Consider the following 258262-nt stretch of genomic DNA (forward strand, 5'->3'; position numbering starts at 1 on the left):
CAAAGATGATTACTGAAGCCCAGCTTGATAAGAAAAATATTGTAAACACCTAGAGTCTAGAAAACAATGAAATTATTTTCTAGTATCTATAATTATAGAAGCAGCATAGAGAAAATTCCAGAGAGTCCAGGGAATTTGGGAAGGATGGGGAAAGAAAATACTGAGACATTCAAACTGCTAGGGTAGGTAGGGACTCAGTGAACTACTTCTCTTAAAACACTATGAACTGGGCTTCTGTGGTGGCACAGTGGTTAAGAATCCACCTGCCAATGCAGGGGACATGGGTTTGAGCCCTGGTCCGCGAAGATCCCACATGCCACAGAGCAACTAAGCCTGTGCACCACAACTACTGAGCCCATGCTCTAGAGCCTGTGAGCCACAACTATGGAAGCCCACATGCCACAACTACTGAAGCCCGCATGCCTAGAGCTTGTGCTCCTCATTGAGAAGCCTGCGCACTGCAACGAAGCCCCAAAGCAGCCAAAAATTAATTAATTAATTTTAAAAATAATTATTAAAATAATTAATTTTAAAAATAATTAATTTAAAAATTTATTTTAGTAATTATTTATTTTTAAAATAATAATTATTAAAATAGTTAATTTTTTAAAACACTATGAAAGAGATCAACACATTAAAAACACCCCCCACATAAAACATTTAAAACTCACTCCACTGTATAACCTTCTTCTCTAGATATACATCACTTTATACTTGTAAGAATGTGGTAAGATAAAACAAACAAACAAAAAAATCCTCCTCTCCCATTCCCTTTTCCCTTTGTTCCTCACCTTCAGCAACCCATCTCCCACGATAAATAAATAAATAAATAAATAACGTATCCCATTTCTCAAAGGAGGTACCTGGTAAATAACCTCAAGTTCTCTTCCTGGCTTTTGGCTTCCAAAATCTTAGGCCCTTAAGAGAAGGATGAGGCATTTCACATATGAAGAGAGGGGGAATTAAGGATAACAGGGTTCCTCACCTCACCCCCATCCTGGGATAGAAAATTGAGACCACCCACACCCATACAGCTTAAATACTGGTACTGATAACTGAGGTCACCTGTGTCAACATGACTTTTAAATTTACTCCAGGAAATTCTTTCCCAGGAAGACAATTCTATGAACCAATAAATAATTTCACTGTTTCCTTCAGGAACTTCCTTAAAATGAATTTATCTGAACAAAATCTTTGCTCATCTGGGTAAATAGCCCCTTCTTAGGATTGCAGAGGGGGGAATGTGCTTTAATGGAGAACTTTGCACTGTTTAGAGCACACTCTTCTGGGTTATGTGATTCCGATTATGTGGAGGTTCTGTGCCTTTTGTTGCCTGTAAGCTATTTCAGAACTCTGTGAGTTCTAGATAACTGATAGCAATGCAGAATAATTCTTGCCTATATACCTGCAAGTAAATTGTCCAATGAATGTCCACTACTGTTTTGGAGTAGAGATCTAGCAGAGGTGCCATCTTATAGGACTAAAGAGGTGTAGTATTTCATCTTCCCATTTTCCTATATTCCTCCTAATTCTTTTTTTAAATAATTTTTATTGGAGAATAGTTGCTTTACAATGTTGTGTTAGTTTCTACTGTACAGCAAAATAAATCAGCTATACATATACATATATCCTCTCTTTTTTGGATTTCCTTCCCATTTAGGTCACCACAGTGCATTAAGAAGGGCTCCCTGTTATTATACAGTATGTTCTCATTAGTTATCTATTTTATACATAGTATCAACAGTGTATATGTGTTAATCCCAATTTCCCAATTCCTCCCAATCCCCCATTCCCCCCTTGGTATCCATACATTTGTTCTCTATGTCTGTATCTCTATTTCTGCTTTGCGAATAAGATCATCTATACCATTTTTCTAGATTCCACGTGTAATAAATGCTGGAGAGGGTGGGGAGAAAAGGGAACCCTCATGTACTATTGGTGGGAATGTAAATTGATACAGCCACTATGGAAAACAGTATGGAGTTTCCCTAAAAAACTAAAACTAGAACTACCATATAACCCAGCAATCCCACTACTGAGCATATACCGAGAGAAAACCATAATTCCAAAAGACACATGCACCGCAGTGTTCATAGCAGCACTATTTACAATAGCCAGGACATGGAAGCAACATAATGTCCATCAATAGAGGAATGAATAAAGAAGATGTGTACATATATACAATGGAATATTACTCAGCCATAAAAAGGAACGAAATTGGGTCACCTGTAGAGACATGGAAGGACACAGAGAAGTTTTGGTCCAGAACAAGAAGTAAATTAAAAAATGTATTCTTCTAATAGTAGATGAAGCTAGGTAGAGGAGCCAAAGATGATGAAAGTAATAAATAGCTATAGATTTATTCATTTATACACTTTTATTCCATGTGTAAATTATTCTATTAATTTTGGCAAATAATGTACTATATTTTTCGGGTGATTTAACCAACATTTCCCTTAAAAATATATCTGTAATTTTAAAGTATAGACATTGTGATCTCAAAATTAGCTGTACAAATACATTTTTGATTACTTACACATTCCTGAATTTGTTATAGACATATGAGATAAAGAGACAACTAAACTCCAAATAAATGACTTTTACTGGAAACTTTACTATTATATTAAATTCATAATCCCACAATTCATTGTCTGTTACTCAATTCATGATAGGTATCAAATTATTTACAATACGATTAAGATTTTTATTAAAACTGTACTGCACAGAGATAATTATGTTTTGTAGAATATATATTGTGAGGCTTTTTTTTTTTATTTTTTTTGCGGTACATGGGCCTCTCACTGTTGTGGCCTCTCCCGCTGCCGAGCACAGGCTCCGGACGCGCAGGCCCAGCCGCTCCTCGGCATGTGAGATCCTCCCGGACCGGGGCACGAACCCGCATCCCCTGCATCGGCAGGCGGACTCCCAACCACTGCGCCACCAGGGAAGCCTTGTTAGGCATTTTTAATTGATGCTTATCAGCAACAAGTTATTTGCTGCATAGCAATCCTTTTTTTTAAGAGAACCCCCCTTAAGGTTTAATGTATACACGTTTAAGATCATTTTGAAGCATATTTATATAACATAAAATTCACCCATTTTAAGTGTAAAGTACTATGGTTATAATGAGTGTATAGAGTTGTGCAACCACAACCACAAATAAGTTTTAGAACACTTTAATCAACCCTCCAAATTCCCTTATGCCCTTTTGTGGTCAAGCTGTGCCTCACCCCCAGCCACAAGGCAAGCACTGATCTGCTTTCTGCTGTTACGTTTTTGCTTTTTCCAGAACTTCATGTTCATATTTCATATGTGTTTTGTGTCATTCATTTTTTTACTTATCATTATGTTTTTGAGATACTTCTACATTGTTCTGTATATCAGTAGTTTATTCTGCTTTCCTTGCAGTTGTATTCTGTTGAATGTATATGCCACATTTTGTTTATACATGGACCAGCTGCTAGATATTTGAGTTGTTTCTATTGTTTGGTTATTATGAATAATGATGCTATGAACATTTGGGTACAAATCTTTGTATGGACATATATTTTCACTTCATTTAGGTAAACCCGTAGGAGTAGAATTGCTGGGTCATGTAGTAGGTGTACATTTCAATTTTTAAGACACTGACAAACTGTTTTCCAGTACCTGCACCACTTTGCAATTCCACTAGCAATGTATGAGAGTTCCAGTTGTACCATATCTTCGCCAACACTTGATGTTTCAGTCTTTTTAAATTAAGAAATTCTAACATGTGTATAGGAGTATCTTACTGTGGTTATAATTTGCATTTCCCTAATGACCAATCAAGTTGAGCATCTTTTTTTGTTAAGTACCTATACAGATCTTTTTCCTGTTTCTTAAAACTGAGTTATTTATATCATTATTGAGTTGTAAAAATTCTTAATTAGATGTGGACACAAGTCTTTTGTCAGACATATGCTTTACAAATATTTTTTCCCAAGCTGTAGTTTGTCTTTTCATTTTCTTAATGATTTTAACAAGCAAAAGATTTTAATTTTTTTGAAGTCTACTTAACATTTTTTAAATTTATGGTTCATGCTATTTGTGTGTTGTCCCAAGGTCATGAAGGGTTTTCTCCTATGCTTTGTTCTGTAGGATGTATGTGTTTTTGCCCTTACATTTAGGTCTGTGATCTATTTTGAATTAATATTGGTGTATGGTTTGAAGAAAGATCAAAGTTCATTTCTTTTCCATGTAGATATACAGTTATTCCAAAAACATTTCTTGAAAAGCCTATTCTTTTCCAATTGACTTTCTTTGATACCTTTACTGAAAATCAATTGACCACATAAGTGTGAGTCCATATCTGGATTCTCAGTTCTGTTTCATTGATCTATATGTCTATCCTTATGAATTCTTTCATTTTTAATCTTGAAGAATGGGATAATGTTTAGAGAAAAATAATCATGTTTGATAACTTCCATTGAAACATACAATTTATCTAAATTTAAATACAATAATAGGCAAAAAAGGATGATTAATCTTTCTTTAAAATGTATTCTTTACTACAGTTTAAAACAAAGATGATAATTAGATCATTTTGGATATTTTTACTGGATGTGGAAAAAATAGATGGAAAAGTCTGTTGTCTGAGGCAGTAAACTATTATTAACTACTGTGCTGCTTATATTCATTAAGAAAAATTTTCAAATTTAAGAGGGATAAATAAACATGATTATGAGACAATTGAAGCATAGTAAGAATACACATATTTCCTTTAAACTGGTTACAGTCTTCAGCCATGGATGAATTACATCCATGGGTATAAAACATAGTACTAGGTGATGTAATGACAGAATCATTGTCAGTAATTTTGAGAAATGGAGAAGAACACAAGACTTGCCAGAAGACTGAAGATGTACAGATGTTTCCATTTTCAAAACACAAAAAAATAGATTGCAGAAGCTAAAGGCTAATAAGCATGATACTGAAAGCTGGTAAAATTATAGAAGAGATAAAGCATATATTTTATCAACATCTTTTCAAATGATCACTAGAAGAAAAAATAATTTTTTTCACCAAAATTATTAAATTACACACCTGAAAATGGCTAACATAGATCCTGAATGACTGTGACTAGTAAATATCTTTTTTAAAGTAAAGCAACCTCAAACCTTTCTCTGAGAAATCATACGATAGGAAGAAAGAAAATAAATGAAGTAAAAACTAATGGCATCCAAACAAAATTATTTTTAAAATATCACATGTAATTCTACACTTAAAAAATAGAAAATCTTGATGAAAGGTACTAATCTCAAATTATCAAAATTGATGTCTCCTTCTCTGTGCATGGTAAGCCTAGTGACGCCAAGGATAGACTAAGAAATACCCAGAAGTTGAATATATGAGTTTGGAGTCCAGGGAAGAGTTAAGGCTAGTTATATGAATCTGGGACTAGTCAGTGCATTTGTGGTATTTAAATCCATGAGACTGGAAGAGATCACCTAGGAAGTGAGTATGGACAGAGAAGACCAACAGCTGTAGAAATTCTCTTTTATTTCCATCTTCACAGTGAAATAATAATCAAAGCCATGGGCTTGAGTGGAAGGAGAGGAGAAGGAGTGTTGGAGGTTTGTGGAAAGAGGAGGGAAGCATAAAATAGTTGAAGAGTAGACCTGTGAATACAGAGGGATTAGAAGGCAGCCCTGACGGCTTAGGAGTGTTCGGTGGCCATAAATTTAAAGCAAAATCAGCAGAAGGATCAGGAAAAGAAGCAAGAATTATTGAAATAACGGAAGAAAACTTTCAGTGTTAGAATTGAATCTGCCAAGTTAAAATGCCAAGGGCCAAGAAAAATAGAGACCAACGTCTATACATGCTGTCGGGACATTTTAAAATTTTAGATATTTTTTAAAATATTGCTAGCAGGACTTCCCTGGTGGTGCAGTGAATAGGACTACTCCGCCCTCCCAATGCAGGGGGCCCGGGTTCGATCCCTGGTCAGGGAACTAGATCCCACATGCAGGCTGCAACTAAGAGTTCACATGCCACAACTAAGGAGGCGGCAAGCTGCAACAAAGACCTGGCACAACCAAATAAATAAATATTTTTAAAAAGTATTTCTAGTAATCAGTCAACAAAACAAGTTATATTTCAAGGAACAAGAATCATGCTGACCTCATATTTCCCTGAAGAAGCAATGGAATAACATATAGAGTTAAAGTTATGTACCAGGAAATTTTTAGTTCCAAGAAATAGAAAACGCAACACAACTAATATAAACAATAAAGCAGATTTATTACCTCACATAAGAATTTCTAAACTGGCTCTGAGATTGGTTATTTTAGTAGTTTAAGGATCTAAGTTCTTTCCATCATTCTTTGCCAAGCTCAGGGGATCAGTCTTGCCCTGAGTTAATCATCCTCTTGTTCATAAGGTGGTCCTGAAGTTCCAGGCATTACATGTAGACATGACAACATCAAGCAGAAGAAGAATCTCACTGGTTAGTGTTGTGTCACATACCCTTTCCTAAGCCAATCACTTATAAGGGCAATGCAGTTGGCTTAGTTAGTATAGTGCGTGACGGGGTGGAGAACGATAGATTACCCAAACAAAACCAGAGTTCTCTTAATAAGGAAGAAGGGGAAATGGCTATTGGGTAGGCAACGAACAGTGCCTCTTTCATGAGAGGGAGAAAATATTGTAACCCCAAAATAAAAGCCCACTAAAAGGCACTAAAAGGCTTCCCTGGTGGCACAGTGGTTAAGAATCCACCTATCAATGCAGCAGACATGGGTTCAAGCCCTGGTCCTGGAAGATCCCACATGCCGCGGAGCAACTAAGCCACAACTACTGAGCCTGCGCTCTAGAGCCCGTGAGCCACAACTACTGAAGCCTGCATGCCTAGAGCCCGTGCTCCGCAACAAGAGAAGCCACCGCAATGAGAAGCCCACGCACTGCAACAAAGAGTAGTTCCCACTCACCACAACTAGAGAAAGCCCATGTACAGCAACAAAGACCCAACGCAGCCAAAAATAAATAAAAATTAAAAAAAACCCAACCCACTAAACTATGAGTTTTTATGAGGACATATTCTCAGACATAAAAATACTTCGAAAAACTATACTACCCATATACCTGTCCTGAAATTTTTTCTTGAAAATATTGCAGATGACTGAGAGAAGAATCAAAGCAACTCAAAAAGGGGAAATCATGTTATGAAAGAGCTGGTAATCAAGTGAAACAAAGTTAAGTCTAATTACTTGTTTTTGATAAGTATCTCTGCAAATTATATTAAAAACCAAAGGCTTAAATGACATTTCAGCTGCTACCTGAAAACAATGTTTAGACAGGTGAAGAATTGGGAGAAGAGCATTACAGACAGAAGGAACAACATGGGAACATTTCTTTAAGGCTGGAGATAAACACAAGTTAGATGAGGCAGGAGTCAGATTGTGCTGAGTCTCATGAGCCATGTTAGGGATTTGGAGTTTTATTTTAAGTATATTGAAAATCGGTGATATATTTTAAGTAGAGGAATGACATATCTGCATTCTATTTTAAGAAGATCATTCTGGTTGCTCTTTAAAACAGCAGATGGGAGGCAGGGCAAGGATGGAAACTGAGAGGCTATTGAAGGTAAGAAATCATATTGTTTGGACTGGGAAGAAGTGTAAATAAAAATGGCAAGCAATTGATAAATTGGAAATATGTGTAGAGAGACTCAATAGGACAAGCTGATGGATTGCACGTATATGAGGATAAGTTGAGGGAGACTGGAGAAACAAAGATCCAAACTTTTGGCTGAGTGGGTGGTAGTGCCATTTACTAAAATGAGAGACACCAAAAGATTATCATGTTGCATTTTAACGTGGGGAGAAGAGAAAGGGAAAGAGGGACCAAGAGCTCTATTTTGAACATTGTGTGAGATGCCTATGAAACATCCAAGTGAAGATGTTAAGAAGTTCAGAATAGTGGTCTGAGCAGGAGATATATTTTTGGAAGTCTTGGCATATAGAAGCTATTTAAAACTACAGTAAATGAATGGCATTACCTAAGAAAAGAAAAATGAAATTCCAGCACACAAAGGTTGGATAGAGAAGAAAATAAAGGAGATATAAAAGAAACAAGCAATGAATTAAGAGGAAAACCAGGAGAGTGTTGGAATCATGGAAGCCAAGAGCAAGAAGGGAGTATTCAGTTGTGTCCAAAATTGCAAAAAGTCTCATAAGTTGAAGACATGCACATTTTCATTAGATATAGCAACATAGAGGCCAATGATAACAAAAACAGTTTCAGTTGACTAGTGTTGGTGGGGGTGGAACTTCAGGTTGCAGTGGAATTGAGAATAAAGAGAATGCGAGGAAGTGGAGACAGCTTGTTTTAGGTAACTCTTCTGAGAAGTCTGGCCATGAAGAAGATTGGAACAATATCTTGGAGATAGACTGGAGAGACACAAAGGCTCAAGTGAAGTTTTTTGTTTTTTAATTTAAGGATGGGAAATACAAGTATATATTTTTTAAAAGATGTATTATTTATTTATTTATTTATTTTTGGCTGCATTGGGTCTTAGTTGCTGGCATGTGGGATCTTCATGGAGGCATGTGGGCAGGATCTTTCGTTGTGGCCCACAGGCTCTTCGTTGCTACGTGCGGGCTTCTATCTAGTTGTGGCATGTGGGTTTTCTCTTCTCTAGTTGTGGCTTGCGGGTTTTCTCTTCTCTAGTTGTGGTGCGCAGGCTCTAGGGCACATGGGGCTCAGTAGTTGTGGTATGCAGGCTTAGTTGCCCCAAAACATGTGGGATCTTAGTCCCCTGACCAGGGATTGAACCCTTGTCCCCTGCATTGTAAGGAGGATTTTTTTTTACCACTGGACCACCAGGGAAGTCCCCACAAGTCTATGTTTGAATGCTGATAAATGATCTGATAGTAAGAGTTTGAAGATGTGAGGGAGATGGGGTTTAATTGAAGGAGTGTCTTCAGAAGGCTTTAAACCCATCATTAGATTGAGAGAATGGAATTTTGATATTTTCACCAGTCAACATATTTATTGAGTGCTATGTGCCAAGCTCGGTTCTAAGCACCAGTGCTGTGAGAATGAAGAAGACAGCCAATAAACCTGCCCTCAAAGATTGTAATTTCTAGTGTGGAAGAATGAAAACATGTAAACAAGCAAATGAATATATAAGATTATTTTGAATATTGATAATTGCTATAAAGCAGTCATGAGAGAGTCCATGTGTTAGAGCCAGAGCATGCTCTGCAAGCCTCCGTGTATTATCCATCAGCCAAAATCAAATGGGAGCTTCCAAATCTTATGGGATCCAGGCAAGACTACACTTCTCTTTCCTTTAAGACTCATAGCCTCACCACTGCCTTTATCTCTGGGACCCAAAGAACAAACATCCTTATACCCTTGATCCCTATTTATGTCATTCATCACAAGCCATGCTCTCCTTACACATCCCTCACTCTCCAGCCATTAATCCCTATACTGATCTGTACATCACCTTTCCTGATTCAATCTTCCATCTCTCTCCAGCAACCAAAACCTTTCCCCCGTGAGTCCTTCTGGAACTCAATTATCAGCAAAATCACATTTCCTTAATGTCTTCTTTAAATATTCCTTTTACTGACTTTATCTTACTGAAATCCGTCTCTCTCCTAAGGCCCCTGCGTCAAGTAGTGGCAGTTTTTCCTTCCACAGTCTTCATATCACAGAGCCTAGAGGTGGGGTAGGTGTTCTGTAATTTATTAATGCCTCCAGAACATTTTCCCTCCCTCCTCTTTTGAAAAAGTCACCTTTGAATCTTGTACCATCAGACCACAGCATCCATTACCCACTCTTGTTGATGTTACCTTCCAACCCCACAGTTTACTCCTCCTTGATCCTTGAACATTTTAGCTCCTGGATCACTTCACTCTAAGACTCCTCCTGTCGTTAATCTTGGGGATTTTAAGATTCTCACTGATGAACCATCCAACGCCCTGACCTCTCAGTTCTCTGGTCTCCCCTCTTCCAATGATATTGCCTTTCACTCTTTGTTAGCTACTCATTCCTAAAATCATTTTATTAATAGATCTTTCATTACCATTAATTAACCTCTACATAATCTCAATTTCAAACATTCCATCCTCCAACCTCTACGTTATTTCTAGAATCCCAACTCCAAACACCCTTCAGTACTACTGGGATCTACAATCCATTGATCCTACCACTATTTTATCATCTCTTACCCCCTCATGTCCTTACTTCTCTCTCTTTACTCAGATATTATAGGTTGAATTGTGTCCTTTCTAAAGATATGTTGAAGTCCTAGTACTCCCCAGTACCTGTGAATGAGATCTTATTTTAATATAGGGGCTTTGCAGATGTAATCAAGTTAAGATGAGGTCATTAGGGTGGGCCTTAATCCAATATGACTGTTGTACTTATAAAAAGAGGAAAATCTGAACACTGACACACAAGGGGAAGACAACCATGCAACAACAGAGGTAGAGATTTGAATTATGCTACCGCAAGCCAAGGAACGCCTGGAGCTACCAGAAGGTAGAACAGGTGCATGGCCCTGCCAACACCTTGACTGCACATTTCTAACCTCCAGAACTGTGAGACAACACATTTCTGTTACTTTAAAGCACTGTTTGTGGTATTTTGTTACAGAAGCCCTATGAAACCAATATCCCGGGTTAAACTATTGATATATATGGTCAGATGATGACATCATGATAAAAGTTATTAAATGGCCTAATGATGAAATAATTCCCATGCATACACTCTGAGTTCCCTTCCTTTTCTCTTACTTTATTGCACTTGGCTAAACAATAAACCCTGATTAAATCCCATTTTCAGCTTTCTTCATGACCAGAGTTGCACAGTAAAACGTGGATTAAGAAAAACACACAACCATGTTGATCGATCTTACTTAAAACACATGGTGATTAAATGCAACTGGACCTGAATGGTGCTTGCAGTCATATTGTGTTTGTCTACTCCATTCATTCTTTCTCCTATGAAACTTTTTCAGGGACTTCCCTGGTGGTCCAGTGGTTAAGAATCTGCCTTCCAATGCAGGGGACGTGGGTTCGATCCCTGGTTGGGGAAATAAGATCCCACATGCCGCAGGGCAACTAAACTTGTGGGCCACAACTAGAGAGACTGCGTGCAGCAATTACTGAGCCCACGCACCACAACTAGAGAGAAGCCCGAAAGCTGCAACGAAGACCCGACACAGCCAAATAAATAAGTAAATAAATAAATCCTTTAAAAACAAAAACATAAACAAAAAAACAAAACCATTTCATATCTCTCTCTCAAAATCTCCAATAACTTCTCCCTAATCCTCATTCTTAGTAAATGTCCTCACTATTACAATAACCTTCATAAGAAAATTTCCACAAGCTCCCATGACATTATCTCATCTACGTGAGTTTGTCCCCATGTTCTTTGCCTTCTATCCATGCTCCTGGCTAAAACCAGCCTTTCCCTTTACACAATATACTATCCCCTCTTCCCTAATCAAAGAAGTTGCTCTAAATATGTCCTTTCCCTCCTCTATCATAAAACTTTCCCTCCCTACCGGATCATTTCTATTAGCTATTATTTCTCCCTTCTTAAAAAAACTAATCAACCACCACTTTTTCTTCCACTTCTCTTCCAGCCATAGCCCTCTGTCTCTCCTTTTCTCCACAAAATAACATTTATTTCAGTTTGCCATGACAGTTGCAGTTTACACTTAATTATTTAATTAAATCTTTGTTTAATTATTAATAGTACCCTTTTCAAATGTGTTCGTTTGGATTGTAAATTACGTAGCTAGCTTACCTTTTGATGTAAAACTCCTTGAAAGTGTTGTCTGTGCTCATTCTATCCAATGTTTCACCTTTCATTCTCTCTTGTGCCCCATTTCAAAAAGGTCTTGTCCACACTACTCCATTGAAGCTGTTTTCAAGGTCACCAAACATGTCCTTATCCTTAAATCTGATTGTCAGTTTTCACTCCTCACCTTTTTGAGCTTTGACCAGCATTTAACATAGCCAAGCATTCCTTCCTTCTTAAACAATTTCTTCATTTGGCATTTAGGGCACCACTTTCCGGTTTTCCTTCTGTCACTGCTTCTTGGTCTCCTGTCCTGGTTCTTCCTCACCTCTCTGAACTCTGAACAGTGGATCGGCAAACAGCTCAGTCTTTAAACTTCTTCTGCTTTTTATCTATAATCATTCCCTCCTTACTCTTCTCCTAATCTACGTAGCGAAGGAACTAAAACCCATCACACCTCCCCCACAACACACACTCACAGTAAAGAGATGATAAAGCCACAGTAGATGGTTCTTAACTTTGTGTAAGGAAGAGAGTTATCTTCAGGGATTGCATTTTGCTGAATATGGGTGTGCAGCACAGCTGAATGTTTCAGGTGCAGAGATGCTGAACACTCCACTAGACATTTTGTTGTTGTTGTTGTTGTTATTTGTGGGCGACAGTTATTTTATTATAGAAGAAACAGATGTAATAAAACAATAAGTTATTATACAATGACAACATCACCGTTTTAAAATCTCTAATGAAGTAATGGATATAGGCAGGGACAACCAATCACTACTAAAGCCATTAGGTGAAAAGTCGATGAGAAAGTATAAATTTGAAAGATTAGGCTATGAGAATTTGAATCCACTAAGGAAAGTAAGTATTACTAAAAGTGGGGTAAACAGGCTTTATGTGCATTTGCTGTGATATAATATGAAGTATACAGAGCCACCTATAAAACATTCTTGCCAAAAAAGAAAAGAAAAAAATAAAAACAAGGACCCGAATTCAACCAAGACTCTAGCTCTGACTTCCAGTTTTTTTTTTTTTTTAATCCTTATTGGACTATAATTGCTTCACAATGGTGTGTTAGTTTCTGCTCTATAACAAAGTGAGTCAGCTATACATACACATATATCCCCATATCTCCTCCCTCTTGTGTCTCCCTCCCACCCTCCCTATCCCACCCCTCTGGGTGGTCACAAAGCACCAAGCTGATTTCCCTGTGCTATGTGGCCACCTCCCAACAGCTATCCATTCCACACTTGGTAGTGTACATATGTCCATGCCACACTCTCACTTTGTCCCAGCCTACACTTCCCCCTCCCCGTGTCCTCAAGTCCATTCTCTACGTCTGTGTTTTTATTCCTGTCCAGACCCAAGGCTCTTCAGAACCAATTTCTTTAGATTCCATATATACGTGTTAGCATATGGTATTTGTTTTTCTCTTTCTGATGTACTTCACTCTGTATGACAGACTCTAGGTCCATCCACCTCACTACAAATAACTCAATTTCGTTTCTTTTTATGGCTGAGTAATATTCCATCGTATATATGTGCCACATCTTCTTTATCCATTCATCTGTCGATGGATGCTGAGGTTGCTTCCATATCCTGGTTATTGTAAACAGAGCTGCAATGAACATTGTGGTACATGACTCTTTTTGAATTACAGTTTTCTCAGGGTATATGCCCAGTAGTGGGATTGTTGGGTTGTATGGTAGTTCTATCTTTAGTTTTTTAAGGAATCTCCATAATGTTCTCCATAGTGGCTGTATCAATTTACATTCCCACCAACAGTGCAAGAGGGTTCCCTTTTCTCCATACCCTCTCCAGCATTTATTCTTTGTAGATTTTTGGATGATAGCCATTCTGACTGCTGTGAGGTGATACCTCATTGTAGTTTTGATTTGCACTTCTCTAATGATTAGTGATGTTGAGCATCCTTTCATGTGTTTGTTGGCAATCTGTATATCTTCTTTGGAGAAATGTCTGTTTAGCTCCTCTGCCCATTTTTCAGTTGGGTTGTTTCTTTTTTTGGTATTGAGCTGCATGAGACACTTGTAAATTTTGGAGATTAATCCTTTGTCTGTTGCTTCATTTGCAAATATTTTCTCCCATTCTGAGGGTTGTCTTTTCATCTTGCTTATGGTTTCCTATGCTGTGCAAAAGCTTTTAAGTTTCATTAGGTCCCATTTTTTTTTTTGTTTTTATTTCCATTTCTCTAGGAGGTGGGTCAAAAAGGATCTTGCTGTGATTTATGTCATAGAGTGTTCTATGTTTTCCTCTAAGAGTTTTATACTGTTTGACCTTACATATAGATCTTTAATCCATTTTGAGTTTATTTTTGTGTATGGTGTTAGGGAGTGCTGTAACTTCATTCTTTTACATGTAGCTGTCAAGTTGTCCCAGCACCACTTAGTGAACAGGCTGTCTTTTCTCCTTTGTATATTCTTGCCTCCTTTTTCAAAATTAAGATGACCATATGTGTGTGGGTTTATCTCTGGGCTTTCTATCCTGTTCCATTGATCTATATTTCTGATTTTGTGCCAGTACCACACTGTCTTGATTACTGTAGCTTTGTAGTATAGTCTGAAGTTCGGGATCCTGATTCCTCCAGCTCCGTTTTTCTTTCTCAAGATTGCTTTGGCTATTCCGGGTCTTTTGTGTTTCCATACAAATTGTGACATTTTTGTTCTAGTTCTGTGAAAAATGTCATTGGTAGTTTGATAGGGGTTGAATTGAATCTGCAGATTGCTGTGGGTAGTATAGTCATTTTCACAATGTTGATTTTTCCAGTCCAGAACATGATATATCTCTCCATTTGTTTGTATCATCTTTAATTACTTTCATCAGTGTCTTACAGTTTTCTGCATACAAGTCTTCTGTCTCCTTAGGTAGCTTTATTCCTAGGTATTTTATTCTTTTTGTTGCAATGGAAAAAGGAGTGTTTCCTTAATTTCTCTTTCAGGTTTTTCATCATTCATGTATAGGAATGCAAGAGATTTCTCTGCATTAATTTGTACCTTGGTACATTACCAAATTCATTGATTAGTAGTTTTCTGGTAACACCTTTAGGATTCTCTATGTAAAGTATCGTGTCATCTGCAAACAGTGACAGTTTTACTTCTTCTTTTCCAATTTGGATTCCTTTTACCTCTTTTTCTTCTCTGATTACTGTGACTAAAACTTGCAAAACTATGTTGAATAGTAGTGGTGAGAGTGGACAACCTTGTCTTGTTCCTGATCTTAGAGGAAATGGTTTCAGTTTTTCACCATTGAGAACAATGTCGGCTGTGGGTTTCTCATATATGGCCTTTATTATGTTGAGGTAAGTTCCCTCTATGCCTACTTTCTGGAGGGTTTTTACCATAAATGGGTGTTGAATTTTGTTGACAGCTTTTTCTGCGTCTATTGAGACGATCCTATGGTTTTTCTCCTTCAATTTGTTAATATGGTGTATCACATTGACTGATTTGCATATATTGAAGAATCCTTGCATTCCTGGGATAAACCCCACTTGATCATGGTGTATGATCCTTTTAATGTGCTGTTGGATTCTGTTTGCTAGTATTTTGTTGAGGATTTTTGCATGTATGTTCATCAGTGATATTGGCCTGTAGTTTTCTTTTTGTGTGACACCTTTGTCTGGTTTTGGTATCAGGGTGATGTTGGCCTTGGAGAATGAGTTTGGGAGTTTTCCTCCCTCTGCTATATTTTGGAAGAGTTTGAGAAGGACAGGTGTTAGCTCTTCTCTATATGTTGGAAAGAATTCGCCTGTGAAGCCATCTGGTCCTGTGCTTCTGTTTTTTGGAAGAGTTTTAATCATAGTTTCCATTTCAGTGCTTGTGACTGGTCAGTTTATATTTTCTATTTCTTTCAGTCTCAGGTTGTGCTTTTCTAAGAATTTGTCCATTTCTTCCAGGTTGTCCATTTTACTGGCATATAGTTTCTTGTGGTAATCTCTCATGATCCTTTGTATTTCTGCAGTGTCAGTTGTTGCTTCTCCTTTTTCATTTCTAAGTCTATTGATTTGAGTTTTCTCCTTTTTCTTGATGAGTCTGGCTAATGGTTTATCAATTTTTTTTTATCTTCTCCAAGAAAGAGCTTTTAGTTTTATTGATCTTTGCTATCGTTTCCTTCATTTGTTTTTCATTTATTTCTGATCTGGTCTTTATGATTTCTTTCCTTCTGCTAACTTCGGGGGCTTTTTGTTGTTCTTTAATTGCTCTAGGTATAAGGTTAGGTTATTTGAGATGTTTCTTATTTCTTAAGGTAGGATTGTATTGCTGTAAAGTTCCCTCTTAGAACTGCTTTTGCTGCAACCCATAGGTTTTGGTTCATGTTTTCATAGTCAATTGTTTCCAGGGATTTTTTGATTTACTCTTTGATTTCTTTGGTGGTATCTTGGTTATTAAGTAGTGTATTGTTTAGCCTCCATGTATTTGTATTTTTTACAGATTTTTTCCTGTAATTGATATCTATTCTCATAGTGTTGGGGTCGGAAAACATACTTGATATGATTTCAATTTTCTTAAATTTACCAAGGCTTGATTTGTGACCCAAGATATGATCTCTCCTGGAGAATGTTCCATGAGCACTTGAGAAGAAAGTGTATTCTGTTGTTTCTGGATGGAATATCCTATAAATATCAATTAAGTCCATCTTGTTTAATGTAGCATTTAAAGCTTGTGTTTCCTTATTTATTTTCATTTTGGTTGATCTGTCCATTGGTGAAAGTGGGGTGTTAAAGTCCCCTACTACGGTTGTTTTAACTGTCGATTTTCCCTTTTATGACTGTTAGCATTTCCCTTATGTATTGAGGTGCTCCTTAAATATTTATAATCGTTATATCTTCTTCTTGCATTGATCCCTTGATCATTACCTAGTGTTCTTCTTTGCCTCTTGTAATAATCTTTATTTTAAAGTCTATTTTGTCTGATATGAGAATTGCTACTCCAGCTTTCTTCTGATTTCCATTTGCATGGAATATCTTTTTCCATCCCCTCACTTTCAGTCTCTATGGTCCCTAAGTCTGAAGTGGGTCTCTTGTAGACAGAATATATATGGGTCTTGTTTTTGCATCCATTTAGTCAGTCTATGTCTTTTGGTTGGAGCATTTAATCCATCTACATTTAAGGTAACTATCAATAAGTATGTTCCTATTACCATTTTCTTAATTGTTTGGGGTTTGTTATTGTAGGTCTTTTCCTTCACTTGTGTTTCCTGCCTAGAGAAGTTCCTTTAGCATTAGTTGTAAGGCTCATTTGGTGGTGCTGAATTGTCTTAGCTTTTGCTTGTCTGTAAAGGTTTTAATTTCTCCATCAATTCTGAATGAGATCCTTGCTGTGTAGTCATCTTGGCTGTAGGTTTTTCGCTTTCATCACTTTCAGTATGCCCTGCAACTCCGTTCTGGCTTGCAGAGTTTCTGCTGAAAGATCAGCTGTTAACCTTATGGGGATTCCCTGTATGTTAGTTATTGTTTTTCCCTTGTTGCTTTTAATATTTTTACTTTGTATTTAATTTTTGATTGTTTAATATGTGTCTTGGATTTATCCTGTATGGCACCCTTTGTGCTTCCTGGACTTGATCGACTATTTCCTTTCCCTTATTAGGTAAGTTTTCACCTATAATCTCTTCAAATATTTTTTCAGCCCCTTTTCTCTTCTTCTTCTGGGACTCCTATAATTCAAATGTTGGTCTGCTTAATGTTGTGCCAGAGGTCTCTGAGACTGTTCTCAATTCTTTTCTTTTTTCTTTATTCTGCTCTGCAGTAGTTATTTCCACTATTTTATCTTGCAGGTCACTTATCTGTTCTTCTGTCTCAGTTATTCTATTGATTCCTTCTGGAGAATTTTTAATTTCATTTATTGTGTTGTTCCTCATTGTTTGCTCTTTAGTTCTTCTAGGTCCTTGTTAAACGTTTCTTGTATCTTCTCCATTCTATTTCCAAGATTTTGGATCTTAATTATCATTACTCTGAATTCTTTTTCAGGCAGACTATTTCCTCTTCATTTGTTTGGTCTGCTGGATTTTTACCTTGCTCCTTCATCTGCTGTGTTTCTGTGTCTTCTCATTTTGCTTCACTTACTGTGTTTGGGGTCTCCTTTTCTCAGGCTGCAGGTTCGTATTTCCCATTGTTTTTGGCGTCTGTCCCCAGTGGCTAAGGTTGGTTCACTGGGTTGTGTACGCTTCCTGGTGGAGGGGACTGGTGCCTGTGTTCTGGTGGACGAGGCTGTATCTTGTCTTTCTGGTGGGCAGGTCTGCGTCCAGTAGTGTGTTTTTGGGTGTCTGTGACCTTGTTTTAGGCAGCCTCTCTGCTAATGGGTGGGTTTGTGTTCTTGTCTTACTAGTTGTTTGGCATAGGGTGTCCACAACTGGAGCTTGCTGGTGGTTGAGTGGAGCTGGGTCTTAGCGTTAAGGTGGAGATCTCTGTGAGAGCTTCCACCATTTGACATCACATGGAGCCGGGAGGTCTCTAGTAGACCAATGTCCTGAGCTCGGCTCTCCCACCTCAGAGGCACAGGCCTGACACCCGGCTGAAGCAGCAAGTCCCTGTCAGCCATATAGCTCAGAAAAAAAGGGAGAAAAATAGAAAGAAAGAAAACTACAAAATAAAATTAAATAATTAAATTAAAAAAATATTAAAAATTAATAAAAATATAGAAAAAAAGAAAGAAGGAAGACAGCAGCCAAACCAAACAACAACAAATCCACCAATGAAAGCAAGCACTGAAAACTATACAAAAAAACCCCCAAAAAACGAACAGACAGAACCCTAGGAGAAATGGTAAAAGCAAAGTTATACAGACAAAATCCCACAAAGAAGCATATACATACACACTCAGAAAAAGAGAAAAAGGAAAAAAAAAAAAAAAAATATATATATATATAAAGGAAGAGAGTAACCAAATCAATAAACTAACCTACCAATGATAATAAACTCTAAATACTAAGATAAACATAAAACCAGAAACACATTAGATGCAGAAAGCAAACCGCAAGTCTACAGTTGCTCCCAAGCTGGGAGAAATTTCCTTCTCTTCTTTGTTCGCCCACCTCCTGGGGTTCAGCTCTGGATTTGGCCCCGCCTCTGCATGTAGGTCACCTGAAGGCATCTGTTCTTCGCTCAGACAAGATGGGGTTAAAGGAGCAGCTGCTTTGGGGGCTCTGGCTCACTCAGGCCGGGGGGAAGAAGGGGTACGGAATGCAGGGCAAGCCTGCAGCAGCAGAGGCAAACATGACATTGCAACAGCCTGGGGTGCGCTGTGTGTTCTGCCAGGGAAGTTGTTCCTGGATCATGGGAACCTGGCAGTGGTGGGCTGCACAGCTCCTGGAAGCGGAGTTGTGGATAGTAACCAGTGCTTGCACACAGGCTTTTTGGTGGCTGCAGCAGCAGCCTTAGCATTTCATGCCCATCTCTGTCATCCACATTGATAGCCACAGCTCGAACCCATCTCTGGAGCTCATTTAGGCGGTGCTTTGAATCCCCTCCCCTCCCACACCCTGCAACAGTGGTCTCTTGGGCAGATCCAGACTTTTTCCCGGACTCCCTCCTGGCTACCTGTGGTGCACTAGCCCCCTTAAGGCTGTGTTCACGCAGCCAACCCAACTCCTTCCCTTGGGATCTGACCTCTGAAGCCCGAGCCTCAGCTCCCAGCCCCCACCCGCCCTGGTGGGTGAGCACACAAGCCTCTCAGGCTGGTGAGTGCTGGTCAGCAGCAGTCCTCTGTGCGGGAATCTCTCCACTTTGCCCTCTGCACCCCTATTGCTGTGCTCTCCTCCGTGGCTCCGAAGCTTCCCCCCTGCCACCCCCCATCTCCGCCAGTGAAGGGGCTTCCTAGCGTGTGGAAACTTTTCCTTCTTCGCAGCTCCCTCCCAGAGGTGCAGGTCCCATCCCTATTCTCTTGTCTCTGTTTTCTCTTTTTTCTTTTGCCCTACCCAGGTACGTGGGGAGTTTCTTGCCTTTTAGGAAGTGTGAGGTCTTCTGCCAGCATTCCATAGATGTTCTGTATGAGTTTTTCCAAATGTAGATGTATTTCTGATGTATTTGTGGGGAGGAAGGTGATCTCCATGTCTTACTCCTCTGCCATCTTGAAGGTCTCTCTTTTATTTTTAAAATTCTCAGTCTTGATGGTTGTAATTCAGTATTTGAGTTTTTTGTTACATCAATAAAACAATTCTCCTAAGTGGTTGCAAGAAGAGGGTTAATCACCTCACTGTACTCTCTTAAACTCCAAAACGCTCAGGTATATTTCTTCACCTAAACAATCAAATATGTCTTCACATAAAAGTGAAGAATTAAAGTCAAGAATGAGAAATTTTACTTACCATTCAATCAGCTTAATATAAGTTATTGGAAAGAATGAATTGACTTTTGATTGGTGACACAAGCAAAGTGAAAATAAAACCTAATGTATAAATTATTTACTATTGCCTTTTAATCTAAATGGTTTCAAAATCTTTTAAAACCCTGATTACTCCTCTTGGTGATGTAGTGATACATTTTTTTTTTCTAAGACTAGAAAAAACTATCATACTATACAAATAGAAAAAAAAGACATTTAGTTGATTTCATATGTCTTAAAATTTTTCTCGTAAAAGAGTTTCAAATCCTCAGACCTACCAGCCCAGTAGTGTGGGCAGCACTTATATTGAATTTCAATACTGTAACATTAACATGAATTTCCCTCCAGTGTACAATGATCTATTAGTTAATGTCTAATGGTTTATAAAAATCATCATGCTTACGTTTTTGCTTCACGTTACCTTAATTTTTGTACTTCTCAAAAAAGCAGCAAAAATTTTTTTAAATGTCAGGTATTATAATTTAATGAAGAAATCAGTGTTTAAAAACATTACTTCTTTAATGTTTCTATATATATCCTGCATAATTCCATCTTTGGGTATTTTATTCTAAAAGGAAATTGAAACATAGCTCAAAATTTATTCTCTTTAGCATCCCTGGGTGCAAGGTAAAATGAGACTGTTAACACCTTAAGGAATTAGGCACAACTGATCCTGTGTATCAATTTCTCAAAATTGAAAACTATTTCAGCCACTACTTTTTTGGCCTTATTTCCGTTCTGTTTAGCTGACAGGACTGGCAGATCTCAACAGCCGCAACACCATATGTTACAATCAAAGCCAGATGACATTCTGGCACTGCAGTGCCTGTATGAATCGATGTGCTAATTTTCTCTCTTGTGATGATTTGTGATAAATCATCTAGAATTCCAGGTATTTAAAATTCAGAAGGACATAATATGGCAAATTTATCCATTCTCCATCTTTTTCTTTCCCTATGGACTCAGGTAGTCTGCCACTTTTAATAACTACCACCTCCAACTTTTATGCCTATGTTCCATTTCCCCTCAATCCAACTGAGGGGAAGAACTCAATACCTGAAAAACATCTTTGATACCTCATCCATTCATTTTATTCTTTCAACAAATTTATTGAGAACCTACTATGTGCCAGGCACTGTATGAGGCACAAGGAATACAAAGTTGAACAGTGGCAACAAAAACACACACAATTCCTGTCCTCATGGAGTTTACAATGTAGAGGGTCTACATTAATCAAAAACATATAAAATTACAAAGGTGTTCAGTGCTAAGTAGTGGTATGTGTTCACGTGATAATGTATAACAGTGGGTCTTATTCTGGTGAAAGAAATTAGGGAATGCTTCCCTGAGGAAGTGATGAATGAGCTGAGATCCAAAAGACAAACAGGAATTAACTAAGCGACGAAAGTACTTCAAGCCAAAGGAATAGAATGAACAAAGGTTCCTATGGTGGAAGAGGCACTTTGATTCTCACCTATTCCAGATAGTTAAAGTGCAATGAGGGTAGAAGACAAAGAAAGTAAAACATGGTGCAAAATGAAACTAAGAAGTAATAATAATAACTAACCTCTATTAAATGCTTTTCAAGGTGATGTGCCAGTCATTGTTTTAATGTTTTGAGACATTAACTTTTTCAACGTTCATAATTATAATATAAATAGTGGCCCTAATACATAATCTCATAGGCAACATATTTTTGTTTTAATCATAAGAGCAATGAAATGCCATTAATGTGTTTTAAGCTAGAGGTGAAACTGGGGTAGGTGGGTTGCCTTGGTTAAAACTGCACTTCAAAAAAGAGAATTCTCCCTGCCTATAAAAATGAATCAGGAAGGCCAGAGTAGCTTAGGAAGACCAGTTACGAGTCGACTGCAGTAATGCAGGTAAAAAGTGCTGATGGTAGCTTAGATTAGGAAGGTGGTAAGTGAAGAGAAGTACACAAATTTACGAGGTAAAATGAGAGGATGCAGTAGTGAACTAATTTGGGGGTGGGGGGTTGCAGTTAGGGAGAGGAAGGTGTCTAAGAGGAGTTCTAGGTTACCAGCTTGGAAACCAGGGTGATGGTGGTACCTTAGATTGGATACGTTAATAAAAACATAAAGAGGAAGTTTTAACCCCTGTACTGACAAGTACTGAATAACAATAACTACAATAAAAATCCAAAAGGAGTTTCTGGTTAATTTTTTCACATATATTTGCCTGCAATCCTATATAGCCATTCTTACATGGCTTAAATAAAAATAATGTTTCATTACAACTAGTGTCACATGGTGATCTTTTGAATTCTAGGATAAAATGAGAAAAGAAAAAAAATACAAGATGCCAAGAAAATGTTTTTCACATATGTAAAATTAAAAAGGAAAACACAAGTATCATTTTCTTCCCCTGATTAACATCTCCGCTAGGGATTTAGCAAAGACATGGCAACTTTATATCTAATTTGTGGTCATTTAAAAACTCTGGTAGGTTGATTCCTGTATTTCTCACACAGCTAAAAAGGTTGGGGTTAACTTAAAAAAAATTCTCCCCGTATCTTTTAAATAGTTTGAGTAATACACACATCATACACACACACACACTTTAAAAGTATTATTATTTATGTTTAAAAGAAAAACAGATAAAAGACCAACAAGTGATTCCTTTCCCCACATCAGGAAAAAATCTGTGAAATAAGGAATAAGATAAAATAAAAGCATATAATTGGGATGTAAGTAAAAAGAGCAGGTTATTGTGATTTCCGTCAAGTCACTTGTTCTTTCTGAGCCTTAAGGTTTCTATTTAACTTTTAAAATGTTAATAATACCTACCTCCCAGGTTTGCTGTGGGAATTACATAATGGTTTTGGAAGTGTTTTATTAATTTTAAATCTCTATAAAAATAGTAATCACTATAAATTTTAAAAAATCTAACAAAGCATACAGAATGTTCAGATCCACATTAATTACCATCTCTACTGTTTACATGATTTTCTTGAGAAAGCCAAATAAATTGAAAATAAGAAAAACATTCAGCATCTGTAACACTAAATAATTATAATATATCATAAATTTAAAATTCATATAGAGCAAATAGCTCAAGTCTGAGAAACACTGCAAGCTCTGAAGAAGTTAATGTCCCATCAATCCAGGTTTTCTATAATAGAGACTGCTTTTGTTGACTATATACCTACAGATCAAAAGTACTCTACTAAGGATATAAGCTATACATTTAAAATATTTAATTAGACCTTTGCTTTTAATCTAAAACTATACAATAGTCTTAGATTAAAATGGTTTATCAGGATTTTTAAAACACTCTGAGGTAAAATAATAACAATTTAACTTGTTCTTTGCTGTATCCTTAGCTCCCAAAACAGGGCCTGTATTTTAAATAATGTTAGTTAAAATGGACATTATAGAAAAAAAAAAAAAGCCAGTACCATTTTCAATAAAATCTAAAATCACTCCAACACTTAATGTAAAATGAAAGATGTATTTCCTTCCAAGTACTTAGATAGAGGGATGGCTATATAAGTCATACCAAACAAGCAAAGCACCATAAAGTGTCCGAACGTGGTTGAAAAATTTCAAGTATCTTAAAGAAAGAGCAGTCCAGCTAGTTCATGTTCCATCTTGGATATATTTATGTTTAAGAATGTGAGTTTTAAAATAGACCCCACTTAGTTTAATTCTATCAGAAATATATTTCAAATTGTTAAAAGCCTCTGTTTCTTAAATACTCATAAACTTTTATTTCATAATGCATGATTGAGATTCTCTCTCATGTTGCTTTCAAACTTAACAATCCCTAGAAAATAGAATTCAAAATTTACCAGTTTTTCTTATTATAGAAGATAATATATAAGTCATACAGAACTTTAATCAAAACTAGCATTATAAATTTGACATGTGCAAACATCCACCTGTTGTGATACTACAGGAATGGTATGAAATTGTTTTATGTATGTGAAAAGAAAATTCTCTGAAAACATTCCCTTCCTTAAATAAAGGAAAGATGAAGGTAAAGAACTAATATAAATAGTATTAGTTAAAATTCTTACAGTTACAAATGCTAAATTTAGTAGGATAGTTAAATTACTCTTTTACTTCTAACAATAAATATTTAAAGGAATGTACAAATAATGCTTTTTAAATCAGTTGGCCATATACTCTAATGTCTTGCTTTTTTACAGTTTATGCTTTTTATTTTAACATTTGTGCCATCTTCTTTGTTGAAAATTATAGCTTCAACTTACACAGTTTACCCATCACTTAAAATGATTCTTTTTCACATTTTCAAGTTACTTCATAAGTGCAGTAGGGTGATGATTTTCTAGAATTTTCAAACCGAGCCATTAGATATTTATTAATTTGATTGGACTTTTTTTTACAGTAATTAAATATAGATTTAAGTACATAATTTTAATAACATTTAAAATGTAAGCCTCCTTTTATTTTACATTAGCCCTAAAAGCATCTGAATCTTTGTAAATAATAGTAAATTATTAACAAATAGTGATAAATAGTGGGAACACATAGATTTTAACTTTTCTTTTTAAAAAATGCCTATAATGTAATATCAAAATTAGGAAATGACATCTTCTATTCATTAGGCAGGTAATTATTTTACAGTATGCATTGACTTCCTTATATCACACCAGTTTAAAAGAGGGTTTAAACCCCAAAACACAAAACAACCAAAAGATTGTAATGCCCGTACCTAGTATTTTCTAAACTGGCTTTGGAATAGTCACCACTTCATCACATTCTATTTCATTTTATTGTCTTTTCATGAAAAGGAAAGTCTTCCACTAACTGGAAACATCACATTATAAATATAACCACCATACTCCAGAGCTATAATTTGAGTTTCTGACTGCCACTCCTGCTATTCAACTGTCATCTTCTTTATATGATGGAGAAGAGCATCTTTTTCCAAGTGAGCTTCTGCAAGAGCTGTTTTAGCTTTAGCCAATTCCTGTTTAAGAGATTCATTCTCTTCCATGAGCTGAAATGATAAATTTGGAAAATAAGAAAACTTAACCATTTTCAGAAAACACAAACTATTTATACAGTATCAAAGGTGTGACACATGAGTCAGTAAAATTACCCAGTGCTGGTGAGGATGCACTTAAGCCGAAAACTGCTTTGAGAAGTTATTTGGAAACACATACCAAGCACTTAAAAATGTCCGTAAGTTTTGACCCAGCAATTCAAAACACTAATTAACTTCTAATTTCCAAATCTAATAGTGATTTTGTTTAATTTCAATTTCTCTTAAGATGCTGCTGCCTCACCACTCCTTGCTAAGCCTCTCTCCTCTTTTGCCTTTTATGCTACAGTTCTTTCTTGTTTACCCCTCTCTACCTATGGACTTTTCATCTCTTCCTCAGCTGTTTAATAACCCTTAAATTTTTCATATTCTATTAAATTCCATAATTGGTCACCTTCTCTTATCACTGGAGCCACTCTCTTAGATGATCTCATCTACTCCTGTGGCTCCAATAACTGTAGATAGCCTGATGCAGCACAAGCCTCTCTCTGGAGCACCAGACCCACATTCTGAATATCTCATTAGACATTTTCATCTAGATGTCAATAGGTCTCCCCTCATTAAGACTCGGTTCAAGCATTTTATCCTCTTAGAACCATTCCCTAACCCCTAACCAGGAAGATGTGATAAAACTTTCTCCACAGGAAAACACATTTACACAGATATATTAAAATAAATTCGTTCAATTTCAAAGAGTTCTCAGACCTTTTAGTACCAGCTTAAGAATGCCTGCCTTACAGACCAAGTTGGGTATTTCACTATACTTCCCAAACTCTAGTACATATAACACATGAAACACTATGTTCTGACTACCGTTTACATGCTTCTGTCTTTCCCACTAAACTTTGAGTTTCTTAATAGACAGGGAGTAGTATACTGTTACAATTCTATATCCTTAGCTTAGAGTTGACATCCAACAAATCCTGTTAAACAGATGAATGAACTCATTCTGTGGTTCTATCATAGAGAATTAAAATTCTGCTGGACAGAATTTGATAACAGCAAAAAATAAAAAGCAACTCAAATATTAACAAATGTTAAGAGGAACCTTTAGAAATGACAATACGTCCACACCCATATTAATCTGCCACTAACAATAAATATGAAGCATCGACTATACTTGAATTAAAAAAACAAATAAAATACATATATGAAGCATATGTAGTAATATGGAAGGTATCTGTTAAACAATGTTATGTAAAAAAAATACAGTTATATACACTAGAATAGTAATTGTTTAGAAAAATTACTAAAGAGCCTGGGAGGCTCTGGAAAGAGCCTGGGAGGAAAAATTTAAAAATACTGACAGCACTGTAGGAGGTTACAATATGTTAGAGTTGTTTTAAAATATTTTTCCAAAGTTCTGAAACGTAACAATACTTTTGCAACTTAAAAATAAGACATCAAAATGAATATATCTTCCAAGAAGCCTTCGTGGATTCCAGAAACTGGCACTGTCTCACACTTACTCCTTTATCTTCCATCAGACTACAAACTCTGTGAAGGCTGGGGATGTCCATACCTTGCTCAACACTGTATCAACAGCATCTAACACAGTGCCTGGCATATAACAAGCACTCAACAAATGTTAAATAAGTAAATAATGTCTTAACTATTTAATATTTAATTGCTGAAACTGAATGAGAATGAACTAGTTTTTCCATTACCTGTTCCCTAGTAAAGTCAAAGGAGCACTCAGGAAAGTTGACTGACTGAGAAGGCCAAGGAACCTCTGGGCTCGTCTGAGTGGCTTGAGTGACACTGTGTTGTTTTTTCAGATCACACTTTCCACTGGTAAGCAGCACTGAATCACTTTCGACATCTTCTTTCAAATCATTTCTAGTGTTAAGCATCTGAGAATCTAATACAACAAATAAATACTCAGATAACATTTCTAAATACTTGATAAATCTTAAGTTCTCTTGTGAAAAACTAATTTAAAAATGAGTATCTCTATTAGTAGGAAGACATTATGAAACAGAAAAACAATAAAGTCAATAAAACAAAAAAGCTCATTCATTGAAAAGATGAACAAAATCAAAACCAAAAGCTCATCTGTTGAAAAGATGAATAAAATTGATAAAACCTTAGTTAGATGGACCAAAAAATAAAAAAGGAAACAAATTACTAGAATCAGAAATGGAAGAGGGGACGTTACTATCAACCTAACAGAAATAAAAATAATTGTAAAGGAATATTGTGAAGAACTGTATACTAATAAATTAGACAGCTTAGACGAAACAGAAAAATTCCTACAAAGACACAAGCTACCAAAATAGACACAAATACAACAGGTAAAGAGATTAAATCAGTAATCAAAAACAAGTGATGGTGCTTCAGGTATAGCCAGATACTGAAATTCATACGATGTCCTCAGGAGTGTCAATTTAGGAACCTGACTCTCTCTACTTCTCAGGTCCACTTTTCTTCTCTTCTGGGTTAGTTCAGTCATATCATGGCAAAGGTAGACTCTGGTGACCCCAAACAAGTAAGTTTTACAGCCTGTGACCCCTTCTCTCTCAGTGTCCTTTTCAATTCACAAAAAAAGACTCAGAATGCTTGGGTCACAGTCCATTCATGTATCACTCAGTGTCCCAAGGGCTGAAATCTTTTGACTGGCCCTGCTGGGTCCCATCTCCATTTTTGTGATAGGGTTATATGATTGCTAAGTCCACCAAAATCACATGCAACAGTCATGATAGAAAGGCAGTTCACCATATCAAATTACACTGAGCAGACAAAAGAGTAATACTGCTCAAAATAATTTTTCCCCTTAAAAAGATTTCCAGGGCTTCCCTGGTGGCGCAGTGGTTGAGAGTCCGCCTGCCGATGCAGGGGACACGGTTCGTGCCCCGGTCCAGGAGGATCCCACATGCCGCAGAGCGGCTGGGCCCGTGAGCCGTGGCCACTGAGCCTGCACGTCCGGAGCCTGTGCTCCGCAACGGGAGAGGCCACAACAGTGAGAGGCCCGCGTACCGCAAAAAAAAAAAAAAAGATTTCCAGAAGGGGTTAGCTAAGTCAAAGAACAAAAATATTTTTTAAAGCTTTTGTTCATATTGCCAAATTACCCTCCATAATGGTTCCATCAATTTTACCCCTATTCTGTATATATAAAAATGGAATAGTTCCATCAACATGGATAAATGACATCAAGTTGAGTTTTGGTTTCTTCTTGGGTTCATTATATTACAGTGGTCTCAAATCAGAAACTACTTTTTATAATATTGTCCTGTACTGATTATGTTTTAGTACTACTAAAAAATGTAGGAAAAAAACTACAAAAACTGTTGTACTGGTTCAGACTAGCATACAATTCAGCTTGGCAGTGACTGTAAGAGAAATTCTAAAAGTACTATGCCATGGAAAAGCCAACTTCTCCACTCTTTCAACCTCAAAAAATTAATAACACCGCTAAAATTCTACTTGATTACAAATTTATAACATACTTTTGTTTTTCAAACTTGTAGAGGAGCAAAACTCTTCTTTTAAATGAAATCTGACATAGAATGCTAATATGAACTAAAAAAAAAAAAAAAAAGCTGTTACATAGGCTGTAGTGAGAAAAATAGAGGGCCCAAGACCCATTTTATTTAGCCTATATCTCACTACTCATGGGATCCTAAGAATAAAGAAAAAACCACTGACCAAACAATTCTGAAACCCATTTTATTTCGATCACTAGCAGGTGGAATGAGGAGAGAAAAGGGAAGGAGAGGGAAAGAAGAGAAGAGGAAGAAATATGGGAAGAGAAAAAGAAGGAATGAAATAGAGGAGGAGGGAGGAGAGAGAGCTAGAGAGTGGAGGAGACAGAGGAGTGAGGATGGGAAAAGAGTAAGAGGGATGTAGCTGTAACTGGATATAAAGACGGAGAGTTAACTGTGAGTCTGCTTTGCATATACACTCATTTGTAGTACCTAAATTTTAGATTCCACATATAAGTGAAATCATTAGTATTTCTTTTTCTCTGTCTGACTTATTTCGCTAAGCTTAATATTCTCTAGGTACACTCATGTTGCTGTAAATGGCAGAATTCATTCTTTTTTATGGTTGAGTAATATTCCACAGTGTGTGTGTTTATATATATATATATCTATCTCATATCTTCTTTATCCATTTGGGTTGCTTCCATATCTTGGCTACTGTAAAGAGTGCTGCTCTGAACAGAAACAGACTCACAGATACAGAAAACAAACCAGTGGTTACCAAAAGGGAGAAGAAAGCAGGGAGGGGCAAATGAGGAATATGAGACCAAGAGATACAAACTACTAGGTATAAAATAGATTAAAATAGATAAACAACAAGGATATATTGTATAGCACAGAGAAGTATAGGCATTATCTTGTAATAACTTTTAATGGAGTATAATCTATAAAAATACTGAATCACTATACTGTATACCTGAAACTAATATAATATTGTGAATCAACAATACTTCAATTAGGAAAAAAAAGAGGGAAAGATAAGTAGGGAGAAGCAGGTAGGAAGGGAAAAGGAAGAGATAAGAAGGGGAGGAATGAGGAGGAAGAGGCAGGAAGAAGCAAGTGTAAAGATGGGAGGGACTGGAAAGGGATAGGAAAGGAGAGAACCTGTAACTGACAAGGGTAATTGGAGTCTATTACTATAGAAAGACATATTTCCTTTTATTTACTTTAAAAGAGCTTCTTTCTAGCTCTTTCTAGAGCTTTCAAGCTTCTTTCTTGTTTTTTTTTTTTTTGCGGTACGCGGGCCTCTCACTGTTGTGGCCTCTCCCGTTGCGGAGCACAGGCTCTGGACGCGCAGGCTCAGCGGCCATGGCTCACGGGCCTAGCCGCTTCGCGGCATGTGGGATCCTCCCGGACCGGGGCACGAATCCGTGTCCCCTGCATCGGCAGGCGGACTCTCAACCACTGCGCCACCAGGGAAGCCCTTCTTTCTAGTTTTTAAGACAAATTTTGATGAACAAATCCATGCCCCTCATGGATGAAATGTGCACCTTACGACAATGTACACTTTTCCCCTCGCATAGGCTCTGCTAGTTACTTTCTAGATCTTGTACCTTGGACAAGCCATTCAACTTATCTAAACTTTAATTTCTTCATTTGCAAAAAGGAGATGATAAGAATACTTGCCTTAATTATCTCAAAGGGTTATGGTAAGAATTAAGTGAGTCAATATTTAATGTAAAAGAACTTAACAAACTGGAAAGCATTATTCAAATATTAACTGCTGTTAGTACCACAGCAGGTGTTCAATAAATACTTGACTCTAAATGGAGGTTTTAACAGTTCTCTGTTTATTCAGACAGAAGATGTCTATTCATTTGTCTTCTCTGAGTGTCATACAGGCACTCTTCCGAGTTTAGGTTTTACACTACTCCTTAGGTTTAGTAATTTAAAAATTCTTCCCTCATTCCCAGTGAGGAAGTATTATGGCAATGATTCTAAGGCTGTATATGGCAAAGAGTTGTTCATCACGGACCGTTAAATATACAATGCCCCATCCTACCCCCAACATTCCAATATAATCTATTGGGAGGTACTCCCTCACAACACTTTTGCTGGGAGTCAATGCCACAATGGGCACTCTCTCAGATGGGAGTATGCCAGGTCCTAGGTGTGTTGGGTGCAAGACATGTGGAGAGACAGGACACTACTATTAAAATTAATTAACAGCACATGGCATAGGATATACACACATACTATATATATATATATATACACACATATATACACACACACACACCCACACACACACACCCAAACACATACACAACAAACATTTTCTATCTTTTTCTCTTATAATAGTGTTATTAAGTTACTCAATTAGTCATATTTCACTGGAGCAACAAGAAATTGTAGTATACCTCTGTAATTTTCTGAAAAATTATTTTAACTTTCTCTTTACTGAAAAACTAGTCTTTCCCAAGAAGTGTGGAGTACTATGATAAGTGGCAATAAATAAATAAAAACAAAAAAACACCTATTCCTTCATGATGAACTTTATTTAATCACATCCAGAGCAGCTGCAAGTATACCTCATAGTACACTAAAAGAACAGGAAGGAGTAAAGAAAAATATTAGGTAAGCTGCTATTATCACAGCAACAAACACCTAAAACTAATTTTTGAAACACCTACTAGTCAGATTATTCTGAATGCTCCTGTTGGCTAAATAAATTTGTTTTAAGGGAGAAAAAATCAGCATACCTCAAAATTTCTTTCCTTATTTTTCTTTTTTGGCTGTGCCACGTGGCTTGCAGGATCTCAGTTCCCCAACCAGGGATTGAACCTGGGCCACGCAGTGAAAGCACCGAATCCTAATCAATAGACCACCAGGGAATGCCCATACTTGAAAATTTCTTAAAGAGCTACTTGAGAAAGTAGGGCCATTCAAATTATTTACCCAAAGTGCTTCAAAATTCTAAGAAGCAAATAAAACTGTTAAATACTTGTTTATCATGGCTAATAGATTAATTTGAGTAGTATTTATGATACATTATCATACAAGCTTTATGTGCGATACATTAGACTATGTGTTACATTACGTACATCATACACCAAAGACCCTCATGCAATTCATTTCCACATGATAAGAAAAATAACATAATGTAATCTGCTTCATGATATTGCGCTTAGGAATACGCTGAAATAAAACATGAGACACTCTGTATAAAACAAAGCATACTTGCTTATGCTTAAAACATGTTGTTCTTTCCAGAGACAATGGAAAACTACTTTAAAATAAATTGTCTTAAATTTTGTACAATTGCTAATATCCTGAATAACACAACAAACTTTTCCATCGTCTCAATGAGCTTTTGAAAGGTACATCAACAATTTACAGGACTTCCCTGGTGGCACAGTGGTTAAGAATCTGCCTGCCAATGCAGGGGACACGGGTTCAAGCTCTGGTCCAGGAAAATCCCACATGCCGCAGAGCAACTAGGCCCGTGCGCCACAACTACTGAGCCTGTGCTCTAGAGCCTGCGAGCCACAACTACTGAGCCTGCGTGCCACAGCTACTGAAGGCTGTACACCTAGAGCCCACGGTCTGCAACAAGAGAAGCCACTGCAATGAGATGCCTGTGCACAGCAACAAAGAGTAGCCCTCACTGGCCACAACTAGAGAAAGCCTGTGCGCAGCAACGAAGACCCAACACAGCCAAAAATAAATAAATATTTTTTTTAAAAAAGTAATGCTTAAAAAAAAAATTTTATATACATGAGTACTGCTGCTAAATTTAAATAATACCCTGAGTTTTGATGCCCACTTAAAGAAAATCTAGGATATGCTTTTCTCTAACATTTCATCACTACCTAAATGGCTTTGCTGAAAAGATCCAAGTGTCACTGTAAAAACATGAAATAAGAAAAATTATATTCCTAAAATGTAAAACATTTGATAAGGAGCAAGAGTTTTCAAAAATGTAAGAAATGAAGTGTATAAATATGTGACATATTCTGAAAAGATAAATATGTGATTTTATTTTTTTGGCCACACCACGGGGCACGTGGGATCTTAGTTCCCCGACCAGGGATCGAACCTGCGCCCCCTACAATGGAAGCGCAGAGTCTTAACCAATGGACCGCCAGGGAAATGCCTCATATGTGATTTTTGTTTTTTAACCCATACAACTTTAAAGACAAATCCAAATGGAGTTTCCATACTGAAATGATCTTGCAAATATATGCCCTTGCTGTATCAGTGATTCACTTTTGCCTTAGCTACTACATTAAAATACAGTTCACAATTGGTAAAATATGTATTGATATTTCACTAATTGTAAAATATAGATAAGAAATATAGGGGAAAATACAGAGAAAATTTTTTCAAAGCACCTTGATTTTAAATTAGTTTTTACTCATTAAATTGATGTTTATTTAATTCTTTATTTCTCCATTATGTGTATGCAAGTGGATATTTTTCTTTAGATATTATAAACCTCTCATTTAAAACAAATATTTGTTTTTGTTTTCTTTAGCAAATAGTAATTAATCTCACTCAGTTGCCAATAAATCCCCAACAGTTAGAGCAAGGATTGTTTTAAATTTTGTCAAGTATAGATATTTTATTTGGGACTTCCCTGGTGGCGCAGTGGTTAAGAATCCACCTGCCAATGAAGGGGACACAGGTTAGAGCCCTGGTCTGGGAAGATCCCACATACTGCGGAGCAACTAAGCCCGTGCGCCACAACTACTAAGCCTGTGTGTCACAACTACTGAAGCCCGTGTGCTTAGAGCCCGTGCTCTGCAACGAGAAGCTCACGCACTGCAACGAAGAGTAGCCCCCACACCGCAACAAAGACCCAACGCAGCCAAAAATAAAGTTAATTAATTAATTTAAAAATATTTTATTTTCTGGTACATTTTTATGTCAATGACAAACTTTATTGCACTGATATCAGAGAAATGGTCTGCATGAACTTTATGTTTTGGAATCTGTTGATATTTTCTTTGAGACTGAATTAATAGAGAAGTTTTATGGGTATTTGAAATTATCCATTTGTTGAATTCAAATATATATATATATACATACACATACACACACACACATATTTATATTTATGTATCTATACTTGTACTCTGAGAGGCATGTAAAAGTTTCTCTATGATTGTAGCATCTCAATATGATATGATTCCATTTCTCTTTACTTCAAATAGGTTTGCTTTATATTTTTCAGTTATGTTGTTAGATGGATAAAGGTTTATGACTGAGGTATGTTTTGGGGGATCTTTTATCAATATGAAATCTCTCTCTGAGGCCAATGACTTTAAGAGGCACCTCACAAAAGAAGATATATAGATGGCAAATCAGCATACGAAAAGATGTGTACATCATATGTCATCAGGGAAATGCAAATTAAAACAACAGCATACCACTACACACCTACTTAGAATGGCCAAAATCCAGAACATTGACAACACCAAATGTTAGTGAGAACACAGACCAACAAGAAATCTCATCCACAGCTGGTAAGAATGTAAAATAGTACAGCCATTTTCTTACAAAACTAAATGTACTCTTAACCATAAGATCCAGCAATCACACTCCTTGGTATTTACCCAAAGGAGCTGAAAACTTATGTCTACACAAACACCTGCATGTGAATGTGTACAGCAGTTTTATTCATAACTGCCAAAATATGGAAGCAACCAAGATGCCCTTCAGTAGGTGAAATAAACTGTGGAACATTCAGACAATGGAATATTATTTGGCTCTAAAAGGAAATGAGCTATTAAGCCTTGAAAAGACATGGAGAAACCTTAAATCATATAACTAAGTGAAAGAAGCCAATCTGAGGGCTTCCCTGGTGGCGCAGTGGTTGAGAGTCCGCCTGCCGATGCAGGGGACACGGGTTCGTGCCCCGGTCCGGGAAGATCCCACATGCCGCGGAGTGGCTGGGCCCGTGAGCCATGGCCACTGAGCCTGCGCATCCGGAGCCTGTGCTCTGCAACAGGAGAGGCCACAACAGTGAGAGGCCCGCGTACCTCAAAAAAAAAAAGAAGCCAATCTGAGACAGCTACATACTGTATGATTCAGGTCTGACTCTGGATATCTCTTGAAGGTAGAGCTGATAGATTTTAGGTGACCTACTATTTTTTACTTCAAAGATCAGGCTTTTAATTTTCAAGGATTTCTAACTGGTTATTTTCCATAAAAGCTTGTTCTTGTTTTGAGTTCAAAATCCTATCATCTGTCTGAGGATATTAATTATAATTCTTTAAAAGTCTCAACTTTTCTTCAGCACTCTGAAGCACTGGAACACTCAGTTCTGGTTTTGTGTAAGACAGACCTGCAGTTTTGGGATATAAAGCATCTGGGAGCAAGAGCCATATAACAAACCTAACTTCTCACACCTGAGCTATCTTCACCTGAGCTTTTATCAGTAATGAAGATGACATTTTTTTTTAATTAATTTATTTTTATTTTTGGCTGTGTTGGGTCTTCGTTTCTGTGCGAGGGCTTTCTCTAGTTGTGGCAAGCGGGGGCCAGTCTTCATCGCAGTGCGCAGGCCTCTCACTGTCATGGCCTCTCTTGTTGCGGAGCACAGGCTCCAGACGCGAAGGCTCAGCAGTTGTGGCTCACGGGCCTAGTTGCTCCGCGGCATGTGGGATCCTCCCAGACCAGGGCTCGAACCCGTGTCCCCTGCATTAGCAGGCGGATTCTCAACCACTGCGCCACCAGGGAACTCCAAAGATGACATTTGATCTTCGTTGGCCTGACTTCTATGTTTGCTGTAGCTGTTCCCCAGCTCCAGAGAGGAAGGACTCTTCAGTCAAGAGTGCCCCACAAACTGCTTCTACCTCAGCAATAGTCTTCTCTTTCATGGTTTCTGGCTACAGATTTTTCTGGTTTGTCTCTTATCAGTCCCTTACATTTCACCCTCAAGTAGCTACTAACAAAGTGAGGACTAGAATACCTAGGTCTACCAACTCAAGCTCTTTCCACTACTCCACACTACCTTAGAAGACACAGTCCTTACATTAGAGACCTTAGAAATCTTGCTAGAATGGAGATACAAGCACTGAAACAGAACTAAATACATAGCAATATACTATAAGTAACTAAGGTATGGAGAATAAGTACTCAAGAATTTTAAGAAGTCACATCAAGTTATAGAGAAGGGTTCATTGAAAAGGAGAAGATTGAGATAACCCTGGAAGGACTTCATTCAAAACACCTTTGTAGAACAGATACTAAATCAATTATAGATGAGTTATTCCTGAGCTAGAGGTTCATACATGGATGATATTTTATCACAATGTACTCACAGTGTCCCTAAATCATCTACTACTACATATGCATACACATATAAAATAGTATATAAAAAGTATGAGTGAAAAAAAAACAATCAGCATACTAATAATGACATATTTCAGTTAAATGTTCACTTAAACTGTTTTCATATGTACCTCTGATATGAAAAGAGCCATCATCATTTCTCTCTACCACAAGATGATCAATATGAACAGTTACAGGAGCTGGTTCAAAGGATACTGTATTACTACGAGGACTGTCATCCTACAGGAAAGATAAATAGTATTGGCATGTTGTTATTAAAGTAAAAGATAAAATTAATCATCTTCAATTAATCATTTTCTTAAACATTACTTCAGCCAATAATATTCTTAATGAGTTTGAAATATATCTTTAACATGCTTTAGTTCATACAGTGAGAAAACTGCTCATTTTATTTTGGTATTTTCTAATTTCTATGAAAAATCTCTACACCATCACCACAAAGACCAACCAGTTCATATTTCTAGACATGAATCAAAGTCCAGGTAGGCAAAGTGAACATTTATAACATGAAAATATAAAAATATTTGTTAACATACTTTTAAATTTATTTTTGTGTTAGAAACTTGTATCTTCATTGGCATCACTGTTGCAACAGTTTCATCTTCCAAAAAATGTTGAATATTCATAAGAGAAGATATAAGAAACTCAGTGCTAAAGTTTTCTATATGGCACTGCAGAAAGCCATTCTTTTCTGCAAGCAAAGAGTGTATTACAGCACCAGGCCCACTTTCAAATCTCAGAGTAATCTCAGGAGAGGATTTAGAATGAATTACAGCTTTATGATCTGAACCTATGAAAAAAGAACAAATAAAAATTATAACTTTGTAGCACTACTCAGACATGTCACTCTCAATTACCGGTCATTATTGTCACTTTGTACAATGTTAAAGCAATAATAAACTTTTAATATTTACTCTTAAAATAAGATATTTACAGTACATGTACCTCACCTTAATTTTCCCAATTTTCATTTTTATAGACAATCTTCTACTGCAATAACGCTGTCTTGTCTATACTTTTCTAAAATATTTATTTATTTATTTATGCCTGCGTTGGGTCTTTGTTGGTGTGCGTGGGCTTTCTCTAGCTGCGGCGAGCAGGGAGCAGGGGCTACTCTTCGTTATGCTGCACGGGCTTCTCACTGCAATGGCTTCTCTTGTTGCGGAGCACGGGCTCTAGGCATGCGGGCTTCAGTACTTGCGGTACACAGGCTTAGGTGCTCCACGGCATGTGGGATCTTCCTGGAGCAGGGCTCAAACCCGTGTCCCCTGCATTGGCAGGCAGATTCTTAACCACTGTGCCACCAGGAAAGCCCTGTCTTGTCTATACTTTTATATATATTTTTTGGTAACATGGAAAAACATGCCGTGATATAAATCTGATGATGCATAACTCAGATATTTGGAGTGTGTCTGAGTGTGTACATAGCTATGCATTTATTATATAATGGACAACTGTGATGAAGAAACAGTCATGGCATTTAAAGTGACTCAAGCCATTTCTCAAGTAGTGACAAAAGCCTGAAGTTTTGTACATTCTTCATTAAAATTAGGCCCTTAAATAACTGGAAAGGTAAATAGAGAAGACCCCATTAACACGTTACTACTAGAAGACAATTTTGAAACTAAAATTATAGCAAAGGAAATATATTTATGTTTATATTTATATTTACATTTATTTATGCCTTGGTCTTGCTCCAAAAAAGAATTTGAGGTGGCTTACAGAGCTATAAATACTCAAGTTCAAAACAAATTTCTTTAATTTCAATAAACACCCATAAAATATCTTTAAAAATAAAAGTTCCTAGTGGAACTACTTAAGTGAATTGGCGCTCATGGTAACTATTTTGTTTATTTTACATTACCTAGCTCTAAAAAGAATAGGAGAAAACATGCACGTGGTATAATCAGATTAAAAAAATAAGTAGGGGAGAGAGAGGGAAGATGGCGGAAGAGTAAGACGCGGAGATCACCTTCCTCCCCACAGATACATCAGAAATACATCTACACGTGGAACAACTCCTACAGAACACCTACTGAATGCTGGTAGAAGACCTCAAACCTCCCAAAAGACAAGAAACTCCCTACGTACCTGGTTAGGGCAAAAGAAAAAAGAATAAACAGAGACAAAAGAACAGGGACACGACCTGCACCAGTGGGAGGGAGATGTGAAGGAGGAAAGGTTTCCACACACCAGGAAGCCCCTTCGCGGGTGGAGACTGTGGGTGGCGGAGGGGGAAGTTTCGGTGCCGCGGCGGAGAGCACAGCAACAGGAGTGCGGAGGGAAAAGCGGAGAGATTCCCGCACAGAGGATCGGTGCCGACCGGCACTCACCAGCCCGAGAGGCTTGTTTGCTCACCCGCCGGGACGGGCGGGGCTGGGAGCTGAGTCTCGGGCTGCGGTCGGAGCGCATGGAGAGGAATGGCACTGGCAGCGTGAACACGGCCTGCAGGGGGTTAGTGCACCATGCCTAGCCGGGAGGGAGTCCGGGGAAAAGTCTGGACCTGCCGAAGAGGCAAGAGACTTTTTCTTCCCTCTTTGTTTCCTGGTATGCGAGGAGAGAGGATTAAGAGCACTGCTTAAAGGAGCTCCAGAGACAGGCGCAAGCCGCGGCTTACAGCGCGGACCCCAGAGTCGGGCATGAGACGCTAAGGCTGCTGCGGCCACCACCAAGAAGCCCGTGTGTGAGCACAGGCCACTCTCCACACCCCCTCTTCCGGGGAGCCTGTGCAGCCCGCCACCGCCAGGGTCCCGGGATCCAGGGACAACTTCCCCGGGAGAACACACAGCGCGCCTCAGGCTGATGCAATGTCACGCTGGACTCTGCAGCCGCAGGTTCACCCCGCACTCCATACCCCTCCCTGCCCCCGGCCTGAGTGAGCCAGAGCCCCCGAATCAGCAGCTCCTTTAACCCCGTCCTGTCTGAGCGAAGAACAGACACCCTCAGGTGACGTACACGCAGAGGCGGGACCAAATCCAAAGCTGAACCCCGGGAGCTGTGCGAACAAAGAAGACAAAGGGAAATCTCTCCCAGCAGCCTCAGGAGCAGCAGATTAAAGCTCCACAATCAACTTGACATACCCTGCATCTGTGGAATACCTGAAAAGACAACGAATCATCCCAAATTCAGGAGGTGGACTTTGAGAGCAAGATTTATGATTTTTTCCCCTTTTCCTCTTTTTGTGAGTGTGTATGTGTATGCTTCTGTCTGAGATTTTGTCTGTATAGCTTTGCTTTCACCATTTGTCCTAGAGTTCTATCCGTCCATTTTTTTTTTACTTAAAAAATTTTTTTTCTAAATAATTTTTTTTATTTTAATAACTTTATTTTATTTTACCTTACTTTATTTTCCTTTATCCTCTTTCTTTCTTTCTTTCCCTTCTCTTTCTTTCTTTCCCTTCTCTTTCTTTCTTTCCTTTCTCTTTCTTTTTTCCTTCTTTCCTTTCTTTCTCTTTTTTCTTTCCTTTCTCTTTCTTTCTTTCTTTTTTTCCTCTCTCTTTCTTTCTTTCCCCTTCCTTCCTTCCTCCCTCCCTCCCTCCCTTCCTTCTTTTTCTCCCTTTTATTCTGAGCCGTGTAGATGAAAGGCTCTTGGTGCTGCAGTTAGCAGTCATTGCTGTGCCTCTGAGGTGGGAGAGCCAACTTCAGGACACTGGTCCACAAGAGACCTCCCAGCTCCACATAATATCAAATGGTGAAAATCTCCCAGAGATCTCCATCTCAACACCAACACATAGCTTCACTCAATGACCAGCAAGCTACAGTGCTGGACACTCTAGGCCAAACAACTAGCAAGACAGGAACACAACCTCACCCATTAGCAGAGAGGCTACCTAAAATCATAATAAGTCCACAGACACCCCAAAACACACCACCAGACGTAGACCTGCCCACCAGAAAGACAAGATCCAGCCTCATCCACCAGAACACAGGCATTAGTCCCCTCCACCATGAAACCTACACAACCCACTGAACCAACTTTAGCCACTGGGGACAGACACCAAAAATGGGAACTACGAACCTGCAGCCTGCAAAAAGGAGACCCCAAACACAGTAAGATAAGCAAAATGAGAAGACCGAAAAACACACAGCAGATGAAGGAGCAAGATAAAAACCCACCAGACCTAACAAATGAAGAGGAAATAGGCAGTCTACCTGAAAAAGAATTCAGAATAATGATAGTAAAGATGATCCAAAATCTTGGAAATAGAATAAAGAAAATGCAAGAAACATTAAAAAGGACCTAGAAGAACTAAAGATGAAACAAGCAATGATGAACAACACAATAAATGAAATTAAAAATACTCTACAAGGGATCAATAGCAGAATAACTGAGACAGAAGAACGGATAAGTGACCGGGAAGATAAAACAGTGGAAATAACTACTGCAGAGCAGAATAAAGAAAAAAGAATGAAAAGAATTGAGGACAGTCTCAGAGACCTCTGGGACAACATTAAATGCACCAACATTCAAATTATTGGGGTTCCAGAAGAAGAAGAGAAAAAGAAAGGGACTGAGAAAATATTTGAAGAGATTATAGTTGAAAACTTCCCTAATATGGAAAAGGAAATACTTAATCAAGCCCAGGAAGCACAGAGACTCCCATACAGGACAAATCCAAGGAGAAACACGCCAAGACACATATTAATCAAACTGTCAAAAATTAAATACAAAAAAAACATATTAAAAACAGCAAGGGAAAAACAACAAATAACACACAGGGGAATCCCCATAAGGTTAACAACTGATCTTTCAGCAGAAACTCTGCAAGCCAGAAGTGACTAGCAGGACATATTTAAAGTAATGAAGGAGAAAAACATACAACTAAGATTACTCTACCCAGCAGGGATCTCATTCAGATTTGATGCAGAAATTAAAACCTTTACAGACAAGCAAAAGCTGAGAGACTTCAGCACCACCAAACCAGCTTTACAACAAATGCTAAAGGATCCTATCTAGGCAAGAAACACAAAAGAAGGAAAAGACCTGTAATAACAAACCCAAAACAATTAAGAAAATCAGAATAGGAACATACATATTGATAATTACCTTAAGTGTAAATGGATTAAATGCTCCCACCAAAAGACACAGACTGGCTGAATGGATACAAAAACAAGACCCTTATATATGCTGTCTACAGAGACCCACTTCAGACCTAGACACACATACAGACTGAAAGTAAGGGGATGGAAAAAGATATTCCATGCAAATGGAAACCAAAATAAAGCTGGAGTAGCAATTCTTGTATCAGACAAAATAGACTTTAAAACAAAGATTATTACAAGAGACAAAGAAGGACACTACATAAAGCTCAAGGGATCGATCCAAGAAGAAGATATGACAATTGTAAATATTTATGCACCCAACATAGCAGCACCTCAATACATAAGGCAAATACTAACAGTCATAAAAGGGGAAATCGACAGTAACACATTCATAGTAGGGGACATTAACACCCCACTTTCACCAATGGACAGATCATCCAAAATGAAAATAAATAAGGAAACACAAGCTTTAAATGATACATTAAACAAGATGGACTTAATTGATATTTATAGGACTTTCCATCCAAAAACAACAGAATACACATTTTTCTCAAGTGCTCATGGAACATTCTCCAGGATAGACCATATCCTGGGTCACAAGTCAAGCCTTGGTAAATTTAAGAAAATTGAAATTGTATCAGGTATCTTTTCTGACCACAACGCTATGAGACTAGATATCAATCACAGGAAAAGATCTGTAAAAAATACAAACACATGGAGGCTAAACAATACACTACTCAATAATGAAGTGATCACTGAAGAAATCAAAGAGGTAATCAAAACATACCTAGAAACAAATGACAACGGAGACACGACGACCCAAAACTATGGGATGCAGCAAAAGCATTTCTAAGAGGGAAGTTTATAGCAATACAATCCTACCTTAAGAAACAGGAAACATCTTGAATAAACAACCTAACCTTGCACCTAAAGCAATAAGAGAAAGAACAAAAACCCCTCAAAGTTAGCAGAAGGAAAGAAATCATAAATATCAGATCAGAAATAAATGAAAAAGAAATGAAGGAAACGATAGCAAAGATCAATAAAACTAAAAGCTCGTTATTTGAGAAGATAAACAAAATTGATAAACCACCAGCCAGACTCATCAAGAAAAAAAGGGAGAAGACTCAAATCAATAGAATTAGAAATGAAAAAGGAGAAGTAACAACTAACACTGCAGAAATACAAAGGATCATGAGAGATTACTACAAGCAACCCTATGCCAATAAAATGGACAACCTGGAAGAAATGGACGAATTCTTAGAAATGCGCAACCTGCCAAGACTGAACCAGGAAGAAACAGAAAATATGAACAGACCAATCACAAGCACTGAAATTGAGACTGTGATTAAAAATCTTCCAAGAAACAAAAGCCCAGGACCAGATGGCTTCACAGGCGAATTCTATCAAACATTTAGAGAAGAGCTAACACCTATCCTTCTCGAACTCTTCCAAAATATAGCAGAGGGAGGAACATTCCCAAACTCATTCTACGAGGCCACCATCACCCTGATACCAAAACCAGACAAGGATGTCACAAAGAATGAAAACTACAGGCCAATATCACTGATGAACATAGATGCAGAAATCCTCAACAAAATAATAGCAAACAGAATCCAACAGCACATTAAAAGGATCATACATCATGATCAAGTGGGGTTTATTCCAGGAATGTAAGTATTCTTCAATATACGCAAATCAATCAATGTGATAACACCATATTAACAAATGGAAGGAGAAAAACCATATGGTCATCTCAATAGATGCAGAGAAAGCTTTCGACAAAATTCAACACCCGTTTATGATAAAAACCCTCCAGAATGTAGGCATAGAGGGAACTTTCCTCAACATAATAAAGGCCATATATGACAAACCCACAGCCAACATCATCCTCAATGGTTCAAAACTGAAAGAATTTTCACTAAGATCAGGAACAAGACAAGGTTGCCCACTCTCACCACTCTTATTCAATATAGTTTTGGAAGTTTTAGCCACAGCAGTCAGAGAAGAAAAGGAAAGAAAAGGAACCCAAATCGGAAAAGAAGAAGTAAAGCTGTCACTGTTTGCAGATGACATGATACTATACATAGAGCATCCTAAAGATGCCACCAGAAAACTACTAGAGCTAATCAATGAATTTGGTAAAGTAGCAGGATACAAAATTAATGCACAGAAATCTCTTGCATTACTATACACTACTGATGAATAATCTGAAAGTGAAATCAAGAATACATTCCCATTTACCACTGCAACAAAAAGAATACAATATCTAGGAATAAACCTACCTAAGGAGACAAAAGACCTGTATGCAGAAAATTATAAGACACTGATGAAAGAAATTACGGATGATACAAATAGATGGAGAGATATACCATGTTCTTGGATTGGAAAAATTAACATTGTGAAAATGACTCTACTACCCAAAGCAATCTACAGATTCAATGCAATCCCTATCAAACTATCACTGGCAGTTTTCAAAGAACTAGAACAAAAAATTTCACAATTTGTATGGAAACACAAAAGATCCCGAATAGCCAAAGCAATCTTGAGAACGAAAAACGGAGCTGGAGGTATCAGGCTCCCTGACTTCAGACTATACTACAAAGCTACAGTAATCAAGACAATACGGTACTTGTACAAAAACAGAAATACAGATCAATGGAACAGGATAGAAAGCCCATAGATAAACCCACACACATATAGTCACCTTATCTTTGATAAAGGAGGCAGGAATGTACCGTGGAGAAAGGACAGCCTCTTCAATAAGTGGTGCTGGGAAAACTGGACAGGTACATTTAAAAGTATGAGATTAGATCACTCCCTAACACCATACACAAAAATGAGCTCAAAATGGATTAAAGACCTAAATGTAAGGCCAGAAACTATCAAACTTCTAGAGGAAAACATAGGCAGAACACTCTATGACATAAATCACAGCAAGATCCTTTTTGACCCACCTCATAGAGAAATGGAAATAAAAAGAAAAATAAACAAATGGGACCTAATGAAACTGCAAAGCTTTTGTACAGCAAGGGAAACCATAAACAAGACCAAAATACAATCCTCAGAATGGAGAAAATATTTGCAAATGAAGCAATTGACAAAGAATTAATCTCCAAAATTTACAAGAAGCAGCTCATGCAGCTCAATAACAAAAAAAACAACCGAATCCAAAAATGGGCAGAAGACCTAAATAGACATTTCTCCAAAGAAGATATACAGACTGCCAACAAACACATGAAAGAATGCTCAACATCATTAATCATTACAGAAATGCAAATCAAAACTACAATGAGATATGATCTTACACCAGTAAGAATGGCCATCATCAAAAAATCTAGAAACAATAAATGCTGGAGAGGGTGTGGAGAAAAGGGAACACTCTTGCACTGCTGGTGGCAATGTGAATTGGTACAGCCACTATGGAGAACAGTATGGAGGTTCCTTAAAAAACTACAAATAGAAGTACCATATGACCCAGCAATCCCACTACTGGGCATATACCCTGAGAAAACCATAATTCAAAAAGAGTCATGTACCACAATGTTCATTGTAGCTCTATGAACAATAGCCAGGAGATGGAAACAACCTATGTGTCCATCATCAGATGAATGGATAAAGAAGATGTGGCACATATATACAATAGAATATTACTGAGCCATAAAAAGAAATGAAATTGAGTTATTTGTAATGAGGTGGATGGACCTAGAGTCTGTCATACAGAGTGAAGTAAGTCAGAAAGAGAAAGACAAATACCGTATGCTAACACATATATATGGAATTTAAGAAAAAATAAATGTCATGAAGAACCTAGGGGTAAGACAGGAATAAAGGCACAGACGTAGTGGAGAATTGAAGACACGGGGAGGGGGAAGGGTAAGCTGTGACAAAGTGAGAGAGTGGCATGGACATATATACACTACCAAACGTAAAATAGATAGCTAGAGGGAAGCAGCCACATAGTACAGGGAGATCAGCTCGGTGCTTTGTGAGGACCTAGAGGGGTGGGATAGGGAAGGTGGGAGGGAGGGAGAGGAAGAGGGAAGAGATATGGGAACATATGTATATGTATAACTAATTCACTTTGTTATAAGGCAGAAACTAACACACCATTGTAAAGCAATTATACTCCAATAAAGATGTAAAAAATAAAGAAAAAAATAAGTAGGGAATGGAAAAGTAAAGACAAGTGGTAAGATTATTAACTTAAAATACATTATTTAAATTTCTGTGCCAAAGGTAGACCAAAAATAACTTCCTAGCAGCAAAAAGAAAAATACGATCAGTTTCACACACAATTCATAGAATCCGTGAGTTAAAAACAAACTGTTCTGGAAAGGTGAAGCTGCTTCAGTTATTGAGGGTCCAAGTTATCTGTCCCATGGGCCCTCATAAGAAGACTTCATTTATCAAATTCATGACAGAAAGATGTTTAATTTTCCTCAGTATGCGTGTGAATACTCTAGTCTTACAGAAGTGAAATGTATGTATATTTATGAAGGGGAGAAAGGTGCAAGAAATTAAAGATACTTATATTTATGCAGCACGGATAGATCTCTACATGCAACATAAAGTGGAGAGTTGTTTTTAAAACTTTTATTTCAGGTAAAAATTGATATTTAATTAATGTTAGCACTATTTATTAACAATTCAAAATAAATAAATGGTATAGATAGTAGAAAAGATTAAAAATACTCCTAGGGAATTCCCTGGTGGTCCACGTGGGACTTAGCTGCCAAAAAAAAAAAAAAAAGACACCCAAAGAATTCTTTTAACAATTAAGAACTCGATATTCTAATTTTTTTAAATAGAAGGTAAAAGAAATGGTCACAAACTGATCATGGTTAGTGTTTTTTCCTGTACCAAGAAAAATAAGAGTTAACTAACTTGTCTACTTAATACTAAGAGCAACTGAAAACAAACAACTTGGTAAATGTGATTTTATTTTGCCTTTTATCTATCTGTATATCTATATAAGTCTATCTACGCACAAGCATACACACACACACACATACACACTACTCACTCCAGGGAGCTGAGAGCCATAAATAATTTCAAACGAAAAAGAGTGTTTAGAACAGAGGTAAAACAAAACAAAATTCTCGTTAGTCAAAAATCACTCCTGCTTATTATCTTTTATGCCATGAAACTTACATTAAGGTCTTCCTATTAAAGGAATCCAAAGTCCACCCATTACAGAAAAACAAACAAAAGCAAAAACAACTTTGCAATTTTTTTTCTTTTTTTTGTGGTACGCGGGCCTCTACTGCTGTGGCCTCTCCCGTTGCGGAACACAGGCTCCGGACGCGCAGGCCCAGCGGCCATGGCTCACGGGCCCAGCCGCTCCGCGGCATGTGGGATCCTCCCAGACCGGGGCACAAACCCGCGTCCCCTGCATCGGCAGGCGGACTCTCCACCACTGCGCCACCAGGGAAGCCCCAACTTTGCAATTTTAACTGTTCATGTCAGAGTGACAGTGTATATAAACTGTAGATCAAATACAATCTTTGTTCATATGGCTTACTAATGTTTTAAATGTTCAAGCTATTTTTTTCTCCTTTTCCCTTTATTCCCTTTCCCTTTCCTTTCCTTTCTTTCTTGTTATTTTGTTTATTTTTAAACAACCAAGACAGCTGTGAAAAAATAAGGTATTAGACAGCACTGACTGTATACCCCATACATATAAGGCATTTCAAAATGATTTCTGCAGTCAGGAACAACATGAAACAAAGTAATAAGTGGGCCATGGTAATAAGTGGGCTATAAGAAGGAGTAAAAAACTGTGCAAAAAAGTGTTTGTGTTGGGTATAGAATAGGGTCTAGCTTTGGAAATTTTATGTTCAATCTTTTTTTGTTGATTTTTCATTGACTACAAAACCTTTCCAACTATATACTTATCTTCCTCCATTTTGTATGCTATTGGGATTTACACTTGCTAATATGAAATTCTTGAATTTTTTTTTTAGGAGATACATTGTAAACTGCAAGGCCTACACACAGAAAAAAGCCAGGAGCCAATTTTTTTCTATGATGCTAGTTTATAGACAAATTACTTGCAATTCCCAGGATGTGAGGTGATAGCATACTTATTTGATATCATGCAGGACTATATGTATTTCAACATGTTATATATCAGATATAGCATTCTGTGTATATAGCAAAGAAAAATATTCCAGCTCAGTGATTTTTTAATAGAACATTGTCATTTAAATTTCTTAGTATAACTATTTTAATAAATTCATTTCTTTAAATAACTGAAAACCGTGAGTGATAATTCCACGTAAAGTTTGAGAAAGGGCTGGTTTAATGTGGTATTCCTCGTCATACACTGTATATTTTGTTGCTTATATCCCTCTATGTCTAAGTGAATGTGTTGATCTTAGAATGAAAAACCACAAGAACAGGATACGTGATTTTACCAAATATCAAGTAACATGCCAGACTCAGAAAATGTTTGCTTATAAGCAAGATAATAGAATACAAAAATTGACACTCATTCTAGTGTGGAACTAACTTTGACCTTTTAGGATTACTTTATCACTCTTTTTTTTTTTTTTTTTTTTGCGGTATGCGGGCCTCTCACTGTTGTGGCCTCTCCTGTTGCGGAGCACAGGCTCCGGACGTGCAGGCTCAACAGCCATGGCTCACGGGCCCAGCCACTCCACGGCATGTGGGATCTTCCCAGACCGGGGCACGAACCCGTGTCCCCTGCGTCGGCAGGCGGAATTCCAACCACGTCGCCGCCAGGGAAGCCCCTATCACTCTTTTAATATAGAAGAGATTTTAGTTTTCTCAGACCTATCATCTCAAAGAATGGGACAACTGAAAAAGTAAAAGATGGAACTTAACAGCAGAAACAAAGATAAATGAGGAAGTAACTCTTCAACAGGTTATGTTTCTAATAACTTAAAGTACTTTATTGAAATATGGTAATCTAAAAGAACAAATCTCTTGCATTATTATAAATAAATGTCATTTTCTGTGAATGCATTTATATCAAAGACAGAATTGCTGATAAATCATATGGGTAAAAACAAAACAAGTTTAGGCTTTCTTGGTGGCACAGTGGTTAGGAATCTACCTGCCAATGCAGGGGACACAGGTTCAAGCCCTGGTCCAGGAAGATCCCACATGTCGCGGAGCAACTAAGTCCGTGCTCCACTACTGAGCCTACAAGCCACAACGACTGAAGCCCGCATACCTAGAGCCCGTGCTCCACAACAAGAAGCCACCGCAACGAGAAGCCCGCGCACCGCAACAAAGAGCAGCCCCCTCTCGCCACATCTAGAGAAAGCCCCCACGCAGCAACAAAGACTCAACTCAGCCAAAAATTAATTAATTAATTAATTTTTAAAAATTAAATTAAAAAAAGTTTAAATCACGTTAAAGTCTTACCTACTGGACGATTACAAAGGTAATGCCGTAGACTGATATTGCCTAACTGATCTGGTGTCACTTGGTCTACTTGAAGACAGATTTCCATATCTTCCCCTCGGATGTCAATTTCTCCATTAACACCAATAATTTTAAACACCACAACTGACATCTAAGAAGGATTGCATAAATAATATTAGTATACCAAATAATTTAAAACAAAATTTAGGAAATAACAAAGGAAACTACTATAACCTCTAAAAATACAACTGTGACTTAATAAACCAAAAATATATTTGTGATCAACAGAAAGCAGTTATTGCACTACAGTGATAAACTTCCACTTCCTTTCTTCCTACTTAGTCAAGAGAATATTTTTAGGTCACAAAGATTAATTATATGACATTTCTGAGTGAAATTATTTTCACTCAATGCTGAACTTATTTTCTAAGTCATCCATAAGAATATTTCACTGGGCGAAGATGGCTTAAAATAAACCAGTAACATTTCTTTTGTAGACAGCCCCTCATAAGGACTGACCACCATCTTTACGATCAAACTTTCTCAAAGTGTATTTAAATTGAACTAAGATCAAAATATAAAGAACTGAAAAAAGAAACATAGAACCTTCCCTCCTCAATACAAAAAAAAAAAATTAGAAAAGTGCAATTCAGAAAAAAATGATTCAGTAAGAGCAAAGGAAAAATTTCAAGAGTAGAAAGAGCAAAGTAAATCATCCACAATCTAAGTCAATTCATTTTACATATTAATGTCTTTAAATGTGTACATATTGGATATGAGATAAAGTTGGTGGCATTTCTCTTCATAGAATGTCTCAAAAGATTACCAGGTCGTCATGATTTTCTTGAGCACCCTCTGAATTTGTACTGATGGCATCTGGAGAGGTTTCACCATAATTCTGTAGGTTTTCACTGGCATTTGCCCGATCTGCTGGGCTCTGGTAATTTGTAGTTGAGTTCTTTTTAATACCTGAAATAATACAGAAATAATTAAATTAAATTAAAATCAGTTTACACATGGTCCAACAATGTTACATTTATCTAACCAAAACAGATTATTTCTTCAACACTTTCTCAAGCACAACCATGTTTAAAAGACAATAAGCAAAGAAAAATTAAACTGTGGTTAGTTAGCAAATAATAAGAAATAACTTTCCACAATAAAACGTTAGAGATACTAAACCCTAAACTTAGACAGTATGAAAAGAAATCTACCACAGCCGACCACAATCTGTGTTCTTCCCATTGCAGGTGTGGTGCTGGCATTACTAGCAGGTTCCTGGTCAGCCAGCTTTGCCTCCTCTATTCTACCCAACATTCAGTGGTCCCAGTCTGACCACTTCATTTCCCTTTTCATTCCCCTTCATCTACATGAAGTTAATGCTACTATTGTCAATGTGATTGTTCTCCATCCTTATCGACCTGCCTTAATTTCTCAACATGCTATATTTCAATATTTCTCAAACTGTCTGTGGTAAAAGGCAATTTAAAAAAAATTTTGTGTCCATAACACATCAATACTTTAAAAAAATACTATAAAAATAACTATTGAAAATGAATCTAGAAAAATCAGAAGAACCAAAGACACAAAACAAAGCCTCAATTTTTTTTCACTTCAATCTTGCATGGATTCTGACTTTATATTTAAAAAAAGGCTAATAATTCTGAAAATGATTTCAAGGATTAATTCACTGAAGGATACAAGCAATCAAGTTACTCTTTCACTAAATCCTTTTGCTTAAGCGATAGTATTTTACAAAGCTTTACTTTGTTGCTGCTGTTGTTGTTAGAAACATCTTTGTTATGTCTTCATAACACTTCAGTGCATGCATTATAAAATGAGTATCACTTCCATTCACTGAAAGAACACTCTGCTGAATGCAGATTCCAAGTAGCTGGTTAAAAATTTCTTTCTTTTCAGATGTACATTATAATTTGATATCTGTATACACTACAAAGTGATCACCACCAAAAGTCTAGTTTACCATCCATAACCATACAATTGATCCCCTTCATCCATTCTGACCATTCTCCTACTCCCTTACCCTCTGGTAACCACCAATCTGTTTTCTGTATCTATAAGCCTGGTTTTGTTCTGTTTTCATTTGGGATTTTAAAAAATGTATCTCACATATGAGTGACATCATATAGTATTTGTCTTTCTTTGTAATAATTTTTTATTATTATATTTACTACTATATAATTAGGTTCTAACCCAGTGCCTGACAAAACAGTAGGTGCTCAATAAATTATTTATTGAATGGATGAATAAAATGATTTTTAGGGCCAGGGAAAATGCATAAATACAATTGTGGTATGAGGAGATAATAAACTCCCATTTCACAGGGAATTCCTTACATTGCCAGAGGTTAAGATTTCACAGATAAAATAATATTTAAGCTAAAGTAAACAGAAAGAAAAAAGAACACTCTAGGCACAGGTACAAAGGCTAAAGAAGTTTGTCATAGTGAAGAGATTGACAGAAAGACTGAAATATACTATAGTATAATTAAAGTGTAGTAAGCACGTGGGAAAACAGCAGAAAAGGTAAGCTGGGGCCATATCACATGGAGCAACTGTCAGTAATGTTAAGTTTTTTAAACTTAATAGCCTTATAGTTGTTAGAAGTTATCAGGACTAAAATGGAAATTGACATGATAGTATATACATTTTTAAAAGAATATTCTGCCTGTGGAATGAAGTATGAACAAGAAATTGACAAGAAGAGAATTGGGGAGCTAGTTAGAAGCCTGTGGTGGAGTGGTACTCCAGCTACACATTTGTTCGTTTATAAATATGCATGTATATTCAAAAATATGTACTCACAATATACCTATGTATGTGTATGTGTATGTGTATATGTATGTGTGCATTAGTGTGCATATGTATAAACATGAATGTATATAAAAACACACAGAAAAAGGTCTGGAATTATGTCAATCTATACCAAAAGTCAATGGTAGTTACTTCCGGAATGGGGAATGGTATCAGGGCAGAGTAAGGGTGGTATTAAAGTGATATTCTAGATATCCCCATGACATCTGATTTTTTTTTAAAGAGAAAGTATTCATATATTTCTTGTAAAATTAAAACAAAACAAAAGAGAACTCAGAAAAAACAAGTCTTTTCCCAATGAAAATCAATTCCTTTGACAGAAAATTATTACAGTTCAGGAGAATAACGAATGTACAGTCACATACCGTCTAAGTGTTACACATAAAATGAATGCCCTTGTATTTTTCAAGATCCTAAAATCAGCCTACTGCTGGAATCTATTCTAAGACAGTTATTAGAAATGAAGACAAAAATTTATGAACAATGATATAATTATAGCATTTTATAGCTGTGAAAAAACTATAAACAATCGAAACATCCAGTATCAGGGAAACAATTAAAAGGTGAGGGTACATTCTTATGACAAATTAATATAGACAAGTGATAAAAAGCAGGTTGAAAAACCATATATGTGATGTAATACCAAATATACATATATGTGAATACATACATATATATATATATATATATATATACATTTATAAGATAAATTATAATCGATAGCTCTAGATTGTGGGACTTTTGGGTTATTTTATTTTCCAAACTGTAGTTGTTTATATTTTCCAAGTTCTCCACATTGAGTGGCAGTCACTTTTATTAATTATTTAATTTTCAGAAATAAGAAGAAAATCACTGATGCTTTTTACGAGTAAGTAGAGATATTTTCTAGAGGAACTGTTTTTGAAGCATCATTTGATCACAAAACAGAAATCCTCTATTAAAGTAGAATTTTAAGCCATAAGGGGGCAAGGGAACTAGGCAATAGAGCTATCTGTGAATCTAGAATAGATTTTTTGACCCATACCAGTAACTTGTCTACATTTAACTGGTAAAGTATGCTGGAAAGGGGTTTGCTATGAATTGCCTATAAAAATGTTGGGTTAAGGCTTTTAGTTTACATATAGTAATCATTTCCCAAGTCTGGGGTACTAGCATAGCATACTGGTTGGTTAAAAACTGAGGTTCCTGAGTCAGACTAGCTGAGTTCCAAATCTGCCTCTATTACTTCCTGACTGTATATTCATTTCTCTAAGCTTCAGTTTCTAAAGCTATGAGCCTTTCCTTACCTAAGCTGTTTTCAACTACATCAATAGGTTTATTACTCTTCATATACAAAGTAATTCACATTTCCCTCTGGTCTCTTATGCTTTAGGGTCTGTGGCAACTATTCTCTGGCTATGGTCCATGGTTTTATTCCTGTTCACAAAGTCCCCAATGCCTTAGTGATGGGGATACATCTAATACTAAGTCATTCCTAGTGGTCTGTACTAGGGCATTAGTTGCTTCTGAATAAAATAGGGGAACCATGTAGTTCCATCATACACTATCATGTATGAAAGAGAATTCTGGTTATGGGAATCAACAGATCCAGTCTGGAAAAATTCCAGTCATAGGACCACATAGTTGAGAATTCATCATGCAATTTAAGCCTACCTAATCAAAATTCCAGATATAGGAGTCCCTGTGATAGAGGCTAGTAGAATTAATGTTGTCTGCTTTACGATCTAAATGACTGTATATAAATAATTGCTGGATGTCGTCCATAAAAAGGAAGGAGTATCTGGTCAAAAGAAGCAATGAAACAACCATTAGAAAGTTAGGTACAATGCTCTTTGTATTGTGCATGTATGTGTGTATAAATAAATAAGTCTTTTTGGGCTGTGATTGATTATTGAATATAAATTAAAAAACTTAAATACCACTTCTAAGATTTGTGTATATATAATATGAATTCTTAAACTGTATTGCTTTACCTTTTTCCAAAAATATATGACTATCACTTCCATCACTTTCTAACAACTGTTCTTCCAATATCATGCTGTCAAGTGAAATGGTGTCCAGTGAGGTTTGTGAGGGGCTTCTTCTCATGTTCTTGTAAGAAACAGAGAGTGGAGCCATGTTGGGTGGGCAACGTTCCTTAGGCTTTCTACTGTTAACAAACAAAATTATCAGAAAATCATCACATAAAAGGAAAAGAATTCTTTCTAAAGAATACTTCAAACAAAATAAATATATATTTATATAGTATACACAATTTTTAAAATTATATAAGCTTGAAGTATTTTCATATTTTGAAAACCCTACTCTTCCATGTGTTAACTCTAACAATGCCACATTTATCATGGTTTTCTGTCCAAAGCCAAAATATACTCATAAGTACATGCACATGCGTGTGTGCACGCACACACACACACACACACACACACACAAATAAAACAAACCCCCCACCCCAAATTCTAACAGTCAGTTGTTACCTTAAAGATGACTGTGATGTAAGTGTTCTGACTGTGGGTGCTTCTTCTTTACTGATTTCCATGTTCTCAGAGAGTGAAACTGTTTCTGGAAGCAAATCTTCAGCTTTAAAGATTGACTCTATGGTTTCATTTCCTTTACTAGTTAAACTATTTGAAAGCATGTTCTGATTACCACCATTATCAACTGACAGGATACTTGAGTCTTCTCTGTAGTTTAAGACACTATTTGAATCTGTATAAGACGAATCCTTTTTGCCACTTGTTTCTGATCCAATTTCTCCTGAGCCACTTTTGCAAACAATTCCACTACTTTCATCTTCGCTTATTTTCCCTAAATTTTTATCTGATAAATAATCCACAAAAGAAATACCTTTCTGCAGATTTGTATCACTAGCTGATTTAAAAAGCAAAGAATCCTTCAAAGGGACATGGCTAAGGTCAATACTCATAGATCTGTTGTCTGACATATGATTAACAGTTACACTTCTAATTTGTTTTATACCACTATTAACTTGTTTTCTTTTTGAAGACAAAAATTCTCCACTTTCTGTAGGCAAATAATCAGGAACCACTGGACTCACACTTTCAGAAACAGGAGACTTAAGACTATTTGCTTTATCTACTGGATGAAGCAAAAGAGCCACTTCCGCACTTTTAAGTAAAATTCCAATGCAAATGGATGTCTGACTAGCTGGATTGCCAGTCACAGCTTCTACATCTTTCCTTAAATTCTCTGAAAGCAAAATAAGTGACTCATGGAGGAAAAGCAGGAGCAGATACTGGTAGTGATTGATCTGCATACTGACATGTTTATGAATGTGAACCAGGACATGAATATCTGCATCTGATGATGAAGAGGAAAATCTTAAAAATGTATCTGAAGGTTTCTGACTACCATTTGTCAAGGGATCAGACTCTGTACTATAATACTCCTTCAAGAGCTTTTTCCGCTTCCATCGGCCAGTCAGATCACTAGACTCACTTTGTGAGGTATTTAGAGATATTTGATTACAAGTCTGCAGCAATTTTTGTGACAATGCATACCTTTTTGGTTGACAAATCCAGATGGAAAGAGGGAAAGAATCTACAAAATTTATTGGTCGTCCTTTTCCACTTTTCATCCCTTCATAATCTATCCAAAATTGAGAAAAGTACACAGCCCAAACATCCGTGGCAGCAGAAGTTTTAAGAGTGTATTTATTCAACTTAGGAGTAACATTTCCTTTATAAACTTCATGCAGTTTGGTATCTTGTTCATGAGCATGTCTCTGGAAGATTGGATGCAGAAGATTAAAACTGTCACCAGATTTGGGGAAACTGGTATATGTTTTACTGAAAAAATCACAATCTTTGAAGTCTTGAAACAAAGCTTCTAAATCAGAATGTCGACAGTTTGAACAGTATCTTGTATTTGTAGCAATCATTTCTGAACTCTGAATAGAAATTGCATGTGGTTGATCTTGATGACATTCAGATTTCATTTCAGAAGGAATGACAAACTAGAAGAGAAAAAACATTAATCTAGTCTGACTTACAAATCCATATATCTTGAAGATAAAATAATTAAGAGCATGACTTGGTTCAGGAATTCTTTTTGACATTTTGCCCCAAAACACTAATTTTCTATCTTGACATAAAATACTCTCCCTCCCAAAGCTTATTAAACCAAATGAAAAAGGCTTAAATGATTAACAACTAAGAAAACAACCAAAGGAAAAAGCCCAATAAATAATGAATAAAGTACATAACACACATATACATATTTGTAGACAATATATCACAAAATAAAAGGAACAAAACTGAATTAAATGCTTACTATGCCCTGAGTATATATACACCCTGAGTAAATAAGAAAGCACAAAGTTTGGAAGAGATAATTTTTTGATATGATATTTTAAATCCAAGCAATTTGGAGGATGACTAGATAAGTAAATGGAATGACTGGACAACTGTCATTAGAATCACTTTTCTGGGATAAAACTATTAATAAAATAAACTTAGGAGTATAGGTCAAACAATTTAGTAAAATTATTTTCTACAGATAATTAAGCCCAGTCCTCAAAATATTCACAACAAAGAGTTCAAACTGACTGGTTTTAAAACTCAAACTGCCCATATTCACAAAATGTAAAGATCATTATGTAATTGTTTTAAATTATAATTATAAATGTTATAAAGTGTGTCTTTATATTGAATATTTTAAGGTCTTTGAAACGATCTTTAAAACATTTCTGCAATGCAACCGTTGAGTATTATTAATCTCATTTTACAGAGAAGAAATTAAGGGTATGTAAATTTAGGCTACCAGCAACAGAGCTAGAAAATGAAATATTCATCCATGCCCAAATCTTACTCTATTTACTACACTATACTGTTTTTTTTTTTTTTTTAGCTTCCTTCCTTTAAAGTTTAAATATCCATGGAATTCTGATTATCAACTACTTGGCTATAATAAAACACAACTTTCTTTTATCTTTGGCATTACACAACTTTCTTTTATCTTTGGATATTAATAACAGAATAAATGTAACAAATAAAACCCAGATATAACTTAAAAGTGTCACTGTATTATTTACCCTTCTTAAAAAAATTTTATCAGATCCAGCAAGAAGTAGAAAAAAAAAGATATTTAAATTTATTTCTACTGCTTACCTCCAAATGGATGAGCTCCAGTAAGAAGTAGAAAAAAAAAGACATTTAAATTTATTTCTACTGCTTACCTCTAAATGGACGAGCAGGGGGAAGAAAAGGAAGAAAAGTAGAGAAAGGGGTGGAGAAGGGTGGGGAAGCAGTCTCTTAAAGCTTCCATAATTGAAAACTGATATTAAATTCAAATTTCAAAATCAAAATTAATATTGCAATGAAGTTGACTTATATTTGAGCACCCATCTTAAATCCTGGAAATAACTTTTCTTCTGTAAAAATGGTTTTGTTCTCACAGCCACTTGTTTATATGGTACCTTTAGCATTAAGCCATCAACTCGAATATCAACATGCTCATCAGATTTTGAATTGTCATTCAACTTGTACACAGCCATAAACTGATTAAGACTCTGTTTCAAATCCAACAGAAACTGATTTAACCATAGAATACTTCTTTCATCCACAGTAAACTGTAGTGCATTCAGCTGGCTATAAAGGTTGGGAGATGGAACTGTGGAGAAAAAAAATTTTTAAAGATTTTTAATAAACTGATAGTTTTAAATCTTCCCTGAGAAAAGAAAATACATTTTAACCAAGTTTTATTCTTCTTAAATTAAGATTAAAAGATTTTGCAATGTTATTTACAAAATTAAAGTGATACTACATGTAGATGATAGCAAACACATTTGGAGAGACAGAAAACATCTTTCATTGCTTCACTAATGGAAAAATATGCAGTTTAAATGCAAATCAATTAAGAAAATGGTAACAGGTACATATAGATAACTACCTTAAATGTAAATAAATTAAATGCTCCAGACAAAAGACATAGACTGGCTGATTGGATACAAAAACAAGACCCGTATATATGCTGTCTACAAGAGACCCACTTCAGACTTAGGGACACATACTGACTGAAAGTGAGGGGATGGAAAAAGATATTCCATGCAAATGGAAATCAAAAGAAAGCTGGAGTAGGAATTCTCATATCAGACAAAACAGACTTTAAAATAAAGATTACAAGAGACAAAGAAGGACACTACATAATGATCAAGGGATCAATCCAAGAAGAAGATATAACAATTATAAATATTTATGCACCCAACATAGGAGCACCTCAAAACATAAGGCAAATGCTAACAGCCATAAAAGGGGAAATCAACAGTAACACAATCATAGTAGGGGACTGTAACAACCCACTTTCGCCAATGGACAGATCATCCAAAATGAAAATAAATAAGGAAACACAAGCTTTAAATGATACATTAAACAAGATGGACTTAATTGATATTTATAGGACATTCCATCCAAAACCAACAAAATTCACTTTCTTCTCAAGCACTCATGGAACATTCTCCAGGAGAGATCGTATCTTGGGTCACAAATCAAGCCTTCGTAAATTTAAGAAAATTGAAATCGTATCAAGTATCTTTCCTGATCACAACGCTATGAGACTAGATATAAATTACAGAAAAAATCTGCAAAAATACAAACACATGGAGGTTAAACAACACGCTACTAAATAGCCAAGAGATCACTGAAGACATCAAAGACAAAATCAAAAAATACCTTGAAACAAATGACAATGAAAACACGACAACCCAAAACCTATGAGATACAGCAAAAGCAGTTCTAAGAGGGAAGTTTATAGCAATACAATCCTACCTTAAGAAACAAGAAACATCTCAAATAAACAACCTAACCTTACACCTAAAGCAATTAGAGAAAGAAGAATAAAAAAACCCCAAAGTTAGCAGAAGGAAAGAAATGATAAAGATCAGATCAGAAATAAATGAAAAAGAAATGAAGGAAACAATAGCAAACAACAATAAAACTAAAAGCTGGTTCTTCAAGAAGATAAATAAAATTGATAAACCATTAGCCAGACTCATCAAGAAAAAAAGGAAGAAGACTCAAATCAAAAGAATTAGAAATGAAAAAGGAGAAGTAACAACTGACACTGCAGAAATACAAAGGATCAGGAGAGATTACTACAAGCAACTATACACCAATAAAATGGACAACCTGGAAGAAATGGACAAATTCTTAGAAAAGCACAAACTTCTGAGACTGAACCAGGAAGAAATAGAAAATATAAACAGACCAATCACAAGCACTGAAATTGAGACTGTGATTAAAAATCTTCCAAGAAACAAAAGACCAGGACCAGATGGCTTCACAGGCGAATTCTATCAAACATTTAGAGAAGAGCTAACACCTATCCTTCTCGAACTCTTCCAAAGTATAGCAGAGGGAGGAATACTCCCAAACTCATTCTACAAGGCCACCATCACCCTGATACCAAAACCAGACAAAGACGTCACAAAGAAAGAAAACTACAGGCCAACATCACTGATGAACATAGATGCAAAAATCCTCAACAAAATACTAGCAAACAGAATCCAATGGCACATTAAAAGGATCACACACCAGGATCAAGTGGGGTTTATCCCAGTAATGCAAGAATTCTTCAATATATGCAAATCAATCAATGTGATACACCGTATTAACAAACTGAAGGAGAAAAACCATATGGTCATCTCAATAGAGGTAGAAAAAAGCTGTCAACAAAATTCAACACCAATTTATGATAAAAACTCTCCAGAAAGTAGGCATAGAGGGAACTTTCCTCAACATAATAAAGGCCATATATGACAAACCCACAGCCAACATCGTTCTCAATGGTGAAAAAGTGAAACCATTTCCACTAATATCAGGAACAAGACAAGGTTGCCCACTCTCACCACTCTTATTCAATATAGTTTTGGAAGTTTTAGCCACAGCAATCAGAGAAGAAAAAGAAACAAAAGGAATCCAAATCAGAAAGAAGAAGTAAAGCTATCACTGTCTGCAGATGACATGATACTGTACATAGAGAATCCTAAAGATGCTACCAGAAAACTACTAGAGCTATTCAATGAATTTGGTAAAGTAGCAGGATACAAAATTAATGCACAGAAATCTCTTGCATTCCTACACACTAATGATGAAAAATCTGAAAGAGAAATTAAGGAAACACTCCCATTTACCACTGCAACAAAAAGAATAAAATACCTAGGAATAAAGCTACCTAAGGCGACAAAAGACCTGTATGCAGAAAATTATAAGACACTGATGAAAGAAATTAAAGATGACACAAACAGATGGAGATATATACCATGTTCTAGGATTGGAAGAATCAACACTGTGAAAATGACTCTACTACCCAAAGCAATCTACAGATTCAATGCAATCCCTATCAAACTACCAAGGGCATTTTTCACAGAACTAGAACAAAAAATGTCACAGTTTATATGGAAACACAAAAGACCCCGAATAGCCAAAGCAATCTTGAGAAAGAAAAATGGAGCTGGAGGAATCAGGCTCCCTGACTTCAGACTATACTACAAAGCTACAATAATCAAGACAGTATGGTACTGGCACAAAAACAGAAATACAGATCAATGGAACAGGATAGGAAGCCCAGAGATAAACCCACACACCTGTAGTCACCTTATTTTTGATAAAGGAGGCAAGAGTATACAATGGAAAAAGACAACCTCTTCACTAAGTGGTGCTGGGACAACTGGACAGCTACATGTAAAAGAATGAAATTAGAACACTCCCTAACACCATACACAAAAATAAACTCAAAATGGATTAAAGAGCTAAATGTAAGGCCAGACTCTATAAAACTCTTAGAGGAAAACATAGGCAGAACACCCTATGACATAAATCACAGCAAGATCCTTTTTGACGCACCTCCCAGAGGAATGGAAATAAAAACAAAAATAAACAAATGGGAACTAATGAAACTTAAAAGGTTTTGTAGAGCAAAGGAAAACATAAACAAGACAAAAAGACAACCCTCAGAATGGGAGAGAAAATTGTAAATGAAGCAACAGACAAAGGATTAATCTCCAAAATTTACAAGCAGCTCATGCAGCTCAATATCAAAAAAACAAACAGCCCAATTCAAAAATGCGCAGAAGGCCTAAACAGACATTTCTCCAAAGAAGATATACAGATTGCAAACAAACACATGAAAGGATGTTCAACATCACTAATCATTCGAGAAATGCAAATCAAAACTACAATGAGGTATCACCTCACACCAGTCAGAATGGCCATCATCAAAAAATCTACAAATAATAAATGCTGGAGAGGGTGTGGAGAAAAGGGAACCCTCTGGCACTGCTCGTGGGAATGTAAATTGATACAGCCACTTTGGAGAACAGTATGGAGATTCCTTAAAAAACTAAAACTAGAACTACCATATGACCCAGCAATCCCACTACTGGGCATATACCCTGAGAAAACCATAATTCAAAAAGGGTCATGTATCACAATGTTCATCACAGCACTATTTACAATAGCCAGGACATGGAAGCAGCCTAAGTGACCATCGACAGATGAATGGATAAAGAAGATGTGGCACATATATACAATGGAATATTACTCAGCCATAAAAAGAAATGAAATTGAGTTATCTGTAGTGAGGTGGATGGACCTAGAGTCTGTCATGCAGAGTGAAATAAGTCAGAAAGAGAAAAAGAAATACCATATGCTTACACATATATATGGAATCTAAAGAAAAAAAAGATTCTGAAGAACCTAGGGGCAGAACAGGAATAAAGATGCAGATGTAGAGAATGGACTTGAGGACACGGGGAGGGGGAAGGGTAAGCTGGGATGAAGTGAGAGAGTGGCATGGATATATATACACTACCAAATGTAAAACAGACGGCTAGTGGGAAGCAGCCGCATAGCACAGGGAGATCAGCTCAGTGCTCTGTGACCACCTAGAGGGGTGCGATAGAAAGGGTGGGAGGGAGACGCAAGAGGGAGGAGATATAGGGATATATGTATATGTATAGCTGATTCACTTTGTTATGCAGTAGAAAGTAACACACCATTGTAAGGCAATTGTACTCCAATAAAGATGTTAAAGAAAAAGTATGCAGGGCTTCTATGGTGGCGCAGTGGTTGAGAGTCCGCCTGCCGATGCAGGGGACATGGGTCCGTGCCCCGGTCCGGGAAGATCCCACATGTCATGGAGCGGCTGGGCCCGTGAGCCATGGCTGCTGAGCCTGCGTGTCCGGAGCCTGTGCTCCGCAACGGGAGAGGCCACAACAGTGAGAGGCCCACATACCGAAAAAAAAAAAAATGTATACAGTTTAATCTAAAACTAACTGTATAAATAAGAGGTATTGTTTTGATTTCTTTTCCTATTGTTACAGTCAGCAAGAAGCAACCTTCAAAAACTTTCCCTTCTTGGGACTTCCCTGGTGGCGCACTGGTTAAGAATCTGACTGCCAATGCAGGGGACCCAGGTTCAGTACCTGGTCTGGGAAGATCCCATGTGCCATGGAGCAACTAAGCCCGTGCACCACAACTACTGAGCCTGTGGTCTAGAGTCTGCTAGCCACAACTACTGAGCCCGTGTGCCGCAACTACTGAAGCCCACGCACCTAGATCCCGTGCTCTGCGACAAGAGAAGCCAACGCAATAAGAAGCCCTCACACTGCAACGAAGAGTAACCCCTGCTCGCCGCAACTAAAGAAAGCCCACGCACAGCAATGAAGACCCAATGCAGCCAAAAATAAATAAATAAATTTAAATGTATATATTTATATATATAAACAGAAACATCTTATTGGGATGTGGAGGTGCTTATCTCTGAGGATAGTAAGGAAGTGGGTTGCTGAAGCGATCATGTCAAGGGAAGAAAGTGGAGGGAATCTCAAATATAGATTGAGTGATGATGGCAGCCACAGAGAGAACTAGAGAGCAAATGTAGTCCAGGATAGAAGAACCCTGACTGCATATCCTGGGATGGAGGAAGAAACCTGCTACACTAAGCAGTAGAGAGATCTACCTGCAGTTTCTTACAGGGGTCTACTTATGAAATAGATTATTACATAGCTATTAAAGATATTTAAAATGAACTTGTAGAAACTAGGATCATTAAGGGAAAAGGACAGGATGTAAATCAAACATGTTAAAGAAACGCATACATTAAAAACAGGACTAACAACACTATACTTATTGTTATGGTCTGAAATGCATCCCCTCAAAATTGATATGCTGAAGTTCTAACCCCTAATACCTCAGAATGAGCTGTATTTGGAGATAGGGCTTTTAAAGAGGCAATTATGGTAAAAATGAGTTCATATGGGTGGGCTCTAGTCCAATATGACAGGTGCCATAAGAAGAGCTTAAAAAATGGATACACACAGAGGAAAGACCATGTGAGAAGACAGCCATCTACAAGCCAACGAAAGAGGTCTCTGAGGAAACAACCCTGTCAACACTCTGACCTAGAACTTCTAGCCTCCAAAACTGTGAGGAAATAAATTTGTTGTTTAAACCACCTAGTCTGTGGTATTTTATTATGGCAGTCTTAGCAAACTGATACACTTATGTTAGTAGAAGTTGTCTCTAAGTTGTAGGCTCACAGGCATTTTTTAAATTTTTGGCATTTTCTCTTTTTTTTTTAATATAATGAATGTATGTTACATTTACAATTATAAAAAAAGGTTATATATTTTTAAAGTTGGATCGCTTAACAGAAACACGAAATGTGAGGACTGAAAATGGATCCCTATACACAGGGATTCAGTATACTATGTTCTTTACTTTTATATCTGTTTGAAATTTTCCATAATAAAAAGTTGAAAACAGTTAAACGTAAGCAACCGATTTCACTCCTAGGTGGCTAAGATTTACATTGCTGGGAAGGAGTTTTATATTTTTATCAGAAAAAATCATATAGATTATAGAATGGGATTATAATTCCCTTGGTGCATGTTAACAAAACTGATAGAAATAAACCTAGATTAGAAGTCTGAAATCCTGGAAACTATAGGCTTTAGTCTGAAGAAAAGTTACTAGTTCAATGAATGAGACATTATTTAAGAAAAACAATTTGGGGGGTGGGTGTTGGAAACAATGGGATTATCCAATTACAGGTAAATAGTTGTGAATAACCTGGGGAGGCAGTGAAATATAGTTGGGGGGAAAGGGTAAGAAGAATTTTGATTTAGAAGACCTATACTTGAGTTTCAGCTGTGCCATTTTATTCTTCATAAAGGTGCTGAGCAAATGCCTTAACCTATTTTAATTTTCTCACTGTTCCAGTCAAGGAGGTAGAAGAGAAAACAAATTTGAAATACACAAAAGAATACTGAAAAGCATGAAGATGGTGAGGAGATTAGATACTAAAAGGTCATTACAAATGAGGATTAAAATGATAAAATAGTTTGACATCTCTTTCTCCAAAGTAATTTCTTTCTCCAAAGGATATCTTTTTTTTAATTTAACAACAAAGGCATGAGCATCAGAAATTCCCTTTGAAACTAAAAACCTATATTAAGTGAATATTAAACAAATGAGCTAAGTAGGTCAAAGAATCTGGAGTTCTACTTAAAAAATTTTTTTTTCCTCAAATAATATAACCTATTTCATTTAAACACTTTTTCTCAACTATAATTTTCAACCAAAATAATGAAAAAGGTACCACATAAACAAAGGTAAATTTTAGTTTGAAGAATTAGATGAACTGAGACAATAACAAAGAATACAAATGTATAATCATAAAGTAGCTTACAAATAAAAATTCATGTAATTCAATGTTTCTAACAAAAGACAGTGCCAAAAGTTGTCCAAGGTATACATTTGGGTATCAAAACCTAGCCTCCCAAATTCTCTATAACTAAAAGGCTGACTTCACTATTCATTTTTTAATGAAATAGAGTTTTATGTAGCTGAAATATAAATGAAGTTTTACTAAAAAAAAAAAATGACCTTATTCTACAATAACCTAACTTTCATTCATTCTTTCATTTAACAACAACGACTAAGAACAAAAATGAGTCAAACCTCAGGGATAAAATGAAGCATGAATACTACATGGTTCCTGATAACAAGGATGCTACAAGCTAGTAAGGGAAAAGAACATATGAACAAATAATAAGTAAGTAAAAATGCTATACTAGAGTTATATACTAAACACAATGATTACAAGGGCAAAGAACAATGGACTTTTTTCTTTTTTCACATTTATAATACTTGAAAACTTAGCAAGAAAAAATCAACTTCCCAAGTAATGGACAAACAATACCAAAAAAGGAAACTCTCTTACTTGGAAAATCCTTTCCATCTGGATAGTAATATTCTGTGAATTCTATATAGACAGCTGACATTTCTTGTGGAAGATACAGGGATTTTTTATTGCAAGAAATCATACTTTTGGGGGAAGAACGACATTGTTCTGCTGTAGAGACCTGAAAAAATAATTAATTTTATTGAAGTAACACTAAACAAAGCCCTTTCCAAAGAATTTATGCAACATGGACAGTACTTCAAACTCTTAAAACTACTTCCAATAATTAATTAGTTAATTGCCAATGTAATCTTTATCATATATTTAATTTCATATTAAATTATTTTAAAATAATACCAATTAACTTATTCATAAAACTATAACCTCTTTGGATTCTTATTACAAAGTCAACTCTGTACAATTTTCTTTGCAAACTTACTACTTTGAGCCTTACAATAACAGACAGAATATTTCTGTAAGACAATACAAATAAGTGGCAGAGTCAGGACACAGATACAAGTCCTCAAGACTAGACTGCTTCCCAACTATGTACTTTATAATAGTTCTTTACCATAATTCATTATTATGAAAAATAATTATATACAGAATGTTAGTTTAGAATAACAGAAAAATTACAGAGACAGACAGTGGTGATGGTTGTACAACAATGTGAATATACTTAATGCCAATGAACTGTACACTTAAAAATGGTTAAAATGATAAATGTTATGTCATGTATATTTTACCACAATAAAAATTAATTTAAAATTAACAGTACACTATAAATGCTCCTGTCAAATAGTTTAAGCTCTTAAATTATTTTCCCAAAAAGACTATTAGTTTTAAGATTCATGTTACACATTTTTCACTCTCTGCCCAAAACAGCTAATTTATAATCACATCAAAAACTTGTATACGAATTTCTCCAAAGTTCAACCAATAGCAGTTTATCAGTTTCACTTATTTATGCTTGTTTAGCAGACCCAGGGATATATCTCAATGTTATTTTTTTTCATTCATTCAACAAACATGTATACTTCTCATGTGAAGTGGAATGACTCTTCAATGTTTTACTTGTTTCCCCTTGTATAAATTGTTAATCAAACCTTTGATTATTTGTACAGTCTTCATAAATTTAAGTCAGTTCCTTACATTGTCTAATAAGAAGCTTTTCTCTGCATGCATGGAAACAAATTCTTTTCAACTCCAGAGTGTCAAGTTATTTTATACAGTAGACAATAGCTTTTTTCCTTTTTCTTTTAATAGTTAAAAAGTTATTCAAATTGGGATGAACATACTATCTTATTTTCTTCCAGTTACTTTTGTTTGTTTTGTTCTGATGTATTCGTGTATGTCGGATATCTTTATTGTATTTCATTCTCAATCATATGGGATTATGGGTGATTCCCCTTCCCCATTTCCATATGAATTTATTCAAATATAATGCATTATATAGAGAACATAAAGAAAGAAGCAATTGCACAATAAGAAAGTAACTCTTAAATCAGGGTATCTCAGAATTGGCACTATTGATATTTGGGGCCAGATAACTTTGTTATGGGGGCTGTCCAGTGCACTGTAGAATGTTCAGCAGCAACACTGATCTCTACCCACTAGACATCAGCAGCAACCCCCTCCAGCTGTGACAACAAAAATTGTCCTCAGACATTGCCAAATGTCCTCTGGAGGGCACAACTGGTCCCAGTTGAAAACTACTGAGTAAAATGAAACCTTTCCAGATAAAACTAAGTCTCAAAGACACAGACTTATCAAAATATACACACAATTCACAAATGATAATACATACTTGAAATCCTTTATTTAAAAAAAAAAAAAGGGTCATATTTTTACCGTGTTGGTCTCAAGGATTGTGATGTTAGACCATGTTGTACCGATTATAGCCTGAATAAGAATGTTAGTATAAATAGGACAGAGTTCTTAGCTATAAAATTATGTTCACAGTGTAGTCAATACTTAGTAGTTAATTAAGCAAATATCGTGTTCTAGTTTATTCCACTAAGACCTTTGTGAAATAAGGAATCTGGCCTACAAAGAGAGGTCTGGCCTTTGTCCCTACTCTTGGGAGGTAATTCTATTTTTTTTTTCATGTTTTCTTCTTAAATTTTTTTTTGGCCGCATTGCATGGCAAGTGGGATCTTAGTTCCCCGACCAGGGATCGAACCCACGCTCCCTGAAATGGAAGGCAGAGTCTTAACCACTGGACCCCTGGGAAAGTCCTGGGAGGTAATTCTAAAGTCTTGGAATTTCCTATTCATGGTAGACCCCTGAGACCACAACTGATAGTTTATGCTCACAAGATGACTCAGAATGGGACTGACCACACTTGATAGTCTTAGTAGTGTTTAAGACCACCTGTAGAGACTGAGTTCAACTACATGGGCAATATTTCATACATATTGTTACATGTTCATTCTGGGAGGCTAATGTGTCCTAGGGACAAGGAAATTCTGAATTTGGAGCCCTTTGAAATTCCACTCTGTGCTCTCTTCCTATGGCTGGTTTTAATTCGTAATCCTGCCTTGTAATAAATGTGCCTCTGAGTATAACTGATTACAGCGAGTTCTTTGAGTTTTTCTAGTAAATTCTCGAATCTGAGGGTAGTTTAGGGAAACCCCAGAAACTACAGTGGTGTCAGAAGTCTTGTGCAGACTTGGCAGTCTGGCAAACTGTGCCCTTAACCTCACAGTTTGCCTAATTCTGGGTAACCATATAAGTGAAAATTAATGAACTGTATTTTCTATTCTGTCTAATTTAGTCATTTCACAATACTGGTCAAGATGTTTTTAAATAAAATGGTGGCACTGGTTTATAAGAGTTGTTTGCAGGAGATACTAAAGGTGTTTATCAGAAGATTTAAGAAATAAAACATACCTGGTATATATTGAAATCTGCAAGTCTAACCACAACAGAACTAGACATTAACTTAACTTTGGATTGTTGAGGTAACACTGTAGGCGTTTTGGAAGTCCCTTTCAGAGTTGAGTCTTTCTCTGTGGGAAACAAAAATTCCTTTTAATTTATAGTAAAATTATTTTTACCAGTCACTCTTTTATTACTAAGACAGCTACTAGAAATATAGATGAACCCTAATTTCTCAAACAAGGTAACATATGTGGAAATACTTTATATATAAACTGATATAAGAACATAAGTTATTATGATGATTACTCTTTTATTTTGTGATAATTATTCTTTAAATGGGAATCATATCACATTGAAGAAACTCTCATACAATAACTTTTGGGTGGAATTCTTGTTAAAAAGAGAAATCTACCTGTCATTTAAGAGTTTGAAATATTCTACATGGGTATTACTTTTATTAGTCATATTAATTTATAAAGTGCTTTGATCTATAAGCCTATGATCCGAATGAGGTACAGGCTTTTTAGACATTAATTAAACACCATATTTATTTACAGAAAATACCATATGGTGAACATACACACACACTCACACACATACACACACCCAATTAATATCAGGGGAATGACATAATGTTGTTAGAGGTAAAATACCTGTTTGTGTGTGCTGGGGAGAGGCATGTGTTGGGGATTCAGGAGGTGAACCTACATCATGATCCTTTACAGCCTGTTTAAGCATTTCAACGTTGCACTCAAATTCATGTAACAACTCGTTGGCCCAACCATTTTTTATTTTCGTTGCATCACTAAAATACATCCAATGATTACAACTATCTCCTGTAAAATGAATAACAAGTATTTCACTGAAAAATGTACACTTTTCATTTATTCAATTATAGCAGAGTTTCTAATGATAAATATTCATTTTCTCAAGGGACTCTTTAACCTGCTAATAAATTTGAAGCTTTCACCTACTACAGACATTAATCTTCCTAGAAAATATGAGTAAAACATTTAGAATGGAGGGAAAGAGTGTCAGAAGCAAATAACCTGGGAGGGTTTCTGTCTAGAACCCATCTTAGGTAGAACATCACTCAAAGTTTCAATAAGAAGCAGCAATGCTGGTCAACCTTCACTGAATGCTCAACCCCTGGCATGCCTCCATTGAATAGAATCCCAGTAAATACCATACAGGAAAAAGTCTCTTCATCAGAGATTTGTTGCAAAGTGAGTAAATGCAGCCATATATATATATACATACATATATATATATATATATATACACACACACACACATATATATATATGTATGTATATGTGTATATATATATCACATATAGGATTTTTGGAGGAAAAATTTTAAATCAGGATTATTAGGTTTATCTGTAGCAATTAAGAAAAGTAGTATCTACATAAAAGGGTTAAGAAAATAAAACCTACTTTATGACTAAAAGTTTTACCTTCTAAATAGGAATGATTTCTATGGTAAAAATTATTTTCAGTATATGTAAGTCACTTATGAATCAGGAGGTCAAACTGTAAGACAAAGCCCTTCAAACAAAACTCTAAACAAATAGTACAACCTTTAAATTCTACCAGGTACTGACACAGAAATGACAAACACTGAGAAATTGAAATTTGTGAAGAGAAAAATTTTATCATATTTTAAAAGTTCTAGAAAACTCATTATAGTTATTTGTTTTTTTCTTATTTGTATGAATTAAAAAATAAAAAGCCACATATCACCAAAATGCAGAGATGGGCATAAGGTCAAATTACTTAATTTGGCCATAAACATACATATTTTTGTTTTTATTATTTGGGGGGAAAGTGCCTATCAATATGTGATTATTAAAGAACCTATTAACTCTTATCTATTGATGAAATTTAGAAAATACAAAAAAGTTTTTAAAAAAAGGTTCCTGGGGCTTCCCTGGTGGCGCAGTGGTTGAGAGTCCGCCTGCCGATGCAGGGGACACGGGTTCGTGCCCCGGTCCGGGAAGATCCCACATGCCGTGAAGCGGCTGGGCCGGTGAGCCATGGCTGTTGAGCCTGGGCATCTGGAGCCTGTGCTGCGCAACGGGAGAGGCCACAACAGTGAGAGGCCCGCGTACCGCAAAAACAAACCAAAAAAAAAAAAAAAAAAAAAAAGGTTCCTGGAATCCTACAATTTAACTAAAATCACTATTATCCTTTTGCTTTATTTTCTTTTTTGATTTTTGAATATATATAATTAAAAAATTCAAAACATTAATAACTTGCTTTTGTCATAAGTAACAAAATAGCACAAATATATGTCTTCTATCTTCTAATTTTTTAAAGTTTTAAATCAGTTTACAATATTTTCAATTTCTAACAATTATATTTACTAATAATCTACATAAACCTCAATATAAGATTCATGAATATTTTCCATGGCAATTACATTTTCTTGGTAAGATACTGCCAGGGTGGGGAGGGAAATAATAAATGCCTTGATCTCTTTTCTCCTTAAAAAATTAAAACAAAATAATAAAATAACAACAAAACAAAATAAATTGGCTATATAATTTAAAAGCAAGATTTACATCTTTCAAATAAACTGTTATACAAACCTGCTTTGTGATAAGGATAATAATCTATAGTTAGCTGTGTAAAAGACAGTTGCATAGCCCCTCCAGTAATACGTCTGTTTGACTCTGGGAAAAGAAAAAGATGAAATTGAAAGAGAGACAGAGAAAGAAGTATTAAGCAAATATAAGAAACATTTCATTTACCATACCTGCAGTCCAAGCAGTGATAACTGTCTCTCTGTTACCAAGGTTAATACAACAAGGATTTTAAGAAATGCAATTCAGGGATTTCCCCGGTGGTCCAGTGGTTAAGAATCTGCCTTGCAATGCAGGGGACACCGGTTCGATCCCTGGTCCAGGAACTAGGTTCCCACATGTCGCAGGGCAACTATAAGCCCTCACGCCACAACTAGAGAGCCTGAGTGCCACAACTACAGAGCCCATGCGCTCTGGAGCGTGCGTGCCACAACTAGAGAGAAGCCTGTGCACCCCAACTAGAGAGAAGCCTATGCACCCCAACTAGAGAGAAGCCTGTGTACCACAACGAAAGATCCTACGTGCCACACTAAGTCCCAATGCAGACAATAAATAAATAAATAAATATTTTTTTGAAAAAGAAAGAAATGCAATTCAACCTAGTAAGTATTTATTGAGCCCCTATCCCCTGCAAGGCACTAAGCTAAAAGGTGAGGATACAAGAATAGCAGAACTTTTATATTTACAGACCTAACCATATGTCAAACATTGTTTTAAATTTTTTAAGTGTACTTATTCATTTGCTTTTCATGGCAACCCTATGAAATAGATACCATTAATATTATGCCTATTTTCTAGATAAGAAAATTAAGTAAATAGGCCAAGGATATACAATCAGTTAGCATAGGGCTGGTTTTGAAACCAGGAAATCCTAACCACTACCTTATATCATCCTGCCTCTTGTTGAAGAAGCAATTGAATCTACTAGGTTAGGTAAGTTTTCTAAAGTCACACAGCTATGTTAAGATTGGAAGTATCCAAAAAAAAAAATTTTTTTTTCCATTTCAAATGTTCTAATTCTGTAAATATTTATTGATATAATCCACGTAAAAAAAAGCTCTTGAGGTTCTTAATAGTTTTTGAGAGTGTAAAGTGGTCCTGAGACTAAAAAGCTTGAGAATTACTAAGCCAGGCTTATCAGAAAAACTTAAGATTGCTAGTTTTTTACTGCCATTTAATTATGGGTATATTATAATAGAGCAAAAGCATGGATCCTCACTCTTAGAATAAGCTTCTGTCATCTAGTTGGGCAGAAGCTTAGATAATTTCTTAGATATGGTATGTGGAATAGAATCTATGCTTTTAGAATCTATCAGACAAAAAATAAAACAACCTCCCCAAAACACCCTTAAGTAAATGTAGTTGGTCTTATTTAAATGCCACTGAATAGAATGTGGCATTAATGTTTGCCCCTTTGTTTAAAATGTGATTCTTCAAAATAAAATTTAGAGATCAAGTCTTCTCACATTTTTGAAATAAATGCTATTTGGCAGGGCTTCCATTTGTCCTAGTCTTTCTATTGCTTTTTGGGATGTCAAAACACCCTTAAACAGCTCTTCAGGGTTAGAAGTTCTCTTTTTTTGGCACTTTGCCTTCCCTTCTAATGCTACTAAAGGTTGGATCATTAGAAAGCTGACCGATAGATATATTCCACCCAAGGTTATCACCTCAAGATGAGGTTATGAAACTCCTTATATGGATAGCCATATTCCTTCTACCTGAAAATAGAGCTGTAGAAAAATAAAACTTTAGGGCTCTGTACAACAAGGTTTGTACCACTTATTATATTCCAAGTAATTTTCTAGATGCTTTACAAATGTTGACCCATTTAAATCTTGTAACAATCTTATGAAGGGCCAATGAAATTGAAGAACATAGAGGTTAAGTTACTTATTCAAGGTCACACAGCTGTTGCATGGTAGAGAGTCCAGACAATCTGACTTCAGACATGTGTCATTAACCAGGATAGTATGCTGAAATAGTGCTTTAATTGGGGGTAATTTTAAAAATAATATTTCAAATGAAGAGTTGCTTTATTTTGGTGGACATAATCTTAATTAAATTTACTTGTGCTTTGGACAAATACGCTTACGCTTATAAAACTTCTGAGAAGAGATTCAGGAGCAACTGAAGGCACAGGGGATAGAAGTTGCAATGATTTGGAGTTGCCAGAAATCTAGTTATGCTGCTCAAACTCTGCCAGTAAAATACCCAAGAATGGCAGTATGAGAACCTGGTTCTCTGGTACTAGTGACAAATGTCTTTGAAATTTCATGCTTTTTTTTGTAAATGTTCTTGAATTCTGCAAACTATAATACTATATTTTAATACAAAAATCATGTTTTAAATGACTCCTCATTGAAAATAAATGATGCTCCAAGGGAAAAAAAAAAAAAAAAGATTGGAAGTATCTAAAACTGTTTCTGTTTTGTTGTCTGTTCATTTATTTTGTTTTTTAGATTCCACATATAAGTGAAATCATACAGTATTTGTCAATAGGTGATTGCCAGAGGGCAGGGGGATAGGGGAAGAAGAAAAATAGGTGAGGGAGATTAAGTGGTACAAACTTCCAGTTGTGAAATAAATGAGTCATGGGTATGAAATGTACAGTGTGGGGAATATAGTAAATAATTACATAGTATCTTTGTACGGGGACAGATCATAACTAGACTTATCACGGTGATCATTTTGAAATGTATAGAAATAATGAATCACTATGTTGTGTAATAGGAACTAACATAGTGCTGTAGGTCAACTAAACTTCAAAAGCAAACAAACTCATAGAAAAAGAGATCAGATTTGTGGTTACAAGAGGCAAGGGGTGGGGGAAGGGAGAATACGATGAAGGCAGTCAAAAGGTACAAACTTTCAGTTATAAGATAAATAAGTACTAGGAATATAATGTACAACATGATAAATGTAATCAACACTGCCGTATGTTGTACATGAAAGTTAAGAGAATAAATCCTAAGAGTTCTCATCACAAGGAAAATTTAATTTCTTTAATTTTGTATCTATATGAGATGATGATGGTCACTAAACTTACTGTGATAATCATTTCATGATGTATGTAAGTCAAATCATTATGCTGTATGCCTTAAACTTATACAGTGCTGTATGTCAATTATACCTCAATAAAACTAGAAGAAAAAATAAAAATAAAAAAAGGTAAAAAAGAAATCCGAAGTAGATGAAAAGTCAGTGTAACTCCAACATAGAACTCAAACACTAAAACAGCATACACAAATCAAATACAAATTAGTATAGAGCTATGTACACACTCTCTATATTAATTTGTTAACTGCAATTTATCTCAACCGGCAGAATTTCTAGTACAGATCTACAACCCCTTATTTAAAACCCTTGGAGCCAAATGTTTCAGAATTCAGAACTGTTTTAGATCTTATTAAAGTAATGTACGTATATCTGTGTATACATACATATATATGTATGTATATAAACACAACACTGCCAGCAGGTTCTGAAGCAGCACTAAGTAACAAAAGATAGTAATTCTGCAGCAAAACTCAAGTTTTTACACTAAGTGGGTTTAAGAAAGATGATAAATAGCAACGTGCTCATTTAGATGAAGTTTTGCCAGCAAATGAATTCTTTACAAACTTATGAAAAAGCATTTCAGACCCTTCTGGATTTTAGAATAGCAGAGAACTGATTATAGATCTTTAAGATGAGGAAGCTATTTTGGTGGAGGGGTTTTCTCCTTAAATAACATCATTTAGCTTATTCTATGAGGGAATATAGAGGGAGGAATGTAAAAGAGCTGAGAAAACACTTTTCTGGTTTTTTGCTGATCACTTAACCTTGACCCCTCATATTGTTATTTTGGTTTGTTTTAACTTTTTTGATTTTCCTTTCAAATCACTAAAGCAGAAGATGCCAACTACAAGCCAAATGACACAAGGGTAAACAAACAAAAGACAGCAAATCTCTCTCCAAACTCCAAATCTTCCTTACCTTTGCTGCTCCACCCTTTTATCTGGTAGCTGATATCTGGCTGCCCTTTCTGAGAAGGCAAGGTAACTTCCATTGCTAAGTATAGGAGCAACAGAAGTTACAGGGGTTGGTCTCAATATTCACTCTCTCAGCTTTAAAAATTCAGAGCAACAACTCTCATAGACATAGATTCTGATTCAGGTCTGAGGCCCCAGGTTGGATGTCTCCATTTAAAAAAGATTCTCAGCTTGATTCTCATGCTCACCAAGGTGTGAGAAACACTGTCCTAGAGGCAGGACTACCTGACGAGTCCTTCCAACACTTATGGGCCAGAGACACTCTCTGGAGGAGAAACAGAAATGCCCAGCACCTAGAGTATGGAACCACAGATTTTCAAAGTGACCAAGAGCAGCTCCCTGTTAACCACATTACCTGTGTTTACTAAATAGGGAAAAATAAGAGAAGCAAAAGCTAAAAGGAAAGAAAAAACCTTCCTAACTGGGATTTAGCTTCCTGACCAAATTTAGGGAGGATCTGGAGTAAGGAGACACAAGAAATGTTAAACAGCCACATAGTTCTGTTTATATGCACATAGGGTCAGAAAAATGTAGATAAACCATCATGCTGAAAATGCATGTGCATCGCTTTTCGGCCTTTTGGCTAAGATCAAGTGAAAATACATGTGCAAATAATTATGAATTGAGTGTGCACTAAAATTTAATTTACAATTTCAAAATTATGAATAAGTTAATTCAAAGGCTAGTCTAATTTTTCATCAACCTCTAAGGATGTCAGTCGTGAAAAAAAAAAACAACGAATTTTACCATTAGCATTGACAGCTAACAATTAATTATGTTGAGGTACTATTAAAGCAAAATAAAATTTTATACCAATACAATGCTTAAAATTATACCTTTCATCTACATACCTCAATGAATGATAAAATTATGACTAGTTATCTTAAGAGTACAGACTATATATTGCATATGATAAACAATCCAGATGTGTAGTAAGTTCTAGAAAAACCAAAAATAGTTTCAAATAGCAGCTTTTATTATTTATTACCTTTTTCTTTAGCATGAATATCATCACATATGTGTAGATCTAGATGAGAAATCACTAAATGATGGGAGGTTTCTTTAACATCAAAGTCATTGAATAGTTTCACACTTGCATCATTTAGATCAGGAGCATTTGAAGTCTGTGGTGTCTTCACTTGCTGGGTAGATGGGGCTACTGTAGAGCTCTAAAAGATTCAAAACTGCCTTAGCACTGCAAGTTAAATATTTGACATTCCTCACTCAAAAAAACTGAAATATTTTTAGTAATAAAGTCATAAAAAACAAGCAAATACATTTTCTTTTGTATCAGTAACTCAGTTTCCTAAAATATTTTCTGAATTATGTAGGAATAAAACTAAAGCCTAAAAACTGGAGAACTGTAAATAATTTGAATATGAACCCAATACGTTTTAGTAAATATCTGAATAGCTATATTTATAGCCCTTCCTGTTTTAGAAAATATATTTTTAACTATTAAAGGCAGCTTATTTAAATATTATTAGTTTTATATATTGAAAAAGAAAACAAATGTGAGCCCTGTATACATCAGCTATATACACTATTGTATGTCCTGTAGAAATAAATCATTACTTTGTAAAAGCACTTGTGATATTATTTAGTACTATACGTGCTCTCATGCCTCTTAAGAGGTGTGGTATGTCCTCTGAACTTGGATATCTGAAGAAGCCAGAAAGCAGAAGAGATTTATAACGGATTGTGAGTTCACATTCTTTTCTCCCCAAAGAGAAAAAACAGAATACTGTTGAAGTATAAAGATATCTGTGAACCTCCAACAGCCTAAAATAACTCTGCATACATAAGAATACTGTGAGATGATATGTACATGTTAGCCATAGAACTATACATGAAACTCTGGTAACAATTAACAAAATGAAGACCAGATTTTTTATTAAAAATATTTAAAATTTTTCTAATTAAGAACAGTTCATTAAAAATATAGTTATTTACAGAAAATTAAAGTACTATATACATACAGCTTGTATACTATGGTCATACTGTAAAAGAATTTCAAAGTGTACTCGGTAAATGAGAATCTCTCAATGAAAATGATTGGGGCCCACAGTATTTAAAGAAAAGCAAAGATGAATATAGTTGTGAAGGCTTAAATTCTAGGGGCTCAAGTAAGCTTTTTTACTAATTAACTGTTAAACTGATTTCCATCAGAAAAATCACTTTTTCTTATGTTTTCCCCCATCTACTTTCAAAGCCTTACAGACTATTATTTATGTCTATGATGGTACTGTTTTGAAAGAAAACACTCTCCTGTATTTCTTTAATCATGTATCCTCTTTTTCATCAAGACAAATGCTGATAAAAATAAAAACATAAGCATTAATCTCCCTACAAACACTTTTCTTCATACTGAGGTAGATTTAGGTTTTTGGATGACAATTGTGGGGGGAAAAGTGGGTCACTATAAATTCTTTTGCCTCATGAATAATCTTAAAAAACTTAATTTTCAATTTGTAAAGCTCTCAAGTTATAAAGTTGAGCAAAGGAAAACTGTCACCTATTTCACTCTCTAATGCACTCTCTTGGTACCTCAAGTGATCAGGACATTCTGTATGATAACTAAAGTAGTGACGTGACAACTACTACCCAAGAAAGAAACTCCACAGTAATGTGAATGGTTAAGTACATCTACTATAAAATATTATGGTGTGACAAAAAATACTAATTACAAATACTAATGACATGGAAGAAAACTATAGCCATTTGCTACTACATCCTTACTAAAACTAGGAAAAAATGCAGATGCTTAGGCAAAAAATCTGTAAGGAAATACCTCAAAATGATAACACTGGTTTTGTTATGGTGGTAGGATTATAGAATTTTGTCCTTGTTTCTAGTTTCCTAATCTGTATCTTTATCTAGCTTCCTAATCTACATTCTATTTTATATAATCATATCCACATATTGCACAAGTAAGAACTACAGTAACATCAACACTTTGTCTATTGGTCTTTAATTTCAATTACCATCTCTGTTAATGACTTCCTAAGCTACATAAATCCTTATTGCAAGCCTTAACAGACTAGTGTTTATGTCTATGATGGTAATATTGTAAAATATTATCTCCTGTACTTCTTTAATTATTTTTCCCACTCCAAAATGGAACTCATTATTACCTTTTCTCAGCCTTACCTCCCCTAATCAAACCTGCTTCCTTCTGCATTTATTCTATTGGCCAATGGAATTACCAATTATTTGAAAAGTTTCAACTCTTCTCTCTTCTTTATCCTCAACTGGTGAAAGACTCAGATGTCTTTCCCCAATTTGGCTTGTTTTTTCTTCTTTCAAACCATTACCAGAGGTCCAAGTCCACTCCTCCCCTAGAATAGCAATCTTCCTACTCTTCAGTCTACCCTCTATAATACTACCATGTCATACTTGACTTTTGTTTCCTATTTAAAAACTTCCATTGGCTTCTGCATGCCTATAGGAAAAGTAAACATATAATGCTCATCATGTCTAGTTGCCACTTACTTCTGCTTAAACTCAGGCTACCTGCCTAGGAAAACTCTATTCTACGCTATGGTCCAGTACTCTGTTCATCAAACTTTTAAAATTAGGTTCCCTTGAAGAATTATGAAGACACCTTATTGGATAAATATTAATTATTGGTAGAATGATACAGGGTTCACCATCAATTCTCTGTTTGTTTTTATCGTTTAAAGCTCTGGGAAACTTTGTTATCATAAATAAGTAGATTAGAATGAAATGAATTTTGTTTTAGCAATGTGACACGATTCTTTGAACTCTTTCAAGTTACATGCCAGGATTCACAAAGTGATCTATTGTAAAAAATTATTTTTAATAGTCTAGCAGCTGACATTTATTAAACTTCCTTCAAATGTGTTGAAAGCAAAGAAGTGGGAATCACCTAATTTGTTAGTCTGTCATGGGTCATTCACTTCCAACATGGACAGCAATATTTCAAATTGCCTGTCTTATTTTCCAGAGGTTTGAGTCAAAACCCTCCCTTCCCAACCCCCCACCCCAACAAATCCATCAGAGTAAGAATGAGGATGAGTAAGAAGAATGCCTTTCATTTGTAAAGTAGGATACTAGGATACGAGAAATTATGGAAAGGGAGAACCAGTCTGACATCTTAACAAGAACATTCTCACGTAGCCCAAATTTAAGAAAGAGTACACATCAAAATGGAAGATGTGAAACAATTTCTTTAAAGCTTAGAAAGTTGTCATATATTCACAAGGCATGTGTACCTCACTCTCAAAAATAATGCTCTAGGAACACCAAACCCCTTATTTTTATCAGAAAATACCATGCTCCTTAACACCATCATACTTTTGCAGATTCTATTTCCTCATCCAAAATACCCTTTCCCTCACCTGGAAGCTTCTACTCATTTTTAAGACTTAACTTCATTATCCTCTTTGTGAAACCTTTCCAAACTCCACAAGCAGTTGATTAAAACTTCTCTGTGCTTCTATAATCTCCTCATTCCCAATTTTAATTCTGCACTCTCGCATATACATTGAACTGCAATGATTTGTTTTATATTTGATCCCCCATTACACTGAGATCCTTGAGGGCAGGATCAGACAATATTTATTTTTACATCCACAGCATGTAGCCCTGCACCTTATGACAAAGCAGACAGGCAGTAAACAATGCCAATCTGATAGTCACAGGAAAGCCCATGCACCAGCCAGATCACCAACAAGCTATATATCTAAGATGTAATTACTCTGTTTCTAATGAAATAATTCATAGAAGTATGATTTCACAATATCCTTTAAGTCTTTATTGGATAGATATAAAAAGTCAATCGGACTTATAAAATTATCAAAAGACACTACACATTGGGATTTTCAATGTCCCTTCTACAAAAATCTTCATGTCAAATTCTCAGAATTTACTACTAGGAAAGATTAGAATACCTCTTTCTTTTAAGAAAAAACTAGTAATGCATCTGATTTTAAGAAAGTGATCAATAAATAGCTTCCCCCATTTTCGTCCCAGCCATCAGACAATTCTAACAGTTTTGTGTTCAACTTCAGCAATTCCCTAGGGCTTTAGTTTCCTATTTTAATATTAATCCTTACATTCTTTCCCTTGACTATAATTACCCAGGTTTTTACCTTTTGCACTTACTTTAGTAATTTTTAAATTGTATTTTTTAACTTCCTGAAAGCAAGTATTTATAACATCAAAATACTTTTATGTTATCAGTAACTCTGATGCCAAGCACAGACCTCCAAACAAGATAAGTACTATATAGACAGAAATACATTTAATATATGCTTTCATATAGATACCATGTAGGTAAAATTAATATAGTAAGATATATAAGAAGATTCTTGGACTCAAAGTATTATAATCTATTTTGCATAAAGAAAACAACCAACCATTCTGATTTTTAAACCATTTACATGTAAACTGAAGTGTTTTTCCTATTAACATATAATAGCATACCTGTGTAGGTTCAGGAGCCATACTCTTCCTTTGGTCTGTTGATTTTTCTATTGCTTCACTAAGAGATTTTGCATATTGTACCATAGCCTTCAACTGGGAATCCGTTAAAACCCATAATAAGTCATCCAGCATTAGAACTAACTTTGTTGCAATGACATTGCAATCCTTTAACTGTCAGGAAAAAATGATTCATAAAATTAAGCCAAGAAATAAAACTTATAATGCACTTGTATCTTTTAAAAGTTTTAAATTTTTCAATGGTTTAAATATGGATCCTTCCTTATTCACCAAATATTTATTGAGTTCCTATAATATGGAAGGAATATCTCCTAGTATTGGAGACACAGTGGTAAAAAAGACTGACAGATTCCTGTACTTTAACAGGAACAAGTTATATAGGTACAAGTATTTATATAATTTAATTTTTCATTTATAGCTAATAAATCATAAAATTACCTATGTTAATTCAACCCCAGTTGACCCTTGAACAATGCGGGGTTAATGCATATAACTTATAGTCGGCCCTCTGTATCCAAATTTCCTCCATATCCAAGGTTCCTCCACATCCACAGATTCAACCAGCCTCAGACCATGTAGTACTGTAGTATTTACTATTGAAAAATATCCACATATAAGTGGACCCATGCAGTTCAAAACTGTGTTGTTCAAGGGTCAACTGTAATTCTAGTAGAAAAAGGGGCATTAAAATTAATTAAAGGGACTTCCCTGGTGGTCCAGTGGTAAAGAACCTGACTTACAATGCAGGGGACGCTGGTTCGATCCCTGGGCGGGGAACTAAGATCCTACATGCGTGGGGCAACTAAGCCCATGCACCACAACTACCGGGCTCGCACGCGTCAACTAGAGCCCACGTGCCGCAAACTACAGAGCCCATGTGCTCTGGAACCCACAGGCCACAAATACAGAGCCCACGCACCCTGGAGCCTGCGCGCCACAACTAGAGAAGAGAAAACCCGCAAGTCATAACTAGAGAGAAGCCCGTGCGCCACACAAAAGATCCCACATGCCTCAACTAAGACCCGATGCAGCCAAAAATAAATAAATCTTTTAAAAAAAATTTAATAAAAAACTGAAATGCTATTTTAACCATATTTCACATTTTAGAATATCTGTATTGTCATACTCTGAAAAATTCTTTTCAATTTAATTTAGTACAGTGATTTGTGTCTAGTACTAGAAAACATATCATTGAGATTTTAATTGAGCCAAGTTTTTTAAAAAGTCGTTACTCCCCCTCATTAAATTTCATCACAATCCACAGTGGACTCTCAAATACTGACATCCTTAAGTAACTATCGTCCCTATTTATCTAAATTACCAGTCATATCTTAACCTTCTAAAACTAGTCGTTTTGGTTACTAATAGTGAAGACTTTACCGTTTACCCACTCCTGAGCAAGATTCAATAAGGAGAAGTAAAATTACAAAACAGTTAATGTTCAATAAATATTTGATAACTGAGAAATCTATTCAATTTATCAAAAATAAAAATCTGTGGGCTTCCCTGGTGGCACAGTGGTTAAGAAACTGCCTGCCAATGCAGGGGACATGGGTTCGAGCCCTGGTCTGGGAAGATCCCACATGCCACGGAGCAACTAAGCCCATGCACCACAACTATTGAGCCTGTGCTCTAGAGCCCATGCTCCGCAACAAGAGAAGCCACCGCAATAAGGAAGCCTGTGCACCGCAACGAAGAGTAGCCCCCACTCGCGGCAACTGGAGAAAGCCCACGCACAGCAACGAAGACCCAACACAGCCAAAAATAAATAAATTAAATAAATAATTTTTTTAAAAAGACCCTATTTCCGAATAAAGTCACATTAAAAAAAAAAATCTAAATATTAAACTTAGAAACCTGAAAAATGTTACCATTACATTAGATTTCTTCAAATATTGCTTGAGGCACTATATTTCCTTTTATTTTACACTGTTTTAATATGCCAATATTTCAGCTAAAAAATAATTTAAAATTTCCCATCAATTCTAATAGCTATCGCATAAATCATAAGGGTAACCCTGTTGACTTACTCTTCTTTTAAGTGTGACTCTGATTTTTGATTGGTTGGTTATTAATCGAACAGGAGCACACATAATTTCAAGATGTGAGCTTTGGGTAGCATCTGCCTCTATTCGAATCATCTGCCAATTTATTTCCTTAAAGGTCAAAACCTAAAGAGAATATAGAGATTAGCTTCACTTACACAAAATAGAATAAGAAAAATGTAAATTTGTAAAAACAAAATTATTATAAAAATGTATTTCTTCACTAATTTTCATATGACATTCTAGATCTATTCACTATGCTTTGATTTTTTTTAATTGTAGAATTCCAAATTCAGTAACACATCTTCATAATTATATTCATCATCTGTAAAGCTGTTAACAGTTTTATTCTAAGTAATTTAATTTTAATATAAAGCACAAAGAACATTTGAATTATGTAACCAAGAAGAATTTTAAAAACATATTTTAGTTATGTATATTTAAAATTCAATTCTGAGAAGCTAAGAAGTTAAAATAGGACTCATTAACTCTGTAAGTTGAAATATTACAGTAAAAACATTAAAATATGCACATTATATAATTAAATGATTAAAAGTAGTACAGAGAAAAGTATAGTTAAAGGGCAAAAGTAAATCTAGTAGTATGTGAATATAAGCAACCATAAAAAGTAATTATTTTAAATATACTTTTTTAAAATTTATTTATTAAAAAAAATTTTTTTTAACATCTTTATTGGAGAGAGTGGTATGGACTTATATATACTACCCAATGTAAAATAGATAGCTAGTGGGAAGCAGCCGCATAGCACAGGGAGATCAGCTCGGTGCTTTGTGACCACCTAGAGGGGTGGGATAGGGAGGGTGGGAGGGAGACCCAAGAGGGAGGAGATATGGGGATATATGTATATGTATAGCTGATTTACTTTGTTGTAAAGCAGAAACTAACACACCACTGTAAATGTACTTTTATATTAATCAATGACTAAAACATTTTTTAAACAAAGAAAGAAAAGGAAAAAATCTTTACCTCTCCTCTCTGTGGATCCTGAATACGAGCAAATCTTAAATCTCCATGTTCCCAGTTCGCATTTACACTATAGATCCGTAGCTGGGAAAGTTCAAAGGATGCATTGAAGGCTTTTGCTCCAATGCGGATGACAATGGAATTTACAGAAACAGTAATTCCCTCAACTACTTTTTCAGCAAAGCCGTATTCACTGGGAAAACAAAGCAGAACAAAATATAATGCACTAAAACCAAAATAAAATCATTAGAAGTGAAAAAGTTTTGTTAATATTCTCACACAAGTACACAAACTGCCATAATAGTATTCATTTTTGTTTAACAAAACACATTTTTGTTAAAACGATAATCTAGTCTGGTTACATGTAAGTTACAAAAAAAAATGTTCTTCTCAAAATGACAAAAGGTTTTTAAAATTGGAAGTTACTCTCTAAATTATTAAAATCACCTTCCAAAGTTGCCTAGTCTCAAAAAGCATTAGTGCAGACAACTGGCATCAATGTTAGTAAGTAAGAGGGCTAAATTCTTGACACAAAGAAGGTTGTAGAGGCCAAGTGGAATATAATCTCATAATTTAGAAATAAAGTCAGAAAAAGTTCACATTCTCTAATTCAATTCAGCAAGTATTGAGCATCTACGATGGGGACGATGCTAGGACATAAAGAAAAACAAAGTAGAGTTGTGGCGTTACAGGGTTTGCAAGTTACTTGGGAAGGAAAAAAAAACACATATCCTAGCAACTGAAACATGAGGCAGTCTGTAATTAAGTGTTTTCAAAAAGGAATCATCAGTACACTTGGTAGAGGAAGAAACTGTTTATAGTTAATGAGAAATATATCCAGGAAAGAAAGATGAACTTTCCTCAAGGAGGGATGAAAAGGAAGGGAAATCTTAGAATAGGGAAAAGCATGAGCAAAGACATGGAGAAAAATAAAGTAAAGGTCACATTTCAAGAATGGTAAGTACAGTATGACTTGAATATAGACTATTAGTATATTTTGGCAGGGAGGTGGTGAAAGTTTGCCAAATTGGCACCTTACTTCAATTATGACCATTATTCCTAAATCTATATCACTATCCAGATCTCTTGTTGTAACTTCAGACTGCAAAATTCAAATGTCCACCAGACAGTTCTACCTGGCTGCCTCTCACACATTTCAAAGCCAACACACATAAAAGTGAGGCCATCATTTTTAATGATCGTGCACACTGCTCCTCTATACCTGCTGCTATGCTTCTTGATTTACTATCTTAATGAATAAATAAAATTACTCTTTTCTAAAATTTAGATGACATCTTTTAAATCAGGATACACTTTGTAGGTTATGTGTAGATTGCATGAAATAATGCATATGAACCACATAGCCCATCTCTGGACTCAAAATACTGAAAAAGATATAACTGTTATTTATAGTATTATAAATAGTAGTATATTATTATTAATACTACTGAAAGTCTCTGAGTCTCAGTTTCATCATTTGTAAAATGAGAATCATACCTATTTCAAAAGGTTGCTGTGGTCCTTAAGTGAAATGGTGTATGTGTAGTAATTTATACGGTCCTTGGCTTGACTGAGGTAATTTTGTTATAAAAAAAAAGGTGGTTGTCTACCTGGGGTTTAGAAAATTGAGAACTGAAGAGGAAGAACTCATCAGCATCCTAGGGAGGAGTTGCTGTGATCCTAAGGACAAATACTGGTCACTTAGACAGAAATATTCCTGGAGTTGGAAGAATATTTCTATAATAATTATCTGGGAATACCCTTTGGAATATCCAAATCCATCTAATCTAATCTATGCACATTAAAAAGTGCTACAATTGTACTGGACAATTTACCAGCAGAAGGGTGAAGGCAGACTCAATGACTAATGTCTACATGTTTCTGGTTTATGTCATCCATTATAAACGAAATTTCAGTTTACAAATAAGTCTCTTCTGAGTTTGGTTAATCTTCACGTAGATGTTTATCTCCTTCATGTGAAGTGATAAAATCAAATTTCTGAATTTACAAAGTTTCGTAGACCATCAATCTGTGGGAGCATTGTTAGCCTACAGGTTCTGCACAGAAGGAAGGGTCACCCTATTAATCGTTAATTTCCCTCTATTTTAATCTCTTAGCTAGAAATAAAATCAAATAGATCAGTGTTTCCTTAAATTGCATGACTATAAAGAATTGTTGAAAATACATATTCATATCCTTGATAACCATTCTAGACCTAATGAATCCTAGTTTTAAAGGAGGAGCCTAAAAAACTCTGTGAATTTCATAAGCACCCTAAATGATTGCTACAATTAGGCAAGTCTGGAAAACATAGAAATAAAGATACTACCATACAATATAAGGATTACCATCATATGATTACAAAGCCAAAATTATAAAGCTTGTTGACACTACAAAAACATGAATTGGGAAGAACAGTATCAACTACACTTAGCATACAATAAGAAAATACCTAATTTCTGCCACACCTAATTAAAATAAATCATTTGTTTATAGCAACTTTCCTGATCTTCTTTTGCCCTTTTAATAGTCTTATAAACATCTCAACTTTTTCTCCAATTTTCTGAGTCTAGCCAATTTTAAGATCAACTGCTCCAACCTACTCTATCTAACCTGAAATCATAATCTAAACTTTAAAATCTCAAATTGCTGGAAAATACGTAAACTACAAAGAAGTTAATGTGAAAGCTCTTTTCCCCATCACTATTACATATAGTCCAAATATAAACTGTATATCTGAAAAATCTGGCCTTCAGTCAACTCTCAGCAGTGGATGGATCACCATTTGATTCCCACACGAAAAGCCACTGATCAGACTGCAGGTATTCTCACAGAATGCATTAATAATGGTGGCTCAACCTTGGTGAAAGAGGAGGAAAATATGAGAGTGCAAGAAACAGAGTATGTGTGTGTATCTGTATGTGTATGTTCATTCTCAAGAAGAGTTTATCACTGGTTTTATACAGCACCCAGAATACTGTAAATGTTCAGGGCTGCCATGTTGTACAACTTGAGGAGGCACTAATCACATTAAAATCAATGTAAACTTTTTACGTGAATAGCTGCACCATCCAAAAATAGTACCGAAAACCTGTTTTGAGGAAATGATATACAAGATCCAAATTTACTGAATGCAAAGATGAATAGGCAAGTTTTTGAAGATCTATTTTTTAAGAACTATTCTAACTTCTCAAGGCAGCTTTGTGAAATGCTCCCCATGCTCCTACTTTATTAACATCTGATTTTTATCTATCAAAATTCAATCTGTGTAAAGTGTGAGCATTCTATATTTAATGAATTTTAGAGTAATCCGAAAGGTCTATAATTTTTTAAGGCATCAACTTAACTCTTAAGAGTCATAAAAATTCCACTGATGCATAGAACAAATGTTATACAGAGAAACCAAGTAAGAGACTATCTGATTTAGAATGCCTAAGCTCTTCTTTTATTTTCTGCTACTGCTCTGCATTTGACTGATCATTAGTATTTAATATCAAGGAAAACAAGATGAATAAAAGAGGCTAAAAATCAATTCTGCTACTTTTGCAATGTATTTACTAAAACTGTAAAATGTTTGATGGGAGAAGTAACTAAAATAGAAACTGAACTTAGGAAATTTTACTTTATGTCCCATTACTGCAGATAACAGAAAAAAAAATTCCCTTTGCCAGTCATACAGATTAATGGAAAATAGCTTACCTTTGTCCTGAAGCAGTTGCAATTGGTGATGGGCCATTTGGGGTTCGTGGTTCTTCACATGTACTCATTTCCATTATTACTTTATCCAAGGACTAATAAAAATATATTAAAAATGTAAACATTAGATATTTTATTTTATGTATATTACGTAGATATTATTTAAGACTATTTTCTCTTTCATTTCTTTAGGAGCAAAGAAAACAGTAAGTAAGCAGAGTTATTTTAAATGTTTCTCTAGAGGTCTAAAAAGAGAAATACTAAAAAAAAAGTGCTTAGTCCTTTCTCAAGGCACTTATTATCTGGTGGAAAAGCTTATTACAGGAGTACAGGAGAAAAAAACTATAAGAAGTAACCATATACTGATGACATCATCAAGTTTTACAGACATATAATCGCTAATCCCAGAGTGTACTACATTATTAATTGATAAATTAGATTATTTATTAATAAATAGGATTAAACCACCTCTAAAAGCTTAAACCTGAGCTTTAATTAAAACATGGGCTAATTAAAATAAATAGAACCAATCTAAAACCTGAGATTTAAGATGTGTAACTAAGAAAAATGCAAGAAATATGAAAAAGTAAATACTCTCATAGTAAAAAAGTTTCTTTCTCAGTCCAAGTTTTTTCTTGAAGGAAGATCAAATGTCCTTAGTAGTCATCACTAACACATCTCCAGTCATTCTTCATTCTCTATTTAATATTGTACTTATTATCTGAAACTGTCTTGTTTTGTTTACTTGTTCGTTGTCAGTCACCTTGTAAAAATATGCTCCCTCAGGGCAGAGGGGAGGTGCTCAGTAAATATCTGTGGTATGAATGAATCAATAAATGACCAACTGATCAGTTTTCCTTAAAAAGTAAAGTATATTAAAGAACGTATTATATTAGATCAGTAAAAGCAGAAACACAGAAAGTCTGGACCAAACTTTATTAAAAGAAGAATCTAATAAATAAAGTATAATATATCAATAAAAAGTTAAAAAATGCAATAAAATATACCAACTTACAATATAATATTCTAGACCTGAAAAACTTTAAAGACCCTCTCATTTTAAAGTTCAAACTTCTCATTTAAGAACTGATAAAACTAAGAACCATCAAAATAGAATGAAAGATAACTAGCAGAGAAGCCATGAGATTATGTTTCTATGAAACAAAATATTAATATTTTGTTTAATATTAGATTTGTTAGATTATATGCATATATAAGAGTTTATTTCTGAAGCAATTCAGAACTTACCAAACAGATGGGATGTGTTTTCAGTTTTGTCCATGGTATCTACAAAAGAAAATTTTTCTTTCTTTAAAATGAATCATTAAAAAAATAATATAAAACAGTAATCAACACAGATACTCTCTTAACATAGTGAAAGACATACCAAATTATATCAGATGACTTTTTTCTTAAATTGAAAAATAATAAACTGAGCAATTCATTCATACTCTTGAAATCAGCTGCACCTATTTTATATTAAAAAAGACTACTAGCCTTATTTTCTTGGTCATCTTTTTAAATAAAAATTTCAGGTTCTCTTAATATCTTTTTTCCCCAGTTCTGAAAACACATTTTAATTTTGTAGCTGAAGAATTCCTAGCAAAGCATAATCAGTGTTTTGTTTATTTAACAATTTTTTAAATTCTAGAATTCCAACCAATCTCCTTGTAGGTATTCAAGACAAATACAAAAGTGAGACCATTAATGTTAAATACAAGTAACATCAAATAAATAATGTTCAAATATATCCTGCACTAAAAATGTCATGTTTTTAGACATTTGGGCTTATGGAGGATAGAACAAAAATTAAAGGTTACCATCAAAGGATACAGCAACTTTTCTACAATCTTTTCTTTGGAGCCCAATTTTAATTTTATGAAAAGTTAGTGTGCAGTATTTCTACTGAGTAGGCTCCCAAACTAAGCCTAATCTTTAAGAGAAGGAAATGATATGATGTATGATTAGAGCCAAAGATAATAAGAAAGCTTAAGTTTTAATAAGCAGAACTAGTATTAAAAGAAAACTTTAAAAACCTCAAAATAAAAAACAAATGAGGAAAAGAGACAGAATTTCAAATAAAAGTATAATGTCCAGAATAAGATAACTTATCAGTCCTTATGTCTTCATTTGAAGTAGTGTTTACTAACTACAAATTTAAATTGTCCCTTTTGACAATAAATCGTGTGAAAAAAATTTTAAATATGTACCAAATTATTTTATTAATAAAGCATCAACAATTTTATTTAAATATTAATATTAAATTTTAATAAAACTTAAAACCTATAAATTAATAAATATATATTAGCATTCAATTAAATTCAAAAGGCACACATTCATGCAATTATTTACAAGGTATCTGTCTTTTAAAATTATGTTAATAAAAATGCTTCTTTTCAGAATTACCGAAAACAAAATATTTATTTTAAAAGATAGGGATGAAATAAACAAAATGAAAACAGAAAATGCCTTGCACAGATATCAAAGTCTCACCCTAATAGATGCTTTATTACAAAAAACTTTGTTGATAGCAAGCCATGTTGGCAAATCCAACATATTCTGGAGCACCTCTTCATCCAACTCCAAATTCTTCAGTTCACCTTCTCCTTTAAGGGTACTTAGATTTATCTTGTCAGGAGATAAATTTTTGGTAAATCTGAAAGAAAATATATATTGACATTTATTTTAGTGTTAGTTACTGTACCCCTGACTTGTTCTTGCAAATATACAGAGCATTAAGAATGTAATAGCAGCACTAAGAAACACAAAACCACAATGATAGGCTCTACTCTAATCCGTGTTTTTCAATGTGGTTTTGTTATTATTGTTTTGATCTCCCTTGTCCATAGCTCTCTTACACAAAGTCTACAGTATTTTTGGTATACATTTAAATATCTTATAACCAGACACAATCAAGCTCTAGTTCTTACTGTCTTTCAAATTTATGAATACTTAGTATCCACTATTTTTCAGGAACTATGCAAGGCTTTGAGCCATCCCCTACAACATTTTGTTCACTTCACTACAGACAATATCACAGAAGTGGATATTCCTATTTCACTAACCAATATACAAGTAAGGTAAGGAAATGAGGTGGACCTTTAGAAATAGTAGCAGCAGCAGCTGCCACCACTGCCATTCATCATGCCAAGAGCTTAATGAAAGTGCCAAAAGTCACATAGGAGACTGGACCCTGAATTCTAATTAAAGAACTCAAATTCTCTATAATGATTTAGAAAGGAAAGTTCTTAAACTCAAAAGAAAAGATTGAAAATAATAATAGTTAAAATAACAGTGACCATTTTCCAAGGGTTTACTGGATACCAAGCTCTTCTCTTTGAGTGCATGCGTTACTAATTTTCATGATAACCCATTAGGGTCAATACTATTTTCATTCCCACTTTTTTTTTTTCATATTTATTTATTTGGCTGCACTGGGTCTTAGTTATGGCAAGCGGGATCTTCGTTGCTGCGTGCGGGATCTTTAGTTGCATCGTGCGGGATCTTTTAGTTGCAGTATGCGGGCTCTTAGTTGCAGCATGTGGGATCTAGTTCCCTGACCAGGGATCGAATCTGGGCCCCCTGCGTTGGGAGTGTGGAGTCTTAACTGCCGGACCACCAGGGAAGTCCTTATTCCCACTTTTTACAAGAGTAAATATAAAGAGAAACTAATTTATTTGCCCAATGTCACAACTAATAATGATGATAATAGTAATAATAACAATAAATTACACATGCACTTTAAAGAACTTTCGTATATGTTAATTCTTAACACAATCCTACAAAATAAAAAATTGCTAACTTTACCCAGCCTTACTTTTTCAAAAGTGAAACTATTGAAAAAGTTAACTACTGGCTAACAAAGGAGTTATTAGCCAGTCTTCTACCATTTTTTGATATTAAATATTAAAGTAACAAAATGTACTGGGTTATTTACATGCCCTACACATCAACAAGAATCAATATGCACATGCTTCTGCACTGACCCTAAACCAGAATTTCTTGAGCCAGATCTTATCTGGATTCCTATCTTCTCACAAAATGTCAACACACTGACTTTCTCAACATAAAGCTCGTATTTAACCCATATTTGACCAAAGATGCTGAGCTGTTTCTCACTTACTACCAATCATGTTTCATTTAAGAATATGAAGTTTCCTGAGAGGCTGCCATTTCTAATCATATAGGAATGACCTGCCACTGCCTCAAGGCAGAATATTAATGCAGAAGGGAACATTCAATAAGTACTTACTGAGGATTCACTATTCCGACACATACACTGGCAAGCAGTATACTCAAGGTTTTTGCCTTTCTGAAATATTCAGTTTAGTTGGTGAAGAGTGAATACAGGGGTTCTTAATCCAGATCTTCTTTGAAATAGGGACTTTTGAGCTGATATCTAAAGGATGAGTAATAGAAGTTAACTAGGCAAGGAAAAGAAGGGGTCAGGAAATAAAGCGTATTCCAAGTAGAGGGAATAAAACATATAAAGGTTCTGAGGCAGGAGGGAGCATGGTATAAAGTGGAAGTGAAAAAGATCAGCATCTGGCATGTAGCAAGAGAGCCAGGGGAGCAGAAGATAACTCTGGAAGGACAAAGAGAGGACTGATTACACAAGGCCTTGACCATTTTATTCATTCATTCATTCAATAAATTTTAACTGATTACCTATAATTTAAAAGGCACTAGGCAGGGCGGGCTTTCCTGGTGGCACAGTGGTTAAGAATCCACCTGCCAGTGCAGGGGACAGGGGTTCGAACTCTGGTCCAGGAAGATCCCACATGCCGCAGAGCAACTAAGCCCGTGCGCCACAATTACTGAGCCTGCACTCTACAGCCCACGAGCCACAGCTACTGAGCCCATGTGCCTAGAGCCCGTGTTCCGCAACAAGAGAAGCCACCGCAAAGAGAAGCCGGTGCACCGCAACGAAGAGTAGCCCCCGCTCACCACAACTAGAGAAAGCCTGCGTGCAGCAATAAAGACCCAATGGAGCCAAAAATAAATAAATATTTTTAATATAAATAAATAAATAAAAGGCACTGGGGATTTGAGAGTAAACAAAATAGATAAAAATCTCTTCCTTCATGGAGCTTAACTGGGGGGTAGAACACAGAGAATTAAGAAATAAGTTAAATATATAATAAGTCAGATTCAAAGTGAAGAGGTACTCCTTATAGTTGAAATAAGAAATACAAATTTAAGTATATTGTTTAACCTCACAAACGTAAGCAATGGAAAAGCTAACAATAGTGATATAATTTATTAGGTATTGTAGGTCGGTAAAATTTGGAGTGGTTAATTTAGTAAAATCCTTACCTATCTTAGCAGTAAGTGAGTATGCAAGATCTAACACTGATACATCTAGAATGAACAGCATAGATATATAATTTAGAGCTAGTAGGGTAACAGTGAGGTAAATGCAACTGCCACTGGGGAACAAGATTGGAGGGATCAGGAAAGGATGGGTTGGAGGCTTGTTGCTTTTTGTGTTCAGCCCACTTGAATTCATTCATTCATTTATATAACAAATATTTGTTGTGTGCCAAAAATGTGCCAGACACATAAATGAAACAGATGAGTGGGGGAGACAGGGTATTTTCTACCACAATAATGCCAAAATTTGAAACTGAATATTAGGCAGCCTTGTTCTTAAAATTTTTTATTAGGCAATTGATGCCAACATTTTGCTCCCCTCTTCTCTTACCCCTCCTCTTACACTGTCATTCTGTAACACAAACTTTTCAGTCATCTGGTGCCCACACCCAGTCTTGTTTTTTGGTGTTGTGGGGAACTTATGAATGGGGCAGTAAAGGAGAACTCTTACCTGTCCTACCTTTCCCCTCCAATGGCATGGCTAGGAGAGGTCCCAGGATTTCTGTGGAGGGGATTTGTGGTTGTTGAGTTCCAGGGAGTTATGAGACACTGCAGTGAGCTGAAGCAGCAAGGATGATAAGCATACTGAGCAGACTACTTTGGAGCCGGAATGAGAAAAGCTGTCTCTTTTTCTATATATTCAGGTACCAGAGCAGTGCATATAGAACCACCTGGGAGTGCTTAAAAAACTCAATGCCCAGGCACAACCCCCTCCCTTCCCACCCTCACCACTACCAATTAAATTAAAAAGTCTCTGGCAAAGGGACCTCAGGCACATGATTCAAATCATTAACATACAGTTCATAAGCGATTTCTGCACAGTTGATTGAGTTAAAAAATTAGAGCTTCAAACCACTTTTCATCCTGATATTCATAATATAAAGTCCAAGAAAGAACAACACTGACTTCCTTGACTTTATAATACATAGTTATAGTGTAAATAGAAAATGTATAGCTTTTATTTCATGAATAAGGTTAATTCTGTGACCAAAAGCCCCCCCACACACCAACAAACATACTAGTTTACAGTTCTAATCTCACCTCTTACCCTCAGTGTCCCCATGCTGTTCTCCAAACATACCAGGCAAGCTCTCCTCAGAATTTTTCACTGGCTGCTCCTACTGCCTGCAACACTATTTCCACCATATCCATAAGGCTAAGTCCCTTACCACCTTAGAGTCTACTCAAATATTACCTCCTCAATGAGGCTGCTGATGAAACAAAATTATTTTAAGGCAGGAAAAGAAATTTAACGTGAAATTTTCTCTGCTGTTTGAGCCACTATACCTTCTCCTTAGTGTGCATTGTGCATCTGCATTATACGTTAACTAGATTCCCTAAGAAGACACAGGAACGTCTACACACACACACACACACACACACACACACACACACACACACACACACATCAATTTCCTGCTGGCACCAGCAAGGAAACTCCTTAGGAGATAGCATTCCCTCCGTTATCATGTAAGGGGTTATGAGGACCCACTACTCACTTTGTTGAACTATGTAAACTGTCAATGCCACCTTGATGTTTAACCCTTTGATGTATAACCCTTTGTCTCAAAAACTTATATAACTGTGCTTAGACCTCTAATGGGCAGAACAGTCCTCAGAGCTTTCTGAAAGACTATCTCCCTAGTTATAATTTTCAGATTGGCTTGAATAAAATTTCCCATTTCTTTCTTGAAAAAAAAAAAGTCAGATTCTGATAACTGTGGAAAAAACAAAGCGAAAGTAAGATAGGAGGTGCAAGCAGAGGACCTTTTAATTTTTAAAAGAGTAGACAGGGGGCTTCCCTGGTGGCGCAGTGGTTGAGAGTCCGCCTGCTGATGCAGGGGACACGGGTTCGTGCCCCGGTCCGGGAAGATCCCACATGCCCCGGAGCGGCTGGACCCGTGAGCCATGGCCGCTGAGCCTGTGCGTCCGGAGCCTGTGCTCCAAAATGGGAAGGGCCACAGCAGTGAGAGGCCCGCATACCGAAAAAACAAAACAAAACAAAACAAAACAAAAAAGAGTAGACAGGAAAAGCCTCATTAAAAAGATGACATTTGGGCAAAGATCTGAAGAAAGCCAAGGAGCTAGCTATGCAAATATCTGGAGGAAGAATGCTCTAGGCAGAGGAAAAGCTAAGGGCAAAAACTGAGGTAGGAACATGCTTGGCAGGTCTGAGGAATAGCAAGAAGGCCAATGTGAGTGGAGGAAATGAACAAGGGCAAAAATGAAAGGAGATGAGGTTAGAGAAATAACAAGGGCCAGATCATGTGAGGCCTTTTAAGCCACTCTAAGGACTCTCTGGCTTTTACTCTGAGTAAAAATGAGAGTGACTGGAGATGGTTTTTGACAAGAACAGGGAGTTTTAAAGGATGGCTCTATTGAGAATAGATAAAAGAAGGACATGGACAGAAGCAGGGAGCCCAGACAGAAGGTTATTGCAATAAGACAGGTAAGAGAAGATGTTGCCTTGGACCAAGATGGAAGAGTAGGAAGTGGTGAGAAGGGAACAATTCTAGACATATTCTGAAGGTAAAGCCAACGGGATTTGATAGTACAGATTGAAGTCAAGGATGGCTCCAAGGTTTTTGATCTAAGCGAACAGAAGGATAGAGCCACCATTTATTGGGGTAAAGAGACAGAGGGAGAAATAAGCTTGGGATTAAGGATCAGAATTTAGGCTTGGAATAGTTTAATTAAGAGATGCTTATTAGATATCCAAGAGGAGATACCAATTAGGTAGCTGGATATTCAAATCTTATTCAGTAGTTGCAGATACAAATTTAATAATCACCAATGTTATATATGGTATTTACAATTGCAAGATGGAGACAAAAAATGAAATGGCTCAAGGACTGTGGTCAAGGACCAATAAGAGGCCAAGTAACCAATAAAGGCGATTAAGAAGGAAGGGCCAGTGAGGTAGGAGAGAAATCGTTTTTGTTAGGTGAGAGAAAATTCAGCAGGCTTGTATGTTGATGACCATGATGCAGAGAAAAGAAAACTACTGATGGACAGACAATGGATGGAATAAAATCCTTGATTAGAAGACAGCACACAGAGTACACAAGAAGAGGGACTGGCTTTGAACAGTTTTGATTTTGGAAAGCATATTAATACTCTATATATGCAAAAAATAAAATAAGAAAGAATGTGAAGAGGGGAAATGCCTAAAACTGAAAGCGACCTGAAACAAATGAACCTAATTGTATTAAAAAATACTGTAACCATATTCAAGGGGAAGATAGGAAGAAAGGACAGAGGGATAGATGGACAAAAACGAATCTGATTAACTCATGAATACAACATTTGACTATATATCCTTAGTGTTGGGCAAGGAGGGGTGATTAGTGGAGAAATCAGGCAACATCTTAATGGTCTATGGTACAAGAATGTTCATCTCAATGATATTTACAAAAGGAAAAAAGTGAAAGCACTCCATAATAATCCCTTTAATTATGATACATTATGCCTACATATATATCAAGCAATACGTGTTGAGAATTATATAAAGAAATGGTTATACTATAGCGCCTGGTGAAAATTCAAGGTTCAAAATTATATACTGTGATTTCAATATGCAAAAGTGGAAGATGGAAAGATTAAAATGTTATTCACAAGAAATTCTATCTTCAATTTAGTTCATACCAAAGGGACAACATGTGCAAGGAGCATGGACCTTATTTAAAGTCAGACAAACAAATGTGAATTCTGGTTTAGCCACCTACTGTGACACCCCTCTGCCTCAATTTCCTCATCTGTAAAATGGAGAAAAAACTCAAAAAATGTGCAACTCAAAAAATTTTAGTGAGGATTAAAGATAATATGTAAAGTATTAAAGATAATATGTAAAGTATCTGATACAAAACAGATATCCAATTAAGAGTTCTCTTTCTCCTGACCTGCTTTTTATTGAGTTTAAATTATGAAGGCATTGATTATAGTTTTAACAGGAGCAATATCAAAAGTTCAAGCTTGGGGGGACTTCCCTGGTGGCGCTGTGGATAAGACTCCGTGCTCCCAGTGCAGGGGGCCCAGGTTCGATCTCTGGTCAGGGAACTAGATCCCACATGCATGCCGCAACTAAAAATTTGCATGCCACAACTAAGGAGCCCACGTGCAAGGAACCAGCAAGCCGCAATTAAGGAGCCCTGGAGCCACTACTAAGAAGCCTGCCTGCTGCAACTAAGACCCAGTGCAACCAAATAGATAAATATTAAAAAAAAAAAAAAAAAGTTCATGCTTCGGAATTCCCTTGTAGTCCAAAATCTGCACTTTCACCACCGAGGGTGCGGGATCAATCCCTGCTCAGGGAACTAAGATCCCGCAAGGGGTGCAGCCAAAAAAAACCCAAAAAAGTTCAAGCTTATCCAAACAGGACTTTAAAATGGCAGAGCGGTGGAGCTAATCTTGAAACATATTAATACTGCTCATCTATTAAAATATTTTAAAGAGGAAGCTGAAGATGTATTGGTACCTGTCACATCCACAGCTATTAGAGAGTTGGTTTCTTATACTGGGTAGGCCGTGGACATATCAAATTATTTATCTTCTATTATTCATACATGAGGCTTTCATTTAACATATATTTCAGTTTTGCACAAATATTTCCCAATCATTTATTAATATAATTATGTTCCTTCCAAAAACAGAGAGAGGAGGATGGTTTTTCAGTCACATTTGTTAACTTAATTGGTAGAGGAAAAGCACACTTTCAATAAGTAAACAAAGGGACTAAAACCCACAAAATAACATTAAGGCATGGACTAGCTATGTGTCTACCTATGCTTTGTCCAAGTGTTGCTATAGGCTCTTTGGACTAAATTGCCATGTGAAATTTCCAGATAATTGTATTATTCTACTAAATATTCTACTAATATTAGAAGGGTTATAATACTGGGCCTGATCCTAAAGAGAATAAATTATTATCCAAAGTAAACCTCTTCAGTTCACTAAAGACTCATTTAAAGTTCTAAAAGTTATATAAACATTTTAAAACAAACTTTTTAAAAAATGGTAGAAATCTAGGTCAATGAATTAAACTTCCAAATAATTAATTATTTGGTGGAGATAAGAGTGGAGTGGGAGAATGGAAGCATGAAATCTATATAAAACCGAAGTAGACATGTTAAAGACTCAAAATGAGGATAAAAAAGAAAGCTGATTGACTTGAATATGTCAAAGTCATAACAACTGTACAGAAGAAAGTCATAACACATAATAAAGATAAACCTGGCACAATTCTTACTGAATTTTTTATTTTTAAAATTCAGAACACACAATAATGTTCCATTACTATGTACATTATGGCATGTAAAGAGGTTTATTTTAAAGTAAACATGTGTTCTTTATTTTAACGTTTGTATTATATGAAATAAATTTTAAATGTGGATGTACATATTTTATTGGTTAACTATATTTTTAACAATGTAACAATTTTAAAGCTAACTTGAAACATGCAAACAGGCTTCCATTTTTCCAAAATCTTCTTTAATTACATGTAATACATGAAAATAAATTTACTAGGTTTTTCATTAGTAACAACAAAATAGCTAAGTAGAGGAATAAAATTTCCAGGCAAATGGAAAGGAAAGGTTTGGTTTAGATTACACATTTTACAGTTAATACATAGAGTCTAAATTATGTGTAGAGCACTGTACACGGTAAAATTTAGGGCAAAACAAGTACGTCAGTCCATATAATCAAGATTTATAATTTGCTTAAGGGAACACAGCACAAATGCACGAAAAGTCAAGAATCGCTCTGCAAGAAGAAAAATGCCACTTAACACTTAACCTCTCGTGGATGACCTAGAGTCTGTCACAGAGTGAAGTAAGTCAGAAAGAGAAAAACAAGTACTGTAGGCTAACACATATATATGGAATCTAAAAGAAAATAAATTAAAAAAAATGTTTCTGTAGAACCTAGGGGCAGGACAGGAATAAATACGCAGATGTAGAGAATGGACTTGAAGACACGGGGAGGGGGAAGGGTAAACTGGGACAAAGTGAGAGAGTGGCATGGACATATATACACTACCAAATGTAAAATAGATAGCTAGTGGGAAGCAGCCGCATATCACAGCGAGATCAGCTTGATGCTTTGTGACCACCTAGAGGGGTGGGATAGGGAGGGTGGGAGGGAGGGAGACGCAAGAGGGAAGAGATATGGGAACATATGCATACGTATAGCTGATTCACTTTGTTATATAGCAGAAACTAACACAATAATGTAAAGCAATTATACACCAATAAAGATGTTAAAAAAAAATTGCATCCCCCTTCAAAAAAAATACTTAACCTCTCAGACTTCCCTGGTCGCACAGCGGTTAAGAATCTGCCTGCCAATGCAGGGGACACAGGTTTGATCCCTGGTCCAGGAAGATCCCACATGCCGCAGAGTAACTAAGCCCATTGCACCACAACTTCTGAGCCTGCGCTCTAGAGCCCGCAATCCACAACTACTGAGCCCGCGTGCCACAACTACTGAAGCCCACGCGCCTAAAGCCTAGAGCCTGCAACAAGAGAAGCCACCTCAATGAGAAGCCCATGCACCGCAACGAAGAGCAGCCCCCACTTGCCGCATCTAGAGAAAGCCTGCGTGCAGCAACGAAAACCCAATGGCAGCCAAACATAAAATAAATAAAATTAATTTTTATTTATTTATTTATTTATTTATTTATTTATTTATGGCTGCATTGGGTCTTGTTGCTGCATGTGGGCTCTACCCAGTTGAGGCAAGCAGGGGCTGCTCCTCGCCACAGTGCACGGGCTTCTCACTGCAGTGATCTCTCCCACTGCGGAGCACGGGTCCCAGGCGCACAGGCTTCAGTAGTTTTGGCACCCGGGCTCAGTAGTTGTGGCTTGCGGGCTCTAGAGCTCAGGCTCAGTAGTTGAGGCGCCCAGGCCCAGCTGCTCTGCGGCATGTGGGATCCTCCTGGACCAGGGCTCAAACCCGCGTTCCCAGCACTGGCAGGCAGATTCTCAACCACTGCACCACCAGGGAAGGCGAAAATAAATTTTTATTTAAAAAAATAAATAGGGTTTCCCTGGTTGCGCAGTGGTTAGGGGTCCGCCTGCCGATGCGGGGGGCGTGGGGTCGTGCCCCAGTCTGGGAGGGTCCCGTATGCCACGGGGCAGCTGGGCCCGTGAGCCATGGCTGCTGGGCCTGCGTGTCCAGAGCCTGTGCTCCGCAACGGGAGAGGCCACAGCGGTGAGAGGCCCGCGTACCACAAAAATAAATAAATAATAAATTAATAAATAAATAACCTCTCTATGGCTCAGTTTCCTCATCTGTAAAATGGTGATAATAATATTACCTGCCTCATGGGGCTGTTTTGAGGATTAACTGAGTTAGAACATGGAAAATGCCAGGAATTGTCTCTAACACAGAAAATTCACTGATGTTTATAAATAAAACAAAACAAACACCCCCCTCCCAAAACCAGCCTTTCTAATAAACAGACTTGTTTAAAAAAAAAAAAACAGAAAAGAAAATTCAGTGAGTGTTACCTATACTATTAATATGAAGATGCAGGTTAAATAGGAATATGAACAACACAGAGACATTACATAACCAGTGATCAAAATTTTCTAAAAAAAGATCTCTGGCTTGATAAATCACTAAGTATACAGTAGATCATAAATCAGAAAGGTATAAATTATATATCTGATGTTACTGTAAATTTTAGTTATGATTTATTTGAAGTTTCATCAGATCCATTTTATAGCTGTATCATAAAAACAAAGATCATAAAGTTGTTTTATTTGCTAAAGCAAACTGCAACAGATCTGTGAAATGAACCATCTCTAGATTAAATATAGTATTTGGGGGTAGAATCATAAAATCTTAGTGCTAAAAACAATCTTAGAACATCGCTTATAAACCCTTTTCTGACCTACTTACCTTCTTCCACAATTCTTTGTATTCAGATAACAGCCCCTCCCTGGGACATTGTTTTAAAACTTCATCAGCGAATATGCATTTCTTGAATTATTCACCTTGTCCTGAAAGTATTTATGGTTCCTATTATTGTACAGGTTGTTAGAGATTCACATCAATGCCTACTATTCTTCTGAACTTAAGAAGTGGCAAAAAAAAAAAAGAAGAAGAAAGAAAGAAAAAGTAGCTATGCTACTTGATAACATTTTTCTCAAATAACAGTTGTAATTAGAAGTAATCATTCTGGGCTTCCCTGGTGGCGCAGTGGTTTAGAGTCCGCCTGCCGATGCAGGGGACACGGGCTCGTACCCCAATCCGGGAGGATCCCACATGCCACAGAGTGGCTAGGCCCGTGAGCCATGGCTGTTGAGCCTGCGCGTCCGGAGCCTGTGCTCCGCAACGGGAGAGGCCACAACAGTGAGAGGCCTGCGTACTGCAAAAAAAAAAAGAAAAAAAAAGAAATAATCATTCTCATTCTGATATTTCATGCTATAGCATGAAAAACTAGACTTTACAGGGAATTTTAAAATGCACGTTAAATTGTTTAATTTAAAAGTTTAAAGTAGGCATACTTAATCTGAAGTTCTTGGATGGGCTTCAAGGGGTCCAAGATACTTCATAATATTTTCAAAGGGGGTTTTTGGACACCGAAAAGGCTCAGAACCATTGCCTTAACGTAAATAGCATTAATTGTAACCATCCAGAAAATAAATTACTTCAATACTGTAATTTGATTATTAATATCATTGTTGTTTGATTTAATTAACTTATTATAAACAAACACCTCTCAGGGTGCCTACCCAGTTACCACTGATTCTGTCTTCCCAGAGAAAGACTATAAACATAGGGGAAAGGTGCATACCTAACACATGTTATATACTTCCTTGGTTACAGCTGATTTGATCTAGAGAATGACAAGGCATTTAGACTCTTCAATCAGATTTCTTCCTTCAGAAATTTAAAACTGGAACACTACCTTAGGATCAAACTGACAAACAATAAAGGAGCAGAACTGAGAAACACAAATCCAACATTTAAGAACTTAAAGATACCATAAAGATTCTTAACCCATCATTGTTCCATTCTCTCCAGTTGGGCCTAACTAAAACCGTTGAAATGAACTAGTAATTGAAATCACTAGCTAGTATCTCAAGACTGTGCACTCCTACAAGGATTGTGTTCTCACTGCATATGAAAAGATATAAAAAGAACCAAAATCTTTATGTAAGCAAATCTAACAACAGCTTCAACTTGACTTTATTAAAAACAATATTTCTAGAAGAGAAAATACCTAAAGACCACATGGTAAAGCTGTACGAGAGAACATGTTACTGGAGCACGTTCCGAAAATCTGATAGTCTGCCAAGTCCTTTGGCTAAAAACATTAAGTTATTAATCTGCACCTAATTACACCCTTTCACAGACCATGGGCTTCATCATGCAGCCATAAAGATTCCTCCACTTAAAACTAAGAAACAGGGCTTCCCTGGTGGCGCAGTGGTTTAGAGTCCGCCTGCCGATGCAGGGGACACGGGTTCGTGCCCTGGTCTGGGAAGATCCCACATGCCACGGAGTGGCTAGGCCCGTGAGCCATGGCCGCTGAGCCTGTGCGTCCAGAGCCTGTGCTCCGCAGCGGGAGAGGCCACAGCAGTGAGAGGCCCGCGTACCGCAATAAAAAAAAAAAACAACTAAGAAACAAATGAGGTGTTTCTAAAGAAACCCCTATTTCCTTTCTGCCTTACCCAACACCCCAGTTGCACCTCCTTAAACCTGGCAACCTCCTCTTAAGTCTAGTTGCCTTCTTGCCCCACTCTATGCCTCATTGTCTTCAGGTTCAAGAAGTGAATTAGTTATTTTCAAAATTTTGGATATGAGATCAAGAAATAGACTTTACAATCCAGTACACACATACAAAACAAAAATTTCTCAAAGTGATAGTTTAATACAGTCTGATATTTTCCATTCTATTTCCTCCTTTCAAAATGGTGATTGACTACACCATTTTCACAAGGCAAGCTATGACCCACAGTTTAAGAAACAATACATAAGAAGTACATACATCATGACCAAGTATTTATTCCAGTAATGAAGGTTGGTTTAACATTCAAAAATCAACTAATATAATTCACCACATGAAAAGTAAAATCACATCGTGATCTCAATAGAGGCATAAAAAAGCACTGGACAAAAGTTAACACCATGCATGGAAAAATAATTCTCAATAAACTAGGAACAGAAGAGAACTTCCCCAAAACTACAGGGACTTGTACAAAAACCCTACAGTTGCGATCATACTTAATGATGAAAGACTAAAATGCTTTTCCCCTAAGACAGAGACAAGGCAAGGATGTCTGCTCTCACCACTTCTATTCAACATTGTACTGGAGGTTCTACCTGACACAGTAAGGCAAAAAAAAAATGAAATAAAATAATAAAAATAAAAGGCATCCAGTTTAGAAACGAAATAAAACTGTGTTATTTCCCAGATGACATTATCATCTATGTAGAAAATCCTACAAATCTTAAAAAAAACCAAACAAACTACCAGAACTAATAAATGAGTTTAGCGAGGTTACAAGATATAAGACCAACATAAAAAATAAAATTAATTAAAGACACAAGAGCCATATGAAAGAGCTCCCAATAGCCAAAGCTGGAAAAACCTGGGCAACAAAATAAATTAAATATTATTGGATTATAACTCAAAGTATAAAACAAATATACATCAGTCTACACAGATAAAAAAACATGACTGAATAAGTAAATAACTGGGAGAAAACAGATTAATCTCCCACACAGAAAATTTTTAAATAACTTAATAAGATATTCAAACCTTAGGGAACTGCAGAATTCCTCACTCATTTTGTGTGTGCTGCACATAGTATTTCCTTCCTTCCAAAATGTACAGTATGAAAGTGGGGAAGAGAGTAATTTTATAGTGGATAACCTGACAAACACTACATCAGCCAGGTGATCAAGGTCAATGTCAACAATAAGAGATCTAAAGACACATACAGACTGAAAGTGAGAGGATTAAAGAAGGTATTCCACGCACATGGAAATCAAAAGAAAGCCAGAGTTGGGCTTCCCTGGTGGTGCAGTGGTTGAGAGTCCGCCTGCCGATGCAGGGGACATGGGTTCGTGCCCCAGTCCGGGAAGATCCCACATGCCGCAGAGCGGCTGGGCCCGTGAGCCATGGCTGCTGAGCCTGCACGTCCGGAGCCTGTGCTCCACAACAGGGGAGGCCACAACAGTGAGAGGCCCGTGTACCGCAAAAAAAAAAAAAAAAAAAAAGAAAGCCAGAGTAGCAATAACTATAACATAAAAAATAGACTTTAAAACAAAGACTGTAACAAGAGACAAAGAAGGACATTACATAGTGATCAAGGGATCAATCCAAGTAGAAGACATAACAACTATAAAGATATATATGCACCCAACATAGGAAAACCTAAATATATAAGCAAATATTAACAGACATAGAGGAAGAAATTTACAGTCACACAATAATAGTAGAGGACTTTAACACCCCACTTACATCAATGGACAACTATCCAGACTGAAAATCAATAAGGAAACACTGTTGTTAAATGACACATTAGACCAAGTGAACTTGATTGATATTTAGAGAGCATTCCAACTGAAAGCAGCAGAATGCATATTCTTTTCAAGTGCACATGGAACATTCTTCAGGACAGATCACATGATAGACTACAAAACAAGTTCATTAAATTTGAGAAGACTGAAAACATATCAAGCATTATTTCCAACCACAACGCTATGAGACTAGACATCAACTACAAGAAAAAAAAAAGCACAAACGTGGAGGGTAAACAATATGTTCTAAACACCAATGAATCACTGAAGAAGTCAAAAAGGAAACTGAAAAAAAAAACCTGGAGACAAATGAAAACAAAATGATCCAAAATCTATGGGACTCAGCAAAAGCAGTAATAAGAGGGAAGTTTACAGCTATACAAGCTTACCTCAGGAAACAGGAAAATCTCAAATAAACAACCTAAAGAAACTAGAAAAAGAAGAACAAATAAAACCCAAAGTTAGTAGAGGAAAGAAATTATAAAGATCAGAGCAGAAATAAATGAAATAGAGACAAAAAACAGAAAAGATAAATGAAACAAAGAGCTGGTTATTTGAAAATTTAAACAAAATTGATAAACCTTTAGCCAGACTCTTCAAGGAAAAAAAGAGGGCCCAAATCAATAAAATCAGAAATAAAAAAGAAATTACAACTGACACCACAGAAATACAAAAGATCATAACAGATTACTACAAACAATTGTACATCAATAAAATGGACAACCTAGAAGAAATGGACAAATCCCTAGAAATGTACAATCTCCCAAGACTGAATCAGGAAGAAATAGAAAATATGAACAGACCAATTACCAGTAGTGAAACTGAGTAAGTAATTTCAAAAACTCCCAACAAACAGAAGTCCAGAACCAGAGGGCTTCAAAGGTGGATTCTACCAAACAGTTAGAGAAGAGTTAACACCTATCCCTCCAAATTATTCCAAAAAATTGCAGAGGAAGAAATACTTTCAAACTCATTCTACAAGGCCAGCATCACCCTGATACAAAAACCAGACAAAGATACCACAAAAAAAAAAGAAAAAAGAAAATTCCAGGCCAATATCACTGATGAACATAGATGCAAAAATCCTCAAGAAAATATTAGCAAACCAAGTTCAACAATACATTAAATGTATCACACATCATGATTGAGTGGGACCTGTCCCAGGGATGCAAGAATGGCTCAAAAATCCACAAATCAATCAATGTGATAAACCATATTAACAAACCAAAGAATAAAATCATAAGATCATCTCAACAGATAAAGGAAAAGCTTTTGATAAAATTCAACATGTGTTTATGATAAAAACTCTCAACGAAGTGGGTATAGATGGAACAGACCTCAACATAATAAAGGCCAAATATGACAAACCCACAGCTAACATCATACTCAATGGTGAAAAGCTGAAAGTATTTCCTCTAAGATCAGGAACAACACAAGGATGCCCACTCTCTCCACTTTTATTCAACACAGTATTGGAAGTCCTAGCCACAGCAATCAGACAAGAGAAAAAAAATAAAAAGAATAAAATTGGAGAGGAGGAAGTAAAACTGTCAGTTTGCAAATGACATGATACTATACATAAAAAAATCCTAAAGACACCAAGAAAAAAATACTAGAACTCATTGATGGATTCAGTAAAGTTGCAGGATACAAAATAATATACAGAAATTTACTGCATTTCTATACACATATATCAGAAAGAGAAATTAAGGAAACAATCCCATTTACCATCACATAAAAAAGAATAAAATACTTAGAAATAAACCTACCTAAGAAGGCAAAAGATTTGTCCTCCAAAAACTAAAAGACAATGCTGAAAGAAACTGAAGACAACACAAACAGATGGAAAGATACACTGTGTTCTTGGATTGGAAGAATCAATATTGTTGAAATGACCATACTACCCAAGGTAATCTACAGATTCAATGCAATCCCTATCAAATTACCAATGGCATTTTTCACAGAACTAGAACAAATAATTTTAAAATCTGTAAGAAAACACAAAAGGCTCCAAAGAGCCAAAACAATCTTAAGAAAGAAGAACGAAGTTGGAGGTATCACACTCCCTGATTTCAAACTATACTACAAAGCTACAGTAATCAAAACAGTACAGTATTGGCACAAACACAGACACACAGATCAATGGAACAGAGTCCAGGAATGAACCCACACTTACATGGGCAATTCATCTACAACAAAGGAGACAAGAATATACAATGGGGAAAAGACAGCCTCTTCAATAAATGATGTTGGTAAAACTGGACAGCTGCATGCAAAAGAATCAAACTGTACTAATTTCTCACACCATGCACAAAAATAAATTTAAAATGGATTAATAAAGACTTAAATGTAAGAACGGAAACCATAAATAAAACTTCTATAAGAAAACACAGGCAGTATGCTCTTTGACATTGGTCTTAGTAATATTTTTTGGATATGTCTCCTCAGGCAAGGGAAACTAAAGCAAAAATAAACAATGAGACTACATCAAACTAAAAAGCTTTTACAAAGTGAAGGGAACTATCAACAAAATGAAAAGGCCACCTACTGAACAAGAGAAGGTACCTGTAAATGATATATCCAACAAAGGGTTAAAACAGAAAACAAAGAACTCATACAACTCAACATCAAAAAACAAAAACCAATTAAAAACCGGTCAGAAGAGTTGAATAGATATTCTCCCAAAGAAGGCAGACAGATGGCCAGAAGGCACCTGAAAAGATGCTCAGCATCACTAATTATGAGGGAAGTGCAAATCAAAACCACAATGAGATATCACCTAATACCTGTAAGAATGGCTATTATCAGAAAGACCCCAAATAACAAGTTTTAGAAAGGATGTGTAGAAAAGGGAACCCCCATGCACTGCTGGTGGGAATGTAAATGGGTGCAGCTGCAATGGAAAACAGTAGGGAGGCTCCTCAAAAAAATTAAAAACAGAACTACCATACAATCCAGCAATTCCACTCCTGGGTATTTACCCAAAGAAAACTGAAACACTAATTATAAAAGATACATGCACCCCTATGTTCACTGCAGCGTTATTTACAATAGCCAAGATATGGAAGCAACCTACCTGCTCATCAATGGAAAATTACTCAGCCGTAAGACAGATACTAAGAATAAACAGGTGGTTGCCAGAGGGGAGAGGGGTAAGGAAGAAGAAAAATAGGTGAGGGAGATTAAGCGGTACAAACTTCCATTTGCAAAATAAATGAGTCATGGGTATGAAATATACAGTGTGGGGAATATAGTCAATAATTATGTAATACTGCATGGGGACAGATGGTTAACTAGACTTATTGTGGTGATCATTTTGAAATATATAAAAATATTGAATCATTATGTTGTGTAACAGGAACTAACATAGTGCTGTAGGTCAATTATACTTCAAAAACAAACAAACTCACAGAAAAGAGACCAGATTTGTGGTTACCAGAGGGTGGAGGGAGGGGGAATTGGATGAACGCAGTCAAAAGGTGCAGACCTCCATTTATAAGATAAATAGCACTATGAATGCAATTTACAACATGATAAATATAATTAACACTATTGTATGTTATATATGAAAGGTGATAAGAGAGTAAATCCTAAGAGTTCTCATCACAAAGAAAAAATATTTTTTTCATTTCTTTCATTTTATATGCATATAATATAATGGATGTCCACTATTACCACTATTGTGGTAACCATTTCATGATGTATGTAAGTCAAATTATTATTCTATACACCTTAAACTTATACAGTGCTTATACAGCACAATTATATCTCAATAAAACTGGAATAAAAATAATAATGATAAAATATGCTGATAATATGTACCCTTGATATGACAATAAAAATGCCACTTTACCTTTGTGGTCTTCTTGCCAAAAACCCATAACCTATTCAAATTATGAGAAAAAGATTATACAAATCCTGTTTGAGAGACACTGAACAAAATATCTGACCAATACTACTCAAAACTCTCAAGGTCATCAAACACAAGGAAAGTCTGAGAAACTGTCACAGCTAGGAGGAGCCTAAAAAGAAATGATGACTATATATAATGTGGTATTCACAATGGGTTCCTGGAACAGAAAAAGGACATTAGGTAAAAAGCTAAGGAAATTTGAATAAAATATGTGCTATAGTAAATAATAATTTATAAATATTGATTCACTAATTGCAATAAATGTACCATACTAATGTAAGATGTTAATAATACAGGAGATGGAATATGGGATGTATGAAAACTCTCTGTACTATCTTTACAACTTTTCTACAAATCTAAAAGTATTCTAAAATAAAAATCTTATTTAAAAATCATTGAGCTGCATATGGAAGGTTTACCTCAATAAAAAGTTACTGCAATAAAAGTGCTGATTGTGTTTCTATATACTAGCAACAAACAATCGGAAATTGAAAATTTTCAAGTACTGTTTACATTAGTATAACAAGTTTGAAATTTTTAGGGATAAATCTGACAAAGGGTGTATAAGACATACTGAAAACTACAAAATATTGCTGAGAGAAATTAAACAAGACAAAATAAAATGGAGAAATAAAACATGTAATAGACAGAAGACAGTATTGTTAAGATGTCAATTCTCCCCAAACAGATTTATAGTTCCCAAGCAAATATCTAGCAGGCTTTTTGGTAGGAACGACAGGCTGATTCTAAAATTTATATGAAAATGCAAAAGACCTGGAATGTCAAAATAACTCTGACAAAGATTAATCGAGTTGGAGGCCTGTACCACCAATTTCAAGACTTACTTAAAAGCTACAGTAATCAACAGTCTGATATTGGTGTAAAGATAGGCAAATAATCAATGGAACAAAAGAGAGTCCTGAAATAGACCCAAGTTTATAGTTAGCTGATTTTCAACAAAGGTGCAAAATCAATTCAATGAGAAAAAGATGATATTTTCAATAAATTGTGTTACAGCAATTGTACAGCCATATGCAAAGAGAAAAAAAAAAGAACCTTGACACTTACCTCACATCACAAATAACAAATTAACTCTAAATGGATCACAGACTAAAACCTAAGAACAGAAATTACAAAACTTCAGTAAGAAAATACAGGAGAAAATCTTGGTGACTTTGAGCTTGGCAAAGATTTCTATAACACAACAAAAAATTCACAAATCAAAACAGAAAAAAATCAATGTTATACTTTATCAAAATTAAAAACTCTGTGCATCAAAAGACACTGTTTCTGGGACTTCCCTGGTGGTCCAGTGGTTAACAATCTGCCTTCCAGTGCAGGGGACACAGATTCAATCCCTGGTAGGGGAAGTAATATCCCACATGCCATGGGGCAACTAAGCCTGCGCGCCACAACCACAGAGCCTGCACACCATGACTACTGAGCCCATGAACCACAACTAGAGAGAGGCCCGTGCGCTGCAATGAAGAGCCCACATGCCACAACAAAATCTCCCGCATGCTTCAACTAAGACCCGTCGCAGACATAAATAAATAAATAAATAAATAAATATTAAAAAAAATTTTAAAAGACACTTTCTAAAGAACAAGCCACAGACTGGCAGAAAATATTTACAAAACATATGTCTGGAAAAGGACTTGTATCTACAATATATAAAGAACCCTTACAACTCAAAAATAAGACATCCCATTAATAAAATATGCAAAAAATTTAAACAGACCCTCAAACCAAAGAGGGCATACGGGTGGTGGATAAGCACACTGAAAGATTCACAACATCACCAGTCAATAGGAAACTGCAAATTAAAAACCACAGTCAGCGGCTTCCCTGGTGGCGCAGTGGTTGGGGGTCCGCCTGCCGATGCAGGGGGCATGGGTTCGTGCCCCAGTCCGGGAGGGTCCCGTGTGCCGCGGAGCAGCTGGGCCCGTGAGCCATGGCCGCTGAGCCTGTGCGTCCGGAGCCTGTGCATCCGGAGCCTGTGCTCTGCAACGGGAGAGGCCGCAGCAGCGGGAGGCCCGCATACCGCAAAAAGAAAAATAAAAAAACACAGTCAGATACCACTACTTACCCACTAAAACAGGTAAAATTAAAAAGACTGACTATACTGAGCGTTGGTGAAGATACGGAGCAAGTGGAACTCTCATATGCTTGCTGGTGAGAATATGAAACATACACCCCAGAACCACTTTGGAAAGCTGTAAAGCAGCTTCTTAAAAAAGTTATATATGTTGCAGAGAATTCCCTGGAAGTCCAGTGGTTAGGACTCCATGCTCTCACTGCTGAGGGCTGGGTTTCAATCCCTGGTCTGGGAACTAAGATCCCACAAGCCACGAGGTGTGGCCAAAAAAATTTTTTTAATTTATACATGTCAGGAATTCTCTGGCAGTCCAGTGGACTTGGCACTTTCACTACCAGGGCACGGGTTCAATCCTGGGTCAGGGAACTAAGATCCTGCAAGCTGAGTGGTGCAGCCAAAAAAAAAAAAAATAGAAAAAAAGTTATATATGCACCCACATATAACTCAACCATTCTACTCCTACATATTTATTGAAGAGAAATGAAAAGCATGTGTCCTCACAAAGACTTATACATGAATGTTCATAGCAGCTTTATTTGTAACAGCCCCAAACTAGAAACAACCCAAATGACCATCAACAGTTAAATGGATAAAGAAGTTGTGTAACATACACAATGGAATATACTTAGCAATAAGAGAGAATGCATAGCACTCCCTCGTGTGAAAGCACTGGAATCATAACTGACTGCTGAACAATCATCGACAGGAAGACACTGGAACTCACCAAAAAAGATACCCCACATTCAAAAACAAAGGAGAAGCCGCAATGACACGGTAGGAGGGGCACAATCACAATAAAATCAAATCCCATAATTGCTGAGTGGGTGACTCACAAACTGGAGAACACTTATGCCACAGAAGTCCACCCACTGGACTGAAGGTTCTGAGCCCCATGTCAGACTTCCCAACCTGGGGGTCCACCAACAGGGGCAGGAATACCTAGAGATCAGACTTTGAAGGCTAGCAGGATTTGATTGCAGGACTTTGACAGGACTGGGGGAAACAGAGACTCCAATGAGCCAGGAAGGCTCCAGTGCTGGGTCACCTCACACCAACCAACCAACAGGGAGGGAACCAACCCCACCCATCAGCAGACAACCGGATTAAAGTTTTACTGAGCTCTGCCCACCAGAGCAACACCCAGCTCTGCCCACCACGGGTCCCTCCCATCAGGAAGCTTGCACAAGTCACTTAGGTAGCCTCATCCACCAGAGGGCAGACAGCAGAAGCAAGAACTACAATTCTGCAGCCTGTGGAAGTAAAACCACATTCACAGAAAGATAGAAAATGAAAAGGGAGAGAACTTGGTACCAGATGAAGGAACAAGATAAAACCCCAGAAAAACAACTAAATGAAGTGGAGATAGGCAAACTTCCAGAAAAACATTTCAGAATAACGAGAGTGAAGACCATCCAGGACCTCAGAAAAAGAATGGAGGCAAAGATCAAGAAAATGCAAGAAATGTTTAACAAAGACCTAGGAAAATTAAAGAACAGAGATGAACAACACAATAACTGAAATGAAAACTACACTAGAAGGAATCAATAGCAGAATAACTGAGGCAGAAGAACGGATAAGTGACCTGGAAGACAGAATGGTAGAATTCACTGCTGCAGAACACAATAAAGAAAAAAGAATGAAAAGAAATGAAGACAGCCTAAGAGACCTCTGGGACAGCATTAAACGCAACAACATTCGCATTAAAGGGGTCCCAGAAGGAGAAGAGAGAGAGAAAGGACAGAGAAAATATCTGAAGAGATTATAGTCAAAAACTTCCCTAACATGGGAAAGGAAATAGCCACCCAAGTCCAGGAAGTGCAGAGTCCCAGGCAGGATAAACCCAGGGAGAAACATGCTAAGACACATAGTAATCAAATTGACAAAAATTGAAGACAAAGAAAAATTACTGAAAGCAACAAGGGAAAAATGAAAAATAACACACAAAGGAATTCCCATAAGGTTAACAGCTGATTTCTCAGCAGAAACTCTACAAGCCAGAAGGGAGGCAAGATATATTTAAAGTGATAAAAGGGAAGAATCTAAAATCAAGGTTACTCTATCCAGCAAGGATCTCATTCAGATTCGATGGAGAAATCCAAAGCGTTACAGACAAGCAAAAACTAAGAGAATTCAGCACCACCAAACCAGCTCTACAACAAATGCTAAAGGAACTTCTCTAAGTGGGAAACATAAGAGAAGAAAAGGACCTAGAAAAACAAACCCATAACAATTAAGAAAATGGTAATAGGAACATACATATCGATAATTACCTTAAACGTGAATGGATTAAATGCTCCAACCAAAAGACACAGGTTCGCTGAATGGATACAAAAACAAGACCCATGTATATGCTGTCTACAAGAGACCCACTTCAGACCTAGGGACACATACAGACTGAAAGTGAGGCAATGGAAAAAGATATTCCATGCAATTGGAAATCAAAAGAAAGCTGGAGTAGCAATATTCATATTAGATAAATAGACTTTAAAATAAAGAGTGTTACAAGAGACAAGGAGGACACTACATAATGATCAAGGGAACAATCCAAGAAGAAGATATAACAATTATAAATATGTATGCACCCAAGATAGGAGCACCTAAAAACATAAGGCAACTGCTAATAATTATAAAAGAGGGAATCGACAGTAACACAATAATACTGGGGGACTTTAACACCTCACTTATACCAATGGACAGATCATCCAAAATGAAAATTAATAAGGAAACACAAGCTTTCAATGACACAATACACCAGATAGATTTAATTGATTGATATTTATAAGACATTCCATCCCAAAACAGATTACACATTCTTCTCAAGTGCACACAGAACATGCCCCAGGACAGATCACATCTTGGGTCACATATCAAGCCTTGGTAAATTTAAGAAAATTGAAATCATATCAAGCATCTTTTCCATCACAACGCTATGAGATTAGAAATGAATTACAGGGAAAAAAACGTAAAAAACACAAACACATGGAGGCTAAAGAATACGTTACTAAAAAACCAAGAGATCACTGAAAAAATCAAAGAGGAAATCAAAAAATACCTAGAGACAAATTACAGTGAAAACATGACAATCCAAAACCTATGTGATGCAGTGAAAGCAGTTCTAAGAGGGAAGTTTATAGCTATACAAGCCTACCTCAAGAAACAAGAAAAATCTCAAATAAACAATCTAACCTTATCCCTACAGGAACTAGAGAAAGAAGAACAAACAAAACCCAAAGTTAGTAAAAGGAAAGAAATCATAAAGATCAGAGCAGAAACAAATGAAATAGAAACAAAGAAAACAGTAGCAAAGATCAATAAAACTAAAACCTGGTTCTTTGAGAAGATAAACAAAATTGATAAGCCATTAGCCAGACTCATCAAGAAAAAGAGGGAGAGGACTTAAATCAATAAAATTAGAAATGAAAAAGGAGAAGTTACAACAGACACTGCAGAAATACAAAGCATCCTAAGAGACTACTAAAGCAACTCTATGCCTTGGACATAAATGGACAACCTGGAAGAAATGGACAAATTCTTAGAAAGGTATAACCTTCCAAGACTGAACCAGGAAGAAATAGAAAATATGAACAGACCAATCACAAGTAATGAATTTGGAACTGTGATTAAAAATCTTCCAACAAACAAACGTCAGGACCAGATGGCTTCACAGGTGAATTCTAACAAACATTTAGAGAAGAGTTAACACCCATCCCTCTCAAACTCTTCCAAAAAAATTGCAGAGTAAGGAACACTCCGAAACTCATTCTATGAGGCCACCATCACCCTGAAACCAAAACCAAACAAAGATATTACCAAAAGAGAAAATTACAGACCAATATCACTGATGAATATAGATGTAAAAATCATCAACAAAATACTAGCAAACAGAATCCAACAACACATTAAAAGGAACATACACCGGGCTTCCCTGGTGGCGCAAGGGTTGAAAGTTTGCCTGCCGATGCAGGGGAGGCGGGCTCGTGCCCCGGTCGAGGAAGATCCCACATGCCACAGAGCGGCTGGGCCCGTGAGCCATGGCCGCTGAACCTGCGCGTCTGGAGGCTGTGCTCCGCAACGGGAGAGGCCACAACAGTGAGAGGCCCGCGTAACACACACACACACACAAAAAAAGGAAGATACACCATGATCAAGTGAGATTTATCCCAGCGATGCAAGGATTCTTCAATATACGCAAATCAATCAATGTGATACACCATATTAACAAATTGAAGAAGAAAAACCATATGATCATCTCAATAGACGCTGAAAAAGCTTTTGACAAAATTCAACACCCATTTATGATAAAAACTCTCCAGAAAGTGGGCATAGAGGGAAACTACCTCAACATAATAAAGGCCGTATACAATAAACCCACAGCCAACATCATTCTCAATGGTGAAAAACTGAAAACATTTCCTCTAAGATCAAGAACAAGACAAGGATGTCCACTCTCAACACTATTATTCAACATAGTTTTGGAAGTCCTAGCCACAGCAATCAGAGAAGAAAAAGAAACAAAAGAAATACAAATTGGAAAAGAAGAAGTAAAACTGTCACTGTTTGCAGATGACATAATACTATACATAGAGAATCCTAAAGATGCCACCAGAAAACTACTAGAGCTAATCAATGAATTTGGTAAAGTAGCAGGATACAAAATTAATGCACAGAAATCTTTTGCATTCCTATACACTAATGATGAAAAATCTGAAAGAGAAATTAAGGAAACACTCCCATTTACCATTGCAACAAAAAGAATAAAATACCTAGGAATAAACCTTCGTAGGGAGACAAAAGACCTGTATGCAGACAACTATAAGACACTGATGAAAGAAATTAAAGATGATACCACCAGATGGAGAGATATACCATGTTCTTGGATTGGAAGAATCAATATTGTGAAAATGACTATACTACCCAAAGCAATGTATAGATTCAATGCAAGCCCTAAGAAACTACCAATGACATTTTTCACAGAACTAGAACAAAAAAGTCACAATTTGTATGGAAACACAAAAGACCCTGAATAGCCAAAGCAGTCTTGAGTGAACAAAGCGGAGCTGGAGGAATCAGACTCCCTGACTTCAGACTATACTACAAGCTACAGTAATCAAGACAGTATGGTACTGGCACAAAAACAGAAATATAGAACAATGGAACAGGACAGAAAGAGATAAACCCACGCACCTATGGTCAACTAATCTATGACAAAGGAGGCAAGGATATACAATGGAGAAAAGACAGCCTCTTCAATAAGTGGTGCTGGGAAAACTGGACAGCTACATGTAAAAGAATGAAATTAGAACACTCCCTAACACCATACTCAAAAATAAACTCAAAATGGATTAGAGACCTAAATGTAAGACCGGACACTATAAAACTCTTAGTGGAAAACATAGGAAGAACACTCTTTGACATAAAACACAGCAAGATTTGTTTTTATCTACCTCCTAGAGTAATGGAAATAAAAACAAAAATAAACAAATGGGTCCTAATGAAACTTAAAAGCTTTTGCAAAGCAAAGGAAACTACAAACAAGACAAAAGACAACCCTCAGAATGGGAGAAAATATTTGCTAACGAGGCAACTGACAAAGGATTTATCTCCAAAATATATAAAGAGCTCATGCAACTCAATATTAAAAAAACAAACAACCCAATCCAAAAATGGGCAGAAGACCTAAATAGACATTTCTCCAAAGAAGATATACAGATTGCCAACAAACACATGAAAGGATGCTCAACATCACTAATCATTAGAGAAATGCAAATCAAAACTACAATGAGGTATCACCTCACACCAGTTAGAATGGGCATCATCAGAAAATCTACAAACAATAAATGCTGGAGAGGGTGTGGAGAAAAGGGAACCCTCTTGCACTGTTGGTGGGAATGTAAATTGATATAGCCACTATGGAGAACAGTATGGAGGTTCCTTAGAAAACTAAAAATAGAACTACCATACCACCCAGCAATCCCACTACTGGGCATATACCCTGAGAAAACCATAATTTAAAAGAGTCATGTACCACAATGTTCATTGCAGCTCTATTTACAATAGCCAGGTCATGGAAGCAACCTAAATGCCCAATGACAGGCAAATGGATAAAGAAGATATGGTACATATGGAATATGTAATGGAATATTACTCAGCCATAAAAAGGAATGAAATTGGGTCATTTGTAGAGAAGTGGATGGATTCAGAGACTGTCATACAATGTGAAGTAAGTCAGAAAGGGGAAAACAAATATCGTATATTAACGCATATATGTGGAATCTAGAAAAATGGTACAGATGAACCGGTTTGCAGGGCAGAAATTGAGACACAGATGTAGAGAACAAACGTATGGACACCAAGGGGGGAAAGAGGCGGGGTGGCGGGGGGGGGGGGTTGAGATGAATTGGGAGATTGGGATTGACATGTATACACTGATGTGTGTAAAATAGATAACTAATAAGAACCTGATGTACAAAAAATAAATAAAATTAAATTTAAAAATTAAAAAAAAGAATGTCTATATGTGTAAAACAGTCATTCTGCTGTACAGCAGAGATTGGAACAACCCTGTAAATCAACTACACTTCAATAAATAAAGGTAATAATAAAATATGGAAAGAGAATGCAGTGCCAAAACTGGCCTGAACGCTTACAAAAAGTAATCAGACAGAAAGCTGAGTGTGGGGCAGAGAATACTCCTCTCTATTAAAAGACACTAAAAAGACCTAACAACCAAACATGTGAACCTTGCCTCCTGAACTGAAATAAAAATGCTATAAAGACATTCTTGAGACCAGTAGGGATGACACGACTGACTGTTTATTTCCTTGGATTTGATGTGGTGCTCTAATGGTGTAGAGCGGGGTCTCTCAGCCTCAACACTTAGGAGACAGAAAATTAATTCTCTCTTCTGGGACTTTAGCAGCATTTCTGGCCCCTGCCCACTAGGTGTCAGGAGCACCACACCCGTTCAGGAGCAATAACCTGAAAAGTCAGTGCTGGTTTAGAATTAGGAATGAAGGTTGCATCACATCATGAATTTACTAAAGAAACACCTTAAAATGGTTAAATGGTGAATTTTATGTTACGTGAATTTTTTTTCAATAAAAAATGTAATAATAGAAAAAAAAGAGAGCGCATAGGGCTTCCCTGGTGGCGCAGTGGTTAAGAATCCGTCTGCCAATGCAGGGGAAACGGGTTTGAGCCCTGGTCCGGGAAGATCCCACATGCCAGGGAGCAACTAAGCCCGTGTGCCACAACTACTGAGCTTGCCCTCTAGAGCCCCCGAGCCACAACTACTGAGCCCGCATGCCACAACTACTGAAGCCTGAGCGCCTAGAGCTGTGCTTGGCAACAAGAGAAGCCACCGCAAAAAGAAGCCAGGGCACCACAACGAAGAGTAGCCCCCACTCGCCGCAACTAGAGAAAGCCCGTGTGCAGCAATGAAGACCCAACACAGCCAAAAATTAATTAATTAATTTTAAAAATATTATACTTAACATTAAGTACACAAAATAAACTCTTTAAGTCCTTCAGTGAATTGATCAAAACATCCTCATTATCAAAAGAGCCTTCATACTTCATTAATTAAATTAGACTATGATGCCTAACCCATTAAAGAGTAGATAATGCTAATTACTATTTTCAAATAGCTGACTATAAGTTTTAAAACTCACTCATGCAACATCAGAAAGAACTGGTTATAGCTTTAAGTGCATTGCCAAACCTTATATACTAGAAGACATTCTAAGAGAATTGCATGAGCCTGTAGCTACATGGTAAAAAAGAAAAAAAAGAAAAAAAAACCAAACAAACATGAAGTCGGTGCCTGACAAAAAGAAGAAGAATCAGAAAATATTCTCAAAGTATCTTTATGTGGGGCATAGTAAGTGCTTGCATCTACAGAAAGAAAAAAAAATGGGGAATAGAAGAATTACCTGAGGGCAGGAAATTCAGACAAAAGGTCCCTACTCGTGGTGAAAGCAAGTAGTCAGTTGCCAGGGTTTCTTAGACTCCTCTGGTACTCATTTGGGTGATTATGAAATTCACAGCACACCAATCTCCACCACAGCCAGCAGGGATCGCTGCAGGGAATGGGTACACAGGGGACACAGAAGGGAGCAAGTTTAAGGGAAGGAAGAGGAAAGGAATGATATGATAAAAATATTTAGCTCTGATGCACTTTAAAGAAAATACAGTTGTATTTCACACTGGATTAACTAAAGGCAAATGCTGCTTAAATTCTAAGATAAATTAATCATTTATGATTTTCTTCATTCTCTCTACCACTGGTAGCACTACTACTCTATTAAATCAGTATTTTAAAATTTTTATATTAAAAATAATATTTAACAAAAATGAGATAGCTATATTGTACAAAAGTTACACAAAGACTGAACTGTACAATTCAACATTAAATGAAACCAATTAGCACAAGCACTCTAAAAGACAAGCAACCTATAAATACAAATTGTCAAAATTTTAACTGCCGTAAGGCCCAGTTAAAACTATAATCCTCATTTCATTTCATAGAGAATACTAAAGAGTAAAGTTACCTATGAAAAATAACCCACAAAACCAAGAGATCCAGCAATAAACTACATCTATATACTCAAAAGTAAATTGGAGAACTAAAGTATTAAAAAAAAGTTTTAATTTAAACTTTTTGGATATAAATCAACTTTTCATGTTTCTGAACAACTACTATGTACCACAGTACTGTGGCAGATGCTAAAGATACAATGGTGAATAACATAAGCATAGTTACTGCACTCAGAATTCAAAGCCTATCAGGGTTATTCTACCCTTAAAGAGATGAGTCTATGGAACTAATAAACATGAAGCTTTTGTTTTAATAAATAGACAACAGTAGAGGAAAACAACACGATGCTATGATAGCAGTGGCAAAAAGGAGCCAGAGATTCCTCTCTTAACGGTATTTTTGGGTAGAAAGAGAGTACATTATACATATAGCTAAAATGAAGTCTTAAAGGATAGACTAATATAGAGATTCAAAATTTACACACAACATTCTCTTTGGCTGGGAGAAGTCTCGAAATAAGTCAGTGAATTATGAGACAGATCAATAGTAAGTCTAATGCCTGAAAAAAAAACCCAAACAAACAATAAATTACCATATCCTGAGTCAAATTTGCTCAGCTTTTAATTTTGTTTTAATAACTTGGTCTTGATATGATAACTACTTATATTTCACTTGTGGAAACAGTCATAAAGCCTTTCACTTGTAACTTATGTTCAATGTGAGCTAATACCAACTTGTAAATACCAATATTTAATAAATATTAAATTACTCATCCTAAGTAACATAATATGCAGACTTTAAAACATATAAACTGATAAGAGATCAACTTACTAAGGAAACGTTTAGACTGGAAACTGCAGTATTAAGGCAAAGTGCAATATTGCAAAAAAGTGATATTGCAAAAAAATTATGCAAGTAAAAAGAAATAAATGGAGAAATTGTCCTTCCCCAACTTTAAAGAATTGCTGAGTCAAAAGACTATGTTTCCCAAGCTTCAAAGGACTGCAAAGTCAAAGTATTCCCAAGTAATAAAAGAATCTCCTAAGGGATATTGCAGGAGGATGATAAAACACCATAAAAGAGTAATAAGGGAAATGCCAAAAACTAAAAGAAAAGCAAACTGTTAGGTGGGAACAACAGCCTGAACAGGTAGTATAGAATAATCAAATTATAAGGGTGCTGGATCAGTGACTTAACCACTCAACACTACCTGTTAAACCTTGGGAAAGTCAAAAACCTCAATGTTTTAATAACCTCCTTCTAGGAGACAGGAACAAATACCTTCTGATAGGATTATAATATTACAACATCCAATGGACCAAGCATCCAATCTCCATTTCACTTGAAGTTTTCAAATCAATCTCCTAAAAGTAACTTTTCCAAGAACCAATATCTTGGTTATAGTTGTAACTTAATGTGAAAGAAATGGGCACCTTGCTCAATTTCAGATGCTTCTACATAGTGTACGTAATAGAAAAAAGGAAAAATCCACCCCCTAAAATTCAACTCACAATTCACTTTTCTGTAATTATCCATTGCATAAGCCAAAGGATAACCACACACAAAAAACACTGACATTGTTGTTGCCCGACTATAAGAGATGCAGTCTAAATTAGCTTACAAATAAAAGGGATCTCCAGTAAGATACTTAATAGGCATCCAAATTAATGTATCCAGAGCCAAACTCCCGATCTTCTTCCAAAAGCCTGCTCCTCCTCCATATCTTCTCCAGCTTAATTAACAGCAACTCCATCTTGTCAGTTGCTTATGTCAAAGTCATCCATAACTGTTCTCTTTCTCAATGCACATCTTATCAGCAAATCCTGAGGCTCTGCCTTCAAAACACATCTAGAACCTATGTATCCCAACAACTCTACTGCATCCACATAGCTCCAAGCCAATATTTTTCTCATCGGGATAGTTATCACTTTTCATTGGGCTCTTCTTCTGCCCTTGCCCTCCTATTATTTATTTTCCACTTGGCTGCAGTGATCAATGGCTCAAAGCCTTCCAGTGGCTTCCAATCTCACTCAGGGTAAAAGCCAAAGTCACTACAAGGTCCCACAAGATCTGGCCCTTGTTTTCTCTTTGATCTCATCTTCCTCCACTCACCTCACTCCTCACCTCACTTCACCTATATCGGCGGCCTCGATATATTTGCCAAAAAATGACAAGTAAGTTTTCACTTCTGGATCTTTGCATTTGTTCCCACCCCCACTTTCAGGTCTCTTCTCAAATAACATCTTCTCAATTAAGCCTTCTCCATCACTAGATTTAAAATTGCAAACTCTGTCCCCGCCTCCTTGCACTTCCTATCCCCTTTCTGTGTTATTTTTTTCAACAGCACTTACCACAAATTGATATAATGTACTTCACTTATTCATTTAATTACTCTCAGCCTTCTCTGATTAAAATGTAAACTCCATCGAGGGGAGGGATTTTTGCCCAGCACTATGGACCAGTACCTGGTACAAAGTAGCACTCAGTAAACATTTGCTAAATAAACAACTAGTATATATAGCATTATTGTAGTAAATCAGCATTATTGGAGATTATTTTTAAAACAATACAATTTAAGTAACCAAACATTACTTCAAAAAATCCCCAAAATTATAAAAGTAAATTTATTTATAATCCTAAAAGGTAATATTTAACTCACTCTTCTCCCAGTTGCCTCATCCAAGTAAACCAAATCTCACAAATTTGATATGGCAGTACAGTTCTAGAAATAGGTTACATTTAGTGATCCTATTCATGCTTCTTATGCCAGAATAGGAATCACTGAAATTTTCCAAGAGTTGAGACCATGTATCTCTAATGCCCAGTTCTCAATAACCTGGTACATATAAACTCTCAAAAATTATTTATTGAACTTTAAAGTGAAAAATGTAAATAATTTGCCTGTCAATAATTTTATGAAATTATAATTTGAGAAAATAATTTCTTTTTTTAAAGCTTTTTATTTTAAAAATATTTTATTTATTTATTTATTTATTTATTTATTTATTTATTTATTTATTTATTTTTGGCTGCAGTGGGTCTTCGTTGCTGCGCACGGGCTTTCTCTAGTTGCGGCGAGTGGGGGCTACTCTTCATTGCGGTGCGCAGGCTTCTCATTGCGGTAGCTTCTCTTGTTGAGGAGCACGGGCTCTAGGCGCGTGGGCTTCAGTACTTGCAGCACGTGGGCTCAGTAGCTGTGGCTCACCGGCTCTAGGGCACCATCTCAGTAGTTGTGGCGCACGGGCTTAGTTGCCGGACCGGGATCGGACGCGTGTGCCCTGCATTGGCAGGCGGATTCTTAACCACTGCGCCACCAGGGAAGTCCTGAGAAGGTAATTTCCAACAGTCTAAATAATCTATGTTGTATTTCTTTTTAAGAATGTCTGATACAAGAAGAATTATGGACCCAGTGGTATTCATCTCCAATTACATGCACCTTAACTTCTCTTCAGCAATGCACTTCCATGGCCTTTTCTGATACCTTGCCCTAAACTAGGCTTACTCTAAAATCTTTTTTTTTTTTTTTTTTTTTTTTTTTTGCATTACCTGGGCCTCTCACTGTTCTGGCCTCTCCCGCTGCGGAGCACAGTCTCCGGAAGCGCAGGCTCAGCGGCCATGGCTCACGGGCCTAGCGGCTTCGCGGCACGTGGGATCTTCCCGGACCGGAGCACGAACTCGCGTCCTAACATCTTAAACTTTAACATATATGACACTTTCAGACAAAACATCTAATCCTTCCAGTTTTCTCATTTGTTCTTCTCAACTGCTCTTCTAGTAGATAAAATTTCCAATCTTTTGAGGGTTTTTTCCTTTTCTCCCCAGGCTATCATCGGCTGCCCCACCCCCCTTCCAGCCTTATACAGCCTAAGCCATCCCAATCAATACACTGTGAAGCACTGGAAACTCACTTCACTTTGCCATTCAGTCACAAGATCATGCAAGCCCTCAACCCTTCCTAATCTCCTTAACAAATATTCCAAATATTTAACAATCTTCTCAGGCCACCCTCCCTTTCTACTTGTTCCTTCCCCTTTATTTAGGGAGCATGTCTTGTTGAGACTGTCAAGTAGTTTCTCTTACCTAGATCCTTGGAGCTGACCTGTATCCAAGCCCTTCCCAAGTCTGTTTCTCTAACCTTCCCATAACCTCTGTGGTACACTGATATCCTTCTACATTACTTTTCTACTTAAGTTAATCAGAGCCCCTCTAGAGACTCCATGTTTCCACCCCAGACAACTGCTCCTGAACCCTGGACTCCAAACCAAACTGATAACCATGCACCTTTAGTGATCATGTCCCTCTTTTGTCAGGAACTCTTTATTAGCAGTCACCTCCTGGGATGAAGTTCAATTTCAATTTCCTTAACATAGCAAATGAGGCCCTCTGAAATCTAATTAAGTTCAGTGCCTATTAAAGACACCAAGTGGAGCAGCAAAGCCTGACTCAAAATAGTTCTCCCCATGACCATATTTTTGCTCTATAACCCTTTGCCATTGTTAATTGATCCATAGATAAACAGAACTGGGCCAAACATTTTCTCTCCCAGGAATCTGAAACTTGACAGGAGATCAGATTGGGAGTTATGAGAGATGGGACAGCACCCTAAAGCAGTGGTTCTCAACCAGGAGCAATTTTGCCTTCCAGGGGACATTTGGCAACGTCTGGAGACATTTTTTCATTGTCAAGACTGTGGGAGTGCTATTGGCATCTAGTGGGTAGAGACCAGAGATGCTGCTAAACATCCTACAATGCACAGAGCAGCCCTTTACAACAAAGAATTGTCTTGTCCAAATGTCAGTAGTGCTGAGGTTCAAGCACGCTTCCAATTAGGCCCTAGGAGTTGTCTAGTTCCAGATTCTGTAACCCACCCCAAGAGCTTTCTGTTACATTTCCTTTTTCAGCCTAAGTTAAACAGAACAGGTTTTTGTTGTCTGAAGACAATATAATCTTAACTGGCATAGTATCCTAGTTTAATAATCTGACATACATGTGTATACTTTAAACCAGTTTCTCAACCTCAAAACTATTGACACATAGGCCAAATAATTCTTTCTGTGGGGGACTGGGCTGTGTACTGTAGGATGTTTAGCAGCGTCCCTGGCCTCTACCCACTAGTCACCGCCCCACCCCCACCCCTGCCAAGTTGTGAGAATCAGAAATGTCTCCAGACATTGCCAAATGTCCCCTGAGGGGTAAAAACACCCATATTTGATAACTACTACTTAAAACTATACAAAGACTGTACCCAGGTGTGGTGTATGTCTGTCCTGCCAAACCCCCAGTAAACCTTGTGCCCAGCATAATATGCCTTGAGCCAAAGGAATAGTGGGGAGCATTTGTATCTAAATCTTCCCCACCCCTTTTCAGGTCCTGGCTTAAATGTACCCCATCTTCAAGCTTCTATTCCCCCCCTCTGCCTCTGCTGGAGCACGCATGTACACATACCACAGTAACAGGTAATTAGGCCTTGAGCTGAAAGGTAGCTCCTGCTCTTATTTCTTTTCTTACACTTGTTCTAACTTTTCTTTAGAAGTTTCCATTTCCTTCTGAAAAAAATACTCTCCTAGAGAAGCCTCCAAAACATATTTTATGCTGATGATGGTATGAAAGATCAGGGTAAATTCTCCTTCAAAGGCTTTTCCTGTTTCACTTCTCTTAAAACGCAACTACTCCAACCCCCATATCCAACACACACACACACACACTAACTCTCCCTCTTCAGTACTGTTTTCATTAACAATGAAAGAGATGCTTGGAATACAAACTAAACAATTAGGCAGGGAACAAGTATATAGATTTACACTTCTCAAATAGTTCAGCGTTTGCTTAAAGCATTTGTTAATCTCTTAAGAATAATTCCCCTTTCATACTTTTCCAATACACCAGTTTCTTAAGCCCCTGTATCTAAGTAAACCTGGTTTTAACCTTACAATTTCACCATACTTCAATCTCAAGGCTCAGAGTTGGCACTCTCTTTCTCCTGTTGCTTCCTAGATAGTCTTCCTTACTGGAAAACCCCTTATATAAAGGGTCATTTTCCTAGTCCTTCCTTTCCAGGACACCGGCACCACATTTATTCAATGATTCAATTGCCCATTATTCCCTAAAACCACAGGAAAATAGGTCATGCCCAATATCTGCAATAATATTGGTGGCTTACAGTCTTGCCTTAGTTAAAAAAAACAGCAATGTGAGGGAGAGTCAGTTCATTGTTGTCATTCATGCATTCATTCAAAAAATAGTCGTTGAGTGCCTACATTATTCTAGACTCCGAAAAACAAACAACAACAACAAAAATCCCTATCCTCATGGAATTTACATACAGTGGAGAAGACAAACGAACTGCAAATAAATAAGTATGTATTATGACTGATGAGAATGAGCGCTACAGAGAAGAGTATGGTCAGGTAAGGCCTCCGTTAAGAAGGTGCCATGAGTTCCATTCACTGGCCATAAGAAAGGTATTGGAAGGTAGTATGTTCTAAGTATTTCCTATCAAACTGTGTTCCAGATGATTAGATCAGTATAGTGACATCTTCATTACTGAATAACCTGTAAAATTAAGCTTGACCCAGGTAATTTCAAAAGTTCATTCCTATTTGAGTAACTATAATTTATCACAACATCCACCTTGTTTCTTCTACTGTCATCCTTTATGTTTATAAATAATTGTATTTTTCTTAGGAGATGACAAATGACAGCAACAGCAGTAAGATTAATATTTTAACCAAGAATATGAATTTGATGCTCTTCAGTTCATCTGACTTAAGGAAGTTTTGAAATGTGAAATAACTGAAAACTCAAGTGCTTCAAAAACTCATCTCAAAAAAATCATTGTTATTTACAACACAGCTATTGAAAATCATACAGATTAAAAAGTAATCCTCGAGAGTAGCACTGACATATATACACTACCTGATGTAGAAGAGATAGCTAGTGGGAAGCAGCTGCATAGTACAGGAAGATCAGCTCGGTGCTTTGTAACCACCTAGAGGGGTGGGATAGGGAGGGTGGGAGGGAGACGCAAGAGGGAGGGGATATGGGGATATACGTATACGTATAGCTAATTCACTTTGTTATACAGCAGAAACCAACACACCATTGTAAAGCAATTATATTCCAATAAAGATGTTTAAAAAATAAAACAAACAAACAAACAAAAAAGTAATCCTCAAGGCTCAATTCTGAATGTGTCTATTTTGTGAAGTTAGCCATTACCTTTACAACTAATTTTTAGGAGTCCTTCCAAACTGGAGTTCTACAAGAGAATTAAACTCTAATGCCCTAAAGCACTCACTGACAGAACAAACTTTTCTCCTACGCATCTAGAATGGAACTAGCTAAGTACTATCATCCTAGGGAGAGTGAGAAAATAGAAATTCAAATCATTTTCTATAGGTCTGAATTTTCTTGTAGGAACTGAGTATGAGAAAGGCTGGAGGACATCTGATAAGTCAGATCTTACTTAAATCATAAAAAATAATAATAAAGATAAAATCTTCCAAAGTGAGATAATTCATTATTGGACTATATGGACAATTTTAAAAGAAACTTTCCAATTAGTGATAATGTTAAGAAATGTAGATTCATAAATGCTGCTATAATTTGTTACTTTAAAAAAATATATCTTATTCAATGTTATAAGTGAGAAAAATATTTGCTGAATCACAGAAATAATTATTTTGTTCCCTAATATATAACCTGTGGTATACAACGATTTGGAAAATCAAGAATTGTTTGTATTACGAAAGTATATCATCACACCCAAGTGTTTTCCTAAAATCAGTTAAAATTAATCATTAATTTACAGACAAATAACAGAGAAAAGGGTCATAACTAAGCAGTTTGAATTCGCTGTTAACAACTTGCAAACAAGATCCTACATTTAGCCTGTGTCTTGAGACAAATATGGAGAAGTCAGGGGCAGTAACAAACTGCCAGCTTTACTGAGTCATGATTCCGACTAAAACCACGTTACGAAATGGAAAGAATGATAAGTCTCGGGTTTATTACCACAGATGTTGGCTCCCTGAATTTATGGGTCTTAGATTAAAATAAAGCAAAAAACAAACAAAAAAAAACTGCTTTGTACGAATGATGTGGGGCTAAAACGACTCCAGAAAGAACTCGCCAAAGCTGGTAACTCTGATTATTTACCTAAAACAAATCCTAACTGTGCAAACAGGCACACCCTCTAATGCATTAGACTGGGAACGGCGAGGTAAAGTGAATTCAGAACAATAACAAGGTTAACATTTCAGTGAGAAAACAATTCTCAGCCCTAACAGTCCACACTGCGCCAGACGCCCTCGGTTAACGGAACCACTCAGCTCCGAAAGGAGGCGAGCAGACACCGGGCACCTGGGTGACAAACCATCTGCAGCCTCCGCGCAGGACCGCCCGAGAGGGGTCCTCCAAACGCCCCCAGACGCCGTGTCGGCAACGATCCCAGTCCGCCGCCTCCCCCGGCAGCCCAACACGCTCCTCCGCGAGCCAGCCGGGAGAGAGAACCCGTCCAGGGGCGAACCCATCCAGGGACGAACCCGTCCGGGGGCGAACCCGTCAGAGGACTGACTCGTGAGGCCAGTCTTGGGCGCCGCAGGCGACGGGAGATCCGGGGCAGCGACCTCTGCCCGGACTGGAGCGGGGAGCCCGAGGGTCGCCTCCCGCTCGGCTGCCAGTCCCCGCCGCCCCCGAAGCCGCAGGTTGCCTCTGATAACCAACTAGGGCGGAAGCGGACTAGCGCCCACGCCCGAGGCTCTGACTGACCTGGAGAGGTGCTTCAGGATCTGTTTCTTGATGAGCCCAGCCATGGTGCCGAAGCGGGGGTCGCCGCGCTCTCTCTCCGTTCCTCACTGCCTCCTCTCTTCGTGGCCGTCTCCTCTTTGTCTGGGTTAACCCGGCCGGAGGAGAGGCGCGTGAGCACTCACGCCCAGGACAGACCTGAGCCCCCTGCCGAGGCCACATCCGCCACCGCTGCCGCCAAGGACCGGGAGCATTCCGCTTAGGTAGCCGCGGCCGCCGCCGGCGCCATCTTGGCTGCAGCATCACCTAAGAGATCTGGGGGAGGGCCGGAGCGGGGCGGGCTCGGGGCGGGGCGGGCTCGGGGTGGGGCGGGGCAACGCAGGCTCCGGACAGGCTCTTGCTGCCCCGCCTCCCTCCCTGGGACTAGCGCGCTAGTGCCCTTGACACTGTTGGATGCTTTGACTCCCAACCCCAGAAGCTTCTTGGGTTTTAGACCTCTGTCCCCACGCTCTAGTCATGTCCCCGTCTCCATCACTGAGTTCTTCATACACATCTTCTCTTTTTCATTTCCCTGTCAGAATTTGCTCTACAAACGGCTCTAATTGCTTTGCTTTCTTTACCTACTCAGCTTTTTTCATATTCTTGCCTCAGTGTCTTATCCTTTGCTTAGATATTCTGCTTTTCCCCCGGCTAAATGCTATAATTTGATGTTTCCTCTAGAAATTCTAAGAGAAGTAAAAGTTGATAATGTGTCTTAATAGAACCCAGGACCTGGGAATTAGAAGGCCTAAATTTAAGTCCTGGCTCTAGTATTTTCTAGCTGTGTTAAGCTGGAGAAAATAATTTACTTACGTTTACCTTCAGTTTAATCTTCTATACAATAGATTAATAATATCAGCCTTACCCAACTCACTCGGTTGTTGTATCTAAAGAAATAAGGATTTTAAATTTCACTTAAAAATTTCTATGTGGGCTTCCCTGGTGGCGCAGTGGTTGAGAGTCCGCCTGCCGATGCAGGGGACACGGGTTCGTGCCCCGGTCCAGGAAGATCCCACATGCCGCGGAGCGGCTGGGCCCGTGAGCCATGGCCGCTGAGCCTGCGCGTCCGGAGCCTGTGCTCCGCAACGGGAGAGGCCACAACAGTGAGTGGCCCGCGTACCGAAAAAAAAAAAAAATTCTATGTAAAGGAAGGAAATTGTTGAAATAGCAGGGAGAACTATTACAGCTCTGCACCTTCACCCCACCCAGCCCCAAACCAACATTTTACAGAGGCGAAAATGACCACTCTGTTTACAGAGGTGACATCTAAAAGTGGGGGGGGGGGGGAGAATAACACTACCTCTGAGGGATGTATCAGAAAATGCTGTGGGTGTCTATGGGGATGACCAGGGGATAGTTTACACATATAGTCCAACACCTGAGCCTTTTCAAGCAAGGGAAAGGAGATATATGTGGATTGACTGTTTACTCACTTAACATTTATAATGTACTATAAATGAGGCACTATTCAAGTAACTAGGTAGCCTAAACAAACAAAACCTGTTCCTGCCATCAAAGAGTTAACAGCCTCAGAGGGAAGCTAAATTCCTAGTGCTAGGACCTTGAGCTCTATCATTACACTCTTGTTCAAAGCCTTGCTCGACCATTTTGTAGCTGTGTAAACTTGGGCAAGTTATTTCACTCTCAGCCTCAGTTACCTCATCTATTGGAGATAATAGTACCTAACACAATTTTGTGAGGATTAAATGAGATTATGCATATATAGTGTTGAACAAAGTGCCTAGCATATGTCAAGCTCTTAATAATGCTATTATTATCCTTAGCATAATTGAAAATAGAAGCAAAGTGCTATGAAAACACAAGGGATGGAGTGATTCTATCTTGTTTAGCCAGAGATGGATTTACAGTGGAGATATTATTTCAAAGGTGAGAATGTCAGTTTAAAGTTAAACGGACTGGCCCTGAAGTCAGACTTGGATTGGAAACTTTGCTCTGTGGATTTTTAGCTATGTGGTTGTTGTGAGGATTAAGCTAATGAAGTTTAAGTACTTAGAGAATGCCAGACACAACTGTGGTTTAAATTTACATTTTTGTTAATTGGTATTTAATTCTCAAAGTATGATTTTCAAAAAGTTAAAAATGTGACTGTCATACAAATATATAATGAATGTGCATCAAAGATTTGTTAACTCATATTGGCAAGAACCAACAAGATAGGGTATAAAGTTAGTTCACTCATTAATGTGACTTAAATCTGTTGCACATGTTCATTATGTATTTATATCAGAGTGATATTTTTAACTTTTAAAATTACACATTCTCAAAATATACATGTATTTCAAAAGTAATAGTTACATGCTTGAGATTCTTTATACTAAAACCTGGGAGGGGAGAGTGCATGGTGTGAAGGTGAATAGAGTCAGGGCTTTTACTGAACAGTCTGTGCTGAAACTGGCTTATACTGGCTCATGAGAACCAGTTGTGCACATCTCTTCCCAACTCTGTGTTCTGGTGTTTGATGAGTTCAGGAAAGCTTGAAAACAGCCATTGTGACAGTATTTTCACCACAGAAAATGGTAAACACTACAAATCAGGACTTTTTTCTTGGAGATCCGGTTGTTAAATATTTACCAACACAGTGTAGGATGGGTTGAAGGGGGATGAGATTGCAAATGTATGGACATTATTTCATAGGCAGTGTCAAGTCTTGGGAGACTTCTATGGTGACTGAATTTGGGGAAGATGATCAGATTTCTGATTTAGAAAAATAGTCTGGTAACCATACTGGCAGTACAGAGGACAGATCATGAGAAGAGAATGGAGACAGGAGCCTTGAGAAGGCGGCAGCATTACTATTTTTGGTGAAAGATAAGGCAGTATCAGTAAAGGTAAATAAACAAAAAAGGGTCAAGGACAAATTCCAGAGATTAATACAAGGATTGGAGTTGAAGTTTACTGAGGTTTTTAGTTTGGGGCACCGGGTAGATATTGGGGCACACCACTAATTGAGACAAGTAATATAAGTGAAACAAGCAGTTTTGGAGATAAAATTGTTTTGGATTTGTTACCTTTAAGGTTATCTCAGGACCCCTGGATAGAAACATTCAGGTTGCAGGTGGGGGTAGAAATTCTTCTTTAGGATTTATTGGTATTCAATGATAGCTGAAGCCAAGAACAAAAATGATCTTGATCCAGGATCAGGTAAACATGAAGGAAAGCGAAAAGGGAAGCTTTTTGAAAGAGCCTATTTTAAAAGATGAGAGGTGAATAGAAATGATGGTTACTCTGTGATGTAAGACTGATAAAATATTTTTTACATGGGGGATCCTATCAATTTAATATTGTTAGAGAAAATAGAATGACTAAAATTGGACATAACTAACTTTGGACTTTCAATGACTTTTTGATACAAAGGAATATAGACACCAATAGAATGCCTAACTTAAAGGAGTTTGCCATGGCAAAGGTAACAATGATCACATGATAAAAGGATGACGATGATGATAATTACTAACAGGTACTTGACTTTTATCATTTACTCTTCATAAAATAATTCTGCAAGGGAGGATTATTATAGTATTCCATTTTACAGATGAGGAAGCTAAGGTGTAGAGAGGTTAACTAACCTGTCCAAAAGGTTTGGTGTAGAGAGGCTAACTAACCTGTCCATTTTACAGATGAGGAAGCTAAGGTGTAGAGAGGTTAACTAACCTGTCCAAAACATGTAGTTAGCCAGGATTTGACCCAGGAGTTTGAATGCAGAGACTGCACTCTTAACTACTATCTTTGATTTCAATAATAGGACCTACTTCATAAATTGTAAAGATTAAATTAGTAAATATACATAAAGCTCTTAGAAAAATTTAACCACACGCATTAAGCCCTATCTAAGTATTAACCCTTATCTTTATCGCCCAAGGTTACACAGCCATTTTGTGGCAGAGTCCGGATTCCAACCTAAAATTCATTCTCTTAACCATTACGATATAGACAAGTGAGCCCAAGACATTAAGGGAACACATACGAGGAACACCTAATTTCAGGAAGGGGAAAGGAGGAGTGTGTCAGAAGTCTAGAAGCTTTTTGAGATAAGACACAAAACTCCGTGCAGAAGAACAAGCAGACAGGGAAGACTGTGAGTTAAAAAAGCGAGGCGGTTGACGTGTTGACGTGTTCCGTGTTTGTAACAGGGTGGTTGGATCCAACAGTCAGAATGGCAGTGGTGGGCAATAAAGCTGAAGAGTCTTCATATCCAATTCCGTGCTGCGTATGGCTTTGCAATTTATTCTTCAAAAGACGTTACTGTCTGAACAATACTATTCGAACACACACACACCCACCTTCCCCCCCAACCCCCCAAAAAGATGGTTCGTTATAGGGGTTAGAAGAAACTCCCAAGAGCGACTCAATCTGCAAAAGTAAAGAACAATCACACATTGGGCGAAAAAAAACAGCGTTTTCTCTCTTATTGGATCTGGCCAAAACGTAAACGGGTTGAGACAGGAAGCACGTTACGACTCTTGCTGGCAGGCTGGGCTGCAGTGCAATCTCTGCCTTCCGGCGTCCTCAGTTGCTACGGGAGAGCGGAAGCGCCCTTACGCTCCGTGGGTGCCACCATAGAGTGCCGGAAAAAGCGTGAGCAGAAGGGTCGGGAAAAGAAAGCAACTGCGGTTAGTACTAAAATGACGACCTTAGTGCTGGATAACGGAGCCTACAACGCCAAAATCGGTTACAGCCATGAAAATGTCTCGTAAGTGTTCGCTTCCTCCGAGGGACAAAGCATATATGCCTAGTAGTTACGTATATTACGGTTCATCTTGGGACGTCTGTAAACTGCAAACGCCCCCGCGCGGCCCTCAGGCAGAGGGATGCTCTGGTTGGAGTTGGGTAGTTTGAATGCTTTGAAGTGAGACATGGCTACTAACTTTGGGCTACGTGGCCCCGGAAGTGGGACGTGTTTCGTTTCGTAACAGGAAATAGTTCAGGAAAATAGGCTTCTAAGGAAGCGGTTCCCGAAAGAGGGGTCCGTACACAAAGTTCATGAACCCTCAGGAATCGTGGGCAACGTTTTTGTGTATATGCATTTTTGGGGGGACGCGATCATAGCTTTCATCAGATCCTTAAAGGGTTCCATGGCCCCCAAAAGTGTAAAAACCACTGTTTCAGTGGCTGTAGACTTTGAAGGCTTTGTACTTTAGCCGTTCTAAGTGCTCATTGGCTGACCTGGTTAATCAGACTCAAACAAATACTACACTGGCTTTCATAAACTATGTTTGAGTAGAGACTAAGCAAATTAAAAGACACACTTTTGCTCTAGAGTATTCTCAGGGGACTTTTCCCCTTCCTCCCTCCTTTCCTTTTTCTTTTTTTAGAGGACAAACTGCGTAGGAATGTATATTGTTACAGTCTTATTTTGGCAATGTGTATCATTGTTCTCATCCTTTGACAGCAGTTCTATTATCAGTTACTTAAGGAATAATTTAGAAGTCTTGATAAGAGTGCGGAATACTCTATTATCATGTATAGACATTGTGTATGGTGACACAAAGGTGTAGGGAGAAGCAAGCTAAATATTCAAGAACAGTAAATTGACTAAAATTGTAATACAGCCAAGATTGACTACAAGGCAGGTTTTAAAATTATGTCCTTGGGCTTCACTGGTGGCGCAGTGGTTAAGAATTCGCCTGCCAATGCAGGGGACATGGGTTTGAGACCTGGTCTGGGAAGGTCCCACATGCTGCGGAGCAACTCAGCCGGTGAGCCACAACTACTGAGCCCGTGTGCCACAACTACTGAAGCCCGCACGCCTAGAGCCTGTGCTCTACAACGAAGAGTAGCCCCCAATCGCCACAACTAGAGAAAGCCTGTGTGCAACAATGAAGACTTAATGCAACCAAAAATAAATAAAATAAATAAATTTTAAAATATATTGTTTTTATGTCCTTGAAGACTATTTAAACATAGAGAAAATGACAGCATAGTAAGTGAAATAATCAGGTATAAAACATTTTTACAGTATTATCCCAATTAATGCAAGGATTTTAATCACCTTTAGCGCAAAATAATCCTTATACCGAAGTGGAATGTTTTGGGGTGACAAATCATGTTCCCCTTCACTTTCTCTATCCCTTTCTCTGTATGTGTGTGCATATATATGCACACACACACGCATACACACACATACATGTGTACACATGTATGATGGATAATGGTTTTAGTTTGTCTTCCTAACCAGATTGTAAACCCATGGTGCGCAGCAACTATATTTAAAACTACTTCCTACATCTGTACCTTATAGCATCTTGCTGATTGAAAATCTTTGACTCCATGGAAACTTAATTTTATGGTCAGAATTTTGAACTTGGATTTTTTTTTTTTTTCTTACCAGAATGGTATTAAGAATTTTCCAGGAACTTTATTTACCTCAGCCCCTCTTCACCTCTGTGCAGTGGCAGAACCAATACCCACCCATAAGGGTGTCCTGAAGATTATTTGAGAAAGATAATGGGTCCAGTACAGAACTGGTATATACTAGAACCTTAAAAAAAAAAAAAAGGCATGTAAAAATTTTTTGAAGACAGAATGAGAAACACTGGTTTTGGATATTTTTTGACACCAAGGGTGGTGGTTAGGTAAATGTATTTTTAGGAACTAAGTATTTAGGGAATAATTACATTATTTGTTTCTTTGTTTATAGAGTTATTCCTAACTGTCAGTTCAGGTCAAAAACGGCACGTCTTAAAACTTTTACTGCCAACCAGATAGATGAAATAAAGGATCCTTCTGGACTCTTTTATATTCTTCCTTTTCAAAAGGTAATTCAACTGTATGTCATTTCTAGCATTAAAGACCTAAACTGAAGGATAATTTGGAATGTATATTTAAGATTTTGTATGTATGAAAATATTTTTGAATCTCTGAGAAAAAGTTATTTTAATTAAGATCTTATTAAAACCAAAAGTTGAATTTAAATTGTCATGTTAAAAAATTGACCATGATTAATTATACTTCAATGAAAAAAAATCAACTGTACTTCAATAAATAAAAATAAAAATAAATGACCATAATTTAGTTACTGATTGTGGGTACTGAATTTTACTTGTTTATGTTAAAGCTAAATGAAACGAACACATTAAAGAAAAAGAGTATAGAGAGGCATCTCTACATATTGGTGTGTCTTTTGAACCCTTGATATTTTGGTTATTGTTAATTTGTAATATTTTGAATTTCTAAAAGGAGAAAAACATACCAATATAATAGGTTTCAAATTCAAACATCATTAGACTGGTGAATGTGACCATAAAGAGATAAGAATCAGTGATTTAGAAGATATTAATCTGATTTTTAAAAAATTGTTCAAATATTTTTGATAATTAAATTCATAAAACAAATTTTTTAGGGCTACTTGGTGAATTGGGATGTTCAAAGACAAGTCTGGGATTACCTTTTTGGAAAAGAAATGTATCAGGTAACAAATTGGAGTATGTATTCAAATTTCTATTTCCATGTCTTATTCAAATGAAAAATTTAAATCTGTGCTTATATCTTAAGATTTATAAATTTTTGAATACATTTCTTATATATATTTAAGTCATTTAATCTACTGTGCTTAACTTTGATTTTCAAATAAGTGCAAGTGAATGGAATTTCCATTGTGAAGTGGAATTTGAAGTTGAGAAGAGATAGTCTGTATGAAACTTAAGATTAAAATTTTTACTTCAGATTTCTGCTATTCTTAGACCAATTCGCTGTCTAATTTTTTTCACAATAAAATATTTTTGCTGATATATCTGAATGTGTGAATGATACAATGTTAAAATTTTGTGCTTTTAATATCTTTAGTGTGACTTTAGGTATACTGAGAAAATGTTCAAATTTTAATGCTTCTTAAGAGTGTGTGGGAGAGAATTATGTAAACGTTAAATATTCTAAAGCTTCTCACCTTTTAACTTTTAAAAACAAAATAACAGTCCCAGTGCCTGTAGTTGTATCATTTATTACTTTTGCATAATTATCTTTAAACAATTTGACAGTACCGTTTTATCAATGCTATCATTAAGAGAGTTAAAATTATATAATAGTTAAAGTGCATGTATTCTGTAACCAGACTTCCCAAGTTCAAATCCTAGGTATGTCACTAACTAGTTATATGGACCTTCGTAACTCATTCAACACTATTGTGCCTCAGTTTGCTCACCTTTTAAAAGGGAATAATAGTAAGACGTGTCTCCTAGGGTTATTGTGAGGATTAAATAAATGTGTTTATATATATAAAACAAGTACTTATAATTATGACTACAAAGTTACAAAACTTTGGGAATTTTTTTCCTCACATAGGTTGATTTTTTAGACACTAATATTATTATCACAGAACCATATTTTAACTTCACTTCAATTCAAGAGTCAATGAATGAAATCTTATTTGAAGAATACCAGTTTCAAGCAGTATTAAGAGTAAATGGTGAGTTAAAGTTTTTATTGAAATTGAGTTATGTGAATATGAATATGACTAAAGAAACACTTAAGGTCCAAGAATATTGGGTGACATTCTTTTTGATTTGAAGGAAATAAAACCTGGAATTTAAAAACTAGATGGACCCTTAGAGATTATCTAGTCAGATTTCTCTCACTTTATCTTTTTACTGATATGATATTTCTCCCTAATGAAGTTACTAGCCACATTTCTAATCTCTGAAAGATTATTGTTTCTGAGTTAGTTGTCTTTTCTGTCACTGATGTGTCTGCTATTGTTATTATTATTGTTTGAAATAATGTTAATAGCTCAGGCTGCCAATATGAGGGAAAATAATCTGTAAATATTATTTAGAAGTAAGTTTATTAAAGGCTAGAATCACATTACATGACTGTACAAAGAAAGTATTCACATATTTAGCTTGTAGAATTTAAGTCTGTATAAGCAACAGTATACTGTAATGGCTAGGAGCATAATCTCTAAACAGTGTTCTCAACCAAGGGTGATTTTGCTCCTGGGGACATTTGACAAAGTCTGGAGACATTTTTCGTTGTCACAACTGGGAGGGTGCTACTGGCATCTAATGTGTAGAGGACACAGATGCTGCTAAACATCTTACAATGCACAGTAAAACCCCCAACAAGGAGTTATCTGGCCCAAAATGTCAGGAGTTCCAAAGTTGAGAAACCCTGCTCTGAAGTCACACTGTCTATGTTTGAATCCTAGCTCTGTTACTTTCTAATCATGTGACCTTGGGCACATTATTTAACTTCCCTGTGCTTCACTTTCTTCATCTGTGAAATGGGATTGTTGTGAGGATTAAAACACACACACTCATGGAGTTTAGAATAGTGCCCAGCATGTAATAAATTCTCAGTAAAATCATCTGCTATTAAAATAATTATTATAAACTGTGAAGTGAATATTTACCTTTAAAAGTTGATCACAAATTTTTTATCATTTTCCACAAAAATATCATGTTTTAAAGTTTAAGCATTATAAAGAGCTTGTGACAGAATTAGGAATGTTATTTTAAATTAGCATTTTTCCTATAAATAAAGTTTTTGTCTTTCTGCTTGTTTTAGTTTCCTACCTTTCTTTATTTATTGCTTTAAATTAATTATACTCTTATTCAGTGTGTTTATTTTTTCTTTATCTTTTTTTTTTAAATAGCTGGGGCTCTCAGTGCACATAGGTATTTCCGAGATAATCCTTCTGAATTATGCTGTATCATTGTAGATAGTGGATATTCCTTTACACATATAGTTCCTTATTGTAGAAGTAAAAAGAAAAAAGAAGCAATTATTCGGTGAGTTGCATTCAATTTTCATCTTATTTCTTAGAATAAAACTGAATGAAATGTGTAATAAACTGAACCAAATTTGAATTCTCCCCTTTTAGGATAAATGTGGGAGGAAAACTCCTAACCAATCATCTAAAAGAGATTATATCTTACAGGTAATACTTAACTTTGATTCTTTGGGAGGATGGGATGCTGGGGGTGAACTTTTTAAAGTAATTTAAAATTATTCCTTACCTTTAGTTCTAAGTTCAGGTGGCAATTCTATATTATTGCTTAGAAGACTATATCACATATATAAATACTAATGATGTTCAAGTTGAAAAGCTTTCTAACATATGAAATGGTAGTGTCCACCAAAAAGACATTTCCAAATTCTAGAGAGCTTAATACTTAATAATATTTTAAAATGACAAATGTATATGTACCTCGTAAAACAAATTTAAAAATACGTATAAGGAAATAAGGATCCAAAAAGAAAATAAATCTCTGCCTTCCCTTTCCATTTCTCTTGTCAGTTTTACTCCATACACAGCATAATATTTCAACTTTATTATCTTTTACTCTTTTTTAATCTCTATAAGCCTTAATAATATATTGATATGTTTCTGGATTAGCCAATATTAGTTGACTGTCCACTATTAAAAGATGAAGAATTAGTACTTAATCACGTGCCAACTCTTCTCCTGCCTCCTAAATTTTATTAATGCTATTATTTTTAGTTTTATTGTGTTTAAAAACATAAGTAGAATTCTTAAATCTCAGTTTTTGCTACATTAACTTTGACCGGTATGATACTGTCAGTATCTCTTGGCTTCCCTCTGTGTTATATATGAAAATAAGTGCATCTACATTTTCTTCCCTCCTTTTCTTTCTCTCAGATGTATCATTACTTTTTTAAACAGCTTTATTGAGATATAATTCTCATACCATACAATTCACCCATTTAAAGTGTACAGTTCAATGGTTTTTAGCATATGCATCCATCACCACAATCCCCTTAGAGCTGTCTTACCCATCTCTAGCGCATTTAAAAAAAAAACTTTTTATTTTGAAATACAGACACAGGAAGTTGCAAGAATAGTACACAGAGCCCTGTGTACCCTTAGTGACATTTTATATAACTAGTACAACATAAAAATGATAAAATTGACGTTGGTGCAATACTGTTAACCAGACTACAGATTATATTCAGTTTTCACTATTTTTTACGTGCACTAGTCTGCCTCTAGTTCTGTGTGGTTTTTATCCCATGTATAGACTCATAAACACCGCCACAGTCAAGATACAGAACTGTTCCACCATTACAAAGGAACTTCTATGTGCTCCCACTTTATATTTGCTCCCCCACCTTGTCCCAGTACCTTGGCAATTGCTAATCTGCTTTCCATTTCTATAGTTCTATTATTTCAAGAATGTTAGAGAAACAGAATCATATAGTATGTAACCTTTAGAGATTGACTTTTTTCATTGCTATACCATTTCTTCTTAATTATTGAAATTTATAATATTTACATAATGCTCTTTACTATAGTTAAGTCTTCTTGCCTTGATTGTAGATTAATTTTAAAAATAGAAAACTTATAAATAGTATTTACAATATTATGATTACGTGAATGTTACTCATTATGAAACCAAACAGAATTAGGCTCAGCTTCAAAAAGTTTAGTTGTTTAATTCCCTTTCCCAGAAACAGCAAATTAGAAAGGTAAGGGAAGGCTGATACAGATGAGGACATTAACCAAGACCCACGCAGTTTCAGTCCAAAGCCTATATACTTAGTCCTTCTGAATGAAACACTGAATGAAAAAAAATTCATATGTTTTTAAAAGCAAGGCTGTTGAAGTCCAACTTGAAGAGAAGAAGCTGGCAGGAACAACTAGAAATACTGATGAAAAAGAATGATAATGAAAAGAGACTTCTCTAGTAGATGATTAAAAAAATTAAAACTAATAATTAAATTAAGGTGACACTTGTATAAGAATTAACTGACAGGGACTTCCCGGTGGTGCAGTGGTTAAGACTCTGTGCTCCCAATGAAGGGGGTCTGGGTTCGATCCCTAGTCAGGGAATGAGGTCCCACATGCATGCCACAACTAAGAGTTCGCATGCCGCAACTTAGGATCCCACATGCTGCAACTAAGACCCAGTGCAACCAAATTAAATAAATAAATTTTTTTTTTTTAAAAAAAGAATTAACTGACAGATCAGTGACACTGAATTGTTAATCCTAAATCAAACATTATATGTTAAAAAAAAAGTAATTACATATTAAACAAAGCATCAGAAACCAATGAGGAGGGGAGTAACTGTTCAAGAAAAGATACAGGTAAAGTTCCCTGTTTGGAGAAAAATTAAGATTTTACTTTGCCTTATACACTGAAGTTCAGATGGTTGTAAGACTTAAATATAAAAATAAAACCACAAGAAATATTTAACTGAATTGCTAAGCATAAAAACAGTGGAAGAGGGCTTCCCTGGTGGTGCCTGCCAAGGCAGGGGACACGGGTTCGAGCCCTGGTCTGGGAAGATCCCACATGCCGCAGAGCAACTAAGCCTGTGCACCACAACTACTGAGCCTGCGCTCTAGAGCCCGTAAGCCACAACTACTGAGCTTACGTGCCACAACTATTAAACCCTGCACTCCTAGAGCCCACGCTGTGCAACAAGAGAAACTACTGCAATGAGAAGCCCACGCACTGCAATGAAGAGTAGCCCCCGCTCGCCGCAACTAGAGAAAGCCCACGCTCAGCAACAAAGACCCAATGCAGCCAAAAATAAATAAATTTATTAAAATAAAAAAAGTGGAAGAAGTAACAAAGGGTGTATTTTCTTACAACTTCTTTTTAAAATAAACTTTTTATTGAAGTAAAACATATATAAAAAGAAGTTTAAGACCATGAGTGTACAACTCAGTGAATTTTCAAAAAGTGAATACACTCATGTAACCAGAACACAGTTCAAGCAGAATATTACCAGCACCCTTAGCCCCCCTTTTGTCTCTGTTTAGTCTGAAAACAACTGACTTAAGGACAGGATAGATTTTGCCAGCTTTTGTTTTTTAACTATGTAAAAATTTTAAACCTTATGTACATCAAAAGCCTTTGTAAGCAAAACTAAAGTAAACAATCCTGAGAAATAAACCTAAAAGAAATATGACACAGGGTTGTTTTCTTTAATATATTAAGAGCTCTTATCAATCCATAAGAAAAACACTACCCCAGTATAAAATGGTTAGATAATTTTCAGAATACAGATGGTCAGTGGCACAAATAGATAATCATTGGAGAATTACATGCTGTCAAAGGTTATAAAATGGATAATTCTCAGACATAAAAAGTGTTAAACATCTGTAGTAATCACAGATTCAATTGCGATATTTATTGAGCATTTATTTAGGAGCTTGGGATGCAAAACAAAAGAATTCCTCTTCCTCATGGCACATTCTAGTACAGAAAATGCAAATTAAAATACTACTCTTACAATCCAAATTAATAGAATTTTTTCAAAAGGTGTTGCAGATTTGTGATATGGACACTCTTATTTGCTGCTGGTCAGAGTATAATTTGAAATAACTTTTCTGGTAAACAATTTTGCAATATACCAAGAGACTAAGTATTTCATATTATGTGTCCTAGAGTATGAATAAATAATGGGATAATCAGAGATATCGATTAAGATGCCTATATTTCGAATACAGGGACTATGCTAAACACTTTACATGTATGATTAGAATTATTTACTTCTTGCAGCTGTATTAAGTTGGTGAACTTATTACCCTTTTAGAGTTGAAGAGATTGAGTCCCAAAGAAATAAAGTAATTTTTCTACTAAGTTGTGATTAAGCCTGTCTCAGACTCCAAAGTCCATGTTTATAAACACACGAGTATTTTTCCTCCTGATCTAAACTTTCAATATTTGGAATATGGATAAATACATATTAATAGATCCCTCTGGTTGAAGTATGATAGGGCAATAAGAACCTGCTGTATAAAAAAGTAAATAAAATTAAATTTAAAAAGAAATATGATAAGGCATTAAATCATATTTTTAAAGAATATGTAATAGAATAAGAAAATGTTCATGAGATAACGTTTGGGCTAAAACATAAAAAGTAAAAATCTATGTGCAGAGAAAAATATTCAAAGGAAATAACCTCACATTTTTGTTTGTTTTTAAAAACATGTTTATTTTCTACATTAAGCCTGTGTTGTCTCTGATTCACTCATCAAATATTTAAGCATCTACTTTTTTTTGCTGTTTTTTTTTTTTTTTTTGCTGTTTTTTTTTTTTTTTTTTTTGCGGTACACGGACCTCTCAGTGTTGTGGCCTCCCCCGTTGCGGAGCACAGGCTCTGGACGCGCAAGCTCAGTGGCCATGGCTCACGGGCCCAGCTGCTCCGCGGCACATGGGATCTTCCCGGACCGGGGCACGAACCCGTGTCCCCTGTATCGGCAGGCTGGCTCCCAACCACTGCGCCACCAGGGAAGCCCTAAGCATCTACTTTTTGCTAATTACTGTGTGGTGCTGACTAACAGTCCTTGTCTAATAGGAAAAGAAAGTGCACATAGTTAAGGCATTTTAGCAAGGTTCTATTCAGAATGGTTGGAAGAAAATGTTTCCCTTTAATTGGATAATCCTTGCCACTTAAAACCTCTCTTTTCAATTTCCTTCTGCAAACTGAACTGTTTGCCCTTAGAGGGATAATGGGGAGATTAAATAACATAATGGAATGGGTATTCCATAAAGTAAAAAATATTTTACACATTCAAAAATTTAATATTTTTAAAAAATCAGTTACCTGAAAATTTAATTCCAGAAAAATATTTTAAATGATAATTGTAAGTTATGGTTAAATTTTCTTTTTTTTTTATTAGTCATCAGTTTTATACACATCAGTATATACGTGTCAATGCCAATCGCCAAATTCGTCACACCCCCACCACCCCCACAGCTTTCCCCCCTTGGTGTCCATACGTTTGTTCTCTACATCTGTGTCTCAACTTCTGCCCTGCAAACCGGTTCATCTGTACCATTTGTCTAGGTTCCACATATATGCGTTAATATACGATATATGTTTTTCCTTTTCTGACTTACTTCATTATGTATGACAGTCTCTAGATCCATCCACGTCTCTACAAATGACCCAATTTCGTTCCTTTTTATGGCTGAGTAATATTCCATTGTATATATGTACCACATCTCCTTTATCCATTCATCTGTCGATGGGCATCTAGGTTGCTTCCATGGCCTGGCTATTTTAAATAGTGCTGCAGTGAACATTGGGGTGTATGTGTCTTTTTGAATTATGGTTTTATCTGGGTATATGCCCAGTAATGGGATTGCTGGGTGGTATGGTAGTTCTATTTTTAGCTTTTTAAGGAACCTCCATACTGTTCTCCATAGTGGCTGTATCAATTTACATTCCCACCAACAGTGCAAGAGGATACCCTTTTCTCCACACCCTCTCCAGCATTTATTGTTTGTAGATTTTCTCGTGATGCCCATTCTGACTGGTGTGAGGTGATACCTCATTGCAGTTTTGATTTGCATTTCTCTAATAATTAGTGACGTTGAGCATCCTTTCATGTGTTTCTTGGCCATCTGTATGTCTTCTTTGGAGAAATGTCTATTTAGGTCTTCTGCCCATTTTTGGACTGGGTTGTTTGTTTTTTTAATATTGAGCTGCATGAGCTGTTTATATATTTCAGAGATTAATCCTTTGTGCATTGATTCGTTTGCAAATATTTTCTCCCATTCTGAGGGTTGTCTCTTCATCTTGTTTATGGTTTCCATTGCTGTGCAAAAGCTTTGAAGTTTCATTAGGTCCCATTTGTTTATTTTTCTTTTTATTTCCATTACTCTAGGAGGTGGATCAAAAAAGATCTTGCTGTGATTTATGTCAAAGAGTGTCGTTCCTATGTTTTCCTCTGAGAGTTTGATACTGTCTGGCCTTACATTTAGGTCTCTAATCCATTTTGAGTTTATTTTTGAGTATGGTGTTAGGGAGTGTTCTAATTTCATTCTTTTACATGCAGCTGTCCAGTTTTTCCAGCACCATTTATTGAAGAGACTGTCTTTTCTACATTGTATATCCTTGCCTCCTTTGTCATAGATTAGTTGACCATAGGTGCATGGGTTTATCTCTGGGCTTTCTATCTTGTTCCATTGATCTGTGTTTCTGTTTTTGTGCCAGTAGCATATTTTCTTGATTACTGTAGCTTTGAGGTATAGTCTGAAGTCAGGGAGTCTGATTCCTCCAGCTCCATTTTTTCCCCTCAAGACTCTTTGGCTATTCGGGGTCTTTTGTGTCTCCATACAAATTTTAAGATGTTTTGTTCTAGTTCTGTAAAAAATGCCATTGGTAATTTGATAGGAATTGCATTGAATCTGTAGATTGCTTTGGGTAGTAGAGTCATTTTCACAATATTGAATCTTCCAATCCAAGAACATGGTATATCTCTCCATCTGTTGGTATCATCTTTAATTTCTTTCATCAGTATCTTATAGTTTTCTGCATACAGGTCTTTTGTCTCCCTAGGTAGGTTTATTCCTAGGTATTTTATTCTTTTTCTTGCAATGGCAAATCGGAGTGTTTCCTTAATTTCTCTTTCAGATTTTTCATCATTAGTGCATAGGAATGCAAGAGGTTTCTGTGCATTAATTTTGTATCCTGCAACTTCACCAAATTCATTGATTAGCTCTAGTAGTTTCTTGGTGGCATCTTTAGGATTCTCTATGTATGGTATCATGTCATATGCAAACAGTGACAGTTTTACTTCTTCTTTTCCAATTTGTATTCCTTTTATTTCTTTTTCTTCTCTGATTGCCATGGCTAGGACTTCCAAAACTATGTTAAATAACAGGGGTGAGAGTGGACATCCTTGTCTTGTTCCTGATCTTAGAGGAAATGCTTTCAGTTTTTCACCATTGAGAATGATGTTTGCTGTGGGTTTGTCGTATATGGCATTTATTATGTTGAGGTAGGGTCCCTCTATGCCCACTCTCTGGAGAGTTTTTACCATAAATGGGTGTAGAATTTTGTCAAAAGCTTTTTCTGCATCTATTGAGGTGATCATATGGTTTTTCTTCTTCAATTTGTTAATATGGTGTATCACATTGATTGATTTGTGTATATTGAAGAATCCTTGCATCCCTGGATAAATCACACTTGATCATGGTGTATGATCCTTTTAATGTGTTGTTGGATTCTGTTTGCTAGTATTTTGTTGAGGATTTTTGCATCTATATTCCTCAGTGATATTGGTCTGTAATTTTCTTTTTTTGTAGTATCTTTGTTTGGTTTTGGTATCAGGGTGATGGTGGCCTCATAGAATGAGTTTGGGAGTGTTCCTTCCTCTGCAATGTTTTGGAAGAGTTTGAGAAGGATGGGTGTTAGCTCTTCTCTAAATGTTTGATAGGATTCACCTGTGAAGCCATCTGGTCCTGGACTTTTGTTTATTGGAAGAGTTTTAATCACAGTTTCAATTTCATTGCTTGTGATTGGTCTGTTTATGTTTTCTATTTCTTCCTGGTTCAAGCTTTGAAGGTTATACCTTTGTAAGAATTTGTTCATTTCTTCCAGGTTGTCCATTTTATTGGCATAGGGTTGCTTATAGTAGTCTCTTAGGATGCTTTGTATTTCTGTGGTGTCTGTTGTAACTTCTTCTTTTTCATTTCTAATTTTATTGATTTGAGTCCTCTCCCTCTTTTTCTTGATGAGTCTGGCTAATGGTTTATCAGTTTCGTTTATCTTCTCAAAGAACCAGGTTTTAGTTTTATTGATCTTTGCTATTGTTTTCTTTGTTTCTATTTCATTTATTTCTGCTCTGACCTTTATGATTTTCTTCCTTCTGCTAACTTTGGGTTTTGTTTGTTCTTCTTTCCCTAGTTCCTGTAGGTGTAAGGTTAGATTGTTTATTTGAGATTTTTCTTGTTTCTTGAGGTAGGCTTGTATAGTTATAAACTTCCCTCTTAGAACTGCTTTTGCTGCATTCCATAGGTTTTGCATCATCGTGTTTTCATGGTCATTTGTCCCTAGGTATTTTTTGATTTCCTCTTTAATTTCTTCAGTGATCTCCTGGTCATTTAGTAACGTATTGTTTACCCTCCATGTGTATGTCTTTTACGTTTTTTTCCCTGTAATTCATTTCTAATCTCATAGCGTTGTGATGGAAAAGATGCTTGATATGATTTCAATTTTCTTAAATTTACTGAGGCTTGATTTGGGACCCAAGATGTGATCTATCCTGGACAATGTTCTGTGCGCACTTGAGAAGAAAGTGTAATCTGCTGTTTTGGGATGGAATGTCCTATAAATATCAACTAAATCTATCTGGTCTATTGTGTCATTTAAAGCTTCTGTTTCCTCTTTTTTTTTTTTTTTGTGGTATGCGGGCCTCTCACTGTTGTGGCCTTTCCTGTTGTGGAGCACAGGCTCCAGACACACAGGCTCAGTGGCCGTGGCTCACAGGTCCAGCCACTCCGCGGCATGTGGGATCTTCCCGGACTGGGACACGAACCCGTGTCCCCTGCATCGGCAGGCGGACTCTCAATCACTGGGCCACCAGGGAAGCCCCTGTTTCCTCATTTATTTTCATTTTGGATGATCTGTCCATTGGTGTAAGTGAGGTGTTAAAGTCCCCCACTATTATTGTGTTACTGTCGATTTCTTCTTTTATAGCTGTTAGCAGTTGCCTTATGTATTAAGGTGCTCCTATGTTGGGTGCATATATAATTGTTATATCTTCTTCTTGGATTGATCCCTTGATCATTATGTAGTGTCCTTCCTTGTCTCGTGTAGCACTCTTTATTTTAGAGTCTATTTTATCTCATATGAGTATTGCTACTCCAGCTTTCCTTTGATTTCCATTTGCATGGAATATCTTTTTCCATCCCCTCACTTTCAGTCTGTATGTGTCCCTAGGTCTGAAGTGGGCCTCTTGTAGACAGCATATATATGGGTCTTGTTTTTGTATCCATTCAGCGAGCCTGTGTCTTTTGGTTGGAGCATTTAATCCATTCACATTTAAGTTAATTATTGATATGTCTGTCCCTATTACCATTTTCTTAATTGTTACGTGTTTGTTTTTCTAGGTCCTTTTCTTCTCTTATGTTTCCCACTTAGGGAAGATCCTTTAGCATTTTTTGCAGAGCTCATTTGATGGTACTGAATTCTCTTACCTGTTGCTTGTCTGTAAAGCTGTTGATTTCTCCATCGAATCTGAATGAGATCCTTACCAGGTAGAGTAATCTTGCTTGTAGGTTCTTCCCTTTCATCACTTTAAATATATTATGCCACTCCCTTCTGGCTTATAAAGTTTCTGCTGAGAAATCAGGTCTTAACCTTATGGGAGTTCCCTTGTATGTTATTTGTCATTTTTCCCTTGCTGCTTTCAATAAGTTTTCATTATCCTTAATTTTTCCTAGTTTGATTACTCTGTGTCTCGGTGTGTTTCTCTTTGGGTTCATCCTGTATGGGACTCTGTGCGCTTTCTGGACTTGGGTGGCTATTTCCTTTCCCATGTTAGGGAAGTTTTCAACTACAATCTCTTCAAATATTTTCTCTGGTCCTTTCTCTCTCTCTTCTCCTTCTGGGACACCTATAATGCGAATGTTGTTGCGTTTAATGTTGTCCCAGAGGTCTCTTAGGCTGTCTTCATTTCTTTTCATTCTTTTTTCTTTATTCTGTTCTGCAGCAGTGAATTCCACCATTCTGTCTTCCAGGTCACTTATCCGTTCTTCTGCCTCAGTTATTCTGCTGTTGATTCCTTCTAGTGTAGTTTTCATTTCAGTTATTGTATAGTTCATCTCTGTTTGTTTGTTCTTTAATTCTTCTACGTCTTTGTTAAACATTTCTTGCATTTTCTCAATCTTTGCCTCCATTCTTTTTCCGAGGTCCTGGATCGTCTTCACTCTCATTATTCTGAATTCTTTTTCTGGAAGTTTGCCTATCTCCACTTCATTCAGTTGTTTTTCTCGGGTTTTATCTTGTTCCTTCATCTGGTACATAGCCCTCTGCCTTTTCATCTTGTCTGTCTTTCTGTGAATGTGGTTTTTGTTCCACAGGCTGCAGGATTGTAGTTCTTCTTGCTTCTGCTGTCTGCCCTCTGGTGGATGAGGCTATCTAAGAGGCTTGTGCAAGTTTCCTGATGGGAGGGACTGGTGGTGGGTCTAAATTTTTTTTATTTCACGTTACCATTTTTTTTTTCTGTTTAGGCAGTTACATGTTATGGACGAAACACATGTGATTAATCAAGTGAAAGAAGATGTATGCTATGTGTCTCAGGATTTTTATAGAGACATGGATATTGCCAAGTATGTATAATGGTAACCTAAGAACTAGAAAGTTGATTCTTGGGTAATGTTACACATAGTTAAAATATTTTATAAGTCTATGTTTTGTTTTCCAGGTTGAAAGGAGAAGAAAATACAGTAATGGTAGACTATGTTTTGCCTGACTTTAGTACAATTAAAAAGGGCTTTTGTAAGGTAATTTTTAAAACTTTATTTTATATTGGCGTATAGTTGATTTACAGTGTTGTGTTAATTTCAGGTGTACACCAAAGTGATTCAGTTATACATATATCTATTCTCTTTCAGATCCCTTCCCATATAGGTTATTACAGAGTATTAAGTAGAGTTCCCTGTGCTGTACAGTAGGTTCTTGTTGATTATCTATTTTATATATAATAGTGTATGTTAATCCCAACCTCCTAATTTATCCCTCCCCCCACCTTTCCCCTTTGGTAACCATAAGTTTGTTTTCTAAGTCTGTGATGTAAGGTCATTTAAAAAATACTCAATGATATTTCTTCAAGTGACCACCTCAGTCAGGTTTGAACAGCATCCAGCTGGGATGGGTGGAATCTCACAGAGTTGTTGATGACTGCCTTCCTGCCTGGTGGCCATTTCTTTAGGCACCAGTGTATGAATTATTAGTTAATATCTCTACTAAAGTTATTTAGAAAAAGAACTATCTGCCATGATAGCACATGGGACAAATCTGGAGATTAACAGTATCATTACCTATATTATGGTTTACCCTTTTGTGTTTCATTAAGAATTAGTTTAAGTCCAGTTAGAAGTAGGTTATTTGTTGTGAATATTACTGGCACAGCTGACCCAAGGCTCTGCTATCAGATTGTAGTTGAAAACAGCAAAATCCAGTGCACTTTCAAAGTGTTGAGAAGAGTTTATCTTGGATGTGAAAACAAAGTAATTTCTCCCTATCTTTGAGCAGCTCAGGTAAATTATCAGTTCTGTAATTATCAGTTGGGTAAATGTGAAGTTTGCCCTTCTAGTTACTGGCTTGGTGAGGAATGGTAGGAAGTTAAAAATCTTTGGTCAGAAACTTAAGCACAAGGAGATATTTTCTCAAGGGGACATGTATGGTAATGTTCATTGTAGTATACATTAAAAGAGTGAGAAATTGGGAAGAGCCTAGGTAGCCATTAATGGTAGAAAAATAGATAAATTTTGATATATTCATATTATAAAATAAGCAGTGAAAATGAAGTAGAGCTACATGATCATCATGGATAAGTCTCAGAAATGTGTTTCTGTCTAAAACATGATGATGTCTAAAAGCCAGTTTTCAAAGGACGTATACCATTTCAGGCTATTCAGAATAATTATTATGTTTAGGAATTTATAAATATGAAGTAAAAGTATATAAACTATGTATGTGAATGATAACACCAAATTTAAAGGGGGAGTGTTATATCTGTGAAGTTACATTAAAATGGTTGATGGATATATGGGGTTTTTTCTTTTTTTTTTAAATTATTTATTTTTTGGCTGTGTTTCATCTTCGTTGCTTGCACAGGCTTTCTCTAGTTGCAGTGAGCGAGTGCTACTCTTCGTTGTGGCGCATGGGCTACTCATTGCAGTGGCTTCTCTTTTTGCAGAGCACGGGCTCGCGGAGCACGGGCTCCAGGCGCATGAGCTTCAGTAGTTCTGGCACATGGGCTCAATAGTTGTGGCTTGCATGCTCTAGAGCGCAGGCTCAGTAGTTGTGGCGCACGGGCTTAGTTGCTCTGCGGCATGTGGGATCTTCCTGGAGCAGGGCTCGAACCCGTGTCCCCTGCATTAGTAGGCAGACTCTTAACCACTGCGCCACCAGGGAAATCCAGATATATGGGTTTTATATAATTATTTATACTTGTTTTTATGCCTGAAATTAAAAAAATTTGGTGGCCAGATTATTGAGGTGAAATACACATCAGAATTCAGAGAAGGCTACCCAGGTCCTCATAAAATCAAAATCATCCTGTAGTGTCCTTAGAAACATATCCTTGCTGAAGGACCAAAGCCAGCTTTTAGAAGTGGGAATTGTGACAGATTATGGGATCATGTTGTCTGGCATGAACTGGGGAGAGAAACTGGAAGCCCATGTCCCACTTAGGATATGGAAGGTGTATTTTTTTCTTTACAAGACAGGGAAAACTGCCCCAAATATATAGATACCAAGCCACTTTCTCATTAGGCACGTTTGATCATCCTCATTTATTATAGCTGATTAAAACAGTCCAGTGATATAAAACACCTTGTGGAGAATTTATAGCACTCTGGACTCATGGTGGTAAAGTAATCCATATTTCTACAGGGATGGACCCCGAGTAAAGTCTCAGTAATTCCCAGTTCCTCCAAACCTGACTAAAAATCACCTGGGTCACTTGAAGAACAATTGGTATCCATGTTCTCAGTCCCTGTCCCTGGAAATGCTTAGTGCCTAAGTTTGAAAACTTAAACTTAATCTCTAAAAAAGAAAAAAATTTCTTCCAGGTGATTGGACTATCAGCTATGTTTGGAAATCTTTCTCTTTTTTAAAATGTAGTTCTCGCTTGCCCTGCAAATGAGAACTTACCAGTTTATTGGACATTATCTGCTGAACTCCGCTAGCTTCCTTCCCAAATCATAAGCCTTGATTTCTCAATCCTACACCTTACATAGTGAGCTAGTAGAGTCATGGTTGTTCCCCCAGTTGATTATTGTTTTACTCATCAGCTTTGGAGAAAAAAGGCAGAAGCCACATTGTATTGTTTGCAGCTCTTTTATTGGCCTTTGGCCTTGTGATCAGAATCTTGTTAATGACGGCACTTCACTAATTGAGTATAGACTCCCTGTTACTTGTACACTTTAACATCAGTTGAGTGGACATAGTCAGTTGGACTGAACTTTTACCAGATGATGGAATGTTACATCAAATATTTATTTCAGAAATAATGGATTAACCTTTACTTTGTCAATTAATGTGAACATTTTTACCATAATACATGTTAAATTGTGTACATCTTAATAATTTTTAAGGTTTAGAAATGGTTATATTTTGTATATGTTAGGATTACTCCTAAAATGTATTTTTTAAATTTAATACTTGATTAACTTGTTTTCATCATTGCCTGACAATCAAAATCTTTGATGAGGGCTGTTAAATACTTAAGAAACTAGAAAAACAATACTGCATAAGATGAAAGAGAATTATACTTGTTTGAGAGCCTTTATACTTAGGATATTGTTAAACTCGGACCTTGATAGTTTATTCAAGAATATTTTTAAATACTTAGGAAAAACTTACAACCTTGATTTTCTAGTACTGATGACAGTAACAATAATAATAAGGTCTGTAATATTGTTACTGATTACAACCGATAGAAATTCCAGTTTTATTTTTTAACAGAAAGAGGATGCTTACGAAAGTGTAATGAATGCTTTACTGACCTAAATTGAGAAAATTGTCCTCATAGTTAACTGTTATCACTTTCTGCAGAGCCATTGTAGTTTAAACATTTCTTTCATGGTACCAGAATGAAATTTATGAGGGCTGTACAGTAATCATGACTTGCATTGACTAAAATAGCAACTCCCAGCAGCCTTTATAAATTCCTTCATTTGTCTATGTCTAAAACAAAAATCTTTTTGAAATTGTACTCTTAGAAACAGAAAATACTTGTAGTTCCAGATTATATATTAACGATTAGTGGCTTTAGAGCTAACATTCAGCAAGGATATCTAGTTCTGGCTTTTCCCCCAGTTAGATATTTGGCCCTGGGTCAGTCACATGATCTTCTTCTGTAAAATCAGGGCTGTGGATTAGATAACTTCTAATGTTTTGTCAAATTAAATTCTCCAAGTTTCTCCAAGTCTGTATCTGTCTCAAGTTATTTTGAGTGTTGACAATATGAGTTATATCCTATACACTCAAGCCAATATCATTTTTAAATGAATTTGTAAATTTATAGGAAGTATTTTCCATTCTGCCTGAGAAGGAAGAATACTTTATCTGTGAAGAAATAATATTCTTCTCTTTGCTAGTGCAACCATAGTTTAATCGGATTGAAAGTGATGTGTAGCTTTCCTTGTTCTTCCTAGGGTATTGTGAATTTTGTGTAATTTTTAGGATATTTTTATTTAAAAATAATGTTTCAAGGGACTTCCCTGGTAGTCCAGTGGTTAAGAATCCATGCTTCCAGTGCAGGGGTTGCAGGTTTGATCAACTGGTCTGGTAACTAAGATCCCACATGCTGTATGACGTGGCCAAAAAAATTAAAAAAAAAAAAGAAAGTTTCAAGCATGGAATTTCCAAATGATAGAAATCAGAATCATTCATATCCAGGTTAAGAGAGGCAATGTAGTAGGAGGAATATATTGCGTGTGCTCAAGTTATTAGTTGAATGATCTTGAGCAAGTCATGTAACCTTGCCTAGCGCAATTGCATCATTAGTAAAAGGAAAATATATCTACCTTACAGGGTTATATGAGAATTCAGTATGATAATGTATGTAAAATGCCTAAAACAAACACCACATTGTTGACTGGCATGCTATACTGGGTAGTGGATATGTGATGGCGAACAGTGTAGATGATGAAGGATAATACAGGGTGATAGTAAGAATACTAGAGGGATCTTTTATTTGGGAGTCAGAAGAAGCCTCTCTGAGGAAGATAGTAAGAATACTAGAGGGATCTTTTATTTGGGAGTCAGAAGAAGCCTCTCTGAGGAAGCTGAAACCTGAACAGAGAGTAGATGACTAATTATATTAAGGAATAGTTTTTATATACTTTACTCTTTAACAATAAATTATTAATATTTCTTTTCATATATTTTAAGTATTTTTATATTTATATAGAGGATTGGGATATACTCTGTTACAGGTGGAAAATTGCATATATGAGTCAAATGAAGTTAATGTCTTTAACAATCTAGAAAAGCTGATGAGTCTTAGTGCAATTGAGAGGGACCATTATTTTAATGATGTAGAATGCTGTAGAAGGAGATTATTTTTTTCTGGCCCCTTCAGGAGCACAGCTCACAGACTGGGTGGGTTAACAGAAAATAAATAGCAAAAGAATTTCAGTGATAAAGTCCATGTATTTGCTTAAATCATTTTGGAAACTGTTTTTTGAATAGAGATTGAATAAATAATAAAGAAGTTTAATGATGTAGGCTTTTTGCACAAGGGAAAGGGGAAATCCTAATAGAATAAAACCATAATGCCCAATAAAAATCTAAGGCAAGGCCAGGGGAGTGAAAGTAGATAGTGCTGGAAACATAAGGTACAGTGTTTTTTATTTAGAGTATGTTCTTTGTTCTTTAAAAACTGGAATCACTCTGTTCTTAGAGGTAGATTATGAAGTTCCTTCTCCTCTATTCTCCTTTTCTTTCTTTCTGTTTTAAAATGTGTGGAATAAAGCCAGATCATCTCTGGGGGAATAGCTATATTAAGAGTCAGTAGTTATTTATGTGTGTGGTTAGGCAACAGCAGAGAAGGCCACATTTTTCTAACTTTTGAGAATCCTGAAACTTCCAAGAACATGGTTAATATATTGGTATTACATATTACTAAATGTTATTAGTGATGTGAGCTAGATAACATAACTTAAACTTTTCATCTTATTTTTCTTTAAGCCAAGAGAAGAAATGGTGTTAAGTGGAAAATATAAATCTGGGGAACAAATTCTTCGTCTGGCCAATGAGAGATTTGCTGTTCCAGAAATACTCTTTAATCCTTCTGATATAGGAATTCAAGAAATGGGAATTCCAGAAGCTATTGTCTATTCAATTCAGAACTTACCTGAAGGTGCATAAATAATGAGGAATAATGATATTTTTTAAAAATCATAAGCTCTGTGAACCCTAGAGAAGTCATCTGTTTCTTCTAAATAATTTGAGCAAATGGCTACTTTATTTGCAGAGATTTCCAGATCTAACTTGAATAATTCTTTATTGTACTTTATTTTACTTGAATAATTCTTTATTGATCCTAGATTGTAAATTTGATATAGGAAGAGTAATTATGGTCTGCTTAAATTTGAAGAACTTCATCTCTTTATAAGTATTAAATTGCTATATTCATTTAAAAAGTTTTAATTTAAGCCAAATTTGCACAGAGTAGAAATTTATAATTTACCAATTTAATGGGTTTTAGCTGTTGATGAGACTGGTTTATTCCTTCTGTTACATTTTGATTAATATACAGGAAGTTAGTTTTAATGAGATTGAAGTATAGTGCTTCACAGTGATTTCTGGGTTCTCCTGAAGCATGATTTAACTAAATAATGTTCTAAAGTTTTGGAGTACCTTTATAGCTTAAAAATGTCTTCCTAGTTCATAAGGAACAGTGTAGGCATTGGAGAAAATCTTGCCTATGCAGTGTCCTTTCCTCCCATTAAAAAAGAAAAAAAGTCAGATAATGCCATCACCTTAATATAGTTATTTCAAAACTAATTTCACATTAATATTTCATATTGATTTCTCATTTTATCTAAAGTTGCAGTCATGAGATACACAACATTTTGTACTACACTGTTTTAATGTTGTGTTGTAAGACTCAATATTAACGTAACAGTACTCTGTCCCTGTTTTGTGAACAGAAGCATTAGGTGGGATGGCCAGTACCTATCAATTCCTGACAAATTTCCCAGTGGTGCTTGGTAGCCCTTTAAGATAGACTAACCATGTGGCACTTAATATTTGCTATCATGTAACTTTAATGAGTGTAGAACATAAGATCCTTTCTTTAAATATTATTATAGATTGAGTATTTTTCACTATCAATTGTAAGTGTTGCACAATAAGAATGCGTGTCTCAGTGAGATAACATGGAAACTTGGATTTTCAAGTTTAAAATGTTATGAAGGACCTCCTTTTCATCTTTACACTAGCTAACAGTCTCAGCCTACATAAAGACCGCCTCCATTTTAGGGGAGAACAATTTTAATTTTCAAATGTCTGCTACTAGAATTTTACTCATTTATGTATAGCTTACATGTATATGTAATAAGTTGCTAGTAGTTCAACCCCTTCACCTTAGCCTTTCTTTTAAAGAACTGTGAGGTCATATTTCTGTTTAATATGTTTATTTGTATAAATGATAACCTCATTATAAAATCTTATAAGTTATAATTTATATGGTTATAAAAAACTATATGGTTTCCCAACCAGTAACTTTCATCCCCAATTGCTTTTACCTAATCTCTCATCCCCATTTCTCCAGAAAGATAAGTAAACAGATATTCTAATGCCTTTTTTCTTTCTCCTATTTTTCTCTTTTAAAAGAAATGCAGCCGCATTTTTTTAAGAACATTGTTTTGACGGGAGGAAATTCCCTTTTCCCGGGATTTAGGGATCGGGTTTACTCGGAAGTTCGATGTCTCACTCCGACAGATTATGATGTTTCTGTTGTGCTGCCTGAAAAGTAAGTGTTGGCTTATATAGAAACAAATCATGGAAGTTAGTTTACAGATAAAGAGGTCTGTAGGCAGACTTGAGTTTAAAGCCTGGTTCTACTGGGTTGCCAGGTTAATTTCACCTTTGGGATGCTCATTTTTCTTTTCTCAAAAAATGAAATGATATAGCTGCTGGACAGTCATCGACAGGAAGACACTGGAACTCACCAAAAAAGATACCCCACATCCAAAGACAAAGGAGAAGCCAAAATGAGACAGTAGGAGGGGCGCAATCACAGTAAAATCAAATCCCATAACTGCTAGGTGGGTGACTCACAGACTGGAGGACACTTATACCACAGAAGTCCACCCACTGGAGTGAAGGTTCTGAGCCCCACGTCAGGCTTCCCAACCTGGGGGTCTGGCAGTGGGAGGAGGAATTCCTAGAGAATCAGACTTTGAAGGCTAGTGGGATTTGATTGCAGGACTTCGACAGGACTGTGGGAAACAGAGACTCCACTGTTGGAGGGCACACACAAAGTAGTTTGTGCATCGGGACCCAGGGGAAGGAGCAGTGACCCCAGGGAAGACTGAACCAGACCTACCTGCTAGTGTTGGAGGGTCTGCTGCAGAGGTGGGGGGTGGCTGTGGCTCACTGTGGAGACAAGGATACTGGCAGCAGAAGTTCTCGGAAGTACTCCTTGGCGTGAGCCCTCCCAGAGTCTGCCATTAGCCCCACCAAAGAGCCCAGGTAGGCTCCAGTGTTGGGTTGCCTCAGGCCAAACAACCAACAGGGAGGGAACCCAGCCTCACCCATCAACAGTCAAACGGATTAAAGTTTTACTGAGCTCTGCCCACCAGAGCAAGAGTCAGCTCTAGCCACCACCGGTCCCTCCCATCAGGAAACTTGCACAGGCCTCTTATATAGCCTCATCCACCAGAGGGCAAACAGCAGAAGCAAGAACTACAATCCTACAATCTTCTTGCAGAAGCAAGAAACTACAATTCTGCAGCCTGTGGAACAAAACCCACATTCACAGAAAGACAGACAAGATGAAAAGGCAGAGGGCTATGTACCAGAGGAAGGAACAAGATAAAGCCCCAGAAAAACAACTAACTGAAGTGGAGATAGGCAAACTTCCAGAAAAAGAATTCAGAATAATGGGAGTGAAGACCATCCAGGACCTCGGAAAAAGAATGGAGGCAAAGATTGAGAAAATGCAAGAAATGTTTAACAAAGACATAGAAGAATTAAAGAACAAACAAACAGAGATGAACAATACAATAACTGAAATGAAAACTACACTAGAAGGAATCAATAGCAGAATAACTGAGGCAGAAGAACGGATGAGTGACCTGGAAGCCAGAATGGTGGAATGCACTGCTGCAGAACAGAAAAAAGAATGAAAAGAAATGAAGACAGCCTAAGAAGCCTCTGAGACAACATTAAACGCAACAACATTTGCATTATAGGGGTCCCAGAAGAAGAGAGAGAGAAAGGACCAGAGAAAATATTTGAAGAGATTATAGTCAAAAACATCCCTAACATGGGAAAGGAAATAGCCACCCAAGTAAGTCCAGGAAGCGCAGAGAGTCCCAGGCAGGATAAACCCAGGAAGAAACACGGAGACACATAGTAATCAAATTGGCAAAAATTAAAGGCAAAGAAAATTTATTGAAAGCAGCAAGGGAAAAATGACAACTCTACAAGCCAGAAGGGAGTGGCATGATATATTTAAAGTGATGAAAGGGAAGAAACTACAAGCAAGATTACTCTACCCGGCAAGGATCTCATTCAGATTCGATGGAGAAATCAAAAGCTTTACAGTCAAGCAAAGCTAAGAGAATTCAGCACCACCAAGCCAGCTCTACAACAAATGCTAAAGGAACTTCTCTAAGTGGGAAACACAAGAGAAGAAATGGACCTACAAAAACAAACCCAAAAGAAATAAGAAAATGGTCATAGGAACATACATATAGATAATTACCCTGAACGTGAATGGATTAAATGCTCCAACCAAAAGACACAGGCTTGCTGAATGCATACAAACCCAAGACCCATCTATATGCTGTCTACAAGAGACCCACTGCAGACCTAGGGACACATACAGACTGAAAGTGAGGGGATGGAAAAAGATATTCCATGCAAATGGAAATCAAAAGCTGGAATAGCAATACTCAGATCAGATAAAAGACTCTAAAATAAAGAATGTTACAAGAGACAAGGAAGGACACTACATAATGATCAAGGGATCAATCCAGGAAGAAGATATAACAATTATAAATATATACGCCCTCCACATAGGAGCACCTCACATAAGGCAACTGCTAACAGTTATAAAAGGAAATTGACAGTATCACAATAATAGTGGGGGACTTTAACACCTCACTTACACCAATGGACAGATCATCCAAAATGAAAATAAATAAGGAAACAGAACCTTTAAATGACACAATAGTCCAGATAGATTTAATTGATATTTATGGGACACTCCATCCAAAGACAGCAGATTACACTTTCTCCTCAAGTGCGCACGGAACATTGTCCAAGACAGATAACATCTTGGGTCACAAATCAAGCCTCAGTAAATTTAAGAAAATTGAAATCATATCAAGCATCTTTTCTGACCACAGCGCTATGAGATTAGAAGTGAATTACAGGGAAAAAAACATAAAAAACACAAACACATGGAGGGTAAACAATACTTTACTAAATGACCAAGAGATCACTGAAGAAATTAAAGAGGAAATCAGAGAATACATAGAGACAAATGACAATGAAAACACGATGATGCAACACCTATGGAATGCAGTAAAAGCAGTTCTAAGAGGGAAGTTTATAGCTATACAAGCCTACCTCAAGAAACAAGAAAAATCTCAAACAATTTAACCTTACACCTACAAGAACTAGAGAAAGAAGAACAAAACAAAGTTAGCAGAAGGAAGGAAATCATAAAGGTCAGAGCAGAAATAAATGGCATAGAAACAAAACAATAGCAAAGATCAATAAAACTAAAACCTGGTTCTTTGAGAAGGTAAACAAAATGGATAAACCATTAGCCAGACTCATCAAGAAAAAGAGGGAGAGGACTCAAATCAATAAAATTAGAAATGAAAAAGGAGAAGTTACAACAGACACTACAGAAATACAAAGCATTCTAAGAGACTACTATAAGCAACCCTATGCCAATAAAATGGATAACCTGGAAGAAATGGACAAATTCTTAGAAAGGTATAACCTTCAAAGCTTGAACCAGGAAGAAATAGAAAATATAAACAGACCAATCACAAGTAATGAAATTGGAACTGTGATTAAAAATCTTCCAACAAACAGAAGTCCAGGACCAGATGGCTTCACAGGTGAATTCTATCAAACATTTAGAGAAGAGCTAACACCCATCCTTCTCAAACTCTTCCAAAACATTGCAGAGGAAGGAACACTCCCAAACTCATTCTATGAGGCTACCATCACCCTGATACCAAAACCAAACCAAACCAAAACCAAAACCAAAGAAAGATACTACAGAAAAAGAAAATTACAGACCAATATCACTGAGGAATATAGATGCAAAAATCCTCAACAAAATACTAGCAAACAGAATCCAACAACACATTAACACCATCAACACCATGATCAAGTGTGATTTATCCAGGGATGCAAGGATTCTTCAATATACACAAATCAATCAATGTGATACACCATATTAACAAATTGAAGAAGAAAAACCATATGATCACCTCAATAGATGCAGAAAAAGCTTTTGACAAAATTCAACACCCATTTATGGTAAAAACTCTCCAGAAAGTGGGCATAGAGGGACCCTACCTCAACATAATAAATGCCATATACGACAAACCCACAGCAAACATCATTCTCAATGGTGAAAAACTGAAAGCATTTCCTCTAAGATCAGAAACAAGACAAGGATGTCCACTCTCACCCCTGTTATTTAACATAGTTTTGGAAGTCCTAGCCACGGCAATCAGAGAAGAAAAAGAAATAAAAGGAATACAAATTGGAAAAGAAGATGTAAAACTGTCACTGTTTGCATATGACATGATACCATACATAGAGAATCCTAAAGATGCCACCAAGAAACTACTAGAGCTAATCAATGAATTTGGTGAAGTTGCAGGATACAAAATTAATGCACAGAAACCTCTTGCATTCCTATGCACTAATGATGAAAAATCTGAAAGAGAAATTAAGGAAACACTCCGATTTGCCATTGCAAGAAAAAGAATAAAATACCTAGGAATAAACCTATCTAGGGAGACAAAAGACCTGTATGCAGAAAACTATAAGATACTGATGAAAGAAATTAAAGATGGTACCAACAAATGGAGAGATATACCATGTTCTTGGATTGGAAGAATCAATATTGTGAAAATGACTGTACTACCCACAGCAATCTACAAGTTCAGTGCAATCCCTATCAAATTACCAGTGGCATTTTTTACAGAGCTAGAACAAAAAAATCTTAAAATTTGTATGGAGACACAAAAGACCACGAATAGCCAAAGCAGTCTTGAGTGAACAAAGCGGAGCTGGAGGAATCAGACTCCCTGACTGCAGACTGTACTGCAAAGCTACAGTAATCGAGACAACATGGTATTGGCAGAAAAACAGAAATATAGATCAATGGAACAAGATAGAAAGCCCAGAGATAAACCCATGCACCTATGGTCAACTAATCTAATCAAAGGAGGCAAGGATATACAATGGAGAAAAGACAGTCTCTTTAATAATTGGTGCTGGGAAGACTGGACAGCTGCATGTAAAAGAATGATATTAGAACACTCCCTAACACCATACACAAATATAAACAGAAAATGGATTCGAGACCTAAATTTAAGACTGGACACTGTAAAACTCTTAGAGGAAAACATAGGAAGAACACTCTTTGACATAAATCACAGTAAGATCTTTTTTGATCCACCTCCTAGAGTAATGGAAATAAAAAGAAAAATAAACAATGGGACCTAATGAAACTTCAAAGCTTTTGCACAGCAATGGAAACCATAAACAAGATGAAAAGACAGCCCTCAGAATGGGAGAAAATATTTGCAAATGAAGCAACCGACAAAGGATTAATATCCCAAATAATAAACAGCTCATGCAGCTCAATATTAAACAACCCAGTCCAAAAATGGGCAGAAGACCTAAGCAGATATTTCTCCAAAAAAGACATACAGATGGCCAAGAAACACATGAAAAGCTGCTCAACATCACTAATTATTAGAGAAATGCAAATCAAAACTACAATGAGGTATCACATCACACCAGGTAGAATAGGCATCATCAGAAAATCTGCAAACAATAGATGCTGGATAGGGTGTGGAGAAAAGGGAACCCTCTTGCACTGTTGGTGGGAATGTCAATTGATACAGCCACTATGGAAAACAGTATGGAGGTTCCTTAAAAAACTAAAAATAGTACTACCATACCACCCAGCAATCCCACTACTGGCCATATACCCAGAGAAAACCATAATTCAAAAGGACACATGCACCCCAGTTTTCATTGCAGCACTATTTAAAATAGCCAGGTCATGGAAGCAACCTAAATGCCCATTGACAGACGAATGGCTAAAGAAGATTTGGTACATATATACAGTGGAATATTACTCAGCCATAAAAAGGAATGAAATTGGATCATTTGTTGAGACGTGGATGGATCTAGAGACTGTCATACAGAGTGAAGTAAGTCAGAAAGCGAAAAACAATATTGTATATTAACGCATGTATATGGAAGCTAGAAAAATGGTACAGATGAACCGGTTTGCAGGGCAGAAGTTGAGACACAGAGAAGAAACGTATGGACACCAAGGGGGGGAAGCCGTGTGGGGGTGAGGATGGTGGTGTGATGAATTGGGCGATTGGGATTGACATGTATACACTGATGTGTATAAAATTGATGACTAATAAGAACCTGCTGTATAAAAAATAAAATTAAATTTAAAAAAAAGAAATGAAAACTTTACTTTCAGTGGATGAAAGGGGATGAAGTATGTGAAGTAGCATCCATTATTGTTGGTACATAATGGGTGCTCAGTTACTGTAAGATCACTTCCCTATAGTGAATCAGTCATCATTACTTGGAGATTTTTTACAGGCAAATCACTTAGGTTATTTATTTGATTTGGGACTTCCGTCGTGGAGCAGTGGTTAAGAATCCACCTGCCAATGCAGGGGACACGAGTTCAAGCCCTGGTACAGGAAGATCCCACATGCCGCAGAGCAACTAAGCCTGTGCGTCATAACTACTGAGCCTGGGCTCTAGAGCCCGTGAACTGCAACTACTGAGCCCGAGTACCACAACTACTGAAGCCTGTGCGTCTGGAGCCTGTGCTCTGCAACAGGAGAAGCCACCGCAATGAGAAGCCCGTGCACAACAATGAAGAGTAGCCCCCGCTCGCCGCAACTAGAGAAAGCCCGCACACAGCGATGATGACCCAACGCAGCCAAAAAGAAATAAAAAATAAAATAAATTTTAAAAACTTTATCTATTTGATTTATCTGAGATATGCCATTTCTTGAGAGTTTCTATGAAGAATAGAAATCTGAGAATTTAACCAAGATAAATTATGTCAATTGGTAAGTTGTTTTGGAATGTTTTTAAATAATTTAAAATACTTAAACTTTTACATTTAAGTAGTCATTTTTTTTATAATTCAAAACTTTTATATGTACCCCCTATCCTGTTTTATGAGAAAAAGCAGATAATTAAGGTATAATTTTAGAGCTGTAAGAAAGGCTTATAGATCATCCTCTTCTGTGTACTTATTTGTAAATAAACAAGGGCTCATGAGTTAGCAAAGGTCTTATGATAAGTTAATAGCAGTAACCAGACTAAAATTCAGTTCTCTTTATCTGGAGGCAGAAGTTCTCACCAAATCTAGTCTAAATAATCCCCCGTCACTGCTCCACTGTTTTAAGCGGCAGAGTTGCAAACAAGACCTGATTTTTAATTTTAGAGGTTTGTTTCAAAGCTAAAGAAGAATTTTTCAAAATCAATAGCAGTTAATAGAAGACCCTCATCAGATCACTTAATTTTATAGCTATCAGATAAAAGAATAAATTATCATTAGATATTGGAATGATTTTTATCAGCATTAATGTTCATATACGCTTTAGAATATGAAGCATATTGGATTTTTATCCTGCATTTTAAGTGTAAGTCATGCATACATTACAGGCCAAGGGATCTATAGAAATAGTTTTTATTCTTTTATTCATCAAATCTTTATTGCACATCTGATTTTATAGATAGATATATATTTAGGTTTTTTTAAGGTTAGGAAATGTAATATAGTGAGGAAAACACTTTTTTCTTTATCATTTTTCATATTTAAAACTGAATTGGGGGAGAGGAAGAGTAGAAGTAGAATTACACAAATTCAACCAATTACACAGAATTACAACCAATTAACTTGGTTGTACATAAAATTAAACTAAAAGTTTGATGTGCTCTAATTTTGCTTATTGTCTATGTCCTACCATGTAGCAAGTTTATCATGCACTGTGGTTTTTAAATGTCTCATTTATTAGAGGCAACAAAGTATAGGAGCAAAAGCACAGACTGTGTGAAAACAGTTCCGAGTTGAATCCTAGTTTCAGTCTTAACCTCTCTGAACCTCATTTTCCAAATCTATAAAGTGGGAGTTATAATATCTGTTTCATTGGTTGCTGGGTGAATTGATTTGATGACATATCTTTGCCATGTACAAAAGTTAGACTCATTTATTACAGTGTTTTTATTTTTATGCATTTTTTGTATTTTGCTTGTATTCTTGTTTTTTATTAGAGGTAGAAGGTCCATAAATTCAGGGCACAGGGAAAATAAAAAGAACACTTACTTGTAGTGGTGACCAACTTTCCTTTCCAAGTTTGCTTTACTCCTATGAAGTTTATGCTTATTTTCACACTTTAAATGATTTTCTGTTAAATCAGGTTGTGTAGAGATTGCCACATTTTAGTTACTAATTAACGTTTCTGGCATTTCAGTTCTGTAAAATCATCTGGGTTCACTTATTTTACCTTTATTTTTAGCCCTATTACTTATGCCTGGGAAGGTGGAAAATTGATATCGGAGAATGATGATTTTGAAGATATGGTGGTAACAAGAGAAGATTATGAAGAAAATGGACATAGCGTCTGTGAAGAGAAATTTGATATTTAAGAAACGTTTCTGAAAGTTTTGACTGTGACAAAGGTTTAATTTTCAATGTTCTTTTTAAAGGAAGTTAAGGACCTGTGTTAACTTTCATCCTAAGATAAGATAACATCTTGAACTTATGTAAATACTTTGATCCATGGCTGATTTTCAAAGGTTTCTTACCTAGGTTAGTAAGTAAACTGTAACTCAGCCCAAATTTTCATTTAGGAGCTAGACTTACTATAACAATGCTTATGCTGTTTCCGAGACTAAGTTATCTTTCATTAGAAGATGAAAGAGTGAGTGTATTTTAAGTTTAATTCTTTATAGCTAAAAGCACAAACTTAACTGTCTCACTGGTCAGGTTTCCTTAGAAGGTAGTTTTGTGTGACTGACTAGGAATTGGCCAGAGTATTTTCAGGCTGATATGATTTCTCTCTTTCTTCTAGAGCGAAGTATTTTATCTTTTAATTGTCATTTTTATTTGTATATACTAAAGTTAGAAAAACTAATCTATGTGTATGTAATGTTTATTTTTTACTTAGCCTAAGTTTGAAAGGATGAAGACCAAAGCCAATTTGTTAAAGTGTTTTTGGTCAGTACTGTGTTGCAGAAATGTATTATTTCACTCATAAAAATACTATACCATTTTTTAGGATGAAATTCTTGTGTCATTGGGCTCATGAATCAAATTCCTGCCAATCTCTTTACCTTAGCTTGGATCATGTGCCTACCCCATGGCTTCATGGATTTTAACAGCCCTACTAAGATAGCCTAGAGTGAAAGAAGGTAGTTTCCCAAAGGAAAATTAAGGTGAAGAGACAGATGCTGGGCAGGGTGAAAGAGCTGTCCACTACAATTATATTTGGATTATAGCGACTTAATGATTTTTTGACTTTACAATGGTGTGAACGCAATATGCACTCATTAGAAACTGTTCTTCAGATTTTGCACTTTAATATTTTCCTGGTTTAGCGATATTTGGTATGTTTCTCTCTTGTGATGCTGGGCAGCGGCAGTGAGCCACAGGTCCCAGTCAGGGTAAACAACCAATATGCTTACAACCATTCTGTACCCACCAACCATTCTGTTTTTCACTTTCAGCACAATATTCAATAAATTATGAAATATTCCACACTTAATTATAAAATAGGCTTTGTGTTTGATGATTTTGCCCAACTTTAGGCTAATGTAAATATTCTGAGCGCGCATAAGGTAGGCTAGACTAAGCAAGCTATGGTGTTTGGTAGGTGAGGTGTAGTAAATGCATTTTTGACTTAATCAAAGAAGATCTGTATTAGTTAGGGCCTGGTCAGTCCTTCCTAGACCTAGGCTAGTTACATTACTTGTTATCATTGCAGAGTTGCAAATTGATTGTGTTTGTATGATACCCAGGTACTAGCATATAATCTGTGGAGAGTGTAGCAAAAAGATGCTGGTGGCATAAAAGAAGTTTTTGCAACCATACAGTGTAACAGTGTAACTGTGCTAGAATTTCAGGGTGATGCAGTTAGAGTTATAAAGGTAAGTCACCATTTAAAGGGCTTTCCTTGACCTACCAGGACCTCATCTTGCAGGCAAAATACTATCATCAACAACCAAGATGTTTTTCGTATGAGGAACCGGGGCATTCCTCAAAGCTGCATTTCCAAAACATGCCCTAGCTTGATGTTTCCCATTTTGTTCTGCTGAGAATAATGTGTGTGTCACATGCTTACTACAGTACACTAATTTCTGTTCACAGTGTAGGTCTCATAGTGCTTATTTTTGAGACACTAAAAATTCATTTCTGAAATTAATGAACATAGATGCTAATCGTTTATCTCTAGCCTTGAAGCTCCCATCAATTTTAACACCTGCCTAATTTTGAAACTTTATTGCTAGAGATAATGTTTTAATATTATACAGTAAGTTGACTTCAAAGAGAACATTTAACATTATCTCTAAATAATAACAAGGTTATCTATTTTTGAAAGATGTTAAAGATCCTGATTTGAGATTCACTAGAAGTATTGAGCGAGAACTTAGCCATGTTAGAGTTTATAATTTTGTGCTGCAAATTGCATGCATGGAAACAGTGTTCTAGCATTGGCCATGCATAATATGCACCTTAAGACAGTAGAGGATTAGGGTTTACATCAATGACTAATCAAGATAGGATAATTCTCTCCAACACTTTTCTATCTTGGTTTTGAATTTTTTAATTCAGTGGTGATTGGCTTGACGTGGCAAACTGATCACGTTCACCTACTTTACCTGTCCGAAATCCCTTTAAACAATTTCTAGTGGAGGAATGCACAGGGAACACTTACTTCAGTGCTTTTTGTGATATATTATGTCTCAAGCTGGGTTGGTGGGCACATGGGTATTCATTATATTAGAATCTTTATTGTGTGTATGAAATAGTTCATATTATATTTTGATAGTAGAGTAAATCCTTAAGGGGACTCTAGGAAATAAAAAGGGTGGCACTGATGAACAAATGTGGAAGAATTCCTAAAAGATGGAAAACAAATGGGATTAGGTTGTTAGAGAAACAAGAAAACGTATGTGCCAGATCAGGGCAGGAGGAAACTACTAGAGACGTAAGAGCAATTCCAGAGACGTTTTAATTCAGGACAAATAGAGGAGATCATGGATTAGACAGTAAAAGAATGAATTGGAAACACTGAGCGCGACTCCCTTTTTTTTGTTGGGGGGGCGCTGTGTTGCCTGGATTGCAAGATCTTAGTTCCCCTACCAGTGATCCAACCCCGGGACCCTGTGCTCTGCAACGGGAGAGGCCACAACAGTGAGAGGCCCACATACCGAAAAAAAAAAAAAAAAAAAAGAATGACCCCTTGGGGGACTTCCCTGGCAGTCCAGTGGTAGGACTCGGTGCTTTCACTGTAGTGGCCTGGGTTCAAGCCGGGAATTAAGATCCTGCAAGCTGTGTGGTGTGGCCAAAAAAAAAAAAGTCCCCTTATGGAATAAAATTTTAAAAATTTTATAAATAACATTCTGTAAGAGATTGGTGAGGCAGTTGCATTTATTGCAACAAGAATAGGTTGCTGTACAGGGAACTATATTCAATATCCTGTGATAAACCATAATGAAAAAGAATATATATGTGTAACTGAGTCACTTTGCTGTAGAGCAGTAATTAACACAACATTGTAATTCAACTATACTTCAAAAATAGGTTGCTATAACAGGCTCCAGACGCGCAGGCTCAGCGGCCATGGCTCACGGGCCTAGCCGCTCCGCAGCATGTGGGATCTTCCCGGACCGGGGCACAAACCCGTGTCCCCTGCATCGGCAGGTGGACTCTCAACCACTGCGCCACCAGGGAAGCCCCGAACCTATGTACTTTTATGCCAGTTTGCTGAAGAGTGCACAGTCCTGGAGGAACGTGACACGTTAAGGAGAATGACGTAATCGTAATAAACTGGGGAAAACTTAGCAAGGTCTGTTTGTTTAGATTCTTCTTGGCCTCCCTTTATCTTTGGAGCTAAGGATACTCCTTTCCTCTGGGTATAAGGAGGGCATCTCTCATATGAGGGTTTTATGGCCAGTTTCAGGGAGGAAGGACAAGGGGGAAGTAGGTCAGAGTGATCCTCCTGCTTCTGCATTTTCTCAAGCCCTTTCAGCTTAAAATATTCAATATGTCAGGTGCCATATTTTGCGGTAGTGTGTCCTGAGCCCTATCAGAAGCATGTGCAAAACATGGACAAAGAATTTCATGAACATGAGCAGTGTTTTTTCACTGCTCTGTGAGCTGTCTTAGCATGTACAGTCAACCAATCAACCAAGCCTCTCCCTAGGCTGATCTACAGATGGGGACGCCTTAGCCTCCAGACACACGAAAGCACCTCTCAATCAGGGTAACCTTTGAAATCCTAAAGCCCATTAATATTAGGGGTTTGCCTATTTTCACTATAAACACAGCTTCACTTAAACACACCTATGGTGACACCTGGTATTACACTGCCTCTGAAAACTTAAAATCCTACACCTAACTCTCTATTCAGAATCTATTGTCCTTCAAATAATAATACAATAATAACTTACGGGACTTCCCTGGTGGTGCAGTGGTTAAGAATCCACCTGCCAATGCAGGGGACACGAGTTCGAGCCCTCATCCGGGAAGATCCCACATGCCGCGGAGCAACTAAGCCCATGTGCCACAACTACTGAGCCTGCGCTCTAGGGCCTGCGAGCCACAACTACTGAAGCCTGGGCACCTAGAGCCCGTGCTCTGCAACAAGAGGAGCCACCGCAGTGAGAAGCCCGCGCACTGCAACAAAGAGTAGCCCCTGCTCACCACAACTAGAGAAAGACCGCGCGCAGCAACAAAGACCCAACCCAGCCAAAAGTAAGATAAATAAATTGATATTAAAAAAAATAGCTTACAATGAGTGCTTACCATGTGTCAAGCTTTTTGTACTTTTTCTCATTATATCTTCAATGTTCTAAGGTGTAAGTGTGCAGGTATTATTATTAACAGCCCTGCCTTATCGATAAAGAAACAGAAGCTTGGACCACATGGCTAGCTAGGATCTGAACCTGGGATTGTCCCACTCCCAGGGTTTGGGGTCCCTATACTATGCCATACTGCCTTTAGCTCTGTCACAACTCTCGTCAATCTCAGAGCGATGTGCCATTTTTCTTTGTTCATCATCTCTTTTTTCCCATCCTGAGTCAGACACATATCGGATCATCTGAACCACTTTCTCACTAATTTGTGTCCTCAATTTTCTTGCACTCCAATCTTTCTGCAATACCTGACAAAGCAAAATTTCAGCCCTTAATCAATGCTTGAATCCACCTTTTACACTTGAACATTCAAGTATATAAGTGCTGCTGAGAAAATTACTGTCCAAATTGGCATCACTAAAATTTATAATCTACTTCATCTGGATCCTCAGAATTACTCATCAGTCCATTTATTTGTCTTTTCTCAACTGCTTTTCCCGTTCCCTGTCTACTTCAAACTATTCCTTTTTTCTCATGTCATCCATTCAATGGTCCCCCTACAACTCCTCAGACAACAGGGTCTCCTCCTACTACTTTGTCAAGGAAAATGGATTCATCATTTAATGATCTCCTTCAACTTTCTACCTTGGACCTACATATTTATTTATATCCATACACACTATCAACTTTACTCTTCATATCCCTCCCCTGTTCAAGGCAAACCCTTGGTCCTGTGCCCTTGAAGACATTTCCTCCTGCCTCCTCCAGGGCCTGGCTCCATCAGTAATCTCTTTTGACCTCTCAGCGGGTCATTATGCTCAAATCTCTGGCTTGATTTAGCATCGCCCCCGTTATTCCCAGCTTCTCTCTTCCCTTATCATAGATCCACTCTTAATCTCTCACCCATTCATTCCTTTTCATCCTACTTGCAACCTGGCTTTTGCCTCTCAAGCTACTAAATCAGCTCTCACTAATTGGCTCCAGAGAGTCCGGAGCAGTCCTGATCTGCTGCCACATGCAATCCTCTTCTTTAAAATGTTACATTTCCTTGGCTTTACGAGGACGACTTCACCTCATTCCCCTTCTAACATTCCTTCTCTGTCTCAGTCATAGGTTCCTCTTTACTCACCCCTTGATGATTAGTGTTCTTTAATGTTTTATCCTGGACCTCTTATATTGCTCAACATACTCTAAATGACCTCAATTTCCACATGCTCCCAGATATTTAGTTTTAGTTCATATCTTTCCCCTGAACTTCAAAATTGCACATCCAGCTGCTCTGCTGAAAATATCAACCAGAATGTCCCACACATATCTTAAATCAAATGGTCAAAACAGATTCAATCATTTCCCTACACATGTTCCTCTCCTGTGTTTTTCTATCTGAATTGGTGGCAGTTACCTCACCTGGAAACTTGAGAATTATCTTTGAGTCCCCTTTCTCTCGCACCCCCAGATGCAATCAAGTGTTGCCACTTTTACCTCCTAAATATTTCTCAAACCTGTCCCCTCCTCTCCATCCCTCTTGTCTCTGCTACAGTACCGGCCTGCATGATTTCTCACTTGCACCATTGTAGTAGTCTCCTAAGAACTCTGCTTCCAGTCCCCCTGGCCAACCCATTCTCCAAACTGCTGCTAAGCACTATCTAAAATATAAATCTACCCGTATCACTTTTTAAAAAATAAAAAATGCCTCCCCAGCTGCCTAGTGAATTCCTTGGCTGCTAAATGAGGCCCTTCAAGATCTGACATCTATTTCTCTAGTTTCAATTCCTGCCACCGCTCAGCTGTAATTTCTAGCCTGTACCTATTTTTGCTCACAATGTTCCTCCTGTCCAGAATATCTTCCCCTTCTCCACTCCTCTGGTTTAGCTTGCATCTAGTTCTTTAAGACTCCTAGGTATCATCTCCACAAGCCTAGCCTGATGCCCTCAAACTAGGTCAGGTAATCCTCCTCCTCTAGTCTTCTATAACCTCCTCTGGCTTGAACATATCCCTCTTATATTTTATTATGATTGATTTATAAATGGTTGTCTCTCTCATACTTCAGTTCTTTCACTGAATTAATTTACTCAACAACTATCTATTGATATCTGTAACTACTAAGTGCCAGGTGCTTTTAACATGGAACATAAACTTATTGCAAGCAGGGGCATTATCTTATACATCTTGTATTTTGCGGTGCTTATACAAAGTCTGGCACAGAGTAGATCTTCAAAATGTTTAGTGAATAATTGAATGGATGGATGGATGAATATTTGATATCAGGAACATTTTAAATCAAGATATGAATTTCAAGTAATCAATTCAAGCATGCAGAAAAGAGCATACAACACAAAACACAGGCAATTAAAAAATTCAATTAAGTTGTATACTGATATCATCTGACAATTTTACTGAATAAGGGATAAACTTCAAGAAGAGACGAGAGTTAAGCTATTTAGGGAAAAATATTATCAGATAACTCTTCAGTTCCCAAGTGCTTATAGCACACGGCACAATGCAAAGCACTTATATTCATTATCTCCCTTTAAAGCATATTGTTGAATAAATGTTGGATGGAAATAAATGTTAAAATGCCTACAATTCCTCCATTTTCCTCAAAGCCAAAACTAATGAAAAATTGAATGTGAAAAGCTAATATAGTATGGCAGCCAAATGAAGTTTATCTTGAAATTAGTCAGATGAGATCTAATTAATCTAAAAAGATTCCAGATGTTAGGTTCTGAATACTTCGTTAGTATCTGTTTAACAGCATCAAACAGGATGCATGTGGGAACAGACCTGTGGCCATATGCCCTATGTTCAAAGAAGGGAATGGGAGGAAATGGCATCTATTAGCTGAGAAATTCCAAATAATCCTGGCAAATAAATGTATGCCCTACTCTATGAATACTTTTCTAGAAATTAGTAATGCCTTAGAAACTTTTTTTTTTTTTTTTTTTGCGGTACGCGGGCCTCTCACTGTTGTGGCCTCTCCCGTTGCGCAGCACAGGCTCCGGACGCGCAGGCTCAGCGGGCCTAGCTGCTCCGCGGCATGTGGGATCTTCCCGGACGGGGGCACGAACCCGTATCCCCTGCATCGGCAGGCGGACTCTCAACCACTGCGCCACCAGGGAAGCCCGAAAACTTTTTTTTTTAAGGAAGAAATGTTACCTACATTTCTAGTTGGTCAAGTTACTTAATCTAAGTTTCAGTTCTTACCTATAGAATGGGGTAATAATAATGCCTACATAATAGGTTATTGTGTAGAATAATTTCATAAATGCATGTTAGTGCTCAGCACAGTCTGACACAGAGTAGGGTTTAATACTAATGTCAATTAATATTAAACATCATTAGTACTTAATATTTAAATAATAATACAATTTAAATATAGTATCTGATTTATAACTATATTATTTTTTTAATTATGAAATTCACCGTATTCTCTCATTTTGTGTTTTTTTTAAATATATAAATTTATTTATTTATTTATTTTTGGCTGAGTTGGATCTTTGTTGCTGCGTACGGGCTTTCTCTAGTTGCGGCGAGCGGGGGCTACTCTTCGTTGTGGTGCACGGGCTTCTCATTGCGGTGGCTTCTCTTGTTGCGGAGCATGGGCTCCAGGTACATGACTTCAGTAGTCGCGGCTCGCGGGCTCTAGAGTGCAGGCTCAGTAGCTGTGGCGCATGGGCTTAGTTGTTCCATGGCATATGAGATCTTCCCGGGCCAGGGCTCAAACCCATGTCCCCTGCATTTGCAGGTGGATCCTTAACTACTGTGCCACCAGGGAAGCCCCCAATGTTATATTATTAATATAAATACTAAATATTTAATAACAACAAGGTAGATACTATTATTCTCATTTTGGAGATGAGGAAGGTGAGGCACAAAGAAGTTAATTTGCCCAGGCAATTTGGCCCTAGCACCCAAAGTTATACCTATTACTTTATTTTGTCTCTCACATGACAATCTTAGGAAATTTGACTTTTAAATATTTTATGGTTTAAAGAAATTAAAAGTAAGGAATCAGATCAATTGCCAAAAGACATGGAGTAAAAAGAATCATGAAGCCTTTTCAACTGGGTAGGGGGAAGTGTTTAAGCTCCTTCTCTATAAAAACTTTGTCATTTCCTAGAAAAGAGGAGGGAAAGAGAGAGAGAATGAAAAACAGGAGAAAGAAAAACAGTGTGCACAGGAGCAAGGAAGCAGGCAGGTGGGTAATAAATGAGGGGAAGGTGAGACCTGGGAGCAGCAATGAGATATAGTAAGTGTTTACCTTTTTAGAAGAAAGGTAATCAAACAAAGAGCTTCCAAAAACAACTAGAGAAGAACTTGCTCTGGAGATATTAAAAAATAACCTTAATGTAACCACCTTTTATAGCATTATATATTTATTACATACTCACCCTTGGCTCCTTTCCAACTTATGTGGCTATAACAGTCACTTAATGATAAAGAATGACTGAATCAATACCTGATATAGCATCTGTATCTTCTCCATGTAGAAGCTTCTTAAGTTTCTTACTAACCAGATCCAATAAAGTAACCGGTGTCTACATAAAAACAGATATTTTCAAATTTTTAATATGAATTTTTTTCTAGCCAGTAATCCAATATAGAAAAAAAAAAAAAAACCTCAATATTTTTGACCAATGCATAGGGGAAGAGGATTGCAGATGGGGAGAGGGGGCGGGTAGCAGAAGGCCTCTGAATTATAAAGGGTATAAATACTTGAAATTCTTTTTTAGAATTCTTAAAATTCTATATTCTACTCCCACATATGTAGTATATCTGAAACTAGATTAACCAATCATTAGTGCAATGTTCTCTTATAATAATAAAAATTATTTGTACTTCCATAACAGCACTGGTCTAAATAATCTTACATTGTAATTACATGATCCATATGTAAATAGTAGCTCTAAAATACATAATAATTTCATTCTCTTAAAATGGATAAATACTCCTTTTCCAGTTTTGGTTATACAAAAGAAATCCCAGATTATAACATGTATCTGGGGGAAATAATTCCTCAGCTAATATTGTTACAGAGGGCACCCCCTAGACCTACCAATGTTGAACCTCATATCCACATAGCTCCTTCATCTTGAGCCCCAGGGTACCTTTCCATTAACTTCTATTGTCCTGAAAATTTACAAACATGAAGCCATCCCCATTAATTCATTCTGTCATTCAACAAAAATTTAGTGAATGATTTCTACGTTCCAGGACAGTTCTAGGTGATGAACAAGCAGATCTAGTCTGAACTCACAGAATTTACATTCTCATATGAGAGAAAGACAATTTCAAAAAATCAGCAAATACATAATATAGTTTCAGGTAATGATAAGTGCCATTAAGAGAGCATAAAGCAGGATAAGAAGCTAGAATGAAGAAGATGGGTAGCTATCTCAGTAAGGGAAGGCTTTTGTCTTACTGAGAGGGTATCATTTTGAGCAGAGGCCTGAAATGATGTGAAGGAGTAAGCCATAAAAATACTTGGGAGAAAATGTTCCAGACATACAGTAGACAACACAGGTAAAGCCCTGTAACAGGAAAAAGCTAGGCATGCTCAAGATCCCCTATTATAAATACCCACATCTCAATCTCCCTGAAATACTTCATTCCCTAATCTCCAGAAACCAGTCATCGGAGCCACTTCTCCCTGCTTCCTGAATCCCATACCCCCACTTCCTCCAGCCCACATCAAGTTCCTTTTCTCCCTTTGTGTCCTGCCACAATATTTGAACCAGTATGTTTCTTTATGGCACTGCTAGTTCTGACATGAGGGGAAGTAAAAAATGAAAAAATCCTTTCTAACTTCTCAACCATATGTAGGACAGAGGAGAATTCATTTACCTAGAGGAGGAAGCAGGGTGAGAAAGAAGAAAGTGGAGAGGCTAAGTGGTAAGGAAGAGGAGGGTAGAGAAAATGTTCATTCTAAATTCCTGGTTGGAATCTGGGACCCATTTCACAAGCTATAAACATGAATTTTGGTTTAGTGACTGTAGAATTAAACATTTATGTAACCTGGGCCCTAATCTCCATTTATTATATTTTTTGATGAAAAACTAGGTGCAGAATAACTAAAAACTTTTTTTTTAACATCTTTATTGGAGTATAACTGCTTTATAATGGTGTATTAGTGTCTACTGTATAACAAAGTTAATCAGCTATACGTATACATATATCACCATATCTCCTCCCTCTTGCATCTCCCTCCCACCCTCCCTATCCCACCCCTCTAGATGATCACAAAGCACCGAGCTGATCTCCCTGTGCTATGCGGCTGCTTCCCACTAGCTTCTGTTTTACATTTGGTAGTGTATGTATGTCCATGCCACTCTCTCACTTCGTCCCAGCTTACCCTTCCCCCTCCCCATATCCTCAAGTCCATTCTCTATGTCTGTGTATTAATTCCTGTCCTGCCCCTAGGTTCTTCAGAACCTTTTTTTTTAAGATTCCATGTATATGTGTTAGCATAAGGTATTTGTTTTTATCTTTCTGACTTACTTCACTCTGTATGACAGACTCTAGGTCCATCCACCTCACTACAAATAACTCAATTTCGTTTCTTTTTATGGCTGAGTAATATTCCATTGTATATATGTGCCACATCTTCTTTAACCATTCATCTGTTGATGGACACTTAGGTTGCTTCCTTGTCCTGGCTATTGTAAATAGAGCTGCAATGAATATTGTGGTACATGACTCTTTTTGAACAAACTGTAAACAGAAAGAGTAACATTAACTTGAATCATTTTTATTAAAAAAAATAGCAGAAGATTGTAAAACTGTTATTGCAATTTTTTTCACCTGTTTTTGTAATTTGTAGGCATTGGGTTCTGATGCAGTTGCCATAAAAGTGAGTAGCCATCGTAATTCTTCTCTAACGTTGGGCAACAATAATCTTAGATATAGTTGTGTTGCTTCAAGTGCTTCTGTTCTTTTCTCATTTTCTGTTACATGGGTTACAAAGAAGACAAAGAAAGGGACAAAAAAACCCCAGAGATTATAGTACGTAGCAGTCAATTAAAATGCTATGATACTGTGTTTGGTTTGCAGATTCTTTTTTACACTTGAAAGTTTTTATTAGGAAATATTTCAAACACACAGGAAATTATCTACATATTATGCCAAACACCTGCATAATTATATCCAGCATTGTCAAACAGCAATTTGTTTTTAACATGAAATTATATGGCCACCTACAAAGCTAAAAAAGAGACATGATGTGTCACTCAATTTTTATTTTGCTAAAAGGTCATCAAATTAATACAATATTTCCAGATACCTCAGTTCTTTAATCCTCTAGTACTATATCAAAATTTTTCTTAGAATGTCCCTGTGATAGAATTACCTTAGATCTAATTGCTATACTACAGTATTACATTTGATAGTACAATTTACGTGGCAGGCCAAGTGAATTGAAAAAAGACTCTATGAAGTACTTTGACATCATAGAAGAAAAATATTAAAATGTAATACTCATATAATACATAAAATCTTCTGCAACTTGTATTATTAAAAAAGATTATGCAAAAAAACTGAAGTTTAAACATCTCTTACCTAAAAGTTCAATAATTCCTGAATGAATATCAAAATACTCATCAGTTAATAAGCAATCTCTCTCTTGATTATAATATTTTACTATGACATCAAAGAGTAACTTCTTCTGTGTATTCAATCTTGTCTCTTCATTTCTGTTTTGAACTAACTGCTCACTGACAGTAACTATTAACTGGTCAGGGAAATATTCCAAGCATTCAATTGCTGAATTAAGCCAGTTATCAATCCTGGAGGTAAAAAACAAAATAAAATAAATTAATGGTTAACGTTTCCATTTAACTGCCTAAAACATTGTTTGATAAAACAATAAAATCTAGCTTATAATTAACCAAACCTAAAGAAGAAACTAGTTTTGAGAATCTTTTTAATAATTTTTGCTGGATGACTGAAGGAGTAAATGAGAGGGAATAGCTTTTCTCCTCACCAAATACCACCACACCTTTCTGTACCTTTACTTTAAAGGAATTAAAATATTTGTGGGCCACCTTTTCATTATTTGTTTCTAACTTTGTTAAATTTTGTTCAGAGGAGTTCATCTGTACTGTTGCATTGCACTGGTGTTTCCTCTCCCCTTTCCCACTCTGATCATTAGGTGCATATGGTTCTATCACTATTCGAAAATAAGATACCAAATATTTCCCCCATTAAGATGCACCGTTTATCCCACCACACACTGTTTTCCCCTTTTTTATCTCCTGACCTCAATAAGATAAGCAACTTAGGATCCTTTCACTCCTCCCTCCCTTCAGTGATGATTTTGGAAGGCCTTTAATTCCCCCTTCTCCTCCACCTTCCCCACCCCCAGGTTTTGCTGAGATAGGTTAGTATTCATTATAATTTCCCTTAATACTATGTCCTTCTTTTTTTGATATCTTATTTAGCACTTATATTTTGTACATTCTCACACAGCCTTACCATATCAACTTCGAATATGTTGTGTGTACATGTGTGTTTGTATGCATGCACATATGTGGGTACAAAATTAGGGAGAAGAGAAAATAGTGAGAGTGCACAGACCAAAGTTCATTGCCTACCAATTTTTCCTTTCCTCTTCATCTGTCTCCATCTTGGGGTTCTGGTTATTTCTTTGTAGTCAGATTAAAATCTTTCCTCAAATATTTTCCTAGGAGGGGGTTCCTGAGTGATATATTCTATGAATTCTCGGTGATCCTCAAATATCTTTCCTTCTTCCCTCCTATTCTCTTTCCCGTTCCATTTCCTTTTTTCTCCCCACCCACACCAACCCCTGTTGAATGGAACATATTGCCTAACATGTGTGACTTATTATCTTCTAGCTCCTAGTGTTGCAGATGAAAAAATTAATGACAGTTGGATTGCATTTCTCTTGCAGATAACCTACACTTTCCACTTGGAAGCTCATAAAGGCTGACTAGCTGCTGTCTGTTTCCTGCAGAGGCATCTAAAGAAATCCTGTTTCTTTGCTGGTGTCCCTATATTCTCCCTGACTCAGGGGCTGGGGAAGACTCATTTGCTAGGTCTTTCTCAGCCTGTTGAATTAGGAGCAAACATGTCATGTGCAAACAGGACAATGGTTGACGATCTAAGTGGGTTCACAGGTCTCTGATCATCAAGCTCCTTGTAGGATCTGAAGCTTTCTGGTTCTCAGGTTTGGAGTCTGATGTTCTTTTCTTGTTTGGCCCATGCGGCAGAAAGCATCATATCAGTTCTCTTTGCTGGAATCTCAACAGTACCCAAGGTCTTATACTTATGGTTCCTAGCAACTGATTTATGATAGGGCTTATTTCACTGGACTGTAATGTTTTGTTTCATGAATGTCTCCCCTACTAGACTGAGGATTCTCTTAAAGCAGGAATAAATAAACTGGTAGAAACCATGATGGTTTTTATTTTATGGTTATAGAACGGAAATAATAGAACTTTGAAAAAACACTCAGGGCTGGTGCAGGGAAAGAATGATTGACAAGTCATGACTGAACTCATATGAATGAAACCACTCAGATTTCCAATAATCTTCTCACAGGTCATAACCAGTGTCTTTCTATTTTAGATCAAATGAAAATTCACAGTGATTAATTTTTAAATCAATGATGATGTCTGCTCATACATATGAATATGTTCTCCCACCTTAAAATACCAAGGGCAAAATATGTGAAAGAACATTTTAGTTATAAATTGACAATAAAAATGGTCACTCACTCAAGTAGACATAAACTTGGAATAACCTCTCTGTCGAGGTAAGTGTTTGAGATAACAAGATCTTCCTCTTTACTTAATTAGAGATTTTGTGTTTTAACTGGAGGCTCCAAAATATTTTCTAAGAATGGAATGTGAATCAGTTGAAGAATACGTAGCAATGTTTGTTGTTTCCAAACATGTTCCACAGCTTAGAAAGAAAAATAATATAACTATCATACTAATAAATAACATATACATATTCAACCAGTATCATAGAATTCTTCCATTTCTAGTAATACAACAGAAAAGCTAATAATATAATGGATTAATTTGTTAGGATAATTTAACTTTGCTAAATTACAATTTCTCTTTTCAAGATTGACCTTTAAATAGACATCAGGGTTATGAGCCATATTGATTTTATTTTCTGGCTATGTTAATTATAAAGTGATATTATCTAGCTTTTAAGGTGATCAATAGGTTAATTCCAGATATTAAAAAAAACTACTGGTCCTGCTTATAAATTATTTTGATGATCGGAGAGAATGAGATTACTAATTATTTATAATTTTATTCAAAGCAGGGATAATTGTAGTTAAATTGCTTTTAAATAAAAATACAGTATTAGGTTAATTTTAACTTGGGTTTCTGGTCATTTATGTTAAGGGTTAATAAAGTTTTTCGTTATCCTAATTATCAGATCATCATTAATATTTTGTTTTTCCTTTAAATGAAACAAAATTACAAAAGCAACAGCTGGGCTTCCCTGGTGGCGCAGTGGTTGAGAGTCCGCCTGCCAATGCAGGGGACGCGGGTTCGTGCCCCGGTCCGGGAGGATCCCGCGTGCCGCGGAGCGGCTGGGCCCGTGGGCCACGGCCGCTGAGCCTGCGCGTCCGGAGCCTGTGCTCCGCAGCGGGAGAGGCCGCAGCGGTGAGAGGCCCGCGTACCGCAAAAAAAAAAAAAAAAAAAAAAAATCAACAGCTACAGTAAATCTCTCGTGGAGCTTTACTGCCAGTAGCCTACGTATTAAATTTGGACCATAGTCATGATTTGTTTGGTTATAAAGTATTTTGAATAGAATTAACTTGTATAAATAATGGGAGATTTCAGGCTTCCCTGGTGGCGCAGTGGTTGAGAGTCCGCCTGCCGATGCAGGGGACACGGGTTCGTGCCCCGGTCCGGAAAGATCCCACATGCCGTGGAGCAGCTAAGCCCGTGAGCCATAGCCGCTGAGCCTGCGCATCCGGAGCCTGTGCTCCGCAACGGGATAGGCCACAAAAGTGAGAGGCCTGCGTACCGTAAAAAAAAAGGGAGATTTCATATAAAATTCCGGGTTTCAAGCTTCTCTAAAAATATCTTAAGAGGGCTTCCCTGGTGGCGCAGTGGTTAAGAATCCACCTGCCAGTGCAGGAGACACGGGTTCGCGCCCTGGTCCGAGAAGATCCCACATGCCGTGGAGCAACTAAGCCCGTGTGCCACAACTACTGAAGCCTGTGCTCTAGAGCCTGTGAACCACAACTACTGAGCCCATGTGCCACAATTACTGAAGCCCGCGCACCTAGAGCCTGTGCTACGCAACAAGAGAAGCCACCACAATGAGAAGCCTGCACACCTAGAGCCTGTGCTCTGCACAAGGAAGAGTAGGCCCCCGTTCGCCGCAACTAGAGAAAGCCCACGCGCAGCAATGAAGACCCAACGCAGCAAAAATAAACAAATAAATAAATAAGAAAAAAAAATCTTAAAATCTCATGACACCGGGCTTCAATTAATGCCTGACCAAAGTTAGCTGATATGAATTAGTGGCTACCTTATTTGCATTGGAATGTCATTTCCAGCTCACCACAAACCCCACCACTTCCTACTGTATCCCAAACAGTGAAGTTGAGTGTCAGCTACCATTTTCATGGTATTGTCCTGTTGGTTTTGTTACAGTAGAAATTAATTTCCCTATAGTTATATCTCTTCCTTAAGTGGGAAAAGGGAAAATAGCCAAGAGGGCCCTACATTTCAAGCAAAACAACAATTTTTCCTACACGTTTGAAAATGAAGTACTCACCTGCTCTCCAATCTGCCTGGCTCCTAAAGGCATCTGAGTTTACTACTTCTGAGTTATTGGCCCCAAATAAATCAAATTAGCAATCTTTTAGTAAAGACTTGAGATCGTAAGTAGCCTCTAATCAATCAGTCCACATTTGTCGATACCAACCTTTGGGCACAGCACTGAACCAGGTGCTAGAAAAAGATACATATATAAAAATAGTGGCCCTTCAGCAGCCACACCCTATGTAAGGAGGTAAGGATAGCCACATATGAAATAGATGAAGGCAAATTTTATCAAGTCACCAAGAAATATGAATAGATATATTATGAATACATCCAAAAGTGGAAAAAAGACTATTCTTAGCAATAGCATCAAGACAGAACATTCATTTACTCAACAAATATTTATTGAGACCTGTTTTGTATTAGGCACTGTTCTAGGTTCCAGGGTAACCAAAGCAGGCAAAATCCTGGCCTTAATGGAGCTTATATTCTAGTGGGGAGAGGGAGGCAGGCAATAAATAAACAAACGAACAAAAAGTGAAATATGTGGTGTGTCAGCTAATAGTAAGTTTTATGGAGAGAAATAAAGCAAAAAAGGAGATTAGACTACATTAGGGGGTTAGTATTGCAATTTTAAATAAGATGTGTGGGAATTATCATTGGGAAGATGATATTTGAGCAAAGACCTGAAGGTGAGGGAGCAGAGAAATGTGCATGTCTAGAACAAACTAGCCAAGTGCAGAGCTGATAAATAGAATAGCTAGCTCTGTGTGAGGAAATTAGACTCAAGAAGGATACTGTAGCAACACATACAGTCACCACCCTCATCTTAACGGAGCACTTCATACTCAATGATCACTGTGCTGAATGACGGGGATCCAAGGGGATAGACTCTACATTTGAAAAGCATACAATCCAAGCAGCGTTTAGCATAGCCTACACACACACACACACACACACACACACACACACACACACACACACGTGCATGCACATGCACATATACACATATATGTACATATGAGCGTATGTGTATAGACGCATAAATAAAAAGAAAATATTTATAAAATGAGGAGGCTGTCTGTGAGCCATTCATCCACTAAATGTAATCTACCAACAGCTAAGCACTGGGCCACTCAACAGGGATACAACAGTGAAAAAGGTAAGGACTGTCCCTGTGTAAGTACCTCACACTCCAGTGGGAAATAATGACAAGTAAACTTGCAATTTCATTAAGTGTGTAAATGTTTTGGTGGGAGTACAGTGTGTTCAGTAGGAATCAAACTTTGTCTCAGCTGAGGGAACCTTTGAACAAACATATTCTTCTGGAAGTCAGGTAAAACAGATTAATAGTGGAATTGCTCCAGCTGATATTGGCATTCCCCTGAGACCTACCCCACAGAGGTGAGGTGAGGGAGAGGTTCTGCACCTTTAGAACCCCTCACATTTCTAAAACAACGCACATATATTTCAAAAATATTAGTCATTATATTATCAGTAAGAAACACCTGTAAAAAATAAACAAATCTCAGCAAAGGTGGTTCACCTTAACTCTACTAGACTCACAAATACAAATTTGCAAAAAGCCTGCAGTCCTGGGACTGCATTGCTTTACCACTGCTAGCAGATTTTTCAACTCAATTCAAGTGAAGTTGGTTTCTCAGTTCTTTGGGAATTAAGAAATGACCTTTCTCAAAAAAAAAGAGAAACTCCATACTTTTATTTCTTGGCTGAAATGTATATAGGTGTGTTGCCAACTGCATACCTTTAACCAGCCATATTTTTCCAAATAGAAAGTGGCTTAAATTTTCTTGTTGGCCAGCTAATTATTTAATCTTATAAAACCACATAGTTTTATATCTGAGGGGGTTGTTTTTGTGCTTGAGGATCACAGAAGAATCAGATTTCAGTGGATAATAACAACAACAAAAACTCCTTTCATGCCTGATTTGTTAGAGTTTAGAGACACTTCCAAATGCACTTTCTCCAAAAAGTTTTGGTATGAAAACGTAAATTCCAAAAAAGTTAACTTTTTTTAACTCATTAAATACAAGAACAACCAGCCAATTTTAAAGTTAATTCTCTTTTGCAAGGCTTTTTACAAAACAAAAAACAAAGAAAAAACCTACCCTAGCAGATTCAAGACTTTTGAACATAAAGAGATTTCCTATTAGTAATTTATTAAAGACTACTTCTCTCAAAACTATGTTTTATTAGAGAGAACAACTAAAATAGTTTTTTGTGTTTCTCTGTTCTGAAGGCTGACATATTCAGTTGCAACGAAGAGCAAACATACCAACTAAACATAACTTCAGTTGTACCCGTTTTAGAAGTTACAACACCTTGTTGCAACAATAATGATAAAACACTGGGTAAAAGTATGGAAATCTAGGTCTGAATCTTGATGCCATTAGTTAACTGTGGAAACTTGGCAAATTATCTAACTTCTCTGAGTCTCAGTTTCCTTGTCTATAAAATAAACCATCTAAGCTAAATTAAGTCTAAAGTAAAGCAGTGGTTCCAAGACTTGGCTGATTTTTGTTTCAACATAAAATAACATAAAATTTTTAACATAAAATCTCCTTTTTTAGGGAATTCCTTGGCGGTCCAGTGGTTAGGACTCGGTGCTTTCACTGCTGTGGCCTGGGTTCAATCCCTGGTGGGGGAACTAAGATCCTGCAAGACACACAGTGTGGCCAAAAAAACCAAAAACCAAAAAACTCCTTTTTTAAAAAAGCAAAACTTAATAGTTATTGTTGTGTGACTTACTGTTTAAAATCTCTGGCTAAACACAATAGTCTTAAAACTAAAGATATTCCTGTTTTCACCTAACATCTTTTTTTTTTGCGGTACACGGGCCTCTCACTGTTGTGGCCTCTCCCGTTGCGAAGCACAGGCTCCAGACGCGCAGGCTCAGTGGCCAGGGCTCACGGGCCCAGCCGCTCCGCGGCATGTGAGATCTTCCCGGACCGGGGCACGAACCCGTGTCCCCTGCATCGGCAGGCGGACTCTCAACCACTGCACCACCAGGGAAGCCCTCACCCAACATCTTTTTGTTAAATATGTTACTCATAAGAGTATATAAAAGTATATGTATCATTTAAAGAGTTGGGGAGATAGATGCAAGAAAGGGAACAGGCCTAAAACCCTGTTTTCCTTTGTAGAAAATTACTAGATGTCCCTAAAACTGAAAAAGCATGAAGTAGCAGTATAAGCATGACATTTAGAGACGTGAGATACATTTACAACACACATGAATTACAATTTATACAAATTGTAAATGGTTGTCTCTGGAGAGGGGGAAATGGTTGAGAGGGGAAGGGTAGGGAATTATTATTTTTTGGTAACAGAACCTGTAGGACTATTTGAATGATTTACATTATGTGCATGTATAACAAAGATAAAAATTAAAATGTTTAAAAAAGTACATAAGAGTGCCAACTTTCCTTCCCTACCATGTCTTATTTATTTATTTATCTTTCTGAGTCTCAGTTTCCCAAACTATAAAAAGGAAGTTTTACCCCTCACTTTACAGGGCTATTGTTAAATTACAGAGAATGAATATAAAATGCATAAGAAATTGCCTGGCCCAGAGAAAGGCCCAATAAATGAAAATTACTTTTATGAGCATCTTTACTGATCAATTATATCCATCTTTAGTTAGAAATTTCTAGAGGTACCCTATATCCTCATGGGAAAATGATGAGACAAGTTTTTCTTTTTCATTTGTAATAGGTAAAAACTGAACTTTTGTTGGCTCCTCTTCTTCAGCCTGTCCTCTAAATATTAATCTTTCTCGGAGTCTTCTTCTAATCCCTCTTTTCTCACTCTGCACCCTTTCTTTGGGCACCGTGCATTTCCCTTATCACACTTATCCTAGTTATTGTTGATAACCTTTGCTCCTCCAGTGTGCAAATCATGCTTGTCTTACTTCCATCATGGTTTGACCACATGCAGTAAAGTGTGTAACCATTAATGAATTGTGTATGCAACCCTCCTAATTGCCCTGGGTATGCGGCTCTTCTTTCAACTGTTAAGTTGCCTTATAAGGACAAAACCACAAGTAGATAGATGAAGTAAATGGTAAAGAGAATTAGAGCAACAGGTAGCCTAGCTAGTTTGTTCTGAAAGGCAAAGAGTAGGGAGATGTTTGGGAGGAGCTTATACATGGGCAAAGGATATGCTCATAAGAAGATGGTCTTGCATTATAAATAATAAGGACTGGTAATGACTTTGCATGTTTTTTTTCCGGTAGTAAGGACTGTAGTACCTCCAGTTAATCTGATCATGGTCATTGTAAAAAAATAAACTAAATGTTATTGGATCTACATTGCCTCACCTGTCTTGTGTGATGCAATCACTATGTAGAAGGAAACTCTTACGGGGAGAGGAGTAGTGAGTCAGTACGCCAAACACACTACTTCTATTGTATTTGAAAAGTCAGTTCTTGGAGACAGTAAAAAGATCAGTGGTGGGCTTCCCTGGTGGCACAGTGGTTGAGAGTCTGCCTGCCGATGCAGGGGACATGGGTTCGTGCCCCGGTCCGGGAGGATCCCACATGCCGCGGAGCGACTGGGCCCGTGTGTCTGGAGTGCTCCACAACAGTAGAGGCCACAACAGTGGGAGGCCTGCGTACCACAAAAAAAAAAAAAAAAAAAAAGATCAGTGGTTGCCAGCGGGGTAACGGGGAGGGAAGGAGGAACAGGTGAAGTACAGAGCATTTTCAGGGCAGTGAAACTATTCTGTATGATACTATAATGGTGGATACAGTCATCATACATTTGTCAAAACCCACATAATATACACCACCAAGAGTGAACACTACTGTAAATTGTGGGCTTTGGGTGATAATGATATATCAATGTAGGTCCATGGATTATAACAAATAACCACTCCAGTGCAGGATGTTGACAGTGGGGGAGGCTGGGTATGTGTGGGGGGCAGGGGGCACATGGGAACTCTCTGTACTTTCTGTTCAATTTTTCTGTGAACCTAAAACTGTTCCAAAAAGTAAGTTCTATTTAAAAAAGTCAGCTCTTCTTACAAAGTTCGGAAAAAAGTAATGAAAACTGAAATTACCTTCTTTTGAAAGTGGAAGAACAGGTTTGTCAACTGTGATGTTTGGAGGTAAAGCCAGAGTCCCACTCATTGTATCAATAAGTTCCTCAATTCTTTCCTCACCAATCTCTTGTGCTAGAGGATTTGAAATCACTTTGCCTTCTGGTCTGTTAAGAAATAATATGTGAATTTTTCCATTACATACAGGGCCAAAATTTCAAATATGCATTTTAATTTACTTATTAAAACTTATTTATACATTTCCTATTTCCAAAAAGGATGTCAGGCAGCTTACAATAAAAGATACAAGTAATAAATGTATTAAATAACAGAATATCACGAGAAGAGGATGTTAGGATTGTAAATAAACAGAAAAAAAAAAAGTTAATTCTAAGGTTATCATGGCTGCTGTGACAGAGTAGAAAATTTCTGGTCTAGTTTCGTTTCCATAACTTTGGCTTTAGCTACTTTGGCTAAGTCATGTTTCAAAAATTAGGAAGCATATAATTCATCAGAGGAGATAGTTTTTCCTGGTACAAATTCTGAAATATTTTTGTGATCATGTCCTCCATAACAGTTTTACAGCAAATGCAGAAAAGGTTAATTTTTACACGGCTATTTCTTTTATTGACTTCTGAAAAAAACAGAAAGCATAATATTCAAGGTTTGTTCAATGACGACTGTCCTGCCAGCAACTAAAAACAATATATTACAGTATCTTGGTTAACACTAACCTTAAAGATTCCTTTGCTTTTATTTCATCATTTAACCCAGTCTCAGAATCCTTTTTTCTTTTGCAAAATACATAAGATGATTTATTCCCTAGAAACCTGTAGAGACTATTGTTTGAATCCTCAAATTCCAATTCCTTTTCATTTTTGAATAGCTTCATTTCTACTGGTTCAAATACTTTATGGTTCATTAGAAGTTGACAAAGACGAACTCCTTTAAGACGAGAGATATCATTACTGCTCAGGCACGTATTTTGCATAAGATGACTTAGTACTACATCAACAGCATCAGAACCAGTAAAACAGTCTCTGTATGTTCGTAAATGATGCCTCCTTCTTTTTATTACCACTTGAGTCTGAAGGGAGTGAATAATACCATCCCATAGCTGAGTAGCTTGAAAAGGACCAGAGCATCCTGAAAAAAAAAAATTAAACATATGTTTCTAACAAATTTAGATTACACAAAAATATGTAAGTTTTTTTTGTTTTGGCAACCTTATGCTTTTGTATGGCACATCTGCTAACAATGTCTTTCTTAAGTTTCTTCTCTTCCCATCTTGTGTAAACTATAATATGTTTACTAAGTTTGCACATGTTCGTCTGCCAATAAAATCAGAGTAAACCTAGGAACTTGCTTTACTGATATGAAATATACTACTATGTGAATTTATACATCCTAATGTTACATGCTTAATAACTAGCTAGACTTAGTCTTGAAGAATATTATTTCAGGCTACATTTAAAAGGAATGTACACACACATTGGAGTCTTGATTATTACAGAGATGTGGCTTCACCAGACTCTGCTTTTCCTTTCTTCTTTTTGCCTTTTGAACAATGACAAGCATTGCATGAAAGAAATCTACGGCAAGGAGCTGAAAAAACTGATCAATTTATCTGCCAGCTGTTCTTCTTGAAAAATAAAAGTTTGTGAGGAATAATGAAAATCTGAAAACAATGAAAATGTCCAGTGCCTGGGGAATAGTTAAGTAAATTATGGAATAGCCTTATTATAGGATATTAAGCAGCCATTAGGAAGAATGACATTTATAGCACGGAAGGATTTCATTAAGTAGTAAAAACAAAAAACCAATGAGGTTGGGCAGAACAATTTATATACTATCATCCTAGTTATGCAAAAATGAATTCCCAACCTACATACAAATATATGTAAATAGAAAAGTCTGGAAGGATAAACCTCAAAGTAACCTTTAGGAAATAGGTGTAATGAAAGGATACTCACTTTTTAGAATACATATTTCCAGTTTTTATAACGTACATATATAATTTTTTCAATTAATTTTAGACAGTAAAATTTTAAAATTGAGATATAATTCACATTCCACAAAATTCACCCTTTTAAAGCATACAATTCAATGGTTTTTAAGTACATTCACAAAGCTGTGCAGCTATCTCTATTATCTAACTCCAGACCATTTTATCACTTCAAAAAGAAACCCATACACACATATACACTCTTGATACTATGTATAAAATAGATAACTAATGAGAGTATACTGTATAGCACAGGGAACTCTACATAGTGCACTGTGGTGACCTAAATGAGAAGGAAATCCAAAAAAGAGGGGATATATGTATATGTATAGCTGATTCATTTTGCTGTACAGTAGAAACTAACACAACATTGGAAAGCAACTATACTTCAATAAACATTAATTTAAAAAAAAGAAACCCATAGTTAGCAATCACTGCTCATTCCCCTCTACCCCAGTAAATTTTTATTAAAAAATTTTTAATAAGATAAGGGAATACGTTGAAACATCTAGAATGTTGTTTCTAGATTTTCGTTGTTGTTAGAATCTGAGAATTTAAGCTCTTTCTTCCTCTGACTATGAATAGCTGGAAACAGGATGTCCAACTTTACATAATGGTCTGATGTTTAGGACAGAAATAAAAGCCCATCACCTTCAAATGCCTTCTGTAACAGAAGCTTTCTGTCTGTCTGTCCTTGAACTATTGGCCCGAGACACTGTGGACAGTGCATAGACAGGAGTAGGGCGTGGAGGGCGAGGAGTGGAAACGGGGTTTGAGGAGGGAGTAGGGACTGGGTTAGGGTAGGGTGGGGTGGATAAAGCTAGGAGTCTATGAGAGGAGACAGGGGTATTTTCCGTCTGCCCCTCTAAGCGTCATTAAACAAGTAGGCTAGGTTAAAGAAATAGTCCTCGTGCTCAAGGACTTGCCATCTAGTACTTTTAACCCCTTGTTCTAAGTGTAGCCCGCTGACCAGCAGCAGTGGCATCATCTGGGAACTTATTAGAAAAGCAGAATATCAGACCCTACTCTTGAATCCAAACTGCATTTTAACAAAGTTCCCAAATGATCTGTATGTATATTAAAGTTTGAGAAGCACCGCTTGCCAGGACGCCCCAAGGAGAGTAGCTTCTGAAAAGGTCCAGTGCCCGTCCTCAGCGGGACTGGGAGAGCAGTGGGCCGGGAAAGGGGCGGGTCCAGGAAAGGGGCGGGCCCCAGAGGCCTGAGGCGCAAAGTCCAAAGCGCCCGCTCCCCTCAGCCGTCCCCCCACTTCGGTGCACATTTGGTTAGGATCCAAAGGTGTACCTGTCCTCCTTTTCCGGCAGAAAACATCTCTCGGGCTCACGAAACTTGACACACTCCGCCCTGGGCCGGGAAACTGGCTCTGGCTGCCAAGGCTACGGAACCACGGAGTCAAAAGAACCGCCATAAACTCGTCCGCCAGGCTCCTCCCCCGGCCCGTAACCCCGCCCCCACCCCGTTCTCGGGAGGCGGAGGCCGAAGACGCCCCGGCCCCGCCCCTTCCGAACAAGCAGGAAGTGACGTCATGCCCGGGCTGGCTGGTCTTTCGGTCTTCTTCCCCCTCCCTTACTCTTCCTCCCCAGTCCCTCCCCTCCCCTTCCCCCTCCCTCCTCCGGTTCCAGCCTTTGAGGCCGCGCGAGTGTGAGAAGCTATGGAGTAAGCCGGCGGCAGTGGCCAGGCGCCGGGGCTGAGCAGGAGCAGCCAGGAGGCGTTTGGGGGGGCGGGGGAAAAGAGCCCCAGCACCGCCCCTCCCGGGGGAGAAGGGGAAGAGGTGAGTGACCCCCCCCACGGGCACGGAACGACCTCCTTCACCGGCAGCGCTCTCGCTTGGGCTCCTCAAGCAGCGAAAAGGAATGGGGAAGGATCCGCGCCTGGGGTAGGCCTCCCAAGGTCCCCGGGGCTGGCGACTGTTGCCAGGTGACGGGCCTGCCGGGTGCAGGCGGGGCGGCGGGGCTCTGGGCGCCCGCGCGAAGCCGGGCTGGGGGAGCGGCGAGCTCCGGGGAGAGGATCTGGGAGGCCCGAGTCTCCCGAAGAGGCCTGGAAGCGACTGGAGACCCCGGGCTGGAGCCATCTGCTGGAGGGAGAGCCCCCGGCTCCGGCTCGGGAGCTCGGGTTTCCGTGGTGGAGATCTTGGTTCCCTTTTGGGAAATTGGACACTACTCTGGGACTGGGTGAGAACAAACAGCTCCCCTCGGTTCTGAGGTCCACCTCTGATAACCTGGGTTACCATCTAGGGCCCTACCGCCCGGCGTCCTTTTCTGACAGTAGCTTTAGTTCTGGAATGGAAGGTTATTGTTTGTGAGGTGGGTGGGGCAGGTGTTTTGTTAAATACCCGCTCCGAGGCTCCTGCACTCCTGTTTTTCTAAGCGGGAGAGAAAGGATGGAAGAAGGTTGAGACCCATGAGGCTTGCAAAAACTTGGGATACGACTGAATACATACCTATGATCAGTTATGAAGGGGACCAGTATTGTCACGTCAACTCCCAAAACAGTCTTCCCGAGACTCCAGACTCAAGCGAGTTAAAAGCACTATGTCGGTAGTGACTTACAATTGTAAGTTGCAAACTAGTATTTTTGTAGATCAAAGTCAGGAATCATCTGAAAAATGAAATGAAAATCATCTGAAAAAAATCATCATTTTTTTTTACAAATTGGATTCTATGAGTAAGAAGTTTTCTAAGTCGCATTCGCAAGCCTCTCCATTCTGGAAAATTAATATAGTTTAAGGTTAATGCTTCCAAACCAACCTGTCACTAAAACCAGTCATGTTCTGGTAACAGCTTGAAAGTCAGGTGATTGAAGCTTCCTTTTGGACTTTGCAGGCCTTTTTTCGTTTGGCTTCTTATTTTTTGGTTTAAATATTAAACCTGGTTTTCATACTAGTACTCTAATTCCAGCCACCATCGTTTCTCATTTGAAGTACTTATGGTCTCCTAATTAGGGTCTACCTGCATTTACTGTGGCTCCCTCTAGTTTTCCACACCAGACTGAGTGACTTTTTCAAAATGTAGATCTAATCACATTATCTCCATGTTTAAAACTCTTCACTGTTTTTAAGCTCAACTAAAATCTTTAACAGGCTGTTTAGGTCCCTCTTAATTACCTTTGCGACCTCATCTCCACAGCACCTTCTGGCATTCTTTCCTCCTAGTCACTCTGTTCTTTCTGTTCTGCTTCAGGTATATGGCTTTTGATTATGATGCATCCTTTGCCTGGAAATGCTCTTCCTTTCCTTTTCATTCAGTTAATGCCTGCTCATCATTCAGCTCACGTCAGGGAAGACTTTCCTGATTACGATAGATTCCCCTAATTATATGTTCTCATGACACCATTGCAGAGTTGCCATGCTTATTAATACTTAATAAATTAATGAGATTTCCCTAATCTCCTGATACTGTGTAAGTGCTTAATAAATGTTTTTTAAATGAAAATTCATTGACTGCTTACTAAATGTGCCAGGAATTGTACTAAGCATTTTCTGTGTATCATCTTTAATCCTCACAACAGTCACTTGAGGAATGGGTGGCAATTCCCTCTTTAGAAAGATTGGAATTAGTGTTAGGGACGCTAGTTGGTGGTCATAGTGCTTGTATTAGAACTGGCGTTTGAACCCAGGTTTTGTTGCCACTGAAGATTGTGTGCTTAATTATATAATTCACTGTGCATCAGAATCACCTGGGGAACTGCTCAAACTATAAATGCCTTGACTGCACATTTATGCATTCTGATTCCAAAGGTTTGACATAGTACATAGACATCTATATGTTTTAACAAGTTACCCAGTCATTTAGATGTTATTAGATGTTTTTAGATGTTCACCAGAGTTTGAAAATCATTGCTCTGGAGTTTGAAAACCATTGTTTTAGACAACACTTCAGTGCTTTATGAGTTTCAGTTTTCATGCATTGTACTATGCTGTGTTTCGGATTTTATATGCTCTTAAATCAAGGGCACTAGGGAAGTGCCCTTAATGACCATTTCGTCTAATTTCCTACCCAGTTATTCCTTTTTCCTCTTTCTCTGGCTAGAGGAGCTGAATAGTGAGACACTGCCACCCCAGTGCTGTTGCTACTTTTTTTTTTTTTAATTTCAATAATTTCCAAGTATCTGGTTGACTTCCTGTAGTAAAAGCTACACTAAGTTCATGGGCTGGAAGGGCCTTCTAAAGAGTTGGATGTAATCTCTCCTCAAATTTTACTTATTGTTCAAATTAGTAGTTTGATATTTAAGTATATGTTGCCTTATAACCTCTCATTCCGCTTTTAAAATCTTATTGTATACAAACTTAATGATAGAAACAATGTTTTACTTCTTGTTTCTCCTACTGCATCTTAGCATGGTGTTTTCCACCTCTTCTGTACCCAGTAGTTTGTTGAATGGATGTGTGCTTCACTGTACATTGCTAAGTCTTCTTAGTTTTTTGTTTGTTTCTTAAATCACGTGTGTCCCCTGAAGTAATCTGTTCTAGCTCAACTGATAATAATTAGATACCTTCTGTAGTTGTAAAGAGAATGATTGTATTGAGCTGGTACGATCTTTGTTTCCTGAGTAAAATTAAACATGGTTTCTGTATAGGCCAAAGAATGTTTTTAACCATTTTTTAAAAACTGTATCTTTTAAAAACTTTTAGTAATCTGTAAGCCCCCCTACAAGAAAAAAAACACGTATTTCCAAGGTATATCTCAGGATCATCTTACATATAAACAGATAAGCACTGCATATAGAAGTATAGGTACAAAATTTTTACCAAGTTTTACGAAGCATTTTGTCAAAATTATTTGTCATGTTAATGTAATTCTTATTTCAAATTATAAAATTTTATGAGTATTTGTACAAATGACTATATAAGTGGTATTTCAAAATTCTCAGACCCTTGTACCTCTTAAGGACTAAAACTATTTTGAATTCATTTGTATTTTTTTGTGTTGTTTTTTGTAGTCAGTGTGTATTATTTTGTACTTATTGAAAGTCTAGTCTCTGTAACTAACAGTTACTAAACATAATTTCATTATCAGGTATAATTACAGTAACCTTTTTATTTGCATTACAGTGTTTCCAACAAAAAAATCAAGCTAATTCTACTTATTGTTCAAATTACTAATCAAATTACTAAAAAAGAATATTTTATTCTTGGGGAAGTAGAAAGAGGGACTTTTGGAGTTTTGCTACTTGAAAATTCACAAAGTTTTATTTTATCCTGCTATATCTAGAGTTTATGAGTAGGCAGAACTGAAAGGATTGCCAGTTCCTTTCAGCCACCTGCCATCAGGTGCCGAATACCCAACTCACCTTATGCCAGGTACAAGTAAAATCTAGTATGAACAGATTCATCTACTGGTTTTAGTAAAAGCCAAGTGATGGCTGAATCAGATGGTAGGGAGATATAATCTTGGGATCATACTGAAGCTGCCCCAAGTCTTATTTTGGCTGGGATTTACAAGGGGAGTATTGAATTTCAAGTGAATTCTACTAAATGGTGTACAAAGGACAATCACTTATACGAATAAATATTTCTATCACTTATAATTTTGTCTTAGAGAAATAAGACTTCTTTATTCATTTATCAAGTGAAATTTGAAAAGCTATCATTTTAAGAAAATATATTTGGTCTCTAGGTTTCTTACATGTCAAAGAGCTATTGCCGGGCTTCCCTGGTGGCGCAGTGGTTGAGAGTCCGCCTGCCGATGCAGGGGACACGGGTTCGTGCCCCGGTCTGGGAAGATCTCACATGCCGCAGAGCGGCTGGGCCCGTGAGCCATGGCCGCTGAGCCTGTTCGTCCGGAGCTTGTGCTCCGCAATGAGAGAGGCCACAACAGTGAGAGGCCCGTGTACCGGAAAAAAAAAAAAAAAAAAGCTATTGCCAATAATTCAAAATCTCATTTAGGCTCAGATCTTATTTCATAAACTCATTCATTTCATTTTGTCCTAAGCCTTCTGTTACTCTCATGATATACTTTTTCTTTTTTTTTTCTCCCCTTCATTCGTCAAAGTAGCCTTCTGTTACTCTCGTGATATACATATTCTTTTTTGGTCTCCTTGGGTAACCTTTTTCAAGCCCGTAGTCTTAACTACTATACTGCTTTAAGCTCATGGTGCCCACATTTGTATTTTCAGCTGAGACATTTTTTTCTAAGTTTTTGGCCTGCATATCTAAAAGCCTCCTAGCTATATATGCATATTAATGTCATTCAGGCAACTCAACTTTAACATGTCCAAAATTGAGGTTTTCCTCCCACAAAACAAGCAATTGTCTCCTGTAGCCTTGCCTTGGTAAATGGCTTCATCCTCCGCCTAGACTCTGAAATGAGAGACTTGATTGGGATTCCTAGTTTTGTCTCTTTCCATTATCTAATTATCTAGTGGGTCACCAAGTTCTCTTAACTTTTCTTAATTTTTCCTTTCCTCTCCTTCTTTACTGCTATTTCCTTAATTCAGCAACCTCTCCCTCTCAAAGTTTGTTTAAAATTTGATATATGATACATTTAAATGCATAATGAAGTTTAATATGTAATTATAAAATAAATATCCATGTAACCAACACCTTTAAAACACCCTCTCCACCTATTGTCTCTTTCCTATCTTCTCTATCCCTATTTCCAAGTGTCCTTTCCTTTGTTTTGTTTTTTTTTGTTTTTTGGCCTATATACATTCTGAATTATGTATGTATAAAATTCCTGAAGTACAAATTGACAGTGTCTTCAGTCTTGTCATATTCCCTACTTCCACCCCTCGTATATCTTTCACTTTGCATGATGGAGTGATTAATCATTTTACTCAGGCCTGAAACCTATCTGTGGCTTATCATAGCTTGGTTTCTTACTACTTAATGCCCTTGGTAACCTGGCTTTTCTAAGTCTCCTTTGCCATACTTCTCTCTTTTCCTCCAGTTTTTATCTGAACTGCTAGTTTTTACTCCTACACTTGTCCCATTCTCTCTCTATCTAGTTCACTCCTCCTCCCCTTTAAAGACGTGTATGATTTTGCTGTTTGGGGGAAACTTTCTTCTGTCTGTTCCTCTTCTTTTTGTTCCTGTAGCGTCTGTGTATGTATATTCTGTAGCATTTTATTACTGTAGGATAATAATGCTGTGGTTGGTTTACTTCTCTGTCTCTTACCTTTGATGGTAAGCTCTTTATGGCTTATTTTTCCTTTACTTCTTTCTTCCCCAGTTTCTTATGTGGTATCAGGTACATAGTGGGTGCTCAATAAATATTAAATAATTCACTGGATTAATTTCCATGTCTATTTCTACCTTGTGTACACCAGTGTTGACTCTGGGTGATGGATAGGCATCTCAAATTTGACTATTAACTCTGAAAATATCCTTTGTTTTCATACTGAACTATCTCTAGTTTTCAAATCACATCATGTATAGTCTTCCCTCCATGTCTTGGCACGTAGTAATCCTTCTTTCTGGAAGCTCCTTCCCTTTTCTCCTAGCTGAAAAACACTTTTTTTTTTAGTTGGAGTATAATTGATTTACAAAAAAACCCTTCATTTTTGAGCCAATCTTCATGTTCCCAAAGCATGGTACATTCATACCTCTAGTTAATTGCTATAAATCTTTGCAGGTCTGAGTCTGCTACTGGACTGATCCCTAAATATCAGACATGTTTCCATTTACATCTATATTTCCAGTGTATGGCAAGTGCATGGCATGTAATATGTAGCTACTCAGGCAGAGTTAGAGGAAAGTATATGTAGATTTTTAAATAGCGTTTTTATGTCTCTTCCACCTCCCCATCAAAATCAGCAGCAGATGTTCATAGAGAACAACTTGGCATGGCAATGAATGTTTTCATGATGCCAGTAGCAACATTTTCTAACTGCTTACAGAAATGCAGCATTAAATTAAAAAAAGAAAGTGAATTTTTATTTCTATTTACAGATAGTTCAAATCTTTAATAGAAAGTAAATTATATGAATATAATGTAATTAACTGAGAAAATAGGACACAAACTAGTGCTGCCTTAAGCCAGTGGCCTTCCAAATATTTTTGCTTGTGTATTCTCTAAATAATTTTGTAAGATGTTGTACTTCTTTTTGTGTTTTAAGTTGATGGCATCTGAATTTTTTTGTCAAGGGCTAGATAATTACAAAGTATCTGATTTCTAGATTGTGGTGTATTATGATTATGTTTTACTTTTATCAAAACCTTGGAGTTTTTGCTTATTAATTGAAATAAATAAACTTGTTCCTATACAGCCCTGTGACGACTATCTTGTTTCTTAATTGTAATTCTGTGACAGATAAGGCATGGGGTTTTGCTGTTAAGAAATTAAGCACAACCCTCTTCAGAATTTCTTACCAAACTTCTTTTTGCTTTACTCTTAAGAGACTTTCAGGATTAATGTATTCTCAGATTGCATTTTCCCTTTTGGCATGCCTGCCAAAGATTTTTATACCCAGGGAAATACCCTATAACAAGACTGGGATGGCTGAGAAAAATATTTTACTTTGTTCAGGTGGGAGAAAACTGTGAAAAAAGAGTTGGTTAAGGAAAATTTTGCAGGACACAGACTTGTTCTTAGGTAAATCAATTTTTGGAAAGAATACACATGGCAGGTGAAGGTTTGAAGAGTGATAGGACTTTAAACTTCTTTCTGGGCCATGGACCCTTAAACAATCTAGTGGACCTGTTCTCAGAGTAACATTTTAACAGCTTGTCAGTTTCTTTCTACAGAAGCCTCTGGGATTCTGATTGGAGTGCGTTGAGTCTATAGATTGATGTGGAAAATTGACACCTTAACAATATTGAGTCTTTCATTTCCTGTACAAGTTTTTAAGTCATCTTCAATGTTTTGCAGAAATTTTTGTTATTTTCATTGTACAAGTCTTTGTGTCTTGTCAAATTTATCCATAGGTACTTCACATCCTTGAAATGGTATTTTTTTTAATTTGCTTTGTTTATTGTTTTGTTTGCATCAATATTTGTCCTTTACATTTTTTACTTTCTTTGCAAATTTTTTCTAGTTCCTTAATTTTTTTTTTTCAGCGGCATTTTTTTTTTCTTCTCTAGTTGCAGTGAGCGGGGGCTACTCTTTATTGCGGTGCGCGGGCTTCTCACTGTGGTGGCTTCTCTTGTTGTGGAGCACGGGCTCTAGGCATGTGGGCTTCAGTAGTAGCAGCACGCAGGCTCAGTAGTTGCGGCACGTGGGCCCCAGAGCATGCGGGCTTCAGTAGTTGCAGCACATGGGCTCAGTAGTTGCGGTGCACGGACTCCAGAGCACAGGCTCAGTAGTTGTGGTGCTCAGGCTTAGTTGCTCTGTGGCATGTGGGATCTTCCTGGACCAGGGATTGAACCCATGTCCCCTGCATTGGTAGGCGGATTCCTAACCACTGCGCCACCAGGGAAGTCCCTGTGTGCATCCTTTAAGAGTGAAGTCTCTGTTTACCTCAGTCCTGTGGAGCTCCTGCAGTTGAGCCCTGCTCGCCTTCAAAGCCAGATGCTCTGGGGGCTTCTCTTCCCAGTGCCAGAGCCCTGGGCTGGGGAGCTGATGTGGGACTCAGAACTCTCACTCCTGTGGGAGAACCTTGGTAATATAATTTTTCTCCAGTTTGTGGATCGCTCCCCCAGGGTGGTATGAGATTTGATTATGTCGTGACTCTGCTCCTCTTACCAGTCTCATGGTTCTGTCTTTATGTCTTTAGTTATAGAGGATCTTTTGGGGTAGGTTTCAGTCTTTTTCAACAGTGGTTGTGTAGATTGTTGTGATTTTGGTGTGCTCAAGAGAGGAGGTAAGCTTAGGTTCCTTCTACTCCACCATCTTGGCCACTCCTCCCTTCAAAATGGTATTTTTGAAATTTCAGTGTGCAGTTGTCTGTTTCTAGAATATAAGAATAGTCTTTTTTAAAAAAAGTATTGTTTTTGTATTCTGCCATCATGCTAAACTCACATATTAATTCCAGTAGCTTTCTTGTGGATTACTTATGACTTTCTCTGTACATGATCATGTTGTTGAGAATAAAGAATTTTACTTCTTCCTCCCAGTATGAATGTCTTTTATTTTGTTTTCTTTTTTGCTTTGGCTAGGACCTCCATTAGAATAGTGAATAGAAGTGGTAAAAGTAGATATCCTTACATTGTTCCCTAATTTAGGGAGAAAGTGATTAATCTCTTAACTTTAAACGTGATATTAGCTATAGGTATTCAAAGGTGCCATTTATCAGGTTGAGGAAGTTCCTTTCTGTTCTTAGTTTGCTGAGAGTTTTTATTGTGAATGAGTATTGAATTTTTATCAAAAAATTTGTTCTGCCTTTACTGAGATGATCATATATTTTCTATTACCCATTATTCAGTTAATATGGTGAATGACGTGGATTTGTTTTTGAGTGTTAAATCAATGCATTCCTGAGATAAATTCCACTTGGTTGTGGGTTTGGATTTGTTGGATGTGCTAATGTTTTGTTAAGGATTTTTACCTGTTGATGATGTATATTGATATGAAGTTTTCTTGTGTCATTATTTGGTGTTGGTATCAGGGTGATACTGACTATAGAACATCAAAGTGTTCTATTGTCTTCTATTTTCTGGAAGAGCTTATATGGATCTAGAATTATTTCTTCCTTAAATGTTTGATAATATTCAGCAGTGAACCCCTCCGAGCCTGGAGTTTTCCTTGTGGTGAGAGTTGCAGTTATGAATTGCATTTCTTTTTTTCTTTTTTCTTTTTTCTTTTTTTTTTTGCGGTACACAGGCCTCTCACTGCCACGGCCTCTCCTGCCGCAGAGCACAGGCTCCAGATGCGCAGGCCCAGCGGCCACGGCTCACGGGCCCAGCCGCTCCGCGGCACGCGGGATCCTCCGGGACCCGGGCACGAACCCGCGTCCCCTGCATCAGCAGGCGGACTCTCAAGCACTGTGCCACCAGGGAAGCCCTGCATTTCTTTTAAATAGGATTATTCTGACTTTCTCTTCAGTTATGGTAGTTGTACCTTCCAAGGAATTTTTTCACTTTATCCAAGTTGTTGAATTAATTGGCTGGCATAAGATCATCCATAATATGATATCTGATTTGTTTAGAATCTTTAGACTCTATATAGGATTAGTATCCGTAGGATTTCTTCCGTTTCTGATATTGGTCATTTTGTGTTTTTAAAAGTTTTCTTAATGTAGCTAGAGGTTTATCTTTAAAAAAAAAAGAAAGAGCATGGCTTCATTGATTTTTTCTTTTTCATTTTTCTATTTAATAGAGTATTAAATTACATTAAATTCAGTCGTTCCATTGATTTCTACTCTTTTTTTTTTTTAATAGATTTATTTATTTTTGGCTGCGTTTGGTCTTCATTGCTGCATGCGGGCTTTCTCTAGTTGTGGCAGCCAGGGCTACTCTTCATTGCTGTGTGCAGGCCTCTCATTGCAGTGGCTTCTCTTTGTTGCAGAGCACAGGCTCTAGGCGAGCGGGCTTCAGTAGTTGTGGCACACGGGCTTCAGTAGTTGTGGCTCGCAGGCTCTAGAGCGCAGGCTCAGTAGTTGTGGCGCACAGGCTCAGTTGCTCCGTGGCATGTGGGATCCTCCCAGACCAGGGCTCAAACCTGTGTCCCCCGCATTGGCAGGTGGATTCTTAACCACTGCACCACCAGGGAAACCTGATTTCTACTCTTTATTTCCTTCTTTCTACTTATTTTGAGTATAATTTTCTCTTTTTTTCCTAGCTTCCTAAGATAGAAGCTTATACCATTGATTTTGGTTTTTTTTTTTTAAATAAACATTTAAAGCTATAAATTTCCTATGGGGCACTGCTTTGCCTACATACCACAGATTTTTCGTTTTCATTCACTTCAAAATATTTAAAAATTTTCTCTGTGATTTCTTTTTTAGCCCTTGGGTATTTAGAAGTATTGTTTAATTTCCAGATATTTGCATTTTTCTAGATATTTATCTATCACTGACTTCTAGCTTAATTTCATTGTGGTCAATGAACGTATTTTGTATTATTTCAGTAGGTTTAAGTATTTTGAGACTTGTTTTATGGCCCAGCATATAGTCTATCTTAGTGAATATTCCATGTACATATGAAAACAAAACGCATTCTGCTTTTGTAGAGTGGAGTGTTTTAGGTCAGGTTATTTGTTAGTGTTGTTCAAGTCTTCTATGTCCTTATTGATTTTCTGTCTACTTGGTCTATCTGTCCATTTGCTACTGAGAAAGGACCCATGAAGTCTCCAACTACACTTGTGGATTTGTCTATTTCTTCTTTCAGTTCTGTCAGGTTTTGCTGCATTTATTTTGAAACTCTCTTATTTAGTGTGTACACTAAATAGGATTGTTATGTCTTCTTGAGAGTTTAGGATTGTTATGTCTTCTTGAGAGTTGACAACTCTGTCATTATGAAGTGTCCCTCTTTGTCTTGAAGCCTGTTCTGCCTGTTATTAATATAGCCACTCTAGCTTGTATATTTTCACATTTTTTTAGTTTTAAATCATCTTGTAAAGTGTGTTTAAAGTGGGTTTCTTATAAACAGCATACAGTTGGGTCTTGCTTTTCTAATCTAGTTTGATAGTCTCAGCCATTTAACTGGAATTTTAAATCATTTACATTTAATGTAATTATTTATATGGTTGGATTCAAACTTACTATTTGCTATTTATTTTCTGTTTTTCACATTTGTTCTTTGTTCCTTTCTTTTCCTACTTTTTTTTTATTAATTCAATTTACTTTAGGATTGCATTTTATTTCCATTGTTAGCTTTTTAGCTTTGTCTCTTTATTATTTTAGTTATTACTCTAGGGTTTATAATATGTCTTTAATATGCCACAGTCTACCTTCAAATGATGTTATACTACCTCACATATAAGAATATTTCAAAAATATACTTCCATTTCCCCCTCTCTCTTTTTTTTTTATAAATTTATTTATTTGTTTTTGGCTGCATTGGGTCTTCGTTGCTGTGCATGGGCTTTCTCTAGTTGTGGTGAGCAGGGGCTACTCTTTGTTGTGGTGTGCGGGCTTCTCATTGCATTGGCTTCTTTTGTTGCGGAGCACAGTAGTTGTGGCACATGGGCTCAGTAGTTGTGGCTTGCAGGCTCCAGAGTGCAGGCTCAGTAGTTGTGGCATACAGGCCCAGTTGCTCTGTGGCATGTGGGATCTTCCCGGACCAGGGCTCGAACCCATGTCCCCTGCATTGGCAGGCGGATTCTTAACCACTGCGCCACCAGGGAAGCTCCCTCCATTTCCCCTCTCTTATCCTTGGTTTGTTTTATCATATTTTTACTTCTACATATATTATAAGCACAACACATTTTTGTTATTTTTGCTTTAAATGATCAGCTGTCTTTCAAACATAACATGAGGAGTTTTTTATAAACCTGCATAATTTTTATTTTCAGAGTCCTCCATTCCTTTTGTAGATTCAGATTTCCATCTGGTATCATTTGCCTTCTGTTTGAAGGGCTTCCTTTAATATTTCTTATAGTAAATATATGGTGGCAACAAATTCTCTCAGGTTTTCATGAAAAAGTCTTTATTTCACATTTATTTTTGAAAGTTTTTTTTTTTCTTTCCCTCATGGCTTATAGAATTCTATGTCAGCAGTTTCTTTTAGCTCTTTTGAGACCTTATTCAGTTGTTCCCTGGCCTTTCCCTATTCAGCCTGTTCCCTAGTATAGTTTCTGATGAGAAGTTTGGGGGAAATTCTTATCTTTTTTCCTCTGTATATAATTTGCCTATTTTCTCTGGCTGCTTTTAAGAGTTTTCTCTTAATCACTGATTTTCAGCTATTTGATATGACATATTTAGGCATGGTTTTCTTTGTGTTCATCCTGCTTTGTGTTTATTGAATTTCTTGGTGCTATATAGTTTTCATCAAATTTGGAAAATTTTTGGCTATTTTTCAAATATTATTTTTCCCCTTTCCCCCTCATTTTTGAGATTCAGTTATATATGTTAGACTGTGATATTGTCCCACAGGTCACTGAGACTTTGTTCATTTATTTTTTCCCAGCCTTTTACTCTATCTTCAGGTTTCACTGATCTTTTTTTCCTACATTGTCTAATCTGATAATTATATCCTCTGAGTTTTTTATTTGAGATATTTTTGTCTCTAGAGTGTTCATTTGATTTTTTTTTAATATTCCATTTTCTTTTATTATGTTCGTGCTTTCCTCTAAATACTTGTTTTGCAGGAGAAAAGAGAAGCGAGAGAATAGTCATGTCTCAGGTCTCTGGCGAGTCCCAGGACAGGCTGCCAAGTGAGGGTCCTTGGCTTCCTGTATGGAAGGAATTCAAGAGCCAGCCAAAGTAAAGTGAAAGCAGGTTTATTTAGATAGATAAACATTAAAATTGGCAGAATGCAGACTGTCTCAGAAAGTGAGAGCGGCCCTGGGATATGAAGTTGTTAATTTTTATGGGCTGGATAATTTCTTATGCTAATGAGTAGGAGGATTATTTCAACTATTTGGGGAAAGGGGCAGGGATTTCCAGGAACTAGGCCACCACTCACTTTTTGGCCTTTTATGGTCAGCCTCAGAACTGTCATGGCACCTGTGGGTGTGTCATTTAGCATTCTAGTGTATTACAGTGAGCATATAATGAGGCTCAAGGTCTACGGGAAGTCAGATCTTCTGCCATCTTGAGCCTAACCAGTTTTTGTCATATCCTCAATGGCTGTGTCATTCTTTTTTTTTTTTTTTTTTGCGGTACGCGGGCCTCTCACTGTTGTGGCCTCTCCCATTGCGGAGTGCAGGCTCAGCGGCCATGGCTCACGGGCCTAGCCACTCCACGGCATGTGGGACCTTCCCAGACCCGGGGCACGAACCCATATCCCCTGCATCGGCAGGCGAACTCTCAACCACTGCGCCACCAGGGAAGCGCTGGCTGTGTCATTCTTTTAACTGTTGTCCCCTGACCTCTTCCTTCCTGTCTCACTTGGACATATGATAGTTTTTTATATCTTTGCTGCTAATTCTATAAGCTCATTTTGGAGTCTGTTTTTATTGACTGATTTTGGTCTTGGTTATGATCACATTTTCTTGCTTCTTGGCATGTCTGATAATTATTGATTGCATACTAAACATTGTGAATGTTATATCGCTTAGTATCTGAAATTATTTTTGTCTCCATTCATGAGTATTGGGTTTCATTCTGGTAAGCAGTTAAGTGATCTATGATTAGTTTGATCATTTGAGGCTAGCTTTTTAGTTTGTTACGGCAGGTTTAGGATACTTTAAGAATGGTTTATTCTGTACCAAGGCATAGTCCTTCTGGGGTTTCTACTGAATGCCTTTAGTGATCAATGAGGTCTCTCCACTCTAGCTTGAAAAATTAAAAGATTTGCAGCCCTGTATGAACTCTGTAACTATTCAGCTCACAGCTCGCTATTTGTTCCTTGCCTGACTTTCTTACTGAACTCAGGTTCGGCTGCTTGCTGCTTGAAAGCCAATACTTGAGAGGCAAGTGCTGGTAAGAACGGAAAGGTGCTTTATTCAGGAGGCCAGCAACTTGAGGAGATGGCAGACTGGTGTCCAAAAACCCAACTCCAAAGATTCTGCTTGATCATGAAAGTTTTTAAAGGGAGAATCATTTGGGGAGGGGATCAGTCCAGTTTATCTGCCACTGTGTGCAGATTTTCTTCTGCTTGGTTGGTGGTGAGGTAACAGGGTGGTGTTCCAGGAATCTCATGCTCAACCTGAAGTTATAATCCTCTAACTGGGTGGGGGCGGGCCTTAGTTCCTGTAGAAGAACTCAAAGGTATTGTTATGTATATTCTTTGAGGACCAGGACCCTGCCCTGAGGCTGCATTATTGTTTCTTGACTCCTCCTCTTTTGTTTCTGCATTCCCTCCATTCCCTGATAAGCAATTGTTTGATTTTGCCCTTTGGAACTCAGGGAAGGTCAAGGGGGCTGAATGAAGCCTATTTCCTACAAACAAGAAATGGGGGGACACAAAGTATTTGTACCTGAGAGGGCCCCGTAGGGTCCTGCTCCGTTTCAACCTGGTGAAGTTGCACACTATGTATGTGCATCTTAGTATTCAACAAAGCATCAGGGGGACCCCTGCAAATTTCTGGAGCTCTTTTTCAGCACTGTTCCCTTCTCTTTTTTTGCCTTAAAAATTTTTTTTTTCTCTTCTTCCCCCTTCTCTTTGAAATTCTGTCTCAGAAGTCCCAGCCATCTCAGCATCATTGAATTCCAGTTTCTTTCCTCAACTCCTTAATTCAGTTAGACTATGCTTGGGATTCTTTGTCTACTCCATGGTTTGCAGTGTGCCTCTAGGCAGAAAGCTGGGGCAACCCTAGAATTCACCTTGTTTGCTTTCTCACTGGGATCACATGGCCTGTGCTGCCTGTTCAATATCTGAAAACATTTGTTTCATATATTTTGTCCAGTTTCCAGTTGTTGAGGAGGGAGGGTAAATATAGTGTTTGTTCCTCCATCATCACCAGATATGTGTAAAATCTGACAAATATTTTATTACCTATTGCTTGTTCATGTGTTATTGTCCTTTAGCTTTTTGTTTAGAAAATATTCTTAAGTGACTTCATAGTTCAACAGTGGACAAAACATTTATGAAATACAAATTTATTGCTTAGTATAACATTAGAGCCTTTCAGGTTTTTTATAGTTTTTTTTTTTACTGTGAAGATTCAGACCCTCTACACCCCTTTAAGACTTAAAGGGTCTTATAATATGGACCATGTTATATAGTTGAGCAACATTCATGTTAGTGTCAGTGTGAATATGTCTTTTCTCTTATTGGTCTGTGACAATTGAGGTTGAAGCACAGTTCAGTTCCTAGACTTAAATTTGCATTCAAGTATATTGGGTTCTCTGAAGGCATAACTAACATATAGCTTTTGTTTCTATAGGATTGTTTTGCTCATTGTTTGGGGTATATTAAGCTTTCAGACTAAATAATGAATAAATACTTAAAGAAGTAAAAACAAATGATCTGTGCTCTCCTATCCCCCTCTGTTTCTAGGTAACTATAACTACCCAGAATTGCAGCCATGGAGTCCATGCTTAATAAGTTGAAGAGTACTGTTACAAAAGTAACAGCTGATGTCACTAGTGCTGTGATGGGAAATCCCGTCACTAGAGAATTCGATGTTGGTCGACACATTGCCAGTGGTGGCAGTGGGCTAGCTTGGAAGATTTTTAATGGCACAAAAAAGTCAACAAAGCAGGTAAGTTTTAGTTTAGAGTCCAGTTGGAAGGAACACACAAGCTAATAAGTACCATAATGTGCATGTGTGCATTTTTATGTTAAGAAATGCTAAAAGTAATGGGTTCTTTAGTTGTCATTTCATCTAATGAAGTCATAGAAAAACAAATGCTTTTTAAACAAATGCCCTTGAATCTCATTGTTACAAATACATTGTTTGATATATCATCTCATCTTGTACTTTAATTTTGTTTACTTAATAACAAACATATCAGTTGCACAAATGAGTGTATTAGATTTTAATATTTAGCAAAGTGGTTTTTATTATTTTTTTAACATCTTTATTGGAGTATAATTGCTTTACAACTGTGTTAGTTTCTGCTTTATAACCAAGTGAATCAGCTATACATATACATATATCCCCATATCTCCTCCCTCTTTTAGCAAAGTGTTTTAGAATAAAAATTGCCATGTTCCTTTTTATCTTTATCAATACATTACGACAAAATACTCAGTTAAATTTTTCTAACATTCTTTTTTTAAGCATCCTTATTCCCTCTATCAGGGGATACATTTGTGGCATATAATCAGTAGTATGTTTGGGGGTATATTGATTTAAAAATTATTTTAAAACTGTTCTTTTAGTGAAGAGTAGTTTGAATGAGTTGTATTTTTATTTTTATTTGACTTAAGAGACCAACAGACTGTTCTTAGAAATGTGGAGGATTGTTAGTGTTAAATTTTACTAACAACTTTCTGTTGGAATTGTTAAAGAATTGAAAAATCACCAGGTTTAAAATGTTTGTGGAAATATGTTCTTTAAAAAGAAGAATCAAAAAAGAAAAAAGAGGGCTTCCCTGGTGGCGCAGTGGTTGAGAGTCTGCCTGCTGATGCAGGGAACACGGGTTCGTGCCCCGGTATGCCGCGGAGTGGCTGGGCCCGTGAGCCATGGCCACTGGGCCTGCGCATCCGGAGCCTGTGCTCTGCAACGGAAGAGGCCACAACAGTGAGAGGCCTGCGTACCGCAAAAAAAAAAAAAAGAAAAAAAGAAAAATCACTTTCCAAAAGTACTTTTACTTCCCTATACGTGAAACATATCAAATTTAAGACATGGGATTTAATACACATATTTTCCAATGACTATCAAAATTGTACAATTGTGGGTATGCATTGTGACTTTTCCAAAACCAGCTTATTTACCAAACAAGTATGTTAAAGACGGAATTGGCTTTGGTTATCCTTTTATGAAGGAAGAATCTTGGTTCTGTGATAGATTGCTGGTATGTGGTTTGTACCCGACGTGTAAATCTTGTTTTTATTGCCATTTGGTTAGAAGTCTTTAAGTCCAAAGTTGATCTTTATCTTAAATATTGATTGGTCATTTTTTTTTTTTTTTTTTTTTTTTTTTTTGCGGTACGCGGGACTCTCACTGTTGTGGCCTCTCCCGTTGCGGAGCACAGGCTCTGGACGCGCAGGCTCAGCAACCATGGCTCTCGGGCCCAGCCGCTCCGCGGCATGTGGGATCTTCCCGGACCGGGGCACGAACCCGTGTCCCCTGCATCGGCAGGCGGACTCTCAACCACTGCGCCACCAGGGAAGCCCGATTGGTCATTTTTGAACATTGTTTTCTCTTTCACCAAGAGCTCATCCAAAAAAATAAATGGTTTCTTGAGTATTGACTACTTAAAAAATTATGAATGAGGTCATGAAGTTATATAAATGACCAACCTCCAACACCAGCACAAATTGCTTTTATAATCAATTATAGAAAGGGAAAATGAAATAACACCAAATTTACTAAATTTTGCATTGTTTATTAAGGACGTGATAACATAATAGTGTCTTTGTCCTTAACCAAAAGAGTTCTAGGTGTTTGTGTTTATATCATTAGTTCATATGCTGAAATCCTCTAATGTTGGAGCTTCTGTTGTTGCTAATAGAACATGAGAACCAGGCACAAATAATAGATAGTTAATTAGATATTACACATTAATACAGCATTTCTCAACTGCTGACTTCCGGAACTGAGATCTCTTATGATACTTTAACTGTATTCCTTTTTTTCCCCAAATTTATTGCTTTGAGGAAAAAGGTAGTTTTAGAATATATCATTGCTCTCTGTGGATTTTGAATTTTCTTTTGCCTCTTTCAAACCTCAGAGGGTTAGAACTCTGAGTATCCTGTCTCGACTGCTGGCTAATTCCTTAAGGAATAGCTAAGTCTCTTGGCACTGAAGCCTCATTTGAATTTCTCCCTTAATTGAAAAGTTTTAGTTCTTTTTTCAATGGCCTCATTTTTATTAAAAAGGAATCAGAGAAAATAGATAATCTAGAGCTGTACTTGATACAATATGGTAGCCATAAGCTATATATGGTTTTTTCAATTAATTAAAATTTAATAAGATTAAATTCAGTTTCTTTATTGGACTAGTCACATTTCAAATGCTCCATAGCCACATGTGGCTCATATTACCCTATTGGACAGTGCAGGTAAAGAACTTTCTATCATCACTGAAAGTTCTATTGGGCAGTGTTGATTTTAGAGAAACTGGGAGAAAAATAATGGAAAAGGATACTCTGCTAGTCGTTTTCTTCCCCCTTAAAGGGACATTGAGACTGAAGGCATCTTTCTTACCCTCTCAGCTTTATTTGATTTAGCATACAGTGTACTTGATTGTAGTTGTGTTTTATAGTAGAATATATGATCTTAAATTTGACTTTGTGGTAAACATCGGGTACGAGGCTTTGGGCTAGAAGATTTTCATACCTGTTTCTTTAAAAATAAATTTATTTATTTATTTGTTTTTGTCTGTGTTGGGTGTTCGTTGCTGTGCGCCGGCTTTCTCTAGTTGCCGCGAGTGGGGCTACTCCTCATTGCGGTGTGTGGGCTTCTCATTGTGGTGGCTTCTCTTGTTTCAGAGCACGGGCTCTAGGCGCATGGGCTTCAGTAGTTGTGTCACACGGGCTTCAGTAGTTGTGGCGTGTGGGCTTCAGTAGTTGGGGAGCGTGGGCTTAGTTGCGGCATGTGGGATCTTCCTCGACCAGGGCTCGAACCCGTGTACCCTACATTGGCAGGCGGATTCTTAACCGCTGCGCCACCAGGGAAGCTCTCATACCTGGTTTTAATAGTTAAAAATATGAAGGTGTTTTCTGTTGTTACCTGGCAGTGAAATAAATATCATGATATTTAAACCATTGCATTTAAAGTTTAAATCTTGTTCTTTTCCCCCATTTCACTTTTTTACATGATCTTCAAAAAAAGTATCATAATTTCACATTGTCCAAAAAAAACCCAACAACAACAAAAAACACAGCAGTATTTCCACGTTAAAAGAATCCTTTTTAGGGTTTGCATACCCCTTTAAAGATTATCTGTGTATTTTTTCCTAGGGTTATTTCAAGTTCACATTAGTACATGATTAATTATAATTTTCAGATCATGTAGAACTTTTAACTTTAAAATTTATTTTTATTTATTTTTGGCTGCATTGGGTCTTTGTTGCTGCACACGGACTTTCTCTAGTTGCGGTGAGCTGGGGCTACTCTTCTTTGTGGTGTGCGGGCTTCTCACTGCGGTGGCTTCTCTTGTTGTGGAGCACGGGATCTAGGTGCACGGGCTTTGGTAGTTGTGGCGCGTGGGCTCAGTAGTTGTGGCTCCTGGGCTCTAGAGCTCAGGCTCAGTAGTTGTGGCACATGGGCTTAGTTGCTCCGCGTCATGTGGGATCTTCCCGGACCAGGGCTTGAACCTGTGTCCCCTGCATTGGCAGGAGGATTCTTAACTACTACACCACCAGGGAAGTCCCAACTTTTAACTTTTTAACCTAAATGTTTGAAGACCTCTTAGAAGAGTAGTAATAATAGCACCTACGAAACTGATGAGAAAAAGTACATATTTATGAAACCTGGAATGCAGCACGATAAAGAATTGGTAAATAAAAAGTTACTTGCACCTGGTTACTTGTGCCTTCATTGTACCTGATTGGACATCTGTATTATTATTCTGTCTTTATGCTTCCAAAAATAAGTTTCTGTTGCTTTTTATTATTTTTGAAAGACATTCATTGAAGAAACACCTCATAGTGAATAATTTATGAAAGTGAAATTAAGAATTCTAAGAATCTTCAAGACAAGTGTATAGTTGATTTTTTGCAGTAAAATAAATTTCTTAGGCCAGTTTTGTATATAAAATGAGCCGTTAAGATTTTTAAAAGTTATTATTTAGATAAACTTAACCAAATACAACATGTAAACATGTTGAAATGGATAGATCTTTAAATACAGCTTATTAGCACTGGAAGCTACTATTTAGGCTCAAGTGCTATTTAGTTTCCTTTTTGAGTGTTTATTTAGAAGCAGCTCTTAGTTCTTAACCATTACTCTTTCTAGAATGTCTTTCTAGAGATGCTATAAAACATTTCAAGGTGACATTTAGGGAATTTAAGTTGTCTAATTTTTAAAATATAAACTTATTTTTAAGAACTCACATGTGGAATAGTGCACAAATCATGAGTGAGCAGCTTTTTGAATGTTCACCGTGAACACACCTGTGTACCCAGCATCCATATCAAGAAAACACTGCTAATACTCATGTCTCTTCACATTTATTACCTCCCCCCGCCCCAACCCCGCCCCTTCTCTCCAGGGCTAACTGCTCTCCTGTCCTTTGACACTTAGGAATAATCTTGCCAGTTTTTGAATTTTGTTTAGGTGGAACCATAGCATGTACTTTTGTGTTTGGCTCCCTTTTCTTAAATTTATTTTCATGAAATACATCTATGTAGTTGAACATAGCAATTTTTCTTTTCATTGATATATAGAGTACTGCTGTGAACATTGTTGTATGCTGTTGGCATATATGACATGTTACCTAGATATGGAATTGCTAGGTAATAGTGTATGTATCTGTTCAGTGCCAAAAAGCTTTCCAGAGTGTTTGTGCCAATGTACACATCCACCAGCAGTTATAGATCTCCACATCTCTGCCCAAACCTTTCCATAGTTAGTCTTTTGAACTAAAAAGGGCTATTTAATTTTTGAAAATTCAGTGAAATATTTCCTGCTCCCCTACCTCTTGAACTTTTATAATCTTCAAGACAAGTGTATAGTTGATTTTTTGCAGTAAAATAAATTTCTTAGGCCAGTTTTGTATATAAAATGAGCCGTTAAGATTTTTAAAAGTTATTATTTAGATAAACTTAACCAAATACAACATGTAAACATGTTGAAATGGATAGATCTTTAAATACAGCTTATTAGCACTGGAAGCTACTATTTAGGCTCAAGTGCTATTTAGTTTCCTTTTTGAGTGTTTATTTAGAAGCAGCTCTTAGTTCTTAACCATTACTCTTTCTAGAATGTCTTTCTAGAGATGCTATAAAACATTTCAAGGTGACATTTAGGGAATTTAAGTTGTCTAATTTTTAAAATATAAACTTATTTTTAAGAACTCACATGTGGAATAGTGCACAAATCATGAGTGAGCAGCTTTTTGAATGTTCACCGTGAACACACCTGTGTACCCAGCATCCATATCAAGAAAACACTGCTAATACTCATGTCTCTTCACATTTATTACCTCCCCCCGCCCCAACCCCGCCCCTTCTCTCCAGGGCTAACTGCTCTCCTGTCCTTTGACACTTAGGAATAATCTTGCCAGTTTTTGAATTTTGTTTAGGTGGAACCATAGCATGTACTTTTGTGTTTGGCTCCCTTTTCTTAAATTTATTTTCATGAAATACATCTATGTAGTTGAACATAGCAATTTTTCTTTTCATTGATATATAGAGTACTGCTGTGAACATTGTTGTATGCTGTTGGCATATATGACATGTTACCTAGATATGGAATTGCTAGGTAATAGTGTATGTATCTGTTCAGTGCCAAAAAGCTTTCCAGAGTGTTTGTGCCAATGTACACATCCACCAGCAGTTATAGATCTCCACATCTCTGCCCAAACCTTTCCATAGTTAGTCTTTTGAACTAAAAAGGGCTATTTAATTTTTGAAAATTCAGTGAAATATTTCCTGCTCCCCTACCTCTTGAACTTTTATAATGTCTAGTAGATAGTTGCTAGGCTTAGAGTTTATGCTGCTGTATTTCTCTTATAGCTTTGAAGCTGACTTAGTCTTTCTACAGAGTAGCATATTTAGGACTAAAATGGTTTTATAAACATAGACACTCTTTTCAAATATATCCTTATTTCCTTTTTAAAGAATATTTAAGAGAGATTTCTGAGACAAATGCCCTGCACTGGATTTCATTAGCTTTTCTAATTTTTAATTAGACTTTATTTAAACAAGTCATTAAAGGGAAATTTTTTTGGTCAAACTGTATATATAAGTGAGAAACGTTTGCTTCATATATATGTCCTTTAAAATTGAAATACCATCACCGTATCTGTTAGATAGGAATACTATAACTATAAAGGCTGCTATGTATTTAAATAATTTGTAATAAAAGCACTACATAAATAGTTTCTGTCCCACCTGTATATATAACTTTTACTTCTTTTCAAGTAGAAGAATAGCTCAACATTTTGAAATCTCTTTCAACTCTCCTATGTCAAGCCAAGGGATTTATTTGGGGGGAAAATGTTTTAAAAAATACGTGTGCGTGTGTGTATGTTTATATATAAAATTTTGCCTGGTTCTCAGGCTATTCATGCATTTATTTATTAAGCATTTCTGTTTATCTTGACACAAGATTCTGTGTTGCCAGGTGACTACTCTTCAAATGGATTTAACATTTATTAGGAGTCTTCTAGTGTCCCACATTTATTACGATCTTTTTTATCCAGCTTTGGAGTAGTTCTTTTTTAAAAAAATAAGGCAACTTCAGTCTTATTTTGCCTTAAAAGTCATACTTGTTGGCCTATTTCTTTTGCCCTGCTTCATAAGCTTCGTAACACCCTCAGTTAAATTGCTATTCATATGAGGATAATAAAGATTGATCAATTTTTTAAAATCATGCAGTAAAAATTTACCTGTTCATATTTATCCACTCTACTACATGTAGGCTTGGACACAGTCCCTTCCTTATTACAGAATTTACATTATGTTATTCTAGATGCCAGTGTCCATGGGGTAAAGCTTGCTAATATTGTGTAGACAGAGGCATAATTAAATTATTATAAATAGTTAAATTCTAAAATATTAACAGCTTTAATGTAAAGGAAACCATTGTGCAAAGGTGAATGTGCTAGTCAAGTTGCTTAGATCAAAAATGATCATAGACTATCTCTAGTAATTTTAAGGAGTATATCTTGTTATCTCTCAGTCATCTCAACTTATTTTTAACTTAATCTAAATAAAAACTTATATTTTGTTTTATTGTTTTGAGAAAGGAACATTGTTCCAAAATCACACAAAAAAAAGAAGAACATGATGCTTGGAGTTACCACCAGCTAGTCCTGAAAGGCCCATAAAATAAAGGATTTCAGGGAATGTCTATGTTTCAAAAACCATCTCTGGTGGCTCTGAGGAATAGGTTAGTGGAGTTCATGATTGCTATTAGGGAATCCTAGATACATTGGTGTATACTAACTCAGATTTTATTACTTAAATTATCTTGTTTTCAGTGAGAGTTCAACTTTGTAGTTATAGTAAGCAAAGTAGCTTTTAAAAATTATAAATTAGGTCTATATCAAAAGACAGCCTCCATTATGACAAATATTAATTTTTAGAAAAGATAATTTATTTCATATCCTTTTCTGTTTAAAGATAGGCTATTGAGAAAAATACTTTTTATTTATGGGTAACTCTCTTTGCCAATGTATTTTTAAAAATATTAAGTGAATAAACAATAGAGTGCCAAATGTTGCTTACATTATTTTATATTTGGTATTATTTGTAATTTTGCAAAAAGGGCCTCACATTTTAATTAGCATTAACGGTTGTTGAATCTTAAGTGGAAGATATATTGGATGATTGCACTACCTCATTTTTTTTGTATATTTGAAAATTTTCATAATGAAAAGTTGAAAACGGTTTTAATTCAACATGATAATGAAATGCTTCGAGTAGTTGCTTATCTTTACTGACCATCAGTAGGCAATGAACATCTGAGTATCTTTTAGGTGAAGATCCTGTGGTGGGTACAGAGACACTTATGGCATGGTTTCTTTCTTCAAGAAGCTTGTAATATACATATAGGTATAGACGGATAGGATTTTTATACAAGTGATATGTGTTAGCAGAGGGAGTAGTATAGTGAAGTAGTACAGGAAAGACAAATTTAGAAATTAGATGATAGTCTATTCTGTTGAAAGGTTTCAAGGTGCAGGCTAAGAGTTTTCTTTTAAGGAGTCAGTATGAGGCCTAAAGTTTAGTTAATTAGTCATTACTTTGTTGACATTGGTTAATTTTAATTAACTGATCCGAACAAAGAAATTTTTTTTTTTTTTTTTTTTTTTGCGGTACGCGGGCCTCTCACTGTTGTGGCCTCTCCCGTTGCGGAGCACAGGCTCCGGACGCGCAGGCTCAGCGGCCATGGCTCGCGGGCCCAGCCGCTCCGCGGCATGTGGGATCTTCCCAGACCGGGGCACGAACCCGTGTCCTCTGCATCGGCAGGCGGACTCTCAACCACTGCGCCACCAGGGAAGCCCCGAACAAAGAAAATATTTTTAAGATAGTTGATAACCTGTTCTGATCTATGTAGGAATCTTTCATTTTTGACCTAAAACAATAAATGAATGTCAGAGAGAGTTGTGTTTTTTTCTTTATGAACTGTAGTGTTCTGCCTTTAGAGTGGTGAATCTGTAGGAGCTCAGAAGTTACTTCATGTAATCTTTTTTTAAAGACTTAAAACATCTTGAAAAAATAAACACATTTCAATTAGATGCATTTATAAAATATGTTGGAACACTTACTAAAAATTGTACACATGAATAGTGAGGTGGGAACTTGAACTTGTAGGTCATTTGTTTTTAGTTCAAGTTAATATTACATAATGCTCTTAGCTCCTGTTCTGTGTCTCAAAATGATCAAAAGAGCTAATATTTTGTGTTTGTGTGTGTGTATGTGTATATGTATATGCCAGGTTAACTTGTGAAGGCAGTATATATATGAGTGCTATTTAAAGCTCTCACTCAAATAGTTTTACTGAAGGCATATATCATGTTTTACTAGGGTCTTATTTATTGGCCCTGTTATTTCTGGGGAGACAGAATGGTGTATTGGCTAAGAAAGTGACCCCTAGAGCTGGACTGACTGGGTTTGAATCTTGATTCTTCATCTTACCAATTGTGAGATCTTAGATAATATGTTTATCTTTTCCACAGTGTCCTCATCTGTGAAGTGAGGATAATAACTTGTCTCATGGGTTGCTGTGAAGAGTGGAATAATTCCTAAAAAGTACACAGATGCTTGGGGAATAGGGTGTTCGATTTGAGTTACTAATATAGTCCCTTTACGTTATAACTTTTCAGAGCCTCAATCCTCTAAAATCCTTAACTTATCTATATATGTCTAAGGAGGCTCCAACTTAAAACAAGTTGTGTTTTGAGGAATTTACTGATTTGGATTTCTGCAGTGAATCTCCGTTATGTAAATAGGTTGCCAGGCTAACTTGTGAAGGCAATAATCATAATGTAGCAAAAATAATTAGAAGAGAACAGCAATAAAATGGAAAGATACTGTCTTGGTATCAACTCAAAGATAGTTGAGTAGTAGTAGGTTTAATTAAAAGCATTTGAAAGAGACACAGAGCTCTGAAAGAGTCATTCAAAGTCTTCCATAGAATTTTGGAGGGCTAGCATTGATTCTTTGCTAATTTTACTTCCAACTTTATCAGTTTTCTTTGCATTTATGATGGAGAGCTAGCAGCATCACTGATGTATTACACAGTTGTAATATATCATCTATCAATACGGCTATTTTTTGACTGATTTGTTAAGATTAGGTAACTTGATGGGAACTGTTTTCTTTGTGCAACTGAGAGAGAATGAAAGAGAGAAGGTGGTTAAGGAGGTTGTGTGCTTTTAGTAGTATAAAATAAGCTGTGACTGATCTCAGAGAGACGATAGGGGAGCAGTTTCCCGTGCTGGTAACCATTCCCAGTTACTGCCCTTAGCAAGAGGAGAGAGAGAAAGAGTATGGGTTATTCATATGTAAAAGATGCTTACAAATTGAGTTTTTGTATAAATAAGCACTCCCTGACATGTAAGACATTTCTTTTAAAAAGTATTTCAAGACTCTGAAGTATAATCCAGGGTTATCACTATGAAAAGCATTTTGAATTTTTTAACATTTTAACTTTTATTTGAATTCCAGTAAAATAAGAGATTACTACATAGGAGACAACACATTACACACAGTTTGTGTGTATCTCTGATACCAGAGTTGAAAGATGGAGATTTTCCTATGTTCTCCTTAGATGAGGGTTCTTAGTCTTATAACTCTAAAAATATTTAACTTTAGTAATTATGAAGAAACCAACTTTTTAATATCAGAAAAGTATTAACAATGGTGCTAAAATGCACCGTTTTAAGTTATTTCTCTTTGTAGACTGTTGTGACACTCAAATAAAATTTTATTGCTTTTATATATTCTTGATTAATTAGTTACACATTTCTTTCATTAGGAAGTAGCTGTTTTTGTCTTTGATAAAAAGCTGATTGACAAATATCAAAAATTTGAAAAGGATCAAATCATCGATTCTCTAAAACGAGGAGTCCAACAGTTAACTCGACTACGACACCCTCGACTTCTTACCGTCCAACATCCTTTAGAAGAATCCAGGTAAATTTTTATGAAAACTTACATAAGAGATTTCCTAAACAAATAGTTTTTTTTAAAAAAACTTTATGTTTGAAATCTATCTATACAGTATACTGTCAGTGAAAAGTTCTTATCAACTGAGTGTTGAGTTCTTATGGATTAGTTACTTCTTTGAAATTTATTTGAATATTCTATGTATATGTCTCTTTTTGAAATATTAATAAAAGTTTTCTTCACATTTGCCATGAGTCTGTATTTGCTTACTCTATGTTCAAGACTACAGCAGTCCAAATGGAAGATGCGAGAGAAGTATAGAATACAGTCCCTGCCTGAAAGTAATTTTTCTTGTTAATTTGCTAGAATTCATTGCCCCCTTTTCATTGATTCAATATTCAGAGGCTATTTTTATGTGTATTCCAGGTAGTACTGTTCTCGACGTTTAACCTTTTACTATGTCCAGTATGTCAGTTCATAGTCCTCAGTTACTCTACTATCTCTTTTTCTCAAAATGAGCTTGGGAACTGTTGCTGAGAATGACAAGAAAACAGAATTTATGTTGTGTAATCTTAACTGGATCCTCAAGCCTTGGTGCTTTCAATAACTCCTTTAGATACCCAGCTATATAAATCTTTTCCACATTACTCATAACCCCTAATTTATTCCTTCCTTCCTACTTAGCAGACTGTATTCCCCTCTCTTAAATCAGATCTTAACCAAATGGTTTGCCAATGCATTCTGTGGACCCTAGGATTTTAAGGATAGGGAAAGAAGAGACAGGGGGAGAAACCTAGCTGGCAGGGGCCCAGGCTTCCCATCTCCCGTCAACCAGGACAGTTTGGTTTTTATCTATTTTATATTTTGGATTTCTACATAGTTCTTACTTTAGAATCTTAGTAACCCACTGTCACTTACTCACTTCCCCCAAAGACACAAGATCTTTTCTTTGAACCTAAAAGAAAAAAATCTAATGTTTACCATGTGAAAAACTGTACTAAATTTTTTGTATTTGTTTAACTTATTTAATTCTCAACAACTATATAGAAGAACTGAGGATTGGAGCTGCTACTACATAAGCCACATAGTTATGGCACCCTGATTCCTGAGCCTATGCTGTGCCTACCCAGAAATATACTTATTTTATGTCTCTTATCATGATAATATTTTACTGCCCTTCCTTGTGTAAATAAACCCAGTAGAAGATTATAGTTGTTGTCTTCTTACGTGACACTCACTATTATGAACCCTCTATCTCAAAGTGGACTAAGTTTTGTTGGTCACACTTGTCCTGAGCTTTCCTGACTCCATGCTTGTTTGTGCTATTTCCTCTAGAGTGTTTTCTATCAGTAGTTATAGTGTCACCTATCAGAACCTACCCACCTTTGTTATTTTAACTTGTATTTCTTTTTTTTTTTTAATATTCCATTGTATGAATATAGCACATTTTGTTTACCTGTTCATCAGTTGATGGGCATTTGAGTTGTTTCTCCTTTTTGGTTTTTATGAATACTGCTGCTGTAAACATTTGTGTACAAGTTTTTGTGTGGACATACGTTTTCATTTCCCTTGGGTGTACAACCTAGGAGCCAACTTGCTGGATCATATGGTGACTCAATATTTAGCCGACTGAGGATAAAGTAGGATTTTTTTTAAAAATTTAATTAATTAATTAACTTATTTTTGGCTGCATTGGGTCTTCGTTGCTGCGTGTGGGCTTTCTCTAGTTGCGGCGAGCGGGGGCTACTGTTCGTTGCGGTGCGCAGCCTTCTCATTGCGTTGGCTTCTCTTGTTGCGGAGCACGGGCTCTGGCCGCGTGGGCTTCAGTAGTTGTGGCACGTGGGCTCAGTAGTTGTGGCTCGCGGGCTCTAGAGCACAAGCTCAGTAGTTGTGGCTCACGGGCTTTGTTGTTCCACGGCATGTGGGATCTTCCCGGAGCAGGGATTGAGCCTGTGTCTCCTGCATTGGCAGGTGGATTTTTAACCACTGCGCCACCAGGGAAGTCCCTAACTTGTATTTCATCATTACGTTTTAAATCTCTCGAAGGGAGAAAGGCTAGTGTTTTATATCTTTCTCTGTCCCTGCAGCTTCTTTTATAGTGATTTAAATATTATAGGACTAGGGCTTTATTGGCGTTCATGAAGAGAGATAATTCAAAGATTACTTTAAGGCATTTTCATTGATAGGTTGTAAAAATTGCAGTAGCATTGATAGAAATAGGAACCCTTTAGGGAAGGAAAAAAATAACTTCTGGTTTTTAATGACTTAATAATGTGGAGATGACACTGGAATCATCCAAAAGAAATGTGCTATAGAAAATAATCCAGGGACTTCCCTGGCAGTCCAGTGGTTAAGACTTTGCCTTCCAGTGCTGGGGGTGCGGGTTCAAACCCTGGTTGGGGAGCTAAGATCCCACATGCCTCAGGGCCAAAAAACCAAAACATAAAACAGGAGCAATATTATAGCAGATTCAATAAAGACTTTAAAAATGATCTACATCAAAAAAATTTTTTAAATAAATAAATAAAAAGAAAAGTAATCCAGGTGAAAGTTCAGAGTTGGTGATGTATATGGGGGTGAGTAAAATATAGGTAGTAATTAAAACCATGAAAAAAAAATGAATTTCAAGAGCATGAGTCAAAAGAGCAGAGTAGTGAGGACAGAACTTGAAATGTAGAGGGGAAAGAAGAGCCAGCAAAAGAAATTGGAAGGATCATGTCGTATGACAGGAGAAAAATTGGCAACATGTTACGGAAGCCAAAGGAGGGAAGAAAGGACTCCCTAACACTGGGGACCACCAAATAAAAAGGAAATAAGGACTGAGAAGAATCCATTGCATTTGACTAGTGAGAGGTTGTTAGTGATATTCAGTAATTTCAGTAGGATGGCAGTTTGGAAGCTAGAAAGGAACCCAGCAGAGAAGACATCATTATGTGAATAAAGTCCCATAGGAGGAACTCAAAGGAAATTTCAGGAGGATAGTTGCAAATCACTAATATACTGAGGTAAAGTGTAGGGAAATGAGATCATTCATGTTCGATGAACTTTACTTTTTCAAGATAGAACATGGATAATAGATGAGTAGTAGGTAAAGGAATAAGGAGTTAATGGAATGAGGAGTTAATATAAGAGGGCTATGAAGGGATGTTCTTGAAAAATAAAAAGAGCGAGGTTAAATAAAGTATACTATGTATCTTTAGGCTATGAGTCTACAGAGACTTGGGTTTTCTATTTTTTCCTTCAGCTTATGACATAAGCAAGAGAGTGAAAGAAACCTGTGATGGCGCCTACAGGGTTAATAAGGGTTTGCCCAGTAAAGGGTAGTAAGGGCGATAGTTTATTGTTGAGGTAGTAGGGAGAAAGACAGGAATAAAGTGTAGTCAGAACTGAATACTTCAAATTTGTTGAATAAAGATACTGGGAAGCTAGGTTAGGTGGTGGTAGTAAAAGGGTGGGAGATGAATGGCTAGTAAACAGCTGCGGTTGGGGGAGGTGGTCCTTGAGAGAGGATCTAGCCCTTCTGGTGTGTAACTGTAATGATGATGGAAATAAATATTCATGAAAGATAATAAGGCCTTCAAGCTTGAAGAATAATCTTACGAATATTGATGTGACCAAGGATGATTTTGGGGACAAGACAGAAAAGGAAAAAAATAATAGTTGCTAAAATAAACGAGTCCTGGGAATCATTGGAAACTGTAGAGAAGACTAAGGGGTTTTTGAGCAGTTTTCCTCCAGTGCAGTTCAGCAAACGAAAGCCTGTGTCCACTGTGTTAATGAGCTTAGTGTGGGAATCAAGAACAAGATCAAGATCATCATCTTTATTGATAACTGAGCAGGGAGGACAGTGTAACTTTCTTATTCAACCTAAGCAGCTCTGTCTTGAACACTCATACATATTGAACTTCTGCATATGCTTTCATTTGAAAAATGGGTTCAAAGTGAAAGAAAAGTAACTCAAGTATTACTGACAGAACAGCAAAAGGCATATTTGCCATTAAACAGTTACTGTCCAGGTGCAGAGGCTTGGTATAGCTTTGTTACCGCACTGCCTTGTAGTTCTTCATTGCCAGAGCCTAAGCCAAAGTCCAAAATGTTAGGACTTGAATCTCAGACAGTTGGTAATTACAATAGCAATTGTAAACATTTATTGAGCTTACATTTTAGTCAACCTGCTATGTATTTTATATGCATTTGCTCATTTGATCTTTGCAGTAACCTTTCAAGGTGGTCTTTTATCACCAGTTTACAAATGGGCAAAGTGAGGCTCAAAGTGTCCAAAGTCACCGACAAGGAATAGAGATGCTGGGACTTGAAGTTGGGTATTTGTATTCAGAGCTTGAGCTCTTGGTCATTACTCTATTAGACTTATTGAAGGCTTATTGAATGTTACTAATGCTGAGGGCCCCGGCTCGATCCCTGGTTGGGGAACTAAGATCCTGCAAGCTGTGTGGCACAGCCAAAAAATAAAATAAAATAAATAAAAATCAAAGAACAGTAATTAAAAAAATTGGAAACTTGTGACACCTTTAAAAATGATACATAAAATAGATAAAAGCAAAGGTGCTCTGAGATTGAAGTAGTCATCAGGCTAGTCACTCCCACTGGCATCTGGACCTGACTGCCCGGTCCTGAGATCTTTCACATGGACCTCCTGCCAGGGAGCTCCCCGAGCTCCAGGTGTGTCCATGTGGCCGTGCTCTGGCCAGGACGTCACATCTCCTGACACGTCCTGCCGCTCAGCAACCTGGGGAAGCCCTGCTGATCCTCTGCACACAGGCTCCACGGTCACTCCTACTCACCCACCGGGAAACAGGAACGCCCCCCCGCTCCCCCCCCCGCCTCCCCCGCACCGAGCACACACATGTCATGCTTGTCCTGGCAATGTGCTGTGGAGGACAAGTGGACATCAGGGCTTGCAAAGTACCCTAGGACAGTGGTCCCCAACCTTTTTGTCACCAGGGACTGGTTTCGTGGAAGACAGTTTTTCCATGGACGGGGGTGGGGATGGTTCAGGAGGTAATGCGAGCGATGGGGAGCGGCAGATGAAGCTTCGCTCCCTGGCCCGCTGCTCACCGCCTGCTGTGCGGCCTGGTTCCTAACAGGCCGCGGCCCGAGGGTTGGGGACCCCTGCCCTAGAAGACACCACAGGATGCCATGTTTCCCAAAGCAAGAACAAAAGGGTTTTCACATTGTTTACAGGAGCAAAAGACAGTCCTAGAGATGCAAAAATGATGTGCCCTTCCAGGGTTCCAACAGCTCACAAAGGTCCCAAGAGACGTAATTCAGGACCCTTCCCTCACCCAGGTGTTTGCTCTTAACAGTGAAAAAAAAAAAAGTGACCGTCCTGTGGGAGCTGGAGCTATGCCCTGTCCCTCTTCCTGACTCATTGCTCCAGAGGTGTCTGTGGGAAATCTACAGGTTCCTTTGAGCATATTCTGAGATTTAGAGCCTTAGAAATAAGGGTAATATCATAGGTATAATGTAACAGTATGTTAAATTAATTCATTGGTTTTCCATAAAGAATATCAATCATTCAAAATGCACAGTTGATACAATTTTTATTTCCTGACTTTTTAAATTTAAAAAATGTATCACAGCTGTTATAACACTTAAAAGACTGAATGATTTATCCAGTGGAATTCATATACAAAGCTTCCTAACTTTGCTTTATTGGCCTAAGTGTGTTATATTAATGCTGAAAATAAATGTAAAATTGTCCACCTTCTTGTTGATAGTTAAATAGGACCACTAATATTTTTCTTTTTTAAAACAGGGATTGCTTGGCATTTTGTACGGAACCAGTTTTTGCCAGCTTAGCCAATGTTCTGGGTAACTGGGAAAATCTACCTTCCCCTGTATCTCCAGACATTAAGGATTATAAACTTTATGATGTAGAAACTAAATATGGTTTGCTTCAGGTATGTATTTTTATTCATCATGTGGATAGAATATTTTCCTTCAAAATTGTTTTTAGCCATTTCAAATTTAGCTGTATAAACTGCTTTATGTAAACCTTTAGATCTTCTCAGTAATTTAAAAATTATTTCTATGTTCTAGAATTTTTCTACAGTTTATTGTTAGGCTTAAACTATCTTTTTAATGTATGAAACATAACATTAGTAACCTTTGGAGAAGAGCACTTGTTGATTGGTGGATGTGGTGGTTCCTTTTTAATGTTTTTGAATTGTGAACCTTCACAGTGCATCCGTTAAGTCCATCCACTTTTTCTGATTTTCCTTCCCCTGCTTACCAAAATATCTTCGGCTTTAGAGAGTGAATTGATACAGTAGGTTCTTTGTTTTTGGGGAGCAGAGATCATTTTATTCATTATTTTTAACAGTATTGTTAAGGTATAATTAATTGGCATACAGTAAACTTCACATGTTTAAAATATACAGTTTTTTAAGTTTATAGGTGGAACCGTCACTACAATCAAAACAATTTACATATGGACCTTCCAAAGTTTCCTCATACCCATTGCGGTCCTCCCCTCCTGCTCCTTGCTGTCTTCTGTCTCTCACCCTAGGAAGCCACTGACTACTTTCTGTCACTAAATCAGTTTGTATTTTTAGAATTTTGTAAATGAAATCATACAATATGTACTCTTTTTCTGGCCTGGCTTCTTTCAATCAATCTGATTATTTTGGTATTCATTCATATAGTTGTGCATATCAATATTTCTTTTATTACTGAGTAGTATATCATAGTTTGCTCATCCATTCACCTGTTGTTGATCATTTGGGTTGTTTCCAATTTTGGGCTATTGCAAATAAAGCTGCTATGAACATTCATATGCAAGTTTTTGTATGGACGTATGCTTTCATTTCTCTTGGTTAATTACCTAGGAGTGGAATGGCTGGATCAAATGGTATGTGTATATTTTATTTTTTAAGAAACTGAAAAACTGTTTTCCAAATGATAGTACCATTTTACATTCCCATTGCAGTGTATAAAAGTTACATTTTTTTCACATCTTTGCAAAACTTGGTATGGTTGGCCCTTTCAATTGTAACCATTCTTTTTTTCGTGGGATCTTAGTTCCTTGACCAGGGATTGAACCCAGGTCCTCGGCAGTGAAAGCATGGAGTCCTAACCACTGGACTGCCAGGGAATTCCCTCAATTGTAGCCATTCTAATATGTGTGCAGTGGTATCTCATTGGAGTTTTAATTTGCATTTCCTTAATGAATAATGATGTTGAACACCTTTTTATATGCTTCCTTGCCATCTGAGTGTCTTTTTTGGTGACATGTCTGTTCAGATCTTTTGCTTATTGTTTAAATGGGTTGTTTGTTTTCTGTTATTGAGTTTTGAGATTTCTTTATATATTGTGGACACAAGTTCTTTGTCAGATACATGACTTAAAAATATTCTCTCTTAGTCTGTGGCTTATCTTATTCTCTTAACAGTATATATTTTCTAATTGTGGTAAAATACACATAACATAAAATTTGCCATCTTAGCCATTTTTAAGTGTACAGTTTAAGTACATTCACATTCTTGTGCAACCATCACTTCCATCCATCTCCAGAACTCTTTTCACCTTGCAAAATTTAAGCTGTACCCATTAAACAATAACTCCTCACACCCCACCTCTCATACCTCCCAGCCCCTAGCAACCATCATTCTACTTTCTGTCTCTATTAGTTTGACTACTCATATAATTGGAATCATGCAGTATTTTTCTTTTTGTGACTGGTTTATTTCAGTTAGCATAATATCCTCTAGGTTCATCCATGTGGTAGTGTGTGTCAGAATTTCTTTCCTATTTGAAGGCTGAATAATATTCTGTTGTATGTATTTACCACATTATGTTTATTCATTCATTCGTTGATGGACACTTGGGTTGCTTTCACCTCTTGGTTATCGTAATACTGCTATGAACATGGGTGAACAAATATCTCTTCAGGACCCTGCTTTCAGTTCTTTTTGGGATATACCCAGAAGTGGAATTGCTGGATTCTATGGTAATTCTATTTTTAAGTTTTTGAGGAACTGGCATACTTGGTACGTTGGCCCTTTCAAATCCAGTTTTCACTTTTTGTTAACAAATTCCATGGTAATCTCAGGCACAAATACAAAATATTAATCCAGTGTGAGAATGAGTGAATATCAGTTAATGTTTGAAAACTGAGTACAATGCTATTCAGAAAAACTTAATTTCAATATGAAGTATAAATATATAAAAATATTAAGAATTAGAATCAAATTGACAAAGGTATTTCTTGATATTTACTGTCTTTAAGTAAGAAACCAAAGATTCTCTCGCTTTTCAAATTCAGGAACTAAATGAATTTGGGTAGCAAAGTGCTTTTATTACTGTCTTTTCTTTTGCTTTTGTGCGTATAGAAAGGAACTTAATAAATAGTTGTCCTCTGTTTTTACAATTGGGTTTTTCTTGCTAATGCTTAGAATGCTCTGGCAACTGATTGCATTTATGAAATTTAATTGTTACCTGGCGTGTAAAAAATTTTTATTGGGAGAAGCAGCAAATTTGATTATTATGAGATTTATTATTGTAATTGAAAGGAGTTTTATTAAAAATGTCTTTTATTTCCATTTACAGGTTTCTGAAGGATTGTCATTTTTGCATAGCAGTGTGAAAATGGTTCATGGAAATGTTACACCTGAAAATATAATTTTGAATAAAAGTGGAGCCTGGAAAATAATGGGCTTTGATTTTTGTATATCATCGACCAATCCTTCTGAACAAGAGGTAATGAAGGTTTTATTCTTCTCATTTTTTAAAGCTCTGGAAATTTGTGATTGCATCTGAAATAGATTAGAGAATTTATAAGCCTGATAAATGTGTAGAGATAGGCTATGTGGTACAATGGTATGTTTAAATGTATAGCTTTATAGAAAATTTCTAGTGTTCATTGTACCTATGAATATTTAGCTCATTAATTCCTCAGTAATGTTACTTGAGAAGAAAGTACTAGAGTTAAGCAAATTTGAGCACTATTGGGTTAAGTAGATTTTTTTCCCTCAGAGTGTCAGATACACAAACAAACACTGTGAATCTCTAGCAGTGTTTCTTCTTTAAGGAGCATGATAACAATAGCAGTGATAATAATGGGTAACATTTATTGAAGCGCTTTTCTGAACACTTCTTGTGTATTTACTTATTATCCTCACAACGACTCAGTGAGGTATGGGAATAATACAGATGAGTAAGTTAGACTCATAGAATAAAATAATTTGCCTAAGTTCAGACAAGTGGTAAGTGGTAGAGCTAGGATTTAAACCCAGTCTTTCTGGTTAAAAAGCAACTGTTACTTAGTGATTATGAAACCTGCCTATTTATACTTAGGAAAACACTGCAATATTTCAAATTTTTACAATATAGTTGTTACCTTTAACAACCATGCTTTGACCTAAAATACATTTCTAATTTAAGTAAACATTTTTAAGGGAAGCAGAAAGAATTAGTATTGGTTGAGTACATACTATGCATCAGGCACTGTGCTGGCTCTGTTTTCCATACTTTTGTTTATCTTACAACATCCCTTTGAACCTATTAACTAAGTCACATAGCTAGTTGGTGAAAGAACAAGGTTTCAAACAATAATCTATTTGAACTCATAAATTTGAAGCCTGTGTATCAGAAAACATAGGCCAGACCTTTCCGTATTCATAATGCATTGTACAGTGTAGTGATAATTTGTCTTCTGGGAGAGAGCGCCAATAATCTCAAAGTTATAAGAGTTCTTATTCTTATCTCTTAACTTGTTTCATGCACTTTCTAGTTTTGGGATTTGGGGAAATTTAGAATTGAAAGTGATGGTGACATTTTTACTTGCATGACTGAGTATGAATTTAAAACTAAATTGTTACTACTTGACAGTGGTTTGCTTTAATTTAACTATTTAATCTATGTAATCCCTTTTCTGTCTTTTTATAGCCTAAGTTTCCATGTAAAGAATGGGACCCAAATTTACCATCATTGTGTCTTCCAAATCCTGAATATTTGGCTCCTGAATACATACTTTCTGTGAGCTGTGAAACAGCCAGTGATATGTACTCTTTAGGAACTGTCATGTATGCTGTATTTAATAAAGGGAAAGCTATATTTGAAGTTAACAAGCAAGATATTTACAAGAGTTTCAGTAGACAGTTGGATCAGGTATTTGCCTTTAAACATCTTCTTGCATTAAAAATGTATTAAGTGTTTGTTTTTTTCCAAAATATGTTCAGAAAATTCTCTAAACTGAGATGAGTGTCTCATATTTTAAGTTTTCATAAAGTCAACTTAACAAAAGTAATTCTTAGGATTAATATTTGTTACTACAACTTTAATCATGGCATTTATTTACTAGAGTGAAAATTGAAATATGGTCTAAAATACTGGGTGTTTTGTTTTAGGAATAGAGACAATTTCAGGTATTAAAGATGTGTTTTAATTATCTTGCAACAGTAGAATTAGCCCTTTGTTCAATCTAAAAATATATTTTTTAGTAAATTTCAAAAAGTTTTCTTTTTTTTTTTAATTTATTTTTTATTTATTTTTGGCTGCATTGGGTCTTTGTTGCTGCGCGTGGGTTTTCTCTAGTTGCAGTGAGCGGGGGCTACTCTTTGTTGCGGTATGCGGGCTTCTCATTGTGGTGGCTTCTCTTGTTGCAGAGCCTGGGCTCTAGGCACATGGGCTTCAGTAGTTGTGGCATTCGGGCTCAGTAGTTGTGGCTCGTGGGCTCTAGAGCGCAGGCTCAGTAGTTGTGGTGCACGGGCTTAGTTGTTCCGTGGCATGTGGGATCTTCCTGGACCAGGGCTCGAACCCATGTCCCCTGCATTGGTAGGTGGATTCTTAACCACTGCACCACCAGGGGAGTCCCTCAAAAAGTTTTCTTAAGTGGACTATTGACAGTATAAATGTGTATCTTTTGAATATTTTGTATTCGTATTTAACATTATTACTCTTTTGAAGTTGAGTCGTTTAGGATCTAGTTCACTTACAAATATACCTGAGGAAGTCCGTGAGCATGTAAAACTACTGTTAAACGTAACTCCAACTGTAAGACCAGATGCAGATCAAATGACAAAGGTGAGTGCATATGAATTCCTGCCTTAGATGGAGGGACAAAAAATGAGTTAAAGTTGATTAAATGCATCTGAAGATTTAATCAGATATAGTCCCCAGATAACATCTGTATTCTTGAATGTATTAAATATTCATCTTCTTTTAATCTTAAAGAGTTAAACAATTTATGCAGGTAAGTGCTCTGATATAAAGTTTAAAATTTCAAATAAAGAGACCTAATAGTTACAGTTAGGCATGCAGAAGTTCTAGACACCCCAAGAATTCATAGCCTTCAAATTCACTCATATAACCAATGGATTTTTTTTTTAATGTTTGTTTATTTATTTATTTATTTATTTATGGCTGTGTTGGGTCTTCGTTTCTGTGCGTGGGCTTTCTCTAGTTGTGGCAAGTGGGGGCCACTCACTATCGCGGCCTCTGTTGTTGTGGAGCACAGGCTCCAGGTGCGCAGGCTCAGTAATTGTGGCTCATGGGCCCAGTCGCTCCACGGCATGTGGGATCTTCCCAGACCAGGGCTCGAAACCGTGTCCCCTGCATTGGCAGGCAGACTCTCAACCACTGCACCACCAGGGAAGCCCCTAACCAATGGATTTTAATGAATGGTACTGTTTATGCCCTCAAGATATTTTACTTAATCTTTTAATGTTTTACTAGTTATGTAAAGAAAATGTTACTGTGCAGCTAACTCACAGGTACTGTTTCTGAAAAACTGACCTTGAAAAGAAAAATATTACTTTCTTATTCTGATTTTTATAATTAGAATTTTTATTAAGTGGTCTTTAGCATTTCGCTAAATGTTTCTGAATATTTTTTTACCATAATGTGTCACTTTCAGATATGAGAAGTACTTTAATACTTATCAGAATAATTCTGTTTCTCTGTTTTTAGATTCCCTTCTTTGATGATGTTGGTGCAGTAACACTGCAGTATTTTGATACCTTATTCCAAAGAGATAACCTTCAGAAATCACAGTTTTTCAAAGGACTGCCAAAGGTTCTGCCAAAACTGCCCAAGGTTTGTTGTTGATCAGTTTGTTATTATATAGTCAGGAGTATAGAATTTAAAATTTACTTTGACTTACTATAATAACCCTTCCAAAAAAAAAAAAATGTAACTTTTGCCAGGGGTATATAAGTGACTATAAAAGGCTACAGACTGAAGTCACAAAAGTTTAGTGGACCTTTTGTGTGTGCTCCAAAAATTATTAAATAGGGTAAAAAATTGGAAGGATACCACCTATGCAAAGGCAGCACTTGGACATTAAACATCAGAAGAGAATTCCGTAAACTGTCATTGTGGAAATCACTGCCTCACTAGCAGTTATACTGCAGTATTGATACTAGTCTCTCCAATTCCTTTACTCTCCATTTTCTGGCTTATTAAATCATGAGGATAATATGGTATAAAAATATTAGTGATTGCTAAAGAAGCCACTGGCTGGAAAACTAGTAATTCCTTTGCAGAAATATCTTCAGTGTTTAATCTATCAGATATTCATTGGTTATGCACTGTTTGTCTAGCCCTTTACTTAGATGCTGTGGAGAATAAATGGGAAACAAAATATTGTCCTTGCTTTCAAGGGCTTTACAGTAAGTGTAGATAGGGTTAATGTGCATGAAACAACAATTAACAATGTGTGGTATGAGTCATAAGTAATGAAGAAATTAAGAGGAGAACTGTATTAGTGAAGACTAATTGGGGAAGATTTCCTAAAGGAAGGGTAATCGTATGTCCCCCTTTATCTGTGATGTTCCCAAGTTATGTCTTTTGTCCTGGCATAATTAGCAATAGCACCCTATTTTACTCTCAAAAGTGTCCCAGTTTCAACTATAAATTATATAGTCACCTTACCCAAAGGGATTGAAGATTTTAGACTCTTAACTTCAATGTTAATACTAAAGACCTGATATAAAGATTAGTTTTATGAAAACATTTTTTGCCTTTCAGCGTGTCATTGTGCAGAGAATTTTGCCATGTTTGACTTCAGAATTTGTAAACCCTGACATGGTACCTTTTGTTTTGCCCAATGTTCTACTCATTGCTGAAGAATGTACCAAAGAAGAATATGTCAAGTTAATTCTACCTGAACTTGGCCCTGTCTTTAAACAGCAGGAGCCAATCCAGGTATGTATGTAGATATTTTTTTCCTGTTTATTCAATGGTCTTAGTCAATGATAACTATCATTGAAAAGAAAAGGAAAGGATATTTGACTTTTTAAAAATTGAGGTAAGTATGAGAGACTTTCTTTTCCATTAGTTAGAAGCTATTTTGCATATGTTTGAAGTGAACCATTCCTAAAATTATAATTGAACTTTGCAAATAAATGTCTGTAGCTCTCCACAAGTTACTGTCTCAGAAAACAAATGGTAATGAGATTTTGCATGTGTTATATTGTTCCCATTGCCTTATTGAAAGTTACAGGTTTAGGAAAATAAGTATTTATTTTTCTCCTGCACTTTTAAGTATTTCTGTTTTTTTGTTTTGTTATTAAGAGTCTTTAATTTGTAGATGGTTTATGCCAGTTGTTTATTTTATTGCTAATAAATAGTTTCACCAGAAGAGGAGAAATGCTTCCAGCACCATGGAAGTAATATGTGTGTGTATATATTGTTAAGGGAAAATTTAATTAGTCTCTGATATAGACACTATTAAAATATTTATTTGCCAGATTCAAGGTAGACTTGGATTTAAGAGAGCAGTAGGGTCACATACCTGGGTTAGAATCTCGCCTTCTTCATCTCCTTGGACAAGTCATTACTCTCTTAAAGTTTCTATTTTGCTCATTTCTGAAATGTGAAAAGGGTTGTTGAAATTAAATGAAATTTTCTGGCACATGGTAAATATTATTAAGTTTCTGCTACTACATGGCAAGAGCTTATTGGTAAACCATTGATTACCTGATTTAATGGTTTTATGACAGACTGTTTGTGGTCCTTCCTTTGAAAGGAGGGGAACAGAAGGAAGTCTGTGGTAGTAAGACAGGAGTTCCCCTGCTTAAGGAAAGGGCAGGTGAGAGAACTGTAGGCTTCGAAGCAGAGTTCTCCAAACATGGTCAAGGTGTCAGGAGGGAAAGGAGTGGAATCCCATGGTCACTAAGCTATGCATCAGATAGAATCCTAAGGAACCTATCATCTGAGCTCTTATTTGTCTTCATTCTTTGTATTTTTTTCCCTTAGTAGTAGTAGTAGTAGTAGTAGTAGTAGTAGTAGTAGTAGTAGTAGTAGTAGTAGTAGTAGTAGTAGTAGTAGTCGTCTAGCTAAAAATCCCTTCTGAAAAATTTTAACTGAGCCTTGACAAAACTAAGTATTCTGCATGGATAGAAGGGATAGTTTCTTCCTTATTACTTACATATGTGGTGGCAAACAAATGATCAGGGACAATTGAAAATGTTTCTAGAATTTTTCCGGGCAGTCCTTTTCATTTCTGTACCTTTTCTTCTCTTGAACTTTATGGAAGCCCAGTGATGGAATTTACTTCTTTGGGACATCTGACTTTGCTGCCCTCAGGCTTTTATTTTTTTACCCGGTAGCTTTGCAGATAGTTGGTACTTGTGGGTGAGTGATGTATTACTGAAGATATGTGAGAGTTAGGACATTAGTCTTTATTTAAATGTTTAAACTGAGAGCAGATGTTAAATATAGTGCTTCTAGAAACATAAGAGACTTGATTTATATGTTTTTGTCTTCCATGCCTTCAGGCTAGCAACATGGTGAGTGTCAAAATACATAACTTATTCTTTTGAAGCTACTTTAAATTTTGACATGTATAAAGTGTCATAAAGATTCTAGACTTTAATACATTGTTTGCCTTTTCTACACAGATTTTGTTAATTTTCCTCCAAAAAATGGATTTGCTACTAACCAAAACTCCTCCTGATGAGATAAAGAACAGTGTCCTGCCAATGGTTTACAGAGCCCTAGAGGCTCCTTCCATTCAGATCCAGGTATAATATTCAATTTTTTTCCTTTAATGATGATTTTGATTCTTAAGGCAAAAGAAAGAAGTAAAGTATCTTTTAAGTTTGTCATAATTTTTTAATATAAAGCTCAATAGTATATATTAATCCATTGAATTGCATGATGTATACTACTACTAGTGTGTTCACTCCTAATTTGAAGAATCAATTGATGAACACCTGTATTAATAAAGTAAAATGATTTGTTGCTTTTACTTATCAGTAATGTACTATTATAGAAGGTTTGATTTGTTGTAGTTTGGTTTGCTGTATACCTTCTTCCTAAATGAGTAATTAGTATATGAATGAAAATGACAAAGATGTATGTGCCTTTTTCTTATGAAAGCGTTAAGTAGGTACTTCTCATACTCATAATTTTCTTTCATGTTTGGTAACTCAATCTTCTTTTCAGAAATGTTCCTTTTGCATTGAAGTTAATTTGTGTAGGAGGTAGGTAGAAAAGCAGATAGTAATTTAGTGTGACCATCCCTAATGCATTTATAGTCATGCTTTTGTGTTACAAAAGTGCTGTTAAAACATCACATACTTTGCCAAACTTTTAGTTCTGTAATTTTGCTACTAAAATTTTGGTTCTATGGGTTATCTGGAAAAAAATTTTTGGATTGCTATTAAAAGTATAATTTACTTTGAGCTTTTTTTTCTCACTTTGGAAAATAAATACTTATGTTAAGAACATCTCACTGCATAAAAGGTGTCGTATTTAAAAGTTTATGGTCTCTTCACCAGTGCAAAGATTCTAGTAAAGAAAAACAAAGAATTCTACTTTTTGTGTGTGTGTGTGGTACGCGGGCCTCTCACTGTTGTGGCCTCTCCCATTGCGGAGCACAGGCTCCAGACGCGCAGGCCCAGCGGCCATGGCTCACGGGCCCAGCCACTCCACGGCATGTGGGATCTTCCCGGACTGGGGCATGAACCCGTGTCCCCTGCATCGGCAGGCAGACTCTCAACCACTGTGCCACCAGTGAAGCCCAGAATTTTACTTTTTATAAGTTATTGACCAAAGCTTTTTTTTTTTTTAAATGCGAACCTAATACCACACATATAAGGTCACTTGTTTGACTCATTTCAGTCCTTATCTAAGTTTTCTTTTATTCCAAGTTGTGAAGTTGATGTTAAAAATTTTCCTTATAACGTCATCTCTTGCTGCCTTTGTCCAAATGACGTGGAATGATTGGGGAAGGTACTTACTATTACTTTTAAGTGCTTTCCAAAGGAATTGTGAATTATAGCTTCTTGAAACGTTCCCACAGACCCGGTGTAGTCAACCTGGTTTTATATTCAGTGAAATTAGGGAGGAGAGGGAGGATCAAGTGATGTGAAAGGTCATTTTTCTTCCTAAGAGGGTTAGTTTGGCCAATAAGTTACCAGCAAGTATTTTATTAAAATAGTTAATACATAATTCAAATTGAGTTGTGCACTTTGCCAAGTTTTAGAAACTAGCTTTTCTGATACCATTCAATATAAGTGTTTAGTCACCAGTCCAATTAACTAGTATCAACATTGCTTGGTACGAGTCTGATAAAGTTAAAGTCTAAGCTTTGGGAGAGAGAGCAAGAGCAAGAAACAAAAATCTTTTCCTCAAGCTTCAGGCAAGTTAGAAGGCTAGGAGATAACTTCTGAGATTCATTTTTGGAATGGTATTTTTAAATTGAAGTTTGATTAGAACTATTTAAGAGGCTAGAGAGAGTTTAGAAAAGCATTTGGAAAAGTAAAAGATGGTTTACAAAAGTTAGGGTCATTAGAGGCATTAATAGAAATGTATATGAGAACCAGTTTTTAAAATTATTTACCTTTAAATAAACGTAGAATATGTTTTCATTCTCCCCTCCCCACCACCAGTTACAGAGAAAGTAGAAAATAATAGGCAGAAGTTCCTGAGAATATGCTAATTGGACTTCCTTTTGTTTGTTTTGTTTTTTTCAATCTCCTGTTCTTAGGTTCTTTACTCTGTCTCCTCCTATGGTTCTCCCCTCCTCTAGCTAAGTGATTTAGACATAATTTAAGATTTCCCTCTTTGTAACCTACTGCTGGATTATATGGCATAGTGCATGTGTGCAGTCAGTCTCTGTCTCTCTGTCACTCTGATATCAATTAAGCGCTGAACTTCCTTGTTCCCCTCTGGTAACAGGAACACAGTATCTCACTGACTGCTCATCCTTGCTCATTCTCTACCATCTGTGGAAAATAGTCCCTTAAATATAGTTTGTATTTATTATCCTCAAGTTATATCACCTACATAATTTATTATACTTCTGAATAGATATTAATATTAACTCTTTTCTTTCTGTCTGCCTTTTGGAAGTATGGGGATAAGTTAAAGCAAATAAAATACCTGCCAGTATACTGATAACAGATTTTTAGTGGTTGATTCATTTCTATCTGCTAACCATAAATGAATGTCTTTAAGTTTACCAAATATCGTTAATAACTCCTTCCCTGATATACATTTATACCCCCATTTTCTTCAGTAATCTCTTTTTTGCTTTCCTACAAGGATCATTCTGCCTTATAAGGTATCTGAGATTAGGTTCTTCAGCCAGTTAGTTCTCAAGCCATTTCCTGTTCTTTTTTTATCTCATTTAATCCTTCATCATCCCCCCTTTCTTCTGTTATCCTTGAAGTTCCCAGTTACAGTCATTTACACTATGGCATGGCATTAAGTTAACAAGAACGTTTTAAATAACTTTTCCTGTTTCTGTCATTTATATTGGCTTTAGTTTCAGAATTTAGAAATAGTTAAAAATATAAAGGAAATTAAAATCCTCTGTCAGAGATGCCCACAGTTAACATTCCCAGATATATCCTTCCAGTTTTTTTCCCTAAGCCTGTAGACAGATTTAAAAAATGGGATTATATAATAGTATCTTATTGCATTTTATCCTTGATATTGTTAAACAGTCTTGAAAATATATTTTAAAATGTTTGTCTTATATCCATCATATGGATATATGTAACAGCTAAGAAATTCCTTATTTAAAGAGGAATAGTTTTACGTGACTTTGTACTTGATTTTCCCTTGTTGTGAAAGATAGCAAAACTTAGATGTTATTTTTTTTTTAGATGTTCCTATTTCTAAAAATAAATGAAGAATTAATTGTGTTATCAGGGAAAGAAACTAGGAATGCGATCAGGGAATTTGGGTATATATGCTAGTTGTATGACCTAGCGTGAATTTGAGCAAGGTCTTCTGAGCCTGTTTCCTCATCTGTAAAATTCAAAATTGATCATAAGTATTTTTCTTTCAAACAGTTGTTGAAAAGGTCAAATGATATACCATACATAAAAGTTTATTTCAAACTATGTGACAAATTAGCCATGCAAATGCAAAATGTTTTTTAGTATGTGAGAGAGTCTCTAAGATTGATCCGATTTATTTTCTTAATAGGAACTCTGTCTAAACATCATACCAACCTTTGCAAATCTTATAGACTACCCATCCATGAAAAATGCCTTGATACCAAGAATTAAAAATGCATGTCTACAAACGGCTTCCCTTGCTGTAAGTAATAGCATATTAATCTTTGTTTTTCTTTCACGCCTCATTGGCTTAAATAATTTTCTTATTGTTTAATAACCCTTTTATAGTTTGTTCATATATTTTGTCATGGCTATAAGTAGACTATATATAGTACTATGAAAGTGAGCAATAGCTGTAGTTTTCCCTGATATATAATTTTACAGTATTCCATCCCTGACATTACTCCCTGTCCCCTAACTTTGAGTGCTTCAGTAGGAAATTTGAGTAATTTTTTTCTTAACCCTTTTCTGCTTTAATCCAGTTTATTTTTTTTCCATCGTTCTTGCAGAAATGTGGTGCTTTTTGTTTTTTTTACCAACTAATTGTTTTCTGCTTTTCTTAGTTTACTTTAAAAAAAAATAGTTTCATTGATATTATGATCCTGACTAAAAGTATTCTATCTTAACAAATTCTAGCTAAAAAAGTAGGGTGTGAAATATTTATCAAAATAGTCAAGAGAATATAGATATCACAATTGATAGAATTGTGATAAAAGAGCTCCTAAATATCAAGTTTTAGTAACTATATTAAAGATATATTTAGAAATACAAAACTTTATGTGGGACAAATATACTTTTCACATGTTGTTAAAATATTTAGTTTAAGAATGACTTGAACCTGAATTAGAGAAAAATACTGGAAGCCCAGTAAAATTAATCACTTGGTGGGAAAATTTAGTCCTTTTTTTTTTTTTTTTTTTTTTGCGGTACGCGAGCCTCTCACAGTTGTGTCCTCTCCCGCTGCGGAGCAGAGGCTCCGGACACGCAGGCTCAGAGGCCATGGCTCTCGGGCCCAGCCGCTCCGCAGCATGTGGGATCCTCCCGGACCGGGGCACGAACCCGTGTCCCCTGCATCGGCAGGTGGACTCTCAACCACCGTGCCAGGGAAGCCCAAGTCCTTTTTTATAATTCAAATGACCCCAAGGAAATATTCTTGCCAAACAAATGTGTAATAAAGCTTTTCAAATCCTAATTACTTTATTTAAAAAGATATAAAATTAAAGTCATTCCTTACCTTTAACTACCCAGTATCCTGGCAAAGCAATCAAAGATTCTTTCTGAAACAAGTCAGGGGAATTTATAAATATGTGAATTTTCTATATAAATAAAGGACGAGAGCTTTTAAACCTACTTTTATTCTTGAGGATTTAACATATACCTATATGAAGATTATACTCATACTTAAAATACTTTGGTCTAGATTGCAAAGACTTTAAATGACTAATTCAGTTTACCTCTTTTAATAGGTACGTGTAAATTCATTAGTGTGCTTAGGAAAGATTTTGGAATACTTGGATAAGTGGTTTGTACTTGATGATATTCTGCCGTTCTTACAACAAATTCCATCCAAGGAACCTGCGGTCCTCATGGGAATTTTAGGTAGCTGAAAACTTAATGTCATTTGATGCTACTTTGTTTTACAGTTATGCAAGTAAACTTTTCAATCTATAAAACCATTTTGTACTCTTTTCATGTATATAGCATTCAGTAACTGAAGAATGATGGGGTAAATGCCATGATATAACTTTTTCTTTGTGTTAATTTTAGCAAAAGTGGTAGTACTTGACATTTATAAAGGAATAAGATATTTGGGAATCCTGGCTTCACAGGTATCATGATAGCATGTAGTTTTCTCTGTAAAATGGTACTAAATAAGAGAGGCAAACAAGACTACTTGAAATGCTGATACCAGTCTTAATAGTAATACCTGATGTTTATTTGGTACCTGATTTGTAAGAGGCACTGTGCTGAGTCTTTTCTCTGCATTACCTTATTTTGTCCTCTTCAAAATCCAATGAGATAGGTACTGTTATTTCTGTTTTACAGTAAGGAAACTGAGGCTCAGAGGGGTGAAGTAAGTTATTCAAGGTTATACAGCTGATAACTGGTAGAGCTGGTTTTTAATTTAGATATGTTTAAGTCTGAACAAATATTTTTCACTGCTAAGTGATGTGCCGATGAAGCATTATTGGCCTTACAGCACATTCTGTTCTATCAGCATAATTATAAATCACTCTGTAAAAAAAACTCTGAAATTGCCTATAAATAGTTAAAGCCCAATCTGAAACTGTTCAGGGTCTGCTGTACTAATAGAGATAGACTTAGCTGTGGAATCACAGAAACATTAACAAGTTACTGAACTTGAAGTTCTTTGTTAGTTTTGAAGAAAAACTATGTTATTCAGCCATGTATCTTTAATACCTACTGTAGTGCCTGATTTATAGAAAGCCCTCAGTAAATATTTGTAGAAATGGTCAGTAAGTAATCTGTTGTGGACCTCTGTAGACATAGAACTTTTGTGATATAGTATGAAACTTTTGAGCTCAAAGAAATTAGTCTTCTTGAGAAGAAGTTTGACATACTGGAAAGAGCCCTAACCCCAGTCCTGGCTATGCCAGTTCCTGGAGTGACTTTGAAAAGTTTCTTCATCTGTCAAATGAGGATAAAAATAATATCATTAGAGGAGTTTTGTGAGAATCAGTGAGACCAACTGAAGGGAGAGTAATGAGCATAGTGCCCTGCAGATAAGCATTTAATGGGCACTCAAAGTTATTCTTTTTTTTTTTTTTTGCGGTACGTGGGCCTCTCTCCCGTTGCGGAGCAGCACAGGCTCCGGACGCGCAGGCTCAGCGGCCATGGCTCACGGGCCCAGCCGCTCTGCGGCATGTGGGATCTTCCCAAACTGGCGCACGAACCTGTGTCCCCTGCATCGGCAGGCGGACTCTCAACCACTGCGCCACCAGGGAAGCCCCAAAGTTATTCTTTGAGTATGTAAGTGAAGTGTGCATTAACAGCAGAATAACAGGAGATGGTGTGTTCTAAAGCTTTGGATTCTATACAAAACACTTATAACACAAAAGCATTCAGAGAATGAGGAGGAAACGTGCTCAGTTTACCAAATGAAGGCTTTGTGCAATAGGTGTATCAAGCAGGGTCCTGAAAGTTGAGTAAATAGGTAAGACAAGAGGGAAGGACTTGTGTGGAGTTGACTTAAATTATTAAAGTTCAGAGATGTTGAGTCTGGTTAAAGAAGTGAATAAAGGTATAGGACCTATACTTAGACACTTTAAATAGATGTCTCAAGTTTGAATGAGATGTCTGAAATATATATTTAGATTTGTTCAGAATAGAGAGACATTCTGTAGCCTTACTGCTGCACTGTAAGAACTGTATCTAGTTCTGATAGACTTTTAATTTTATACTATCATTAAATGTGTTCTTAAAACCAAAAGAATACAGGATAAATGTGTCATGGTATGTTAAATCTAAACTGACAGTAAAGCTGAAATCACCCTGATCCATATATAAGAGCATCCTTCTAAGCATTGATAAGGAAAAATTTGTAACTATACTGATTATCAAGAGATTTCATATAGATACACTGTTTTTCTGATTTCTATTGATTTGTGGTACTGAATTATAACATTTGTCTTACTCTTCTGTCAGGTATTTACAAATGTACTTTTACTCATAAGAAGTTGGGAATCACCAAAGAGCAGTTGGCTGGAAAAGTATTGCCTCATCTGATTCCCCTGAGTATTGAAAACAATCTTAATCTCAATCAGGTAGGAGTAGTTTTGTGCTTTATTCAATTTATTCAGCTTACTGTTTTCTTGGCATTGAATGTATAAATATATTACATATAAATTGGTAAAACAAGGAAAAATGTGCCAAAGAGATGAATGAAGAAAGTTTGTGGGTTCAAAGTAAGGAGTATGTGAGTTGGAAGGATGGATTATTGATTGGAGGCCTAATTGGGAGATAGTAAATGAGCAGAATTTTGAAAGATGTGTAGGATTGGGGACTACTTCAAATTTGGGACTGTGAAATTGACATGAACAAAGGGAAAAAAAAATATGTCTGGGCTGTGTATTCATTATTTATTGCTACCTCACAAATCACCACAACTTGCAGGTTTAAAACAACATCGATTTATTATCTCACAATTTCTGTGGGTCAGCCAAGCCAGGGCATGTATGCTCCGCTCAGTTTCTCACAATGCTGCAGTCAAAGACTGAGGTCTCATCTGAATGCTCAGCTGGGGGAGGATCTGTTTCTAAGCTCTCTCAATGGTCCTTGGCAGGATTAAATTCCTTTCAGACTCTTGAACCGAAGGCCTCACTTTGTTGCTTTCTGTTAGCTGGTTGCCACTGTGAATTCCTTGTTTCATGGGCCTCCAACACGGCATCATCTGGTTTCATCAAAGCCACAAAGAGTCTGCTAGAAAGATGGAAGTTATAGTCTCTTATAATGTAATCAAGGAAATGCCATCCCGTTACCTTTGCCATATTCTGTTGGTTACAAGCAAGTCACAGGTCCTGCCCATGTTTGAAGGTAGGGGATTACAGAAAGACAGAGTAGCAGAATGAGGAGATAATTGGGACCATTTTAGAGTCTATCTGCCACAGGGAATGAATAATACAGTTTGAGAGATACCTATAATATAATCAGGGAGTGATGATATTAAGATAAATTGAGACTAGAATAGGTAGACTTTCGTTTTATTTTATCTTGGCCATGCCGTGCAGCTTGCAGGATCTCAGTTCCCCCACCAGGGATTGAACCTGGGCCACGATAGTGAAAGCCCTAGAATAGGCAGACTTTAAATGCTCATCTCGTTTAGGTATTTGAACTTTCAAGATGTGGTAAATGTTTGAGCAAAGGGACTATGTACTCAAAGCTTATTATAGAATTACCTCTGCATACTTCTGTCACCGTAGTTGTCACAGCTATATACTTGTGTGTCTGACTTTCCCAGAAGGCTGGTTGTTATAGCTTATTCTTCATTACATCCCCAGTACTTAGTACAGTGCCAGAAACAAAAATTTTTATTGAATTGAGAGAAAATTTGAGGTATAGAGTAATGACAAGGCATTTTGTTCACCATAAAACTAATGTTTAATGATGTATAATGGAAAAGATGGGGAAGGGTTACTATTTAACTGAGAGTGTCAGAAATGGATAGGCTGGCAAGGTTTGGAATTAAGGACTAAAAGTGAATTAGAGCAATGAAGGAAGCAGAAAGCTGAGAGTTAAGCAAGAGAGCTTTTGGCATAGGGGAGAGTGCTGAGTGAATGGAGTTTTCAAAATAGAGAAATTTGTAAAATTAATCAGATCCAAAATTTCATTTGAAGTGGTAGGGTAAGCCCCTGAAGGTTTGTGTCCTTAGATTTCAGTTTCTGTCTTGATAATTTCTTCATATCTTGGATGGCAGGGTTGAAATTAGGATTGGCAAAAAGGGAGGATGAATATTGGGGAAAAATAGAATGATAACATGCCTAAGATAGTCTTCAACTTTTGGTCATTTCTGTTCTTAGTTCTCATATTTATGATTTAGGGTGTTTTAAAATATTCTCAAATGCTTATTTTAGGATATATAATTACATTTGAAGTGTGTTAGTTTTCTTCAGCTTTATGGTTGTTTTTTGGGGGGGCCTATTTTCATCAGCAGAAATATTTAGATTCATATCATCTTGTATTTTACAATAGTTAGCATGGATGTGGTCTGCTTTCCTATTCATTTCATAGACAGGGTTCCTAATTCAAGACTGCCCTCTTCTGTCAGTTCTGATTTAAAATAATCTAAGTATATTATACATTATGTGAAAAAGATAAAGTAACTTAGGAAAATACATTTTTAGCATTTGATTAAAAAAGAGAAAACACCATGCAGCAGTCCAAACACAATCACAACTTGTGTTGGGGGACGGTTCCTATGACCACCCCCAGATTCAGTGATTCACCAGCAGGACTCAGGCCTCAGCCAACTGTTGTGCTCACAGCTATGATTTATTATGGTGAAAGAATATAAAGCAAAATCAGTGAAGGGAGAAGGTTCATGGGGCAAAGTCTGGGGGAAACCAGGCTCAAGCTTCCAGAGTCATCTTTTGGTGGAGTCACACAGAATGTGCTTAATTTCCTGGGCAATGACTTGTGACAGTGTGTCTGAAATATTGCGAGCCAGAGAAGCTCATTGGAGACTCGGTGCCTGGAATTTTTATTGGGGGCTGATCAAGTAGCACCCCCTGCCTGGTACTCAAATTCCAGTTAGACACAGTGAGCCACTATTATCAGTTAATGGTGGGAACCTCCCAAAATCTGAGTTCCTGGACACCAGCCAAGGGCCAACCTTGCAAGCAGGCTTTTCCAAGGATAGCCGTGCAGGCCTACTATGTTAATGCTGCAACAATATAGATGAATCTCACAAACATTATGTTGAGCAAATGAAGCCAGACACAAGAGGATCTACTGAATGATTCCATTTGTATGAAACGCAAAGACGGTTAAAACTACACTGCTAGAAGTCAGAATAGTGTTTTGTCATATGGCGAGGGAGGGTAGGAAATGACTAGAAGGGGGCACGGGGAAGCTTCTGGGGTGCTGCCAATGTTCTGTTCTTTTTCTGGCTACTGGTTAAATTCAGTTTGTGAATTTTTTGAGATGTGCCTTTATATGTATACTTTTCTGTGTATGTTATATTTTGTTAAAAAGTTAAAAAATCTAATCAGCAAAGAGTCAGTCATGGTAAACAGCTAAGGAAACATGCCATTTGTTACTCTTATGATCAGACAGAGGATAAATGGATGATAGAGCATGGTTGAGAGGCAGCATAACGTAGTAGAAAAGAGTACAAGCTTTGGAGACAGACTTAGTATGAATTCTAATTCTGCCATATAAGTTATTTAGTATTTCTGAGTAAGTTGCTTTCTCTCTTGCTGAGCCTGAGTTCCCTCATTTATAAAGTAGAAATATTAATAAATTTACTTTGAAGAGTTGTGAGGATTAATAAAATAGTGTATTTATAAGCACGCAGCCCAAAGACGTAGTTGCAAGATTTGGGGAGGGGAAGAAAGCAGTTTCTAGAGTCTTCCTGTAATATGTGGTATTATTAAAATAAATTGTTTATGATGATCCTAAAGTACCATAAGAATTATTTAACTAGGGGCTTCCCTGGTGGTGCAGTGGTTAAGAATCCACCTGCCAATGCAGGGGACACGAGTTTGAGCCCTGGCCCGGGAAGATCCCACATGCCGGGGAGCAGCTAAGCCCGTGAGCCACAACTACTGAGCCTGCGCTCTAGAGCCCGCGAGCCACAACTACCAAAGGCTGCGCACCTAGAGCCTGTGCTCCGCAACAAGAGAAGCCACCACAATGAGAAGACTGCGCACCGCAATGAAGAGTAGCCCCTGCTCACCGCAACTAGAGAAAGCCCGCGTGCAGCAACGAAGACCCAATGCAGCCAAAAACAAACAAACAAATAAATAAATAAATTTAAAAATTATTATGTAAAGTTTAACCAAAGCTTAAACTATGTTTAACTTTAAATTAGATATACTTTATGAATTTTAATTATTTGGAAGTTAGATTATGTATATTTAATATTTCTACTAACTTTTTAGAAAACAGGCTTATTTTAGCCAAACGTCATTTTTACAATGATTTGAATAAAGAGTAATTTTTTATGCATTATTAAGCAGATTGTTTTCAGATATGCACAAATTTAGATGGTCATTTTTGGATTAGTCTAGAAAAATCAATATGTAATAACTGCTGGAGTTGAATTTATATAAGACTGCTGAATAATAGCTGTTAGGATATAAAACTTATTGAGAACATGTTTTCTGGAACTTAAAAGTCTCATCAACTATATCACCACCATACAGAGGTACTGTAAAAGCTTGCTATGATATATTGAGCTAAAATGTACTATTCTTATGTCATCAGTGCTATGAGTGGGTCATATTCTGATAAAAATAGAGAATATTATGAATGACTTGTTGAATTATTTTATTAGATTACCTTTGTGGCTAACTTGAAACATTATAACCATATCAATTTCTTATTACACCAGTTCAATTCCTTCATTTCCGTCATAAAAGAGATGCTTAATAGATTGGAGTCTGAACATAAGACTAAACTGGAGCAACTTCATATAATGCAAGAACAGCAGAAGTAAGTAGGTTGCATATGAATTGCACATGGTCCAGGAGTGACATCAAAGTTATGTCATGGTTGATTTTCTAGAATACGGACTAGAAAAATTGAAGGATTTCATTTTTTTTTTTTAACATCTTTATTGGGGTATAATTGCTTTACAATGGTGTGTTAGTTTCTGCTTTATAACAAAGTGAATCAGTTATATATATACATATGTTCCGAAGGATTTCAATTTGACTATATGTAAAGCATATAAAAATTTTCCAACATATTAAGTTGAACTGAGTTTAGAATGTTGTTGAAAATCTGATGTCATTTCTGAATACAGAAGCATAATAGGATGTAACCCTAGCATTTTCTCTACATAAAGAAAATTCTGTTTCTAAGAAAATCTCTTGTCACATTAGTTACTGGCATTGTAAACTCAGGGTGCTGATTGCCAAGAGCACCACTTAAAAATATTTTTCAAATCTGTGAAATCCTGGTGTTTTGATTTCTCCTTCTTTTTTCTCTAACCCCAGAAACAGTTATAGAGAATTCATTCCATATGTAGTACCACAGTGTGTACCTCTTTTTTTGTTTGTTTTTAGGGAGGATTTTCTCAATTATTTGCAAAATACTAGTATTCAAAGGAAGAGGGGAAGGGTAAAAATTATTCAGTGGAAAATGCCAGTTTTTATGATCAAATCTCCACTATATTCTTTGCTCCAGAGGCAAAACATGATTTTAGGATGCCTGTTAAAGTTTAATCCTGAGTCAAAGACATCTGAAAATCAGTAAAATTGGTATCAATCATGAGCCAAGTCCCCCAAAAGAAACTTTTTAGGTTCTGCTCCTGTGTAAGATGAAAGCTTTATGGAAATAAATACACAAGGTGTAGAATGATGTGAAATAGCTCTTTGTATGCACTAAGTATTCTGTGATGTATATATTTATCATGTTTAATGGATTGACTATATTAACTTAGGAACCCTGGAAAATAATCTTTAAAAATTACAACAGAGAGAAATTTTCTATGTATTCTCTTTTTCTCCTTCCTATCTATATCTTACCTGTTTTTCAAGGCATAGATCTTGTCCACATCACTTATTCAGTGATTATAGCATTTATTGTTAGAATCACAGATTCTGAACTTAATCACATTAAGTTCCCATATCATATCTTGTCTCTCAGTGAGCTGTAAACTCTCCTATGGTAAGAACCATGCTTGCCCGGTTTTATGACACTAAGTTCTCCAGTAAATCTCAAATGCTGAGCTTTAAAAAAAAAGACATGTGTACAAATGTACATTTTGGGGGCAAGCAGACATTAATAGTAATAAATAACGAAAGAGATTATGATTCTCCTTAAAGAATGGAGTTGCAGTTTGTTTAGATTGTAGTAAATTCCATGTGGATGAACTATTTTTAGTACAAGTATTTTTAAAACATACATTTCTTTTTATTGCTTTGTCATAACTCAACTCTCTCACAGATCTTTGGATATAGGAAATCAAATGAATGCTTCTGAGGAGACAAAAGTTACAAATGTTGGGTCTCAGGTAAGAAGATATTTAGATTATTCTATTTTTTGAAAAAAAATGCTTGATAGTGTGCTCCATTTCGGGGGCCTCTGATCTTTAAGCAGTAAAATCACAATCTTGCACGTCATTCAGCTGGTTCACTTTTGGTTTTTCAGCATATTGACAAAGTCTTTAACAACATTGGAGCAGACCTTCTGACTGGTGGTGAATCAGAAAATAAAGAGGATGGGTTACAGAATAAACATAAAAGAGTAAGTGTCTTTACTGTTCTTTTAGTACTCGTATTTATATTATATAACTTCTAAAACCACATATTTTTGTTGGGAAATACTATTTAGCTTAATAAGAAACATTCTTTAATTATCTTTATGAAATTTAAAAGTTATCAGTGGGTCATGCATGACCTGACTCATGTTGAGAATAAACATGCTTAAGATTTTTAACTTTCTTTATTATTCAGTCTCCCATGTTGGTAACATTTCTAGGTTGCCTGACCTCTTTGTCCTTTCTACTGTACTTTGCCGGTCACATCCCTTGATAAATTCTACAGTGTCTCTTCTCTGATTCTGATTTTGAATAACAAACTTTAAAATGATACTTTCCAATCGAAATGTTGGTTAGCATCCGATATAAAAAATATGTCAGTTTTGAATTTCTGCTGAGGGCAGTTTTCTTCTGTTTATTCAACAGATATGAGTACCTGTACGTGTAGAGCCAAGGAACTACTAGACATTGTGGTTTACAAAATTTGTTAATAGGACATACTGCGAGCTTATAGGTTGGCAAAGTTGATATAAGAAAAAGACAGATGTTGAATTTGATGCAGACATTAGCAGTGAAAGGAATTGTTCACATTAAAAAAAAAGTTGTTTCCTTTTTACTTAGCTTTTTGATGAGTTTCTAAAATATTTTTAGAGTGAGCTAGAATCTCCCAATTTTATAAAATGATATCACCTAGTCATATTCTCATTGTCTGGAAAAAGATGATTCTAATGAATGGTTTTAAAATAATAATTTTATTATTATTTTCATACTGGAAATAGTTTAGCAAGGATCCTGTGAGTTTCTACCTAAAGTTAAATTTTACCATAATTCAAAGTATAACTTACGCTGTGGCAATCACCAATACAGGAGTAGTTTGTAAACTACTTGGTATTGTCAGACATACCAAAAAGAAATCTTCTGTTTTACAAATGGAATTATGAAAGTTGTCAGTTGATTTTTTTGGTTTTGTTTTGTTTTCAGGCATCACTTACACTTGAAGAAAAACAAAAATTGGCAAAAGAACAGGAGCAGGCACAGAAGTTGAAAAGCCAGCAACCTCTTAAACCCCAGGTGCACACACCTGTTGCTCCAGTCAAGCAGGTCAGAGTTCATTTCTTTTGCATAATTCAAGCATACTACAGGTTTTTTTCCACATCTTTATTGGAGTATAAATGCTTTACAATGTTGTGTTAGTTTCTGCTGTACAACAAAGTGAATCAGCTGTATGTATACATATATTCCCATATCCCCTCCCTCTTGAGCCTCCCTCCCACCCTCCCTATCCCATCCCTCTAGGTTGTCACAAAGCACCGAGCTGATCTCCCTGTGCTATGCAGCAGCTTCCCAGTAGCCATCCATTTTACATTTGGTAGTGTGTATACATCAGTGCTACTCTCTCACTTCATTCCAGCTCCCCCCCTCCCCGCAAGTCTGTTCTCTACGTCTGCATCTTTATTCCTGCCCTGCCACTACGTTCATCAGTACCACATTTTAGAATTCCATATATAAGGCATACTACTCTTAAGGAGTAAGGTAGTATAGAACTTAGTCTACCTACTAGTGTTTTATAAAAATGTATTTCAGAAAATACTTTAATGTGTAATTTCTAAGAAGTATGGGCGTCAAGAATTTTCCAACAACTCCTCAATAGCCTGCCTAATATATAATGTTTTGTAATAGTGCTTGTTACCAACAAAGAGGAAGCTAGATTAATGGGAGGGTTCTTAAAAAATATTAGGTCTATGGTACTAATTCAACGCTGCTCACTTTGAAATGACCAGGAATATTATATTCATGCATTTATGTAGTTTTGAGCAAAAAGTAATTTTCAGTTTTTAGCTTTTTTGTTATAGTCATGTTTGTGACTTGATTTAGGAACACTTACCTGTATGTCCTGACCAGTATTTATTTCCTGCTATGGTCCAGGCAGTGTTCTAGGTGCTGGTGTTAGAGCAGTGATTAAGGTCTCTGCTGATAGAAAGTTTACACTATTGCTGATTGCAGAAATTACTTTATCTTAGAAGCTTTCTTTAAATTATTTTTTTGTTGTTGTTGTTGCCTCTTAATCATTAAATTTCTTCCTCTGGGAAAAATCTTTGTGAGCCAAGAGGCAAAAATAAAGTATTTTGTAGGTACTTAGAATAGAGAAAATAAATTTCCACAAACTTTTGATGAAATTCAAAATACAAAAATAATAGAGTATCCTTGTCTGTAATACAGATCTAATGAGAAAATGCAATTCTGTTTTTTGGTGGAGGTGCAACGAGGGAGACAACATTTCATTTAATTGGAGTTCAGAGTTGGGTTCCCTATCATCAGATTGATTACAAATGTTCATGCTTAAAAAGCCTTACAAAAATATGTGGCAGGCTGGATTTGGCCTGTGAGCTGTGGTTTGCTGTCTTAGTGTAGACTATTGAGCTTAATTTTAACTGTCCTTTATAATAAAATTTATCAAATGTTTACTAATTTTTAAGTAATTTGGAATTCTTGGAGATAAAGTAATTTCCTCATATTTTTCAGACTAAGGACCTGACAGACACATTGATGGATAATATGTCATCTTTGACCAGTCTTTCTGTTAGTACCCCTAAAATTTCTTCTTCAAGTACCTTCACTTCTGTTCCTTCCACGGGCCTTGGTATGATGTTTTCTACACCAATTGATAATACAAAGAGAAATTTAACAAACGGCCTAAATGCCAACATGGGCTTTCAGACTTCAGGATTCAATGTGCCAGTTAATACAAACCAGAACTTCTTCAGCAGTCCAAGCGCACCTGGAGTGGCCAAGATGACATTGGGAACACCTTCCACTTTGCCAAACTTCAGTGCTGTGAGTGTTCCTCCTGCTGGTACGAAGCTGACTCAGCAGAGACCCACAGATATGTCTGCTCTTAATAATCTCTTTGGCCCTCAGAAACCCAAAGTTAGCATGAACCAGTTATCACAACAGAAACCGAATCAGTGGCTTAATCAGTTTGTGCCTGCTCAAGGGTCTCCAGGTGTGGGCAGTTCGGTAATGGGAGCACAGACGCGCATGATAGGACAGTCTGCCTTCGGTGTGCAGACTAATCCTTTCTTTAACCCGCAGAACTTTGCACAGCCGCCACCTACTATGACCAGTAGCAGTTCAGCTAGCAGTGACTTAAAAGATCTTTTTGGGTGAGGTGTCATGCTCCTGTTTTTGAAGGATCACTTCAGTTTTAATCATGGGTAAGCTGATTTACATCTATATAATTGGCTTGGAGGAAGTACTTCTGTGGGAAAGTAAATGGTCTTGTCTGACAGAAAAAAACCTGTTGTCATGCCAGCATAGTAGTTGTATGGACTCTTTAACAGTTGAGGTTTTTAAAGCCTTGAGGATTTTTTTCCTCTTACCAACTCCTCTTCAGGTTTTTAAAAGACCCAACCCATATCAATCTCAATGAGAAAAAAAGACACCTGAGTATCTTGAATAGCAGAATTTTTAAATCAAATGTTTATTTTGGCTTGTAAATCTTGGTGTTATTTAAAAAATTGAGTTGATGGTAATTGCAAGTTTCATCTGTTAAATACTACATGGTACACAGTCTGCCTTCACAAGTCATTAGTCTTCATTTTTACTATGTGAAAAATCTTGATGCTGTATTGATTTGTTTGCATTTAGTGTGACTGAGTGAGAAAATGATAAGCCTAACGAAAAGGATCGGGTCATTTGCTTTTCCAATCTTATTACTTCTCAGATGAACTAACGTTTAGTGCAAAAGACTGAGCAAATACTGCAGAATTTAACTTAACCTTGATTTCATTGGTTCAAACTAAGGCATTATTAACTATCATAAATGCAAACTAATCATTGTAAATTATATTTTAGCATGGTCTGCCTCAAATAGTAATGTTTTTTTCTGCATTTACTTGGATATGTTTAGAATCACTTTTTTTCCTACTGTATCACAGACAGAAGAGGTAGGTACTGATTTGTACAGATATTTGACAAAGCCCTCTGATGTGCTTTCCCTGACTACTGCCTCCATATTTCATTTTGAATTCAAACTTCTGAGGTTGCAGCACATATGAATTGCATTTTCAAAAGGAGATTTGTAAGAATTAAACTATATTTAATGAGTATACTTTTGAGATTTCTGCTGTATTGTTTCAAATGTAATAAACTTTACTTCTCTAAAAATGAGCACTTGTATCTTCTGGCTACTAAAAGATTAATTTTCAGCTTGATACGTTATGATAACGTCTGACTTCGTCAGTTACTGCATCTGAAGTTTAAATCTTCTCTAGGAATTTCAGGACCCTTTGTTCAAACATTTTTATGTCCATAATTAGCCATTTTTAGGAAAGAAAGAATAAATTCTTCTAACAGGAAACATGCTTTCTTTTTCAAGGCCTTTCTCTGATATTTTTCTTTGATTTGCTGATTAGTCAACCATGGAATCTTATGCTATAGATGTCATTTGTATTTCGTTATATTCCATCATTATGTTATAACTTTAAACTGATCTTTCAGAGAACTATAAATGTATTATAATCGCAGCCATAGAGTTTGTGGTTTTTAATTATCTGAAACCAGCAATCATTTAAAATAAGTCATAGGAAGTTTAGTGTGCTGACACTACATTTATTCATTGAAAAAATACGTATACACACACTGAACATACAGTACTTGATTATAAAATGTAAGTTGATAATATTGCTGGCAGCATTCAATAAGAGGGTATGTTAAAAAATAAAAAGCTTAACATCTGGTTTCTGTATGAGCTGTATTTTGTTACATGGTTTTAGGAGAAGGACTGATAGGAATGCTAAAGAAACTTTTCCAAGAAATGAAAAGCAGTAGGAAGAGCAGATGTTTTTGGCAAATACATTCATACCTGCACCTGATTATTTGTCTCGTTCGTAACACAATATCTATCTTGAGAAAAGTTTACATAAGGAATAAAACTGCTTAACATTGAAGAATTTTTCTTTGTAACAATTCAGTAGTCACAGTTCATTAGGAAATTGCTTTTTATTTTGTAAAATAACTTTGTCAGTGTTGAACTCCTAATTAGAAGGAAAACTTAATAGAACAATTTATATAATTTGAACTTCTAAATATAAAAATAGATTATTTGAAAAAATATGTGATTCTTAGGTAATTTTCACATCTTGAAATTTGTTCATTCATTGAGGTAATGATGCTACATTTTTAGAAGATTTTCTACACTTTTTTCTTACTTTCTTGAAGGTATTTTGTTTAAATCATTTCTATCACTCGAACTGTTACCATTGCCTTTTTCTGTTGTGAAACTGCCTCTAAAAAATAGTGCTATTTTTAGGCTTGTATCTCTCTGTGAACAAAATTTTCAAAGTACTAGATAGATCACCTTAAAATTATGGTAGATATTGACGGCATTTTAAGTCCCTTGGGCTTAGAGTAGAAAGTTAGTAGGTTAAAAAGGTTAAAAAGCACCTGTTAGTAGGTTAAAAAAGTTAGTAGGTTAAAAAGCACCTGTAGACAAAAATTACAAATTCCCTTTTATTTGAATTGGTTCTTTATTCTCCTAATGCTAAAGTGTGTGATATATTTAGAGGATGCATAAAAAGAAATGGAAATAGACTGTGTACTTGGCTGGGGTTTGTTTGTTTTGTTTTGTTTTTATTTGGAACGCTTATAACCCTCTTTTCACCTGAATAAGTTAAGGAAATAGGTTTTTGTTATTGTTTTTTAACCTGTAAAATACCTCACATGGTTGCTTTTACATATTAAAGGAAAAGGTATATGTGAAAGTACCTGATAGCAAGCACAGAGTATGCACCAAATAAATTTCGGCTTTGACGAAACTTTCCACATTAAGTTGTGATTTCATGCTTTGTTATTTACTGGTCTTGAAATAATTTTAGAACAAAACAAATCTGTAAGAATTCAAACTGTATAGGATCTTAAGAGATTATTTATGTTGCTGGCTTTCAAGCTATAACTGTGACACTCAGTAAGAAATATATCTTACATTACAAACCCAGTATATGAAATTTATACCTGAAACAAAAGTTTCAGAAAATCTTTGATACATATAGTGTACTCTGTTTTTTTTATTATATCCTACTAATTAAAAAAAAAAAAAACTGGTTACAATCCCTAACAAGACTTCATGATATAGTTTGAGTAAAACTGAAATAATTCAACACCATGCAGATGTAGAAACAGAGGGTCAGAGATTTACATGCCCTAACCCAAGAAAGTTAGAGCCAGGAATAGAAGCTAGATTTTTTTTTTTTTTCTGATCTGCAATCCCATGCTTTCTACCATTATATCTTTTATTGTATGAATTCTGGAGTTGCTTTTGTCAAAATGGTTTAATATAGTAAGTATTATGTGTTCAGTACTTATTTGGTACCATAAATATATTTACATTGGAAAAATTGGCATTGAAGAGGAAGAGGGAGATGATAGAACGGAAATGTTCGTGGTCAAAATCAGCCTCTGGGCTGTTTCTCTGAATTGTGGATGAGATGGTTGGGGGAGCCAGGTTAGCAGTGCTTGCAGTACCCAGACATGTAGTAGAATTAAAACATATAACCTTGAGGAGGGGGTGGCATAGTGGAAAAAGCCATTTCACCAAAATGGAGCTTGTTAGATATTAGAAACTTCTATCCAAGGCAGCCAAGTTGCTCTAGCCACTCAGAGAGGACTTAACTACCTGGAGTGCAGAACACATACGTAATTTAAAATTTCCTAGTAACCACATTAAAAAATAAAAATGGGGCTTCCCGGTGGCGCAGTGGTTGAGAGTCTGCCTGCCGATGCAGGGGACGCGGGTTCATGCCCCGGTCCGGGAAGATCCCCCATGCCGCGGAGCAGCTGCGCCCGTGAGCCATGGCCGCTGAGTCTGCGCGTCCGGAGCCTGTTGTTCTGCAACGGGAGAGGCCACAACAGTGAGAGGCCCGCGTACTGCAAAAAAAAAAAAAAAAAAAGTAAAAATGGATGAAATTAATTGTAATAATATATTTTGTTTAACTTAATAGAGCCAAAATATCTTTTCAACATGAATTGATACAAAATTTAATGATATATTTTACGTTCTTTTTTGTACTTAGTCTTGAGATTCAGTGTATATTTTACACTTAGGACATATCAATTCAGGCTGGTCACATTTTGAGTACTTGATAGCCACGTGTGGCCAGTAGCTCCTGTGTTAGATATGTAGGTATATATGGAAGGTCAGACGCCAAAAGAGTGAACTCTGGCAGTTATCAGCTTACTGTCTCCCAGCTCCAAATCCATCCTTCTCTGCCCTGCTTTGTGATACTCGAGCTGGATCCTGTAAACGCATCTCCCTTGCCAGCTTGGCAGAATGTTAGGCTTCGTCGGTAGAGGGTCCTGAAGTGGCACTGCAAAGCAATAGCAGTAAGAAGTCACTTCTGGATTCTGCTTCTCCATTTTTGTTCACTGCAGGAGCCCGGCAGCCCCAGCAGAGGACCCCAGCTGTGCCTCAGTCACACTCCCCCACTTGGGAGCAGCTCCAGTGGGCTGCTTTCGGCCACTCCCTCAAGCAGCTGTCTCCCACTCTGGCCCTCTGACAAATGTCTTCACCACTGGTGGCTGAATGTACCTGTGGAAACCACGCCTTCGCCAAAGAAGGCGCTCAGCTTGAGGGATTGGAGTGGGGAAGAGAGCCTCTCCTAGTCTTTAGTTCCTTAATTTTCTTTTTACTTTCTCCTAGCCTAGAGGTAGTAGCTGCCTTTTTTTTTTTTTTTTTTGCAACTGCTACTTCTGAACTCCTTAGAGTCCTTTTTTATGCCTTTTAAAGGCATAAAAGGACTAGTAACTTCTAGTTGACAATTCATTAAAATTTCCCTGTTCAAATGTCTGGTTTTGTCTCCTAAGCTTACCTTCACTGATAAGACTCCTCAGTCTATTAAGCCATTTAAAAATGGGGCCAATATGAAATAAGTCAGACAAAGACAAATACAAGTATGATTTCACTTTTATGTGGAACCTAAAAGACAAAGGAAAAAAGAAAACAAAACTCACAGAGAACAGATTGGTGGTTATCGGAGGGGAAGTGGATTGGGGTAGTTGGGCAAAATGGGTGAAGGTGGTCAATTGTAATGTGACACATATTAACTAGGCTTATTATTGTAATTATTTTTTAGTGCATACAATAATTGAATTGTTAAGTTTTACACCTGAAACTGATATGTTATAAACCAATTTTACCTCGGTAAAAAATAAAAAATTGTCCAAAAAAAAAAAAAAATGGGGCCATAGGATGGATATATGTGCTGCTAACAAAAGCTATAGGGAATTGTATATATGTAGCCTATATTAAAACTTTCCTTTCTAAAAGTTCTTTTGAAATGTGCCTTGAGTGGAAATATAATTTAGCTACTCTATACCTATTTGAGCAGTTCCAATTTTCATCTTTCTTTTTTTTTTCCTGTATTTTGGATATATGTTCTTTCTGTGGTGGCCTTGGCTTTCATATGAGAATGAGACTCTAATGTCCAGAGTTTGCATGTAGGAATCAGCATTCATGCAGGTCCCTTCCGAGTCCCTGCCAGTTTTACTAAATGCAATGATCAAACAAAAGTCAAATGTGGGGCTTGTCCACGGGCGTATTAGGAGCATAGAGTGCATGGACTTTGGAGCCAGATAAAGTTGGGGTTTGGTGGGGGGCATATTTTTTTGGAAATTTCAAGCTAAAATTATAGCATTTATGCTCTATGGAGGTGGGATGGGTTGCTTTACACGTTTGTTCAGTTGGAACAGATCCAAAATAGTTTTTAAGAAAATCTTGTCTCTAACAGTGGGTGCTCTTAAGATCACTTTTGTGGAGAGATGGAAAGGCCTCTCACTGAGTGGTATTCTCCTTAGACTGCTCCAGTGTCAGAAGGGGATGGCATCTTTATCCCCAGCTCCAGTGATCATACAGACCTGCCCCTAATCAGCAATGATATCTGTACCCAGATACTTGTCAGAGAACAACATTTAACTCTCTATTGCCCAACATTCAAAACCTCATTTTTGAGAAAGTTTTATGGAGGAGGCCCAAAATTGAGTAATCCATCCATTTCTTTAGAAATTCTGAATGAAATTAAACCCACTGTGGAGACCTTTGTGCCTGGGTTGCGTTATTTTGGCCACACATCAGTTTCTGTTACTGCACTTGGCTTTGGGCTGTATTATGAAACATATTCATGCCAAGGATGACGCTAGTTCACTCTAACATAAAATAGTTTGTTTGAGGATCCACAGGAGAAACTTCAGGTTTCAGATCAGGAGTAAATGTGCTTCTAAGCAACTAGTTTGCCCTTATCTTTTAAAGTCTGAGTAATGGAGCAAATCACATATTAACAGCTTGGAGGTTCAGGCAAATTTGCAGTCCATCTGTAGCAAATATATAGGACATTAATAGTATGCATTGTTCAGTACTTCTGGCTTTATCTGATTTTTAAAATTCTTATTTCTCCTTTGCTCTGATTTCCATTTAAAAAAAAGTTTTGTATTATGTTCTTAGAAATTCTCATTTTGGAACAAGGTAAAGTGTAAATAAGTATATGGAATGAATGAGTTTAAATCTTGTCTCTTTCACCAACTGACCAGAATAAGTTTTCTCAGCTATAAAATGAGGATCACGTCTTACAGACTCATTGGGATTAAATGAAATAAACGTGTGTGAAGCACCTGACAAGGCTCCTGACATACTGTAAGTACTCGATAGATATCTTCACGTGGCTTATGATGGACATAGGCCTCTAAAATAATATCCACTTGAATGAAGAGCAGATACCTCACCGTGCGTGATTTGAATACGTTTATTCTTCAAAAAACAAGCCAAAAATAGGTTATAGGCTATGAGATTCTTGGGACACAAATAGTAATGAGATGTAGGCCATGTCATTAAGGAATTTGCACTGTGGTTATAAAAGGTAGCTGAGTAAGCTGACAATTACAGGACAGTGTGGTATATGCTGTGATAAATCTTAACATAGGAGGGACGGCCAACCTAGGCTAGGGGAGTGGGGAAGACTTCTTTAGAGGAGATGGGCCCTGAGCTCAACCTTGCAGGGAGCCTTTTAAAAATTGTTTTTGATGCTATCAAATGATTAGTTAGGAATTACATTTTCCCAAATTAAGCTGGACACACTGGGGAAAGGATTAGGGTAGGTAACTCCCAAGGTCCTTTTGAATTCTGAGATTACATGAAAATTGCTTGAATTAAGGAAAGTCTGGTCAAATGACTTGATGACCAGGAAAAGTGGAATTAATGTTGGCTGAGTAAGCCAGGGATGACACCAACACAAGGAATAAAATAAGTGAGGAATATTGTTATTTTTAAAGTAATTTATGCTTCGTTGAACATTTCAGAAATTTAAGAATCCACACGTGTGAGTTTAATAAACCTACTTTAAAACAGTGGCTGGTGGATTCCCTAGCAGTCCAGTGGTTAGGACTCCGCTCTTTCACTGCCAGGGTTCGGGTTCAATCTGTGGCCAGGGAACAAAGATACCGAAAAATAAAATAAAAACGTAAAACAGTGGCTGGCTTCTGGGGGAAAAAATGTCTGGCATAAATAAATTTAGTCTATAAACCACCAGGAGATGTCACTATCTCCCAAGTAATAGTCCATTACATTAGCTCCTTTTCATGTACGTTTTTGAAAACTGACAGACTGTGATAGATTGATGTCTGGCTTGTAATATTGAGTCTATGAGAAGGATAGGACCTCACAGGAAATACTTGTCGAAGGTGTGTAGGTTTGTTCCATCTTGATTCTTGATGCCCTAGATATGTGAACCCTGTTCTCTACTTCGTGTATTGAAATTATCTGGACACTCTGGATTTCATTTGTGCTTTCAAGAAAAATTAAGGTGGTGAAAAATCCTCCAAAATACACTCTCTGATCTTGACTTTCTCTCACATTTTCAGGTTTCTTTATTATTATCCAACTGCATTTATTAAATTATCAGATTTTCTGTGTTCTATCTTGGACACAATCTAAGATATCCTTGAATCTTTTTATTTTTAAGTCAACTTTCATGGTGTGTAAAGCAAAACTGGAACATATTTCCACACTGTAATAATACTGGATGAAATGAACCAGTAGTTCCCCAGTTACTCAGAAGTAAGGATTTCAGACTGTCTGAGCCAATATATACCAATATATAACAGGAAGTGACACATTAAAGAAAAATAAATTATAGCAAGAAAACAGGCTCAAAAATTGATCATCAAGTGTCTTGTGCTGGGGGCTCTGGGAGTGGGATTCTCCAAGATAAAAGGTTAATAATTTGTTAAAGGCAGCCAGTGACAGCCAGAAGATGAGTAGATGGGTGTGATTTCTGCTTCAGTTCTGCCCCAAACCTCAAAAAAACTAAATACAACACTTGTCTTCTCCATGCCCGTTGGTTTCAACAGTAAAGTGGAATAGTCTGCCCAACCTCATTCTCTAGGTACTTATAACCTCAAAGGAGCAGTGAAGAGTGAAGTTAAAGTGTTTCATAAATATAAGGAATTCATGTAAATTCTTCTATGAAAAATACAAAATACTCAAATTATTCCATGCTGTGTAAAGACATCCTATATTTCCATATTTTGATTGTTTGACTTTATTTAAAGTTTTCATTAATAGGGAAAATTTGGGAAATGTTTTTCATTGGGAAAAATTTTAATTTTCATTAATTGGGAAAAATATTTAAGCAGTTACATTGATGAACTGAAAATAGAACTTGATATGTTTCTAGGGTGTCCATGTAGGCAACCTTATGTTTGCAAAGAATTATAGAGACATTTATTTAATAATGGTATAAAATTATGTTCCTATAACTTAGGAACATAGAGCCAAATTAATTGAATTCCAGTACCCAGCTCACAGTGAGCTGAAATGTAATGGAACTAACTATGCTTTATTGTGGGCTGGAAACAGTGCTGTATAATGAAGTGAGCATTTGTAATTAATTGGTTTAAATCCTGGCTCCACCAAAAAACTATGTAACTTTGTAGCTATGTCACCAAAAACTATGTGACTGTGTAACTTCTTGAGTTTGAGCCTCAGTTTCCTAATATGTAAAATGGAGATAATATCTGTTTGGTCATTCTACTTTGTCATTTCTAGTTTTTCATTCTCCCTTGTGAGTATGAAATGAGATCAGGAAACTCAAGTCAGCAAGACAGATAAGGAAGCAATGACTGCAGAATGGGATAAAGGTACCCATTAGCCTCCCCTTAGAAGGGTGGTCTTATTATCAGCCTTGGGTGGATGGTGGCAATTTTAATCCAGGGGCTGGTACGTCAGTGTTATATGTTAAATTCTCTTTATTTTGCTATTGGTTTGCCCTATTTTTTGGTGGAACTTTTTAGTGAAAGCAAACAGATTAGTATGTAATCTCAAAAAACAGCGCCCTGTTTTATTTCTAAAAATTTCACTCTTACTATCACAAGCTTACCTATACAGTCACACCTCTGTATCTGTGTGTGTGGGGGTTCTAGCCATCCCCCCCCCGTAACCCCCACAGGATGCCAAACTCTGGGACGCTCAAGTCCCTTATTGGCCCTCTGTGTCCACAGATGCAGAACCCATAGATATGGAGGGCCGACAGTAATTAGGTGCTCAGTGACATTTTTAAAGACACAAGGATTCTGAATACATCTTTCCTGAATTGTATGTTAAAGGCAGTCTTTAGTACCCAAAGTGGGACTTATAGGATCACAATGTACTGTGTATTGTGGTGACACAAGCTCAGGAAATGGGCTTAAGGACCTAGTCCCCAATCTCCACATTCTACTGGCGAGGTTACCTTGGGCAAAATTGAGTCTTGGTTTCTCTACCTGATTATTTGTTACACAGGTGGTTGGGAGAATCAAATGAGATACTTGAACGTGCTGTATGCACATTTGACTATTAATAAAAGAATGTCAAAAATAGAAGTGCAGTGAAAAAAATCAAGTTTTATATACATTCAGATTAGTACTAATGATAGTTATCAACAATATACAAATTTTAAAGGATTGGGAGAAATACTGGATAAAATAGAAAGTTTTATGTTGGTATTAGTATGTTCTGGGGACAGGGGGAGAGTAGTATGGAATTGGGGTGTAGAATGGGGCTCAGAAAAGCTGCCACAGAATTCAGGAGAGAAGGAGCCTCAGAAAGATTAATTTTCTTCATTACCTCTGTTTCCTTATGAAGTTTCTTATCCTAAAAGGTGAATAATTAGGTCATTAGCTTTGAGCCTGTTTAAAATTCTCTACCTAACACTTTGATTGGATTTGATGAAACTATTTTCTTGAACAAATTATATATATATGTGTATATATATACATACACACACACACACAGAAACACACACACATATATATATATATATATATTTTTTTTTTTGGTCTATGTAGATTAGAATGACTTGGCTAACAACCAGCTTATGAGATCCACTTTTTTCACTGTTGGGAGACTGGAGTCCTACCTAAAATTGAACTGGACGGTCAGGCTTGCCCTCATGGTGTTAGGTACAGGCACTATTGGCATTTCAGGATTTCAGGACTAAATATCAAATAAATGTTTTTATTTTACTTTAAATTTTTATTAGTATTTTCACTGGGTATATAATTTTAGGTTGACAATTTTTTCCCTATTTTTTAAAGAGATTATTCCATTGTCTTCTGACTTTCAATATTTCTAATAAGAGGTAAACTGTCATTCTTATCTTTATTTCTCATCTAATAGAGCCAGAGCAAAAACCTTTGGGTTTTTTATCTCTTGGGTTTTAAATCATTGATAAAGTCAAGATTATCAGTGAGGAGCAGAAACTATCTTAGCTAGAGTAAACTAAAAGGAGGGCAATTTGTTATAAGGATTGGGTAATTCATGAAACCCAAGGGTAGGACAGCTGGGTCTAGACAAACAGGAATTGGAAGGCCATTAGAAACAGACATCCTCAGCCTGCTAAAGTTTCATTGTGTTTCGTTCCTCTTACTCTTTGCCAGACCAGTGTTCTCTCCATCTCCAGTCCATAATGTGAATGTAACCCTCCCCCCGCCAGTTACAGTTCCAGGGTTCTGCAAGATTAACTAGCAGTCTTTCAATTCTAAAGTTAAATTACAGGAAAATTTGGCATCTGACTGGCTCAGCACAGTGCAGGTGCCCATCGCTGGTCCATCCAACAGTGGTCAGAGGAGATGGGAAACATTATAGTATATACAGGACTTTGGGGGGCCTGTCTCCATAAAAGAGGAGGGGGGGTGGTAGTGAGAGGGAAGTTCCCTGAGAATGAGGAATTGCTATGTTCTGGGCAATCACCTCTCAAGATGTCCTAGTCAATCTTATTTTCTCTAGGGAAGAGGCTCTTTCTGTACAGGATGATGGGAAGTCATCGAGTACATGCAATGGCTGGATTTTTTTCTAATGCATATTCAGTCTACATATCCTAAGCATAGACCAAAGCTTTAGTTTCATGGCCCTCAGGGGTTTCTGTTCCATACATCATTTCATCTATCTTTGCTGTATTTGTTACTTTGCGATGGGGAGCACATATTTTAATGCTCTTCTGTAACCACTAAATTATATACAGCTCATGATCATTGTTCCAGTCTTGTTTTCTACCACATGGTAAACTCACCCAACTCTCTGAAACTATGCAAATTTCCCCCAGGCGCCATGCTCTCTCATGCAAGTTTTTGCTCCTACATTTTTTTTCTTTAGTTTGCCTCGCTCTTTCATCCCTGAAAGCTTATACTATCATCCCCTCTTCTAGGAAACCCTCTCCCACTCCCTTAGGAAGCTAATTTAGGTGTCCTTACCTTTGCTCCCACTACCACATGTGTCACTCACCACACCATATGGACTCATTCATTTTCTGGTTTGTTACTTTAAGGGAAATACCACAGTTCAGCCTGTACCACCAGTGTCTCAAAAAGGCCTGCCACATAGTAGGCCCTCATGAGAAGGAACAAATGAATAAAACGAGCCTCGGTTCTGGAAAGTCTGGCTTTATATTTTCTTGTGTCTATTATCCACAGCTCTAGTGTAGAAGTTAGGAGTTCAGGCTCTGATGCCAGACTTCCTGGGTCTGTATCCCGTCTCTGCCTAGTTTCCTAGTTGTGCGAACTTGAGTAAGTTGACTTAAAATCTCTGTGCCTCAGTTTCCTCATCTGTAGATGGTATAAAAACAGTACCTACCTGAGAGAGTCGTTGTGGGGATTAAATGAGTTAAGTGCATAAAGTTTGGCACCTAGAGGGTGTTCCATAAGTGTTAGTTATTATTATCATCAAACATCTAAATCACTGCCAAAAAAGCCTTTGCAGATTCAGGTGTGTGTCATGAGCAATACATTCTGCAGAAAAGGTTTGTGCTCTTAGCAGTCATTGACCCTTAAAAGAGATTCACATGGTCTTTGCCTAGTGGTGCTTCCATTGTGTGCTCTAAGAGATTAGTAACCTAAAGTTATCTGGGGATTGAGGAATGGGTTAGAAGCTTCACCAGGGGATGTTTTCTATAGCAAGAGAGTGTGTTTATCATATTTTATTTTGATTGTATTTGATGAATGATTGAGCTTTTTGGAGACAGGTGAAGACATTTTGGTGGAGTGATTAGATATGTGATTTCCTGGAGTCTTAGCATTCTCAGCCTTGAGGAGTTGTGGGTGGCAAGGTTGGTGGCCTGAAAATATCCTTTTAAGAGCACAGGGCTGGATAGGGTTTTTTTTGCAGAAACGGATAAACTGCCTCTGAAATTTGTATGGAAACACAAAAGACTTAGAATAGCCAAAACAATTTTAATAAAAGAACAAAGTTGGAGGACTTTCATTTCCCAATTTCAAAACTTACTCTATAAAGCTACAGTCAACAGAGTGTGATATTGGTAGAAGGATAGACATAAAGATCAATGGAACAGAATTGAGAGTCCAGAAATAATTTTTTATATTTATGTTCCATTGATTTTTGACAAGGGTGCTAAGGCAATTCATTGGAGAAAGGATAGCCTTTCTAACAAATGGTGCTGGGACAACTGGATATCCACATGGAAAAAAGATGAACTTAGGGCTTCCCTAGTGGCACAGTGGTTAAGAATCCACCTGCCAATGCAGGGGACACAGGTTCATTCCCTGGTCCAGGAAGATCCTACATGCTGCAGAGCAGCTAAGCCCATGTGCCACAACTACTGAAGCCTGCGTGCTCTAGGACCCGAGTGCTGCAGCTACTGAAGCCCATGTGCCAGCGCCCGTGCTCCACAACAAGAGAAGCCACCGCAATGAGAAGCCCACGCAATGCAATGAAGAGTAGCCCCCACTCACCACAACTAGAAAAAGCCTGTGCACAGCAACGAAGACCCAACGCAGCCAAAAAAAAAAAAGACGAACTTAGACGTTTACCTTATACCATACATAAAAATGAACTCAAAATGGATCGTAGACTTAAATGTCAGAGCTAAAACAATTAAACTTTTAGAAAAAAAAAATTGGAGAAAATCTTCAGGACCTCAGTTTAGGCAAAGATTTCTTACAAGACACAGTCTATGTAAGAACAAAAACTGATACATTGGACCTCACCCCATCAAAATTTAAAATATTTGCACTTAAAAATGTAGCATAAAGAAAATGAAAAGACAAACAGTAGACTGGGAGACAATATTTGCAAGTCGTATTATCTGATAAAGAATTTGTATTGAGAATATACACTCATACACCTCAATAATAAGGCAAAAAACTCATTTTAAAAATGGGCAATATATTTGAATAGAAATTTTACCAAAAAAGTTACACCAGTGACAAATAAGCACATGACAACATGGCCAATGCCATTAGTCATCAGAGAAATGCAAATTAAAACCACAATGAGATACCATTTTATACCCACTTGAATGGTTATACAAAAAAAAAAAAAAAACAGACAACAAATATTGGTGAAGATGTCAGAAATGGGAGTCCTCATATATGCCACTGGGAATGTAAAATAGTGCTGCCACTTTGGAAAATAATTTGGCCGTTTCTTAAAAGTTTAAACATATACTTGCCATACAGTCCACCAATTCCACTCCTAGGTATTT

The 258262-nt window shown here is 36.8% G+C and overlaps 4 protein-coding genes across 7 annotated transcripts; 2 read left to right on the plus strand and 2 right to left on the minus strand.

Annotated features, from left to right (window-relative positions):
- Positions 1-22688: 22688 nt before the first annotated feature.
- BLTP3B (bridge-like lipid transfer protein family member 3B) lies at positions 22689-126604 on the minus strand. The gene is given in 22 exon segments (XM_067697663.1): positions 22689-24991; positions 24993-25100; positions 26813-27006; positions 36037-36145; positions 36463-36716; positions 48364-48514; positions 49190-49332; positions 53171-53346; positions 53672-55170; positions 56632-56825; positions 64437-64578; positions 67290-67408; positions 67934-68116; positions 69874-69957; positions 74887-75067; positions 79347-79517; positions 81395-81535; positions 82397-82586; positions 86093-86184; positions 87338-87376; positions 88583-88745; positions 126314-126604. Coding segments are annotated over 22 exon segments (4419 nt in total). The 5' UTR covers positions 126358-126604; the 3' UTR covers positions 22689-24949.
- A 4232-nt stretch (positions 126605-130836) lies between these two features.
- On the plus strand, positions 130837-163039 carry ACTR6 (actin related protein 6). Its single transcript, XM_067697666.1, has 11 exons — positions 130837-131039; positions 132987-133104; positions 133689-133757; positions 134627-134750; positions 135936-136071; positions 136164-136220; positions 146280-146378; positions 146474-146552; positions 151972-152143; positions 153622-153760; positions 161784-163039. The coding sequence occupies exons 1-11, from the start codon at positions 130972-130974 to the stop codon at positions 161911-161913; spliced, it is 1191 nt and encodes a 396-aa protein (XP_067553767.1). The 5' UTR covers positions 130837-130971; the 3' UTR covers positions 161914-163039.
- A 10343-nt stretch (positions 163040-173382) lies between these two features.
- DEPDC4 (DEP domain containing 4) lies at positions 173383-186618 on the minus strand. 3 transcript variants are annotated; one of them, XR_010932543.1, is made up of 5 exons: positions 186463-186618; positions 183890-184301; positions 183177-183322; positions 182437-182725; positions 173383-174125 (listed from the first exon to the last, which is right to left on the minus strand). XR_010932543.1 is itself a non-coding variant. In XM_067697669.1 (4 exons), exons 1-4 carry the CDS (start codon positions 186584-186586, stop codon positions 174067-174069), a joined length of 741 nt encoding a protein of 246 aa, XP_067553770.1. In that variant the 5' UTR covers positions 186587-186618; the 3' UTR covers positions 173383-174066. The 3 variants fall into 3 exon arrangements, 2 of the variants coding, with proteins under 2 accessions (XP_067553770.1, XP_067553768.1); XM_067697669.1 differs by lacking the exon at positions 182437-182725; XM_067697667.1 differs by lacking the exons at positions 173383-174125; positions 182437-182725 and having other exon boundaries at positions 182742-183322.
- Positions 186619-186751: 133 nt separating this feature from the next.
- SCYL2 (SCY1 like pseudokinase 2) lies at positions 186752-245414 on the plus strand. 2 transcript variants are annotated; one of them, XM_067697665.1, is made up of 18 exons: positions 186752-187054; positions 202097-202301; positions 212857-213014; positions 218764-218908; positions 221556-221705; positions 222894-223115; positions 223914-224030; positions 224916-225041; positions 225975-226151; positions 227849-227971; positions 231390-231503; positions 232768-232900; positions 234968-235086; positions 239373-239473; positions 240932-240998; positions 241136-241231; positions 242226-242345; positions 243768-245414. In XM_067697665.1, exons 2-18 carry the CDS (start codon positions 202125-202127, stop codon positions 244410-244412), a joined length of 2790 nt encoding a protein of 929 aa, XP_067553766.1. In that variant the 5' UTR covers positions 186752-187054; positions 202097-202124; the 3' UTR covers positions 244413-245414. The 2 variants fall into 2 exon arrangements, with proteins under 2 accessions (XP_067553766.1, XP_067553765.1); XM_067697664.1 differs by having other exon boundaries at positions 186752-186949.
- Positions 245415-258262: the final 12848 nt, after the last annotated feature.

This window comes from Pseudorca crassidens, chromosome 11 (assembly GCF_039906515.1).
Source record: "Pseudorca crassidens isolate mPseCra1 chromosome 11, mPseCra1.hap1, whole genome shotgun sequence".
In the NCBI taxonomy this organism is placed as follows: domain Eukaryota; kingdom Metazoa; phylum Chordata; class Mammalia; order Artiodactyla; family Delphinidae; genus Pseudorca; species Pseudorca crassidens.

What these genes read in the sequence shown, in the direction of transcription:
- ACTR6 (XM_067697666.1), top strand. Translation starts at nt 130,972, where the DNA reads ATGACGACCTTAGTGCTGGATAACGGAGCCTACAACGCCAAAATCGGT. An exon ending in TACAGCCATGAAAATGTCTC is followed by an intron (nt 131,040 to 132,986) that starts GTAAGTGTTCGC and finishes CTTTGTTTATAG; the next exon opens with AGTTATTCCTAACTGTCAGT. An exon ending in AAAGAGATTATATCTTACAG is followed by an intron (nt 136,221 to 146,279) that starts GTAATACTTAAC and finishes TTTTCTGTTTAG; the next exon opens with GCAGTTACATGTTATGGACG.
- SCYL2 (XM_067697665.1), top strand. Translation starts at nt 202,125, where the DNA reads ATGGAGTCCATGCTTAATAAGTTGAAGAGTACTGTTACAAAAGTAACA. An exon ending in CATCCTTTAGAAGAATCCAG is followed by an intron (nt 213,015 to 218,763) that starts GTAAATTTTTAT and finishes TTTTTAAAACAG; the next exon opens with GGATTGCTTGGCATTTTGTA. An exon ending in CCAATCCTTCTGAACAAGAG is followed by an intron (nt 221,706 to 222,893) that starts GTAATGAAGGTT and finishes GTCTTTTTATAG; the next exon opens with CCTAAGTTTCCATGTAAAGA.
- DEPDC4 (XM_067697667.1), bottom strand. Translation starts at nt 186,586, where the DNA reads ATGGCGGTTCTTTTGACTCCGTGGTTCCGTAGCCTTGGCAGCCAGAGC. An exon ending in CTGCCGGAAAAGGAGGACAG is followed by an intron (nt 184,302 to 186,462) that starts GTACACCTTTGG and finishes TTTTTTTTTCAG; the next exon opens with GATGCTCTGGTCCTTTTCAA. An exon ending in AAAGCAAAGGAATCTTTAAG is followed by an intron (nt 183,323 to 183,889) that starts GTTAGTGTTAAC and finishes ATTTCTTAACAG; the next exon opens with ACCAGAAGGCAAAGTGATTT.